The sequence below is a fragment of the Embiotoca jacksoni genome, unplaced genomic scaffold, assembly GCF_022577435.1.
Source record: "Embiotoca jacksoni isolate LCO1_2020_lvr unplaced genomic scaffold, fEmbJac1.0.p SCAF_23, whole genome shotgun sequence".
Taxonomy (NCBI): domain Eukaryota; kingdom Metazoa; phylum Chordata; class Actinopteri; family Embiotocidae; genus Embiotoca; species Embiotoca jacksoni.
Window position 1 is genome coordinate 10688120 of NW_027185374.1, and position 244046 is coordinate 10932165.

At 43.1% G+C, this 244046-nt stretch overlaps 10 protein-coding genes and 1 long non-coding RNA gene across 18 annotated transcripts; 6 read left to right on the plus strand and 5 right to left on the minus strand.

Annotated features, from left to right (window-relative positions):
- The first annotated feature begins 14717 nt into the window (after positions 1–14717).
- Positions 14718–26998, plus strand: stmn4 (stathmin-like 4). The gene is made up of 6 exons (XM_069158676.1): positions 14718–14825; positions 21114–21174; positions 21381–21476; positions 21656–21861; positions 22304–22495; positions 25453–26998. Exons 2-6 carry the CDS (start codon positions 21162–21164, stop codon positions 25510–25512), a joined length of 567 nt encoding a protein of 188 aa, XP_069014777.1. The 5' UTR covers positions 14718–14825; positions 21114–21161; the 3' UTR covers positions 25513–26998.
- Positions 26999–27342: 344 nt separating this feature from the next.
- On the minus strand, positions 27343–32519 carry il17a/f3 (interleukin 17a/f3). Of its 2 annotated transcripts, none has more exons than XM_069158677.1 (4): positions 32352–32519; positions 30240–30445; positions 29972–30115; positions 27343–27890 (listed from the first exon to the last, which is right to left on the minus strand). In XM_069158677.1, exons 1-4 carry the CDS (start codon positions 32361–32363, stop codon positions 27779–27781), a joined length of 474 nt encoding a protein of 157 aa, XP_069014778.1. In that variant the 5' UTR covers positions 32364–32519; the 3' UTR covers positions 27343–27778. The 2 variants fall into 2 exon arrangements, with proteins under 2 accessions (XP_069014778.1, XP_069014779.1); XM_069158678.1 differs by lacking the exon at positions 32352–32519 and adding an exon at positions 30808–30901.
- Positions 32520–34258: 1739 nt separating this feature from the next.
- On the minus strand, positions 34259–42413 carry mcm3 (minichromosome maintenance complex component 3). Its single transcript, XM_069158740.1, has 17 exons — positions 42282–42413; positions 41922–42034; positions 41129–41337; positions 40836–40966; positions 39832–40070; positions 39572–39680; positions 39333–39486; positions 39113–39244; positions 38782–38990; positions 38515–38689; positions 38284–38410; positions 37067–37217; positions 36713–36853; positions 36498–36607; positions 36313–36386; positions 35142–35238; positions 34259–34931 (listed from the first exon to the last, which is right to left on the minus strand). The coding sequence occupies exons 1-17, from the start codon at positions 42354–42356 to the stop codon at positions 34733–34735; spliced, it is 2445 nt and encodes an 814-aa protein (XP_069014841.1). The 5' UTR covers positions 42357–42413; the 3' UTR covers positions 34259–34732.
- A 1685-nt stretch (positions 42414–44098) lies between these two features.
- Positions 44099–47115, plus strand: paqr8 (progestin and adipoQ receptor family member VIII). Of its 2 annotated transcripts, none has more exons than XM_069158680.1 (2): positions 44099–44682; positions 45840–47115. In XM_069158680.1, exon 2 carries the CDS (start codon positions 45874–45876, stop codon positions 46948–46950), a length of 1077 nt encoding a protein of 358 aa, XP_069014781.1. In that variant the 5' UTR covers positions 44099–44682; positions 45840–45873; the 3' UTR covers positions 46951–47115. The 2 variants fall into 2 exon arrangements, with proteins under 2 accessions (XP_069014781.1, XP_069014780.1); XM_069158679.1 differs by having other exon boundaries at positions 44099–44274.
- A 13022-nt stretch (positions 47116–60137) lies between these two features.
- znf395b (zinc finger protein 395b) lies at positions 60138–73318 on the plus strand. Of its 3 annotated transcripts, none has more exons than XM_069158683.1 (10): positions 60138–60340; positions 62333–62512; positions 63090–63241; positions 63333–63445; positions 65350–65546; positions 65703–65803; positions 67136–67430; positions 70882–70977; positions 71305–71411; positions 72438–73318. In XM_069158683.1, exons 2-10 carry the CDS (start codon positions 62381–62383, stop codon positions 72547–72549), a joined length of 1305 nt encoding a protein of 434 aa, XP_069014784.1. In that variant the 5' UTR covers positions 60138–60340; positions 62333–62380; the 3' UTR covers positions 72550–73318. The 3 variants fall into 3 exon arrangements, with proteins under 3 accessions (XP_069014784.1, XP_069014783.1, XP_069014782.1); XM_069158682.1 differs by having other exon boundaries at positions 60139–60340; positions 65347–65546; positions 67139–67430; XM_069158681.1 differs by having other exon boundaries at positions 60141–60340; positions 65347–65546.
- Positions 73319–75230: 1912 nt separating this feature from the next.
- Positions 75231–94410, minus strand: LOC138203665 (prepronociceptin-like). The gene is made up of 3 exons (XM_069158684.1): positions 94323–94410; positions 82717–82967; positions 75231–76165 (listed from the first exon to the last, which is right to left on the minus strand). The coding sequence occupies exons 2-3, from the start codon at positions 82858–82860 to the stop codon at positions 75518–75520; spliced, it is 792 nt and encodes a 263-aa protein (XP_069014785.1). The 5' UTR covers positions 82861–82967; positions 94323–94410; the 3' UTR covers positions 75231–75517.
- Positions 94411–99848: 5438 nt separating this feature from the next.
- LOC138203728 (serine/threonine-protein kinase pdik1l-B) lies at positions 99849–108416 on the plus strand. The gene is made up of 4 exons (XM_069158741.1): positions 99849–99982; positions 101039–101801; positions 103357–103576; positions 106736–108416. Exons 2-4 carry the CDS (start codon positions 101067–101069, stop codon positions 106978–106980), a joined length of 1200 nt encoding a protein of 399 aa, XP_069014842.1. The 5' UTR covers positions 99849–99982; positions 101039–101066; the 3' UTR covers positions 106981–108416.
- A 3082-nt stretch (positions 108417–111498) lies between these two features.
- Positions 111499–135525, minus strand: elp3 (elongator acetyltransferase complex subunit 3). The gene is made up of 15 exons (XM_069158685.1): positions 135404–135525; positions 134887–134986; positions 133607–133745; positions 133157–133227; positions 132535–132598; positions 132243–132311; positions 130977–131131; positions 127287–127448; positions 127020–127146; positions 118278–118471; positions 117486–117576; positions 115525–115590; positions 115116–115343; positions 114921–115002; positions 111499–113562 (listed from the first exon to the last, which is right to left on the minus strand). Exons 1-15 carry the CDS (start codon positions 135423–135425, stop codon positions 113471–113473), a joined length of 1662 nt encoding a protein of 553 aa, XP_069014786.1. The 5' UTR covers positions 135426–135525; the 3' UTR covers positions 111499–113470.
- Positions 135526–135836: 311 nt separating this feature from the next.
- Positions 135837–176207, plus strand: LOC138203678 (kinesin-like protein KIF13B). The gene is given in 43 exon segments (XM_069158698.1): positions 135837–136196; positions 136429–136504; positions 138266–138359; positions 143701–143713; positions 143826–143886; positions 144380–144472; positions 146282–146462; positions 147814–147901; positions 148043–148177; positions 148831–148943; positions 149283–149394; positions 149849–150061; positions 150153–150263; positions 150573–150707; positions 151302–151432; positions 152323–152409; positions 153084–153274; positions 155071–155302; positions 155426–155588; positions 156463–156609; positions 156925–157074; positions 157939–158067; positions 159025–159198; positions 159320–159477; positions 159854–159986; positions 160345–160488; positions 160611–160640; positions 160736–160835; positions 161300–161426; positions 162321–162376; positions 162772–162890; positions 163038–163214; positions 163315–163407; positions 164140–164292; positions 164634–164711; positions 165110–165166; positions 166287–166380; positions 166699–166817; positions 171865–171930; positions 173343–173726; positions 173794–174645; positions 174647–174737; positions 174880–176207. Coding segments are annotated over 42 exon segments (6120 nt in total). The 5' UTR covers positions 135837–136196; positions 136429–136434; the 3' UTR covers positions 175146–176207.
- A 53-nt stretch (positions 176208–176260) lies between these two features.
- LOC138203675 (homeobox-containing protein 1-like) lies at positions 176261–199133 on the minus strand. 4 transcript variants are annotated; one of them, XM_069158693.1, is made up of 10 exons: positions 198836–199133; positions 195939–196628; positions 191227–191312; positions 189840–189950; positions 184153–184306; positions 183808–183890; positions 183313–183408; positions 182086–182186; positions 181370–181453; positions 176261–180577 (listed from the first exon to the last, which is right to left on the minus strand). In XM_069158693.1, the coding sequence occupies exons 2-10, from the start codon at positions 196622–196624 to the stop codon at positions 180434–180436; spliced, it is 1545 nt and encodes a 514-aa protein (XP_069014794.1). In that variant the 5' UTR covers positions 196625–196628; positions 198836–199133; the 3' UTR covers positions 176261–180433. The 4 variants fall into 4 exon arrangements, with proteins under 4 accessions (XP_069014794.1, XP_069014793.1, XP_069014795.1 ...); XM_069158692.1 differs by having other exon boundaries at positions 195939–196631; XM_069158694.1 differs by having other exon boundaries at positions 182086–182183; positions 195939–196631; positions 198836–199131.
- Positions 199134–201368: 2235 nt separating this feature from the next.
- On the plus strand, positions 201369–209548 carry LOC138203681 (uncharacterized). The gene is made up of 4 exons (XR_011178737.1): positions 201369–202477; positions 203091–203466; positions 205156–205241; positions 208154–209548. It is a non-coding gene; the product is annotated as an uncharacterized lncRNA (long non-coding RNA).
- Positions 209549–244046: the final 34498 nt, after the last annotated feature.

Consider the following 244046-nt stretch of genomic DNA (forward strand, 5'->3'; position numbering starts at 1 on the left):
GCTCAGTATTGAGTAGAAGCACCCTTTTGAGCTAGTACAGCCATGAGTCTTCTTGGGAATGATGCAACAAGCTTTTCACACCTGGATTTAGGGATCCTCTGCCATTCTTCCTTGCAGATCCTCTCCAGTTCCGTCAGGTTGGATGGTGAACGTTGGTGGACAGCCATTTTCAGGTCTCTCCAGAGATGCTCAATTGGGTTTAGGTCAGGGCTCTGGCTGGGCCAGTCAAGAATGGTCACAGAGTTGTTCCGAAGCCACTCCTTTGTTATTTTAGCTGTGTGCTTAGGGTCATTGTCTTGTTGGAAGGTGAACCTTCGGCCCAGTCTGAGGTCCAGAGCACTCTGGAAGAGGTTTTCTTCCAGGATATCTCTGTACTTGGCCGCATTCATCTTTCCTTCAATTGCAACCAGTCGTCCTGTCCCTGCAGCTGAAAAACACCCCCATAGCATGATGCTGCCACCACCATGTTTCACTGTTGGGATTGTATTGGGCAGGTGATGAGCAGTGCCTGGTTTTCTCCACACATACCGCTTAGAATTAACGCCAAAAAGTTCAATCTTGGTCTCATCAGACCAGAGAATCTTATTTCTCACAGTCTGGGAGTCCTTCATGTGTTTTTTGGCAAACTCTATGCGGGCTTTCATATGTCTTGCACTGAGGAGAGGCTTCCGTCGGGCCACTCTGTCATAAAGCCCCGACTGGTGGAGGGCTGCAGTGATAGTTGACTTTGTGGAACTTTCTCCCATCTCCCTACTGCATCTCTGGAGCTCAGCCACAGTGATCTTTGGGTTCTTCTTTACCTCTCTCACCAAGGCTCTTCTCCCACAATTGCTCAGTTTGGCTGGATGGCCAGGTCTAGGAAGAGTTCTGGTCATCCCAAACTTCTTCCATTTAAGGATTATGGAGGCCACTGTGCTCTTAGGAACCTTGAGTGCTGCAGAAATTATTTTGTAACCTTGGCCAGATCTGTGCCTTGCCACAATTCTGTCTCTGAGCTCCTTGGACAGTTCCTTCGACCTCATGATTCTCATTTGCTCCGACATGCACTGTGAGCTGTAAGGTCTTATATAGACAGGTGTGTGCCTTTCCTAATCAAGTCCAATCAGTTTAATTAAACACAGCTGGACTCCAATGAAGGAGTAGAACCATCTCAAGGAGGATCAGAAGAAATGGACAGCATGTGAGTTAAATATGAGTGTAAAGGGTCTGAATACTTATGCTTATGACCATGTGATATTTCAGTTTTTCTTTTTTAATAAATTTGCACAAATTTCTACATTTCTGTTTTTTTCTGTCAAGATGGGGTGCTGAGTGTACATTAATGAGAAATAAAATGAACTTTTTTGATTTTAGCAAATGGCTGCAATGAAACAAAGAGTGAAAAATTTAAAGGGGTCTGAATACTTTCCGTACCCACTGTAGCTAAATTATCAATTACATGTATTATGTGCATGTTATTTTAAAAGGTTTTGTTTACATTCTGCCAAACACCATTATTGTATCTTGTAATTTTACCCAAAAAATAAGGGTGCAAACACATAAAATCTTGAAACAATTATTAGAATTTTACAGTCCTCAGATGCCGTATAACTTTACTGAAACTATAGACGTGTTTGAGGCATCATGTGAAAGGAGGACTTGTAAACAGGCTTCCTCACGTTTGCCCTTTTCCCCCAACACGTGTCCGAGTCGGAGGGGGGTAACATTAGTTCAGGGTATCCGTCCATCCATTTCTTATCCATCTATTCATCTGTATCTGTCCTGCTTCAGCTTCCAGCAGCCCTCCTGCACTGAGCAGCACTGTCACAGTCTTTCATGCATGTCAGTGTGCGTATTTTATGTTCCCCTCTGCCCCCTGCAGGCCCTGCTGCTGTGATTTAGAGCAAGATGATAGAGAAACACAAGAGCAGGAGGCCCAGGGTGGAGGAGTGCCTTTGTCCTTCCTGCTTTTAATGGGGGACACAGCAGCTCTGACTTGGAGTAGTAAGATCTGAGATGTTTAGGGACACTCACCAGGAGTTTTACTTAAGAAGCCAAAATTGGGGTCACACTTTTTAAAGCTATTCTTACTGTTCTTGTTGACTGATGTTAACTTCATGGTGGTTCGGAAGCTTTCAAATACAAGATGTAGTGGCTTGATATCCTAGAAATGTCATAAAAGTAAAATTAGTTAGAAATATTGAGCTTCTTACTTACCTAAACCTGCATTAGTACTATTTGATGGCAGCACAATGGAATCCAAATGTGAAAGTTTAACGTCAGTTGAATTTTTTTTCAATTCTTTTCATCCTCAGCCATTTTGTGTTTTAAATGTTCACTTCTCCAATTTCCACTCCTCTTCTAGTAATATGCACATAAAAATAAGACCTGACCTACGAGGCACCATCAAATGCAACACCTGTGTTAAACATATTTTTATTCCACCGGTATAACATATCAAATTTTGTGTCACATTTTTGGGGAACAGAGAGAAGTCGCAGGGAGCCAAATCCAGCAAGTAGGGATGGTGGGGAACCACAAATGTTTCTTTTTCTTGTTTGTGAAGAAACACTCAGAAATACCAACTCCTTCAAAGAAGACACTGATGAAACGCACAAGGAATGCAACGGATCTTCAGATCTCTGAGCGGCCCTTTAAAGCCGTGATAAATGGGAAGCAGTTATTGAAGGTGTAAGGCGATCAAAGGCGTGGCTGTTCTGGCCTTGGTTTATGAGAGCGTGGTGGTCAGCCGACAGGCCGCCAGATCAGAGGGAGGATTTCACTTTTCCACAAGCGCACATCTGTGTTTGCCCTCGTGAATGGGCTGAAACTAATGTATAATGGACTGTTCAGACTTCTTTACCCAATTCCCGAGTTACAGAGACTTCATCACAAGGGTCTTCTGTTATCACTGACACCGTTAATTGATTTTCCTGTCCACATATAATATCATTACTGTCTCAAAGTCTGTCTTTTCAAAAGATGCCAGGAATTTATGTTTGGGACTGGAAATATTTCCTACTCATAGTAAAACCATATTTAGTCTTTCATACCATTAACATTTGTACTGTATTTTATCTCACAGGGTCGTGCATTTAGTGTAGAGTGGAAACAAATGAGGTAAGACTTAGTCAGACTTCAATATTATGAAACAATAACCTGATATGTTTTTGTACCCTGACATTGTAGGTTGACCTGTTTGGTTTTGCCACTGGCTATAGAAACATGGTTAATTCAAACCACATGGCTAAAGTAAAATAAAATGGCTCAGTCCATGAATGAAAAGCAGTACATGTTGATCTTGGCAGACAAAAGTAGAGTATGGATTTTTACAGAATTGGTTAATTGATGGAAATATGATTAAATATAAATATAAAACACAGTGGCAGAAGTATATTTGTTAGGCAGAGAATTCAAGAAGCCACGATACAAGAACTGCTTTTAATGTGTTGTAAAACTAAATTCCCTGCTGGATGACACAACAACAGTTTTAGCACAGAGTGAAAAATAAAGAAAGGAGACACAGAGGGAATCGCTTTATTAGTGTTTTTCCTCTTTTTATGCTCTTATTTCCAGAGCTGTTGATCTTGAATATTCTTGAATAACCCTAAAAAGACTGATATTTCATGGTGAAAACCAGTGCATATACTGCAACAATTTGCTCACAGCCAACATAGTCACATAACTGGAAACCGTCTTTGCTTTGTTCATTCGACACATTTTAATCTTCCCAGCTCCTCAAAAAACATTAGTAAAGTATTTTAACTGAGATTATTAAAGATCAACTGGCAGCATGCTGCACACTGGTATCAGAGTTTGAGGGGAACCCTTCCACTAAAGTCCTGTTTCCACTGACAATACTGACTCGACTTGATTCGACTCTACTCTCTTTTTTGTTTAGTTTTCCATTGTCTCTGGTACCTGGTTCTATATTTACTATTGTCTTTGTCAGGATTCCAAACAAGCTGTGGTTTGTTGATGTGAAACGACTGCAGACCACAAACTTCCACAGCACCAGACTGCAAGACTGCAAAGTGGAAGTTTGTGTCCTGTCCCTTCATCATTGGAGCAGTTTTTTCCAGCAGCAGATCAATGTTACTTCAAACATGTACAGTTATGTACATGGACTTGGTCTGAGGGCAACTGGACTGAACCAAAGTAGTAAAGCTGAGGGTCGTAAAACCAAAACAATGAGCTAAAAGATTGTAAAATGCTTTGTAGAGCTGTGGGGAAGTGTAAAGTCAGGTGTGAAATGACTGCATTACTAAAATCAGTTCCTTTCACACGTAGTAGTTTAATCCATGAAAAGCATAAAAACAATGAAAACAACAGATCGGACAGTGAGTCCTGCAGTGACATAAACAGTGCTGGTGCCCACACACCCACAGTTATCTCACACACCATGAAGTTCACAGATGAGATTCAACACTTGCTCAAAGCCAGGGGGCAGGAGGTTAACAGTAGCTGTAGATGGAGGGTACATTTTGTTAAATGAGCCTTGACAGTCGCCCCCAGAACACATGCTTGGTCTGTGGAGGAAAAAGACCTCGTGCATCCCCAGAAGAAAATGTTAAACCTATTTGCCAGAGGGGTCGAAGGTCAGAACAGTGTGTCCCTGACTCGTTGTTTGCTCAGCGGGTCACCACCTGGATCTGTTTGTAATTGTGGCTGCTGGCTTGAAATATGCCTTTGTTACAGTCGGGGGGGGGGGGCTGGAGTCTTTTATTAAACAGGTAGGGGGCTGGGAGGGGGGGGGGGGGCAGATGACAGGTCAGTTTTGGTGTCTTTGATAGGAGCGGAGGATGAGTGTGTGAGTATAAGCATGTGTAGGCTTAAATATCACTGATGTGTTCCTCCTCTTGTCTTTACTTCATCTTTGTTTCTCTGTCTTTTTATTTTTCTCGCTCCCTCTCCTGCTGTTCGGAGGTCACTCCTCCTGGTGAATTGTCTCTTGGTAGAAGAGCAGAGAACAAAGATAAATGTCGCAGTCTCAGTGGGGAGCCGTCATGTCTGTTCTCCTGTTGACTGATCATTGATTAGCCCACAATACACACGCAGTTATCCTAAAATAAATACAAACAGCAACACGTCCCAGTGTCGAAAGCTATTAAAATAACAAGTCAGTTAGCAAGAATCAGAGGAGCAGTTTATTTAAGGATGAGGAGATGTTTATTTTACCACACAGTGACAAACCGAGAATTACCAGCGGACTCTGCAGCTCCTCTCAACTCTGGCAAGAATTACAGTGCATCCGGAAAGTATTCACAGCGTTTCACTTTTTCCACATTTTGTTATATTACAGTCTTATTCCAAAATGGATTAAATTCATTTTTTCCCCTCAAAATTCTACACACAATACCCCATAATGACAACATGAAATACATTTTTTTGAATTTTTTTCAAATCTATTAAAAATCAAAAACAAAAAAAAAATCACATGTACATAAGTATTCACAGCCTTTGCCATTACACTCAAAATTTTGCTCAGGTGCATCCTGTTTCCACTGATCATCCTTGAGATGTTTCTACAACTTGATTGGAGTCCACCTGTGGTAAATTCAGTTGATTGGACATGATTTGGAAAGATACACACCGTCTATATAAGGTCCCACAGTTGACAGTGCATGTCAGAGCACAAACCAAGACATGAAGTCCAAAGAATTGTCTGTAGACCTCCGAGACAGGATTGTATCGAGGCACAGATCTGGGGAAGGGTACAGAAAAATGTCTGCAGCATTGAAGGTCCCAATGAGCACAGTGGCCTTCATCATCCGTAAATGGAAGAAGTTTGGAACCACCAGGACTCTTCCTAGAGTTGGCCGCCCGGCCAAACTGAGCGATCGGGGGAGAAGGGCCTTAGTCAGGGAGGTGACCAAGAACCTGATGGTCACTCTGACAGAGCTTCAGCTTTGCTCTGTGAAGAGAGGAGAACCTTCCAGAAGGACAACTATCTCTGCAGCACTCCACCAAGCAGGCTTGTATGGTAGAGTGGCCAGACGGAAGGCACTCCTCAGTAAAAGGCACATGACAGCCCACCTGGAGTTTACCAAAAGGCACCTGAAGGACTGTCAGACCATGAGAAACTAAATTCTCTGGTCTGATGAAACAAAGATTGAACTCTTTGGCCTGAATGCCAAGCATCATGTTTGGAGGAAACCAGGCACCGCTCATCACCTGGCCAATACCATCTCTACGGTGAAGCATGGTGGTGGCAGCATCATGCTGTGGGGATGTTTTTCAGCGGCAGGAACAAGGAGACTAGTCAGGATGGAGGGAAAGATGAATGCAGCAATGTACAGAGACATCCTTGATGAAAACCTTCTCCAGAGTGCTCTGGACCTCAGACTGGGGCGAAGGTTCATCTTCCAACAGGACAACGACCCGAAGCACACAGCCAAGATAACAAAGGAGTGTCTTCGGGACAACTCTGTGAATGTCTTTGAGAGGCCCAGGCAGAGCCCAGACCTGAACCCGATTGAACATCTCTGGAGAGATCTGAAAATGGCTGTGCACCGACGCTCCCCATCCAACCTGATGGAGCTTGAGAGGTCCTGCAAAGAAGAATGGGAGAAACTGCCCAAGAATAGGTGTGCCAAGCTTATAGCATCATACTCAAAAAGACTTGAGGGTGTAATTTCTGCCAAAGGTGCTTCAACAAAGTATTGAGCAAAGGCTGTGAATACTTATTTACGTGTTATATTTTCGTTCTTTATTTTTAATAGAGTTGCAAAAAATTTTAAACAAACTATTTTCACTTTGTCATTATGGGATATTGCGTGTAGAATTTTGAGGGAAAAAAATGAATTTAATCCATTTTGGAATAAGGCTGTAACATAACAAAATGTGTAAAAAGTGAAGCGCTGTGAATACTTTCCAGATGCACTGTATATTGTCTTTCAGCATCATTGTTTCAGTTTTACAGTCACTACTTTATTGGTTTTGGTTTGTCATTGTTTCCGACATGGAGCTGTTTTTTTTTCAGTTTGACAGCTGTGATAAAACCATTTTCCAGCTTTAAAGAGCCGACAGACAGTTACAGCGGGTGAACATGTCATTACATTGTACTTCATGTCACTACTTAAAGTAAAGGCCAGTTTTTGAGTTCGGACCGGTTCACAGCCTCATTTAACTCAGTCATGTCGTGGAGGTTTGGTTTGGTGCACAGATGAAATGTGGCTGAAGTGTGAGATAGATAAGATAGAGGCTGTTAGAGGTAGAAAGAGATGTTCCAAATGGTGTACTTTCCCTTAGTACACTCACATATAGTACTCTTACATCTTTGCACACTGACTTGTGTAGTACTTGAATTTCGACCTGGTCGTGTTGTCGCACACCACTGTTCTGCACAGAAATGCAGCAATTGAATGCGTCACGTGCCAAAATATCTGCAGCTTTAATTATTTAACCCAGAAATCACTGTGTTTTTTTATTTCCTTTGTGTAATGCACATGCCAAATGCACTGATGGCTTCTAGCCAGCAGCAGTGAAGCTGAACATTTTCATGTGGTGTGCTACGTAGCCAAGATGAAAAGCGTTGAGTGTGGAAAGTTTCCAGCGTTTCACACTTGGACGGTTTTGAGTGTGTCATCAGGGTGCTGCATGTTTCTGTACTTGTTGGTGAGAACACACTTGTACATTTCAAATAGATTGTGCGAGTACATAAGTAGACCATTTGGAAAACAGCCAAACAGATCTGACATGTAAAGTAATGGAGGGGGCACACCAAGGAAGTGAATCCGACCGACAACTTAAAGCAGTAAACTCATGTAGATGGATGGATGGATAGAGAGAGAGAGAGAGAGAGAGAGAGAAACAGAGAGGCAGGCAGGCAAATTGTGCCATCACAGCAGGCATGTACAGGGCAAAGCAATAAATTACAGGTAGTAAAAATATTAAATATCTAAAAAAAAAAAAAAATGCACATTATATACAACTTATACACAAATAGAATAATAATACATTTAACTAAACTAAAATAAACTAAACTGAACAACAGTGCAACAAATTCAACAAAACAAACAGACAACAGTGCAACGTGTCGTTGTAAAGTTGTACATCACATTCACATGTGTATGAAAGGGTTTTAAGTTTAAAGTTGTACGACTTTAGCATACAGGTGTAATAGCAGTAAGTAATAGTATCTCTAAGGTGAGTCAATAATAAAAATAAAAACCCATCAGACACCTGGGTTTGATATCCAGTCCCCTGGTTTGGATCGAAGCACCAGCACAATATTGCGTGGGACGCCTGAGGGATCGTGTCCCACCGGTTGCTTCACTGTTAAAAAGAAGTTGCTGGACTCTGCTTTGAATAAATCCGGCTTGTTCAGAATATATTTAGTTTTTATGGATGAGTGTGTGTGCGTTGCAATGTATTCGCACACAGTTATAAATAGATTGGACCTGTTCTGCTTCTCCAGCCTATAAGACAGAACATTAGAACTGATTTATTTGAGAATTCATAAGAGACTCCAGCTCCTTATGGTATCCATATGGATGTAAAGGTTCACTGATGGTGCAGTGCGAGGGAAATGGGTCAGCTTCCTCCTCTACACCACATCCAGGACCATTTAAATTAAAAACAGCTCTCTGAAGCAGTGGCCTCCAACCTTTTCATGTGGATTCAGCTTGTGGGCACAGAAGAGTGGAGGGAGTTTAGTTTGATTTAATTTTACAAATCATGTTTGCATTTGTGGAGTTTTACATTTCTCTTCACATAAATCAAAATCACCTGGAGAGGTTTAGTATGTGAAGCTAATTCAAAACATTTGTGAAACACAAGTGCAACTTTTCTGCTACTAAACACCACCAAACACCAAACTAATGTTAAGAGTTCATCATAATCAGACTCTCTTGGAAAAATGTCTTTGCCTCCGTCTATAAAACAAAGTGTTCACTACAAAACCGTCCTGCATCACTATCACTCATTGTATTTTCACATTGTTTTATTTGTAAAAAAAAAATTAAAAATACAATCATGCTTATGAGATGACTGTAACTGAACTGTCTGATGACTCTGTAATGATACTGATATAGAGGGTCACCACCATTACATCTGCAGTGGACGCTGTAACCGCAGGGAGGAAGTTCAGCTCGTTGCATCTGTAATGAGGTAAGCTGTTGGCAGCGGAAAAGGGAGTCATCCATTTTACAGACAGCAGAGGGTGATAGAGCACACAGCGTAAGCTGCTACTTCATAAAAATTCTATTTAAAGAGAAATAAACTACAAACGACACGTTTTTCATTTACCATTTTATTACAGTAGAACGATTGAATAGATATATAAGAATATTCAAATAAAATGAGAAGCATCTGTGTGTGTGTGTGTGTGTGTGTGTGTGTGTGTGTGTGTGTGTGTGTGTGTGTGTGTGTGTGTGTGTGTGTGTGTGTGTGTGTGTGTACATGTTTTAATATCCTGGTGGGGACTTAAAACTGAATGTTCACCAACCCATTGGGACGTGTCACGGTGGGGACAAAAATCTAGGTCCTGAGTGACAGAGTATTTTTTGAGGTTTAAGACTTTTTTGGACTTTATGCCTGAGATTAGAGACTTATATTTAGGGTTCAAGATTTAGTTGGAATGGTTGAGGTTAAGGTAAGGAGCATATGGGGATGCATTATTTTCTTTTTATATCAAGTTTATATGGAATAATTGTATTATTACAAAATAAATGGTTTTATTTTCATATAAAACATTACTTAGTTGAAACACAACTTAACTTACTGTTGACTTATTATAATAATGCAATTCAAAAAATAAAAAGAGAAAAAAATCTCTTGACAGTAAGAATTTTTGAAAAAAATAGAACTGCACAAAAAGCTACTCATAATTAGTTGATACAATTTTGTGTTTGATCTAAAACAGTGATACTACATCGTTATCCTTTATTGACAGCTCTTTGAAGATTATTCATTCAAAAGCATTCCCCATTTTTCTTCCACCTGCATATCTGCACTGATACAAAAACATGTATCAGAGCTCCAGTAGGACAGACAATCATACCTTCATTCTTTGATCACCATGAAATCATTATTAATCTTAGCTTCCTCCTAACATGATGGAAATCTTCAAACTGGCTTCAGAGAGAGCAGCAGGTTTATTAAATGTTTATTACAGTTACTGACAATCACAAAATGAACTCAGTCTTCCTGTCTTTTTTTTTTCTACATCATCATAACCATTTTTAGAGACACAGAGAGTCCATCAGCGAGGCCTCGGGAAGAGTGACAAGCAGGTGTTCCTCGTGTTCACAGAAAACTGTTAAATCAACATCGTCTGCGAGGATCCGCATCCAGGGAGTCATAACTGCCATCCCGACCCATCACCGCAAAACTCCTGTTTTACACCTCTGACCTCTGCTGCACAGGGACTTCTGTCTTCACACACACACACACACACACACACACACACACACACACACACACACACACATGAATGGCCCGACTTTAGCTCCTGCATCACATAAAGAAAATGGAAATCCAATAAATCCATCAGAGAACACGCACACACGTTAGAAAAAGATACCTGGTGCTCCTCATCATTGACCTGGAGACTCGTCACGCTCGAAGGATTCTGGGAAATGTGTTCAAAAGAGGAGACAAAGGGAAAACAAAAGGAGTGTTTACAAGTGCCAATATATGATATAATCAAACTGTTTAGGACAAAGACTGAGCGCTGAAGGTCGGGCCAATATTTAGATCCACTTGGATAAGTTCGTGGTTTGTGGTTTGGGAAAGTGCAGTGCAGATGTTGCATTTCTCTCTCAGACAATTTGTCATGATTTTCTACTTTCAGAAAATGCTCTGCTTCCCTCTTAAAGTGTGACTGCATTGTGCATGACAGATACTCAATGCAACAACATGGCTCATAGTTCATGTCCAAGCTCAGCACACAAGTATAGGAAGGAACTAAAGACTCGGATGGAGTCATTTTGCCGTGTTGACAGATTTTTTTTTTCAGGAAGAAACAACTTAAAAAGTGAAAAAGAGAGTGACTCTCTTATACAGAGGACTAATAAAGCTGATCATGGGGAGGGTTTTCTGTGCTTTTCGATTTTCTTTTCATACCTTCATGGAAACCTTTATTGCCCCTTTTGGAATTTGTCTTGCATTATGGGCCTCCGGAAAACAAAACAAAAAAACATACCCTACGCAATCTGCATGAAAATGTTGAGCAGATACACAAAGATATGTTATATAATCTAATATGAAACCAAATTACCCTCCAGGGCCGCATGTGGGAGTCACATTATAATGGTACACCCGGGGGCTTTTTAATGTGTAATATCCAGCCCTGTCTGTGTTTAATGTTTCTGTTAGTATAAATATGGAAAAATTATAATTTATCTTTTAAAAAAAAAGAAAGAATTGAGCTTTATATGAGATCTCTGTCGCCTTCTCATCATCTCTGCTAGAGGGAAGTGAATATATCATCTGCTATTAACATAACATGCCTGAAAATGATTGAACTGTACAACAGTTGAGTCGCATGAAAGAGGAATGTGTGAAATATAAAAGGCAATATCTCTGGTTATTGTCCACTGTTAGTCTGACAGTAATATAGCGGTGCATTGCTAAACCAGTAGAGTATGACACAACATGCACTAAATAAGTAAATGATAAATTCTTGACCACTTTGCTCCTCTTGCGAAGGCGGACGAGCTTCTGTGTCTTCAGTCTGTGAACTGGCCTCCTGTAAAGGAACTGTGTCTCCCGTCAACTTAAAAACACAGTCAGCTTATATGCAGATAAACTCTCTCACTGGCAGCTCTTTCTCACTGTACTTCTCTGTCACTTCTCTGTTTCCATGGTAACAGACAGCTCCAGACAGGCTTGTCTTTTGACAAGTGTAACATGCGGAAACACGAAGTCTGTACAGAGAAAGAGGTAAAGACAACTTTTAGCCCCGTGGCGATGTCTCACCAGGATTATAATCGAATTAAATTGTCAATTAAATATGCTGACATCACCTAATGTTTAAAGCATATTTGATCATTTCTGATGATGTAGCATTAAAGCAGGCTCCATTTATCCAAGGTTTGGCTAAGTCGATCGCTGTTTAACTACAGCATATAGTTCAGGGGATAGGGGATTGCTCTTCACTTTGTGTAGAAGTGGTTGTACTTGCTTTGTTTCCCCTTTGATGTCAGTCCCTGTCTGTCAAAATCAATGCCAGTAAAAGCCCTTCAGCTTCAATCACATCACTGCAGAGTATTTCACCAGTAATCTAATTATCCTCCAACGGACACCTCACGCTCACTTCATCCTCTCACATAGTCACAAAAGTTGCTCGCAATCTACTTTTGCGCATGTGTACACACACGCGCACACGCACACGCACACGCACACACACACGCACACACACACACACACACACACACACAAATGTTCAGTGTAATGAGTAAGGCCAGTAGTTCGATGCAATGATCTCATCCTGAGACACATAGGATGATGTCAGATTTTAGATCAGGACGCTCATGCTGCCGCTAAGCTACTGAAGCTGTTTATGTTTTCACAGGCCACGAGGGCCTGCAGGCCGGGAGAGAGGAGAGGGCGTGGGCAAGTGTCTATGTGTGTGCACGCACTGCAGGTCTTTGAATGCTCACAGGATATGACTTTTTATGAAGAAAATCTGGATACTTAACCTTTAATATACTTTCAAGATTGAATATAGGGAGGACAATAACCATATCATCAGCAAACCTGCATCTGTTTTCCTCCCATTTATTCAGATCTAAATCTATTTCCCCCGTTTTGTGGGTCTGCAGAGATTTCATTTGTTCCTTCAAGACAGGAAGACCTGATTTGTCCATTTGTCTTCCTCCTATTCAGCTCCTTTCATGTTCTGTAAAATGTGTGATTCTTCATCCAGCTTCTCCAGAGCATTTTTCTTACCCCCCCCCAACTTCTCCCATGGGTGTTCCCAGTCTGCTCCCCTCTTTCCAATTGGTCTTCCCTTCCCTTATTTTTCCTCTGCTCTGGTTCTCCCTCTTATCTTTGTTCTCCCAGAATCATTGAAATAATCTGTTTGATCTTTTTTTTTTTTCCTCCTGTTTCTCCTCCACAACTACCCACTACTGCACCCCCGGTACTTTTTCCTCCCCTTCTCTCTCTCTACTCTGGTGATCTCATTTCCAGGATCTCTGTGATGTCAACTGTCACACGTGCATTTACCGTCAGATGGGGTGGGAGGAGAGGAGAGGAGAGGAGAGGAGAGGAGAGGAGACAGTGACAGGACACACCCTAATGCGACCTGGTGCATGTCTCTCTCTCTCTCTCCTCCGGTGTTGTGAGCTCTTTCATCTTGTGCTAGTGGACAGCGTGGTGACATCATGTAGGCTGTGAGCTGAATACAGGATCAAAGGGCAGCAACAACTGAGCTTTTCATCAGTATTTGTTGCCTGTTCTTACTTTGTTTTTTGGTTTTTTTGTTGTTGTCATTTTTTAACTTACCTTTAGCCATTTTGTTTTTATTTTTATGATGTTGTCAAAATAGCTATTTAGAGAGGATGTCATGGTATTAGTGTCACCAGAAGAAGAAGTAGTAAAAGCACTTACAGGCATTCACATCGACATTTGCAAGAATTTGGAAAACAACTTCATAACTGGAGTGTGCAGAGACTCTCCAGTGGTTAGGGACAAAAGTAAAAAAAAGGAAATCATACCACAAATCCAAAGCGAATAATTAACAATCCCACCGACTGGCCAGCTTTGCAAACAAGTGAAAACAGTATTTAAAAATTTGAAAGTCAGGTCAGAAAGTCAAACAGAAAAGCATGTCAATTAAAATCAATGCAATACACACCTATAAAACAACTATAGTGCATTTGTCTGTTAGTCTTACAGCAAAGAGATAAACATGAAGGAGGTTAAACCTAAAAAGTACATTTTAATCACTATGGTTACCAACATCAACACCGTTAATATCAAGGATGGAAAAAAAAAATCACATTCATGATTATTTATATTATCAATTGGTCTCTCAACATTTCCATTTTAAAATTATAGAGGAAAAATCCTAAAATTGTGTTTAGCATTTTTTTTCTCAATATCTAACTTGAACAGTTATTGTTATCACTAATTAATTTAGCAGAAATCTGATGCGGGCCGCAGACTGAGGCAAAAGAAGGAAAATATTCTGTAGGAATAAATGTGAACAGACAAGGTAGAAAACTTAAGGTAACAGCTGTAGTTATATGAAAAGTTGTTGGGCCGCAGTTGCTGTAAAAGTGCCTGAGCAGTATACAGAGACAAATACTAATGCTGGTACTGATATCAGCATTTGTACTTTTAAAAGGCGTTGCAGCAAGAAATATTACATGTGATGAGCTCAACGTGCTCCACACTGCAAAAGGGTTTCTACTCGTGCCTGTATTTACAGTTAAGATCTAAATAATTTAGTGTCTTCTTTTAGGGTGTTCTCCTTAGCTGGGCTCCCTGCTGGGAAAGACGCACGCACAGACCAGTCTTCACCAATTTCTCACAATATTTCACTGAACTCACTTTCATGCACGACACACACACATATGCACACACACTCGCACACACACACAATCACACACTCCTGCGCCATATAATAAAACCCTGCTTCTACCACCCACCCTGCAGTACAGCACAAAGAGCTGACGGCCCTCCCCCCATCCTTCTTCTCTGCTCCCATTGGCTGAGAGGCATGGATGCTGGCACTGTCTCAGACCAATTAGGCTTCTCCAAGATGATGTCATGGAGGCAGCATTGATGCTGTTGCTGATGCTGTTGCCCGGCGCCTGCATCCGTGCAGCCAGACGGGGGTAACCGTAGTCACCGGTCCACCATCAGCAGCAGAGACGACAGGGACAGAAGGGGGGGTGAGTCTGCGGCGCCCGCATCACAAAACACACAGATACACATAATAATGTTTCACTTATGGGTCACTTTGGGCCCTCAATGTTGAGTTTTATTGCATAACTGAGGATACTTGCATGTGCTTGTTTTGGAGTGCGTTGGTGAGGTGTAAAAGGGCGAGGGTGAGGACGAGGATGATGCGGTGATTTCTGCTGCTAGGAGAAGGAGGAGAAGGGAGAGAGGGAGAGAACTCAGTGTACCCGCAAACTGTGGGGTGTGAAACCTGTCATTTATTATTGATCCTCCATATGTGCAAAGGAAGCTTTGTTTCTGCGGTCAGAAAGGAGAGCGAGATAGAGAATGGGGGAGGAAAATGAGGGAGTTTGCGTGTCTTTATGTGCTGAAAAGGTGTGCGTATACGACGGAGGAGGAAACAGAGGAGGAGAGAAACAGGGAACACAAAAAATCTGATTAACAATTTGAGAAAAGTTCCAACTTGTCTTGTGTGTTCGACTGGTTTTGAATCTGCAAAGTTTCTTTTGTGTGGTAATAATGTCACATTTAGCTGTTCGGTGTTCCAGGTTCATGATTGTGGGTGTACAGTGTTGTCGTATGTGCAGGTGTCAGGTGGACCAATAAAGCTGTGAAATTCATCTCTCCAGCTGGTCAAATCCCTCACAAAAATATCACAGCCATGTGTGTTGTCAGCTCTATTTAACAAATGCTAGTATTCTCTTGATATGTGGAAACTTTATTGTGAAGTTTGAATTCACTGCTGTAACTGCTCCTCCCAAAAGCAAACAGTCTATTTCTGTATTATCAGAAAAAAATCACTAGTGTGCAAACAAAATGTATTAATGAATAATGAAAATAGTAATGTTAATCATGTGGTATTAATTTTGTATATATAAATATGAAAATGTACAAGTTGTACATCAAGTACTGTACCCATGGAAACAGAAATGATAAAAAAAAAAAAAAAAAAAAAAAAAAAATTTTTAAAAAGTCTAGCTCATCATTGTGGTTACTGAAGGTATCACAGCTCTGTGCTGTAAATGACAATGAAAACGAGACGTCCACTTTTGAGACATTTGATATCTGTTCAAGAAAAATCTCAGCTGGCACCGCCAAAATCAAAATCTCTGTAAGTACGGAGCCGTTCTCAGGCCCCGCAGATCAGTTTTAGAGTATGTGTTTTAAAATATGAAGTCCTGAGATTTTCTAAATTTGGATTGATTTCCAGAAATGATTCCCTCAGAAACAACCTCAGGTGGATGAGAAAAGTGATATCAGCGTCATGTATGCACGTCTGTTGAATGTGAGGCAACAGAAAGTAGGTTAGCTTAGTTTAGCTTAGCACAAAGACTGGAAACAGCTAGCCTGGCTCTGTCCATTGGTGACAAAAAGCTCACACATACCAACACCTTTAATTCACTAATTTAATTAAAAGTTAAATGTGATTTTAAATACTACAGTTTGCCATTTCATGAAGTTTTATAAGGGTTTATGTATCCAATTAATTCTTGGCCATCACCATTACTTCTTGGAGTCTAAGTAGCTTCAGTCAAATATGCGTCCTGTACATAACCAACAAGAAAATTGACTCTTTTTTTCTTTTCTTTTTTTAGACAAATAAGATACAACAAACGAATCCGTTTCCCATGCAGTGTTTCCTGTCTGCTAAACAAAGCTCAGCTAGCTGGCTGCAGGTTGTAGCTTCATTTAGCATAAAGATGTGAGTGGTATCAGTTTTCTCATCTCGGTCTCAACAAGAAAACAAATCAGCTTAATAATGTTGAGTTTTTGATGAGGTTCAAATTTTAAGGAGTGACAAATTAGACGTGACTAAGACGAATCAATCGCAACTGTTTTTATTATTCTAATATGCAAAATCATGATGCCATTATTACCTGGTCTGAGAACCAGCAGAACTATCAGCTACCTTCAGTATGGATGAAGGGCAGTGATCTCCTGGGACAAAAATACCATGAATATATCATTAACAGAATAATTTAAAAAAAACGTCACTATGATTTAACTGTCAGCAAAATTTTCCATCAACGTGATCCCTAATGTTCCCACTTGAGTACCACGACCTTTACAAGCTGCAAGTGCAAGTGTGTGTGTGTGTGTGTGTGTGTGTGTGTGTGTGTGTGTGTGTGTGTGCATACTGACAAACAAGAAACGGAGTGCTCTTACTCCTGCAGGAAGCAGTGCATTGATCTGCAACCTGGGTGGTTTTATAAGATGAGAGGCAGCTGTGTGTGTGTGTGTGTGTGTGTGTGTGTGTGTGTGTGTGTGTGCGCGCGCACGTGCACATGCATTCCAACAGTGCAGCAAAGCACTGTTAACTGCCTGATTAGTATGTATGTATGTAACATATGTCCTTGTGTGTGTCTGTCCCAAAGGGAACAATGTCAGGGTGGTCAGGTGAGGCGGAGCTGAACACTAGAATGAAATGGTTCATCTCCGTAGAGTCATTGGTTGTCTCATTATTAGACTCGTCACTCTGTGGAGCTCACAGCTCTTCAGACATTCAACATAATGAAATAGATAGATAGACAGACAGACAGACAGATTTCCGAATTAGCCTATTTGAAACACTGCTCTTCAGTCTGCATAATAGGAACATTATCATTTTACAGAAATGAAATTGTCAAAATGTGAAGCCCAACAGCAGTATGACACACATTACTGTAAAACTCATATTATGTACTTTTTGCTGGCACAAAATCTACGGTTTATAGTCATTAGGGTTACAATTTTACTGCATTTAAGAATGAGAGGAATAAGTGCGACCTTGTCAGATGCCGTGGTAGGTCAGAACAAACAAGGTGCCAAACTTAGCCCGCAGGCCCCAAATTAGGCTGCTTTGAGAGCTGAGGAACATAAAACCCTTCATGGGAAAAAGGAATCAATCCTATAAGGGTGGCTTGCTAGGTCGTTACCTTAGCTGATGACGTTTCAAGTTTTTGGGGAAATATGTTTCATTGTGCCTCTCTGAGAGAAATGTGAAGATTAGTAAACACTCTCACGGCAGGGCAATTAGTTCAACTTAGCATAAACCCAAGTTAGTTGTTGCTAGCCTGGTTTAAACACCGCCAACCTCTACAGCTTGCTAATTAACAGTACTGAGAAGTAGCAAACACAAGAAGATAAATTACATTTTCCAACAGCTTTCAGGTAGTGCAATTATAAATTGTGTTACCTAATTTACTCTTACACTTTTCCCCGTTAAGTAGCAGGGTAGTATAATGGAGATGGAGCCTGGATAGCTTAGCTTAGCATAAGTACTGGATGCTGGTAGCAACACAAAGCCTCTCCAAATAAACACCAACTAAAACCTTTAAAAAAATAAATAAATAAATAAATAAAATTTAAAAAAGCTATATATTAATTAACTTTTTGTATCTCTATTGTTTCATTTGTGCATAAACAAAAAAAAAAATGTACACGCAATTTTTGGTTAAAAGAAGAGTAATGCTTAAACTTGATCTCGGGTTCTGTTTCTTCCAAAAGTTTTGTTACCGACTGCCAAGAAACCATCCATGACAAAGAAATAGTTACAACAGTTTCCTTCTGTTAAACCATGTAGGTTTCTTGCTAACTCAGTTGGCATTTTGACCTTCTGCCACTACTATAGTTTTTAAATAGAATCAAAGTATAACATTTAAGCTATTTTAGTTTTTCCAATTTCCAATTTTTCAGCCACGTTTCTTTGTTTTCTTTAACTTGAGAAAATGAATGCCTCAGTTTAATTACTTCCATCTGTTGTCCATAATTTGTGGGTTCGGTTGGAAAACATGTACCATCACAGCTGTTTCATTAAATCAGGCACTTGCATGCAAATGATCCTGGTTCGCAGAATTAAAGCAAACTTCATTAGTGTGTACACAAAGCTGAGAAAAGGTCAACAAGTCATGCACGAAACTCCTGAATTATCCCTTGATAAAATTCTCCCAATTATCAAACTAATTTAAAAGACATTTGAGTATTTGTTGATGGGATTCAATCCTGAGCAGCAATCATACAGAAAATGATGTCCATTGATCACGTATTTCCTAACGATGGTATGAATCTTGTAATGGAGAATTGAGTATTAGAGATATTATCATAGCTCATTTTCACTATCAAGTTTAAAGCAGGTCCACTCGATTTCAAAAGTCTACATAGCAATGAGAGATATTTTAACATCCTTCAGATGTCCATCAATTCAGTGTTGACGAGACCATCTGACAGACAGCGGAGAGACGTAGTGACAGCAGGTGGTGGGAAGGTCTGGTGGGATCATTCACTCCTCTGCTGCTTCTCAGCCTCAAAAGCAATTCACTTTAGTTCCGTGTTCAGATTCATTCAAACTCTCATGGAGTTACTTTTGAATTGCATTTCCTGTTTGTCAAACAGCCAGTTACCAAAGAGTTTAATTTGTTATGATTGACAGTCCACAATCAGTGTATCACAGAGACATATTTGCTTCAGTTGCAACATATTGCAGCACTGTTTAAAGGTTTGAAGTACATTGTGAGCAGGTGGTGAAACAGGCTGGTGTCGTGCTTTGTTATTTATACCAACCTCTTCCTCTCCTGCATCTCAAAGATTTACAGCTGCCTCTCCCACTTGTGTCATGGCTGTGATTCACCGCAACACAACACAACACAACACAACACAACACAACACAACACAACACAACACAACACAACACAACACAACACAACACAACACAACACAACACAACACAACACAACACAACACAACTCAACACAACACAACACAACACAACACAACACAACACAACACAACACAACACAACACAACACAGGAGGCTGGAAAAGAAAAATATCTCCTTACCCTCAAGCGTGTGCTCTGCTTCTTCGACTGGATGTTTGAGCTTCGCTGTGCAGACTGATGAAGAGTGTGACGCTAGATGGTTGTTTTCATGGTAACATGTTAAAGGATCTCAGCGTAGATCTGAGTTTGAGGCGCGTACACAAGCAGGATTTTTGTGACATCACAAGTGGTTTGGTGGCCTATCATGGTCCAGTATTAAACTTGCACAAGTGTGATGGGAAATCTGACTGTTGACTCTTCTGTAAGTTTGTTTTCGTTCAGCTGTTTTGATGATCTTTTTTTATAAGCTCATTAAAACCTGTGTGGAAATGTTGAAAATAGATATTAACAGATTCATAATTAATACTGAAAAAAGTTTTCACACCTGAATGAGGTAGGAAAACTGATGAATCAATTAAAGTGACGATTTAACACATTTAAATGAAAAGTTAGAGTAGCAGACATTTGAGACGTTTAGTATTTAAACCTTTGAAATTAATATTTGCATTTTCATACACTATTCACAGTTTCACTGATTCTCTAAAGAAATAGTGTTTTACAGGTAAAATAATTTTCTTTTTTGGGGCAGTAGCCCACATCACACACAAATTTGTGTTTTCATATGTAACAGTTGCTTGATGACAGTATGCTTGATGTCTTGGAGATATGTGAACCTGTTCTGAGATTTGTCCAGTATCATTTTGAGAAATCCTCTGTGATATACAGTGTGTGTTGAGTTTTAAATTACTTTTGAAATAGGGACTTTTGTTCACATTTGAAAAAGATGATGATGTCTGATGAGGACCTCGAGTCTAAACTTTACTGCATATGATATTGTGTCCGCGATGAGCTCTTCTCATCATTCTATCCTGCTTGCATTTCTGCACTCAGTATGTATTAGAATTGACTTGGCATGAATTACCTTTTATTTAGCTCAAATTTTCTAGAAAGTAGATCGAGTGGTTCACCCACTGATCACAGCATTGATGTTTTTTTTTTTATCGTTACATTCCCGGACAAGTTCACTGTTTTAGTGCACTGTTGTAATTTTGGACAATAAAGTTTATCACAAAACAGTAATTCTGCTTCCATTATATATTTTTGTCATGGAAACATTATGACAGCATTTTGGTTAATGTATTGATATCGGCATTGTTTTACTCCCTTTGTTTTCTGCCCCAACTTCCAGTATTGGTCAGACTACCTTGTACACTTGCATATAGCTCATATGCAGATGGATGACTGAGAGGCAAACTTTAAAGTGCTTCGAACAAAAGCGCTACATCAACACAGTCATTTGCCATCACTCTTTGACACAGAGCTGTTCTCTCATTGGTTGAATGAAACCTCAATGTTAAGAAGTAATACAAGTGCTCTGCAGTTTTTTTTGTCAGGGTAATTCTTCACTTCTCAGATCCATGACGTGACCTTTGAAGCTGCTTCGTTCAAGCTGTCCCCTCTGACTCTGTCTCTGTCTCTAACAGAGTGAGAAGGATCTTCAGCATCGCCAGAGAAACATACGCAGTGACAAGATGACTCTGGCAGGTAAATGCAGTCACAGCAGAAAAGTGTTCACCTCATGGCCTGCTTTACTACATCTACTCTACTGCTGAGTTCAAATTTATTTTCTATGTCATGCATCTTGTCGTTATTGTGACTCTTAATATAACGAGAATGAATTACATCATCAGTCCTTGAATGCTTGTTCATGATTTAGTCAACAAAATGTGTGTGTGTGTGCGTGTCCTCAGCCTATAAAGAGAAGGTCAAAGAGCTCCCCCTGGTGTCTCTTTTCTGCGCCTGCCTGAATCCACACAATGCAGAAAAAACTACTTACAAGGCAGAAGGTAAAAGAAATCTCTTTCACACAAAAATGAATGATCATAAAGGGATAGGATGGCCACAGTCAATGGGCACTAGTCATTGTGGGTAATGTGGGAATTTGATGAGGACTGTAAACCAGAAAACACATGATGCACCAAAAATGGTACCACATAGTAAAAACAAAATCTAAACATGACCACAGATGCGGTGGACCTGGGTTGGTGCGTCATCAAAGACGTTGAAGTGATTGAGCTGAATAAGCGGGCGTCCGGCCAGGCCTTCGAGGTCATCCTCAAGCCCCCGTCCTTTGATGGCGTGCCAGAACTCAACGCTTCCATGCCGCAGCGCCGTGATCCGTCACTGGAGGAGATCCAGAAGAAGCTGGAGGCTGCTGAGGAGAGGCGAAAGGTGAGGGGGAGACGGGGAGGAACTGGGTGGATCAACAAGACCGTAGGAAACCTAACTGGACAGGAGTGAAACCGTAACCCCAGTTATTTGTAGCTCATTCAGGCATTGTCAAACATCTGTCAACACTCCTTGCGGGCCGAATGATTTATCAACTGAGAAGAAAAAAGGGTGGAAATGGATAAAAGGAGAGTGGGACGGAGAGGAAGGGAGGAAAGTCGAGTAGGGGGGGGAAGGTGGGAAGATGAAAAGAGGGACATCAAAGTACAAGGACGATCATGCAAGGACACAAACACAATGGCTCATATTCATCAAACAAATAGGACGGTGGAGAGGGGGGGGATGGAAAAGGCGAGGAGAGAGAAATTATAGCTGAGCCAGAGAATGAATCACGGTAACTCAAATTTGTAAGAATTTGTATGAACAGTTTTCTATCTCCTTCTAGTGTCAGGAGGCAGAGCTGCTGAAGCACCTGGCTGAGAAGAGGGAGCACGAGCGAGAGGTGATCCAGAAGGCCTTCGAGGAGAACAACAACTTCATCAAGAACGCCAAGGAGAAGCTGGAGCAGAAGATGGAGGCCAACAAGGAGAACCGAGAGGCCCTGCTGGCAGCCATGCTGGAGAGGCTGCAGGAGAAGGTACCGCCCATTCTTTTGTTCATTTGACACTTTCAAAGCATTTTTTAGCGAGCTTAGTAAAAGCTACAATCAAACTCAAACTCTAGGTCTAACCCATAGATTGTATATAAAAGAGGATGCAGCTTCCGGGTCTGAAAAATGAGGCCGCTGCAGTTCAAGCTGCAATATCTCCGAGAGGTCAGCTCCAAAAAGTTTCCAGTTCCATAAACTCCCATTCAACTTCTCTTAATAAAATTCAAAGTCAATAAAATGTTTTAAGTTAATAAGTTATTTTGGTTTGCTAACCAAAGTCACTCCTTCTTATTAGTGTTCTGGAAGTCCATCTGACAATTACGTATAATTAATTACACATAAAATTTTCCACCAACAGTTTTGGTGTCTTTGCCCAGAAACTCTTGATGTTTTAGTGTCACTTCAGTTCATGTTCTTTTCTTTGGCTACATCTACTTCGTTTAGATGCAGCCACAGACTGTATATAAAAATGGGTGAACAGTCGCTGGGTCTGAAAAGTGAAATCATTGCGAGAGGACCTTAAAGTTAGGGCCACTAGAGGGCAACTCAAAAAGTGTCAACTTATTTCATGAAACACAAAATCAGTAAATGTTTTCCACAAGTCATTATGGTATCAGGAGCTAAATTCACTCCTTCTGAGCAGAGTTCTGTTGGTCCTGAAAAAAATTCCAGAATTAATTAGATAAAGGCCTCCAAGAACAGTATGTGTGGTGTGGGTGAAAGGCGTGAATAATACATCTGACTCAAGGCTTAAAAATGGTGTTTCACAAACCACCGGCTGACGCAGTGGTTGGCCACCTGGATTAACACTGAACATGAGTTTCATAATATCATGCTGCCTTTTTATTGCAGAAAAACATTTTCTTCCTGCCGGGTCCAAACCTAGTCTTTGAGTTTGGGTTACTGTTAAAGGTGTAGAGCAGAATTTTTGTAATATATAGTTATTTGTGGTCTTTCCAAAAGGCCAACATTATGGAAAATACACTTATTCACTTTCTTATTGAGTCTGAGAAAAAGAATGGCACCACTTTTATATTTGCTAGCATCAAGCTAATATCTTAGCATGAAGACTAAAAGTAAGGGGAAACCACCAGCCTGGCTCGGTCCAAAGGGAACAGGAGCACCTCTAAAGATCACGAATTATGAAATTACAGTATATCTTGTTTGTTCGATACTTGGGTAGTTACTGGTCCCAGAAAAGAAATAGTCCGGTACATAAATCAGTGAATTGTTGTTTTTACTGATTTAGATAACATATACAGGATGTATCATATTTAGCAAAATGTCAAACTTTCCATTAACCCACGCTGTTATATTATTCAATTCAATTCAATTCAATTCAATTCAATTCAATTCAATTCAACTTTATTTATATAGCGCCAAATCACAACATAGGTTATTTCATGGCACTTAACACATTAAAGTCCTTGCAGCAAGACTTTACAATATTATACAGAGAAACACAACAATTCAACAATTCCCACATAAACTAGGAGGGAAAAAAAACTCCTCTTTAAGGGGGAAAAACCTCCAACAGAGGGAAGAAAAACTCCCTTTAACAGGAAGAAACCTCCTACAGAACCAGACTCAGAGGTGGGCGGCCATCTGTCTCGACCGGTTGGGGTGAGAGGAGAGCAGAGAGAGAAAAGGACAGCATAGAGATACAAGACAAGAACTGTTGGTGGAGACGACAAGCGCAGAGCAGAGACATGCAGCTCCATGATGGGACATCTGCAAAAGAAAGAAGAGAAACTACGCGAGCGAGGGAACTGAATGGAAAGACAACAGATAATAAGAAAAAACTATGGGAGAGAAAAGGATGGTGAGGTCTGAGTCAGTTAAAGAGTAGGAGGAAAGAAAAGAAGCTCAGCATGTAACGAGGTCCCCCAGCAGCCTCGGCCTATAACAGCGTAACTAAGGGTTGGTTCAGGTCTAACCGAGCCAGCCCTAACTATAGGCTTTATCAAAAAGGAACGTTTTGAGTCGAATCTTAAAGCTAGAGAGGGTTTCTGCCCCTCCAACACAAACTGGAAGCTGGTTCCACAGGAGAGGAGCCTGAAAACTGAAGGCTCTGCCTCCCATTCTACTTCTGTAAACTCTAGGAACCACAAGTAGACCAGCGTACTGAGAGAGAAGTGCTCTGCTAGGATTATATGGTTCTATAAGATCTCTAAGATATGATGGAGCCTGGTCATGTAGGGCTTTGCAAGTCATCAAGAGAATTTTAAATTCTATTCTTGATTTCACAGGAAGCCAGTGAAGAGAAGCTAAAACTGGAGAAATATGATCTCTCTTGCTAAATCCCGTCAGTACTCTTGCTGCAGCATTTTGGATCAGCTGCAGGGTTTTTAATGAGTAATTTGGACATCCTAACAGCAAGGAATTACAATAATCTAGCCTAGAAGTAACAAACGCATGAATGAGTTTTTCTGCATCACTCTGAGGAAGGATTTTCCTGATTTTATTAATATTACGTAGATGAAAGAAGGCAGTTCTGGAGATTTGCTTTATATGGTGGCTAAAGGACAAATCCTCATCAAAGATGACTCCAAGGTTCCTCACAGCTTTGCTGGAGGCCAAGACAACGTCATCTAGAGTAACTAGAACAGAAAGAGTTTCTGAGGTGTTTAGGACCAAGTACAATAACTTCCGTTTTGTCTGACCTAAAATAATGTGTTTTCTTGAATGCGAATGAGGCAAGGCTTCTGTATTATGAAATGGGCTTCCCATTCTATTTTAACATTGTTCACAAGCCTGATAAGTAATCATGAATATTAGATGATAAGAAAATGAGTTTTTAGTTCTCTCTGTCATTTCCCCGTTCAAATTTGTATGAACAGCCGCCGAGCCATTCGCCTTGTTCTGCTGGCGTCCCCATCATCAATGAAAATATATTCATGCATGGCAATGACTGATGTTGTCGCGTCTCTGTGTTTGTTTGTCAGGACAAACACGCGGAAGAGGTGAGGAAGAACAAGGAGATGAAGGAGGAGGCCTGCCGGTAGATGAGCGGAGCGGCGGATCCAAAAGAGAGAATAGAGCGAGACTAGGAGTTTTTTTTGAGTCTGTCAAAAAAGAATAATAATAACTAAAAAAAAATTTAAAAAAAGGAAATCAAAACAGTGCAGAAAAGAAAAGAAAAAAGAACTCAGCAACAGCAACTCGAACAGAAGGCAAATAGGTGGGTTTTCATGTGATGTATGCTGTAACAACTCTGAACAAGCTGTACAAAGTTTAGTTAACTCATGATGTTGAAATTTCCCTTTTTTTCTAGAGGACAGTGGGCGGGGTGGGTTGAGAGGGCAAACATTTCCAATTTTTAAGAGGGACAGCTATGATTGTTCGGTGCAGGAGTAGGTAAAAATTGTAATTACAGCTCTTTTATTTCTGCAGTTTTGTGTAAGAAATTGTCGCTGAATGTTTGGCAGCAACACAGTTTCTCTCCAATTAGATTGAAACTCTGGAACAGTGAGTTGAAATCTTACAGAGTAAAACATGAAAAATGGGATGATGCGCTTGAATGAAACTAGACACACAGGTGCCGATTTAGAAACTGATTCAGTCACAACCAATGCAATTTTAAAGCAGTTTTTGATTTGCAGGGTTCTTATGTATCAGGAAATAATCTTCACAAACAGAACGTAACACACAAGCTTCTCCTGTTTCCGTCTTAAATTATGAAAACAGATTTCCCTATAGGTCACCGCTCTCATGCTAATTCTTCGCTGCACCATTTTTGGAATCTGTCAGTCTGTCTGGGGACATCTGTGTGCTAAGCTCGGTGAATCTCACTAAATGCGTTTATGAATATGAAATGAAGAATCCGCCTTTTGTTTCTTTCTGTAGTGCTCTAGGGGGAGTTAAATAAAATAAAATAAGCTTGAAAAGTGAGGAAGCGCTGCTGTATTCTGCCATTGTCAGGCTCTCTGTGAAACTTTAGCTGTAGTGTAGTCGTAGATCAGTGACATGCATTTGAGTCTCTTAGATTTAGAGCACTGATTGCACTCATTTCTTTAAGCACAACTCAAAAGCACATATGCATAGAAGAAGAACAGTAAACATATACATTAAAAAAAAAAAAAAAAAAAAAAAAAAAAAAAAAAATTTTAAAACACCACGAGGAGGGAACGGAGTGAACGACAGCAGTTCACAATTTGGACAAATTTGGTTTTGAAAGGACGACTTTTGGGGATTTTCTGGCTCACCAGCAGTCTCCGTTTGGTCTCCGCTTTTGGCATGTGTCACTGTGCTCTGATTGGTAGTTCATGAGTCTCAAGGGAATTCAAACCGAAAAGAGTAAACAGAAAGATGAAATTTGCTCGAGTTGTTGAGTCATACTGACTTGATTGGAATGTCTCAAATGTTTGCACTGTAACCGGGGAGTCGTAACATGGGGTTTGTACTTGCTGTAACTGTGTCGCTGTACATCTTCAAGGCTGGATTTATTGTATTTATTTGGCATGGTCAGTAAAAACAGCTTGACTGAACTCACACTTTGTTCTGGTTCTCACAATTTGTGGATTATCTGTACAATTTTCGAGTCAAGCATGCTCAGATTTCGACTATTCACTCTGCTCAGACCTGCACATCATTTATACGTTGTGATTAGAATTTAGTACATTACATAAATCTGTGTTTATATGAATTAAAATTAAATGCATGTGGAGATACAGTACATTAAGTATGTACTTTTACGGAAAACGAATAAGCTACATTTAGATCTATAGTTAGTCACTGCATGTTAATAAAAAACAAAACATCCTTAAAACAAATGTGTTTACAAAATGTTGAAAAAGATTCAACATATTAAAACAACATTCATTGTTTGTGTCGTATGTTTTTTTTAATTGGATAATAAACATCTGCATTTTAATAAAGACATTTTTAGGTTAACAATAAAATAAGAACAGGTTTAAGTGAAATGTGAGTTTAAAAAAACTGCCAAGAAACACCAGAGAAATAAAATATATCAAAATATAAAAACGCACGTTTACAGAAATATGACCATATCATGTACAGATATATATATTTTCAATAACACTCTTTTCAAGGCTCAGTTGTTGTGAGTCCATATAATAAATGTTTTGAATTAAGGGGACTAAGAGGGATTGCTGTTAGCTGCTATAGCTAATGAGCTATCAGCTAACACACTAGCAAACCAGGAACATGCAAGCAGTAATAAGTAACAGCTGTACAAAAGACTTTATCATATTACACAGCCATTTAAATGGATAAACACGGCTTTACAGCATGCTGAAAGAATTCTCCATGCTACTGCTGGACAATGATGCTGGGCCTCACACAGGTGCAGCCCACCGCGATCACCTCGCTGTCCAGTCTGAAGTTGTACGTTTTCTTGCCTTTGCGATTCCGCCTTAGGACTCTGGAGTGATAGAGGAAAATCAGTAACACTAAACACCATGGAAGACCATTACAGTGTTAGATTTTGTTGCTCAGAGTGGGTCTGGACAAGGAAGAAACAAGAGAAAACTGAGTGTAGAAACTCAGTCTAATTAAATTCAACATATTTTCAGTCAGTTTAATATAAATAAATGCAGCAGGTTGAGTTTTTTTCTGTAAGATTTGAGGCTGTGGAGAGTCAAGCCTCTGTAACACTGTTACTTGTAATAAGCACACAAAACATAAATAAACACTAAAAAAAACATAAACAAACTTTTGGTTTTCATATTTCCTACTGCCCAGGACAGAATAACATGTCTTTATCCAACTGATTTATCAGCTATGTCATATGGTACACTTCTGCAGACTTACGTAATAACACTATCTATTGTGAGTGCGTAAGTGCGTTCACACTGTCATGTATGGAAACTTGCAGTGTGCTATAAGTACCCGGATGGTGTACTCAGATTGATTATGAAACGTTGGACGCTCAACGGTCGCAATTATGGCTTTGAGCAAAAATCGGAGGACAGAGGTGGCTGCGGTTGTTGCACAATACCACTCAAAAGTGTTTATTTCTACCACCATATAGCTGTTGAAATGAAGCCATTAGTGGGTTTATTGTGTGTGTGAAACAGGGAGCATGAAAACAAGTTCATTTCTGGGTAAAATGATTAAAGCAGGCAAGTGCTGCATTTAAATGATACCGTTATTTGCAGTTCAATTTGAGACCGCACCACCCTATCAAAATTCAAGGACAACAGAAGTAAGAGTAGTAACATGTATGAGGACTATATGTGGGTGCACTAATAGATGTATACCATTTGGAACAGCACTACATGTAAAATGCCCAAAAAACAACAAAGTTTGATCTGTTTTTGCTGTAATGTTTATATGATAATCCCACGTAGTATCTTGAAAACAGTGAATCTTAACCACATTTTTTTAATTGGTATATATGAACACAAAAATCCAGCGATAAAAAACAACTTAAAGTTTTTATACCAATCTTGTGGCTCTGCTTCTTCCATAGAAATGAACTGCCTTTGTTTTGTTTTTTTAACTGATTCTGCACTGCACATAATGTTTTAGGAGTGTAAGGATGTTTAGATTATTATCAGCAGTAAATCAGGGAGGGGTCTGATTGGTGCTGCAGTATCACAACGACGCCAAACACACGGCCAGAGCTATGAAGAATTACAATCAGTGGGAAAAAAAGCAGAAGGCAGTGGGCGCCGAGTCAGCATAAAACTACAGAAGAACAGCTTGTAACAACTTTACAATAAGGTAACAAACTGCAAGTGCACTTAATTCAACTGCTGGTGTTTTGAAGGCAAAGGCTGCTCACACCAAATATTATTTTGATGTTTTGTTTTTTTTCTATTTACGACCATATAATATGAAGTTAATTAATAGAAATAATGGCAATCCTTTTGAACGCATCCTCAAATTACTTTTAGCACCTAAAACATTTGCTCTTCTATATTGCATATCATTGGTTTATATTTCTTCGTGATGCCCACTCTGGCATCATGTTTCAACAGGAAATCAATCACATTAAGAGAAAAAAATGCTCTTCAAATTACACTTCACTAACATCCTGAATCATTTTTAAGCATGCACACAAGAGCAATTCTTCTTCTATTAAAGAATGGTAGAAGTAAGAACACCAGCACCAGTACATTTACTGATGTACAATTTTGAGGCACTTGTACTTCAGTCTAGTGTTTGCATTAGACGCAACTTTATTCTCCCACTCCACTACATCTCAGAGGGAAATATTCTACTTTATACTCCAAATTCATTCAACAACTATTTATGTAATTAGTTATATTTAACAGTGATCTTTCCCTTTTTTACTTCTTATGTTGTTACATTTTCAATATATGTTCAAATGATCCAACATCTCAGTAAAAATCTTCCTTTCTTTCTTCTCTCCTCTCCCAGTAATCATCTGACAACCCGTCACAGTATTGGTACTTGTAATAAAGAGGGTCTGAATACTTCTTCTACCACTGAGGCAAAGCAAACAGAGAAGAATCATCACCCACTGAAGTGGCTCACCTGTGGAGGACCAGGACCTCATAGTAGATGGGTTTGGCCTGCAGGGCTGAATCCTCACCTCCCCCCTGCAGGCTCAGACAACCGGAGGTCAGGCACTGGGCTTGTGTGATCCGCCGAGGCACCCGAGATGCCACAGAGGAATCTCTGGAGATGAATGGAAAGAAGAAAACAAAATACATCTGTACAAAACTGAAAACTCAAAGGGCCACCACATGTCAAACTGATGATTTGTAAAGTGATATCATGACATGAATATGTGATGCCTCACCTGTACGTCCACGGAGACAGAGACATGTTGGCGATGGTTGAGTCTGATTTGCTGGCAAAGTGCATCAGCACTGAAGGATCCAGGACCAGTTTCAAACTCTTGCCCTTCAGTCCGATTCTGCTTTCCAACTTCAAAGAGCCCGTCTGGCCTTTTTTGGTGGCGTGCGGCAGCGCGGCCAAACCCAGCACCAGCAGAGCTCTCAACACCTGAAGAAGAGAACAGAGATTTTTATTTATCAGTTATAAGACATGAAAAACAGCATCTCCTGAAGAAAAGAACAAACTGAGTTGATCTGCAAGGAAATGTAACATTTTGTTCAGCTCCCTTTGGTTTCTGTTGTCAGATCCTGTTTGGCTGGATTTCCATTAAATGAATTGATATGTGAATCAATATGTGAATCATCGTTATTATTGATATTTGAACAATGGCATATACCTGAAATCTAAGAAAGGTTCAGATATCTCCTACTGGTGTCTCAGTTTTAAAACAGTCAGACGATCCTTAAAGTCACCATCTGATATAATCGCATGGTCATCGATAAGAGTTGAGGCTAAAGCAGCCGACTCACCAGCAGCATGACTGCGTCGTCTCAGTCTCAGTGCCCAGCTTTAACTGTGAGCTGCTCCTCTGCTGTCTTGTTTTATCTCTGTTACATCCGTGTTTATACGCAGGCACACTGTGTTCTTGTGTCAACACACAAGATGTGGAGTGCATTTCCGCTATGACTGTCACTAATTTTGTCGATACACACGCTGATGATCTTTTGTCTTCATACATTTCCATCTCCTTTCAAAGTGTGCATATTTATTGTGATGGATTTTGTCACGTCTGTGTATATCATATCATTTGAATTAAAAAGCAAAATACCACTTTATCACTCTTACAAAAATGGCAACAGCTTGAACTTGATCTGTAGTGTTTAAAACCTCTTAAGTTCTTTTTTTATTTGACCTTATTTTGACACCATAAGACGCACGCATTCCCCCGTGTGAAATTTCTAAGTTGACACCTTCATGAGCTTTTTGAAAGGTGTGAAAACGTTCCCTTTTGATGTGGCAGGGAGATAAACACTGCTTCTTACTTTTAAGGGAAAAGATGTGACTCAGCAAAAAGTTAAAAAAAAAAAAAAAAAAAAGTAGCGACCTAGTGATAAAAAAGTGCAACTCAAGCTGGAAAATGTTCAATCAGTGTCAAAATCAAATCAGAGGGGATTTGTTTCAACTCAAACCAAAGCAAAATAAATAATTATTTGTAATGTCCTGTTAAAAAAAAAATCTTGCTCAAATCTCAGTTGAAAATAGGCCGGCAAGAGAAATCCATTTCTGAAAGCAGAATTAAATAAATTAAAAAAAACAGGATCTGAAACATCCCGACTGCCTGATTACCTTCCAACATTACAACGGGACTGTCATCATTTTGTTGCATTATCCCATTAAGAAACAAATAGAGACTAATCATTCTGAAATGCCTCCACTTGTAGGTTTTTATTTGAGTCATGGAAGACGTTACACTCGTAGCTGCACCTACACACTGCCAGCACGGGCTGAACAATGTAGGTCAAAGAAATGCTGACAGGATTTCTGGTAATAAATCAGCATCACTCTTCAAAGGCAAACCAGGTGATAACATCTTCTTTCCTCGCACATCATATGAGTAAGGACCTGACAAACTGGAGCACAGCTGGACTGGATGCACAGTGAAGTAAAGAGAAATGGTTTCCCAGCGTGATGCACAGGCAGTCTGACACCATTAACCCCGCTGATGCATTTGCACTACAACAATACTCATATAGAATCAGGCAAACTGGTTATAATGTAGAAACTGAGATAATAATGACAAAGTAAGTGCTCCAACTGAACACTGCGGAGCAAATTTTAAACATTTAAACATTACTGATTAAATCTAAATCTCAAACTTAAATTGCGTTTTATGAAAAGCAAATAAAGTATAATGAAATATAGCAGCAAACGGCAACGATCTGGGTCCAGGCAAGTTGTAAACAGTAGAAGACAAGAAGCACCTGAAGGCGAACCACAACATTGTCGATTAGCTGTACTCATCCAGGAGCGAACTCCAACCACAAACCTTCAGATCCCAGAGACGGTAACTTACAGATTGTGCCATTATAGTCCAGTGGCACAGTTACAGTTTGGACTGTTTGGACTCCATAGGTGCGCATCTATCCTGCTGGTTTCATAAAGGATTGAGAAAAGTCAGATTCAGGTCTCAGTGACTTCAGCATGAAATCTTGTATTAATCCTTTAGTTTCTTTTCACACTGTTCCCTTCTTCTTTTGCCAAACATCACAAGCCGGCCAGTTCTAGTTCTCAGTCAGCTTTCTGGTCTGTTACGTAACTGTCAGCAGAGTGATTAGCCAAAAGGATTGTTTTGACTCGATACCAAATGAGTCGAGTTCATGATTATTTATTTATACAGCCCCTCATCACAGGCAGGGCTCAGAAGACATTACGACCGATCAAAAATCAGGCATAGGACAAAAAAAAAAAAATTGAGTTTTTATTATGCAACAAATAAAAAGCAGAGAAGAAAAATCACCACAAAAACATCAAGTTGGAGAGGTTTTAACTACAAAAACTGTCAGCATGTGCACATGCAGCAGCTTCTGTGTAGCATGTGCATGTGGCTGTATAACGTGGACAAATAGTTTTTTGCGTCACAACCCAATGAAATCTCTAATTAATTATTTTTGGCCCGACCACATTCTGAAACATTTGGAAAGTCTAAGAGAGGCGCACAGTTTTTATCTATTTTATCCATATTGATGTTTCTATAAGGCTAAATAGGAAGTTAGCCGGCTCAGCCATTTGTAGGTTCTCATTCTGCCCACTGAGCATGCTCAGTATGTATCAGTGCAGGAATGTCTCTCACACTGGATGTAAATCCTCTGTATCCTGTGACAGATTTACCTGCAGGTGAATTAGCAATGGGCTTTAATGTGACAGCCACATGTAAAATTCCTGCACTATAGCTTTGAACAAACATGATATAATATTATGAGTGAGCTTTACAGATAATGTTGGGCACATTTTGTTTCCTTTGTATCATGCCAGACCAGCTGTTTCCCCCTGGTTCAAGTCTTTATGCTAAGCTAAGTTAAGCTAAGTCACTGCAGTCTTTAGACACACATGAAATTGCTGTTTTGAAGTTTCTACCTTCAAATCTGTGCAAAGTCGGAGGCATTTTCTCCAAAATATAAAATCATCTCTTATTACATAAAACTAGAGACAGATTTAAAATTCAAGCTTTTTCTAATTCAATCAATACTATCAATACAAGCAATTACAGCTAACTGGCCTTGTATTTTTCAGTGTATTTTCCAAATTTCAGACTTACAAGTCCTGATCACCCTTAAAACCTGAGCTATAAAAGAAAAGGTAAAACTAAAAGTGGTCCTGGCTGCAGTGATGTGAGGAAGGCGCCGGCCGTAACACTTTGCTACCGTGTGATATGAATCAGCCGTGGGTGTTGAGGCCTCGTATGTCTTTGGATGACTGCAGCAGCGGTTGCTGGCTTCTAGGTCGAGTTTGGTGCACGACTTCAGTGATTCTTCGGTCTTATCTTCAGTCTGATTGGAGCCAGGGTTAAGTTATATAACGGACAGTCAGACTGTGCATCTACAATGTATTGGGTGCAATGATCGTTGGGTGCTGCTCCAACCTGAAATCTCATTTGACTCATGGCAAACCAAATAACAGACAAGTGAATATGAACAGTGTTAGAGACAGGAGTTAACAAGCCGTGTGGAGGTGTAGGAATGTTGTGGTACACCTTATTGACTTCCTGTAAACAAGCAAGAATCACATGAGAGCTATTTCTGGGAAATCTCAAAGTTCCCCAACATCACTGATCATTTTTCTAGCTAACTCTACTGTGAAAATAAAATCCAGCCAGAGTTGTTTGAACACTTACCGGCATTAGACATGCAGTGACATCTGAATTTGTGAATAATTAGATGTGATGTAATGAATGTAATTAAAGAACCTTAGCTTTCTGGTGGTTTACCCAAGCATGACATTTTATTTAATTTTTTAATAAACTGCTACAGTTAGGTTCAAAACATGTCAACTATATACAAATCCAGAGAGAGAAGTAGGTAACATTACATTACAGAGTCCTTGTTGCGGTGCAGAAATAATGCCTCCATGTTTCATTGCTTGGCGAAAACTTTTCTTCCACTCAGCTGTGATGAGAGATGTTTGTTTCACTACAGAAACCAGCCGAGACATCTTGGGACACCGTAAAGTAACATTATCAACACTGAACAGAGACAACAGGTGCATAAAAGGAGTAAGACTCAAACCTGCAAAACACGTGCAAATTGCTGGAACTGCAGAATGAAGGTGAAGCAAGGACAAACAAAGTGTACAAAATGTGGTAAAACAAATAAATGCCTGTTTTCATAATAATCCACTGCTTCTTTCCAAGTCCATGTAATGGAGTTTGCGAAACAGTCCAATCATCCTCCTCCTTCCTCAGATGAGGAAGACGATGTCATCCGCCACCATGACCTGGTTGTCTTCCTGCATGCGAGCCAAAGCGATGCGGACCTCGGGCTCCGAGAAGCGAGTCTCGCGCTCCTTGTTGATGTCGTCCATCAGCGTCGTCATCTTCACCGACTGAGCGTGGGCAGACTGGAACACGGCGAACAGCGACGACTTGAACTCCTTCAGCCTGGCGGGAGAAACGGGGACACGTCTGATCACACATCACATCACGTCACTTCATCAAACTGAAGTTTAACGTCTCTTTACGGCTGAGGTCTCCATGGCAACTAACAGAATGCCTCTCCGTCGTCAGACTCGGCACCGATCATGACAACTCATTATACGTTGAACACGTGCAGATGGAACCATCACAGATTACAGTCGTCGGCCCCCCCACCTCTCTGCAGAGATCTCGGCGTCTTTAGCCGGTGATGTCGCCTCCATGGGCTCCTCCTCTCGCTGCGGCTTGGCTGGTTTCGGGGTGCCGGCCTGAACTACAGAGCATGAAGACCAAAGTAAGAACTCAAATACAGAAAGGAACCTGCATCATAATGAACCAATATAAATAATAATATATTTAATAATAATAAATATTGGAGAGTTTTTCTTGGATACAACATGTGTGGGGCAAGGAAGGCAAATATTGTTTAATATTCAATAGTGCTCAAATTTAGGTAAAAGAAGCAATGCTGCTACGTAATATTACAATTTAAAATGCATTAAAATCTTACTTAAAAGTAGCGCCAGCACGATTCTGGCCTTTCACATCTATATGAGTATAAGTGTTTATGTTGGCTGATATGAAAACTTCCGTTACAACCACAATGAATGCTTGAGGTAAGCCAGACATTGGATTGTTTTGTGGTTTTGTTTTTAGCAGTTATTCATTATTATTCAATTCCCAGTGAAGTTCACAGTTTCAGTGCACTGATGTTGCACCCTGCCTCCATCACAGATCGGCAACTTTTGTCACAAGTGTTTGATAACCACAAGGGGTTTAAAAAAAAATGTAATAAAAAGGTTTATATAAACTTTACAAACAATAGATAGATATCACAATGTTTTTTTACTTCCTAATATCGGTGTCACCCTCAACGATCGAGTATCAGTTGGGCTCTACTTCAGAGTGCAGAAGCGTTTCAGCATGTACTTAAAGTCCTCGAACTCATTTAAACTTCCGTCTGAATTATGTTTTACTAGGTGATCATAAAGTGTGTATCAAAAATCTTAATACTGAAACTATAGGTTTTAGATAAATGTGGTGCAGTAAAAAGTGCAATAATTTCCTTAATAGCAGAAAATGAAAATATTCTAGTAAGATAGTAGTAATAGTACTAAAGTAAATACACTTTCTTTGCAGTACTTATTTTCAGAGTAAGTTGGACCTTAAATTAGCACTCAAGCAGCACTTTACATAGTGACAGTTTTACATAATGTAAAATGGATTTTGCTTGAATGTGGGACAGAAAGCTGTCCTGTGGGAAAACACTGTCCTGAACTGATAAATGAGAGTTGACCGAGGTCATCCATGGTGAACCGTGTGGGATGATAACAGGACTGCTGCTTACTCTCAGGGACTTCCTGCTCTTCACTGAAGTCATAAGGGCTGTAGGACTCGCTGCCCTGAGAACCACGGCGCCCCCTGCAGGACACAAAGGACAGTGTTATTACTGCCAAAGCAATAAGAGTGTTTTTTCCCCCCAATCTCTTTGAATACTGTAAATTGCAGCCGTGTGGAAACGCGTGTCACTACCTCTTCCTCTGCGTTCTCTGTGAACGCTGCGTGGCCGTCTCCTCCTCCTCTTCCCCCTCTGACCCGGAGTCGCGCTCCTGCCTCGAACGCTTCTTCTCTTTCTCCAGAACCTGTGCAGAAAACCCCCCGTTGAAAACAACTCTTCGCTGCGGTTTGCTGTGGCGCGTTGACAGATCACGGCATCCCGGCATTCAGAGCTGAAGAGCAGCACAAACCTTTTTAAAGTAGGCGAACTGGACGAGCTCCACGGCGACCTCAGCGTCCTCCAGCTCCACGGCTTTGCTCATGCGGGCCTTGGCGTGCGCTGTGGAGAGACGGATCAGAGTCTCCAGAGTACGGGCCGTCACCGGAGAGGTCTGTGGGGCACGAGGGGGGGGGGGTCAGAGGTCAGACAGACCAGGATATGTAAACCATCACCAGGAGCTAACAAATCATCGAGTAGCTTGTCAACGAAGAAATAAGTCAAAATCAAAACAGAGCGTATAAGTTATGCTCGCATCCAAACATGCTCCACTGTGAGCTACAACCCATTTCTAACCACTACGTCTGTGTGTGAAGCTCCGGCTCACCCTGGCGATATCAGCTCCCATCTGCTCCTGGCTCCTCAGCCTCGAGTACTGCTCTGCGATGTGCTTGGCTGCCTCCTCCGTCAGCACCGGCGTCACAGCCTTGGCGATGTGGATGTACTTCCTCATGAACTCCTTACTCACAATCTTGTCCCTGAAACACACCAAGCACTGTTTTTTACTTTTTGAACAGAGGTTATGCAGATGTTTAGTTTTAACACAAGATACAGTGAGGGAGAAAAAAAAAAAAGGGGGTATATGTGGGAATGTCCTGAGCTGACCTCAAAGATTAGCAACAATTGGGGCCGATCGTGACATTTTTGAACTTGTAAAGGTATATTTAGCTCCCATTCTTTGTTTCATGTCATAAACGGAGAGCACGGTTTGTGGCAGGATGGAGGATGAACTCTGACAGGTGGCACACGGGCGGCTAAAATGTGTGGAAATATTTTACAATTCAAAACAAAAGCAGCAAAGCAGCCTGTACGGTATGCAGTAAGAAACTTGCGTTAAATATTACGAAATTCAATACATCACGTAAAAAATAAACACTCAACCAAATACAGTGAGTTTATTCAGGTAACTGCAACAACTGGCTCAACTTAGAGGAACTGTGATTTCAGTCGTTGTGGCTGAACGTTCTCCGTTTATGACTATAATGCTGTTTCAAGGGGAATTAATGAGCGATTAATAGAGACAACTTTTAGTTTGTAAAAAAACAAACATACAATCTGTTTTCTTCATGAATTACACACCTATTTAATTGTCAGGCATACATTGGACTGATTTGAATGATTTTTTTTTTTTTTTAAAGTGAGCACTGTGTTGCTGTATTATTTGGGAAAATACAAAAAACAGTTTGGAACTAATATCAATCTGAGAGTTTATTTATTTATTTTAATGGTCATTTTGGATACTTTAATTTGTGGAGCTGCTGAACTGAGCCCGAGAGCTGTTCCTAATATTTCATCTCCCATTTAAAAAAAAAAAAAAAATTAGGTTTGCAAATATTAAGAACATCTATCAGTATAACACAGTACGGTTAGACAGCACTACAAGTCACAGCCTCCAAAGGGAAATAAATAAATCAACACCTCTCAATCAGAGTGAATAACAGCTGAGTATTATAATCCTGATGAAGACAGGATTTATTGCTGGTCTGCTGTTTAAAACTTAAAGCTTCACCTTGTGGCTGATCAGTGTGTATAAATATTTCGTACTTCTTTCTCTTGCTTCCATGCAGCAGGTTGTTGTGTTTCTCGTAGATCTGCAGCTCCTCATGCTCCTCTGCTAGTGCATCTGGGTCCTCAGTCGCCAGGACGTCGACGTTTCCGCCAAAAGCCATGGCTGAAAAAACAAAAACGAAGAAAACGCAGGGCGTGAGTCATCTCAAAAGAGCAGACAGCAGAACGAGCGCATCTCCCCGTCCAACACGTCCTCATGAACGGCACCTGCTCCATCCTGCTCGCGGGGGTCTCGGTAGCGGTGCATCCGGAGCACGTGGTCGGAGATCTCGCGGTCCTGCTCGGGGTCCATCTGATCCAGCACGATGAAGAGGAGGTCGAAACGCGACAGCAGGGAGTCCTGGAGGCCGATGTTCTCCATGGGGGTTTTATACTGGTCGTACTGCAGGCAAGAAGGGGGAGCGCCTCATTAAAAACGCCGCCCACCCCTCGTGTAGAGTCGGCCGAGGTTAGATGTGCGAGGCGTCTGCTCACCCGGCCGTAGACGGGGTTGGCGGCGGCGAGCACCGAGCAGCGGGCGTTGAGACGGGCGTGGATGCCGGCCTTGGCGATGGTGACGCGGCCCTGCTCCATCACCTCGTGGATGGCCGTGCGGTCCATGTCGGACATCTTGTCGAACTCGTCGATGCACACCACGCCGCGGTCGGCCAGCACCATGGCGCCCGCCTCCAGACGGCGCTCACCTGGTGGAGGGAAAATAAATGTGGATGGTGGGTTGATGAGTTTAAAACGTGGAGGACAAAAAACAACACAAAAAAAAGCTACTGAACTAAGAAAACAAACACGCTGAAGTAAAGCCGGGTACCCGTCTCCTGATCAGTGGTGACGGCGGCAGTCAGACCGACGCCGGACGAGCCTCGTCCGGTGGTGGCGATGGCTCGCGGTGCCGTGTGGAGGACGTAACGCAGCAGCTGGGATTTGGCCACCGATGGGTCACCTGGAAAAAGACAAATGTATGATGAGGCACAGATCGTGTTACCCCCGATAGTACGAGCACGTTACAGGAAGAAAGGCCGCGGCGGTACCGATGAGCAGGATGTTGATGTCTCCTCTGATGCGCGAGCCGTTCTCCAGCACCTTCTCCACGCCTCCCAGCAGCATGCACAGGATGGCCTTCTTGATGTACTCGTGGCCGTGGATGCTGGGCGCCAGGGAGCGAGCCAGCTGATCGAAGACGTCCTGAGAACAAACGAGATTTAGTTTCTCGTTTAAAGTCGGATGATTGTCTTTGAGCAGCAGCGAGGGACCTGACAAAAAGACTTACGATGGAGCGAGTCCGACAGAAGTTCCTGATTTTGGCCACATCGTCGGCAGAGAAGTACGGCGACACCTCCTTGCTCATTTGTTTGACGTGGCAGGCAATCATGATGGTCCTGAGAGGAGACGGGTGAGGAGGTTAATACAACAACACACACACACACACACACACACACACACACACACACACACACACACACACACACACACACACACACACACACACACACACGAGCTCAACCAGTTATGTAACGAGCCCCGTCTCACCTGAACGTGCCGGAGGTGAATCCTCCCTTCTTGCCGGGCAGACAGCGGTACGTCCCGACGACCTGCACCCGGTCTCCCGGTTTGACCATGTCCACCAGGTCGTTGTCCAGGATGATGTCCACCGAGCGGGGCAGCTGCCCGGCGGGAGCTTTCTCTGGCATCTCCTGCACCGTGATGGTCTGGTGGTCCTTGTAGATGGACAGACCGAACTCCGTCTCCAGAGGGTTGTTCTCCTCGTCCTGGTGGAAGACACCGAAAATTACATTAAGCTGTTTATCGACCGTTTGGGTTGTCTTCAGAGCGTCTCCCATCACGATGTCATAAATACGAGAAGGGATCAAAAGTTGGGAGACTGTTCCTGCAGCACAATGATGCGCAATTATCAGAGGGAAGCTGTAACCTTCGGGAGTCATTTTATCAAGTTATCAAGTCACTTGATCAACATCAGCACTCAAGTCACACGTGTTTTTGGGACCACTGGTAAGTGTTCATTTGAGATTTCACAGTGTCAGACACTGAAAATCTGCCACATGAAGCTGACAGCCATGAAGCTATGAGTGTTTTTGAGTGGCATTTGTTTTGTAAAAACATCACTGTCAGACCGAAGAAGAAGAAGAGGAAGAAGACGAAGAAGAAGACAGGTCTGGTCAGGACATTTGTGAGGTTTTGCACCTTCAATTTGTTCCCCAACAGCAGACCGTCAACACCGAGTTCGACTGTGACATTCTGGGGCGTCTGAAGGAAAAACATTCGGTGCAAACAACCCGAAGCTTTTCACCTGCAACAACACAATTGTTGCACCGCCCATAATTACCAGATTTGTTTCATCTCTAAACAGAATGAAGTTGCACTAAAATAAAATCAGAGGTGTGCTCTCTGCTCACGTTGTAGGTGCATGAAGAAATTACAAATAAAAATATGTGTAACTCCGGTGCTGACCGTGACTAGGTGGTAAAACTTGCTCAATAGGTTTATTGCCTATATGCCTAATAATGCATATTGACCTTGGTGGGGTAAATGGCGCTGGAGGGGAAGGCGTCCAGGGAGGTCATGTCTGTGTACTTCCTCTCCATCGTCTTCTTGGTGGCCGGACAGTAGTGAACGCTGCGCACTACCTTGGGACGGACCAGAGAACCTGCGAGGAGGACGTGACGAGGAAACAAGTCAAATCTCCAAATTGTACACAAGGTTGACCGCTTTTTGAAGTCGACACACATTTTGAAATGACAACAATCGCTACAAATCACTTAAAAAAAAAAAAATAAACATCCCACCCAGGACACAGAAATAAACTCACACTTGGTGATGATGCCCTCCACGCAGACCATGCTGCTCAGCAGGCGGGAGGTGAGCGTTCGGGGGGAGACGTGCTTGGAGCCAAAGCTGCCCTCCAGGCCGATGAAGAACTCCTCGTACTGCTTGGCGTAGGTGGCGTCCACCGAGGCCACCAGGTCCTTCAGAGCCCGCTGGAAGGCCAGCAGCTCCTCAAAGGCGTTGTTCATCAGCCTGACAGAGACGACAGGGCGGAAGGACTTAAATATGCCATTTATGAATGTGAATAATTTTGAGGTAAGTCCTTGCACTGCACTTAAGTATTTCCATTTGATGCTACTTAATGTCTACTGTCTAGATGCTACTCTACTACATCTGTCTGACAGCTTTAGTCACTTTTCAGATGAAGATTTGACACGATGAAAAATATAACATGATGTTAAAACACAACACATTTTTTAACATTGAACCATAGATTTCCAACCTGATATCTAACAACAGCAGTGTGTGGTCGGGGTCACACTTCAGATGTCTATGAGTTGTCAACAGTTTTACAAAATTGTGATCATGGTTTAATGGGTGTTCTTGACTTCTTCAGCCTTTTTTCTTTTTTTTTTCACGGACAAATCCGCGACCCACTTTTGGGTCGTGACCCACCAGTTGAGAACCAATGCTCTAAATTCATTCATCTCGCAACAGTTACATGTAGGCTAACATATAGTTACATAAAGTGTCACTATAATGTGCCAGAAGGCAGTGAGAATCAGCAGAGAGCAGGGAGCTCCCGGCAGGAACAACAAGGAGTTGTCCTCTCTTACTTTGCAGCTCGGGCCTCGTTGCGTCTCCTCAGGTCGTTGATGTTGACGATGAGTCGAGCTTTATTCTCGCTGATCATGTCCCGGACTTTGCTCTGGTAAATCCCCTGATCCTGCTGCAGGTCGGATGAGGGAAAAAAGGGGACACGCGGTTTGACGTTTGTCCATTTTATCACAAATCATTTCAACCGAGTAAAATGACAAGACAAAAAGCAGGACTTCAAACAGACGAAGTTTTACACGACTATATTTATAAACTGGAGCCACGTATCTGTCAGGAGCGATAAAAGTTGGTTCTTTTGTTGTTACCACATGGTTTCACATTTTTAACTCCACAACAAAGCGGCTTAAAGCCAGACTTACGTCGTCGTCCAGGAAGTCCAGGTAGTCCCTCTGAGCCTCCCTCATCTCAAGGTCATCCACGACGTCGGTTGCCATTATGTACGATTAGTTCTTACGGTTAGAAAATCTTGAAAATATTGCACTGACTTTGGTGCCGTGTGCTCCGCTGCCGTCCGACCACACTACTGAAGGTTTTCGCGCCACTGCGTGCCGGCCACAAGTACAGCGTGAGAGGCGATTGGTCAACGCGACACGCGCTCCTTTGCATAGTCGGCGGGTAAACGTGCAGCCGTCCAATAGAAGCCTCGAGTCACTACGTTGGCCCCGCCCTCCGAAGAACTCCCGCGAAAACGGAGCAGGAAGAGGCGGGCTGCTGAAAAAGGAGGAAAAGCTGAATAAATGTGCTTTTTTTTCATGTTTCTCCAGGAGATGGCGACACACACGAGATTTATTGTGATGACCTCACATATTGTATGATACATGACATCATCGAAACCAACATTTACCGCATGTAAAATACAAGAGAGCAAATCCATTGATTTCATTGGTCGGAGTAACAAAGGAGCTGTGCAGAATAAACTCCACGAAGGTCAAATTCAGAACACATCTGTTCAAGTAAACATTACAGATGTAGTTCTTTAAATAGCGACCATTTACTACACTTTGAATAATGGCAAAAACATCATATAAAAGAAAATACTTCTGAACCATCCCTCACTGTGTCAACACTGTTATATATCAAATCAATCGTCATTATGGTTTCTATTCATATTGAAACAACTCATTTCTAAAAACAGTAACACTGTTCTTTCACTGCACAATATTATTTTTCTGTTATTATGTCAGACACTGCTAATCTCTACAAATCTGTGCTAATTTGCACTTCAGTAATGTGCAGGCACTGAAAGGTTTGGCTTTGTAGCTACAGTGTGTTTCCCCTTTAAATAATATGTTGTTAATTTGTTATTATTTGATCACAATAATGATGACAATACACTATATTAAAATAGACAGAAACATCCCAATCAATAGACACCAAGCCATCACCAGTCCAATCTAATTTCACCTGTTATATTTTTAGGGGTATTAACTTGTATACTGATTCTGAATAGTTCCACAAATAAACTTGCGATTCATAATACATTATCAATATTATAATCACAGTATACTGTTTACATATTTTGATCATACTGAGTAAAATAAGTTTTTCATTTCACATTATGCATTGACTAAAATGCTCCCAAAACTGGTGCCCTTTGCAAAACCCTTCATTTATTGCAATTGTAAAGAACAGGCAGACCTCCTGTAATCATTGTTTCCACCACATCATTTCAGGGCATAATGGCTATTTATACATTTTCATAATGAGGTTACATGTAAAAAAAAAAGAAAAAAAAAATATATATATAACATTGTTATGTCTGATAATTCAGTGCAAACTGCTGAAGGAGAAACACGTTTAGTTTGGAAAACTGAAGCATTGTACCTTATTGAACAGCAGATGGAGACAGAGAGAAGTAGGCCCAGATATGCATGTCATAATTTTTTTTTCCTTATCTATCAACATTATCAGGGCTTCACCCGTCCTGCCTTCAAGAGTTTTGGCAATAATAATAATAATGATAATACAATTCTTGAAAATCCAAATAAATAATTATATTTTAAGAACTATCAAGGTAAAGGTAAACATTATTCACCATTGCTGTCAAAAGTTTGTAAGAAGAGCCAATTTATAGGCTATTTAACATGCTGATCACGCCTGGTGCACTTCGGGGCGGTTCTGGTCGTGTAAGCCCCGCCCACTCTTCCAGCTCCCCGGGCTTTTAGGTCAGCCGTGTTTTTACCCTTTTTCTCCCAGCAGCATCAGAAACATGTCTTCACCTCAGCATTGCATAGTGATGTGGGTCCGTGCTCTTCTTTCGGGAGGGAAGCCTGCAGCATAGAGACGCTTTTATTTCTTCTTGCAGCGTCGCGCGACTCCAGAGGAGCAACAGGTGTCTGTCGACGCAACCAGGTGATCTGATGTTTCTTCTGCTTCTCAGCCGCTCTATCTGTTGTAGTAAAACCAAGATGAGGTGGCATTATAATCATGTGTTAGACTGATTCTGCGGCACGTACAGCTTCTTTATTGTAGTCAAAACAAATGAAAGGAAAGGAACGTGTTATTTCTTATGAGCTAAAAAATAAAATTTTTAAAAAAACCCTCCACATGCAGCCGTTTTTTTGGGGGGTCAAACTTTTCGACAAGCGAAGATTCCACTTTGTTTGTTAAGATCAGCTCAGTTCGAAGCTCCCTGTGTACCTCAGAAGATTTCAATAGGTGTTCAGGTTGAGACTTAAGGTGTCAAGAAGATTGTTTTTTTTGTGACACCAAACCAGAGAGGGGAGGAACGCTCGGAGCGCACCCTTGCAGGTGCTGTCGGTAGGTGCTGATTTACTGTTTCGTGACAGCAGTAGTTTGCATTGTTCTGTGTTGGTGTGAGAGGACAGGTTTGACTACATACCTGCTATTTCCTATGTGCATGGACTCGTGGAGAAGAATGTCTGCCCGCTGTAGCATACAGTTTATAGTCCACGCAGTGTTACCATGTCAACTTCAAGCTTTTAATTGTAATGTGCTAAGATACTTGTTCAGCCTCGTCCATTCTGCACATGGAACAGATACCTGGCAGGTGAATTTTAAACAAGGAGAGGATTGCAGCTGCAGTATTTTTGAGCTTGCCAAACCCGTTTTAGTTTGTTCATCTGTCTACAGAAACTCCACAGTGTGTCTCTGGCTGATTTGTAAAAGGCTTTATTAACTTTCTTCTAGAATTTGAATCCCCACACATCCTGTATTAAAGCTTTGACTTCACTTTCTCTTGATTCTCCTTCATCCCTCTCCTCACATTCATACCTGTGATTCACAGAGCAGATTGACGCATTCTGAAAAGGATTTGAAAATGTCGGCATCACATCAAAGGACACTCTGGGTTAGAATATGAGCGATTATAGGGTTTTACTAATAGACTGTACATAAAAGTGTTCTGGGTCTGAAAAATGAGGCCGATGCGAAAGTGCCTTAAGGTGCAATTCCACCGAGTGCCACTAGAGGTTGGCTCCAAAAAGCCTTTGGCTCCATAGACTCCCATTCAACTAGTCTCATAAAATTCTCAGTCAATTAAATTTCTCCACGCGTTATCTTGGTGTCGTTAGTTAAAGTCACTCCTTCTTGTTAGTTTTCAGGCCGTCTATTTGAAAGAAATCACGTCATTAATGAGAAAAAAATAAGCCTCAAAAAGTGGGTGTGTCTGTTTGATTGACAGGTCTGTGGTTCAGTCAGGTTACAGCTATCGGTGGGCGGGACTTGGTATTGGGATTCCAATCAGATCAGTCAGATCCACCGCTCACTCCCCCCCAGCTAGTCCAAATATGGTCACTACCGGCTCTGATCTGGGAAGATGGCACCGGCCCAAATCTGAACTCGAGGCTCACTGTTGTATTCCGCTTGGCCTTACTTGACTAATCATGCGCTTTTCAAGTCTAAGTAAAAGCTTCTCCAATGACGTAAAGTTCAGCACAAATTTTTGTCTTCAACAGGTTTTTCCGTCCAGCCGTCCTCAACTGCCGCGTCATGTCGGCTGACGTTCTGCAGCGTCTTGGCACCTTGACCCTGAGCGTTAAGCACCTCTGCCGCCTCTCAGAACTCATCCCCTCCTCTCTGCCGTCGCCCAGCCCCACCGTCTCCGCCTCCCAGGTCCCCAGCCTGTTCAGAGAGCCCTATATCCTGTCGGGCTACCGCCCCGTCCGGCAAGACTGGCGCTGCTACCTCCTCAGCCTCTTCCAGTGGCACAATGAATCCCTGAACGTGTGGACTCATCTGCTGGCGGGTCCTGTGCTGCTGCTCCGCTGGTGGGCCAACGTAGGCGCCCTGGGGTACATCGTGGACGCCGCCTCTCTACCTCTGAGCCTCTTCCTGGTGTCTGCTCTCACCTACCTGTGCCTGAGTGTGGCAGCTCACCTCTTGCAGTCTCAGTCCGAAAACGCACACTACTGCTTCTTCTTCATGGACTATACGGGTGTGGCTGTGTATCAGTACGGTTGCTCTCTTGGCCATTATTTCTACACGTCAGAGCCGGCGTGGAGGGAAAGCGTGGGGCCGCTGTTCCTACCCGGAGCCGCCTTCTTCGGGTGGCTCTCCTGTGCCGGCTGCTGCTTCGCCAAGGCCCGGTACAGGCGGCCGTATCCACCGCAGCGTAAAATCTGCCAGCTGATCCCGACCAGCCTGGCATATCTGCTGGATATCAGCCCCGTGGCCCACCGCCTGTTCACCGTCTCCTGGACTCTGGAGCCCTCGCTGCCCTTCCACGCCCTGCACATTGCATTCTTCCTGCTGTCTGCCCTCTTCTTCTCCTGTCCCTTCCCTGAACGCTTCTTTCCGGGCCGCTGTGACTTTGTGGGGCAGGGCCACCAGATCTTCCACCTGTTGCTGTCCCTGTGCACCCTCTTCCAGCTGGAGGCTCTGTTCCAGGACTACGCCAGGCGGAGGGACGCAGTGGTGGAGTTATTTGGAGAGAGGCAGCTGTGGTGGGCTTGCGTGTCCTTTCCCGCCATGTTCATGTGCTGCATCCTGACAGCACTGATCACAATGAGGCACATGTACAAGGAACTGCAGCGTAAACAAGAGAGAGACAGTGACAAGTGTTTGTAATGTGTGTATGAGCGAGTCGGTTTAAAATGTACCAAATAGTAATGTTATTATCAATAAGATAAAGCCATCTGTCTCTGTTTCTGTTTAACAGTCCACCTGTCTGTAAAAAAATTTAATAATAAGAGTATTTGAACAATAAAATAACGTAAAACAGCTTGTGGTCTATTACTATTAAGGTCAAAGATCATCTTAAACTTCTGAAAAGTTTAACTGCTGATTTAAGAAATAAATAGTTGGCTATCTTTGGTTCAGTAAAGTTTTCCACAGTGACTTGTCCTCCTATTTAACATTTAACTTGCTGAGGGATATTAAAGAAAACCTGAAATAGAGTCTGAATGTATTTATTTTTAGAAATATAATAAAATCGTAGGCTGTAAATATCTGTATAGAAGATGGATTTAAAGGACTTTAATCTTAATCTGAAGCAGAAAACAAGCAACTGTGAATTCAAAAATGAGTTTGCTGTACAGTTTTGGACAAACTGCATCACTAAACCTGCTTCTCAAGCTTTAAATATGAAATATTATATTTAAACATTTCTGGTTTAGCCACTAGGGCTCTCTGCTCTCCACGGCAAGCAGAAGTACCGGCATCCACAGACAGTGAAAAAGAAAACAAGAAACAAGCTGACGTAACAATACTCCAAGTGGGTGAAATCCCTCAGCAGATGCAGTTATAGTGAAGTGTGGAGGCTGGAAAAGATGACAGAGGACAACCCTGCTGTGTGGAGGCAAAAAGCAACAACTGCACTTTGTATTTTATTTCTGACTACATGATTTACCAGACACTCGAGATGTGGTGAAAAGATGACTCACTGTTTTCCCTCTTGGTCATCCTAATATTGATTTACAGAAGTAAAAAACGAATGCCCAGTTTACATAATGATATTTAGTAGATTTATACCCAACAAGGCCAAGAAATATGTAACACTGTCCAAGAACACGTAAACAGAATCTACGTTGTACAACAAAAATGGAAAAGGTTGCAAATACTGACTCAAAACTTCACATTTAGAAGAAGCCAAGAGATGATTCATGGGTGTTTAGACTGTGATGTCAAACACAAATATATCTTGTTGGCCCTGTTTGCCCATATCGAGGAAACCTGGCTTTTATCAGTGTCTCCTGTTCTTTGTTGAGTGAGACGCTTTGTGTTTCAACCATTTTTAGACTGGAGCCACACCTTTTGTTTCTCATATGTAAAGTCTACTCCCCCAGGACAGGTTTCAGGATGGCCAGTATCAGTCTGTGAGTCAGAGCTCCTTTTAAAGGAATAGTTCAAACATTTTTGGAAAAAAATTAAAAACAAACTTAAACTAAAGGTGCTCTATTGGCAGAAATGGAGAACAATATCCATAATTAGGTTTTCAGTGGTGTATAATCACCATAAGCTAAGAATTGTTGTAGTTTCTTTATCTTTGAATGAGTTCTTCATTTCTACACAGGGAGCGGGTCCCCTTCTACAGAGCCATGTTGCACCGCCATGTTTCTACAGTAGCCCAGAAGGGTCAAACCAAACACAGCTCTCAAGAGGGGCTTTCCCGTTCTTTGGGAGTTTCCTGGCCAGCATAGATTCTCTTACAGGTCTGGAAGGGAGGGGTGAAGCGAGGGGTTGCAATCTTTAACCTCACCACTAGATGCCACTAAATCCTACACACTGCTCCTTTGAATCTATAAATTGATGTCTCTCTCCTGTCTGTCTGTTAGCTTAGCTTACCATATAGACTGGAAGCAGAGGGAAACGGTGAGCTGGATTTTGTCCAAAGTTACCAAACTCTACCAGCAACTCTTAAATTCATTAATGAACACATCATATGTTGATTGTTTAATCTGCAGGAAAAAGAAAGTGTAACAATGAAAATTTGGGGGTTTAGACATGGTTTTATGCAGGACTATCTCTTGGACAGGCGTGGTGACTTCCTGTAGTCTTGTTACCATGACATCCAGTGTTAATGTGTAATTAATACTGGATGCTATTCGTTAATGCGTAATACTAAAGTAGATAATGAGTATTATTTCGTGCTGATTGTGTAGTCGTACCTTTTTGCAACTTTCCTTAAACTTTATATGCAATTAAACCACATTTAAAATTCACCATTCTATCTGAACTCACATTTGGAGGTGCAAGTCGGCAGATTGTTTTTAACCTCTGGACAGAGTCAGTCTAGTTGTTTCCTTCTGTTTCCGGTCTTTGTTCTGAGTAAAGCTAACTTTACTGCTGCTGGTTGTAGTTTCACACATAACAGACAGAGGAGTTGTCTAACTCTCAGAAAGTTAACAATTATAGTCCCTAAATTCTCAAACTATGTCATAAGTCTTAATGGAAGATTACTTTTTTTCTTGATAGTGTGTATGAAAAGTAGTGTCCCTGCAGTGTGTTAATGAGCCTCATGGATTCACATACACACCTGCAGTAATCCTCTGCACAGTTTAACTCAACAACATCACAGGCTATTATTGTTTCAATTTGCCCTCAAACAGAAATGATTTGTTCGCTGGATTCATTCCTCTATGAGAATGTTGTGCTTTCAGGAAGTGTACAAATATTTGAAATTAGCCGTGATTCGTGTCCCCTGCGGAGGAGGAGAGGCAATTGATTTCGCTTTGTGCCCCTGAGCAAATCTCATACGGATCTGAAGAAAAGTAACAAATGAAAATTGCTCAGAGGTACAGATTTCCTGCTCTGCAGGGCTTCAGGAGATGATTATGACAGAATGGGGCTGTTAAACAAGTAATGGACGTGGGCGCTGTTCTGTGTCGGTGTCAGGCCTAACAAAAAGATGTTTGTAGAGAGTCAGGGATGGAAATCCTGACTCTCTGGTGATGTGTGTGTGTGTGTGTGTGTGTGTGTGTGTGTGTGTGTGTGTGTGGATGTGTGTGTCTGGAAACATCAATACAATTCTTCCCCAGCCTTGTTTGTGTCTAAAACTTCCTTTTACAGCAGTTATGTTCTTAAAGGAATTTAATTTTCACCAAATATGCTTATTCCCCTTTTTGCAGAGTGAGATGAGAGGATTAATTCCACCATTAGACATGAGAGTCATATCACTCTTCTCATCTACCTCAAAGCAGGGAAACTTCTCAAAATGCAAAGCTTTTCCTTTAAAAACAGAACATAAACTTTTATAAATAAAGTGAACTGAGTCTTAATTTTAGTAATAACTCCACATAAATCAATTTAAATCAATATAAATGTAATGTTATACATTCAATAAGAAAAGGAAAAAAATATTTAATTGAGGAAATGTGTTTAATTATTTTAATACAGCATGAATGGTAGATTACATATGTGGTCTGTTCCCTGCACTAATGGGATAAATCCATTGACTAAACAGCCAAAAGAAACCTTTATGACTTTATGATATCCTGCAGGAGTGGCTGTAAACATACCTACCTTCCACTATCATTTACACACACTGCACTTTTACCATGCGCTGGTATGGCAGCTCCTACACCCACACACACAAAGTATATCCTGGAAACTTGTTTGTATTTCACTCAGTTTGTCACATTCATGTGTGCAATCATTCACCCCAGCTTGATCAGTCATCACCACAGCGGCAACTTCTCTACATTAACTCTCAGATTCATGACTGAATCCTTGTCCTTTTCAAAGTGATTGTCCCAAATGTCCTTTCTTTTATGCACAGAGCTGAAGCTGTGTCCCTGAAGCACATTAATCCAATTACACTTGGTCCAAGTCTGCATCCAGATCCAAGCCGTGCTCTGCATCCGAACAAAGACCCTTCTTTTCTGTAATAGCTCCCTTGTGAGAATCATTTTAGTGGCCAGAGCCAATCAGCTGTCAGAGCAGAGAGCAAGATGGAGAAACTGCATTAACAACAGCAGTGTATTACTGATATTTGCAGGTTTTAAAAACATAAACAAAAATGATAATATAAGACCACAAAGTTATATAAAAGCTTCTTTTTTTTAGCAGCAATATTAAATAGAAAAGTTTGAGAAAATATGATGAAAAAGTAGTCATACTGTAAAGTCATAACAGGATATACAACATGAAAAAAAATGACTCAGTACTGAGTGGTGTAATGGCCCATGGCCTGCAATGAGCTGCCAGCTTTCTGCAGTCATATAAACTGCTGCCAGGGGGAGGCATTGTTTGCATGTGTGTCTGTGTGTACTTAAGTAGCTTCTCCCTGACAGAAAGCAACAGATGAACACATATAAATTAACATATAAATATAAGTTAATCTCTCAAGTTTCCCTAAAACATTGGTTTTAAATCGATTTAAACAGTTTCTTGTGTCGATTTCTTGGCTTTTCCATTGCGTACCCAGCATCCTTTGAGGTATTCTCAGCTAGAAAAGGCAAATTCCAGCATTCCTGGAAGCCACAGGAGTGCCAGGTGGCGAGGCTCTCAGGTGCAGATGTAATATGGAGATGATAAACAGGACAATGGGCTGTTTATCATCTTTTGTCAGCACCTCCTTCATAACAGACAGGATACCAGTGAACAGAGTCCCTCCCTCAACCTGCCTGAATGCTGGGAGCCACATAAAGCAAAGGCAGTTGAATGACTGACAGCAGTTGGTGACAGAGCTACAGCAGAGCCGAGCAGAGCACAACGTAAGTAATGACTGATTTGATTTTTCTTTAAATTATTGTGTATAATTATGGGTCTTTTGAAGGGTCTGTTTGTCTAAAAAAGATTTGGCCCTCAGTGCTAGAAATGCTGTTTGAGTATCGGACATCTTCAGGATTGTTTTTAATAGAAATCAAATAGAAAATTAGGTTTTTTTTAACTTAGAATTGTGTTCTGACAGTGTCTGTATATTTTGTTTTATCCTTTAGAGGGCACTAGGACAATGGCTCCATTAGGGATGGTTGGCACACTGGGTTGGTTTTCCTCCCCAGAGGTGGGCATAATCTCCCTGGTCGTCTTCCTCATCCTCAGCATCACTCTCCTTGCCCTTTGTGTCAGGTGTCAGAGGTGAGCCATGAAATTTAACATTATTTTTTTTTGTATTTCTGCTGAGTCTGGTTGGTATACTATACAATATAGGACTTTAACTGCACTACCGAATGATTATCAATCAAAGGAATGAAAGGAATTAGGAGCAGTGTCACCTTAAGTCTGAGTAATCATCACCCACAAGTTGTTTCCTATTTATGGTATGTTGGCTGATTAATTTTTCTGTCACTGGGATTCTTTAATCACTATTCATCACTTTCCTAAAGCACAGAGGAGAGACTTGTCTGACCCGACAGGTGGTTTTCGATGAAGGGCGTCGCCTGTTTGAGGAGGAGGAAGCAGAGCAGGCACATATCATTTTAAAGGCTGAAGTGGTTGACTCAAATGGGCTAGGCTTGGTTCATTAGGCTTCAGTAGCCTGTTGTTCCCAATAACATATTTATGTGTGTGTGTGTGGGTGTGTGTGGGTGTGTGTATGCATGCTTATTAGGGCGTTTTCACACACGTACTTGTTTGCACGCCCATTTATGCAGTTGTCACACCAAACATACCAGTGACAGTGACACAGAGGGGCGAGTGAGGCGAAACAACACTCTTTATATTCTGCAGTCCGCTCCTGAACATACCAGGGATTGTTTTAAATTCAGAGGGGTGAAACAGGAACAGTACTATAGTAATAGATAGAAATCACAACTCAGAGGAATGTCTGTAGCTTTGAAGGAGAGGAACACTCTGGTGCCAACGTGTGCTGATTAAAACAAATAACACGCGGTGCAGCGGAGGACTTCAAAGAAAAGTCCATGACAGATTTTTAGGTGACAGTGGTCTGATTTATGATCACAATGCGATAGATTGGTGAATGTTGAAGAATATTCTTATGCTTGTGCTTATGAGCCTAATTATTAATTCAGTGTTTTTAAGTAAGTCAAGTTCCAATCAAGACCAATCCTGGTCCTTGAGAGACATTTTAAGTCAAGCCACATGTAAACAAAGTCTCCGTCTCAAATATCGATGAAGGAAGTTTAGTAAAAAATACAAACATACAAACATTTCTTGTCAGATTGAGTCTCAAGTATCTCTTTCCCACCACAATGATGGCACTGAGCCAATTCTTTTAAAAACCTGCCAACATTTCGAAAGGTTTGAGAACTGAACGTTAGGTTATTGTCTGGGCAGGTCCAAATCTACACTCAAGTCTTGTCAAAGAAAGACTCAAGTAAAGTGAAGAGTCTTAGTAAATAAGTCGCAAATCAAGCCTCAGTTTAGACAAATCCAAGTCAAGTTTCACATCTTTCCAAAGAAGAGAAGTTTCAAATCAACAGCATGAATGTAAAATAAGCCTGAAAATATTAACAATTTGATAATGAGTATTTGGCCCACCAGTGCTTCACATGTTTAAGTGATTGTGAGAGGAATTCACCCTGAGCTCAGATGAGCCACTCAAGTCTAAACGACTACAACTAAGTTTAGGAATAAAAATAAATGTAGTGTCGACTGCGTGGGATTAATGAATGAAGCAGTGGAGCAGAGCAGGAGGGTGCTGTGGGCAGCATGATGACAATTATAGGTAAAACAGCATTTATGAAAGAGAGCACGGGACTGTGAGCAGAAGGCGTGGTACACCTATATATACATGAACCAGGATCATATATGTACATGAACCAGGATCATTTTGTGTATATGAACCAGGATCATATTATATACATGAACCAGGATCATATATGTACATGAACCAGGATCATATTATATACATGAACCAGGATCATATTGTGTACATGAACCAGGATCATATATGTACATGAACCAGGATCATATATGTACATGAACCAGGATCATATTATATACATGAACCAGGATCATATTGTGTACATGAACCAGGATCATATATGAACATGAACCAGGATCATATATGAACATGAACCAGGATCATATATGTACATGAACCAGGATCATATTATATACATGAACCAGGATCATATTGTGTACGTGAACCAGGGCCGTAAATCAAAGTCAATAAGGGCAGAAAAACTTAGAAGAGATTGCAGAGAAAAAACAGGAAACAGACAGGACAGAGTTTTGAGCCATAAATCAAAATGTAAACAGAACTGTATGCACCTTACACACAGAGTAAACATAGACATGACATCCCGTCATAACTCTTGATAACCTCGTTTATTTTCTTGTCTTCCACAGGAGACCCACCAACGCCTACGATGTGAACGGAACAACGGTATGAATGTTTGTATGTTCTTCATCCTGATCTCTGTTGTCAGGTCTTTCCCTCCCTCTCTGTATCATCTGTCTCAGGACTGCACTGCAGTCATGGAGCAGGACAGTAAATATCAACATGTAGCAAACAGTATTTATTGCAGTATATTAGCCACCAATTAGGAGCAATAAGTGGCTGATTATCAACAATGAGCAGGAAGACGAGGTTGTGAAAAACTGCTATGAGCCTCATTAGATCCAAACTATGACTGCAGAGCACTGAATCAGTAATAACTTTTAAATGTAATTTCACTACTTTGTACAAAAATCCATGATGATAATATTATTGATGATAACTTTTACTTTTTGAAACAACTAACACTACACCATTTAGCTCTGCATTTATAGCATTTTCTTTTTTCTTATTTCATTGAATAAATGGACTTGGCAAGTTAAATATTGAACTTCCCAAACATCAGGGACTCCAAAAACAAACACTTGGCCTCTTTAAGTGTTAACTAGACGTTGCTTTGGGAGCCTAAATTATACTTTAGCTAAGAAATGAGCACTTAAATTAAATGTATTAAAATCCAAGCTGGATCGAAAGACATTTACAGTAGAATAAACAGGTGTTGTTGTACTAGACTGGACCAAAGAAAAGATAAGTTACCTTGTGAAGATAAAATTCACAAAAGATAGCAGATTGTATTTCAGCAAACACAGTATATGAGTAACTAACCCGCTCTGTCCTCATTAAATTGGCTCCAAAAGTGAAATTATTTCCTTGGAGGAGAGGCTACAAAAAGATCTCAGTAAGATCATTTTTGTAATTGACATTTTTTGAAACTTTTAGCCATCATACCAAGTTCACGTTAATGAGCTACATCACAATAAATACAATTTCACACTGCAGTCAGTTAAGACACAATTCATTAGGAAGCTTATGATTGCTTGACGTTGTAGGAAATGCACTTGTTTATGTGCTTGTGAAGATTTACATGGGAAGATTGATGCAGTTCTCATGTCTGTATGATTAATTGACTATTTTAGTATTTAGTTACCGTTTAATTGAATTTTATTCATGTAATTGTTTATGTATTCATATTTTAGTTGGTTTTACTACTTTGCGTATCCTTTTATTATCTTAGTTATAAACAGTTATTAACTTTTAATCCTACCTCTGGTGTTTCCTCATTACTGATCTGTGTGATGTAGTGTTTCCTAAATAGTTTTTAGTTTAGTGTTTCCTGTGTTTTTATTTGATATATTTAATCGATTAACAAACATATATACAATATACATCAATCCATCCAGACTGATGGAGCAGGAGGATCCAATGGGATCGCCAGTACAAAGACAGCAGAAACCACTGGTAAGTTCTCAATGGAAAGAAATTTCATTTAAACATACTTGTGAGTGTGAAATTACATTTCACTGACATGTTCTTGTCTACATGTGCAGATCCAGGACCTGCAGGCTTCTCATCATGGAGAGACCACAAACACATGCCACCCAACACACTGGAGATAACCAAAGCACCAACCAACTAACCATCCAGCTGCAATCCTGAGCACTCAGCCTACGGCCACGCAACACACACACACACACACACACACACACACCACACAACACATACACCACACCACACCACACAACACACACACACACCACAGAAAACAGAAGCTCCCGATCTCTGAGACAAGAGCCGGGGAGGAGGACAAATCACGCTCTACGTCCCGTCGCACAGAACCCCAGTTTTCCACACTTGACATTATCCCAAATGGACAGATGGACGGAGAAAGGAGGGAGAGCTGGCCCTGTCCTCTGCCAGCTCGAGCTACCACACACACCTCGTCTTCATCCCGACAGGCCTTCACTGATTTGGACGCCGTTTTAGAGGAGGAACCTTCTTCTCTTTAAGTCTCCTCTAACTTATGGATTCTGACTTTGTCGGACAAGAAGTCTTCATCCAAGTTTATCTGATCTCTGTTGTTTTGACAGGAGGCTTTTTAAAGCGTATTGATGTGTTTGACAAGCTGGTAAAGGTTGGTTTTATATTTGCAGAGAGCTTGGCTTTCCCTTGTATGCTGTCTTCATGCTGAGCTAAAGATGACCAGCTGTAGCTTCATATTTAACAGATATGAGATTGGTATCCATGTTACTGTCTTATTCCTGGCAAAACATACGTATTGTTGTTACATTGCTACACCGTTTCTTTAATATTCTTGCCAGCCATTTTCACATGCATAGTATAGAGTTGTTGTAGTCATAGACGATGATGAAGAAAGTGACTTTTGGTTATGAAGTGTGTTGTCACTGATCGATTGTAAAATGAGGTGATTTTTCTAATCTTTTATTGTTAACGAAGGGATCATGTTTCTCTTGTTCTTTTGTACTCTTCTCTTTCTGTTCCTGTGGTTCTCGCTCTCTGAACAGTCTGACCAGTCCCCACTCTGCTCAGCTAATGCAGTCTCAGCTGTAGTATTACCTTTATTGTGAACTAACTGATTGATCATGATAAGATTGGTGTGGCATCCGGAGACTTCAAAGTGAACCAAAGGTCACAAGTCCTCAAAGCAGGGTGGAGTTATCATTCTTGTCATGCCTGTTGTCATGCCATCCGTTGCCGTTTTAGTTCACTGAACTGTTCAAATAAAACACACCCAAGTGAGACAACAGTGATACTGCTTTTCTTGCCACTGTCCATTAAAGATCCGGGAAACTTATTTCTCAGCTTCTTACAGCAGATAGTGTGATGCCGTAATAAATCTTCTGCTTGAGTTTAGACAGTTTTGGTTGTTTCACATGAGGTATTTCTGTATTTGTGTTTTTGTCTGATTCTCACTGAGGTGGGTGGGGCCCGTCAGACAAACGGGATGTCACAGACATCGCTACGATCGTGATTCAGTCTGTTGTTCAGAGTTGTTTTGTTACTGTCAGCCAAATTGGATTACGCCACACCTCCACTGACCTAGTTGCTGAGTTGGGTTAGATGTTAGTTGGGTGTTAAACACTACAGAAGCTAAAACTCAGGATGAATTTCAAACAAACTTGTGACCAAATCTTTTGGCGTCTTTGAATAAGTTAACTGCAAATTGCAATAACAATCTTTTAAAAATAAAACATGCGACCTGTCCACCAGTTATTCTCTTCAGTAACTGACTGTGTTGACAAGATTCTTTTTGATTTAAGAATCAGTTAAAGAGTTTAATCGCAGGCTCCAGATTTTTTTTATGTTAGTTTTGGTCCACTTTAATTGAACTTTTTGATAACTGCCATGAAAATCTGTACAGACAATCAGATTCCTCCCTGACTTTTCTTTCAGCGCTTATCACGAGGCTGACATGTTTGATTTTTTTTTTGTGGCTGTCTCAACTAAATGGACTACTATGAAAATTGGTTCAGCTGTATCTGGCGCCCAGTGGATGAACCCCGATGACTTTTGGTGATCCCGTGTCTTCCGGTGTCACTAGCAGATTAAAATGTCACTTATCAAGTGAAATATCTCAACATCTCCTGGATAGACTGGTACAAAATTTAACTTTGACATTCATTTTTCCGAGATGATCCATCCAAATGATCGTGGTGATCCCCTGATTTCTCTTCCAGTGCCACTATGAGGTTGACCTTTGTGGTTTTGGTCAAATATCTCAACAATTACTGGGTGGACTGCCATGAAATGTAGTACACACATTCATGTTCCCTAAAGTAAGACAACATTTCCGATATCCTGACTTTCATGTAGCGTCATCCAAGCGGGATCACACCAAGGCATGTAATACATCCGTTGGCCCATGAGAGGGTCCCATGTAGGTAATGTTTTGCTTTTGCGTGAAAAGTACATGCAAGTACGAAGAAAGTACGTGACGGATGTCGTGACAAAGTACAAAGAGTGATAAAGTCCACATAGGAAGGAGTTTGGGGGTGGTTAGATAAAACAAACCCAGGATTTTCACCCAGATGAATAGTGTTTGAGTATGTGAGTAAGAAAAAGTTATTGGAGGTCTTTTTAAGTAGTTTGAAGTAAGTTACTTCAGAAATGAGTTACATAATGTACATCAAGTAACATAGGTAACATAATTTATGTAAAATTACTTATTTTAACCCAAACCATGATCTTGTCTAATACCTGACCAAGTTGTTTCAGTGCCTAATCCTAACCAGATTGCGATCGTGTCACATTTAACCCAAATCATGTCTCTCCTAACCTAACCAGGTGGATTTTAGTGCTTACACCTGAGGCACCTTAGTTTTCATTCATGAGGCAAAATGTGATACTGACACGGTATCGTCTGGTGGACTGATGCTTTGGCGTGATTTTGCGTTCTGTCATTACAATGTTACCACTTTCATCTCCAAGCATGGCAGCAGACAAATTTATATTCGCCTAATATATGTGATAAAACATCCACAACCACAAGAGGGTCCACGGGACGTAAATTCTATCATCAGAGCGTGTACATGCAGTCTCTTTGTGGACATCCGTGTACCTCCCATAGGTTGGGACACTCGTCACTGTGCTACAAGGGAACCAACTGTGCATGCGTTGGAAAACTTGTGTTAAGAGGTCGGCCACAGTACCTGCATCCCTACAATTCATCTTTAAAATAATTTAAAGACAATCAAATGAGCAACAGTTTGTAGAGGGAAGACTGGGTTGACATTTTCCTGTAGATCCCGATCTACTGCTTATTTGTGGAATGGGTCCAAGCTAGTATAAACAGAACTGCTGTGTTCTTGGTGTCCGCAGCTGTTCATGTACCTGTTCACCAGGAAGATTATTCCAAGCCCTTAACTGTAGGTGCCATCTTTTAAGATAGAGTATATCTTATTTATATTATGAAATTATAATAATGACCCAGAACTGGGCTTCAATCATATTCCAGGCACCACTATCTAACTGATTACTACCCTCAAAATCATTGTACAATATTAAGTAATGTTAAATCTGCTGTACTGTAGCTGCTGTAAATGCTTACTTGGTAACCCCTGCTATGTCATTTGTTATTGTGGGTCAGCCTTAATCTGCCTAACCAGTTGAGCCAGTTGTCCGCGGCCTGTGATAACCTCACGTCTACATTATGTCATTACTGAATGAAATAAGAAGGGAGGTAATTCTGTCTGATTTAGAGTTCAGATTGGGACTAGGACTGAGTTACTCTCTCTGACTGTCGGTGCTCAGACCCTAAAATCCCTGCTGACTGCATGTCTGGTGGAGAGGGTGCAGACAGCCGACACTAATCCGCTCTTTCAAACACACAGAAACATACACACACAAGCAACACACATGCACACTTAAAAACACACGTGCAGCAAGTCTGTTTGATCTCCATGCAGGCAATTTATCATGATGATGTTGGGGGTAGATGTAATGCATGCTATGATGTCAACAGCTTATGGTATTCAAGCTGTTTTCAGTCGAATGAAACAGTTAAAAGGTGCCTGAAGAGGTTCGATATCTCAGTGGTAAATAATTAAATTAAAATTACTTCTTTTTTCTAATTGGATTAATAGCATCTATAGTACATACTGGAAATGAATTACAGGCAATATTATATATATATAGACTATGTCTGTCTATCTATCTATCTATCTATCTATCTATCTATCTATCTATCTATCTATCTATCTATCTATCTATCTATCTATCTATCTATCTATCTATCTATATAAGGCTATATATAAACCCATAACCCTATATATAGACGAGTGATGTCTGAGGCATCTCATGGTAGTTTCTGGAATATTTATCAATTGAATATTATTTCTTTGGATATTTTATTTTGACTGGTGTTTGTATAGCATGTTTATAAAATGCAGGGAATGCATTTTGAAAAGCAATTCATATTTATGTCAAACAAATCTTGCTTTGTATTCGTTATTTCTGTATTTTCAAGGGAAGAATGCATCTCTGATGTTTGTCTGAACATACACACAGATCTGTGCGCGCCTCAGACAGACAGACAGACAGACAGAGTGGATGCTGCTGCTGCTGCTGCTCTGGTAACCCCTCACCTAGATCATCCTTTTGTGCACGGCGCGCTGCAGGCTGATATCTCTGCGCTCTGCCCAGCTGTCACCCCCGGCATTGGTCCGCCAAGCAGACACACGTAGGCGCGTATCCGACCGACCAACCCCCTTTTTCCTCCGGCGGATTGAAGAGCCGGCGAGCGGCGTGACAGCCAGGCGGCGACGACCCGCTGCTGCAGCTCAGACCGGACGGGACCGGACAGAGGCTTCCACCGACGGCGTGAGTAAAATACGTTGTTTGGGCCGGTCGAAGAGGGTTTTGTGTTGCAGGAAACACCACGAAAATATTGTTTTCTTTCAGCGGTGTGAGCACAGGGGGAGGACGGGGGCTGTTTCTCCTGATTTCAATCTGCGTTGCCGGGTGGAGATCAGTGATGTAGTTGAGGGATGATAAACTGGGACTTCTCATCGGTTGTTTTTCTGAACGCACATAACCGCCATTAGAAACAAATGCAATCGGGCTTCGTATTTATTTGGAAAAACGTTAACTGCTCCATTTCAAGCTTTATCATCGAGTGCATCAAACCGCAGAAGCCTATTTACAAGGACTCCGATTTATACGTATAAATACTTCCTATAGTATCTACTAAAATGCACATAAGCTTGTATTATGCATTTAAAATATTGCATGTATCGCTACTCTATCATTGGGGGATGACGTTATTTACGACACTGTGTTGTTGTTGTTGGTGGTGGTGGTGTTGTTGTTAAATTTACACATGCTACTGTTCCTGCCTTACATCGCTGCACGATTAGTCTTGTGTGTAATTTGACTTTTTTAGTGTGTTACTTTGGAATTTAAAATAAGGGGTTTTTCAGCTGTGCAGCTCAGTCCCTCCCGGGGAAACTCGTGTCTGAACACGTTGTCAGAAAGGAGGTGTGTGTACGAAAATCAGAGCTCAGCCAATCAGCGGCGGCCGCCCGCCCACACGGTGCCGCTTGTTTACTACTCAAACTGTTCGCTGATTGGTGGAAAGGTGGGGAAAATAGGGTTTTATGCTGCATTTGTATGCACAGAAAAGAATGGGAGAGCTGGGCTTCATCGTCAAAGATGCCGTTCGGGGGCAGGTTTTCAAGAAGTAAACAGCAGCCACATCTTTATTGTAAATCAGTAAAAACAGTAAACTCCTGTAACAGAGGTTCATTAAAATGAACCCGTGTTTTTTGACGTTGTTTATGTTTTTATTTCCTAACAAACTGTACAATATCAAACCGTATAAGGATGATTAAAAGCACAGTTGTTGTTTTACTGACTCACTTAACAGTTTACTATTTTGTTGTTTCGTACTAACCCACTGTTGTGTTTGTATTTTAACAGTGAAAATTAACACTGCTGAGGCCATCAACATTGTTGAGTTATAGTTTTCTGCAGTTTGACTAATTGATTAATCAATTATTCTTTTTTGATCTGTTTCACATGACATTTTACTTTATCCTTACTGCAGTATTATGTCAAAGTAAATCTATTTAGACCAATGTGATTCTTCAGAAAACGTCTCTCAGTTGACTGACAGAAATGAAAATGCCATAACACTTGAGAAACATAGTGAATTATAGATTGTCCGTGCTGCACGCTGCTTTGAGCCACTCCACCACCCAGTCGGGATTATTCCTGCGTTCACTGAATGCAACATTGCCCCAATTTTACCATTATGGGCGACAGGCCACAGTGAATGTACCCAAACGTCAGATTAGGTCTGTGGATCGCGTTGTCGGTTTCCCACTTTATCGGAGCAGAAAACAAAGCTGCAGCAAGATTTTGGTCGAGCCTCTCTTTAAATCCACTCGAGTCTTGTTTTCCCGCAATCATTTTCAAATGTCCCGAGGTGTTGTTTGCTCTGCACCGTCAGGCCTACAGACGTAAGATGGAATGAGAGCATGAATGTTTGCCAACAATCGCTTAACGGCAGAGCTGCAGTCTGTTCAGATCAACATACTTGTCCACCACAGACAGCATAACGTTTAATATTTGATGCAATAATTCATTGAGAGCATTTTCTTTGTAGCTGAAAATGACCAGCAACCTCCATAGTTTAGTTTAGTTATATCTGGAGAATTTGTATGTAATGCATTGTAAAGGGGATGTGAAACTCACAGATCAAATGGAGTGCAGCTTTAGGAATGTTGCATGACTGTGAGAAGATTAAAAAAAATACAATCAAATATTTTCCTTGGTTTAGTGCTCATGCTGTCTCTGGTGTCTTGCCTGCAGGGAAGTGTGACACTGTGCTGAGTCCCCCTCACTGTGTGCAGCAGCACCATGGCAGCTATGGGACCTGAGGACAGAGCTGGAACAGGGCCAGGAGGGACGGCAGGCGGCCCACTGGGACAACAAGCCTGCATCTCTACAACCACGCACAACAGCAAAGGACCTGACATGCAGCAGACTCCGGTGAGGAGACTAAGAGGGCTCAGACTCCCGCTTAGGTCCAAAGAGAAGAATTTATCTCTGGGCTTCTTTTACATACAAATATTTTAATACATTACAATACATTTCTTCAATGCACCTTGATACACACATTTGTAAAATGAACCGGTATCCAAAATGTTGGTTTTAACTCTGATTTTGGTTTGCATGCCCCGAAAGTTCAAACCTTTATTGAGAAAAACAAAGAGCTGTCACAATAACGGGGTCATGGTATTTATTTCCCCTGCGTTGGACGTAATGTAGCGCCTGGTCAGAGTCTGGCAGCCGCCTGCTCTTCGTACTGCTTCAGTGGCAGATTGTGTTGTCTGCAGGCAGGATGCCACAGATGGACAGGAAATATTCTCTTAACTGCTTTATTCATGGAAACAGCGAGGCTCAGTTGTAGGGTATCAAAAGACTCATGTAAACAGCTTAACCCAAATAAAGCCTGAATAGAGAATCTCTGTCCATGTTCCACTGATTTACTGAGCGGACGGTTCATCTCACTAAACATTAACAGGCGTCAACCAGCAGCTCACTGTGTCATTACCTCCTTCTGAAGGTTCATACGCAGAGCTGTGTCCAGCCATTCGTAGAAAGTGGGCACCACAAAAGCAAGACATCGGGATGGAGGAACCTGGCCACTCCGCTGCCAAACGTGGGACCCACAATGCACCTCAGCAACGTGTCAGCCACCGGAGAGGCTCCGTACAGGTGAGGCGTACTGCAGGTAGCAGTTTAGGAGGGTGTGAGGGTGGACTTTATCTCACCAGACACTAAGGATTTTGCCATCTGTTGTCTCCAGCTTCCGCAGCCCAGAGTCAGTGGAGATGGACGAGATCATGGCAGCCATGGTTCTGACCAGTCTGTCCTGCAGCCCCGTGGTCCAGAGCCCTCCACAGACAGATCCTGGACCAGGTCTGTTTCTCTCTCAGCATGGTTGTCACTGGAATCATACATGTACATAAAGGGACAATTTCCTTTTTGCACATTATACCTTTTAATTAAATTCTTCCTAAAATTTTCACTACATATTATCTGAGTCTGGACCGACTTGGACGGAAACTGCAACCTGGCTGGTTGGTGGAGTCACACAACCACAAGGTGGTAATTCTAGTTTCAGTCTGCAGGGGACTGCAAGCCTTACAAATTTTGAACATTTTGCTGATTCATGTCACTTTCTGCATTTGTAATACAAAGGTATGTAAATGCTAAAATGTGGCTTTAAATGTGCTGTAGCCATAAACTATATATAAGTAGACGTAGCTTGTGGGTCTGAACAATGAGCCAGATGCGGAAGTGCCTTAAGCTGCGATACCATAGAGTGCCACTAGGGGTAGTCTTGAAAAAGCCTGCGGCTCTATAGACTCCCATTCAACTTGCCTCATGAAATTCGAAGTCAATAACTTTTTTCCACAACTTATCTTGTGGTGTCATTAGCTAAAGTCACTCCTTCTTATTAGTTTTCTGGCGGTCCATCTAAAAATAATCCTGTCATTAATTAGAAAATAAGCTTCAAAAAGCTGTGTTTTTGGGGGCGTGTTTGTTTGATTGACAGGCCTGTGCTGCAGTCAGGTCTCAGCTATCGGTGGGCGGGACGTAATATTACATAGATGCCAATTTGCAAGATGGCACCGGCCAAAATCAACACGCCTTCAGAGAAGAGCTGCAGGACTGATGTGTGAACTTCTGTAACCAGTTTTATTAGTGGTTCCTAAAAGTTGGTTCGTGTCCCACCGGTGGTACATGAGGACCTTGTTGAAAGACTGAACAGTTGCACTCCAACTGGCCCAAATGCAAGAAACTGTCCTTTTAACTACAGACAACAGTAATTAAATCGACACATCTCATTACAATGATGGGATGCAATGTCATGTCTGACGTAGCGTAATGCTAAGTTTAGCTTGACGACTCCTCACTCGTTGAGTTTATCAAGAAGAATGAGTGATATTTTAAAATGGCTACAAGGTCCAAAACCCAGCTGAGAGGAAAGTGACGATCTGCCAGATCAGATGAACGTTTCAATGCTGAAGAGGAGTCGACAGTTGAAACACAGAGTAACGCCGTTTCTACCACAAGATTTTAGATTTTGTCTTATGTTGTTTTTATTCAGCCTTTCTGAGGCTATTGGTTGGTTAAATTAGGGCATTTTATTTTATAAAAAAAAACCTGTTGGTATCTGCAGTGGGATGTGGTACTTCTGTTTCGGTGTATAGTTGTTCATAACCTGAAAAGTTTGGAAACCTCTGAAATGAATATTACCTTCAGTTTGGCCACAAGATAAACGCTAACCATCACTGATAGTTCTTCTATTCTTGTGTATTCATGAGAAACCTGGCACGTCTTTAATATTAGTCCAGAAGTTTAGTTTTCCTAATTACTAAACCTTGATAAAAAGTAAACACATTTTCCTGAGTAAAAATACATTACTTGCTTTAGATTTTTGGCAAAGCGATAAACTAAATATTAGTAGCCAGGGAACAGAGCAGAGAGCGAGTCGATGGTACGATGATGAAATGATGGTAAAGCCGTCTGAGAAAACAGACTCATGTCACAACCTTGGCACCGGCGTGGGACGCCTGCTGTTCCCTGTAGGACGGGCTGAGGGGACGCAGCAGAGAGCCGTCCCACATGCACAGTAGCTATTTTCATCGTAAACAAGAACAGAGAATATTTAATATCTGAAGGTATATTTTTTTTACAAACCTAGACTTTGTGCAGGATTGAACTAGTGTCCTCAACTTGGTGGTAAATTGTGTGTCGTCTTTGGCTCACGGGGAATACTTTTTGAAAACTGAATCTCCCGTATCTTCCTCCAGCAGGCTCATCTTCGTCAGCCGACATGGAGTGTGGTGGCGGCGAGCTCTCTGACAGCGGCAGCAGCGGCTACTGGAGCTGGGACCACGGCAACGTGAGCCCCGCCCCCTCGCCGTCCGTCCCCGAGGTGGACAGCAGCCCTGACGAAGGCCTGCAGATGGAGCTGGAGCAGGGAGAGGAGCATACTGCTAAAAAGCCAAAGGTACACAGCTGTAAATGATCCTTTCAGATATTTAACTGATGGAGTCCAGTTGTATGTTATTAACAGAGACTATTTCTATGCGTTTTGTGTGTTTCTCTGTATTTCCTGTTCCCCTCCCCGTCACCTGACCCTTGTTGTGCTCTCTGTCTCTCACAGAGCTCTTTCAGAGGTGTGTACAAGTGTCTGTGGCCCAGTTGTGGCAAAGTGCTCACGTCTTCAGTCGGAATCAAGAGACACATCCGCGTGCTGCATCTGGGGTGAGCTTGCATCTTGACTCTTTAAATTTACATGTACAATCACTTTCATTCTTTTGAGAGACGGGCAACAAAAGGGTTGAGGTGCTAAAACATTTAGGGTACATTTAGGGACCGTAACATCGTTATTTGAGGCGGTTGGAGGTAGTCCAAAGTAATAATCATTATTTCAACCATCCTTTAATTATAGAAAAATAAGCAGTAAAGGAAACAATTAAGAATATGTGTACAAATTTAATCTTGAACATCTGCTTATTGTAAATGGTACAGCCATATTTTTTTAATGGAACAAATTTTCACGCGTCTTTTTCTGTGAGGCATTAAAGCTTGCAAGGGGAGAAAAAGTACACGTACACATAATAAATACACATACTCTGCTCCCCGCCAGAAATGTTAGGCGTCCCTCCAACAATTTACATAATGCTCCAACTTTTTTTTGAGGCCCTACCCCCCCCCCCCCCACTGATAATTTTCATACAGTCCCTTACTTTGAGAAACATTTACCACAAAATGCTCCTTTTGATTTGACAGAATCTTTCAAATATTAAATATCAAGAGTTTGACCGAAATACATTTTTCAGTTGGCGGATTTTATTGGTTGATTTTGGCCAATATATCAGTATCGGTGTGTATGATATCTGATATGAACACTTTTTTTATTGAACAGTAAAAAGTTGCTTTGGGTAATTTCAAAATTGTTGTTGTTGGTTGTTTTTTTTTATTCATAGTTATTAATAATTATTACATCCCAAGTGAAGTTCACCATTTCATTGCACTGATGTCATTTTGGAAAATACATTTTATTTTAAAACTGTAAACTATCCTGCCTCTATTATAGATCTTTTTCACAAGTCTATGATAACCACATTTCATCCAATAGTTTGATATCAAAAAAGTTTTTACCCCTTAATATCAGCATTGGGAGGCAAAATTCAGTATCAGTCAGACTCCAGTTTTAATGGTGCACTAAATAAGAAAACTCAAGTCATTTATTCAATAAGGTCTTTGTTGGTGATTTTTTTTTCAACGGGTTTCTTCAGGCAAGTGCTGATGTATGACATTCTAATGTTCACTGTTTGCCCACTTATCCATTAAAGTCTGAACTGGATTCGACAGCAGACAGTTTAGCCCTTTAGGACATTTCTCAGCTGCAAAACAACATTAAAAAATCAAGAAGGAATCAAATTTTCAGGTTGTGGAAGAGCTCTGTCGTAGTTAGGGGAAGTGAGATTTTATATCTGGGCCGCAGTGAGTGCTGCTTTCAGTAACACTTCCAACACACAACTCACTCTTTTTCTCTGTGTGTCCACTGCTCTGCCCCGACCACACACACAGCAGCGGATCGGATCAGTCCCAGAGAGAGGAGGACTTCTACTACACCAAGATCTCCTGTGAGACCGTCGACACCGGCTCCGCTCCGCCTCCTCCCCAGCAGGTTTTGGGTCAGGCCTCCTCCTCTCATCTCAGCTGGGCCTCCTGCGGTTCTCCTCCCGGCTCGGAGATACAGATCCTCCCAGCTCACAGGCCAAGGTCCAACTCCAGCTCCGGTCCGGGCCCGAGCAGGCCCAGTCCGCTCAGCCAGTCGGCCCCCAGCAGCTTCTGGCAGATCCACTCTGAGCATCTCTATCAGGTGGGTGCAGCAGTGTGGTTCTTCAGACTATGGACGTAGTCTTCAGGTCTAAAAAAGTGAAGCCAATGCACAAGTGGCTTAAAGTGCAATACCACTGAGGCCCACTAGGGTCTGCCCCCCAAAAAAACCCTCTGGCTCCAACAGAATCCCATTCAAAAAGTGTAAATCTATTTCATAAAATACAAAGTCAATACTTTTTTTCACAAGTCATTATAGTGTCATCAGTTAAATCAACTCCTCCTGATCAGTGTCCTGTTGGTTGTTCTGAAAATATTTAAATAATTGTTTTGATATTAGGCCTCAAAGGGAAGCAAGCAGGTTTGCCCAGCTTGATTGACATGCCTGAGGTGCAGGTTACCAGCCCTCGCTCCTCCCCATCTGGTCTAAACATGGTCACTTCTGGCTCCAAAAAAAATCAAACAAGATGTCTACCATCAGACTGTCAGACTCGAGGCTTCAGAACAGTGATTCACAAACCAGTGAGTGACGGTTGGCTGCTGCTTGTTCCAGGCTTCATGCTAAGCTGCACTGACAAGCTGCTGCTGGTAGTTTCATTTTGAACAAACCAACATGACAATGGTTTCGATCTTCTTCTGTAACTCTGGTCAAGAAAACAAAACTAAAAAAAAGTTTCTTAACTAATATTTTATAACGAAGTCCATTTATTACTTTTCCTGCTTTACAGATTTTCATAAAAGTGTTACTAATATTGTTTATTATGTAGGTGATTTACCCATAATTACAAAATATTAAAGCATCTTCAATTTTGTCACAAAGGTTCCTCCCCAACCACCAGTATGCTTCTATAATGGCTGAGCAGATGATTAATTAGTGTTTGTATATGTGTGTGTGTGTGTGTATGTGTGTGTGTGTGTGTGTGTGTGTGTGTGTGGAGGGGGGACGGGGGTTAGATGTGCTCAACGAGCTGTAAAACCTGGAATGACATTCGCCCACCTATAATAATTTAATTAGTCCCAATTTGAATGGATGTTTTTTGAATGTTCTGTTATTCATTGAACATTGTTTGCAGCCTGTTCCAAGCAGACAGCAAAATTCTTCTGAGAAGACAATCACTTTGTCTAACTTCAGGGAATTTTTGAAGTCATGTGGCGCTTTGGCACAAAACAAAACCTGTTTGAATATTTGTTGTTTTGATAAGTACTTGTTTACTTCCCAGAATTGGAGTTCTCTAGAAAATAGGGAGTGTTTTTGGGGAATTAAATTATTTGAGAGCAATGAAAGGAGACAACACAGTTCTTGTTAGCATGAATTATTAAATATCAGGCGCAGATTTTTGTGCACGAGTTCAGGAATTTACCTTCCTAACGTTGCATTTTCCCATCGCCCACGGCCCAAATTCAGTATTTTAGTCCATGAAATTAGGCCCGACATAAAAACTGACATGAAAGTATCCAGATTTCTTCAAAATACCTCAGCGAGGGCATTAATGTCATTTTACTAGAAATTCGGAGCAGGAGTCTTGTGTTACTTGGCCGTGGTGTTGTTTCAGAAGTCCTCTTTACCCAGCGCACCCGAGCAGACCCCCCCCCCCCTCTCAAAGCGCCAATGAGCTACAACTTTGTTTATGCATCACAAAGCAGCACATTTCACTGGTGACCTGCATTTACCCCGCACCGCCGAGCCTGTAAATGGATGCTTTGTGACAGTGAGAGAGTGCGCTGTCGGCTCGCTCGCTCTCTCAAGGAGACTCGACTCCCACCAGCCTGCAAAGAGCAGAAAACACCACATGGATTCCTCCAGTGTCGTTGCACTGAGGTTAGGATTTGATGAGCACATATCCTTGCTCACTATTGACCTTTTCAACTTACAAACATAACGAAAAATGTCCCGAGCTAAAAAAAATAGCCATGAGACGATATTTTTGCATTTTTCAGATGTTTGCTAGATGTCAGAAAATGCTTTCATTTCTTCACTGATGCAGAAAATCCAGTGTCTGCCGAAGTGAGAGTGTGGGTTGAATTGTGGGTCAGTGCTGCTGTTGCAGCAGTGTTTCTCTCTGTGTGTGTGTGTGTGTGTGTGTGTGTGTGTGTGTGTGTGTGTGTGTGTGTGTGTGTGTGTGTGTGTCATGGCTGCTGGAGGCTTGAAATGCCTGACCAAAGTGTTAAACTCCATGATTCTTCCTGATCTCACACTCGCTGTTACTGCTGGGGTTAACAGTGGATATGTTTTGGCTTTTAGATTTCTTTTTCATCCTCTCTATCTCCTTCTATCGATGGCGATGGGATGTGAGGAAGGCAGTAGTAGCATGCGCTTTGTTCAGAGTTAATGGCTTCACAGGGAGGAGAAATAGGGCAGAGCAGGTGGGAAAAGATCACTTCAAGAGTGGGATTTTGGCTGTTTGTCGCAGCAGCCGGTTGGACTAAGAAGCATTAGATCCATTATTTTTGAAACAAATTGGCAGTTTGGCTGATGTAAAGAGGACAAAGTCTTTGTTTCAAGTGTGGGAATGTGTGTGTTGGTAGTCGTGCTTCTGGAAGCTGGCTTGAATGGGTTTAATATAAAACAGAGGTTCCCAAAACTTCTCAAATCATGTATCAAACCAACATTTTTAAGTACCACTTCCGCCTGCAGATGTCAATAATTTTTGTTTCTTCAAATATACCCACCGAATTAAAAATAAATAACACCATAAGGCTGTTTCAAAATTTAAGAATACATTTATGAATCTAAACAATCCCCAAAATGTCCTAGAAAGGGCTGCGTGCCGCTCTCTCCATCGGTGCCCCTTGACTACTTTTTGGACCTTGTAACCATTTTAAATTTCCACTCATTCCGCTGCGTAAACTAACGACAGAGAAGTCTGATTGCGACTCCGTTGAGCTCACGCGGCGGCCTCCAACCTGTAGCCCGATTGATTACAAGTGGAAAGTCTTCCCTCGCTGCCTTCACCTGTCTGCTCTGCAGAGGTTGAACTCCCACAGTGACACAGAGATCAGAGATACTCTCACACTGAGCTGAAAAGATGCGGGTGTTCGAAAAATGAGATAAATAACATAAATACAATTTTATATTTCAATAGAGGAAAGATCTCCGAGCTACAGTTCATGGGATAAATCTGCAGAGAACCATTTCACCCCTTTATGTTTTATGTTTTCACCATTTCATAACTACTAAAAATGCAACTGCTGCAAATACCTCACGCTCGTTATTCTTGTTTTAAGATGTTGAAAATGTTACCCAGCTCTGAAAACGCCCACAAGCGCCCAGTGATTTTCCTATTTGGCCCACTTGCTATTGAAGTTGACTAGCTCTGCTAGAGTATGTCAGGGTTTGTCCAACTTGCCTCTACTGCCCTCAAGTGTTCGAACAAATCTGTCTGATCTAGTAACGAAACTTCTACTGCCTTACTTTTCATATGAAACATATTGTTGGTCAGTTTAATGTCCTGCAGATGAGATGAATTGTGTTTCCTCTGTTCTCCTTCCTCCAGGCCTGTGTTCCTGTCCAGGTATCTGTGGCCCCCAGAAGCCCCGGCAGCCAGGGTTGGACCCCGTCCACCCCCGTCTCTGGCACAAGTAACACTCCGGTACGTCTCCTGTTCCAGTTTGTCTGTTTTTTTAAGCAGAAAAAAAGCGGTTGGTGCAGCTGTGCGACCATTTCTAATGTCAGATCTCAAGTGGGACGCTCAGTGAGAAGCTGTTTGACACAGAGAAGCAGCGAGACATGGAAGCATTTAAATCAGTCATTTACAGTGTTACACTCAGTTTGTTTCTTTCCAACCATTCACCAAGCACTTCTGATGGAGTGTACTGATCACTTAAGATGGCGTAGCCTCCGTCCCTGTCACGGCCGCCTTTTTGGATCTCTTCCATTGAACACTGCTGTTGTGCTGAATCTGCGCTCGTCTCCTCAGATGGTGAAACCTCGCTGTCGGTCTGTCAGCGTCGGAGAACAGTGGCTCCAACAGAACCGGCTGCAGCCGATGACTGCGTCGCCCTCCCGCACTCACTGCTCCTTCAGGTGAGCCGAATGCTGATGTTTATGTCCCGTCTTAGTTTAGGACATTAGCCTGCTGACATTTTCTAAACACAGATGGGTTTTTGTAGTAAACACAAAGTACAGCTGTAGCTAATGTGATTACCCAGAAACTCTGAAGACTTCCATTGTTAATAGAAATCCTCACTTGATCAAAGTTGAACCCGTAGACTGTATATAAACATCTCCGGGTCTGAAAAGTGAAGCTGATGCAAAAGTGCCTTCAAGTGCAGTACCGCTGAGGGCCACTAGTGGCTGGCTCCAAAAGACTTCTGGCTCCTACAGACTCCCATTCAAAAAGCATCAACTTTTCTTATAAAATATAAAATGAATTTATTTTTATATAGAAGTCACTATGGTGTCATTAGCTACATTCACTCCTTTTGAAAACGTCTCCATCATTAATTAGATATTAGGCCTCAAAGTTAGGTATGTTTCGAGGTGTGCCTGGTTTGATTGACAGGCCTCGGGTGCACTCAGGTTTCAGGTAGGTGGGCATCATATCCTCTGGTTCACACCTCCAGCCTCTCCAGCTCGTCTAAATATGATCAATTCCGGCTCTAAAAATCCAAAATGCAAACAACCAAAATACCAGAATGGAGGCTTTAAAAACAGAAGTTCCCAAACTAGTGTGTGACGTCACAGTGGATTGCCACTTGAGTTGATGAGGCTGAAGCACCCTGCCTGATTGATGTTCTGAACAGAGTGTAAACACATTTTTACAAATAAAGCTGTATTAATTCGCCTCCTCGTTTCTCTGAAGCTTTCCGTTTTGATTCCAGTATCTGCCACCTCTCTCTTTGCTCCAGGGTTGTTTATTTCTTACCCACCTTTCTGATTATTTAAAATCGCATTTCCATTTTCCCTCTGCCAGGAAACGTAAGCATGATTCAATGATCTCTTCATTTCATACCTATTTTCCCTCAGTGTAATTTTTTTTTAGAGACTGATCACATTAAGCGTGTCTCTCCCACTCCTCATCCTCATTATTTGTGTGTTTTTTGTTTGAAGGAAGGGTCGCGGGGAGGCCAAGAAGTGCCGTAAGGTGTACGGGGTGGAGCGCAAGGATCAGTGGTGCACCGCCTGCCGCTGGAAAAAAGCCTGCCAGCGCTTCCCTGACTAGAAACAGCTGGGTGATGGAGAGAGAGAGAGCGTGGATGGACGGATGAGTGGAAACAGAGACTTTTATCATGAAGTGAATATAAATCAGGGCTCGAGAGCCATCAAGAAAAACAACTTCTTTTACATGTGGTTTTTATTTTAATTTTATTTTTTTTTACTTTTACTTTACTTTTTGTTTCTTTCCTAAAGGAATGCAAATGGACTTTTTCTGTATCTTTGTAACTTGATCCTGAAAACTGAAGTCTGCGATGGTGCTAACTGTTGACTGACTTTGACCATGTGATGTGCTAAGCCTCCAATACTCTCCTACTTTATCCAAAGGTTATATTACTGCCCCTGTAGCTCCACTGTATTAGACTGCTACTTGGCTGTTTCCTTTATTCCGGTCCTCTCTTCCAGTGGTTACACAGTGGTTATGATGTACATTATATTGTGTGCTTTGAGTTACGTACGAGTATTTTATACCTTTTTTATCGTCTCGTTCAGTCCATGTATTGGGCAGACTGTATTTTTTTTTTCATGTTTTTTGGTACTTTGTCGGAATATAAACTCACGAGAATAAGCTACATTTGGTTGGACTCAACCAAGTTCCTTCCATGAAATGGATTTCCTTCCTGCCCGTGTGTTGGCTTACGACCAGTGTTAATGGTTTTTATCTGTGAAGCTATGGAATACTGGCCATGGGATGATCATTAGGAGAAAGAGTTTGTAATAGCAATAAAATAGAGGAAATATATTGTCAAACACATTAAAAAGCACTGAGAATTTAAGATGCTTTTTCTCATTGTTTTTCTTCTGCATGACAGTCCACGAAAGAAATAGCAAACTATTTTATTGTACTTTTCTCTATACACATTTTGTATGAAGACTCAGAACAATGGGACCATGTTAGAAATGTGATATGAAATGTACACTGTATTCACAAATATCTGTGTCCAGTTTGACAGAGGAACACACATGCATGTGCACACTTACGCACTCTCTGCAGTCGGCCTCACACGCATACACAGAAATTATCACATCTTTTAAATCCAACACTAGTAAACACTTCAACAATATTAAGATGCAAAATAATGGATGTGACCTGGCTGGAGGTGGAAAATATCTTAATGGAAATACAAATGAACATTTTTCACCCAAGCAGTTGTTGTCTGTGTAATAAGGAGCACAGCGGACATGCACAGTTCATCCCATCCCTCTGCTCTTAAATGGTACATTAAGATGGTGGATTCTAGGACTGATGCCATTAGACCTCCTTTTCCATCCTACGGTGCCATACACACTCAATGACCTCAGCCGCTTTCAGTTTCCTGCACTTTATTGCAGATGGAGTAAACTGACCTAAACAGCTGTGAAAAGAAGCTCCAGGCGGAGTCGTGTGTGAGGACACGTTGGGGACTGGTTTCCTTTTTTTTACTCCTGAGTTCTGCCTTAGCAACACTTGAAATTATTGCTCCCTTATTTCCATAATTGCAGGGTAGTTAGGGACAGAAAATTATAGGAGGGAAAGGGAAGTGAGAACCGGGACTGTGTGTATGTATTAATTATTATTTTATCTTATAATTTAAATCTTTTGAATCTGAGGGGAAAACGAATATGAAACTCTATCGACAGCCAAGGATCTCGTTCAGTGGCAGAAATAACCTTTTCTTAATGCACAGTCAAGAGGTAGTATTGTTCATATTCATTTTTAAGTCCACGTCTGATGTGCACATTGGTGGTTATGGTGAACATTATCATTCTATTCACATGTCATAGATGCAGGAAAAAGAGTTTGTGTTGCTGTTTTTAACTGTGTTGCTACATGCTGCGTACTCAGCAGCTCTGTCTTCACATCTCTCCACAGCCAAAAAAAGAGAAAATATGAGTTATCATACAGCAGCTACTGGTGCTGTAATACTAAAATAGTTTTCTGGTGTTTTTTAGTGTAACTTGAAGAATATGATCTGTTAGTTTGCCAATTGTTTGCCATTTTATGTTAATTTCTTATTTCAGTGTAACGGCAGGAAAAGGGTGTCAAGCCAAAGAATTACATTGAATATACATTACGATGTGTTAAAAACTGATCCCAAGTCAGTGTCCAAGAGCTGCACGTTTGTTCCTCAAACACTAGAGGACAGTATTGTTCCACTGAGCCTATTGGAGCCTGCTAACCTGCTGTTCATTTCCTCGAGAGAAATTCATCACTTGCAAGGTTTGCATTGAAAATGTCCACTCAATGGTCAAAATCAGAATACAATAGAAAGTAAAGGGACTTTTTTCTTTAAGTCAGTGCTAATGAAGCAATGAGAACAATAACTTTTTTAGGTATGGTGCAGAGTTTTGTTGAGTTTATAAAGTTCAGAAAACCAATTTTACCTCCATTGTGTTTAATTAATTGAATTTCTTAAGCTGAAAATTGGATTCTTGTACGAGCAATTAACAGTTTTTACTTCATCAACTGTATTTGCATCTGATTAAACCCTCTTGAAAATAAAAGTGCTGGTCCACTTCCAATTTGACTCTCCTACTTATTTCTGCTCTGACGAGGGGAGCTGAACAGTTAAAGTGAGCTGTATATGATTTAGTGCAAAAACCTGCTGTGGCCATGACTGAAGTACCATCCATACATGCATGACAGTGCATTCGTGGTGATTTCAAACATCACACCCCAAAGGTCCAAATAATCTGACACTAAATCAGTTTCCCAATGTCATTTGGCCCCTTTTATTATACCGACACACAAAAATATATTCAATTGCACTTCTCTAATTCTTTTATTTCACAGAATGGCATGTAAATGTGCTGAATAAGAGGGACATCACGTTCAAAACATTCTTTGTTACTTAGAGATACAAAGAGTGGTGCAGCCAGATGGCGGAGTCTGTTCTTCTGATGACAATGGTGACATCACAGTTCAAACTGTAGTGAGTGGCTGAAAAAAATGAATGATAGGTTGAGGTAACTGGGGCAGGAGCAACAGAAAGACATTACAGTTTGTTTTGCCTCCAAACCCGAGTCACGGGGGCGCTGTTGAACCTGCCGCTGCGGCTGCTCCTCATGCCCAGGTACTGCCGGAGCAGCTGGTTCACCCGTTTCTGACTGTTCCATTTGCGGGCAGATTTCCGGACGCCTATGAACCCACCGTAGCGCTTTTGTAGGGGCCTCGCAGGTGAGCCAATCAGCTTTCTGTATCCGTGGCGCCCCCTTTGAAAGCCACCGAAGCGTTTGGATAAGGTGATACCCTCTGAGCTGTCGTCCTCGTTCCCTTCCAGCTGCCCGTCGCTCTCCATGCTCCTCACCTCCTGCAGCTTCCTCTCCTCATCCGCCAGACTGAGATCTAGACCCTGCAGGCCCTCCCCCTCCTCAGGAGACTCCAGCAGTGATGAGTCATACTGGACACTGCGCTGTTCGAAGGGTGTCTCATCCTGATCCCCCTCCTGGAATCGCTCTGCGGCTGCAGACTGCAGCAGCTCGCTGTCAGAGTTCAGGTCGAGAGAGGTCAGCTCCAGCTCCTCTCCTGTTCTCTTGAGCTGAGCACCTCCTTTAGGTATGTGGTACGACAGCTTCGCAGCACGTTTACACACTTCCCACGTGAGTGAAGAGGAGACGTGACCCTCACACTCCAAGAAACACGCCTGCAGAGAGAAAAGAAAGACAGATGTGTTGAGATCACCCTTCGTAAAAGTGGTTGGCATGGGTCGATAGATTAAAGCGGCAACGAAGTCTAAGAAGTAATGAGGGAGGGAGGTCTGTGGTCACTTCATAGTATCGGGTCCAATATCTCATCATCGCAAGACAATGAAAGATTCTTTCAACTAATTACAAGAGCTTTAATCCACGCATGCAGCAACATGAAGGTCTAAGAAAACACATGCTGGCTGTGGTGGCAATGGAAAGTATTCAAAGTGAGCGATGCTTGAGATACTTTCCTGAGAGAGAAGCATAAATCATGAAAAGAGCACCATTGAAAAAAGAGTGCATCAAAGGGGCTATCAAAGAGGAAGAATGTCAGAAAGCAGCCACTCAGCAGGGAGACTTTGGAAACTGTCGCATATTCGATTTCTTCAGCCTTTGGAAATGTTTCTAACACACAACTGATGCACATGTTGTTTTTAAGAGGAAATTTAAATATTCTGACTGGTATCTTACTGGTTGTTGTTTTTTCATTAAAATCTCGGGTGCTGCTTAGCAAACCATAGCAGCCATGAAGAGTTATAATTGTACATCTGATTTGACTCTTTAGGTTTTATCTTATGTTATTTATAACACTGCTTGACGTTGCGCATTAAGGCCCTTTCAGACACGAGCTGCATAAAACGAAGCCCATGCGCAGTGCAGCTGTGACATACATGCTCAACAGAAACAAGAGCTCAACCAGGCATGGGAAACCAAAAGAAACGGAAAAGCTGATATTGTGTGTCTTAATTTCCTGAATATTAGAACACAAGGTTGTGTTTATATCGAGACCTTGGAAGGAAAGCCCGATGTTGGAAACACGAAGGAACATTCATTCATTCATTCATTCATCCATCCTGGTGGATCCCAAGGCCTCATGAGACATATAATCTCCCCAGCATGTTCCCAGTGTACCCCAGGGTCTTCTACTTGTTGGATGTGCCCTAAAAACCTCCAATGGAAAGTGTCCAGGAGACATCCTAATCAGATGCCCGAACCACCTCAACTGGCTCCTTTCAACAGGAAGGAGCAACAGCTCTAAGCTCAGCCAGCCGCTGGAGGAAACCCATTCCAGCTGCTTGTGGACGGGATCTCCTTTTTACAGTCACTAGCCAAATCTGATGACCATAGGACGGAATCGAAAGTTTGATCGACTTCTGACTCCAAAACTTTGGACTCTATCAGCTCCCTCTTCACCAAAACGGTCTGGGAGCAACACTGCTTTACTGCAGAGGTCGCACCAACCCGCCTGTCAATCTCCCACTCACTCCTTCCCTCACTCACTTGTGATGAAGGTCCAAAGATACTTAAACTCCTTCACTTAGTGCATGAACTGTGTCCCAACCTGAAGAGAGACATCCTCCATTTTCCAGCAGGGAACCTGCTGAGGGTCAACACAACCCCCTACCCTGCAAATCTGATATGATAGGTCTACTCGCAGAAGATATTCCAGAATTAGGGCATAAAAGGTGTGTTTAGTCAGGTAGCTTGTTGATAGGTGAAGAAAATTTGCGTATGTTTGTTAAGATAGTTTTATGAGTGTTCTTAATAGCATCAACAGTTGGATCTCAGACTTTTGAAAACGACATATTTGGCGTAAGCCACGCTCTGTGTGGGTCTTCACCAAGTCTAGAAAAAAGTAGCAGGGTCTTTTAGCTGGCTGGATGCTCCACGAGCTAGTTGCTAACTTGCTCTGCCTATGTGCATTTTGTTGCAGGATTAGTATAACCCACACCGGTTTTATTTTTGAAAATACCTTCCTGTCATGGCTGGAAAAGAGATGTATGAGAGTGGTGAGAGTGAACCAATCAGTTAAGTCACAAAACCGAAACAATTAGCTGAAAATGCTTAAAAGCTAAATACTGTTGAGATGAACTGCAGAGTCGGGTGGCACTTCTATATGGATTTGTCAATAAAGCACCACTTTTCACACTACATAGAGTCACAGTTATGTCTCACATAAAAATATTGACTAGTGCAGCTTTAATGGTTTTAATGACCCCTACCTGAGAGCTGTCAAACTATAAAAACAGCTTTGTTTATAAATAAATATTGACCACAAATATTTCACAAGCCATGAATTTATGGCATGCAATCACACTTCTTTACTACTTTGCTGCACAACCAGAGCGCAGCTGAGAAAGCAGTCTTTTAACCTGGGTGACTCGTGTCTCATGGGAGTTAATGGGCCTTGTTCCTGCTGTGTTCAGCGCATATAGAAAATTATGTGCCGATATGAGATGTCCATCATTTGACAAATGTGACATCCATTATTGCAAAATGATTGACAGCACAAAATTGGAAGGAAATGGAAGTCTGAAGGACAGCAGGTAAATTATGTCCTTTGCAGATGACAATTTATTTCCGATTGACTCTTCAACTTCTGATAATGATGTTTTTGCTCCTAAACTGATATGTATGCTGTTTTAGAATGGAACGTTTGATATAAAATGAACTTTGTCAGTCCTGAATCAATGACCTGTTGTGAAATTTTAATGACTTCCCTGTCTTATTATCGTCACACTTGGCAGTCTGGTTTCATGCCAGAGTCTTGATGGAGCAAAACTTTAGTATGAAGATAAGGACGTATGAAGAACATTTGAAGTGCATTTTGCTTATACTAATAAAGCCTTTTTTAATTTTTTTTATTAGTAACAGGAAACAATGTTTCATCCTCTGTGATAACATGTTTTATTTTACTATAATATACTAAATATACCACTGATTTGACAGATTTTCTGATATATACCCTTAAATGTAAAAAACACATTACTATTTTTTGTAACAGTGTAAATATATCTGAAATCGGGCTACAGCTGCTACACAGCAGAAATGTATGCATCGACATGTCTCCTATCTCCCCGTTTTTAAACTAGCGAGCCCTCAGTTTCAGTTTGAGGTAAGAAGCAAATCCCATTTACTCGTCAAATCTCACTCAAATGAGATAAATTGCATTGTTATCAGGAAACCTGCTCACATCAAAGGGCCGAGGGAAGAGGGAGTTCCGTTGTGAATCTATCAAAGGAAATTAATTAACCATCGTAAATGAAATGAGCACACCAGGGGATTCTCTACGTCAGATCAATGGAGCAATCTGAGGGAGTTTATGAGTGAGAGGGGATGTGTTTGAGTGCACGCACACAGTGTTTGCCTACTTGTGAGGACAAGAGGATTCTGAAAGACGACGTGGCTTCAAAGGTTTTGTTTTTACAAAGAACAACGAGGCTTGATGTAGTGTTTACTTTATCTGCTCTGTTGTGTTATGGTGCAGAAATGTCCTCACGTCACTTACAGAGTGTAAACAGATCAGGGAGGTAAGGGCTTTCTGACTAAAGAAAAAAAAAGCTCTTAAAGCAATTTGATCAACGTTGTTGGAAATCTTAAGTGTCTATACTTGTTGCAAACTGCCACACTGTAAGGTGGAGGAGAAGCTGGCTCTCAGAGAGAGTGTAGCGACGTGACAATCATTTAAATACGGAGATGATGGCGCATTTTCATCATTTCTCCTGGAAGACATTTACAGTGTGAAAACTTACAGAAATAGTTGTTTAATGTAGGATAAAAAAAAAAAGAGAGCTGGAGAGAGAACTTCTCAACCATGGCTCCCTGACAAATCGCTGTGTGACGCAGGAGTAAAAAAAAAAAAATAGAAAAAAGGATGAGACACGGCCCCCTCAGTTCTGACGTCATCAGGGGTGTAGGAGGACGGGGAATCCGCAGCTTTTTAACCACTTAACAAGCACCTCAGATGAAGGGCGCTGTCAGGGGGAGCCTCTGTTTGGAATTTCTTGTTAGAAAGTCGATCAAGCAACCCCAAAGAGATGAAAACCAACCAAACAGAAATGCAAACAGCTGGAAACAGACACATAATAGCCACAAAAAGAGACGAGACAAACGCAAACAGACACAAAACGACCACTTTAAGATCCAAAATTACCAGAAGATGATTACAAACAACTACAAGGAGATGCAGAATGACTGCAAAGAAAACAAAAACAGAGATGCAAAACACATCCATGTCATTTATTTGGGCTCTCCTTCAGACTGGACTTATTGTAGGAAGTGTCCAGGCTTTTTACAGTTCTTTGCCAAGAAGCCCGCAGTCTCAGAATCCATCCATATTGGCAGCTTAAACGTGGAACCATCAATCCAGCGTGTGTCCGGAACCAGCAGAACCAAAAACAGGCCTTTACAGTTATCCTGAATGTCCACACTCGCAGGTGGCCTTCAGCAGAACGATTCAATATTTTTTTAAATTTGGGATGAGTCTCTTCTGGAAGCTTTTCATAAACATGAAAACAAACCCCGCCCACACTGTGACCTTCACACACCCGGCTAAACACAACAGAACCCCAGAAGTTCAAAAGAAAGTATTCAGGAAGTGCTCAGACTTGATTAAATAAAACATGGATGATTAGCATTTATGTAAACAAAAGCTGGCATTTAACCTAAAGAATAACATTATGAGGAAGAATGCATGTTTATGTGTGTGTGTGTGTGTGTGTGTGTGTGTGTGTGTGTGTGTGTGTGTGTGTGTGTGTGTGTGGGTGTGTGTCTGGGTGCTCGTACGAATAAATCAATGGGTCCTGACATTATAACAAACAGCGGCGGCATCACACACACACACACACACACACACACACACACACACACACACACACACACACACACACACACACACACACACACACACACACACACACACACACACACACTCTTTCAGTCTGGAGTGGGAAACAATGGAATTGCTCAGTGGATTCCATCTGCGGCTCAATGGGAAGGCGGCTCACACAATGAGGAACTGATAAAATGTGTCAGTCACCGCTGTAAGCCCGGGCTGATGATACCAAGCAGCAGTCAATTACATAGTTCTATTACAACTTCCAAAAAGGTCCCAGCTGTCCTTCTCTGCATCATTATCAACTAAATTAGCCATCGTGCAGCTATTCATGCCGCCCACAGACTATTTTTACCCTCTGACGTGTATCGGACTGTTTGGAAATGAGAGTGTGTGCCGTGCTGACACAAGTTTTAGTTGGAGTTGGGAGAGCGAGCGCGTCCTCTCAGTGCAGAGGCTGCTATTTCATGTCGGTCACGAAGCATTGCACAAGTGCTGTAGATACTAACGCATGCAAACAATCCCCCTGAGTATCACAGAAACAATACCGACTGTGTCCATCTGAAACCACGTACGTCCAACATGTTAACTGCGAAAAGAAGCTCTGTATTTATGTGTTCTTTGGCTTTTTTCAGTTACCTGCTAACCAGACCAAGCTCGGTAACATTTTATTACTCCACGTAAAGTAACATCCGCAGTGCAGCAGGGGTAAGTCATTAGAGGGATTGTTTTTACATTTATGTGGTTTTGAATCATTACAAACTTCCTTAATCAATTTACAATTAAATGGTATGGTCATAGCCCAACAATATACCATTTTGGATTAGAAAATCGTCATCTGTTAAATGTGGTGATTTTTAGCGTTGCAGGCTGTGTGGCTCTGTGGTCTGGTGACATAAGTCATGGAGTCAGGAGGGTTTGGTTTAACTCTGGGCGAGGGCGACATTGATCCCTCTAAAGCAGGGGTCTCCAACCTTTTCCCTTCTGAGAGCTACTTTGACCAAATGAAAGTGTCCGAGAGCTACTCGTGTTTAGTATTCACATAGCTGAGCTCCACCCAAACCAGCTGAATAATCTTTTTAAATAAATTGATACTCAGCACACTTTTGTATTACATCAGCTTAAATTCAACATGTTAGCATTGTGCCTAAATTAAACTTTAATGAGCTGCTAGCACGGCTGCAGATGTTTAAGCCAAGTTAAAAAAACAACAACAACAACAACAAAAAACCATTGTCATCCAGCAACATTTTTTTTTAAATCTGGGTCACTTTTTCCTGCAATGCGACATGACAGTATCCATCAGGACGCTATGCGGGCCAATCTAACATGCAAAGCACATTCCAAGTATTACTTTGTTGCATAAACTTTGTATCTCCACTGTTTACCTCAAAAAAAGATAATAATTGCCACTACGATCCTGCCCTGTTTATCATGACGACCCAAAGTTATAACATTTTCCTATAGAATGGATTACTGTTAGATATTTATGTGACTTTAATTGAAAGGGTATAATTATTTAAATCCTGTTTTTATTTGCACTTTTTGTTCTTTTCCTTTTAAGTTTTGAAGTTTAAAACCAGGAAGAAAAGAGCGTTTACAGTTGGAGGTACACAGAAAAATGATGATTGATATCCACATTAGCCCCTAGATCACCTTAATGACCCCAAAACGGAATTAAATTATTTATGCACCGCCAAACAAAATGCACACAAAACTATTGAACTGCACACAATGCATTACGCAGATACGTTATCAACACAGTCGCAAACAAACCTCTATAATAAGGCTCGTTGCAGCTGTACCCACACCACAGTGCTGACAAGGCATTTAACGGATGTTCTTATCGACAGTGACTCACGTAGACCAACAATGATGCAAACGCACACTCACCAGGGTGTTGAAGGCTTCCTGCAGCTGCAGCTGCTGTTGCTGCAGGAACAGAGCGCAGGCCACACATTCCCCCTGACAGTCAGTGCGTCCAGGGGTGCAGACGCATGCCAGCAGCACCACCAGGCACCACAGAGGGATCTTCATCGCTCAGCAACACCCAGACAAGGCGGGGACGAACAGGAGCCCGGCAGGCGGAGGAGTCCAACAGCTGGAGAGTCCGAGAGGGAAAACCGATGGGATCCTGGTCCGTCCTGCAGGGAGAGAGCGGACACAGTGGCAGGAATGTTGCATCACTTCCAATTTCTAGGGGATAATTAGCTGGATTTGGCCAGTCAGAGCGTTGGTGTCGGGGGAGTGTTCAGCCAACACCAGGAGATGGACCATGTGGGTGGGATGGAGAGAGAGCACAACCTGAGGCAATAAAAAGAGAAAATGGGTATTTTCCAGTGGGCAGGACTCATCCTGTGCAGGCTGGAGGGTTGGATCACAGATCGAACTCATGCAGCAGATTTGTAATAGTTGATATGTGGTTGTAGAGATTAGCTTTACGCCACGCCACAGGTCGTACCCCGTGGCAGCGTCCACACACAGCCATCCTGATTCAGTCTGATAAGAGGCGTGAGGAGGGAGAGGCAGAGAAATATGGGCCATCAGTGTCAACACTGCCATGAAACATGCCAACGAGATAATAAGACCAGTGGTGAGGAAATGTATCTGAAGATGTGTGTCAGGTGAAGGAAGATAACTGGAGGGATGAGGGAAAACTCCAGAGGATCCCGGTGTCTCTGGCTCCAACCATAAATTGGTGAACCAGGTGCACCGTGTTTGTTACTTGACCTCCACTCCCTGACCTCCATCTATCCTGTCACTCACCACCATATCACCCAATAACAGACGTAACAAGGAAACAAACGACATTTTTGATTGCCTCTGCTCAGAGACGCAGCCTCCCCAGAAACATTTCATACTGCAGCTGCAGGTTTATGAATAGTTATATCCTCCATGTCATCACTATATCACAAGATTAGGAAATTGATTATTTCTCTGTTTAACAATTATTGATTTGTCCTTACTTAAAAGTGATTTACTCACCCGATGTGGCCACTTGGGAGCTCATGTACACGGAGTGGCTAATTTACAAGTACATATCCGGATCGACTCATTCATGAAGTTGTGTTTCTGTACACCTGACCAACGGCAAGTCTAATATTCATATTACCAACCAGCTGCTGAATATCTTACTAAATTCAGCTTTTTGTTTACTTTGTCTGCCGTTTGTAGCCGCTTGCTAATAAATGTGACTGTTTGTGACTTGTATCACTGATTCCTTGAATTACGATGACGTCATGAAGAAGAACGGGACGTCAACAGAGTGTAAATTGAAGCTTGGTATTGAATGCCGTCTCCAGCAAGACGATGATCCCAAACTACATCCTTGAGTCACCTCTCATTCTTTAGATTTGAATACCATTGAAAATCTTTGGTGGCATTTAAAGAAAGCTGTGATAGCAGCGAAAACTGAAACATTTTAGTCAGCTTGAAGATTTTATACACAATAAACAGACTTGTGAGCATTTTTACTTTGTCCATCAGCTCATAACTTCGCTGTAAACTCAACCTTGTGTTTTTTTCCGACTGTTAACTAAGGCTTTATTGCTTATGTTGTCATTAAATTCTATTCTGCCACACGAATGTCTTGCAGGTTAAGAGTGTTGAATCATTTTGAACTGTTGATGTCACAACTCTGATATAAGGTGTGAATGAGCTTTGAGCTTCTAGGAGAACAGCGAGCTGAAGAACGAGCATGCTGAGGATAAAAGAAAGTTGGATAAAAGATTAAGGCCAGCAGGTTCTAAATGGAATTTTCATATGTAATTACAATGATAAGAAAAACTGTGTGCAACATAATGTATCCATAAAGTCACCATCTGGTCAAAGGGAACTCACCCTCAGAGACGACAACACAATAATCCCACAGTAAGGACATGATCTGGATGCAAGTGAATGGAAATCTTTGACAATAAACAGTGTGGGTGCACCTAATTAAAAATAATCTAATAAATAAAACTAACATGACCATCACCATTTCATCACATTACCACTTATAGTCAACAGCAGAAGGGATCAGGTCATGTGTGACTGCGGCCCATTTACAAATCACTGGGGAACCTGTTTGTTTGCTTTGCTGAAATGTTCTGTGCGACGAACGTTTGCGCGCCTGCTTACGAAATCCATTTGATATTGTCATGTTCTCCCTTAAGTGGCTCTCACTGAGGAAGTTGAACAAATGAGTGAACGGGCAGAGTGGCGTACGCTTTAATATTACAAAGATGAGGCTTTCACACAGGAATACTATTCTGCCAGAGTGCGTTAATATGAGCTGGCATTTGAAGCCAATGTCAGCCAATTTGTCAACACCATTATTAAAGTCGTAGAATATTCATGTTTTAGTAATTAGACAACAGGCGTCCATTTGTTTGCCTCCACACATTCAGAGGTTCATTTGAAAATACTGTCATTTAGGCTTTTAGCTAAACAAAATGGGACTAGTGTCTGAACATCTGAGGTACAACAGTGTATTATTAATGTCCTACAGTAACCTAATATATGAAGCTTTAGAACTTGAACTCCTATTTTACAAAACAGTTTTTCTGTATTTTCATGATGTTTTTAGGATGATTTATTTTTTCGAATGAGTTTAATTTGAGAGAAATCTTTTTAAAAATCTAAGGGTTGAACTGTCAAGCTGCTTTAAAAAAGCCTGAAAATTAATTTTTCTCAAGAAGCTGAGAAGTGAGATATTTCACAGGAGAGATTTCTGTCTGAGCTGTTTTATTTGAAAAATGGTGACTTCATGTGATTTTGTGCACCCATCAGAATACAGACATGTTTTCTTTACCCCCAAACTCCCACTTTGATTGTTGGTCATTAATATTTGATGTAGAGAAATACAATGAGAAATAAAGTTCTTGTGACTTTAACCAACTTTTCAGAACGAGTTAAGATGCAATAACCTGCTGATTTTATTTCTTTTGCTGCTTTGGATTTTTGATGAAGTGGCTGCAGAGTGATTTCAATCTTTCTAAAGGCTCTTAAGGGAATATGTGATCAAGCGGTGCCTGCTGCCCTCGCCGCTTTGAATGGGGGCCATTACTGGTATTGAGAAACAATTGACATGGATATTAAGAGTTAATGAGCCACATTGTCATCAATCTGCAGCCTTGATGGGAGGCTGTGGCTCAGACGGCAGAGTGGGTTGCACACTAATCAGAAGGTTGGTGGTTCAACCCCCAGCTCCTCCTGTCCACATGCCTAAGTGTCCTTGAGCAAGACACTGAACCCTAAGTTGCTCCTGATGGTGTACCATCAGTGTGTGAATGTGCTCCTGATGGCAACACCTTGCATGGTGATCTGTCTCATGAATGGGTGAATGGGAAAACCATGTTAAAGCACTTTAAGACCAAAAGGTGATAAAGCACTATACAAGTACAGACCATTTACCATTTGAGCTGTTTAATGGTTGGCTATAGTAATGAGGAGGTTATAATGATTTGTGTTGGTCAACTCGTTGATACCGGATAGATTGAAGAGACTTGGCAGGCTTGAGGTTTTCTACCTCCTGTCCCCACAGAGCAAGGCTCACTTTAACCCTTTACTGCTCGGTAATTCATTCAATTAACAGAGTGCCCTGCTGTGATGTGCTACATTGAACATGCTTTAAATAGACCACACATCCATTGTATAGGTTGCAAAGTCTAAGGTTTTCTGCCGCCTATGTCGCCTTTCAGATTGTGTATTTCAGGGTCGATATCAGGGCTGCGGAGTGATGCAGTGCTTCTGACAGATTTAAATTTTTGTGTCTCCATTTTGGAATAAAATCAGCAGCAGTTAATATCCCAGCTAATATAGATTCAGTGCAGCCAAGTGGAAACGCATAGAGAGCCAACAATGAGTTTAGCTGTATGAAGGTAACTGCCTCCTTTTCTTCCACAGAGAATAATTTTACATGTTAAAAAAGAAAATGAGGCAGAGCTGATACTGAAGCCCTAATTATACAGCTATGTGACTTATTATGAATAAGTATGTTTTGGTTCAAGAGCACAAATTACTTAGTAATGTCACCATAAAACTGTTTATTGAAATGAAGACGTCAGGATGGTGGCATGTAATGAAAGTAGTCATCTTGATAGAAAATTTACTTTTCATCTGCTCACTGAAGAACAGAGAAGACTGTGGGATATGATTTCAGCTGGTGATAAACGTTGATGATATCGAAGCTGAAAGTATTTAAGTCAAGTGGTGAGTAGAGCGTTCTGTCATCACAGTAAGAGTTTTTTACATTTGCGTCACGACGCTGCGAGGGTTACTTAATCTGCAGACAGAGCGTATTAGCTAGGCTATACACATTAGCAATATGGTCGGCATCAGACTGTTGGTGAAGTCACTGAACACACTGAAATATGTATAACGTAGTATTTAATGGATTGGTGAGTAATTTTGTATAGGCAATTATGGATGAAATGTGTGTGTGTGTGTGTGTGTGTGTGTGTGTGTGTGTGTGTGTGTGTGTGTGTGAGAGTAGGGTGGGGGAGATGGAATGGGAGGGGGCTACTAAATGAACCCGTCATCATGTCCAGGAGCTACTGACAACCATGGACCTGAAGAGTCACAACTTTCCCCTCTCGCAATAACTTCAAATTGAATATGGCTGGCACTCTGAGCCATGAACCTACGTACTCGTCTCTCTGCCCTATTTCCAGTTATGATTCAGCTCTCGGTCTTGATATTGCCACTGGCCCATTACAGCCACCTGTGCCTATAAATTTGCATACTATTTCATACATTTCATATCAATTGCATAATCTATCTGACAGAGCGGGCAGTTGACTGGGAGCAGGGGGCTGATATATGATATACAGTATAAGAATAAAGTGGTGATCGCTGGGAGGGGACGCCCCTACACAACAGGCTTTCCCCCACGGCACAGAGACAACATAATCCATACAGGAGCCTGTGAATACATGGCAGGGAGAGCTGCATTTGAAAATAGATTTTCATTATGCGGAAGTATAAGCAACCTTGCCCTCCTTAATTAATGTTGACATGAAAGCCAAAAGGAAATAGAGTCTAACGAAGGGTCTGACGTCCTTCCTCTCTTAGATGAGTCTTTCCATCTTGCAGAAACGAATGCTTTTACCCAGTTCTTTCCAAAACAAATATATTGTTTTGTGGCTCCATTAGAGTTAGCTGAGACCCTGACAATGTTACCCATGTTCAAGAGAAATGTTTTTTTTTTTTCCCCCTTTGAATCAGCAAGGAAGCAATCAGAGCATTCATAAAAGGACCACTGCTCCCATGCATTTAGTTTTGTTATCTGAGTACATTTCTTGTTAGAGCTGAAAATACTCAAGAGCGGAAAAATCCGGAGTAATGTTCCACCTGTTTATTGTCCTTCAAGAGTTGTAGATGTTTTTTTGTGTGTCTTATTGTGGAAGGATGTTTCAGAGAGCAGAGGAAGGTCTTTTAACTTTCTTTTATCTCAGACTTATTTTTGATTTCACTTTACTTTTATGAAGTTTATTGTGTAAAAAAAAAAAAAAAAAACGTGACGTTTTTTTTAAAAACACTTCATAAATGTGTCTGTGGCCATAAACGAAGGACCAAAGTATTGTCTCTGTATCAGCGCTTTATAATTTTTTTGCTCATTTATAGACTGTCATGGCAACGTTTCTTTATCATCTTTTTTTTTTAGTTTTTTCCATTTATTTTTTCAAGTCTTTGTTTCTCATAGATAGATATTGTCTCGGCATATTAAAGCAAGGGAATTCAAGTTTTTTTTCCCCAAGTCAAGAAGATTGTAAGTATGAACATCAACAAAAGGTCTTGCTTTTTAACCAAATAACATTTTTAGATTCAGACCCTCTGAACACAACTACTTCTTCTGTACAGTCCCTAACGAAAGATCTTTTTGTGTTTCTAGCGGGAAAAGCCAACAAGTGGATGATAGCCGGATTTAGGCGGCGTGTACATCGTGTACAAAGTTGCAGAGTGAAGTGAATTAATAATGCTAACGGTGGGATAAATTTGCATTAGCGGTATTAATGAAGGGTGGAGAGGGGGCCAAGGTGTCATGAATGAGAGTGGGGGAGAAGAAAAGCAGCGTGCTCGACTCTGACAAAGCTCTGACTCGCCCTATCTCGTCCATTAGTTGTCTGCGTGAAGGAGAAAAGCAGAAAGGAGTCTGCTAATGCACAGATAACCTGGAGGTCTCTCCCCGTCTCTCTCTCTCGGCTTCCTCCTCGCCCCTTCTTTCGCGTCTACCTTCCTCTTCTTGTTGCTCCGTTCTCGACTTTCTTCCTCCGCTCACCTTCCCAGTGTTTCTCTTCCTCCATTTCCATACTCGTGAATTATGACTGAGACCTTTTATCGCTGCTGATAAACTGCATAGGTCTCCACTCTCTTTCATTGGTTTGCAACTCCCCTTCATTAAGCCCAAGCCGGAGTCAGTGGCCACCAAAGATGAATAGCGTGAAGATGTGGTCACTTTGTAGGAGGGAAAATTATTCAAATTCCTTCTCTACCTATTACATCTCATGGACCATTAATGGTACTTGATTAATTCTTTATAATGTTAGATTCATGACTGTTTTATCGCCTTAAACTCTGTAATCACTTTGTGGAAAATGCGTTGGTCGGAGATAATGGGCCTGTAAAGCGTGGTTTAGTGGGTGAACAGAGAGTGGGGAAAGACAAAGACAGGCTTCATAATATTCATATCATTCATAGTTTCTCCAAACTGGTTCTGATACATTTCTCTGGAAATACTGTGAAAAACTCTTATTTTAAAGGGTTAGTTTACTCAAACAACAAAAATCATAGTTACTCATTTATCTCTGGTGGTATTTAGCTACACAGAATACACTGTTTGGGCTTCATGATATCTGTCTCTGACATTTCTGCCTGCAGTTCAATATCATTCAAGGCAAATGAAACTCTTGTTCCTGGTGCTCACAAATTTAAAAGCTACATCTTTTTTTTTCCCACCAGCTGTGTTCCAGCTGCTCTAAATGATCCACAACCATGGAGATAGTGATAGAGTGGAGTTTGGTGGAGAACTGTGTTGTGGATCATTTATAGTAGCGCAGACACTTTTCTGGAAAGAGATGCTGCTGGTGAGTCTTTTCTGTGAGAACAACAAACTGATTTCCATTCACCTCCTTTTTATTGGGGTAGAAGCTTTTATAGTGAAGATCGATATCTCAAAACCTGTGCAAATAGGACCGACACTATCTGCATGGTGGGATAACGACAGAGATAAGTGAGAAACTATGTTTTTTCTTTATATTTGGGTGAACTGATATTGCAGCACAACCATGTTTCCCAGAAAAGTAAAATGCATCTAATTTGCTATTTGCAGCATATATGTTGGTTTCTTATGTTGTTTTGTTTTTTTATTGCACTCACAGCAGTTGGTTAAAGTTAGGGAAAGAAAAGGTCCTGAGTGACATCATGGGCAAGACACATGTTTCTTGTGTCACCAGTTAACCAAAATTACTCTTCCCTGAACCTTGGTCGCTTAAACTCAACCATACACAGAACTGCAGTCATACAATGATTCTGTTCTTGATCCCCCAAAAATTTTAATTGCATATTTGTAAAATTAAGTTTGAGTTAAGCTGCTCTGTCACCCGGTGGAAGGTACTGGTGGTGCAAACACATGAAACATTCAACAAAATATTTAAACTACATCTTCTCCCATTTTGTCACTACTATTATACTATTACAAGCAAAAACGGTCTTAAACTATTTACAGTTTAAAACTAGGCTCTCTGCAACATCACTGTGTGTTGATGCATGACACGGTATCTCTCCAGGGTGACTGATTGCCTACAAAGACGAAGACTCATAACTATATTGCAATTATTCTCTGATTGGTTTTTGGTAATTTTGCCTCCAAAATCAAATTAAATACAAATACATCAATATAATACAATATTTTAAGTGCGTTATTAATGGTTTAGTCAGATTTTTTTTTCCAGAGCTCAAAGACACATCTTGTAATTGCTTGATGTGCTTAAACAACAAAAAGCTAAAGATATACAATTTACAGTGATGTAAAATAGAGAGACATAATGTTTCCACATGTGAGAAACCAAAAACCAGCACTTTTCACTTAGTAACTTAGAAGATTAATCATTCATCAAAACTGTAAACTCTTCAATTATTTCGTCATTCCGCAGCACTGGTCTGAGTCCAAACTCATAGAATCGCCCCTCTAAAAAAAACAACCCCAGGAGAATCATGCAATACCACAGAAATCAACTCCAAACATGGCCACCGGTGTCCTGTTAAAACACCGATAACAAGTCACTCCTGCAAAAACCTCCAGTTTGTGGAGGATTTACACACACAGCCACGGGATGATCGGACGTGTAAATGCAGCCTGTGCAGCCACAGATAACCAGCCAGTGACTCAGTGGACGGTTCAGATGACCAGGAGCAGGAGAAGGTGCACTTGGCTGTGGTGCCCTTCCTCGCGAGGCGGCTCCTGAAATGACTAATCTGAGAGAATGCGCTTAATCGGATTTAGGCGTGTCTGTCACAGCGGCAGCAGATTTCATGATTGGTGCTATTACTTGGCCTGTCGCTCCATCCACGTCCTGTTAGTGTCACACAGACGCAGAACTATCAGGTACGTGAAGGGAATGACGTCGGGGGTGAAGGGTGGAGGAAGAGGATGAGGACATGCCATCACATGCAATTAAGATTCTTTTTTTTTATCTTTCCAACTCTCTTTTCTTTTAGTTTCCGCTTTTTCATATCTAATAGAAGATCATAACTCCTGCTGCTGGAACACAACTTTTCTTTATCTTCTATTGTTTTTATTCTTTAGGAAATCTTATCTCATGTAGACTGCAGGGGACACAAATTGAGTGGAAAACTGCAGCCCTTTTCCCTCCTCATATCCCACATAGACTGTACTGACACTCTCACATACACTCTTATCACATATTAAGTGGAAATATGATACTTTTTATATCCATATTTGCTTTCTTTTCAGGCACCATCATATCAGATCAATTGAGCATATCATTAGTGTTTTCATCTCTTGCACTAGCAGGGTTTCTTTTAATTGGGAACATATTTGCACCTGAGGGCAGACGCTCAGCCGGGCGACATCACTTCTGCAATCACTCCCTAGTATCAGATAAGCTCCCTCCATAGTGGGGAAAAAAAAAATCACACCAGCAATCATCTCATTTTGCCCCCATGAAGCTGCAATAATAGCTCCGAAGTAATATCATCAGAGAGCAGACACGTCGGCTATCTGTTGGGCTGATAAACTGTCACACAGGTTGCAGCTGATGCAGGATTACATGTGTTGGGTGTCTGAGGGAGACGGCTGCTTGAAATCACAGTGAAGTGCACTGATTTGGATTTGGACACTTTGTTCGCAGAGTTTTAGAGGAAGTTGAGGTTATTCAGAGAGGGTTTTTTTTGTCTTCCATGACACAATAGAGGACATAAAATAACAATCCAGGATACACTACAAAAGTTCATTGAAAATGAACATCAGAGTTGAATCAGCCCTCAACAATTAAAAACAAAAGGTTTTCACTCAACAGTCAGGGATGCAACGATGCTCTGAGCTCTGCGGTTTTACCCTCCCAACCGGCTCTCACTTGTATGGCTGAATTTCTGCAGCTGACATGGTGTCATCATTGATCTGGTTGCTGTTAAGCTGCGCTGACACCTGCACGAATCCATTGGACATGGAGCCGGGGGAGCGCAATCTAGCACAGCCAGACAAGCTCCTTACTTTTATTGAGGTGACGACAGCGAGGCAAAAAAAACAAAAAAAGAAGAAGTATGAAACTGCAAAAGCACGAAGGGAATATCTGGTAACCTAAAACTCTGATCACGAGAAAGATTTGTATTTGTAAAACACTGCAAGAGGTCCTTATGAATATTTTACAGACCCTGTAAAAGGTGTAATCAATTATATCTTAGTGTAGGCAGCAGAAATCCTAAAAGCGTATCCACCTGATTACAGAGAAAAGGATTTTAATGCTTTGGCAAGGAAACCTGTTTTTTACAAGACAAAATTAAACTGCAAATAAAACCGTGACCTTCTATGACAATAAGATGACGTATGATTTGATTAAGCTTATTTGAGTTTTAAATGAAATATGGGATCAGATTCACAAATTAGTATAGTTTTTTTAATCAATTTTTTAATCCTAAAAAACAAGTAAATATTGAAAGGAAGGAACATAAATGTAGATTTTTGTAGGGTATTTTTAACAGGAAAAAAAAAATCCATAAACCAACAAGGGAATCTATTTTTATATCAAATTAAAACAAAGAGACAAAACTCAACAGAAATAATTAACTGGTTGACTTTACCTCTTTAACTTTCCTAATTAAAGTTTTCTGATAGACCTCTAAAATATTGTTTCTGACTCCGTCCTGTAAACATTCCTCTCTTCATAAAACATTTCCCTAGTGTGGATCATTTATCTGGGAGTGGCACATTAAGCACCCATTTTCTCTGTGGCTGTGAGTATCGTCTTCACTGATAATGGGAAAAGATTATGCACATTCATTACCATTATCATTAAAATCATCATTATCGTGCGCTTAGCATAATAACAGCGTTCAGCTGATTCACTTCTCCAGCTTTTTATTTTTTCTCCCTGCCACGGCGTGGCACAGGAGCCGCTCCAGAGAGAATAAAATATAGCTTCCGTCAATGTTTGTTTGAAGCCTCTGTGTGATGTACGTAATCTGACGTACGATACTCCACGATCAATCAGAAGAGGAAACCGTAAATAAGCAGCTTGTGACAGTTCATTGTCATTCACTGACTTCTGCTGGCGCCGTTTTGGTCATTTCAGTTTAAATAAAAGGTCAAATTAAATACAGGAGGAATGTTTCCTTAATAATTTCATATATGCCTTTACAGTATCATTTTTAAAAAAATTCCATATTGATTTTAAAATTAAAATTTTATATTGATTTTAAAATTAAAAATTTTATGTCCTCCGTTTATTCTACCTGCACCAGTCAGGTAAATTTTAATACAAAGTGCATCTGAGTGACTAACTGCTTGCTCAGTACGAACTGGGACTTTCTCTCTTGTTAATTAAGTAGTAATCAGGTGCAACGTCTGTGCTGCTGACTGGTGACTGTGGTGCCTTCAGAGCCACAGGGACACAAACAGAGTAATGGAAAAAAACTAAACAAAAGATTACCTCACATGAGGCAGGTTATTTACAGCCACCGGGGTTGATATCCAAAATCACAGTGCAAGAAAGAGATAAAGCTGAAATGAAAGACTCGATAAAAAAAAGAAAAAAAAAAGAGGGGAGAATCCTAACAGTGGTTTTAATAAAGCAGCAGTATTCCACCTGGATTTATTAGGCAGTGGATGCCGAGTGCAAGAGACAACAAGTCTTTTCCTAATTAACTATTTTTCTCATCTCTAAACAGGTATCTTCTCTCATCTTATTCATTCCAGGCAAACAACATCATCTCTCCACACAGGTAGGCAGGCTCACACTCACAAGAGAGAAAGAAAAAGTCTCACTCGAGCACTTCCTTACCTGTGTGCGTGACGTAAAGAGATCTCTCAGTGCTTCCTTCTGCGGCTGCAGGGGCGTTGGGTGGCTCAGCTCGTATCCTTAGGCTAAGGGTTTCAACAACTGAATGCATGCCTCCTCTGAGGCTTCTTATAATGGCACACCCCTTCCCTCCTGGCTCAACCCTCCAGTTCCCCCCCTCCCCCCCCCCACACACACATACCTCCCTCCCCTCTCCTGTACATCACCATTCACATCAGCGTAGAGGAGTGCTCAGAGAGAGGGGTGGATTCCCCCTTTCTGTTACGCACAAACCCCGGAGAGACACACGAACCGCCGGCCCGCGCTGACGTAAGAAGCTTCGCCTACGCCACCGATTTCGTCTTCATTCAGACACCTAATGGGGCTCTAAAAATATGCACCATCCAGCGTGAGATAGATCCAGAAGCCCCGTGTCTAAGGTGTCCATAAAACCCACAACCTTGACGCCAACTTGCTGCCAAGGTCAGGGAGACAACGGTGCTTCAAGTCAGACGTTTACTTCAGAGATGCAAGTCGAGTACAAGTGAGACGAGCAGTGCCATGGAGATGATCACGGGTCGATAAGGTTGTTTGGGACAGAAAAAGGTAAAATTACAAGCCTTTTGTTGTTGGTGATGATGGCACACCTGAATAGGAGACTATTATCCTTCTGAATGACACAATGAACAATGTAGAGCATGAAGCCAGCCAGGGTCTGCAGGCAGGTTCGAATGAGTCATGCAGGAGATTTTAGGATGAAGAATGACCTACACCGAGCACTTTTTCTTTTAGCTACCGTCTAAAACACATGTTGAGTGTTCGGTTAAGGTGATGATGATGATGTCGACAAGAGTAGACCCATATATTCACACAGTGAATTTGGGTCCAGGCTATTGGAAAATATCCTTATACTAAAACAGCACAGATTGTATTGGTGGGTTGAACCTAACTGGTTTAAGTTACCGGTGAGAAAATTAAGTACAATCCAGGAAACCCATTTGGAGTCAGAGGAGGAAGATGAAGGTCACATAACAGAGGTCATTTGATGAAGTACAAGAGTAATAACCTCTGAATAGTTAGGTAGATTAAGGGTGGTTAAATCGCCAAAAAGGTTTGAGTCCGTGAGAGAGAGACGTGGATTTCATTAAAGAAATGTTTTCCTCATCCTACCAAGTATTTTTTTTTTTTAAACCTAACCACGTGGTTTTTGTTGGCCAAATCAAAGGGATGTGACTTGTCACGCATAAGAGAAGCAAAAACATGACACAGACACGTCTCCTGCAGTGGACTGATGGGTCTATTACAGGCTTTGCGTAATACCAGCTGGCTGCATTGACTCCCAAGATGCACTGCTGGACTTTAATTCCATTCAAATCAGATGTTGTACTTTAGAAAAAATGGTGACCTAAAATCAAGCAACCATGAATGTCTGAACCAGAGTTTGTGCGAACCTATCTCATGGCTGTTGACATATTCCAGCAGATATGAAACTTTCATCTATTGGCGGCAATAGAGGGAAAGTCAAGGAATTGCCAAAGTCAGTAGGATTCATTGCCCGGGGAACATGAATGTCTGCACAATATTTAACAGAAATCCATTCGATGCTTGTCATATTTCTAAAAATATAAAATGTCAGCATCTAGGTGGTGCTGGAGGAAAAGTCAGAGGGTCTTTGAAGTCTTTAGGATTTAGAAGACAATTAATCATAAAATTGTTGAGATATTTCAGTGTGGACCAAAGTTTTGTACCGACCAAATCTGACTAACAGTGAAATTGCAGGAACGATGTCATGAGTGCAGCCAAATGTTAAAGTAGCAACTGACTATTAGCATGACATTCCGCTAATGAGTCTTTCATAAAAATAAAACAAAACACAGGAAAATCCTTTCCATGAGTCTTGAAGTTCAAACACTTCAAGTTCAACGCCCTGTTGTGAGCCTCAGCGTCCTGTGAGAGAGTGAACGCTGGTCCTGAACCTGCGTGAGGTCTGATAGTGATGGATGAATCGGGTCCATAGACAGAGCCCTCGGTGAGGCCGAGATAAGGAGCCCAGAAGAACAAGCAGCCATTACGAGGCCTGTCTGTCATTGATATCGCTGTTATCCACCAGCTGTCCGGTGTACATAAACGCTTCCTCTGGTGGCCTAGAGGCAGTGATTGCCCTGATGACGAAGACGGTCGTGCTCACACTGGCACCACATCCCATTAAAACCCTCGAAGTCCAGTTTTGGAATCGATTGGTACATTTTCTTGTCATGAGCAGTTTAAAAAACAAAAAACAAATGGAGACGTGAGGATTTCATCAGACGCACGCGAGTGTGTTTGTCTTCTCACCGACGCTAGAAGGTTTTTGGCGGCTCGTTAGTCACGGTTGTAGAGGGTTTGTTTTCAGTCACATGACTACAAAATAAATTCTAGTATTTATTTCTGAGGACAATGAAGAAAAACGTGTGCAATATTTCTGCATTGGAGTAGAGCCAAACCAGTTCCAGTTAGGAAGAAACTTTACTTTCAGTATTTAATAATACCTACAAGGACTAAAAATATACACAACCCTCTTTACAAATGTGTGATTGGTTTGACAAACAGCCACATCACAACATTTAACTTCTACCGGGTATTAGTGAGGACTCCCATTAGAGTTCATTTATTCTGATGCACTAGAATGAAAGTGAACCAATTTGAATCACTACAAATCTGAGATTTTCACACTTTCAATCATTTATTCACCATGAATCAGAAAATGATCAATGAAATGATTTAATAAAAAGTAAATAACACATTTGACTTGTTGGTGCATTTTATTGTGCCTGACTTAAAAAACTGGAGAAAATTAAATCTAACATAAAAGCAGAATTTATGTGCCTTGTCTGTTGCGTGAGATAATAAATTCAGTTTTCCAATAAAAATGCATTTTCAAATTTTCTTTTGGCAATATTTTTTATTTTATATTAACACCTAAATATTTAAATCTGAATATAAAGTATATCATTTTTGTACTTATTGGCTGTGACACCAACTTACACATATGTACTATAATTCGATATAAAAGGCTGTTTTTAGGCCCAAAGTGTTTTTTTCTGGGGGGGATGTAAAACTGCTGACTGATGGCTCATGGGATCTCAGCCAAAAGAGTTTATACAACTGCCACACACAGATGCAACCAAAACTGACTGGCAGTTTGGCTTGCATTGCTGCTCATTCCAAGTCGACTTCCTCGTCTCCTCTCCATCTCATCCAGCCGGAGTGTTTTACCGTCTTCCTGCACAATGAAACCCAATGGTGCGAGACCAAGGAGTCCGTGTGGGGAGGGGGTCTCTCTGTGGTGGTTTATGGCGGCTTGGGGCTCTCACCTGTCAAGGCACAACTGATTGTTATTAACAGCGGAGTCGAAAATGAATTTTGCCTGGAAAAGACTTACATTTCCATCCCAAAAGCCGCCTTAATTTCGCATGGAAGAAGAATAACGCTGCAGCTCGGAAAATCTGCAGTGTCAAGCCCCAAACACTCAAGAAACTTTTATTTCAGGGCGTAAGCATTGGGCAAGACATACAGCAGTGTTTTGTCTCTCTGTGGTTATTGATCTCATGGCCCTCCAGATATTTTCTTTTCCGTGTAAGACGTACTTTTAAAGGGGTATTTAATGCCAGAGAAGCCTTTCATTTCTCATTAAAACTGCAGCAAATGGCTACTAAGCAATCAAGCCAGCGGCCACCTATCTTCATCTGTAAAGACACTGGTTGTACACAAGGATGGCGGCAGACAACATGGCAGACTTTCCAAAGAAAAGCCGGCTTACTGAAGAAGAAAATCATCAATTGTAAGAGTGACTGCTGTGAAATTGCGGATGGTATGCCGAGAACATATTTACCATTGTTTACTCTTACTGTGTGGGGAAGCCAGGGATAGACTTCGGGATTAAATGCAGGGGTTTTGACCTTAATCAAAAAAATAATTACTCTTGCCCCTCCTGTTGGTGGACTCCTTAATTAGTGAGCAAAGCCCCTACAGAAACACTATTAGTCTGAAAACAGAGGTGATTAAAACTGTAATTCTTATTGGACACATTAACATCTTTTTGGGGTGCCTGGAAATCTTTATTGAATTTGTTGGGGAATTTAATTCAGGTTCCTTTGTGTGTTTCCTCCAAACTACTTTCTAATAAATTCTTCAACCGGAATGCACTCTGTACCTCACCCAGTCTTTGCATCCAAATATCTGTCACAGCAAGTGAGATATGATGATAGAATAAAGGGCATTTGCTTCAAGACAAAAACAAGTGAAGTGTGACTGACTCCATCTTCCTCAAGTAATGAAGAGTATTCATGATTGGCATCCCTGATAAAAAGCTATGGATCACATAAGCAAGCACACTTCAAAGCTTCTCTTTTCTTTCACTGTGTGCTTCAGTGCAATGAATCACTGTTTCCTATTATATGCTCTCAGAAGAACAAACACACACACACACACACACACACACACACACACACACACACACACACACACACACACACACACACGCTGTTATCTGTCATCACTGTTGCCGCTCCTCCACCAAAAAAAAACAGTCGATACTGATGCAGCACCCACTCATTGTGCGTGTGTGTGTATAGGTGTGTGTAGTTTGTTCAGAAGGTCTTTTGTGATTAAATGGGACTGCAGCAAAAAGGAAGTTTATAGTGGGGCTTTTACACTTTTGGTGTTTCTTTCGTTAAACTAAATATAATGATTATAAAACTGCCCCCGGTTCCAGCTTATAATAGACTCCCTATTCAGATCTATCACTTTACCGAGGCACGCTCAGCACTGCTATCATGTTGTTTTTACAAAATACTTTGTCCTGTAAAATGAGGACTACCAAATAGGCCAAAACACTTCCACAAATAAAATGCAAAAATAATGTAAAATCAAATAAAATGATAAATGACGCAGTTATTAAGCATCGAGTTTTGTTTTATCTGTAAACCGTATATAAAAAGAGACACGGAATTTCCGAACCTCTCTCTGATCCATTTTATATATTGACGGACCAAAGTGTCAGATAGTTCTTCAAAATATGGAAAATAATCAAATTTCATTTCGTGAACTATCTTGATTACTGGTAGCGAAAGTTCCGTCTCCTTTTCTAAACTGTATAGATGAGACAAAACTCGCCGCCTAATAACATTTAGCATTTGATTTGATTTTGCATTATATTTGATCCCGTAGTTGTGTTATACGTTTTCTACACATGAAAACAAATACTTTATCCACTATTTTCGTTCACTTTGAGGTTAATGGTCTGTTTCCATACCTTTACCTCAGATGACGGTGAGAGCACTTCCTCAGTCGCATCCGGTGCGCGGTGTCGGGTGGCTAATTCGAATCACATTACGTTTGTGCCACTGTGCTCCCAACCAATCACAACACGCGACTGAATTTGCTTAGCCAATCACGATACGCGCACACGCACACACAGAGCGGGACGTTCCAAATTTAAACGCGGAAGTTTGTCGTGTTTGTCGTTTCACTGTCGTTCTGCTACTTTACCTCGGTCGTCTAACAGCAACAGAAAATAAGACAGATTTGTTGGATACTGTGTGAAGCGGCATGCCGGCGCGTTTTCAAGTCGATAAAGTGCTGATAACATAAGCGGAAGTCTTGTGGGTACGTTGGAAAACAAAGTAAGTGGAGCTCATCTGAAGCTTTGTGTCCTCAGTGACTACAGACACGTTAAACTCATTCTGTAGGTTTTCTAAGTTCTTACGGTCTCGAGAGTCACTTTGGACATTTAGGTCATTGTTTGTATTCAAAATGTTCTGTATGTATGTCAACTGCAACTTGGGGAAATAACGGTTAAAGATTGCGATCGCAGATCCAGTGTTGTGACGTCAGTGTTGTGAGTCCCAGCTGTGTTTATTTAGTTCTGTTAAACCTCGGGCCTGTCCCACCGGACAGGTTCAACTCGGTGCCTCCTAAGTTTTCACGTGGAAGCTTTTTTAAGAAATGAGAAGAATACAGCGCTAAAGACAGGTGGTATATAATTAGACAAAATAATTGTATCAGATGTGATGACTTCCCAATGTGCATCATAAGATAGATTATAATGTGATTTGTTTTGTGTGTTTGTCCATTTTAGTCGTATTGTTTCAGCTGCAACCCCAAAAGTGTAAAACGGGCTTCAGTGCATCAGTCGCTCTCTATTGTAGGATGATCAGTATACAAAAAAAACCCCAATGAAATTCTATCTATAGTTCTCACATAGAAATTGTCAGAGAAGGCTAACGAGGTTTGCCCGTCTCTGACCACTCGTGCACTCCACAGAGACCAGCGAGCTTCACAGGATCTCCTGATTAGTGATGCTATTTACAAGGAGAATTGATGGCGTTGCTTTGATACCTTTTGATCTGTTATCTTGAACGTAACCTCCTCTGGAACAGGTTAGATCTGCAGCATAAGTTACCACGGCGATGTATCCCGATAAGAAGTGAACCAGCTTCGTAGGGCTGAAAAGACCAAAGTTAAACCTGAAGTTACCTCACTAAGTGCAAGTCCTGCTTCGTAGTACAGGCTTTTATACCTAATATCCCACTCAGAGGTAAACTTAAAGTCTGAGGTTCGGGCCGGTTAAAGTTCGCCAACTCTTTTGCAATGTTGTTAATACCACACGCAGTTATGTTTCCTCTATACATGTCTGTTTTTAATCATGCTGACATGAGTAATTATGTTTTTCCCTGCAGTCCCATCAGACCCCGGCTCCTACGAGAAATGGAGGAGCTTTACACCTTAGAGAGGGAGGTAGGACGAGGCAGTTATGGTGTGGTCTTTGAGGGCCACATGGCCAAAACGGGACAGACGGTGGCTATTAAGCGGCTGCCCTGCAGCAACCCAGAGTGCATTGAACTCTACCTGCAAGAGCTGTGGGCCATGAGGACCACAGCCAAGAACCATGTGAACATCATCGCACTCCACAGCTGCCTCCTGCAGACGGGGCGCAGGAGCCTGAAGCCCCTCAAAGCAGGCAAACTGCCTCCGCATCTTGTTGAGAACGTACTGAAGGGCAGTGTCGCTGCAACGGAACAAAGTCAGGGAAGGAATAATGTCCAGTCTAACACCCGGAGGAGGACGAACAGCGCCTCTAGACTCCAGGAAAGGACCAACACTGTGCAGGCCAGAGCTAAGATGCAGGACAGGACGACGTCACATGATTCTACAACCCCACAGAGGCCTCCGAGCAGAGCCAGGAAGAGATCGGCCCAGAGGGAGGAGGAGCAGCCTGGGCCGCCACGCTGCCTGGCCCTGTGGCTCGTGATGGAGTACTGTGACGGAGGGGACTTGAATCAGTACCTCCTCTCCAGGCCCCCAGAGGCCCAGCGGAACCACAGCGTAGTGCGACAGCTCTGCAGCGCTGTGGCCTTCCTGCACAGCCTGGGCATCACCCACAGAGACCTGAAGCCTGACAACGTCCTGGTCTGTCGGACTCCGAAAGGCCCTGTGGTCAAGGTAGGCTGAATGTTACGATGCGTCGGCGTTTATTTCAGACGGAGCGGCATCAAGCTTGTCGGAGAACTCGCGCTGTTTAAATTTGAAGGCATTGTTTCACTTTTTCTTTTTTCCTCTGGGACTGTTTGGTTTCCATAGCAGCAGGGAACCTGAGACACAATAAACAATATAGCACAGTGAAATATGAAAAAGTAATTGAACATAAAACGCTGCGCATATCCCTGTGTCAAAGCAATTAACATACAGGTGCTCTGAATACCCAAAGTATACAGGTGATATGGCACAACAGTTGCTGCCTTCAAATGGGTCGTGTTTACCTTGTAAAGTCCATAAGAAAGGCGCCCTCTTGTGGTATTCACAACGTCGGAACTCTAAATCTTCTATAAGCCTCGAGTTCACGAGTTCAGACGTGTTTGCTGACGTTTACAGAAATGTCAGAGGCCATCGAAGTTCATTTTTCGTCGGATGTTACCCTGATATATTGTAATTTTAGTCATGTAGAGTTTGTCTTTATAACTTGGATAGAAGTCTACGTCTGAGGGAAATTGTTGATTTTTCCCTCTGCTTTTCCTTTTTCTGTATCAACCCCTGTTAGTTTGCTAAATTGTTAGTCTCCGTGGCTTCGAGACGCCGTCCACGTTGCCCAGCAATGGTATTTTTACAACTTAACCACTTGAACGCCGAGCATACGGTGCACACGACTTCCCGTGGTGTAGCCACGAGCTCACAAATTCCATTCGAAGTGTCGAAACACTCCTGCAGATTTTTTTTGTCTAAATCCTCTAGTTGAAGGGCCAGTAAACCAAAAGTACAACAAACCTTCATCTTAGACATCCTGATCAGGAGTCGAACACGCGTTTGGGCTCCATCTAAAATGAATCTGCTAGTTGGTTCTCGATTAATCGTTCGATTCACAAAACATAATAGTGAAAAATGTTCATTAAACTTTCCCTGTGCTCGCTGTGATGTCATCAGATACCAAACTCGGAGATATTCAATCCACTATAATGTAAGCAAGGAATAGCAGCACATTTTCATTTTGCTAAAAAAAATAAAATTGTTATTAATAGATTATCAAAATAGATCACTGGTCAAATCAGGCCCACTTCCCCCCCCCCCTTTTTGTTTTCCAAATCTAATTTTGGTAACTGCGCATAAACAATGAATTCTGATGAGCTGCTCTGTGTTGAATTAATGCATCAAAATTTGTCCTGTAGAGTTCTAATTAACTCTAATTACTCGCATTATCAGTCATTTGGTCCATAAAATAACAGAAAATGTTTTTTTTTGTTGTTGTTGTTTAAAAAAAAAAAAAAAAAAAAGCCAAATGTCCAAAACCCTGGTTGTCATGCTGTCATCGAAGACAAAGACAACGACAACCAGCAAACATTCACCAACGAGAAGCTTGAACAGGAAGAGTTTTAGTGCTTATGAAATTATAGGTTAAAAGAACCGACTAATCAAACTGTCAAACTCAATCATTTTTTCCCCAAGTGACTGCTTTTCAGCTTTGCTGCCAGATAGTGATCAGTTCATCTTCTTGTTCAACCTCGAGGTGGCGGATTTCGGTCTGAGCAAGATGAGCGAGGGCGAGGTGGACGCGAGCAGGCAGCGCTTCTCCTCCACCTGCGGCTCCGACTTCTACATGGCTCCGGAGGTGTGGGGCGGGCGGAGCTACACGGCCCAGGCGGACATCTTCTCCCTGGGCGTGATGTTCTGGGCGGTCCTGGAGAGGATCACCTTTGTGGAAGAAGGAACGACAAAGGAACAACTGGGTGAGTGAGCGGAAGGACGTTGCTGCAGCGCGAGGACCTGATGTTTCCCGTCCTCACCGCTCGGAGAGGCTGCAAAGGTCGAGCGCGTGTCCGGGCAGGTCGATGACGCAATCGCCCTCAATCGAGTTTGACTTAATTAAATGGCACATATTAAAAATGTCACACACTATACATCAAACGTTCATCAGCCATGGATGGTACAATCATAAATCTAAATGGCAAAGAGATGAATGATGATTTATGCAATCTACATGTTGATATGGATTATAAGTACTTTGCTTTCTTTTAATACAACCTGACAGTCGTTCATATTCTGCTCCTGGCAGCAGACGAGCGAGCAGACGTTCCCAAACTTTACAGAAATAGTTTGACTGATTTAACCATGCAACAGCCTGCGAAACACTCAATTTTAACAGCATCCGGCCGCCGTTTCAAAATCAAAGAATACATTTAATGCTCTTGCTCGATAAGGCGTCACTCCTCCTGTCAACTCTTCAGCATCGTCGGGTCCAACGTTTTTAGGACCGTGTAGTCATATTAAAAGTCCACTCATTCTGCTTCTTGAAATTAATGACCGAAGAGTCTGCATTCAACCGCGTCAAGCTAATGTTAGCATTATGCTATGTCCTGCACATTTTATTTCTGATATTTAAATGATTACAAAAATATTTTTTTCATCACTCTAATATGATGTGTACATTTAATCGCTGTTGTCTGTAATACAATTGAAGACAGTGATACGTTTTTGGACTTGGGCCAGTTGGAGGGGCCTTTCAGCAAGGCTCTTGTGTACAACCTCAAACCACAGTTTGAGAACCAGATAGAACATTATCTTTGGCATAATCGAATGTACATATGTAGATCTAGTGTTTCTAACAACATCAGTAATGAAGGTTTGTTCCATTTTTCACAGATGAGTTGATATTTAAGTCATTTAATTCATTTCTTTGTCGTACATTGAGCTTGTTGTTTGATGTGGTGACTCTGCCAGTTCAGCAGCAGCAGGGAACACTTTGTCCCTCTGTGGAACAGCAGTGAGATTTTAATGTCTTCTTTTAATGTCCTGTTTTCCGGTCTGGACCCCAAGCTGCCATAAGATGATGAAGCGGCTAAATGTCTGAAAGCGCCGGGCAGGGTTCTGCTCCGCGCTCCACTGTCAGACAGTAATGAAGTGGCTGTAATACAGATGTCTCATTTTATTCTCAAAAGAATGGGTCTGGTCAGAGGTGACCTGGTGGCAGGGGGATAGGAACTATTATCCTCAGGTTTAGTGGCCGAGAAGCTCCCCGAGTCATTGATAGCTCATTAGGCTGAATGAAAGCGGTTTCTAGTGGAGGGAGAGACGGGTGTCAGTGGATTTAAATTTAAGAAGAAGAAAAAAGCCTAATGGAATTTGGCAGCCCCGATCACAATCCTCTTTGTCAGTGAGAAATGAAGAGAGGCGGCTCAAAGCTTTTTCACAGACGGATAAAACGGTCCATTATTTTACTTTATCCTCTCTGAAGATGCACACACCCACACAGTTATTTGACGAGGCAGGCGAGCGGAGAGAATCCAGTCCCACGGCGAGTCTCGCCGAGGAGACCCAGCGCCCGCCCGGCTCTGTGCTCAGTCAGGTTAGGAAATCATTGCTGCTCTTTCACCAGGCCACAAAGACTTCACCCCCAGCGTCCCGGGCACAGTTCGGTGTTGAGCGTGACGGATGTGTTACTCGCACCGCTTAGTGATTTAAATCACTCCAAATCTGCACAAGGGCCACAAGAAACCTCGAGATAACGGAGCACTTAATGCCTTTTTAATCACTTTCATGGATAACCCACTTTCATTTTTAGGGTTGATACATGATTTATTTACTTTTTCTTCAATAATCTACATGTTTTTTTTCTATTAATCATGTCGTAGAGAAAATGTCAAATAGCGACAAATGACTAATTCACGATTATTAGAGCCCAAAGTTTTATCTTCGGATTTCTTAATTATTCTGAACAGCAGCCAAAACCCCAAAGTATTAATCTTTTGTGTTGTGAATGGAGAAAGACGCTTTACTTTGTACTTAAACTTTGACAAACCGTGACCGGAGTTGGTCAAAGTTTCAACCTGTGTGTTTAAAGGTTCATCCGCTCTACCACATGCAAGGAAATGTACAGGGAGACTAAGAGGCCATGTGACTAACCAGATACAGTTTGTTGTACGTATTCATCTTAATGTATATAATACTGTAAATACTTACTGTTTGACTGTTTATACTAAAAGTAAATAAGTTGAAAGATAAAATGTCACACTTGGCAATGAGACAACAATGTCGACGTTGAGTTCAATCCGATAAGTTTATGGGTGTCACGTGGAGTTCCTGATTACATTCAGCGTTCCTCACCAGAGCTCAGCATCTAAAAGCCGAGCAAACACGTTGAATGCATTTCCTTCCCTATAAAACTTTTGCAAAGATGATTTTTCTTTTTCTTTAAAAAAAATGTGCTTTATTTACGTTATCGTTCATTTCCAGGCAGCTTTCTTCTTCCCTGCCTGCATTACCAACACCTATGAATTAGTTGGTTGTTGTGAAGCGTTGGTAGGAGTATGCATCATGTCACCCCTTATGCATATGAGTCCTTGCACAAACTCAACAGAGACCCACTCGTCGATACATTGCTCGCTTCTTAAGGGCAAAAACTCAATAGCATACCCACGGGGAACTGAGCGTAGACCGTTAGACAGATGCAGCAGTGGAGCGCAGACTCGGCATCTTCGTTATGAGTTCAGCTCAGTTTGTAAAGTGTGAGTTTACCAGGCTTCACATCCTCAGATAGTTCATCAAACTGGCTGCAGCTTGTAATAAAGCAGAGCAGTGCCACCTGTTAGCAGCACGACGGGACCCTGTTTTACCGGCCTCCTTATTTATTTAGAAAACACGTGGGACTTTTGGCTTCTTTTATTTTCCATGAAGAACATGACCTCCTTTAGCCCATTCATGGTGTAATTCTATTGTTTCTGACTAACACGAGCGACTCATTGACAAAGTGTGTCCCCGTCTGTTCTGAGCATCGGGATATTTGCCACCCCAGCAGGCGGTTGATTTCTCGCAGACACGAGTGTAAGTGCAACCGCTGAGATCGGACGTCTCTTCTCTGCCAGTCAGGACCCTCCATGTTTCCTCCTCAGGTGCCTACGTGTGCAAGGCTCGCTCGGGTTGGTTGATGCCGCTGGGGGAAGCTCTGTGGGAGAACGCCGACCTGCAGCTGTGCATCCCCATGAAGTTTAAGAGGGCGCCTCCACTGCCCCCCCCTCCCGGCCCCGCCATGTGCACTCTGCTTTTAGACATGCTCGCCTCAAACCCGGATGCTCGGCCCCTGGCGGACCAGCTGGAGGCCCGAGTGCGCTCTGCTCTGGAGGAGGACTCCCGCTGACAGAGAGAGCGCTTGAGAGAACATAATGGCTATAACCACTATAGCCACTACATGGACAAATTGACTGCGGACCCCCTCACTGCACTTCTTCCGTTGTGTGCAAACAATAGCCACTTTGCTGCCTCTGGGAAGCGGGGACAAGTAATACATATCATTATGTGATTGTAGGTGCTATTTCTGTCATTGAAACTGCAGCCCAGTCTATAAGCTGTGTGGAAAGCCACATAAAGGGAAAACAGGAATGAACTAGAAGACGTCCATTTAACCTCTGAGATTCTCCAGTGGGAAGTGGTCCATTGACCTCGGACCCCCTGACTGCGCCGCAGATTCAAGGTTCATGTAGAGATCTAGTGGGACTCGGTGTATTTCCTGTTAGCACCGTGCGGCTGCTCAGGCCGTCGCTGCTGGACATAGAAAATCCATTTTTAGTACGTGTGTGTAGAGCTGAAATGGAATGCAGAGGATTCCTGCTGCTTGTTGTTAAATGGGACCACTGTGTTGATGACTCTGCATTATCTGCTTTCTTTCAGGTGTTGATTTTGAAATGATTTCTGGGCATCAAACTTTTTACTTGTTGAAAAAAATGGAGCTTGCATTTATAACCTTTGTGCTTCTGATCTTTGCCCAAATACATGAATGCATTGATGTTAACAGTTCTCAGATGTCTTCAAAAATAAACAAAAAAATACTTCTTAATTGTAATTTCCTGTGCAAAGTCCTGCAGTAAATAACACATCAGTGAGACTAATCATTTATCCTAATTTGTTCTTTTAGTTTGTGGTTTTCCCAACATATTTCTAATATTTATGCACCAATTAAAATATGTATAAATCAGCTGGATTTGACTTCGAAACACCTTTCAATGTGAAGAAGTCCTATTCAAAACCACAATTGAATATATACAATAGATGTGAATGAACATACAAACGGGTGAAAGAGCCGTCTGAAGAACTATAAATTGTGTTTATTGCAGGCTCGTTGCATCACATCACTTTCTACTGGTGTTTCCTGCTTTCTGTGTTTCTCATATTTGCTTCATACCTGATTTTAAATGATTTGAAACGATATACTTTTTGGTCAGAGTTTGTTGAGTCAGGAGTAGTCGCTGTTTTTAAGTGTAAAAGATTGAAAGACTGTGCTGCTGTGTGAGCATGTCAGAGATATCTGCACTGCAGCCTGAAAGGCCTCGCAGCATGGAGCTCACTGTGACTAACGATTACTAATATACCGTGGCCTCATGAACAGGAAATTAAAGCCGGGCATTAGGATTGTTGCTGATCATATCCATGCTGTGTCCACACCATTTATTACTGACCATCAGTCTTAGTCACTGACTTCTTACTTTGTTTTTCTGTTTTTGCCTGCATGGCTGGAAAAAAAAAACATGGACTGTGTTCAAAAACCTGTTTTAAAATGTAATATAAATAAAGATGATATTGTAACCTCTATAATCCACATGTCTGTTGTTTTGTGTCAAATTCATGCTCTGCGGTGTTGGTGAAGTTATGACCTGCAAAAAAAAAAAAAGGCTTTATAATACAAATTAAGAGCGCAGCATTAACATAAAAGTAACCATCCGTTCACCTGTTTCTCAGCCGGTTGTTTTGCAATAAGGATGTTGTGCTGAGCGGAGTCGGAGACGAGGACGTCAAAGGGACAAGTGGAGATTTAAGATACTGCGGCTGTAGCTCCTCTAACCTCTCTGCTCTCAGCTCAATGAGGTCGTCTTTGACAGATCTGGGACCTTTACCGCTGTGAGTGACTCTTCGCGCTCCGCTGACCAGCCAACAGCTCCCGCAAACAACCTGTGACCACACCACTTGTCTAAAGAGATGTTAGAGTAAAAGACTTTTCCCACAGCAGACGTTTTGACTCATGATAGCAGGAAAAGCACACGAGGAACAACTAACATTGATGCTGCTTCTGTTCCTTTAAATGTAAAAAAAAAAAAATGATCAGGAATTGAAAGATATTTTTCATTACTTAAGACAACACATACATTCCCAGAAAGAAGTGATACTCTAGTGTCAGCAACGGGAACAGGAATCCACCGTTCACATTTTGTGCAAACTGCATCCCATTATTCGCTTATAGGAAGTTGAAGTTGTGTTTTTCTTTTCCAAAGGTAAAATCTTTTTTTAGTCCCACATCCCCTCGTGTTTTTTCACCGAGCTGCTCAGACAGATTGTAACATTATGACAGAGTTTAGTGCTAAAAAGATCTTTAGAGAAAACTTGTACTTGCCAAAAGCTTTTATTGATGCCAGATGTGGATTTGACCTTCCATTACTCAAGATTGGAACTGCATTAAGAAGGGATCAATTTACAGGCAGCGAGGACAGGAAGACAGCAGTGAGCAGCAACTCTTTCACCGCACTGTAAATGTGAGTGTTGAATTGAAGAAGACTTGGGGAAAATTTAATTCTAAATTCTTTCACGCCTAAACCTGTAAAATCTTGATACATGAAAACCTTCAGGACAGCGTTCGATGCTTTAAAGGTTTAATATGCAAGATTTAAGTGCAATCTTGTAATATAACTTTGTACTTTAGGAGGTGATAGTGAGTCGGTGTAACAGCCAGTCAGTCAGAATTTCTGCAGTTTGATTGAATTTTGTGTTTTTGCCCCAATGTTGGTTATTCTTTGCTTTGTTTTATTTTTTCAACCAGATGATTCTGAAGTTAAGACTTAAGCAACCAATAGTGGATTAACTTAACAAAAATCATATAAAATAAACCTATAGTCTGTTATAGTTTGCTTATTTCCGTTGTTAGCAAGACAGCCACATGACGTGTTGTTGTCAGCTGCACCAAAGATCCGCTTCGGTTTGTCCAAACTCAGTCAGTACACCTGGTTTGCCTCAGTTTGGTAGACGGCTGAATGATGAGATAACAACTATTTTAACTGGTCTGAACCACATATCAACAAACATCGAACTCATCTTTTGTTAACCATGCATACCACAAACCAAGTAGTGATTCTTCATCATTTAGGTATCGCCTCTACTTTTACCTCTACCTTTATAAGGTAGGAGGCTCTAAGGATAAGGACCGAGTGGCTTGTTTGTGCAGTCCACGGCCATTTCCCTCTTTTTAATATGCAGGACTGTCTCAACAAGACTCAGAAATAAACTTTGAGAAAAACTCCAAATTTTGATTTGACAGTGAGACATGATATAAATTCAGCGGCTCACCAACGTGACTGAATGTTTAAAACGAAATTAAAGATGAAGGCATCCGATGAAGGCAGTTCACCCAGAACAACGTCAGCCTCGTGGTGATGGAGAAGTCATGCGATCACTGAAGTCAGTTTGAATTAATCCTCCAGGGATCATCATTTTCAGTACATCCAATAGTCACCGAGTTCCTGACAGACACGTATTGCTATCGGCTGTCCTGCTTTGCAAAGCCAACTGGGATTTTAAAGAAATACAATTTAAACTTTGTGGACACTAAACTCTGGTAAAGGTGGAGTACTGTGTTCAGTTCCAACATGGATATTAAGACGGATCGTTTAATGGTTACATGTTTATTTAGAACCTGTATGAATCTTGGATTTAAAAAAAAAATATATATATGTATTTTATAATAGAAACTGTTTACATACACCTGGCAACATGTAGCAGATTCCCAATAAAAGTAGTATATAATTGGGTTGATACTGAGACATTACATTATTAACAACAATGGGGGTATAATACATGTACCATCAATACACCTCGACCCCCCCCCCCCCTCTCTTCTTCTGCTGTGGTAATCTTTGAAGACAAGCCGTGAAACCTCCAGTTCAGTTGAGTCTCAGTGAACTCGCTACACTTCTGCTCATGTTGCAGCGGAGATCAAACCCAAAACTCACTCTGCCTCCTCTACAGCACGAATCAGCTCCGCAGACTCGGGGAGCTGGAGAGCAGTGAGGGGGGAGGGGGGGAGGGGGGGGGGGGTTTCTTCTTCTTTCAGATTTCACAGCTGATAGCACAAAGTGAGCAAGCGTGGAGAGAAAGCCCGAATGTGGCCTATTCCTCACTGCGTCAGGACTGCAACATCAACACACACACACACACACACACGGCTCAGCGCAGTCACGACACAGCGGCTGTGTCCAGGAAATTACGCACAGCCCCGTTCAGCTTCAACCGCTCAGCGCACTCTGAATCTATACGAGACACGGGTCACCCCATGAGCCTTTTGTGCGGTATTGCGGGCAGTTTTGTCAAATGACAAACCCTTTCCAGTAAGACTGTGGCTGCGCACAGCGTTCCGTCACTGCTTCAGGTAACAGATGGAGATGTAATTGGAAAGGCTGTGTCAAATGAGCCAACGAAACACTGTCGCGGGGAAATAATCGGGGTCTCCTGTGAGGGCCGGCACCTTTGACACTGGGATATACATTATATGAGCCACTCATACAATGTGACCTTTCTTTGGAAGCTCAAACCTTTTTTATTTATTCTTTCATTTCGCTTTAATTAGTTAAATGTCTTGCAAAGATTGCTGCGACATCAAAGACACAGGATGCACACAGTAACTGAAATATACTTTATTCTGACAAGTTGTTTCCAACGTTTGAATTTTACCAGAATGCATGAATCCCAAGAATGCATGACACTAAACAAGAAACAGGATTAATTTAGAGGCTTTAAAAAGCAGTTTATGTAATGCTAATATTCCATTTCCTGCTCTATAAATCAAAATTGGGCAATTATACAACAGCTGCCCAGTGAGAACACTTCCCACTGTTTATTCATCCACTGCCAGCCATTAATGAACACTCGACTCATAATGGGTTTTCTATTTAACAGCAACATAAACATGATTAACTCAAAGCGTGATGCTAAGCAGGCATCTCATCCAAGACAAACAAGTATTTAAGGCATACCTAGACATTCGGGTTTTCTTTCACCGGACTCATGTAACACGTGAGTGAAATTAAAAATGCCTCAAAAGTTCTTGTTTCACGTTAAACGGAATCATTGCTTCTTGCTGAAAGATCACTGGAAGAGGGTTCATTGGCGGGGCGGCGGTAGCGTCCGGCATCCAGTGCTTACTGAGGAAGATGAGCAGACTCAAATGTACACTTTTAAATGTCAGTGTCCACATTCGATCCGTTTGTCATTCCCAGGACATCAAATACTGACGTGTTGTGTCAAAGCCGTTGGCGTCAGAGAGATACGCGCAAGGTGACCTTTGGCGTAGGCATCGTGACACCACCCGGGTCGGTGTGATGGAGGAGGAAGACTGACGATGTGCACGTCATCAGTCCTTCTACGCCTTCAACCCCCCCCCCCCCCTCCAAACAGGGACGATGGAGAGGGGGGGGAATCCATGTCGACTGATTTAGTTTAATTAACGCAAGTGAGCCACTTACATATTGTAACTTATTTAACTTACACAACGCACGTAAACTAACTTCCCTGACATACCTCAAGTTACTCACATAGAATTACTTATTTTGACCCAAACCTTTATATTTTCCCGATGTGAAGTGGTTTTGGTGCCTAAACCATAAACTGTAGAAAGAGAAGCAGCCTGCAGGTCTGAAAAGTCAGTTAAAGGGCAATACCACTGAAGGCCACTAGGGGCTGGCTCCAAAGCAACCTTTTGGCTCCAATAGACTCCCATTCAACTTCTCTCATCAAATACAAAGTCAGAATTTCTTTTCCACAAGTCATTATTATTCAAATTCACTCCTTCTGATCACAGTTAATTAGATATTAGCCCTCAAAGAGAGCTATGGTTTGGGGGCGTGTCTAGTTTGATTGACATGCCTGAGGTGAAGTCAGGTTTCAGGTCAGATTCATCCTTCGCTCCTCCCCAGATCATCCAGATGTGGTCACTTATAGTTCCAAAAACCAAGATGGCGGTGGCGGAAATGCTAGACTGGAGCATCAAAACGGCAGCTCACAAACCAACGTGTGACATCACAGTTGGCAGCCGCATGGCCGAAGGCTAACCAACACATGTATACGACACCAAAGGGCACCTTGCGTGTATCTCTGAGAATCCAGCAGGTTGTGACAAACAGCAGTGTTTGCTGCTCTGGTTGCTACATCTGCCTGTTTCTGCTGAGATTGTACCAATAAAAAAATGTTTGCATCTTAAATGGAACTCAAACCCTCGTCCAGCCGATGAGGCTGGCTTCACGCCAAATAACTTTACTTTATTCTTACATCCTCTGGCGCGTCTCCTTATCTAAATAAAACAGGAAATGCAGCAGCATTGCTCGGTGTGTTCTAGATTTTTTTTTAAAGCAGATGATGGGCCGTGAGAAGAACCCGACCATTATCTCCTCTGATACGAGGCAAAATGTTTTACTGCAAATGCTGCAGCCATCATCACCCTCAGTGAGAATATTGTTTTGATAAATAAAACCATTCGTGTGTGTAAGTGAGTGTGTGAGTGTGTGTGTGAATGTGAGTGTGAGTGTGTGTGTGTGTGTGTGTGTGTGTGTGTGTGTGTGTGTGTGTGCACAGTCCAGATAAAAACGGTGCCAGGTTCAGTCCGTTCCCAGACCGTCCAGGTCCTTCACCATATATGGTCCCTCCAGCTCGTAGCCCATCTTCCTGTAGTAGTTCCTTGTTCCTACACCTGCAGGACACACAGAGAAGACAACAGAGTTCTAAGTGGAGGATTAACTAACAAACTTTCTTTTCACTTTCTAATGCAGAAATGCAGAAATGCAGAAATCTACAAACGCTGCAGGTGTTCTCTTCTCTACATATCGTGGTCACAATTATTCATTCTTGAGCAAAGAGGTCACAAACATTGTGAGGTGGCTCCTGGATAGAAAACTATCCCTTCATGTAGGAAATGCAGAGGCTGTCCTCTTTGGGTCACAAATAAAATTAAGAAATTTACTTAACTTCACTGTAAAGTTTGATCAGACAACATTTTTTTTCAAAACCTTCGGTAAACTACCTCGGATTTGTTTTGGATAATTGTTGCTTTAAACGTGGCTTTAAAAAGCTCTCAACAAAATGATCAACAGAACAAAATACCTGGTGAGAAAAGCCAAACCGATGGATACACCAACCTTTAAAAACTCCAGCTGGAGCTTTGGTGTTACGCCACTTTGATTAAGATGCTACCTTTTGGTACAGCAGCTCCTCTCAAGCTCTTAAAAACAAATTACAGACTGCGCAAAATAAGCTGAGAGCTTGTTTTTAAAGCTGGCCCCTCCCACAGATCTCGATGCAGTTCATTTTTAAAGATTGAAACGTCTCCCCATGGATAAAAGGGTGGTGCAAATTAAGATGGGTGTATCCAACAAGATTATATACAAATATGCACCTCCCTATTTATCATTTAAACTTAGTGAAAAAAAACCCTCCCACAACACAAGAAGTCTAACAAATATCATTTCTATGAGATTTAAAGTCCTGTTATGGGAGAAAACACTTGCTTTTGTACCGGAATACAGGACCACAATGGAAATAAACCATAAGGCTTTACTGTCCTCAATAATCTTTAAAAATGTTACAGGAAGTCATTTGGTGATCAGGCTGTCATGTATGTTTCAAATTTTGTCAAATAAATCTATCTGTCTGATAACCCAAATTATGGGATCTTTTATTAGTATTGTTTGGGCGTTAACGTTGACTTGAGAAAATGTAGAAATATTTCCAATTTTTGAAAATACAGCTAAAATATTCTGCGTAGCAGTGGTCATGTTTGAATGACTAAAACTTGTTTAAAATATAATCCTAAAGACCTTTATAAAGTAAAACCATTTCCTTCTGCTGCTTCACATTAAAAGCATTCAACTTGTGCAACACTTTTGGGGATTTTATTGTGAAGTGGTCACAGGAAGTGCAAAGTATGACCATGACCATCAAAACTGTAGCCTATCCCGACTTGTGTTGGGATCACGATTATTATTATTATTATTGGCTGACTTATTGTGTGTTAAAACATCACGAGTGTGTTTGGCTGCTTCTGATTCTCACCTGAGATAACAGCCAGTTTGCCAGAGCCGTGTTCATCTCTGGCAATTCTCTCTGCCTCCTCCATCAGCATCATCCCAAAACCCTACACAGGTTTTTACACATCAGAACAACACAATCACTTCGTGAAATCACTTTTCAAACAGTTTTGAGCCACTCATCTTGGTGTACACGTCGAGTGTGTGAAAGTGAAGCCACCTGATGCTGGAACTTGCTGGGGTCTCGGCTGCTGACGGGCACCACGCTGCCGTACACGTGCAGCTCGCGCACGATGGACACGCCCCCTTTCAGCTCGGGGCGGAAGGACTGCGCAGAGCAGCGACGCAGCCGCAGCAGGCCGATCAGGATGTCCTGCTCTGGATCCTCGTAGGACAGGAAGGTCTCCCAGCTGCCGTTGGCCACGTAGTCCCTCCTCACGAGCTCCACCTGAACACACACACACACACACACACACACACACACACACACACACACACACACACACACACACACCTCTGTTAGCTACCGGTGGTTCCAGGAATGCATCATTTGTTCTTTAATTCAAAACACACTACAGAAGTCTGGAATCTTTAATGCACTGATCTGTGAAAGTGGATGTTCAGGTTACCTGATAAGGTCGGACTTTGTGGTGGATCTCCTGAATGCCCACCTCTCGGGTTCTCACGTCTCGACACTGCGCGCGCACACACACACACACACACACACACACACACACACACACACACACACACACACACACACACACACACACAAATGGGTCCAAACAGTTGAGAAACTCATAATCTTCGGACAACTCAAAAAATGTGTTGTTTCACATAAAAGGCTGATATGATCACACATCATACGTATCATCACACATATGATGATCAGATTTTTAAGTAGTTAAACCCTGATTTTTATACTGTTCGTGGCGGCCATTCAAGAAAATGACATTAAACTTTAATAATGTGTAATTATTATTTTTCTATAGTCCACCATTCCTTCTCACTGCCCTCATATGCACGAGGGACACACAGGAAATGGTGCAAAATATAACAACAAAAAAAATCTCTGTAAGATGCTTTATGTTTAATAGACTTGTTTTTGGTCATCAAAAACACGTCTGTTAATCAACTGTACATAAAACCTCTCTAAAATAGAACAATTAAATTAAAACTAACTAAACAATAGTGCAAAGTTATTTTAGTTTTTTTATATTTATATTTAAACAACCAAGAAAAACAGACAACAGACAACGGTGTTATTGTTGTGTGATGGATTTTGCCAGAGGTGAGTTATTGTACAGTCTTATTGCGGTCGGCAGGAATGATCTCCTATATCTGTCCTTGTGACAGCGGAGCTGGAGGAGTCTTTTGGAGAAAGTGCTCCGCTGTCCCTGCAGCAGGTGGTGGAGAGGGTGGTCAGGATTATCCAATATGGATAATTATCAAAGGGGCTCTTTGTTTGTGTCCCGCTGTCGTGTGAAAAATCCTCACAGTGTGTAAATCATGAAGTCAGACGGCTCATGGTGTGATGAAGAAGTCAAATTAGTGAGCGCCTTCTTTCAGGTGAAAATGGGAGCTTCACTGCACTGAAGACACACCAGGTGCTTTGGTGTGAGGAGCTGTTCAACGAGGGTTTGCTGTCGAAGTAAAGGGCACTTGCTGTTGCCACGGTAACCACCGGTGTGTCCAAATCGAGCCGGGTCCGAAATCTTAAGGATTTCGAATGAGCATGCATTTATTAAAAAGAAAAAAGAAAAAAACAATATAAAAAACATCTTTCTGCTTGGACAGTTTGGAAAAAAAAAAAAAAAATCAATATTTCTAAGTTGCAACATTTAGCTAGAAACGTTTGGAGGAAAACGTCAACCGGAAACTGGATCCAAGTTTGGATTATCGGAACTGACACAGTTCTGTGGTTTCCACCATTCGGTAGGGAAATAATGGCTTGGTCAGTAAAAAGAGATTTTGCTAATGAATGATGCTGTCGAACAAAGTAAAGCCAGGACACTGTGCTCGTTGTGTTTGGGGAAAGTCAAGTTTGATTGGCAGCGTTTCTGCCTGACCGTCAATAAATGCCTTGGTTGTGTCTGATTGAGGCGAACAGGGGGGCTCCTTACCCCATATGTTGGTTTTTTTGATGAAGGTTTTTTTTATTTTTTATCCTGAGTGTTGTTTTGATGGAAGTTGGTGAGGGGTCTTCTGCCTCATGTCTTCAGCCTGCTGCTTTCAGGCCGGCTGGACTTCTACTGAAGTCGCAATCTACTTTGTACTTCCCAACATAAATTCAATAACGGTGTGGGGGGTGTGTGTGTGTGTGTGTGTGTGGGTGTGTGGGTGTGTGTGTATGGGGGGGGTGCTCAATTCTGTGCTCCACCAGTCCTCCACTATACCTGAGAGGTTCTTTAATCATCTCACCCTATCATAGCAATATATGAAAATGATTCCAACAGTCAGCAGTTGTCTGCTGGCAGCCGCCCCCTCCTGAGCTGTGCCATATCTTTCTTGGATTGCATCCCAGCTGGAAATTAGCTCACTTACTCAAAATAAGCTGACACGGAGTGCTTTAGGTTAATGTGAGTCTCACCTCGGTGCCCATGTCCTTCATCCGGGCCAGCGCCAGCTCTCTCAGGTTGCCGTGCTCCACTCCGGAGCTCACCAGCGGCATGGGGATGTCCCTGGTGGAGGCAACCACGGCAGGAGGCGGAAAACAGACAGATGACACTCGTGAGCAAAGCCACGCAGAGCGGACATTTACGACACAAAACATCTGAGAAGCAGTGTGTGTGTGTTATTTGGGGCTCTACAATGTAGAAGTAACTAACAAAGATGTTGCGGTGACGTCGGCACCAGGTGAGGCAGCAGAGACACCTCAGACCAGCGCAGATACGTCGAAAGTTCACAGCCACTGTAGCTTCAGGTGGATTTGACTTTGACCGTCACTGTATGACTAAAAAGTGCGGTACAAAAGTATTATCATGATACGTTAATGCAACTGATAAAAACCTGACTGCTGGAGACGCGGGGGGAGTAGGGGTGTCCCAATTAATCCAAACGCGTTGCGTGTCATTTGATTTTGTCTCGGATGTGGTTTTTGGAAAAAGTGACAGCCCTAATAATTACCAGAGATAGGTCAGGATTTTTTAAAAGTCATTAGAAAGTAAACTGAATAGTATTATCCCATTTCCCTTTTATTTACAGGGGCCTTGTAGTAATTCCTTACTACCACCAGGTGGCGATTTGCCAATTGCCATTAAGCAACAAAAAGAGGAGTAGAAGAATGTGTAAGGAAGGTCAGATCACAATATCATGTAGTATTTTTGCTTGAAACACCCATCACCAATAAGTATAACATTTCTACGCTTATTAATTTGCTCACCTCTGCACCCGGTACACTCGGGTCCAGGGTGGCACCAGTGCCAGAATTCGGGCCACCAGGTCAACCAGAGCGCTGGGCGTGTAGCTCTTGTAGCGACCCGTCTTCCACAGCTCATACAGACCCGTTCCCCGGATCACCAGTGTTGGGTACAGCTTCAAACCATCCGGCCTGAACGCCGGATTCTCAAAAAACTCCTGCAAGAGACACACAGATCCGCGTCAAACACAAAAGCGTAGATCGGATGATGTAAACGTAGAGGCTGAATAACGCAACGCTTGTTTCTCGTTTAGTCTTCTGAAAAATCAATTCTGACACAATCTGAAGCGAATTCAGCACACCTCAGCATTTCTAGGTGAATCAATGCTTTTAGCGCTGTTTGAGGCCTAACAGTAAATTCATTATGAAAATATTTTCAGATAGACCGCCGTCTTGAATGGCAGTGTATTGGAGCCAGCCCCTTCTGGCCCTCAGTGGTATTGCACGTTAAGGCAGCAAGCTACATCCATTTTTATGGACTTGTTAAACAAAAATATAAGATTGCTTTCACCATAACTTCATGGTTGTTAAAACTCAATGGCGGTTAGCCATCAAAGGCGTTGTTAGAACACACGATCGGACTGCTCCACTATGACATCATCATTCTGGAACTCTGACATCATAATACAACATAAGACACCTGCTTCTACAGAGAAACACAACATACAAGTATACCTGCAACTGCAGTATAGCAGCAAGAACTCTGAAACTACAGCAGTTTCATTAACTCCGGTTTATACTGCTTCTCCTGAACCTTCATCGAGTCGACAACAGGATTTTGCTCCAGAAACCAGGTACGATTTTCTCAAATGAGCAGGGGACATTTGTTTTGTTTCTTCATACTTTGTCTCAAGCTTCAATAAACTACATTTTGTGTCACAACTTGTAACCCAAACTTAGCCCCCAAACAAAGTCGAGTTAACACTTAATTTGTTAGCACTTAAGAATATGTCATGGACATTTCTGGTGTTATGTTGACATGTAAGAATCGGAGTTGATGAGCACACCAAGGATTCCCGTCACTGCTGGGATGTCAAGTCACTGTTGTGTGTAATAAATCTCGTAAATTTAAAAAAGAGGAAAAAGAATGAAAACAAAGCAAAAGAAAGCGGATGTAAAGAAATACCCACAGTTCATTTCATTCAAATTACTTTTCTACATGAGTAAAGAACAGCGTCTGAGTATTCGATTAGAAAATGGGCCCATTTGTAAAAGCACTGACTCCTGAACATAAAAGTAGACATCCACTGAGCTCATACGAAGCGGAGGACAACGCAACGGGGCTCCGTTATTCAATTGAAGGAAAGAAATGTTTCTGTCTGCCTGTGTGCAGTGAGGGGAATCGATGAGGTTTCCAGTTATTCTCCTCCCCTCTGCGCCGACTATCACGCTCGGGACCGTGAAGATCTGGAATCCAGGCACATTCTCCAAAATAGGCCGCATTATCAGTATCTCATAATCTCTCTCTCGCTCTCTCGTCACAGCTCATAATCTTATGAGGACACGGCCCACATGGCCCTGCGGTAAACCTGAAGGGAGGTAGGGAGGGGATGAGGAGGGGGGAGGTGGGGTAGCCAAACTGAAAAATAACAATTCTTCTCCCCCCAAAAAAAGAAGTACAGTCTGGAGACTATTTTGGGGATTCTGCATCTGCTACTATTTTGGATCGGGTATCGGATCTGGTGTTGGTTGGTGGAGAGGAACCCTGTGAAGGATGCTTCCCCTGAGAACAGGATGCATCTGTACACTGGAGATAAGTGAGGAGAGGAGCTCAGTTGTAATGGAGTTTCATTATCAGGACAACCGTGATGCACACGAGGAGAATGCAAAGTTCTGCTGCTGCTGCTGCGGGTCCTAAACCGGGTCTGTGATCCAGGCAGACAGAAGGAACCCGGTAGGATCATTACAATATACAGACCAGTGACAGACGAAAGGAAAAACCTGAATGTGAGGGGATCATGTGGCTCTGCGATACTGCGGGGACTGCTGACGTTTTGGCTCTGCCCTTCCCTTTAGAGGGAAGGATCTCTGCAAATCCATACAGATTTCTCTCCTGATGGGAGTGGCCTCTTCCAGAAGGACAATGCCTCCTTTCATTTGGGCACAAGGGGTCACGGATTGGTTTAAGGAGGATGAAAAGGATGTGAATAACGTGCTCCAGCCTTCTTGGTCTCCACATCTATGAAGACCTGTGGGAGATCCCGGACCAACGTGTTTGACGGCGCTCTCCACCACCTTCATTAAAGCTACAAGTGAGGACACACAATCCCTCCAGCAGACTTCACGTGACGAGAATCAAAGCCACGGTGCAATGAAGCTGTTCTTTGGTGGCTCAACACCTTCCTAAGACACTTAGGGTGCTTTCTTACACTCAGCTTAAAGCACCAAGCACAGTTTCACACCAACACAGATGTCACTTGTCCGTCCAGTCCTGTTGACTGAATACCAAATGTGTGCCTATGTGTGCACCCATTGGTGTGTTGGTGTTAAAATGAGGTGTGTTCAGGAGCATTATTGGAACGTCGCTGTCTTGAGGCAGCAGGAAGCGAATGCGCAACGGTCCGACAAAAACCTGCTGGTGACAATTTTTTTCGGCTCGACAGGAACATGCAGCGGCACACAAACCTGCGAAAGATGAAAAATAAACGGATTTCTATGTGAAAGATTATTGTCGTGTACATCAATCTACGCACGCGCAGATGCGTTTCCTCTGCAGAGAGCAGTTCTTTCTGACTGCTACAGTCTGCTGTTATGAGAGCAAACCACCAGCGTGCAGGTGCACCCGTTTCTTAAAGCGGACAGGAGACTTCACCGGCTGCTGTATTTCATGTTGTGCCCCAAACACGCCTACGATGAATTAAGAGACCGAGAGCAACCCCTCTGAACCATTAGCCTTATTTTGCATTCAGATTCTCTGCTGTTGGAGAAGCAGAAGTGTGTTTGGACAACAACAAAAACACACTTTAGACTGAGACCGTTTAAAATGCAGCTCTTTATATTGGTTAAACCTTCAAGTTGTTACCTGTCTCTACATAAGTTACAGATAATGAAAAAAAAGAAAAAGAAAAAAGGAAGATGTCTGAAGGGTTTCCTGCTTACTTGAGCCGGCACACAGTGCTGCAGAGCTCTGTAACGAGACCTGAATGGAGGTAATGAATGCAGCCTTCGTGGACGGTCCTTCACATTTCACCTCCCTTTACTGAAATCTCAGCAGCTGCTTGCATCACACTGTCTGTGCAGCATTTGTTTCTCATTTTCATCACTGTGGACACCGTGACCGAAAAAAGACGTCAAAATGTAGGAGCTGGAAATCTCAATCGTATTTCATATCCATTATCTTTTCCTGCTTAATCCTCTTAAGGGTCACGGGGGAAGCTGGAGTCTTGGCGAAGGACGAGCTGTGCAAATACGGCTAAAAATAACATCAGATATTTCGCTCAATAATGAGAAAACAAACATCCCCCCAATTTTTTTTGTCTTCGCATGAAAATTGGTTTATTTCCCTTAAATCCTCTGTGTATATATTTTTCTATCTTTAAACTATTTCTAGGAAAATGTGCTGCGGTCAGCTCATTTATGTTGTTGTCCCTGATAAAACCACTAGTAGCCAACAAACTTCCAAATCTCACAAACTGGGGCTTTTAACATTTTTACTTTGACAAGAAAATTGCCTTTAATTACACTTGTGCACACATTTCCCTTAAAATCAACATCTGTCAGACACAGAGCAACATTATGATTCAGCTGCTGTTTAGCTGAGAAACGCTCATCGATGCTGGATAGCGTCTTGCTAACTGTGGTTGTTTGGTCCTGGTAAAGAAGTGCGCAAGGGGTTTGTCACAGTTGTTGTTGTTTTTTCTGAATGTAGCGCTCTGCTTTATTTGAAACCGCCCGATGACCGAGAGAAATAAACCAAAACCTACCTTTGCAATTATAAAAAAAATTAAAAAATAATTAAAAAAAATAAGCGGAAAGCGGTTAAAAAGCGCGTTCACTCCGTTTGACACCTTTCACATGACATGTCAGAAGCTGGAAGCGGCACATTTTTTGTATTCGTCCTTGAAAAATGACTAAAATTAACATTTGATTATTAAAAGATTTGAAAAATATTTTTCTGCTAATCGGCTACTCGCAGCAGCTCACCAGTCAAATATAGAACAAGTTTTTCAAGTCTCAAACATCTGGCTCACTGTTAGCATTCAGTGTTTCTTCCCAAAATGCATTGTGGGTACCCTTGAAGTGTAACAATCCTCAAAAAAACCTTTGCTAAAAGAATTGTTTTGAGTACTTAAGACCAGGAATTGTTTACATCCATGTCTGCTCATTTCTACGTGTCTTTGTGCACAAACTACACAAACTGCAGGAATATTTATTGTGTCTTTGTGTGTGCACAATAGAAAATATATTGATTGTTGTTCCACAAGGTGGCTTTAATTTTAGTATCCTGGACTAAACTGTCATTTGATGAGACTATAAATGTGTCCGAAGACCTGGGCCTTTCTGTGTGGAGTTTGTTCTCCGGGTCCTCCGGCTTCCTCCCACCGTCTAAAAAACATGCACCTCAGGTTAATTGGTGGTTCTACAAATTGGCCTTCGGTGTGAATGAGAGCGTGAACGGTCTTTGTTTCCGTCTGTCTCTATGTGTTGGCCCTGTGATAGACTGACGATCTGTCCAGGGTGTAACTCTGCCTTCGCCGGTCCAGCCCCCCCTCCCCCCCCCCCTCCCCCCGTGACCCAGTTCAGGATAAAGCAGGTATAGATAATGGATGTATTCTAAGGCCAACCTATACAATCATCTCTTCTCTCTTTTCTGGCATTCTCCACTACGAACACTCTCTGTCTTTCACACCGATTATTTCTGGATGCTCCCTGTGTTCGAGTAGTCGCAGCGAATTTCATGGATTCCAGGGAAAAAAAACCGTGAGATGTTTAGTTTGGATCCTGCAGTGAAAGTTTAAGAGCCTGCAGATTTCCTCCCCTACTCACTAGCAGGAAGTGTGTCATGGAAGATTAGATATGATGAGGAGGAGCAAAGGAGAGTTCCACACACGTTGTGTAATCTAAGTGTCAGTGCGATAAGAGGAGGGGAGCGAGGCGAGAGAGGGAGACGGTGCGACGGGAAGAGGACAGACGAGAGCGGGGAGATAGATGACGGGAGAGAGGACCAGAGCGGCAAGTGAGAAGTTACGATGATTGAGGAGAAGAAAAAGATCAAGTGAAAGATAATAAAGAGGTGAGAAAAAGTCTGGGGACAGGAGAGAGAAAATATTGAGATGGCACAGTTGAGAAAAAAAAAAGAGCAGAGCCAAAGGAAGAAAATGAAGTCTGAAGAGAGGGAAGAGACGGAGGAAACGTTACAGGAGAGGAAAGGAAGATACTGAGAGGGCCAAAGAAACATTGTGGAGCTCCATCTTACTCTCAGAACAAAGTGGCTTTACTAGTTTCAGACCAATCGTATTTCTATCCAGTGCCTACATCGTTGAAATAGTAAATGTGCAGCGCTTCCTATAGGCAGACATTACGCTACCTGTCGGGGGGGGTGCAGCTCCAGGTTTGACTGCTAGCTTGCTAACATTAGCATCCTTGCGTCTTGATACACCAGTAGGGTGTATCTAAAAAAAAAAAAAAAAGCTGATATTTTGGTCTGGTTTTCAGCAGTTTGAGGTGGAGGTTTGTCCATTGGTAGCTTAACTTTACACTTTTATTGCACTTGTTTCACAGTCACGTAACGGGTGTCGCTGTCATATACTATAGTAGCCTAACGTCCTCTGTTCTGCTGTGCTGCACGTCTGTGAGGAACAGCGCCGCCCTTCAGGACACACAAAGACACGCAGCAGAGCAGAGAAACGAGACAAATGAGCGCGACTGTCAGTGACAGAAAAATGCACGAGCGTCTCACACAGGAGATAAGTAAATAACACAGTAGTTACTGGAGGTAACTACAGTTCTATGAGTACGTTGGGATTTTGTTTCTTTCAGGGGGGGGCGGGGAGAGGGGTCTCGTTGGCGGGGCGGCCCGCCCTCTCCAGACAATGGTGGGGATACACTGATGTACCCATGGACCTGTTGGTCAGACTCATTAGTGGTGCATTGCTGTCTTGAGTCAGCTGGAAGCGAGCGACCGACAACAACCTGTTCTGAAGTCCAATGGTGCAGGATGTGACTGTTATTTTAATGGCGCATTATTAAGACAGCAATATGTACCTATATGGGCGTGACGTGAGTGAGTAAAATGCGTACAGTTGCACACGCAGTGACATGCAGCAGAGCACAAACACGCAAAAAGATTAAAAAGATTACAGTGTGAAAGATTACAACAATCTGCACGAAGGCAGATCAGTTTCCTCTGCACAGCGTTCTTTCATGCTACTTGGAAAAATCTGCCATCATATCCGCCAAAGTACAATTACAATGAATTCATTAATAATTAGGAGACTAGAACAAAGTGGATTTGGACATGCCCCGAATGCATACATCATAAGCTTTAGACCGTTCGCTTAGATCAATAAAATAGAGCCCTTAATCTGATTCCTCTCACTGTTGCTGCCCTCCATTTTACAAATGGACACACACACACACACACACACACACACACACACACACACACACACACACACACACACACGAGGTAATGTAGCAAATCTGAGGGAGTACATGGACGCTTCTACACAACGTTCACGGTGACAAATGAGGCACACGGAGCTTCTACAAAGGACTGAATTAAAAATTTGAATTCGATCAGTCCTTTTTTTTTTTTTTTTTATAAATTTGCAAACATTTCTGAAAACATGTTTTCACTTTGTTATTATAAGTGACTGAGTGTAGGCTGATGGGTAAAAATAGCAATTTTATCAATTCAAAACTTCAGGATTTTCAGTGTTTTTGACACGTCTTCTCCATGGAAACTGTTCTCAAAAAAAAACAAACAGTTGGATTTTAACCACCTACTGCTTCCACTTTACATCTGAACGCTCCTCTCTTTCTGCCGTCTTTTCTTCTTCAATTTGTAGCTCATTACAGAGGAACACTGAGGTGTTGAACTTTTTCACTGCGGCTCTTTTGTGATGCAAAACCCTGCGAGTCCCCACGCTGCCACTAATCAGATGCAGCAGTTGCAAAAACAGTTTAATTAACAGGCAAAACAAAGATAAATTCATGTTTTTGTTGGTTCTGAGACAACGAGTGACAGATTGCGTTTTAGTGTCTCACCTGCACTAATTATAAAAGCACCTCTTGTGTTCCTTCATTGTGTTTTTAATCACCTGATTTCTGTTTTTATCACTTAAAAGTAAAGAGGTGAAACTTGGCGCAGCTTCAGACTGAGCCTTCGTTTACATCCTACAGTCGAGGCACGTTGGGGAGGATTCTGCATTTTGATATTAAAGCTGTTTCCAATCAGAGGTGCGAGGTGAGCCTGCTGTTGAGCGACATCTGACAGGCTTTTTCAAGACACTCACATCACTGCTGGGAATGGCAGCGACTGTCACCGCTCTCCCGCTGCTATTTTTAAGATGCTACATGTAGGACTTACTTGAAACTACACCACTGTGAGGTAAGTAGAGATGACGCACTTTGATGCCGAGCAAAAGAGAAAAGTATGATTACTCATGTCGCAAACAATAAACCTAATGCTCGACTCGATGCGTAACTGTACTCCACTTTTGAGTCAAAACTTTTTTTATTTTTACTCATTTTGTTTCTCGTGTATCAGTTGATGCAACTTTGTCCATTTCAAAATATTTTAAAAATAAAAGTTGACCAGTAGCTACAGCAAAACTCTCTGCAGTGAACATTTATCTCCTGTAGAAGCTCAAACAAACCTTCATCAGAATGCAATGATGGACTGTTGTTTCCAACTCAGTCAACATCTTAAATCAGCTCGAACCAAGTGGTGACCTGCCCGCCGGTTAGTTAACGGCCATTCTGAGACCTCAACTGTGGTGTTTTGGCTGTTTTTTGTTGTTGTTGTTGTTGTTTTTTTGGGGGGTCAGAAATGACCATATTTGGACAAGTTAAGGCAGAGGGGTGGATCTGACTAAGAATGCAGAACCTGATGACACTAGGCCCCGCCCACCTACACCAGCAACCTGACTGCACACCAGGCACGTCAATCAAACCCCCAAAACTAGCTCTCTTTGAGGCCTCGTATTGAATCAAAGTTGAAATCATTTTCAGAAGGAGTGAATTCAGCCAATGACACTATAATGATTTGTATTGACTTTTGTATTTCATGACAGAAATTACTGCACTTCAGGGCATTTCGTTACTGGCTTCATTTTGCAGATCCGGAGACTATGTCCGGTTTTATATAAAGTCCATGGCTCAAATTCAAACATGTCTGCAAGTGTGAGGAATGTATTGAAATGCAGATTGATGGGTTTTCTGCATATCATGTGATTTCACTGGTTTGATTCCTGCTGGGAAACCTTTATGAAGGCTTATCATCATCTCATCCAGATATCAAAATCAACATGTCTCTTACTTCGTAGCAGTTAACTTGCACTACCTTAACCAAGACCCGCTATTACAGCTACAGTATTACTATTAACAACACATCATCATTAGTACCCGGTACCTTCCCAAACCTAACTTTCACCTAAAATGTATTTCCGCTTTTAGTTAAAAAAAAAACAAAAAAACAACTGTATTATTCTGTATAAATAATAACAATAATAATAATAATAATAATAAAAAAAACATGCTTACAATAAACTGCTCCACATCCCTCTCCATGCCCACGTTGGGCAGGTCTGGCATCATGTGTGCGACCACTTTGAAGCCGGCGTCCTTCGCCAGGTGGAAGGACTCACTCACAGCTCGCACCGTGTGGCCTCTGGAGAAAAAAAACACAGATTATTAAGGCTGAAGGTTAAAACTTCTCATCCATCCATTACTCATTTAGTCACCATCAGACCTGCTGCCGTCACGTTAAGTTTGCCCCCCTCCCCCGCCCCTCCTCCCTCCCCCGCTGACCTGTTGGTGTCGCGGGCCACGTCCTCGTAGACACTCTGAACTCCGATCTCTAGCCGCGTGCAGCCGTAGCCCAGCATGTCGCTGAGGTGTTTCTTCAGGCAGTAGTCGGGCCGCGTCTCTATCGTGATTCCCACACACTTGGTGTTACTGCGCTCCGAGTACCTGCAGGAGGAAACTGTCTCAGTCACTTCTGCTGACGTCATCTGCTTATTTATATACTTTGTCATTTAATTAAAGATCTTTTTTGCTTTGTTGTAATAATGTCTTTTTCATTTTACTATTAAACCTCCATGAGATGAGATGTGTGAAGGTTCTGTGCGAATGAATTTATTACATATTACTGGGATCATTTAGCAACATTCATTTACACACTGCGAGTTTGCACGGCTCATTATCGAGCCAGTTAACATTAACCTCCCATTAAGGACACAGCAATGCAATAAAAACAAAAAACAAACAGACAATGCAAACAATGTGAAATGAGACATTAATACGTGTGTCCTTTGTGTCAAAATCATGTTAGGTAACGAAATGATTTAGTAGTTCATTTGTCATGATAAGGGGTGTAGTTTATTTAAAGTTTTGTTTAACTGTGTTTACATGTAAACATCAGCATGTGTTTCCCTCACATATTATATATCATCTTTTTACATTTACACACACACGCACGCACGCACGCACTCACACACGCACACACGCACACACACACAAATCTTCCCAATTGTCTACTGATTTTAGTGGCAACCCGCCGACTGGTCTTGAAGTCTTGAGTCTGGCATTTCGGCTGGTGCCATTTCTGTTTTTTGGAGGTAGAAGTGACCATAGCGAGACGTGGATCTGACTGAGAACCAGAGGACACTGTGCCCTGCCCTTCCATACTTCCCTTCAAGGTTTGATATCTAATTCATTATGGAAGGACCACCAGAACACTGATCAGTGGAAGTGTATTTAAATAATGACAATAACTGTGTAAAAAAAAAAAAGTGATGACTTTGGGCGGCACGGTGGTGCAGTGGTTAGCACTGTCACCTCACAGCAAAAAAGGTTCCGGGTTCGAATCCGGTCCTGGGCCTTTCTGTGCGGAGTTTGCATGTTCTCCCTGTGCTTGCGTGGGTTCTCTCCGGGTTCTCCGGCTTCCTCCCATCATCCAAAAACATGCACCTCAGGTCAGGTTACCTGGCGCCGCGCTAGTGGCAGCCTGCTGCAGCAGCTCCCCCCTGAGAGCCCCCCCCTGCTGTAGTGAAGAAATTTCCCCTCGGGGATTAATAAAGTGTATAAAATCAAAAAAAAAAAAATGAGAGAAGTTGAAGCTTTGTGAATGGGAGTCTACTGGAGCCAGAGGTTTTGTTGCACTCTTTTGGCCTCCAGTTTTCCCCATTTCAAACCTACAATTTATAGTAAAATATTTAGAAATTTGGAAAAATGTGCATTGTACACTGTGATCATTAAACATGTCCCACTAATCATCCAACAGTAGACCAACCTGAAACCTCTGCACCAAATGATTTTTTTTTTTTTTTTTTTACATGTCATGTGACTCATAAAACTGTTGCTGGTTAATGAAGCAATAAACTGCAACATGAAGCCTCCAGATGTAGATGGGATGATAGGTGATCCAATATGTTCCCTTTCCATCAATAGATGTAATCTCAAGAGAGACACATTATCAGCTTCATCTAGCCTGACTCTGACTCGGGTGCTATTTTCAAACTTATTTAAGTCCCTGATTGAAATCGTGGAGAAAATAAACAAACAAAAAAGCGTCCAAACCGCCGCAGCTCATCAGATCAAATCGTCCAGCTTTCATTCTCCCTCCACTCCAGCTGCTCCACTGACCGTCCGCTCCCCTCATACCGGCTCATATTCTCTCCGATTCTGTATCTGCTGGCAATAAATGTCCATCTTTTACAGTCTCCTGGCTGATTTACACCAATTACAAGAGTTTATGCTCCACAGAGGAAGATCAGATTGTATGAGATGAATCAATAAAAAGTCTATTATCTCAGGCGATTATCTCGAGATGTCTCAGCGCTGTGATCAGATCAGGAGCGGAGCGCACGGTCAGAGGCGGAGACTTGCGATTCATACATGCACGCTTTGAAATGTACAAACACACATCAGAAATATCTCACTCACTCTCTCTCACACACACACACACACACACACACACACACACACACACACGCGCGCGCGCGCACAGACACACGCACAGACACACACACACACACACACACAGACACAGACACAGACACGAGGAAGAGATAAGGGCTGACCCCACCCAAAGTGCCTCTTCCCGAACTGAGCAGCAGCCACCGTAATTACCATAATCAGAACATCTTAAACAAGAGCAGGGCAAAAAAAAACACACACACACACACACACACACACACACACACACACACAAACTGTCCTCTTGGGTCTTATCAGACTTTTAGCTCCTGCTGACAAACAAGTCAGCGGCGGTTATTTCAGTCCTGTGAAAAAGCCATTATTTGGTCCGATCATCTGTATGACGTCTATAAACTCTTTGGAAAAATGCGCATTTCTACTTCAAATCTTCTCCAAGTCATCTCAAAAGTTGTGACTCATCCATACTGAGTAGACGGGTTCCAAATTACATTCAAAGCTGGCTAAAGTGAGAAATCGATAGAAGAAAGTGAAGAGGACTTCTGGAGAGGCGCATCACTTATTTTCCTCCTGAATAAGCGGCTTTATTCAACAGCTGACTGTGGAGATGGTCATCAGGTCTCAGCTTTCTGCCGGATTTTTAATGACGAGCTGTGGTGATTGAAAATGAAAAACGAAGTAGTAATTGCAATTGAACGAAACGTAATCGTGGTGTAAAACAAACAACGATATTTTCCAGGTTTCATATTGCTCACAGTCGGAGCAGTCTTTGTGCTTTGAGGATGAGTGGCGGGGAGACTGGATGGATTTGGTTTATCAGATTATACCCAATGTATTGTTTAGGTTTCGTTTTTTTTTTTTTTTTTTTAACCAACCTTATAAAAATGATGGTGACTATAGGTGGATAAACTTAAGTCTGGTAAATGAATTAAGCATTTAATCAACGAACAAACATTTTGTGGTTCTAGCTTCTTAAATGTAAAGATCTCCTGCTTTTTTTCTGTTTTAAATCACAACAATTGAATTTTCTTTCTGTTTTTAACTACAAGAAGAACAAAACAAACACTTTTGGTGCTCGGGCCCAAACTATTTTTAAGTTTCTGTGAGTCAGGTCCTGATGACCTCACAGTGATATTCAGCAGTAAGGCAGATCTCAGGGAGCGAATGTGGGGGACTGGCTCCCTCTGGTGGAGACAACAATTACTACTGTGCAGTACAGCACAAACAAAAGCTCAATAAAAGGGTCTCAGCTGAAGATTTGCCAAATTAGACATAAAATCTGATGTGTGCTCTCTGGTCCAGTTTCGGGTCCATGTTGAACTTCAACGAGCCGAACGGTCACAAACACACGTGAAACACAGGAGCCGATCGCGATCAAGAGATGTAACTTGAAATACTTCTTCTCTGATGTTATCGGGAACAGTGTTTTTGATCACACCCCCTATATATTCTGGTGTTTTGTTGCACCTGATCAGTAAGAGATGCCATTAGGTCTGTAGTTACAGCGTGTTACACAGACACAGAGAAGCACGCAGGCTGAATCCCTTTAGACTGATGGAGTACCTGACGGCCTCCGCCACGTTGTTGGAGGTGTGTCCCGACAGCGCGTCGTGGAGGTTCCTGATGAAGTAGTCTCTGTACTCCTCAGGCAGAGCCATGAAGGTGCCGCCCATCACGATGAACTCCACCTTGTCGACGCTGTGGCCCAGCTGCTTCAGCTGCAGAGCACACGCACGCTTTTACACGACTGGTAAATTACAATACCACAACAGAGTCATTTGATCGGCTGCAATTCGAAGTATCGCTAATAACATATTATTGTAATGATTGACAATACTGTCTTGTAAAATAAATGAAAATGACGCTTTAAGCAGCCGATGCATATAAAACTGACTGTTAACGGGCAAAACTCCATGAAAAAGATGAAAACTGTGGCGAGTTGAGATGAACACAGTTTAGATTTCTGCACCAGCTGCACCATGAATGAACTGACTCTGCTGTGCTAGATTAATGTGACCATTAATTCAAATAACAGCATAATTAGGGTCAGATATTGTAGGCGGGTGAACGCCACAACACTCATTACAGCATCCTAAATATATCATCAACGGCCAATAGCAAAGAAGCTCATTTTATTAAAATGGCTATTTGAATAACAGGTGTATCTTTGGGACGATGTGAAATGAGACAAATTCTACGGATACTAAACACAGGCTGATGTTTCAAGCAGCCAAATGGTTTTTTTGTGTGATGTGATTCCAAATAAACTCTGAAGCCCAGTTCAGACCAAAAATTCATGATGAGACTAAACCGTTTGAAAAAGTTGCAGCAACGTGAACTGTCCCTCGAGCCGGCTTGTCGAGTCATCAGAGGGCCGTTTTAGACGTCCAATCAGCTTGTAGCAAAGTCAGCTGATCACGTCAGTTACAAACTGTCATCTGATTGATATGGCAGAGTTTTGGATGTGAGAAACTACCATAACTGTGTGACAGGAGCCTTAAAGGGTATTTCAATGAAGCACTCATGGGCGACACAACATTTTCGACCCCCACGTTTTTTTTCTAAAAACGCAACTGTTGCAATTAGGTAATCATCACCATCCTTATGCATGTTTTAAGACTACAAATTATAATCAGCAACAAAAAAGCCTGACAAGCTGGCAGTTAAAACTGAAGTACAGAGTCATTGCTATGGAGATGCATCTCCCATCGCGTCTTGTTGCTTTGGTGTAAACGAGCAGCTTTAAGAATGTCGCAGAAGACGAACTGTGTGAAGCTGACAGGATATAAAAGGGTTATATAAAGAACACTGTCGCGATCGGCCACTGACCTGCTCCACCCGATGTCTGGTCTGAAGGTACGGGTCGTACCGAGCTCGGATCGCTCTCATGGAAGTCGGCTGTCAGAGAGACAGAGGAAGAAAAATGAGCGAGAAAATGAATGAGTTTACCCAAAAACTAAATCAGTCTCAGTTTGACTTGTTGTGAATAAAGTAAGTTGAGATAATTGACAGAAAAAGGAAGCTAATTGTCCAAAGAAACTCTGACATGGATCAGAATACAGGACTTCAGAGCAGAGCGGCTACCTCGCAAAGGTACACGGGTGGAGTCGAAGTACTTTACCTCATAGCCGGTGTACGACTGTGTGGAGTACTCGAAGTCTGAGTCGGGTCCACCAGGACAGTAGCTGTCAGAGGAAACATTGATTTAACATATAAAGACATGTTAAAACATATGATGACAGAATAAAAAACTGTTTCCAAGAGGTTACATCTGCCTCTCTGGGTGGGGTCACATGGATCAAATCAAATATGATATTTCTGACCAAATACTTCAATACTGATATTGTGATAATATTGCAGAGCTGACTTTTGGTGCTTTCAATAAATATTTGCACAGTGAGATTTCAGATAAATAATCATTGGTAATGTGCATATAATGTCAACATGAGTAAAGTTAAATAATAAAACAGCCAGAACAGAAAATCAAAGCACTTCACTGTAACATAGCCTTCAAACCCAAGAAAAAAACAACACTTACGCCATGTCAGCAAATTACAATGTCCAAAATCAAACACCATATCTCGTCTCATAACATGATATTAATATGTCAGGCAGCTCTGGTGTTTCTTCTTTGACTTATACTATTATATGTACAATACACACATCTACATGATCTGCTCACATCTACGGAGCTCAATTTACATATATCAACTTTATAACAACAAACAAACTTTAAAACTCACACACAGATGTTGCCTGTAAAGCTGATGTGGGGACATCGATGCGGTTTGCACATCACAGCTACAACGGCAATCTGCGACAGCGACATGAAATATTTCAACCCTCCTTCTTGTTGTCAGTGATGAACAGAAGGTCTTTTGTCACTGGCTCCGATTGTTATAGTTTTCTAAACATCATCCGTCTGAGTCGGGGGCTAAAATCACAACTCCTCTGAGAAACTATGAGGAAACGTCGTGAAGTTTAACATCAGATAAATCAGCCGATCGCATGATGTGCACAGAAGGATTATTTCTTCTTCTGCCGTCACGTGAATGCATTTATTAGTCAGACGTTACTGCAAACTATAAGATCAATTGTAAGTGTTTGGTGACCACCGCACAGAGATCGACATGAAACACCTGAACCCAGGAGGGAATGGCAGGAGGAGGAGGAGGAAGAGGAAGACTACATACCCCGCTGGCAGTGCGGATAGGTTTGGCCTTGAGTTTGGGCACCAGAGCGCGACGGTACTGTGGAGGAACGGCAGCGATGATGTCCACCAATCGAGGCTGCGCTTCAAGTCCATATTTAGCCGAGGTCTTCGTCTTCACTCTGTTTGATCAAAGATTGTGATCGGTAAAAGAAAATTTAAAAAAAACGTAGCACAGTCTACAGCACGATGTGAGCGGAGAGCATCTTTATGGTCACTTGAAATCTTAGAAAATAAAAAGTGAATTAAAACTATTGAGGTGACCAGAGAAAGTTAAGGTCTATTTTATGTGATTCTATGTTGCATGTGACTGTAGAAGAAAACTGCTCGTGGATGGTTAATTTATGTCCTCAGATGCCCCATCAGACTTTAATACACAGATATTAATTGTTAGTTGCAACAACTTATTGGTTTTGACTGTTTCACAGGATGTTTACTGTTTAGGTCTTAATCTGCTGAATTCCTTGTGTGTAATAACATACTTGGCCAATAAACGTGGGACTGTATTCACAGATATTCTTACAATCCTCTGAGAGAGATCCCAACGGAGCCCAAACATTTCTAGCAAGAAGTCTTAACTTAGGAGGGATTTAGGAAACTTATCAGAGCCACTGAGTGAAGAAGCCCAGAAACGTTTATCTCAGCGAGGAACTGCGGTTGACCCCGTTACCATGACGCATCCTTTTAAAAGATGTGATTGGTTGATCAGAAGAAAAAAAAAATACCCTCTTTGTGATAATTGGCACAGAATGGACACGAAGTGACATCCAGTGGAAATGAAATGAACCGTTTCCCAATATGAATCTGTTTGTTTGCTCACTCTGCTGATGAAGGTTGTGATGGACTCCGGTCATCACTGTCGCATTTTTAGTTTCCAAATATCTCGGTGTTGTGATCACTTTCATTTCTGCAGCTGTTGTGTCATTGTGTTGAGTGGGAGGTGAGCGAGTCTCTGATGAGATCGACCATAAACATCATCCCTGCTCGATATAATCTGTAACGTTTCACTAAATCACTCTCATTCGGCGTTTGAAGAATATTTCTCCCACCTCGATGTACTTTCGCAATTTTAAAAGTCCTCCTAACAGTCTTTCACCTCAGGAGATCTCTTCAGGGATGAGATGTTTTGTGAATAACTGGAAAACGTCACAATTGTAAGAATGTTCTTACCATTACGTCACAAAAAGTAACTTTTGGTTCTAAGAATCTTTATGACTCCGGCCCCTGATTGTGGCTGCGTTTCTTTTAATCGAGGTGACGTACTTGTTAAGGTTGATGTCTTTGCCTTCCTCGTGGGCCTCAACCAGCTGCTTGATCACATCAGCAATGGTCATCATCATCAGCTCAGCTCGGCTGAGATCACCTGAGAAACAACGACGAGCAATGCAGTGAGATGATTTAGGATTAAATTTCCCCTCGGGGATTAAATTTCCCCTAGCGAAAAAATGTCCCCTCGGGGATTAGTAAAGTAAGTAACTACCTAACCTAACCTAAATTGCATTCACAAGCTACAGCAACAGTCAGTTAGCTGGTTAATACAAATCCCGGTTTATCAAGCCCAACGTTAATAACGGAGTTATGATTTTGGCATGCAGACTTTTTAAAAGGGGGAACTACTAGCTTTTAAATATAGAAACATGAGTTATAACGCTATCATCGTGTTATGAGCCGTAGACAGAGATCAGTTAGCATTAGCACGTTTACAACCGGTTACAGTCAACCTGACCACTTTAGAAAGCCATTTCACATATTTTAACCATTTTTTTCCCCACACACTCACTCTTTTTCTTTGGCTTCCCCATTTCTCCCTTCAGGCACGCGGTCCGGCTTTAAACAAGTGGGTGTATATTAAAGGACCTTAGTCTGTAAACCGGACAGAGGAAAATGGTAAACAACTCCACGTTGCGGCCAAACACGGCTTCTGTCGCACAGCGGAGGAAACTGTCGTAAAATAGCGTAAACCATAAACGCACCTTCTCCCTGAATAAACTCTACTTTATTGAGAAGTTCAAATGTTTCAATGAGTGAAACAGAAGCGCGGTTGTAGCCGTGTTGTATTCGTTTAATTCACATAAAACGGGAGATATTTTAATTAAAACTGACTTCACATGTCTCTGGAAGGAAAAAAAGCGCAGACTTGTAATGCATGTGGATTCACACGGTGGCGCTGACTTTCCTCTCGTGTCTACGGCACAAGTGTGTGCGGAGCAGCTGAGGAACTTGGAAGCTCACTGACTAAATCTCACCGCAAATCCCTTTAGCTGCGAGTTGACATGGCTTGACTGATCTGTGCGGGAAGTTTCAGGAAATACAACAGGTGGAGGAGCCCCGGGGAGAGACGGACCCGTGGACCGGCCGGAGCGCTTTCACGCTTTCAAACAGGGTGTCCACAGAGCGCTGCACCGGGGGGGGGGGGCCAGGTTCATTTATCAGCGGTCACTGGGAACTCTTTTTGAGCCGCTCTTCTGTATGTTTGCTGCGGTTATCCAGCCCTCGTTAGCGTCCCCGGCTAGCTGCTGTGAGCACTCGGAAGGTGGGAGTCGGACGGCGGAGCAACTGCGCACTTTCACACGGTTCGTCCACACTGCTCCTCTCTATTTACTTTGTTATGTCGTCGCGGAGGTTTTCTCACAAGTTGTTCAAACCGGGGTTTAAAAGTGTAAATACGGCGATAATAATAAACGGAGCACAGACTACTGCGGTGGGGGGAAATGACAAGAATAATGGGCGCGTTGAGGTGTCCTTGCGTTTAAAGAAACGGAGTGTAACTGGTTTTAATGGTGTCCTTTCATTCACGAGCCGCAGGTCAGGATGGATGACAACAGCCTCAGTGACTCCAACGTGAAGGTCGCTGTCCGCGTGCGACCCATGAACCGGAGAGGTGAGCGTGACGTCCCACAAACATATCTGCACAGTGAAAGTAGGACTTTTGTTCCGATTATAGTTCACAACCAAAAACTAGTTTACGATCACACCAGAAAATATGAACTTTTCCTCAACTAGAATCACAGAAAAACAAAAAGAGTGAAATTCATGTCGATCAACTACTTAATCGACTAATTGTTGCACCTCGACACCCTTAACAGTGTAGTGCTATTTGTTGAAGGACTGGAGCGCACCTGTAACGCGCGTGCATGAGCTCGCGTGTGCGTGAGGTCGTGTTACAGTTTACATACAGTCGTCAACGATGTTTAATTCCAGTGCTGTAATTGAATAAAGTCAACTATATGAATTTTTTTTTAGCAGTCTTCAACTCTATCATTACCTGATTTCAGTCACAGCACACTCCTGCAAATGTAAAAAAAAAAAAAAAAGAAGAAGTGTGGTCAGGGTTTTTTTTTTTAATCTATTGAGGGCTTTTAATTTGAACAGCAAGTATTGAGTTTGTATTAACTTACACCTTTTAAAGGAGCAAACTGTAACAGATCACAACCAGGTGTTCAATTGACTTAGCGAATCAGGAAAAACACATGAAATGTCAGTGTGAAGACTTTGACCTGTCCATTTGTTTTTATTGGCTCCCTTGCATGACATACACTTTAGAGATAATTTGTTCTTCAAGCACTTAAAACATGTAAATGAGTTTGAACCACATCAGGAAATCTTTGAACATGTTATTTCATAACTTGAAGAAAAGAAATGTCTCCGCAATAGCTCCTGTGCACTCGGGCAGCACGACACTAATGCTTTTCAGTCTGTTTTTTTTTTTCTTTATTGCCTTTAAAGCCATTTTCAGCAACTCTACCCACCTTCCTGTGGGAATTATGAACTCTGCTCGAGACCGTTTGCGTGTTAGTGTTTGCTCTCTTTGTTTTTTGTGAGGCCAGGACAAGTTTGTAGTTTTTGACAAGCAAAGAAACTTCATTCCTGTGTTTTGCAGGGTTAGCTCCCCCCCAGGCTCTGAAAAGATCTATTGGGCTCGTCTTGGAAAAGTTGTGTTGTGGAAAAACGTCAAAGGGACGGTGACATCACATCCTGACAGATTGGCCTGTAATGCACCGTGCTCTGACATGTTTAATACACTTTCACTGGCCTAAATACCTCTGACAACAGCTGAGCAGCCCTCAAGTGTCAGCTGACAGACGGTTGTGTTGCGGAACGGCAGCGCCATCCGCATGACTTTAATTTTGTATACCCCTTTCCAATTAAATTTTCTAAAGGTTTGTAAAACTTCATTGAAGCGTTGAGCTCCAAAATCTTCCTGTACATGGGCCCTAATTCCTGCTGTGACAGGGCGTTCCAGCTCCTTCGCTGTCTTTAACAGCGCCTGTTGTCAGGCAGGAATGAGGAAGAGAAGGTGTGACTCTGCTTTTCCTTACTGCCTGCCTTGGGAGTTGTAAGCTGGTCGTAATGTTTGAACAGGCGAGTCCTGGATGAATCATCATCAAGCAAACAGTTTCCTGCCTCTCCGTGACGACCTGTTGGTGTTATGATCACGAGAAAGTGGCACACACTCAGCTTTCAGTGAAGGAAAGTTATAATGACCAGAGCACTTATCAGCACTTTTGAAATAATTTAAATAGTACATGAAAATGATCAGACGGCCTATTTTTTTTTTTTTTTTTACATTAATAAAGTCCAAACATTGGACTATTATTTTCATGTTATCATTTAATTTATGTCCCTTTGCTCCTCTATCCAGAAAAAGACCTAAAAACAAAATGTGTGGTGGAGATGGAGGGCAACCAGACAGTTCTGCATTCAGCCATCACTAATGTGAACAAAGGAGACCCCCGGTAAGCGGCACACACTTTCACACGCTGGCTTATTGCGTCATCATCAGTATAAATCAAAATCATTTACTTTTTAAAATTTCCATCCGGTTGCAGATTACTTTTTATTTATTTCAGGTTCTGATCTTTAGTTGGTTCTATCGACAGCGAAGTCACCCTGAGTAGACGCGTTATTTGTTTGGCTTCGTCTCTCAATGAGGAAATATTTGTAGGTAATTATAGCAGAGGTGTCGGCTTGAGGCACGTGACATGAAAGGTCAGCTGCAAGTATAAACTTTATATAAAAATGGATGTGAGCTCCCAGGCTGAGAAGTGAAGCCAAAGTGCCTTAAAGTGTGATACCAGTGAAGGCCACCATTCAAAAAGCGTCAACTTGTCACATGAAATATTAAGTCAATACATTTCATTATGGTGTCATTTGTTACTGGTCTTGACTTCCGACTTCATAATAAGACTTGAGACTTGGCAATGAGGGAAAAACCATAACCGTTAGTCTGTCCTCCGTGTGGAACTTGGCAGCACTCATCTCTACATCACTTTCATGACCGTTTCTCCTGTTTTCTCCACATTTTGGAGAAGTTACTTCCACTGGAAAAGTAAAGGCTCCTTAGAGTAGTTGGATGCCATTGAGAAGGCACCAATACTTTGAGGTGAGCCTGGTTCTACGTGGTGTCTTGCCCCATTCACATGTGTACACAAACAATATTTACAAGATCCTAGTTCCTCCTATTTAATTCCCTCTAGATCAGTGGCAGATAAGTTTATACAGATTCTAACCAGCTGGTCCGGTTGGTGGTTTGGAAGAGGCTCAGGTCTTCCCCTCACCCCACCCATCCTCCTAGTTTCTCCGTTCCACTCCTTCCTCCTCCCTCTCTGTCGTTCCTGCATCGCTGCTCTCTTTACAAAAGGCGTGTCTGTTCCAGATCAGTCCTGCTCAGGTAGTCGGCTGTGCATTAAAGGAAGAAGAACAAAGAGGAGAGCACGCCTGGATTCAGATTAATGATGCAGAATTAAACTTCATGCTACCAGTCGCTTTGGAAAATTTTGGTTTAGGATTTCAGAAGTCTCATTTCGTGCCAAGCATCAAACATGGTGACAAAATGGCAGAGGGATGCCGTGGGTCCAAATTGTGTGCTGGATTGTGCTCATTTTAGAGACACACTTCAGGGAGTGTGTGGCAAGTCTCCGTACGTCAGCCGTGCTGTGAGTCAGGTCGATGCTCCCTGGAGGTCCTGGTCCACGCTCAGGTTACCTTGTTCAGTGAATACGCCCTGGGGCGATCCCCTCCTGCAGACATTAGAGTATGAATCCCTGTCTTTGTGGAACGATAAGACTCTCATATTTCCCCACTTATCTGGTGCATATTTTGGTGTGTATGTGTCCGTGTGTTTCCCCTGCCTTGACATGCTTCGGCAGCGGAATGCGTCCCCTTTGGGGCTCGATGTGAACAGGTTTTACAGGCTCGGTGCAGCGCAGATGAGCACTTCCACCGGTCCCAGAACAGCACAAAGGTCAAAAGTGGAAGAGGTGAACTGATTTTTATCGGCCAGTGAGCTTGTGTTGTATTTTTTTTTTTTTTTTACTCGAAAGCACCTGTTTCTGTATCGAGCCGCTCTTTATCAGTTTCCCAACAGACTGCCTGGTGCTAAGAGCAAAATGTGTGTTAAGCTTTGTTTGTTGGAGAAGTCACTGACCAGCCACTTCTATAAGGTTTGTGCTTAGTCAGCTCACTGCCGGACAGCTTTAATAGAAATGCTGCAAGGCCCTTTGGAGGGTGTTAATATGTTACGGCCCCCCCGGTAGTTGCTAACAGGAACACAGCCGGGGCTGTCAGACCCTCAAGATGGTGGAGATTAATGAAGCCCTGTTCCTGCTTTCAAAACTTCAAGAGGACAGTAATTGTAATATCCTATTTTACCTCACGTGCTTTGATTTAGACAACATTTGATAAGAGGGCCAATTTGAATAGCTTTTATGTCTGTTTATAGCAACACAAATGTTTTCTAAACTGCTCTCTGTGCAATATCCACCCAGGAGGACTGTGTATTGTAAGCCAGTGAAACTTGGAAAGAGTCGTTGGTCGTGGACTTGCTGACCAACCCTCTTCCTCCTCCTCCTTCTCCTCCTCCTATAGTGACTCCTTGGAGCTGCAAAGCTCGGCCAGTTATCTGAGGAATGTCCCCAGCAGCCCAGGAGAGGACAGGACTTAATGTTGCTCTTTCATGGCGCGGCTCAGTCTCACATAGGGAGGCCTTGTTTCATTACAGCTCCCTCGTCTGTGTGGCCAGGACTACATTTGCAGCCTTTTTTAAACCCCAAATTGATATTTCTGCCTGAGTGAAGGCTGTGTTTTCGAGTGCTGCATTTTAAAATGAGGCGTCCCTGGAGACTGCTGATTTTTAGGGATGATATATTTCATCCTGACATATGCGACTGTAGTTTCTCCCACACAATGGTGTTTAGTTTTTCCTTTGAAATGTTTGAAAATGTTACCACATCAGTGTACTTCCTGCTAGTACCGAGCGGCTTACAGTGACCTTATTTGGATAATCTGGGGGGGGGGGGGATCTGACTCGATCTGACTGGAAACACGGCGATACTACGTCCCGCCCACCGATAACCGTAACCTGCCTATCAATCAAACAGACCTCCCCTCTCAAAACACAGCTTTTTGAAGCTTATTTTCTAATAATGATGTGATTATTTTCAGATGGACCGCCAGGAAACTAATCTGAAATAGGGAATTTAGTGACACACATACAGAAAACTCTTATTGAAATTTGATTGACTTAGAATTTTATGAGAGAAGTTGAATAGGAGTCGATGGAGCCGGAGGCTTTTTGGAGCCAACCTCTAGTGGCACCTGGTGGTATCACAGTTTAAGGCACTTCCATAGAATTATAGAAGGGTCTGTGAAAGATGTAGATTTGAAGGGCTCATTCTAAGGTGACAAAAACACAATGAATCTTAGAGTCAGGTGATTATATACCAATGAAAACATAATTATAAATGTTATATCCCATTTCTACCTAAATCTTACCTACGGATCCTTTAAGGGTCCTTAAGTAGAGCTGAGTCAGGGAAAATTGTCTGAGATCAACCCTACAGGTGGCGCTTTTCATATTCAAGTAATCACATGATTCAGTCTTAACATTGATTAGAGCCGCTTGGGTTAAATGCCACCTAATCCTTCATGTTAGATTTGGACGAGACTCGCCTAAAACACAAATGCTGCTCTGGGGATGGGCGACACTGCTAAGCCGCTCCGGAGCGTCGAACACGTTTGATAATTGAATTTGACGTGTACTTGCTGGAATGTGGTGATGGGTTTGGTGACTGATGCATGTGACGCCACGCTGGCCGGTGTGAGCAGACAACACAGAGACTGTTTTAAAGCGCTCCCTCAAGAATGCAGCGATTTCTGCTGGGCCGTTGACACTGGTGAGCCTCTGAGGTTCTTAGTGCTGCTCGAGGTCACATTCCCCGCTCCATGCACAAGGAGCCAAACGGGATTAGTCACCTTGACAGATATTTTAGCTTTGCTACGATTAACACACGTTTGGCCCCGTGTCCTTGAAACACTCCGTTCTGACTCTGCCGGCTTTGACCCGGACTCCTGTGCTGATGAGTTGTTTGTGGCACTTTTCTTAACTGCCAGAACAATTACTGAATCCCTGGTTGCTTTTCAGAGATCACACGATCACGTTACTAATGCATTTTAATGAGTCAGAACCTCATGCAGTTTGTGAGCAGGACGTTCCCATCACAGTGACAGTTAGTTTTTTAAGTTAAGCATGGACAGATTATGAGATGACTGGTCCCAGGGCACAAAAACATAAAGGGCCCCCTGCTTGTGCCGAGCAGCAGCAGCCGGTCGTCTAGTGGACATCACAGAAAAACATATATATACAATGAAAATACATTTCAATTGCAGAACCCCTTCCTTAATGTCTTGTATATATTTTGCCTGAACTCGTTGAACTTCCAATAAGAAATGTTGTGTCATTAGGGTACCGAACTTCGATATTTATATGGCAACAGCAGACTTACTTCGATACCATATATTATCAAAAAATATCTTTTCATTCGACACCAAACTTGTTTAAACACATTTTGAGTAAATGTCATGAGCTTCAATAAGCCAAAGTGTTTGCCAAACATAACCTCTATGTAGGCCTGAAAAATCCCATAAAATCACTTGGTTTCAATTTAAATAAATCTTACATTAGAATGCTGTAGTTCAATGGTTTCAAACTAACTTCTGACCACACAGCTGTCTGCGTTGCGTGCGTTGCAGTGACTGTACACCTCTGTGTGTTGCTAGCCAGCCTCTACTGATAGCATGTGAGGCGTTTAGAAAACAGGAGAAAATCTAAGCATTTACCGATGTAGATGTGCACGTGAGGCGTTCAGGAAACATTTGTAGATTGTAGCTACAGAAAATAAGCTGGGTTACACTCTTCCCCCCTAAACCGCATGGAAACTAAAGATTTCTGACAAGTTTCTTTTTCTCAAAATGCATTTTAGCAAATTTTGTTGAAAACAAATGATATTTAAGGAACTGGTATGGAAGTCTAGGTGTAGGTTATGGTATTGGATGTCATACAGTGGCTCTGACTTGATGCCCCTTTGTCTTCTTCCACCTCAGGACATGTGTCTGTTTGGTAACGCATCCATTACTCCAAGAACTCTTCTTTTTACAGCCCTCATGACTTGCTGCATATACAGAGTGGCAAACCAGTTTTTCTCCTCTCAGCTCGCTTCATTTAATTCATGATGAGAGCACATTAAAAGTTGAGAAACTGTTCCCGATTTCCCCAAGAAAGAGAAGCACAAAATAGATAGAAAGGTTATAGAAGCAATCTTGTGAAGGGTCAGTGGATGAAGACTGCCCAGACTCACTTAGTGGGGAAACATAGAAATGTGTTTAACAGCCACCACCTGGACAGCCTCCAGGTGGGAATGTGTGTGATTGTGTGGAAGTGAGGTGACAGTTCTGCTGAATCAGGTCTCAGCAGACTTTGTATGAATATTAAAAAGGCTACAGTGTGACCTTTAGTCTCTGCTGTCCCTCCAAAATGTCTTTGCTGTGTTCGGACTCTTGAAAAGTGCTTCTCAGCTGCACCAAAATGTCAGATGAATAAATAGTGTTGGCGTTGCTTGTGTTGCCGTGCGATAAAGATTTTCACATGTTCTTGTGCTGGCGAGGTCCTTCGTCCTGGTTTCCTGTCACGGTTTAAAAAGCCCCGTGATACAGACGCAGGGAAGATTTTTAAACCGTGACAGATTCATTTAAATGCCGATTATTAACTAATATTTTCATGTCTCTCTCTTTTGCCCCCAGGAATCAGCCAAAGGTAAATATTTCACTAAACTTTGACTGCCATTAAAACTCATGGTGATTTAATTGTCATTCTATTTGTAGTTTGATGTGTAAATCCAGACGTGTATGTTGTATGTTTTCCTCAGGTTTTTGCCTACGATCACTGTTTCTGGTCTATCGATGAATCTCAAACAGACAAGTTTGCAGGTTGGTGCATTTGAATGGGGTTTTGTGCTCCTCTATATTTGGTACCTTGTGTTTCTAGCTCACGTGTAACGTCACGGGCTGGTGAGTCATTTCCTAAACTTATCCCCTGACTGAATGTTTCCTGATGTTTTTGAACTATTTATGGAGTTGAAGAAAGGGGCTGCTGGGTGGGCGGGATGAAGAGTTAAACATTATTTACTTCTAGATTGGTTCTGTGGTTCAAATTATTTTAAAAGCAGAACCGCTGCCCCTCAAATTGTAACGGTGCGAGAGGTTTTAATACTTCATCAGCGTGTGGTAGCTGTATCAAATCTGTCTGAGAGCAGTCAGTCATGCACTTATCTGTGAAAACACCCCAGTAAAGTGGTTTCTGTTTATTTAATTTTTTTTTTCCATGCAGCTTTGCTATTTAAGTCACTTTGAAAGTCAACTTTCTGATTTGAGCTTGTTCCAGTCCGTACTTTGAGATGTGTGTTGTGACGTGTGTGTGCAGGTCAGGATGTGGTGTTCCAGTGCCTTGGCGAGAGTCTGCTCGATAACGCCTTCATGGGCTATAACGCCTGCATCTTTGCTTACGGACAGACGGGTAACTTTTATATTTGCAAAAGGAAGAATTATAACGCTGGATTGTTTTTAACAGAAGTCCTATCATGGTAGCGCTGTTTTATTATTGCACTCGCAGATTATTAATTTCAGTGAATGTGCAATCATACCTCACGTTTTTTTTTTGTTTTTTTTTTGTTTCTGATTATTACAGACTTTTGGAAATGTAAATAAAAACAGAATGCTAATTCTTAATTGTTTGCCCACACTGTCTTGAAACTCTTCCCCATCTTCACTGCTGGGAGACCCGGCCTCCCTCAGATGCTCCTTTTCCACCCAATCATGTTACTGACCTGTTACTAATTAACCTAATTAGTTGGGAGATTTTCAACTGGGTGCTTCTTTTAGCCTGAAACTACTTTTCCAGTCTTTTGTTGCCCCTTGTCCCGACTTTTTTGTGACGTGTTGCTTGCATCAAATTTAAACTAAACTTAAACATTTTCAATTAAATATGGGTTTATTTATTTACATTTTACACAGTGTCCCAACAGGGTTGTACAAGTGAACCAAATATTACTTCCAAAACTTACACGATTTTAGTTGTTTGTTTATTTATTTATGGGACAGTCTTTGTCAAACTGAGAAAAACATGGGACTGACCGAGACACAACAGATGAAGCCTGTAATTTATTTTGGACATGAAAAACATTTTGCAGCAGGAGGGTCTGTGTAAAATCATTTCTGTAACCAGCAATCTGACGTTCACCTTCACCTCATGCTGTGATTGGCCGGCTGTGTGGAGGTGAGAGACGAGTCAGGAACTGTCTCAGGAACTGTCTCAGAGAAGCGTCTGAAAATGTGCGCCGTTATCTACACTTTTAAATGAAGTTGCAATCACTCTAATCTCTATGACTGCCAACTTGTCTTCTGCCTTCCAACAACATGGATGTTTGGAAGAATTTGAAAAGAAACATCTTATCTCTGAGACACTTTAAACCAACCCTTACTAATAACATGGCTGTGTTCTATTAAAGCTTTCCAACCAGCCATGACAGTGGGAAAGTGAATAGCATGAACAACAACCAGCACCCTGAAACTGAAGTATCTAGTTCAGACATGATTAATAGCGCCTCCAACTGCCCCCTGTAAAAATATTATTATCCCCTCTGACATTTACATATGATTCAATAACACCTGCAGAAATAGCTTCGAATAACCTCAAGCTAATATTTGTGTGTTGGTTCATTTAGTTCAACTTAAAAAAGTTTAACAGAAAGAGCCAGCAGACTCTGAACCTCTTGTGTCTGATGTATCTGTTATATCCTGGTTTTGCTTTGGGTCTCATTAGCACCTTAACAAACCACACCGCCATTCATTCATTAGAGGCCGAGATGCTTTTCACTTTCACTCCCATTTTCAGACTTTCAGATTTGTGTCTGAACAAGCACTTTAATAGTTTTTTGTTGAAGGGGTCTTATTTTGTCATTAACTTCACTCTCCACATCTGTATTAATTTGTCATTTAGAGGTTTTTTTTTGTGGTTTTTTTTTTATCTCTCCCTTGCTTCCACGGCATCTATCAACTACATAACAGTTTCATTTTTAATATTTATTTAATATTGGCATTTGTCCTGTAGTTTTATGTTTGAGACCAACAGCATGTGAGCAGCTAAGGAAGATTTGTTCATCATTTATTGTGTATTTGTGTTCGAGACATAAAATAACATTTTGACTCTTGAAATAGAGTTTTGCGTGTTTCTCTTCCAAAACATAATAAAACATACTAAAATCCGATCATTTGACCGTTGCCCGGTCTGTTTTCCTGTGTGAGTTGTAAACTTGTGTGTCTCCAGGTTCTGGGAAGTCGTACACCATGATGGGCTCAGCGGAGCAGCCCGGTCTGATCCCTCGGCTCTGCAGCTCGCTGTTCAGCAGGACGGTGCAGGAGGCTCGCGAGGGGGAGATCTTCACCGTGGAGGTCTCCTTCATGGAGATTTATAACGAGAAGGTCCGAGACCTGCTCGACCCCAAAGGGTGAGGAACTGTTTAGTTTCGCTGACTCTAAAACAGAGTCTCGGGACAGACTGTATTTCATCTCTGGACCTTCCAGTTTCACTGACTCTGTTTTGATTATCGCTCAATGCAATTCATTATTCAGGCTTCATGCTGCTTAAAAACAACTTCTCAATGCCATATCAGTATTTTCACTTAGGGTCTGATGTTCTCATGTGAATAAGTCTTGACTGTTCTTGGACTGGCCAGTTGTCATTGCAACAGACGCATGAAAAGTTCCACTTTGCAGTATTTTCCACGAGGCTGACTGCTTTTTTTTTTTTTTTTTTTTTTGGGGGGGGGGGGGGGGGACTCGGTACTACAAGACTGTATGGAGTTTGATTAGCCTGAGTGGACATTTTCTTTACATTTGGATCTAACCTTACCAACAGTGGTCTTGTGGAGCCGGAAGTGTTTCCTCTCAGACAGCCATGATGGATCAAACCTGTCCTGCTGTGCTTGTCTGTTGGGTGCAGCTGTATCAGCAGGAGAGCTGCTCGTTGTCTGGCCAGATAAAAAAACAGATATTTTGGTCAGAATTTTAGACCCTTATGGTTGACACCTGTCAGTTATTAAATCCCTCTTGTTGGCTTTTATTGTAGTTACAGCATCGTAACGAGTGTAATTATTGTCAACTTTAATGTAATGTTATCTTGCCTTCATCCGGCTCTCCTCGGTTCCATTTGGTGTAGCGGGGCTCTAACATTACATTTCATTTAGCTGACGCTCTTATCCAAAGCAACTTACAACACACCGATGGTACACCATCGGGAGGATTTTTTTTTTTTAGGGTTCAGTGTCTTACTCAAGGACACTTAAGCATGTGGACAGGGAGCTCGAACCACCAACCTTCTGATTAGTGTGCAACCCACTCTACCAATTGACCTACAGCCTCTCCCAACACACCCTAACACGCAGAGAGAAACTAGCACAAATGTTAGTGCCAGAAAATCTCTGTAGAGACTCTCATTAAGCTGAAGTGAAACAGATGCACTACAAAATTTGTTAAATGACACATAAAAAAACATTTTCAGTGATAGTAGGAGAGACTGCTTTTTTTTTTTTTACAGGATGCCAGTTGGATGTGTAGATAATGAAATCCCAGAACATACTGTACTCCTCTTGGTAACAGTGCTTATCTTCTACTTTTGCAGTGATGTCAGTTGTTTGCTTTGAAGTAGAAGGCACTCGATCTGAACACCTTTCATTTTTTATTTGTTCATTCAGAGAGGGAGGTTGACGAAATTGATCCTCTCACTCTCAAGTGTTTCACAAAATCCCATTTCTATTTCTATTCAGCGAGAGGATTGTAACTGTCTCCATGTTTCTACAGGAGTCGACAGGCGCTGAGAGTCCGAGAGCACAAAGTTTTAGGGCCTTACGTCGACGGTCTGTCCCGCCTGGCTGTGGCCTGCTACAAGGTAACACAAACATTATAAGCTGTATTTATTTTTTAGCTCTTTATTACATCGTGTTGCCAAGAGGGGAGAAAAAAAAAAAAAAAAGAGGTAATATCATCAAGATGGATACGTGTTTGTTTGTGTTGTTCGTGTTGTCGACAGGACATCGAGTCTCTGATGTCGGAGGGTAATAAATCTCGCACAGTGGCAGCTACGAACATGAACGAAGAGAGCAGCCGTTCCCACGCCGTGTTCAACATCATCCTCACGCACACACTCATGGACCTGCGCTCCGGGGTGAGACGCTGTCCTCTTGTTTCTTCCAGGTCCGCTCGTACACACTGTATGATCCTGCTCGGCATCAGCGGGTGTTGCTGAGTGTGAATGAGAGTTCAGTCATTTTTTTTTTTTAAATAATGAACCCGTCATCAAACTACATTGTATGCTGGTAGATCGAAAAATCACTTAACTGCTGTGTTCATAAAATGGCCTGAAATTAACATGTGCCACAGCCCAAAATGACTATTGCTTGTTTACTTATTGCTCATTAACAGTCCAAAGATATTCAATCGACAGTGATATAAAACTGAAGGCACTTGTCACACCCAAGGATGAGTGGAAACAAATAAAGCTCTTTAGTTTGATCTGAATTGATTATTATCAATTAATTATCTGTGAATCAATGAATTGATTGTTTTTTGTCTGTCCTTTTTTTGTTTTACTTCAAATTATCTTGCACGTTATTTATTAGCATGTACTGTACATTTATGTTGAAGTAAATTCATGTAATATCAGTATAAGTGTTCCCCCATTAATTAGTCATTTTTGCAAGGCTCCATGAATGTGTTGAGGGTCTCTTTAAATTTCTGTAAGTACAACGTCGTCATCCAATGGAGGGATTTAAACATGAACGTGCGTGTTTCTGTGTGTCATCATGCGTCGCGCTCCAGACGAGTGGCGAGAAGGTGAGCAAGCTGAGTCTGGTGGATCTGGCTGGAAGTGAGCGAGCCGCGAAGACCGGAGCAGCGGGCGAGCGGCTCAAAGAAGGCAGCAACATCAACAAGTGAGTCGACAAAAAACAAATCGACGGCTCGATAGCGAAGACGGTTTTTAACTCAGTGATTCTACAGGAAGTGACCAAGCAGTGTTTCTTAAAGGGGATCAGTGGATGCTCTTGTGTTTGTCTTCTGTCTACACTTATTTTTCTGTATCGGGAACCTCGTACACGATGTTTGGTTGGCGTTACTGTGGAAAAAGTTTTTTAAAAAAATTGACGTGACCCTGAACACCATGAAGGATTTGTACTCTGCCTTTTCAAGCCGAGACCCCTCTGATGTTCTGTGGACTTTTTATCCGACCCTCACTGCCCCTCTCTGTCTCCTCTCTCGTTGTCTCCCTCCAGGTCTCTCAGCACTCTGGGTTTAGTTATCTCCGCCTTGGCTGACCAGGGAGCCGGGAAGAACAAGAGCAAGTTTGTTCCCTACAGAGACTCTGTGCTCACTTGGCTGCTCAAGGTACAAAAAAAAAAAAAAAAAAAAAAAAAAAGACAATAAGAAACCTTGTTAGTACAGATTCCCCAGCAGGACGAGGACTTCTGTGCATCTTCAGCTTCAGTTGTTCTTGCACTGCAGACCCACGTTCATACACCACAGGAGACATGTATAGTATGCGTCTTTTAGATCTAAAGAAAATCCACTTTAAAGTCTCTGAGTGATTAATTTCTTGGTGTGCTTTTAGTTCATTTGTCTGTTAAGTTTCGAGGCTCCGCTGGTTATTTTCATTAGTTGTGCTCAGTAGGAAACAGCCTCTGTTTGCCAGTTTGAAAACTTTAAGTTGAAGTTTGTAAATTAGTCTTTAATTTTGGATGTTCTGTCTTTTCCACAGTGCAGGTGTGTTTTCCCAGGAGGTTTGTGTCCATTCAGAGTTTCCAGTTTGTCACTGAGGTTAAAGCTGTGTTTGTGCCTGCAGGACAGCCTCGGAGGGAACAGCCGCACCGCCATGGTCGCCACCATCAGCCCGGCGGCGGACAACTACGACGAGACGCTGTCCACCCTGCGCTACGCCGACAGGGCCAAGAGCATCGTGAACCACGCCGTGGTGAACGAAGACCCCAACGCCAGGATCATCCGTGAGCTCCGGGAGGAGGTGGAGAAGCTGAAGGAGCAGCTCACCGAGGCCGAGGTTCAGACGAGCGTAGCTTCGTTCAGCCTGTGAATATTGTGGATAACTCGGTAATCTGTGTGGAGTGTAATGCGGCCGCTGTCACTCTCAGTCTATGAAGGCACCCGAGCTGAAGGAGCGACTGGAAGAGTCCGAGAAACTGATCCAAGAAATGACCGTCACCTGGGCGGAGAAACTCAGCAAGACTGAGGCTATTGCACAGGTAACACACACACACACACACACACACACACACACACACACACACACACACAAATACAGGTCATTGACTTTTTGATGCATTAGTTACACTTCACACAAGAAATCAGTCTGAGCAGATGAATTCAAAATTGGAGTAATTTTCTTTCTGTTCATTCAGTTTGACTCGATTCAACATTCAACTTCATTTATTTCACTTTTTTCTCAGGCCAGCTCTTCTCTTTTTAACTTCTCATTCTTCTATCAAGCAGCTACAGAAGAGAATAACCAACTCCTGAGTTCATGTGTTAAATGTAACCTGAGTTTTCTGCAGGAGCGTCAGAAGCAGCTGGAGAGCCTGGGCATTTCTCTGCAGTCGTCCGGCATCAGATTGGTGGACGACAAGTGTTTTCTGGTCAACCTCAACGCTGACCCCGCCCTCAACGAGCTGCTGGTCTACTACCTGAAGGTACCAGACAGAAACACACCCAGTCCAGTGTTATATCGTCAGGCCCTCCAGAGTATTTCTTTCTTTTTTTTTTGCTTTGAATTTTGCAGCAAAGTTTCTCACAAAGTACTTTTTTAGTTCCCATCGTTTTTTCACATTTCCATTTTTAAATTGCAGTCTGTGACTGCAATGTAAAATACAAAGGCTACATTACTGTACAAATAAGCGCTTTAAAAGCTTTTTAAATCATATTAATTCAACACATACTGTATGCACAGAGACAAAGTGCAACCCCTTACGTTAGGAAGTGTTTAAAACGTATTTATTTATTTCATTTACTTAATCAGAATTATAAGACCGCATTTCTCCGGTTTCTTTCATTCCAGTGATCCAGTTTTGAAATGTTTAAGATACTTGCTGATTGGAAATGTGTTTTTTTTGTTGTTGTTGTTGAAAAAGCAAAAGTGCAGAAGTGCATTTTTTGTGAAGTATACATTTCCTGGAGGGACTTGTTCAGCATAACAGCAAACAGATGCACACTTGCACATTCTGTATCTTCATTCTTTTCTAAATGGTAAACGCTGGGTGTTTTGGCCCCATCTCTCCTATGTGCAGGAACACACGCGCGTGGGCTCGGCCAACTCGCAGGACATCCAGCTGTGTGGGATGGCCATCCAGGCCGAGCACTGCGTCATCGACATCACGGAGAACAGCGGCGTCGTGCTCAGTCCTCACCGCAGCGCTCGGTAAGCACTCGGTCCCGGCGAACTAAACCGCAAGCCGCGTTCACTTAATCGTCCAACACGCTGCGACTTCACAGGCAGCAGCTCCGTGCACCACGAATTCAAATCACTACTTGGAAACCGTTTTTGTTCTTCGCTCTGAACGCTTAAAGGTAAAAAAAAAAAATGACTTCAGTGTTTAGTACATTTTGTTTCGAGCTGCAGCAGACAGTTGTTTCCAAAAGTAGCTGATAATGTTTGCAGTCACCTGTCAAACATAGCGGAGCGTTTAGCCGCCAACGAGACCGACGTTTTCCGCTGGTGGTGACCAGAGAAGAGCTAAAAGGAGGCTGAATATCGGACATTGAATTCATCCAGTTGACAGACGTTCCAAATGAATGCGAATGTTGCTGAAAATCTGGCAAACAAGTGGATATTTGTGTGTTGTTTCAATGTTTCAACGCTAATGCTTAAAAATATACACGGCTATTTTTTGATGCCTTTGCAGAAATATTCGAAACAATTATCTGACTCCCCCCCCCCACATTTCCACCACCAAAAGAACGAAAAGTTAAATACAAATATTTGGTTGTTTTAAATCAAATAATATCTGATCTCAGAACAAGTAAAGCAACCCAAAGATCTAAACAACGATTCAACACCAACTTTACCTTTTGTTAGTTGTTGGTGTCACTGTTCAGTTCAGAAAATTGTTGAGCTTCCCGGCAAATGAGAACAAATTATCTGCTGTCGGACAATTACAGCAACATACAACCTCATATTTCTATAAATATATTGTCATTTTACATTTTCTATTTATTTTCCAGCATGAACTTTTATACTGTAACTTTTTCAGTTGCAACACTGACACTTGTCATTTCCTGTCATTGAAATCTTCTGTTTTCTCTTTGCAGCACATGGGTGAATGGAGCTGCGGTCACCAGCCCAGTGCAGCTTCATCATGGCGACAGAATCCTGTGGGGAAACAACCACTTCTTCAGGTCTGTTTGTCCGACAAAGCAAACTCTCATTCACTCTCTCTGTTTCCCGAGGAAACCCCTGCAATTTGCATGAACCACAAACTTAATCGTCACACCTGGATCCGTACGTTTTGTGTGTTCAAAGTGACGGATTGATTATGAAACACGAACCACACAATTCATACAACTTGCTCGATTCAACTGGAACCTGACACCTCACGCTGTGATTCAGTCGGCCTGACGTAGGCCGTGCGTTATGTGACAGAAAGTATTTTTTTTCTCTGAATGACCATTTTACGTGTAAATGTAGCTGAAATCACTACACAGCTGTTGTCTAACAGCTTGTTTAAATTATGTGTGTGGGGATTTTTTTTTTCAGATAAAGTCACAGGTAAAAAAAAACATTGAGTCTTAATGGGCAAAGTTCTAGTCACTAATTCATACTTGCCCTGTTGTCTGAATACAGAAACAGAAAAATATGTAAATGAGAACAGCTCTATGGGGAATTTAGCTTTATTAAAACACAGTTCCCCCTCAAAAAAATTTCACATGACAAAGTGCTCAAATCTGTTCCCACTGTAACATCTCTGTGCTATTTATTTACATGCAGCAATAAAAACCTCTTCCTTATTCTTTCCTTCCTCTTTGTCTCAATGCCACCACCTGTCCATGCACACACACACACACACAAACAGGATCAACCTCCCCAGGCATATGGTCCACGCTGGCGGCGAGGATGAGGACGGCGGAGCCGTGTTGAAGACGTGTCTGAGCACCGACCGTCTGGAGATGGATTTGGACGCGTCCAGCGACGTGTCGAGCGAGCTGAGCTTCGGCTACGAGTTCGCCCAGGCGGAGGTGATGATGAAAGGCATGGGCAACAACGGTGAGTCGGACCGAGACCGAACGAAGTGAAAAGAAACAACACGGATATTCGTGCATTTAGCAGCTGTGGTGAAAGCGGTGACCGTGCATTACTCATCATTTTACATAGTCAACTGCTCATTGTTGTGTCACAAGGGAAGAAATTCAGGGTAAAACAGATCCTAAAAACTCTAAAAATGTGTCAACATTGAGACATTTTTTGACTCTTCTAGAATATAAACAGATTTTATTTTCAGTTGACATCCGAATTAAGTGAGATCACCCATCTTTGCCTTTGTAAGCTTGTTGATTGGAACATTTTGAAGCAGTATAATTATTGATGCTGATGGCTGCCTCTACCTGTTACACATGGATGTACTGTACGTCCCTGCTTTGGTGTCAGGCTGCACATACAAAGTCATGCTTTCATTGTCACTGTGTAAACAAGGTAAATTCACTCTGTTCACAGGTTTCTGAAACATGTTGACCCAAATCAAAAACATGTTTTTTACCATCATTGTTACTGGCACTGGTAAACACTGTTTCAAATGCTCCAAATCGTTCGCTAAACTAGTCAGTCGTACCATTTTAAAGTCACACACACGGCACCTGTAACGGTAACACTGAACAAATGTCACGTTTATCTAGAGCGCCGTGTCATTTCTTTGGGCTGTGTCCAACTGGGCCGCCGGGCCAAGACCTGGTACCCAGACGGCCCCGTCCTCAGGCCGCTGCTCCTTCACCTCAGGACCCCTTGAGGTGGTTCGAGCATCTGATTAGGATGCCTCCATTTTGGGTTTACCAGGCATGTTTAACCAGGAGGAGACCTAGAGGTAGACCCAGAACATACTGGAGAGTGTATGTATCTCATCTGGCCTGGGAACACTTTAGGGTACCCCTCAAGAGGAGCTGGCTCAGCCTGCTGCCACCACAACCCGACCTCTTATAAGTGGCAGAAATGGATGGATGGTTGGATGAATATGTTTAGATGTTTAAAAATACTACCTTATATATACTATAAGGTATATGAGAGTTAAAATCTGTAGACAGAGTGAATGTACTTTGTGTTTTTCTGTCCGGATCACCCCTCTACATCAGGTCAGACATAGACAAAAAAAACTCAAATAATCCCTAAATTTATGAAAATGCTAATATCAGATTTCATATACCAAAACCAGCAGTAATACTTTGCCTTTCCGAAACTGTCTGTGTCTCTCAGCCACAAACCCGTTTGTCATTAATGGGTCCCAAATACACAGATTTATTTCTCAATCAGAGTCTACAGCCACTTTGGTTAACAGCTTTATCAGAAGCCCAGTTTACCATCAGGTTCCTCCAAACAGTTTGTGCAGAATAATCCAAATATTTACAGCCGAAATTGTTCAAATGTCAGTTCACAATTCCAATATTTACAATATGAAGTCCTTTATTCTCGGCTGTGATCTGGCATGTGTGAAGAATGCGGCGCTTCATCAGGACGGTCTGTCTGCCAAAAGGGAGATAATGAGGTCAATATTAGACTGCGAACTGTGAAGTTGTTCCAGTTTATTTGCAGTGACTAAACAATGACACAATTTGCATTCTCAGGATGAACAAGTCTTTCAAAGCTTCCCATCCTTCTCAGTGAAACCATCAAGAGCTGCACTGAGCAGCTCCTGCACTGAGCAGCTCCTGCACTTTAGTGTGCAGTGCTGGACCTCGCTCTGACTATATTTGCAAATTTTCGGAATAAAAAAAAAAAAAAAAAAGAAGTCTTCCGCTCTTCTTTCCTCGGTCTTCATCTCTCCATCCGTCCTGTGGCTCCTCCCCTTCCTGCAGACCCCCTGCAGTCAGTGTTGCAGACCCTGGAGAGGCAGCACGAGGAGGAGAAGCGCTGCGCCCTCGAGCGCCAGAGGCTGATGTACGAGCAGGAGCTGCAGCAGCTCCGCAGGCGGCTCACCCCCGAGTCCCCCACCCACCCCCTGGACGGATCGGGCCTGCTGGGAGGTGCCGGCGCCGCCATGATGTCACCCGCCCCCCACAAACGCGTCCGGCGCTGGAGCGAGGACAGGTGACGCACAGCTTCACCGTGTGCAACTTTTACTGATCCCACTCGGTCTGATCGGTCCGAATATACGGTCCAGGACAGTCTGTGGATCTCGCATGTTTGTGTTTGTGTGTTTCGGTGCTGCAGAGAGGCGATGATGACTCGCAGCCTGCGGCGTCTCAGGGAGCAGATAGTTCGGGCCCGACTGTTGGCCCAGGAGGCCGGATTCATTGCCGAGGAGCTCAACAAGAGGACGGAGTATCTGGTCACTCTGCAGATCCCTGCTGCCAACCTGGATGCCAACAGGAAGGTAAGACGTGTGGAGTCTGTGTCGGTCTACAAAAGAGAAAATGTTCAAATTTGCTGCATGAATTTCCATTCATATGTATAAAAACAACTGCATAAACTAATAGATATGTCACTTTTTTTGTTTTTTTTCTGCTGTTTGGGGTCTGACTGTCGCTCTTTTGATGGTAATGGTAAATGGTCTGTACTTGTATAGTGCTTTATCACCTTTTGGTCTCAAAGTGCTTTAACATGGTTTTCCCATTCACCCATTCATGAGACAGATCACCATGCAAGGTGCTGCCATCAGGAGCACATTCACACACCGATGGTACACCATCGGGAGCAACTTAGGGTTCAGTGTCTTGCTCAAGGACACTTGGGCATGTGGACAGGAGGAGCTGGGGATTGAGCCACCAACCTTCCGATTAGTGTGCAACCCACTCTACCGTCTGAGCCACAGCCTCCCCAATTGATGATGTCACCTCATTGCGCCACCTTCTTCTGCTCTGGTTTAAAGGCACATGAGTCTCAAGCCGCTGACCAATCGCATTACGATGAGCATCTGTTGGCATAAACATCTCATATTTATTTGCAAAGCTTCTTCTTCATGGCTATTGTTGTATTAATCAACTATGATTAGCCTCATACTATTATAGTGGCATAAAAGGAGCCGCGGACACTCTTTGATTGACGGATCATACTGACTGTGGGAAGCAAGTTTCACATCTCTGCTTGTTGACTTTTATACTGAAGAAAGTAAACCAGGGGTTTTCTCTTCATGAAGGAAAAACAGAAAGTAAAAACTTCTAGCGTGCTGCCAGGCTTAGGTTGGTAAAAACATATACTGCATGTATTCAGTGTTTAAGAAACGGTGCTGTGTTTCCCCGTCGCCGCAGCGTGACGTGGTGCTGAGCGAGCCGGCCATCCAGGTCCGTCGCAAAGGGAAAGGGAAGCAGATCTGGGCTCTGGAGAAGATGGAGAACCGGCTGGTGGACATGAGGGATCTCTACCAGGAGTGGAAGGACTTCGATGAGGACAATCTTGTGAGTGGAGACGCAGACGGATAACGGATTAAAAATGAATATAGAAAAACGTACAGGTGTCTTCAGTGGAGACGTCAGAGGGTATTGTTGATATCAACCGACACGGTCTGAATAAATGCTGAATAACAGGCACATAAAATAAGATGGATTACAGCGAAGTCTATGCACATACAAATATCAAGTTGAACTCAGTTTGGTGAAGAAACATTCTGAGTTACAGTAGAAAGTGTTGATGGATCACAAATGATAAATGTTGAACGCAAATGATTCATCCACCGCTCACAGCCTTTCGTCTTGTCTTTTCCGCTCACCCAGATGATGCGCTCCTATTTCAAACGTGCCGACCCATTCTTCGACGAGCAGGAGAACCACAGTCTGATTGGAGTGGCCAATGTTTTCCTGGCCTGCTTGTTCTACAACGTGAAGCTGCAGTACGCGGTTCCCATCATCAACCAGAAGGGAGAGGTAGGAGCCCACTGGGGCCAAAAACACGTCCCTTAAAAAAAATAAAAAAGTAAATCCAGCTCTGTACTGTTTCAGACCTTTTATTTTACTTTTCAGTTAATCAGTTGATCAATTTCAAGCTGCAATAATTAAAATATTAACAATGGAAAACATTTATGATGCCTCATTTCAAAGTTGTAGCTCCAGGTGACAAACCTACGCAGGATTTTAGTGTCTTGCAGTTCCTTGTTTTGGTTTTACGTGCCACACTTGTATCGTTTGGTTTCAGTCTCAACACGCATTTAAAACTGGACACTTCGTGTTGCAGCACCAAACATCAAACAAACACAACAGAGTTCAGTGACTGAAGAATTTAATATTTTTTCCAGCAGTTGGTGGAGACCAAATCAGAGCTAAAAGGAGAGTGAACTCTGGACTTGTTTTTGTCAGGTGACCAGAAACAAAACTCCAACATGATACTGGTCCATATTAGAGCCTGACACAGATATGTCAGCGTGTGTTGGCCGATATGAACAGATATAAAAACTTTTTCTACAGAACAATGCAGAAAAAGAAGCTTTTATTTGTGTTTGCCTCAAAGAGCCCCATTTATTGTTTTTATAATTTAGGGGGGAAAACTGAAGCAAATATTAACTTTTTTATTTAAAGCTAAAGAAAAATAACTAAACGTTTGCTGCTACGTTTAGTTATTTTTCTCCTTCATTTTTCTAAAAAAGATCAGATCCTGGCTGTTCAGAGGAACTAATTATTTCAACAGTTTTGTGCCGGAAAAAAAGGAAACTAATAAAAAATAAAACGTGATTAATGTAAAATGTGACTCAGCTGATCTCTCTCTCTGTGCGTGTGTGTGTGTGTGTGTGTCAGGTGGCAGGGCGGCTGCATGTGGAGGTGTGGCGCGGCACAGAGAGCTCGGAGGAGGACAGAGTCATGGAGCTCCACACTCAGCCGGGCAACACAGACGGAGATTCACAGGAACGCAAACTGGACTGTGTGGTGAGAAAATTCAAATCCAGTCACATCAGATCTGATGTTAAAAAGACATTCTGTCATCTTCATGTCTTGGTAACGTGTATTTTGTAATATGATACACTGATCAACGTCGTTAAAACCACTGACAGGTGAAGTGAATAGCGGTTTCTATCTCGTTATGATGTGACCTGTCAAAGGCTGGAGTATATTAGGCAGCAAGTGAACAGTCAGTTCTTGAAGCGGAGGTGTTGGAGGTGGGAGAAATGAGCTGGTGGGACGATCTGAGTGACGTTGACAAGGAGCAAACTGAGATGGCCGGACGACCGGTTCAGAGCATCTAAAAAACACCAGCAGAGGCAGTGAGATGTTCTCTGAAACGTTCAGCTGGGAAACCTCAGATCATGACATTCATGTAGATGTTGCTTTGACACGTAGTACTTATCTAAACACTGCTGTGGACCAGGTACCCCCCCCCACCTCCATGGAAATAGGACTCTGATGCCAGCAGGATGATGCATGAATGGTTTGAGGAACATGAGAAAGTGTTCATGGTGTTGACTTGGTCTACAAATTCCCAGATCTAAATCTGACACAAGTCCAGTCCTTTGACCTCCCTCACAACTTCCAGCGCTTCACCTTCAGAGGTCTTGTGGGTAAATACCTCGATAGGTCAATGTCTCGTTTTGGCAGCACGAGGTGCAGCGACATCATATTAGGCAGATGGTTTTAATAGTGTTGCTGATCGGTGTCAAAATGAAAACAGTCAGGAAGTCTTTGCTATGATTTCCTACTTTTTTATTTTTTATTTACTTTACAAGAGAGCCAACACAATTTTCTTTACAGACTCACACCAATATATTTCTGAAGAACACCTGTGAGGCTCTTAACAATACTTTTAACTTGCATTTCATGCCTTTTTTTTTTTAAAACGTTCAGTAATTCTCAGTACTGATATTCCAAACCGACTGTGTCTCCCCTCAGGTGAAGCTCCTCCAGGCCACCGGTCTTCCTCGCCACCTGTCCAACTTCGTCTTCTGTCAGTACCACTTCTGGGGGCAGGAGGAGCCGGTGTTCACCGCCCCGGAGGTGGCGCCCTCCGGCTCGTCTTCCACCTCCAGAGACCCCCAGTGCACCGTGGTGTTTGACAGCGCAAAGGTAAACACTTGCTGTGGTAAACGACACAAAACAAAAAAAAAGGAAGTGATGAAACAACAAATGACAGATGTTTTAGATACAAAAATACAAATCTTTCCTTCCTCTGTTCATGTCCCTTCAGGAGCTGTCTGTGCTGGTGTCGGAGGAGTTTGTGGAGTTCCTGGCTGATGGGGCCGTCGCCATCGAGGTGTACGGACACAAACAGGCCAACCATCGCAGGAACCTGGCGCTGTGGGACCTGGGAGTGATCCAAGCCAAGACCAGATCCCTCAGAGAGAGGTGCAGCAGAGACACGCACACTCAACACAAGTCACCCGTAAAACAACACACACACACACACACACACACACACACACACACACACACACACACACACACACACACACACACAGCAGTGAGACGGGTGTGAAACAGGACGCTGAAGGGAGGCAGACTTCACTACATGATGACTCAGTCTAGTTACACATACACCAGTCCTTGTTTAAAACCATGAGTTTTTCATTAGAGGTGCCTTCATTTAGTTTGACCTCAGTCACGGAGCTCGACCTCAACGCCTGCCTGTCCAAACGCCATAAAGACGCTGCGCTTGCATGCAGGTGTCTTTATGTTTTCTGCTCTGCCCTGATGTCCTGGTCTCCCGCGGCTCCACCTGCAGGTGGAGTGAGGTGACCCGCCGGCTGGAGCTGTGGGTGCAGGTCCTGGAGCTGAATGAGGCCGGACAGTTCACCGCCGTCGAAGTTCTTCCTGCTAAAGACGTCCGCACGGGAGGAATCTTCCAGCTCAGACAGGTACCCACGCGTCTCTTTGCCCAGTTCGTACGTAGCGTTTGTGCGTGGTTCACCGTGTTCTCTTCATTCTGGGCTTTGCATAGCTTTGTTTTATTAATTTTTTTGGGTCTACTTTATAAGACAGACTTACAACGTTCTGAGTTAAAAACTTGAAGAAATCCGAGGCACTCAAGAGGGTGATTAATTAAAAAGCCTTTAATCAGTCGTGGCTGTTCAATCGTAGTAAAAAAAACTCCCGCCAGCCGCGTTTCAGCCTCGAAGGCCTTCATCAGAGCGGCTACCCGAGCAGCACGCTGACGGACTTGCAAGCATCTTGTCTGTCTAAGAAGTGTGCCGTGATGTGGTTGTGCACCTGCAGGGTCAGTCCCGTCGGGTCCAGGTGGAGGTGCGTTCGGTGCCAGAGTCGGGCACCATGCCGCTCATCGCTGCCTCCGTCCTCTCCGTGTCCATCGGAGACGTGAAGGTCCGACAGACTCGTCTCTCCAAAAACGAGCCCCAATGGGTGAGAAGGAGAACAAAATACGTCTTTTCATCAGACTTCCTCTGCTGCGTTTCACTCCTATGGCACCGTTTTGTTTTGTATTCCACTGAACGTGAGCGTTTCTCTCTGAATTGAAACTTTAGGGTGAGGATGAAGAAATGGACAGCTATCAGGTGAGCGGATCGTCACGGTTTGTGTTTGTTCGTTTTGGGCTGTTTGCGTCCAGCCGACGTGAACGTTGTTTCCGTGCCGCTGTTTGTGTGTGCAGGAGGTGGACCTGGAGAGGATGAGGGAGCAGTGGTTGCTCATACTCACCCAGAGGCAGGAGTATCTGGACCAGCAGCTGCAGAAGATCGTCTCCAAACCAGGTGCAGCTTCAAAACGGGTCCGATTATAGAAACGGAAATGATGAATAGCAGCAGCGTCGCCGGGACTCGTTTCCTTCCCCTCTCGTCTCTTCATTATTAAAATGTATTTCCCAGTGTATAATTATCTGCAGCACCGGCATCTGTCACTGACTGACAGTCCGAGTCAGCGTTAATAAAAGAAGAAGGAAAAAAAAGCCACAATCGAGCAAATGGAGATTCATTCTCAGCAGTTCCAACAGTTCAGCTGGGCACCTGAATGAGAAGCATTTATGCAGTAAATAAGTGGTTCGGTGGCAGATGTCATACAGTCAGTCTGGAGCTGCTCATGTCTCTAAAACCCTCCATGGTGAAGATCACAAACTGGCATCTGTGTTTTTATTTTTCCATCAATAATTCGTTTATTAGGATATTTAACAACTTTGTGTTTGTTCACACTGTGTGTGTGTGTGTGTGTGTGTGTGTAGATAAGTCCGAGGACGACCTTGAACGGGAGTCCCAGCTGCTGGAGCTTCGTCTGACCCTCACAGAAGAACGCAACGCTGTCCTGGTGCCGTCAGCTGGCAGTGGCATCCCCGGAGCACCAGTAGAGAGGTGTGTGTGTGTGTGTGTGTGTGTGTGTGTGTGTGGGAAGGAGAACTAATTGTTAAATTAGATATTGATTTTATTTGTCTGATATTTTCCTAGAAGTGTTTCATTTGAGAACACCGGATTCACACCTGCTGCTGGAATCACTGGATGTATTTTCGAGTAGAATAGTCATATTTTTGCTGATATGCCGATTTATGCACATATTCATTTCCACCTAAGACCAGAGAACACTGGGTCGCTCCTGCAGTTTAATTAATATCGTATTATCTGGCGACGCTCACTGGCGGAGATGGAAAATAAAATACTTTTTAAATTGCACACATTCACTGAGCAGGAAAAAGAAAACTCCTCCTACTTTGGTAAAGTAAAACTGTATTATTATGTTATATGGGACATTTTCTGTCTAAAATATTAATATTAAATTCATCGTCCTTCAGCAGGCTTGGATGGGAGGAGGCGCTCTGTGGTGACAGTCAATGCAAACAGAGACTCTTATAGACACTTTAAAAAAAAAACTCCACACCCATTTTCACATTTTATACAAAAATAAAACTCATCACATCGTCAATACATGATATTAATACGTTCACTGAACAGGGTTGGACAGCTTACTGAATTTGGAATCTTTGAAATTCCACCTCAACTTAAGAAACACCTGATAAAGTATTAGAAAATGAAGATAAAAAGTGAGGTTTGAACTCTCATTCAGCTCTGCTCAGAAACATCTGGCAGTCTGAGTGACTCTAAATGAGATCTCACCATCTTCCCCTCATCAGGTCCACTTAGTTGGGTGTTAATTTGCTCGTAAATAGCTGTTTTGTAACTAAATCGGGATCTTGTCTCGTCCGTCAGCCCGTCTGTATGTTGACGAGGTGTTTAATCAGCGTTTCTCTGCAGGGTTCCTGTCGCTGGCATGGAAACACACATTCCTGTCCTGTTCCTGGATCTCAGTGGTACGTTCTTCTTCTCTGGTGTTTGGAGGACAAATCTGCCTGAACTTCAACAACTACTGAACCCACTTACTGTCTGTCTGTCTCACTGTCTGTCTGTCTCATTTACTGTCTGCCTGTCTGTCTGTCTGTCTCACTTACTGTCTGTCTCACTTACTGTCTGTCTGTCTCTCTCTCTCTCTCTCTCTCTCTCTCTCTCTCTCTCGGTCTGTCATTATGTTTGTTTCTTTGTTTTTCTTTCTTTCTTTTGTTCTTTCTTTTTTTCTTTGTTTATTGCTTTTTTTCCTTTCTTTTTTTCGTTTTCTTTGTTTATTCTTTCTTTCTTTCTGTTTTTCTTTCCCTTTCTGCTTCTTCCTCTTTTCATTTCTTTTCATTTCTTGTCTTTTCATTCTCTCCAGCGGATGATTTCCAGTCGAGTCTTTCAGCCCCACTGTCCGGGGGCCTGGACGCGCTGCTCAACGAGGAAGATGATGATGACTTCTTTGACCTTCATATCGTTAAACACTACGAGCCAGAGGTGAGGAGACTCGGTGTGGATTTTCTCTCCCTTTTGTCCTCTTCTTTTCATATCTAACTGGCAGTTTGCCTCTTTCAGATGAGACGGAACGTGATATAATGTCTAAATAACTTGAATCTGCGACGCTGCTTTGTGAATGTGGTCCAGGTGAAGGTGGAGGCGTCCTGGGACTCGACGGTCCACGAGTGTGCGCAGCTGAGTCGCGTGGCGTCTGCAGACCAGAGGGTCTACCTGACGGTGCTCGCTGCGGTGCAGCTCAGCCACCCGGCCCACATGCAGCTGGTGCTCAGAAAACGCATCTGCGTCAACATCGCCGGGAGACAGGTGGGTGTGTCCCCGAGGTGTGATGACTGGAGGACGCGGAGGACACGTGCCCTGGTCAAATACCCACAGAGACTTGGCTGACTCGTGTTTGTTTTTGCAGGGTTTTGCTCAGAGCCTGCTGAAGAGGATGTCTCAGCGCAGCGCCATCCCCGGCTGCGGAGTCACCTTTGAAATCGTTTCTAACATCCCGGGGGTGAGTGCCGGGCCGCAGTGTTGTTGTTTTGAAGAGGATTAAGGGAATTTTAGCACGATGACTAATTAAGCTCTTCTACCAACACATGACAGCAACTCGGTGTTTGTCCAGAAAAGTGGAAAAACCGGAAGAATCGGCCAGAAGAGTTCAGATTCAGACAACTTTACTGAACTTGTACTGCTTAGGACAAGTGAACAATGACGCAGTAAAACATTTTGTTTTCGTTCATCCATATTAACAAGTTTACACAGTATTTTGAAATTATAGCAGCAGCCTCAGGACATCACTGTGAAGTCACTGGACAAGAATATGGTGAGATGGGCGAACGAGTCCTTTTGCCTTCTGGGCTCATCTTTTTGTTTACCAAAGGAAGCTTAAGTCCATTTGCAGAAATATTTTTTCGCAAAATTACAGGTCTGCTGACACTTTAAACCAAGAAGACGCTCTAAAGTTCTTAAACAGTTTGACAGTGAGAGAGTAAACAGACAGGAAATGTGGGGAAGGACAGCGGGGGGAATGACACGCAGTCATACACTGTATATGAAAATGGATGGAATCTCTGCCTCTGAAAGCCAACGTGAACGTGCAATACCACCGAGGGCCACCAGGGGCTGGTTTACACAGAAAACTGTCTCCAATAGAGTCTTGTTCAAAAAGCATTTACTTCTCTCCTTCAATCCAAAAGACACAGCTGCTGCCCCTCACTGTCTGTACCCCCCCCTCCCCCCACAGGACATCCATGGCCCTGAGGACAGGGAGATGCTCGCCAGGCTGGCTGCCAGCGTCGAGGACGACCAGTCAGCAGACAGCGAGGCAGCCATCGAGAAATACCTCCGCAGCGTGCTGGCTGTGGAGAACGTCCTCACGCTGGACAGACTCAGACAGGTCAGGACGGGAACTTTAAATTCCTGATCAATCATTTTGGTGCTCATCAGAGCGCCTGGATGTGCGAGTCTTTAAACTGCGACTCTCTTGGTTGGTAGATGGAGGACAGCGGGCCAAAAATATACGTTTATGATATGTGAAATCCCATTTCATCAAAATGTAATATCGTTTACACAAAATGTACGTTCTAAATCTAAAATACAATATCAGAATAAATAAAACACTAGTCTTTAATCTGTTTACTAGTCATTTTATTATAGAAATGATTGTCAAAAACATAAAGTATCCATCCATTTAAGCATTTTTTAGAAACATGTTCCTCTGTGCGCGTGTGCGTGTAGGAAGTGGCTGTGAGGGAACAGCTGGCCGTCAGAGGGAAAGCTGCCAGACGCTGCCTGAGCTCTCCAAACATCTCCCGGGTAAGAAGGTTTCATTCAGACCTCAACGACCCTCTCCACATATTAAAGAGTTACTTCAGGGCTTTTGTCCCTCGTGGAGGTCGTGACCTCTCACAGGTTGGGATGTTACAGCACTTCTGTTGCCAAGAATGCAAAACCTCCACAGGATGTAGAATATTTATTTCCAGTGTTTGACTGTCCTCTCGGTTCTTCATCGTGTAGTGAAGTCTGCCTCCCTTCAGCATCCTGTTTCACACCCGTCTCATTGCTGTTAACCCGTCCTACCGCTGTTAACCCATCTCACCGCTGTTAACCCATCTCACCGCTGTTAACCCGTCTCACCGCTGTTAACCCGTCTCACTGCTGTCAACCCGTCTCACTAACACCTAACCAGTCAACCCTCTAACCTTTTTAACCAGCTGTCGGCCAGCAGTCTGGATCTCTACTCCTCCACTCATAAACTCAATGCCTTCAAGGTGAGACACATTATGTCTACTAACATGCTCCTCGTCCGCTATTATTTTTCATAGGATTTTTCTGTATATTTTGTTTTAACAAAAGACTGGATCCATGATATAAAAACATGATGTGATCATATTTGAATAACTGAACTGGATTTTGTTGAGTTCTGGCTGGTTTTGAAGCTGCAGTTGATAACACAAGTGTAGTGATATTTATTGAAGTGAACACACGGGGTCACATGAGCTCTTAATCTGTGATGTGTTTCTGAGGAACAACATGTTGGACTAACGGTTCCAAAAGATGTTTATTAGTATTTTTGCAGCTCCTGCTGGTCAGCAGTACGAGGGGCGATCAAAACTGTCGCGGGCCGTTCCCGTTGTTTTACGAACGGAGCGCAGCGCAGTGACTCGCACCGGGCGGAGCTGCACCGGACGCGTCTTCATTCGGTGTTGGACGGTGACATTCCGCCTCTCTTGAAGCGTGAACGTCACTCAGAACACCTTCTGAGCTGAGCTAAAAGAAGCTTATTTATTCTCGAAGGACCAATTATGTTAGAAAAATTACTCGGAGGCTTGATTCAAAATCAAACATATCGGACATTTATTCTTGCAAGAAGGAGCAAATACGTGCACCCTCAAAGAGAGGTGTCCAGCATTGCTCTCAGATCTCCTCCGTAGGGCAGCTTTTATACAGTGTGACAAACAGTTGACAGTCACCCCCCATTCCCTTCGTATCTGCTTTTGTATGATAATACTGAGTTGGTTGTAGGTCACAAGATAAGGACACAGGGGAGTCGTCAATTAGATGCGGAAAGTAAAACAAAAAGGAATCACTTGCAAATAAGACAGAAAACAAAAGAGACTTTTCGGAGCTCCGGGCTCAGATGTTGATCAAGCGATGTAACTTTGAATACCGACTCATGAAAGCGTTCGCTTCCACGTCACTGTGCTCCTCTCCATTTGTGCACAACAGGAACAGTCTCTGAACTTTAACATTTTTTTCACAGATGCTGCTTAAGGTCACGAGTAATTGAAACGCCCGTGTGTGTGTGTGTGTGTGTGTGTGTGTGTGTGTGTGTATGTGTGTGTGTGTGTGTGTGTGTGTGTGTGTGTGTGTGTGTGTGCGCGCGCGCAGGGCTGGGAGAGCCATCAGGACCTTTCCGTGGCGCCTCCTCCATCCAGACGCACTCTGCCCAGCTCGGTGTCCCAGAACCTGAACCCAGAGGCCGGTACGACTCCTTAAACCTTCCTCCTCTAACTGGGTTCTCTTTCTGGCTTCGAAGTCTCGTTCTCCTCTTTTGCTGCCTGTGATGTCATCCGCTCTGTTTTTTGATGCTTTAGCCGGTGGCCAACTATATCTAACGCGTAATCTCAATTTGGCATTTTGTTTTCGCCTTTTCTAAACACGCTTCTCTATTTCCCTTCGCTCTCTCTGCCACCCCCCCCCCCTCCTCCAAATCTTCCCCTGCTCCCCTCTCCCTCCTGCCCTTGCTGTTTCTCCATCTCTGCTCCGGCAACCTCTTCTTCCCTCCTCTCCGCTCCATCAGTGCATTCAGGCTTCGCTGCGTCTTATCTCCCTCCAGTGAAGGCCGTACCCAAGCTGCTGAAGTCGCTGCTTCCTGGAGGGAAGGAAGATAATGGAGAGCAGACAGCTGTCCATCAGCAGGTACACTCGTTCGCTCAGTTCACCGCTCTCTCCGTTCAGCCTCGCGTTCTGCTCGCTGTCTTATCGCGGATTTCAAGTTTTATATGCATCACTGTAAACGAATCTAAATACCCCCCCCCCCCCCCCACACACACACACACACACACACACACACCGCCCTTCAACTCATCAGCGGCTAGTCCTATTTCTCCCGTTGCCATGGAAACAGAGCTTATGAAGATGGAAACACAAATAATGAAGAGATAAAGGATATAAATGCCTCAGTGCTCGGGACGGCTGCTTTTCACAAGTAAACAAACAAGGAAGCACAAAAATGCACATTTGTGCCGCGTTTTAAACGCCGGCTGTGTTTTCACTCTTCGAGAGGTGCGGTGAAGCAAGCACGGACAGAAGTTTGATTTGGTTTACAAATAAGATCTAAAGTTGGAACGTTGGTCTCGCGAGCTGTCGCGGTTTCAGATAAAGAGTCGTAGGACTGCAGGAGAAAGTCGTGTTTGACGGGTTTGGTTTGGTCTCTTAAATCTGATGGAGTCACACAAGGCATTTCAGCATCATTAGAGTTCCTCTCCTGGCATTTGATTAAAGCTCTTAAAAAACAACACATCTGTGCTCATCAAAATGACATTTTTTTTGTTGGTTTTTTTTTTAACAAAAATATCTCCTAAGTGGCTCGGATGTAACTGCGCACCTTTGCCATCATCATTTCTGTGGCTCTATGAATATGCAAATAGTCTCTATCTCCACCCGTCCACTGGTTATGTGCTGTATGAAACCTGGCTTGTCTATCCGAGACCGTCGGACTGCTGCTGCAGTTCCGTTTTGGAAATGCTCGGCCGTGGTGTTGGCTGTGTATTTCGCTCGTGTATTGTAACGCATAAAAAAACAAACAAACAAAAAAACCATCAAATGATCGTGTTGAAAAGGTTAAAAGCTTGATTTTGATCGGAGAGGTCTTGAAGCACAGAGTTGGAGCTTTCACAGTTTGTCCGTTACGACTGAAGCTTGGATGATGATTACAAACAGTCAGAAACTGGTAAAAAAGAGGAACTGGATGACATGAAAGCAGCAAAACTGAATTGCATCATGGGAAATGTAGGATGACACTATAGCGGTGATTAGTTAAAAAAAAAAAAAAAAAAAATCTGTCTCACATCTTCCCTCTGAGCTTTATGGAGGTTTTGGACCAAACAGCTGGAAGACTCCTTTAAGGGCTCATCTCAGTAAATGGTAAATGGTCTGTACTTGTATAGTGCTTTATCACCTTTTGGTCTCAAAGCGCTTTAACATGGTTTTCCATTCACCCACTAATGAGACAGATCACCATGCAAGGTGCTGCCATCAGGAGCACATTCACACCGATGGTACACCATCGGGAGCAACTTAGGGTTCAGTGTCTTTGCTCAAGGACACTTAGGCATGTGGACAGGAGGAGCTGGGGATCGAGCCACCAACCTTCCGGTTAGTGTGCGACCCACTCTACCGTCTGAGCCACAGCCTCCCAGTCCAGCTCTCCAGTGCAGCTGTGAACTTTCTGAAAAATTCTACTGCTCAGTTTTGGCAGTGAATAAATCAGCTACTGGAAAATCAGTCCCTCCAGGATTTACTGTTACTTTTTTGTTGCGGCTTTTCTCAAATATTGTGAAACAACTTGCGGAGATTTACGTCTTTCTTTCCGCTAAAAATTGCTGATATGACGAGAAAAGAATCGCATCTAATCGCGACCTGTGATTATCAGCCCACTGCACTTCCCAAAAATATGAAAATATTTGAGCTTTCGTCCTTTTTTTTTTTTTTTTTTTTTTTATCGTCTTATCTTAAAGAAACGTGAGGCTCCAAACTACAAAATAATTCCTGACAAACAGCGGACACAGGCTACATCTTTTGTAAAAAAAAATAAATAAATAAGGGCATTAAATGCTTTTTAAATTATAATTCAATAGATACTATATGCACAAAAACAAAAGTTCAGTCTCTTACAACTGGTCGGGTGTAAAACCAAATGTTATTTATCTCATGCAGTGTGATTAGACTGACGTAGGGAAGTGCGACGATCGGGAGCGTAGCTTTTATAATAAGACCACATTTCCCATAATCCCTCTCGCTTACAGTTTTGCCATCTTTTTATATTTCCGGTCACCCGGCCAGTGGTTTGTTGTGACGATAAGAGCCAGTTTTAGTCTGAAAGGCTTGATTTCGTGCTGCAACGTCTCCGTATCCAGGAACTCGAGAAGTTCTGGGAAATGCGCAGAACCGAAAGGTCCTGTAAAACGTTTGCAGAGATTGGTTGAATTAGCGTTCGTGGTTATGATTTCCTCAACTATTCCCGTCTGCAGGTCCTCGGCTCCAACACCGGCCTCGCCGGACTGAGCATTTTGGCCGGTTTCAAGCGTCTCTGCGCTGCTTTTATTTATTTATTTTTTAAAGTCGTCGACTTCAAAGTGAAGCTGCGTCCTTTTACTCTGGCGCTGCGTTTGGTAAACGGCGCGAGACGACGGGCTCTCTGCGGTCCAAACGCTGCGGCGGCGGCCTCCCGCGTGATTGACGTGTTCGCGTAACATCAGTGATCACGGCGGAGACTCTACAAACAGAGCCCGCTGAGACAGCAGCCCCGCCGTGTGCGGAGCGGGGTTAATTAGGAGCAGGTGAACCCGGTCGGCCTCACGCCCCCACCCCTCCCCACCACCCCACTCATCCACTGATCTCCAATCATTGTGCCACGGAGACCGGGCGGCCCCGCAGCTCCTTCCTGCCGGGCGTCTGATTTGACTGATTAGCGCTGCGGCGCTGCGGCGGGGAGCTAATCAGGGAAACGACGCGCCGCGGCGGTCGGGTCGGGGCAGGAAACCCCTCCGGCCCCGCCGCGGCGTTGTTTGAGGCCTAATCACAGCTCCTTCCACTCCAGCCGCCGCAGATGTTTACTACAGCCAACACCGTAAAAAACAACAACAACAACAACAACAAAAAAAGCCCAGAGTACTGCAAATATTATCCGGCTGCTGAGGTGTAATTTGATCGCAAAACCAAACCCGGCTGACAAAAGAGCCGACGCGCGCGGAGACGTGACGAGACGCCGCCAGCCGACTCGACGGCGAAACCGTTGAAAGTGCCGAAGAAATCAAACCGAAACGAATTATTAAACCAACTTTTTTTTTTAGCTTCTCGTCAACAAATGAAAATACAAACAAACAAACCAGGAAGGAATCTTGTACTTTTTGTACTTTACGTCGTTTCTCATTCAGCCTTTTGGCCGCCCGGTCCCGAGCGGGGCTCTGCTGATTTGGTCGATCCTCCCTGAGGACGTCCCGGCAACCGCCGGGACTGGTCGCCGTGAGATTCGGTGCCCTTCACGGTCCCAGGGGGGACGAATCCTACCGGTTGCAGTCGTGGTGTCTCATACAACTGCCGAGTGGACTTTCGTCAATCTAAGCATTTCAGTTTTGTTGGATCAAAAGACCAAAATTTGATGCGGCTCGCGAGGCGGTTGTTGGTCCGGGTCAGACGGATCCGCGGCTCGCCGTGTGAAAAACATTTCTGACGGGTAACACTTTCAGACCGACGACGGGGAAGTTGAGGCGGGTCGGCCGTCACCCGTTAAAACATCCGACGCCGAAGTATTCGACTGATTCGGTCCGGCAAAGAAATCGAACCTCAATTTGAGAAACGCGTACAAATTCAGAAACTTTATAACGGGGTTTTTATTTTTTTTTTTGTCGTCCAGAAAATATAACCGATTCAAACGACCGTTGAAACCGGAAAAGGCTAATTTAAGGACGACGGGAGGAAGGTGTAAAGTCTGGGACCAAAACGAACCGGATCAAATGCTCACAGTGAAACGCGAACAGTTCAAATAAGTTTCAGGCGTTCAGCGGTGACAACAGCCGTGTGGTCGTGGCTTTTGAGGCCGGATCATTTACTCCAAACATGAGCCGCTGCACTGTTTTTGTCAGACTTCAGTCGAGTCGTTCGGGAATCTTTTTTTTTTTTTAAATATATATATATATATACATATATAATGTATAATAATTGAGCGGAGATCCTTTACGGATAGGATTTAATGAAAATGGAAAGAAAAAAAAAAGAACAATATGATCAATATTCTGAGACTTGAAAGACTTGCGTACACCGCCGTGACTTGTCATGTGACCCGAAATCGCTCGCAGGGACTTGAGACTTTTGTTTTTATGTCCCGACTACGCTTTCGGATTCCTTCATGTCACCGTGTCACGGCGGTGAGAGAGGAGCACGGCCCGTCCCGGTGCGGCTGACGTGTTTTGCTGACTTGCAGGTTTACTCCCGCGAGCCTCAGACGGGTCGGATAGACGTGTTCGACCTGCTGTCCGACGTCGGACCCGCCGCCCACGTAAGGTGGTCGTCCTGCTCCGGAATCAAAGCGCCTGATTTAAAAAAAAAAAAAATTTGGGGGGTCTGAATCAAGACATCGGAGATGCATGAGAAGTCAAAAACAATCGTCCCGATTGAAACGTTCCTCATTTCATCTTTTAAAGAATCTGAAGTTTTCTCTTATTATGCCCGCCGAGAACTGCAAATCGCGGAATGTGGAATCAGCTTGACGGATCATACGGAGTGTTAACTCGAAGTCTGAATGGGGATAAATGATCACGGGCGCAATTATAATTAAGATGCAATTATCCTGATTGTTCCACCAAGTTAATCTTTGATTATCTGCGAACTATTTTCGCTGCACGGCTCGTGTCAACATCTTAACTTCCGGATTGCTGGAATGAAGGAAATATTTAATCCCGTTTTGATACACACAACATACAAAAGTGATTATAAAATGTCCGCGCGGTCGCAATACGTCGATCCGGATATTTCTTAAGGCCGAACGGCGCGACGTTCTTTCTCCTCGGCGGAATCGGAGGTTCAAATCCGGCTCGGTTCGCGTCTCGCCGGCACGCCGACCTCTCTCTAAAAGAAACCCCTCCCCCCTCCCCTTGCGTGTCTCTAATTAGCAGCTCTCGAGATGTTTTTTTTTTGTTTTTGTTGGTCTGAACTCGTGACGTTGTTGTTTGGAATTCCTTCGCAGGGTCCGCCGCGCATCGTGGTGCAGTTGGCCAGCGTCGACGAGGGCGTGAGCGCACATCAGCTGCCGGTAAGTCCTCCGACCGCTCGCCGCGTTCCCCCGGCGTTCCCCCGGCGTTCCCGTCGGCACCGTCTCGGGGGTGGGGGGGGGGGGGGGGGGGGGGGGGGATGAGTTTAACGGGAGACGAGCCGCCGCGTCCCGTGCGTCGTTGAAAAAGTTTTACCGAAAAGAGTCGCGAACACTTTTCTGAGCCAACGTTGCGAGGAGCGAACCCGTCGAGTTCAAGGATTCCTCGCGCGAGCTTTTTGCGACGCGGCGATCGGCCGCGACGTTACGACCCCGCTGACGGGTGAAGAGTCAAACACCACCGCCATAAATCCTCTTTCACTTACAGTCGTGTTCATCTTTTGCTTTTTAAGTTCCAATCATCGTTTTTATCGCTGGTGTTTATTCTTTTTTTTTTTTTCAAAAATCATTTTTAACATTTTTTTTTTAACATAATCCTTTATTATGTATTCATTTATTTTTTGTTTCGTTTATTTTTGCTTTTATGTTTTCGCGTTCTGTTGTCGAGCACTTTGGACTGCATGCTTTATAAATGAAGCTGAGTAATGTGTGAATTAAAAATAATAAAAAAAAAAAAAAAGTTAGTTTATTGATAAGAAAAACGATGTCCTGGCGCACCGTCCCACTTTTTTTAGATGCCAAATGCTCGACCGGACCGTTGGACACGGACTCTGAGCAGGAGAATATCGGCACGTCTCTCCTGTCCCTCGTTTACCCGTCTTGTCTCCGCTCGTCCAACAAAGACGTGAAAATAGTTATGTGCGGCGTCGCGCTGCGTTTCCGGAGACCGTAGGTGTCCAAAGAAGTCAGTCGTACTAATGAACCCACAAATAATTACCACCAAACTCTGCCGGTCCTCTCGGCTCCGCTTGTTTTGTTTTTTTAGCGTCTTTTAATGATTTTGTTTCACAGCGGGGTTCCTCCACGAGTTATCTCGGTGTCGTTGGCTAAAGTCACTGTCTTTTTTTTTTAATTAGTTTTCTGGAGGTCCATCTGAAAACAATCCCGTCATTAATTAGAAAATAAGCTCTTTTTTTTTTTTTGGGGGGGGGGGGGGGGGGGGTTGCCAATTTCCAATCAGATGGAATCAGATCCAGCACTCGCTCCTCCGCAGCTCGTCGGTCACTACCAGCTCCGAACCAGCAAAGACGGCGGTCGCCAAAATCCAAAATCCGGACTCGATCATAAACTGATCGAGTGGCCGGTTGCCACTTTTGTTTTCGATGCACATTTTCTGACCAGAAGTTCAAAAGCGATCGCGGTTTAATTCTGCCGGAATGGAAAAGAGAAACGCGATGAATTCATTGAGACCGAACTCGTAACTTCGTCGACGTTTCAAACGCAAAATCCTGCCTCGTTGCTACGTTTCGGGCCACTAACACCGCTGTTGCCATGGTTCCCCCTCCCCACCCCAGGTTCCCATTGAGGAAATCATTCCTGCCGACATCCGAACGGAGACCCCCAGATCCGTGCCCCTCCCGCCTCCGATCATCCCGGAGACAGAAGACTCCACCCCCAGCCCGGTGAGCGAAGCCTCCAGCGGCTACATGTCGACCAGCATGTCCACGGCGACCCTGTCGGAGGTCTACACGCTGAGCTGGGACCTGCCTCCGTCCGGCAGCGGCGCAGCGGACGGCTTCGAGGCGGTGCCCGACGAAGAGGAAACCGAAGCGACGCGGGAGTTCCCGCCTCGCTCCGTCGCCGGCCTCGAATCTTTTCTCGCCGGCCAGCCGGAACCTCCGGAGTCGTCGCCGCGTTCGAGCGGGAAGGCAGTCGAAGAGACGATCCGAACGACCGCCGTCCGATACGCCGCCGGATCCAAACCCGGGTCGACGAGAGCCAAGTCGCCCTCCGCCCGTCCGGGAGGTGGAAGGACCGGATCCGGCTGCGGAAACACAATTACCAGACAAACAAGAACACGACTCGACGACCGACCGCGCCGGCTCGGAACGATCGGACGGTTCGGAGACTCGCCGAGATTCAGTGGAGGCTCGAGAAGATGAAACGAAACGGACCGAATTACCACGAACGCAGCTCGGTTCACGAGAAAGCCTTTCAGCGGAGGATCTCCGGCCGGCTGCCACGAAGGAGACCGAGTGCGACCCGTCCCTCCGCCGGGACACGCAACCATCCGTCCGGGAAGGCGAAAGTCGGGCGGAATCGATCGTCCCGCAGCTTCAGCGGCCCGAGCGAGACCAGACGACGCCCGACGGTACTCGAGATCCGACTCCAAACCTGACACCGGCTTCGTCCGAGGTCGCGGCTCCCGACTCGGGACCGCCCGGACACTCCGGTCTTCCGTCTCCGTCGACGAAACAATCGACTTCCGAAGCCTCGGACCCGAACGGCGACCCCATCCCGCCGTCACCCTCGGCCGCCGGCGAGCCCCAACAAGCGGAACCTTCCGACGCTTCTGCCAAAGCCGCCGGTCCCGCTCGTCCCCCGCTCGACGCTAAGCCTTCCAAATCTGTCTCCTCGGCGGTCAACCCCTTCAAGATCCAGAAAGTGAAGTCCTCGGACCTCAAGTCCTTTCAGTGTATCGTGGGCGAGGAGGAGGGTACGCTCTCTCGGTCGGATCGGGCCAGCAGCCTCGGGACCGGACTCGACCTCTCGGTGCCGACGGAAAGCCTGGAAATCATCTCCGACTCCGAGGAGGGAGACGCGGCGGCTTCTGCCGTTGTTCCTGATTGGTTGAAAGTCGGGGAGTTCGTGACGGTGGGGGGCGAACAAGAGCGGCACGGTGCGATACGTCGGACCCACCGATTTTTCAGAGGGCACCTGGGTCGGAGTAGAACTGGAGGTGCCAGCCGGTGAGTAGCGTGGACCCGACGTACCTTCTGCTCATCTTTTACGCTTAAGCCGCTCTGACCTCGCGCTACGGAAAGATTGAACGTTGTCGTTGTCGCCGGTTAAAATGTCCAACAGAACCCTCTTCTCTTGGTCTTTCTTCAGGGAAGAACGACGGCTCGGTGAGCGGCAAGCATTACTTCCACTGTAACCCTGGTTACGGGGTGTTGGTGAAACCCGGCAGAGTAACCCGCGGCGGTGTCAAACGCCGCCGCCAGCCGCCGCAGCAGCAGCAGCAAAAGCGCCGCAGTGCCAACCTGTCTGGGTCCAGCCCGAACCTGGCAGCCCTGACCGCTCTGGCCAAAGGGGAGGGAGGCGGAGCTTCGACCGGCCGCAGCCGAGGGGAGAACCGCAAGTCCTGGAACCCCTAATGGTTCCGCTGATGGAGGGCGAGCGTTCGGAGGCGACGCGGAGGTTTCGTCTTTGGCAGGTTTCCGCCCCTTCGCTGCAGCTTTTGGATCGGTCACTCCGGCGGAACCGACCTCCGTGCTCATCTGGTACCAATCTCGTTCAAGGACGCCGTTCCTGCCGAGTACCTGAAAACTACCCGAGAAAATTGAACGTTTCAACAGCAAATGTGAATGTTTTTACGTACCTACATACAAGTAATCACATTTTTTTTTTTTTTTAAATGTATTTATTCCAGTGACGTTAAATTACAATCACAGCACTGGCTCAAAATAATCTCTCAACGCGTTGAGCTGCCTTCAAGGCAAAAGTAGATTTGCGTAGTAGCTCCAAGTTCAGCGGATGACGCTGTAAAAACTCCAAAGGTTCTAAAGTACAACGCCTCGGTGTTCTCGCTCCTCCCGAACGATTCGACGCGTTCGGACGGCCGGTCTCATAAACTCGTTTGTTTGTAACGTTCGATCGGACGCCGTGATTTGATTTGTCGTGCCTTGAACTACTACTCGGGACTCCCGCTCAGCCGACGTGCCTTGGCGACGCGCCCGCCACGCCCTGCGTCTCCGCCGGGTTTAAAGCCCGACACTGCCGACCGTTCACGAGCTTCTTCCGGCTCTCGAATGTGGATTTCTACTGTTTGACTCACTTGCACTCTTTTTAGGAAGAAGATTCTACTGAAATTTGATGCCTTTTTTTTTTTTTTTTTAAATCAGCTTTCATTCATTTTACGCGTTTGTTTTCAACCGATGAGTTATTGGAATGATTCTGTCCCGCGTAGGAGCCGGTTGATTTGGATGTACGGATACTCGAGGGATTTTGTTTGGTGATGCATGTCGTATTGATTGTCTGGTTAATAAGGTGTTTTGTACGTATGCATTTAAGCGGATCCTTCTGGCTGCTTGAATGCTTATTTATTTAAAAACAGGATATCGTTGGTAATAAAAAAAAAATTAAAAAAAGAAGCAAAAATCAACAATTTTCTTTTTTTTTTTATTGATGTCAAATAAATTTCATTGTGCTCTTGTCAACCACCGAGTCACGAGAATCTGTGTGCAGATTTGACACAAGAACCCAGAAGAAGTGTCATTGATAATAGCTTTATTCTCTTGTACATTATATATATATATATATATATCATACTAAAATAAACACAAGTTAAAAAAATGAACAAAGAAACTGTACAAAAAAATGTATATATACTACATCTTAATTACAGAACAGTCTACTGTCCAAAAAAGGCACTAAATTCTGAAATGGGCAATACAGTAATTTTGAACATAACTAGATTTGAGATTGACACAACAGCATTCAGTCCTCTTTTTCTGAGCTATATTGGGATGAAGTGGATGGTATTTCACGTGGGGGGGGGGGGGACGTAGACATGTTGACCCTGACACACCAAGAGAGGACACCCCCCACCCCCCCCCCCTTCAGAGTAAGCACTACCACTGGAGCACGCAGGACGTCGGGTGGAGGGAAGCCCACTTCAGGTTTTAGTCGGTTTCCAGTATTATTTTGTTTTCGGAACAAAACAAAACAAAAAAAACACACAAAAAAAAAAAACTAAAACAGAATCACAGAAGCTTTACTTCTTAAAGCACCCGAGGCTTTTCTCTTCCACCCCATAAAAGTGACTTATAGTGAGAGAATAATCTCTAAATGCACTCTGTAGTTTTTTTTCTTTCTCCTTCCCCTCAACACATTATTGATTTCACCATTTCTGACGTACAGGATTCTTTGCGTGGGAAACGTCACACCAAACTCCAGAGGGGGGGAAAAAAAAAAAAAAAAAAAAAAAGGTTGGCCTTGTTAAGTTTCTGACGGTATTTGATCAACATCCGCGTTGGGAAAGCGAGACGTACGCGTTACTGCGCGCTCCTCTTGACGTGTTCCGGAGTCTGAAAGGTACAGTTCGCTTCATTTTTAATTGCAGTTTCTGGTCAGAGTTTTGGCAAAAAAAAAAAAATTGTAAGTACTCCCAAGTTTTTTTTTTTTTTTTTTTTTTTTTTTTCCTCCTCCCCAGTTCCAGATACATCTCACAAAACCCCCATAATCCAAACACATTTATTGCGTTTAATAGTTTCAATAATACGGCAGTGGAACAAGGAATAAATAATACAGCTGCGGTTGTCATTGGAGGCGTCTCTACTTTATAGGAGCTCGTCACTACATTCAAAATGCTTGATTTCACGACGGAGTTCGGTGTGCCGTTATTTTACTCGTACTGGCACATGTTGGGGCTTTGATTTCGCGCGTGTGTGTGTGTGTGTGTGTGTGTGTGTGTGTGTGAGAAGCAGCTGTACTGAAATGTTTTATCACACCAGCCCCACATCGGGACGTCGGGACATTTCGCTGGAAGGCTGGAGGGGGAGAGGAGGTCACGCTTCAAAGCTTCATTTTCATAAGGTGCATCATCGTTCGTATTTCATTACAATAGCTTACTAGGTCAGATACAAACGGGGGCGACTACTGTTCAGTCAGATGAGGGATGACACGCGGAAAAAAACAACAACAACAACAAAAAAACATTTATATGATAATGGAAAAATAAGTCGGGAGAAATGAAAAAAAAAAAAAAAAAAAGCAGGATTAATTTAACAATAAAGCATGTTTCAGTTCAAAACATATGTCGTTCTTTTTTTTTTTTGTACATTGCCATAAAAAACAAAACAAAACAAAAAAAAGACTATAAATACATATTGTTTTCATCTTTCAACCCTTTTGTATTTGAATCCCGGGGTGCGAGTCGCTGTATCGCGGCTTCGTACTTTTACTGAAGCGGTAGAATTAAATAGAGCTTTACTAGACTAGAGCCCAGGACTGGGATTATTGTACAAGCGGGGGAACCGCGCGGCTTTAAAAAAAAAAAAAAAAAATGATAGAAAACGCTCGCGAGTGTCGCAACGGGGGTCGCGTCGGTCCGGACGCGAGACGCCCGGACGTTTTTGTCTCGTCCTGCTTCGTAGAATACATGTCCCCCCCCCCCCCCCCGCGTCCGTCACCCGGGCCGGAGTGTTTCCTTTGAACTTATCGTCTTGACATTTTAGAAAAGACGCGCGTTCACTTTCCCACACTTATTCGCAACCGAACACCCACTGCCGAGACTGTTTCTATGAGGTATAGCGAGGGCACAGGGAGTCGGTGTGGAAACACAGCTGAGCCCGTCGGATCCGAAGGAGATGTCCCCGGGTTCACCAACGGAGCTGCAGAGGAGCGCTCAGCAGACGGACGTGAGAGCGGTTGTCGGTCTTCTACGTCAAACTTATCGGCGGGAAAAAAAAAGAAAAGAAAAAAAAGAAGTGAATAACGCGTCTTTAAATATTCACACTATGATTTGAACCTTCTTCGCCTTTAGGTTACATTACGTCGTTATTTTGTCTCGGGACAGATAAGGACGTGGATGCTTGACGTTGGCGCGCCTCCGGAACCGGACCTGGATCTGACCTTCTGACGCGACGATGACCTTCAGTCGGGGGTGGTTTTGGAAAAGGCAAAAAAAAAAAAAAAAGTAAAAGATAAAATAAAAAAATACTTCTTAATATCGCCACTTCAAGTGATTTTGATTCAGATTCCCTTCAGGGTGGTGATTTGTACCTTTGAGGCTAGAAGTGATATTTTTTTTTTTTTCTTAAAAAAAACAACAACAAAAAACACCTTTAAGTCACTCTGATATTCTTGAATCATTTCCAGTGTGGATTTAGTCTAATTTCATATCCGTTATATATATATCTATAGATATATCTATCTATATCTATATATCTATATATATATCTATATATATATAGATATATATATCTATATATTTTTTTTTAAAAACACATTACTTAGGCTATTATAAAGAGGCAGCGTCACAGAAGTCGTAAATAACTTCAGGTTATTTTATCACTAAACGGGGTGGCTGCTAATTGCGATCTTCGCTGACTCGGACCTGCTGCCGTGGCGCCGCTGAACCTCCGGACGCCGAAGGGGATCGCAGAAATCACTTTGGATTAACACCGTTTTCAGCTCAAGTCTTAGCGTCCTCGCATCTTCTTTTTTTTTTCCTTTGGCATGGATGACATTTAAAACGAACCACAGTTCCCCCTTACTGGATAGCTTAAACAGGTTGCTTGATTCATCACATTGATCCTCATAGCCCGGAGTATTGAACAGTGTCACCGGGGGGAGCTAAACACAAAGGGCGGAAAGGGATCGGGCGTCCGGTCGCCGTTCGGGGGGGGGGGGGGCGACGGGACTAGGAGCTGCTGCCGTCGGATATAAACCTTTTAAACGTTGTCGTTTCTTTTCCCGTGTGCCGAGAAGGTCGTGTTACACGCCCTCGTCATGGAAAAACACCGTACTGCAAAAAGAAAAGGAACCGCTGTCCGTATGAAATTAAGGCTACTTCTTTTTGGAAGGTGTGTGTCGGTGAGGTTTTTTTTTTTTTAATTTTTTTTTTATCCGCGATAGCAGCTCTGCCGTAAGAAAACCAAAAGCCGTTCCTCGGAGGAATGTTAACTGCGGACGACAAGTGACTGGACAGTTCTGTCTGCCGAGAGTCTTCCTGCTGAACGGCCTCACCGCCTCGGAGGAGGAGGAGGAGGAGGAGGAGGAGGAGGAGGAGGCGGCTCTCTTCGTGAGTCTTCCCCGGGACGATGGCTAGAGGCTGCTCTTACCGTGAATTGCACGATGGAGAGAGGTGAAACTTGACGGTAGGCAAGTAGGTAAAGGTAACGCATCATGAGGTGAGTGTGACTGAGAACCATAAGAACCATATATATATGTATATTATATATACAGTACACGTTACTTTTCTGAGGTTGACGTTGACGTGAGATAGACTGAGGATCGGCTCAGACGACCAGGCTGGAGAGGAGGAGGAGGGGGGGGGGGGGGGCAGAGGTATCCTGTGAGGTGAGAGTAGTGAGGGGGAGAGAGAGAGAGAGAGGAGGTCCCGAGGGACACGATCCCAGACGGGAGCCACCGTTTGGGAGGGATTAAAGCCCCCCCCCCCCCCCACGGTGACCCGTTTCCACCTGCTGTGTCAATATATTGAGGAGGGTGGGGTAGGGGTGGAGGGTAATTACTGTTTACACGGACTACAAGGAGAAGGAGGAGACCGAGGGGGAAGGAACGGTCGGGGGGTGGGGGGGGGGGGTTACTAAGCAAGATTATCTTGGTCTTTCTTTTTTTTTCATTTCCCATCTGTTATACCCCTTCCTTCCCCTTTCCCCTCTCGACTCCAGTTCTTCTTCCGTCCCGCTTCCCGTGCAGTTCATTCGTCCTCCAGGGACTCCGTCTTGATGTCGTTGGGGACGCCTCCGGTTCTGGACAGGGCCAGGATGGTGTGGTTGACGGCAGCCATCTCCACGGCCAGCGAGATGGGGTCCTGGTGCTCGCTGTGTGCTGCGCTGTCATCCTTGGGAGGAGGCCGGCGGAGGGACAAGGGGGACAGGAGGGAGGACACCGAGGACAAAGATCAGAACGGGAAACATCCCCACCCCCCCGCCGTTCCTCTCTCGGGCAGTCAGTGCCACGAAAGCCTTCAGCGACGTCGTCAGCGGACAGACGCCGACGCTGAGGGCCGTTCAGCCCACAGATATGAGGACAGATAAATAACTACGACTCTGCAAATTAAACCGGCGGGATGTAAAGCGGGGACGTTTTCGCAGAGTTCCAACTGCAACAGGGCTCATTAGGAACACGAAGAGCCAGAAAATCAGCGAGCGACGACATCAAGCATCTAATCAGCTTCTACGAGACGTTCCGTGCGAGAGCGAGTGTACACAGCTATTTAAGGAAACGCAATCAAGGGTATTCTGCGGGCGGAGGGACCTCGTTCAACCTGCGTCTGATTGAACCGCGAGCTTGACCTCTTTTTGGATCTTAGCGCGGAGCGGAGCTCCTCCAACGCTCTGCGTGTCGACAGAATGAATACCAGGGACGGGACATGAATTTACAATATTCAAATAGTTCTTTTAATATATATATATATTTTTTTTTTTAAATCAATTACTATGTGCGACTGTCATTCTTCTTTTATTTCCCACGTTTGTTGTTTTTTTTTCACCGGCGCCTGGTTGTAATACGTTACTCCCGTCACAAGGGGGCGGTAATGCGACGAAAAAGCTCTCTGCAGGCATTTCGAACAGCACAAGAATATGCAGCGTTGCGGTATGTTTCGCGTGTGTGTGTGTGTGTGTGTGTGTACCTGTGTCGGCGAGGTGGGCTCCAGTCGATAAAGGCCAAACGGTCGGCTGAGAGGTCTCTTGTCGAAGTAGGGGAGGTCGCAGGCCTGCGGGCGTTTCAACAGAGTATGTTGACGTCCACACATTGTTGTCAAATGAAAACAAAAGCGGGCGAGCTTCGACAAAACAAAAGGAACAATCGTCATCTGCAGGTTTGTGCAATCCTACGGGGAAAAGCTCCGTCCCGTTGATGCGGCGTCGTTTCCGTCGGTTACGATGAACAAAAGCGAGGCGGGAGGGAGCGTTCGTTAATTAAACAAGTCTTTCGAAAATGAAGAACTCGACGTGCTTTTTTTTTTTTTTTTTAATGTTGAAGGAAGGAAACCAGCGGATCAGATGCTCTCCCGGTTTTGTCTTTCCGCGTCAATTAAGTGAACGAAACAAACGCTGCCAGCCGATTTCCATTCTTCACACAGCGCTCCCCACCGAACACGAGGAAACGCATTAATAAAGTCATCCCATGTATCGGGTTTTTTGTTTTTGTTTTAATGAACGGAGGAACGTAAAATGCCGCGATCGCGGCCGACCAACGACTCCACTACCGAGCCGTCGTCCGCCGCGCGGACAAACAAAGACGTCGTGCCGGCGGGTGAAATGGAACCACGACGCCGCAACGGAAGGAGTGCTCGGACCGGGAGCTTTACAGCACCGTCTGGAGAGAGAGACGCCTCCGTCGCACCTCTACCTGCTCCGAGAAGTCGTTCCCATCGATGTCGTCGCTGTTGGAGTGTCCGCCCGGACTCTGGACGTCGATCCCGTGACTCTCCAGGATTGTGGCTTCTTGGAGGAAGAGGATGGAATATTAGATTTTGGATGACTCGCTGATCATATTGCAAAGTGATTCAAACCTCAGCATACAAAACAAAATTAAGATCTGATTTAAAAAACAAAAAACATAATATATATATATATTTTATATATATATATATATATATATTATATATATATATTATATATATTATACATAATATATATTATACATAATATATATATTATACATATATATATTATGTTTTTTGTTTTTTAAATCAGATCTTAATTTTGTATACATATATAATAATACATATATATATGTATTAGCTCAAAGTAAAGGAGGAAAGGCTGACAAAAAGGAAGTTACAAATAATAAGTACTTGAAATATTTAGCTACCAGTAGCGGATAAATGGTTGAAACATTTAGCGAACAACATGAATAAATGCTGCTAAAAGAGCTGAATGAAATTATTACGTGGTTGAAACAGAAAGCTAACGGCGTTAAACTACCGAGTCACGTATTTGGCTAAAATGAAAGAATGATTGAAATATTTTTGCCGAGTGGCTGAAAAAAAATAAGCTAAAAGTAGTGAATAAATGGTTGCTGGCCACTAAAAAAGCAGAAGCGTCGTGAATACGACCCCGGCCGTCGGGTTAATTGAAAGAAAAAGAAAAAAAAGCCATAATAACAACCACTTTTAATAGTGATTAATTATGCATCTGAACGGGGAAGTGGAGCTAATGTGAGGTACGCCCGACCACATGCAGCAAACCGCAGCGAATCCCTCCACTGGTCCTCTGCTGAGCTCTTTGCCTTCCCTGTAATGGAGGTTCCATTTTCTAAATCTAATTGGCATTCGGTAAGAGTTTTTTTTTTTTTTTTTTTTTTTCCCCCCCTTCACATCAGTTCTGGGGGAACTTTGCCGGAGGTCGTAACAGCTATCCGGCCGCTGACAATCATTCGACCCGATTACACCGATAGAATGATGGGAGTTAATGGTGAGCTATTAAAGAAAATCATAAGAAAAATGTTATAATTGCTCTTATTAAATTTGAAAGGAAAAAGAAAGAAAAAAAAGCCCCGTTAGCACAAAGGGATGCGATTAAATCGGTCTCGGAGGACGTTAGCGGTCCCGCCCCAAACCCACATTACCAATGTTAGCCCGTCTCTTGATCTCTTTGCGACGATTGGCGAACCAGTTGTAAACTTTCAGAGAGGTGACCCGCTCCAGGTCGGACAGCTTCTTCCCTGAAGGGATACAAATAAAACACGTGGCATGACAATAGCTCCATCACTTAACTCTTATTCTCCCCCTGCTGTCACAATCACAATGACGTGTTTGAAGTCTCGCCCTCCGTCTGCTCCGATATCGCGATTACACCCCCGTTCTTCCATCTATCTGATCCCTCGAACTGGGATTTATTGATATAGATGTGTTGCAGATGAGCTGATCAGTAGAACATCGATGTATAAAAGTGTACTGCATTCAAAGACGCAGGAATATCTGCGCAATACGGGGGGAGGGGACTTTTTAAATCACCAGAAAATGAAGCTTTTTATCCAAAGGGTATATCAAAGTGCTCAGAATATCGGTGTTATTCTCACTTCTACACTTCTTGTTGTTGTTGGTTTTTTTGCGCAGTTTACCTGGTTTCTGAATAACAGCATTGCAGGCGTTTGCTATCTCCTCCCTTTTGGCCTCATCTGGGTACTGGTTGTCGTTGAAGTAGCTATAAATAGCAGAGGAGTCACACTGATTAAATTAATTTCGCCGTACAAGGACGATGTCAACTGTTTGTTATGTATGCGGTACAAGCAAGCCAATATTGAGAGTGTATGACAAAGGCTTTTATTTCCTCGTTGTCCAGGTTGCAATGTTCCCATTACTCCGGGAGGAAATAAGAAAAGGAGGCGTGAAAAAAAAAAAAAAAAAAAAAAAAAAAAAAGAACGAAAAATACGAATAAGAAGAAAGAAGCTGCGTCGGCGCTCACCTCTCCATCACAGCCAGGCACTCTTTCCTCCAAGTGAAGCGGCTTCCCCGACGCAACCGGAAGGTTCCGGGCGCCGTGGCGATGGGAGGCGGGGTTTGCCTCCACTCCATCTCCTCCAGAGGCAGCGGAGCCGGCCGCATGTTCAGAGTGGCGCCTGGAGCAGCACAAGCACGGTTAGGTTCAAACTGAACGAGGTGCATATCTGTCAGGAAGTGATCATGCAGTGTTGCAGGTTTGGTTGGTGCCACTGAAAGCCCCCCGCCCCAACCCCCACCAGAAAAAAAAAAAAAAAAAAACTGTCGGAAAAATGGTTCTAGTGGCTGGTTGTGTTTTTTGTTTTGACAGCACACGACATCGACCTTTTGCTAATCTCACAATATATTCTGATTATAAAGGGCAGTGAAGAGTTCTGCCGGAGACCGCGCTGGAAGTCCTGAACACGGCAGGAAGGAAAAGAAACGCACAAAAGGTTTCACTTGCAGTCGAACCGAGTTTTGTGTCGCGATGCGTCACGTGAGCCCAAAACGTTTCTGACACGGACGTTAAACCGTCGCGGTTATCAGGACAGAACGTCAGTTCACTCTGCAGCCGAGATGATGGAGGCGCGTGTGTGTGTGTGTACGTGCGTGTGTGTGTGTACGTGCATGTGTGTGTGTGTGTGTGTGTGTGGTCAGTGGTATTGGAGCTCCTCAGGGAACTGTTCTGTCTCCCTTCCTGTTCACCACTAACTTCCAGTACAACTCAGAGTCCTGCCATCTGCAGAAGTTCTCTGATGACTCTGCAGTGGTCGGGTGTATAAGGGATGGACGGGAGGACGAGTACAGGGCAGTAGTGGAGGACTTTGTGGAGTGGGCGGGAAGAAATCACCTGCTCCTGAACGTGGCCAAGACCAGAGAGATGGTGGTCGACTTCAGGAGGAAGACGACGGCTCCACAACCGCTGAGAGTTCTGGGAGAGGAGGTGGACATGGTGGAGGAGTACAAGTACCTTGGTGTCTCCATCGACAACAGACTGAACTGGAAGACCAACATCAACGCTGTCTACAAGAAGGGGATGAGTCGACTCTTTTTCTTGAGGAAACTTCGATCCTTCAATGTGTGCAGCAAGATGTTGGAGATGTTCTACCAGTCTGTTGTGGCCAGCGCATTGTACTTCTCTGTGGTCTGCAGGGGGAGCAGCATTGGAGCCGGTGACACCAACAGACTTAACAAACTGGTGAAGAAGGCCGGCTCCACCATCGGCTACAAACTGGACAGCCTGGAAAAGGTGGTGGAGAGGAGGACGCTGAGGAAATTATTATCCATATTGGATAATCCTGACCACCCTCTCCACCACCTGCTGCAGGGACAGCGGAGCACTTTCTCCAAAAGATTCCTCCAGCTCCGCTGTCACAAGGACAGATACAGGAGATCATTCCTGCCGACCGCAATTAGACTGTACAATAACTCACCTCCGGCAAAATCCATCACACAACACGAACACTGTTGACTGTGTTCTTGGTTGTTTGTATATAATATATATAGATATATACTGTACTGTATATACTGTATATACTGTGCATTTTATATTTTTTACTGCTATTTTATTGCTTTTCTATTATTCTATTATTATCTTATTGCTTCCTGTATGCTGCTGTAGCGAAAAAAATGTCCCCTCGGGGATTAATAAAGTAAATACCTAACCTAACGTGTGTGCATGCGTGCGTGCGTATGTGTGTGTGCACGTGCGTGTACGTGTGTGTATACGTGTGTGTGTACGTGTGTGCGTGCACGTGTGCGTGTGTGTGTGTGTGTGTGGCCGGGCTCAGTTAGTCCATAAATAGCATGGAGCAGTGTTCCAGTGCTGACGGTGTTCCTCCACTGAGGAACATGCTGCAGAGGACCAGCGTGGGATGGCTTCTGCCGGCTGTATCTGAATACAGGACACAGGATGCAGCACATAAACCCGCATACCACGCACGCATCCCGACCAAGCATCCGGCCTGTTGTCCTGCCGTTCACCGTGCAGATCTGGGGATGAACGCGTGCGAGACGACGGGCCGTCGTCCGTTTTGACCTACGGTCGTTCCTCACTGCCGCGAAAACATCGTGATCGAAACAAACCAAGTCATCTCTGGGCAGCAGATCAGATTTCGGTTTCCTAATAGTTAAAAAAAAAAAAAACAACAAAAAAAAAAAAAACAGGACGATCCCGTTGGTCGCGTGATGGGAAACGTAGGAGAGACTCCACGGAGATGAAATGTCGGGATGTCTCGGTCTCTGCTGTTTTGGATCCATTTTTTTTTTTTTTTTTTGTCCGACAACTTTATAGAAGTGGAATACTTCCAGCCAATAAGTCACAAAGATGAGACTCGAGGACTTTGAAACTTTGAAGCCATAAAGTCTTTAAATGTCACGTTCTATTCTGAGGTTCATAAAACAATAAATGAAGCAAACGTCGATGAGGTTCAGGTTAACGCGCTGGCATTTGACTCTCGGAGAAAAAAAAACAAACACTGATGGCGAGTAAAATGAAGAAGGAGAGGTGAGAAACAGCAGCGAGGATCACTTGAGAGAAGGATCATTAGAAACAGGATCAATGAGTAAAAAAAGGCTCTGGGGGAGGAGCTGCAGCGGAAAACCATCCTTAAAATCAAAGATCACGACAGCTGGGATTAAATTGATAAAACAGTCAGCGTTGTTTTTGGAGCGCGTCTTGTGTCCCGATGTTTTTGTGTGGCGAAAGCCGGAGGAAAGCTTCTCCACCGTAAAGCTTAGAGGCGATTAGAGGAACGTGGACCCCATTTTTCTTCCAGCGGCGGCGGTGCTCTTCGCCTGCCGATTTATTAATCGGACGCCGACGTAAAGAAACATGCCGCGAAGTGTTGAAGCGTCACGCGTGACTCCGTGAAGGTTTCGTCCTCTTTTTCATCCGAAGCACGCGGTCCCAGCTGCCTGTTGCATATTTAGCTCAGGAGAAAATGGCCCTCCGGAGCCCTGACCTGAATCCCACAGAGCACTTATGGGATGTCACGGGGTGGTGGTGGTGTGTGTGTGTGTGTGTGTGTGTGTGTGTGTGTGTGTGTGTGTTGGGCGGGGGGGGGGGGAGTCGGCTGGTTGATGCTCCAGTGTGGGCGAACGGAAAGCTCTGAAACGTTCATCGGCGTTATTACAGAAATTGGCTGATTCCAGGTCCAGATGTTCACAAGCTAAAGAAAAACACGCTGGTCTCTATTGAATATATATAAATATAAATATTTTAAATATTTAATATTAATATAATATATATGTAATATATTATAATAATATATTATTTATAAATAATATTTATTAATATAAATATATTGGTCTATATTGTCTTTATTCGGACCTATAAATAACCCGGTGCAGCAGTCATAAAGGATTACTGCTCCACAGGGGGTCCAACCTCCCGCCCGCGTGTATCCCACAATATTCCTTCGTCCCGACGTCAACCCCGACTGGACCCCCACGTGTCCAAATCTGCGACTCGGTTGGACCCTGAAGTTCAATTTCCCCGCGAGGATCAATAAAAAAAAAGTGCTTCGCAGAAAATGGATAAAAAAGAATATACACACATCGTTTCATTTCTTGAAGCCAATCGAACTTCTTTATGTGGAATATTTGACAGGATTTCTTTAAAGTCGGTGTCATTTGCTTTGACGATTTGTTATCTAATGAAATAAAGTTCATTCATCTTTTAGTGTGGTTTTAATGTCCAAATACTTTTTGAGGCCGCTGTAACTGACTGATATATGAGCCTGGTCCATTTATTGACGGAGCTCTAATGAGAACGGAGTTTTTAAATCGGAGAACCTCTACTGTTATCGTTATTACTTCACAAAGGAAATCCTGATGAGACATAAATGTTATTAATATTATACTTATATTATTATTATTATGTCACATGCCCCTATCTCCATATTTCTCAAAAATCAATCAAATTCAGAGTTTTCATTTTCAGCATGTTCTTCTCTTAAAACTGCCCATGCAGAAGCCCGACTCAGAATCATGTTATCTTTCGTAACTCGACTCTGACGTTGCACGAGGACGCACTCGACGACTGGTGACCAACTCGTGGTGACGGGGACCGACCCGGGACTCGTATTAAATGACTCAACTTGAACTTGACTCTATATGGCTGTAAGCCAGGCCACATATTCCTGAAGCGTACAGTGAAGAGGACTTTTCTTTGTTGAAATGTTGCTAATATCAGTTTACACAACTAAAGCTGAGGAATATTTCACTCTTTAAAAAAAAAAGGTTATTTAGGTTAGGTTAGGTAGTTACTTTATTAATCCCCAAAGGGACATTTTTTCAAAAAAATCTTAGTGTCATCTTGTTGGAGCTGCGCATCAATGCGCCATTTCAGATATTACATGGACGTATGACGCCTCAGTTATACATTAGACATCCCCGCAGCACATACAGTAAACCCCCACCATGCTGACAACTTCAACTTATCTCATTAACAGGGCAGCGGGAAAACCGCGGGCAGCAGCGTTGTCCTACTGTGCCGAGTTTCTTTGAAACTGCCTCCCTGCTGCCGTCAGCGGGTAAAACGCCGCTGCTGTCTTTACAAACAAGCTTCAAACTCATCGCCTCGTCTCCGTTTGGGTGCGGCAGCGCTCGGACTCACCGACTGAAACTAGTCTCTAGGGTGATAATAAAATGAGACTTTCTGTGTTGCCGAGGTACATAAATCTAGCCGCCTACGGTCGTGTCCATATGTACATACAACATTAACACAGCACGTCAAAGAATAGCGGAGCGCGTCGGAAAAAAAAAAAATCGAACCGATCAAATATTTAAAAAAAAAAAAACAGTTGACACAATGCCGACTCGGCCTTTCTCAACCTCGGTACCTCGCAGCACACGAAGGCTCTCACTTTTCATTTGGCATTTGAACATTGGTTCGAACGCAAATAACATTCGAACTGCATGACCCATTTAAAAGGTACAGGCTATATTATATGTCTGCGAGCGGACAGTTTAAGTAATTGGCCTTTTCATCCAGCAGAGGGCGATCTAAAAGTAAAATCTCCATCGGTGTGACCTACTGCAGTGCCGATTTGAAAGTTTCTGATCATTAGCTGTTGGTTAGATGAAGGTGAAATGGAGGACACGGGCGAGCAACATCCGTCATTCCGACGTAATTATTGAAGTCGGCTAACTTCCGGTTTAGCCCGACGCTAACTTGAATGGGGACAGAACATTTGAATCGTGCAGCTCTACCAGACTTCCCAAACTTAAATCAGATTGAGTGCATCAAAATCTGATGAGGAAACAAGGCGTGGGGGTCTATGACGTCCATGATGTCCATATTAGAAGTGAAAGAGTATTGCGCTTGATTACTACAACTGCATTTTTTTTCGGTATCGTTACACTACGCTACATTTAGATGTTATGAGCGCGTTTCAATATTTCGTCAAGTTGCCCGATTTTCACGAAAAACACTAAAACTCTCTTCCAAATGTTCGACAACATTTTTTTTTAATTTTTTTTTTTACCCAGAGCCTTTCAATGAGCCACATGAAGGAACTACAGGGGCTCTTCTTCCATTAGTCTCTCGCTAGACTCTAAACCAACTGTCAAGTGAGGCCACAACGCCAATAAATATTCTGGAAAAAAAACAAAAAACAAAACACCAACCCAGTGAGCAGCGTGCAGAGTTAATGGCGCCAGATGTACCTGGTGTGGTTTTCTCCAGCGTGTACCAGCGGTAGAAAGCTCTCTTCTTCTGCTCACTCAGGTCGGAGCCGTGCTGCAGCAGCCAATGGGAGATCCTGCTCTGGCTGATGCCTGGAAAGCAGCCAGACATCCAATTACAACAGAGTGTTTTGCATCAAGTCCAATTTGTAGACAACCCCTGGAAGAATTCAAGAGACATAGAGGAGAATACGAGAGGGGAGGGAAAGCGTTTTCTTCCGTCTCTCTCCTTCGCTCTGAATCTATTTCTCCTCCGATCACAGAAGAAGAAGTCCCAGACGGACTGCTGCTAATCTGCCTTTTATTTTGTTCTGGTTGCTCGGTAAACTTGAATAACTTTACATATATGGGCTTGTAAGGGTTGATGTCAGTATTTCTACTCTGATTTCACGGTTCCTAAATCGCTCATTTAAACAAAATTGGATGAATTGAAATTATTATTCACAACCTCGGCCCAGTTACAGTTACACCGTGTTGACCACACCGCCGACATGTCCAGTCCCAGGTTTTTAACACAACTCTCAGTTTTGAATGCTTGTTTAATGTGTTTGAAGAGCTCACCTCAAGCAAGTCAAATAATAAACATGCACATTCAAATATGAATGTTTAAAAAAAAAAATTTTTTTTTTTTTAAAAGAGTAGCAACCTAAGGGGAGACACTATGGGATGGTTCAGAGTCACCTCGGCCAGCTCTGACTAGACGCCTTATCGAAAGTCAAGTTTCAAGCCGAGTGTCAGCCTCCACAGGAGAGAGGAGCCTGGAGGATCCTCTTCCCGTTCTACTAGCGGAAACACAAGTAAACACGTAGTTTGAGAGCGAATCCTCGGACTGGGATAATACGGTACTATGAGGGCTCTGAGGTGTGATGGAGCCTGGTCATTAAGGGCTTTGTCGGCAAGGAGGAGGATTTTTTAATTCTACTCTTGTTTTAACAGGGAGACACATTTACAAACATTCGCCTCTTAAGCCGAGAGCATCAGGGCAGTAAACAAGACGTAGCTGTTTCCATCACGGTTTTATAAGACGGGCGACTTTGACATGATGTGTAAAAAAAAAAATAGGCTTGCTGTGCTGTAATTCTGTGGTTCTTACTTCAAAATAATGCAGACAAAAAAAAAAAAACGTGCATCAAATCAGGGTCTTTGTCAGCCTCAAGAATGATCCTGTGATCGTCTGACGTGAATCCAGCAACAGGAAACAAGCTTTCCAAAAGAGTCTGCAGCGACATTACAACCATGCACAGGTTAAAAAACCAGAACACAAGGGCGCGTTACAAAACAATAAATGTACATAATGTGTTTGCAGCAGAAAACACCTACGAATCATCAACGTGGGCTCCGGGAACGTGCGAGTTTGTCTGCTACTAACCGGTCACTTGCGCCACCACCGCCTGAGAGATCCTCCTGTTCCCCAGGAAGGCTTTGATCTCTTCTTTCACCAGACTGCTGTCCCTCCTGCAAACACACAGCAGAAAAAGAAAACAGCACTTTAGTGCACCGTCAGCAGCAGAGACTGAAGAAACCTGGCAGGTATTTAAGGAAACATACCAGAAGTGGCAGCAATTCAAAGAGCGGCATCAGTTTTTTTTTTTTTTTTTTCCTTCTTAATACATCTGATAAGGTGTGGTGACATCCAATGGACAAAATGTAAAATATAACGGTGAAGGAAAGAGGCAGGAAGAAATGCTGCACAGGCAGTTACAGCTTTTACTTTGACCATTTGGGTGGATTTGCACATGTTCAGTTGTGGTGCAAACTGCTGTTCTATTACCCAGAATTCACAGCAAACGCAATCCCATCGCTGATGCTTTAAGCCCTTTCGTTTTGGTACAATAACCGATTCCCTCTTTCCACGTTACATGATCAAAGCTGGCGTTTTTATATTTCACCTATTCACGGGAAAACCATAAAACCACAGCTGCTTCTTAATCTGCAGTCTGACAGCCTCATCTGCGCATTGTTCTGTTTTTTTTTTTTTTTTTTTTTTTTTATGGCTCGCACATGATCAGCGTTTCAGATAAACCGAAAGACGACGACGCCGCCTCCGAACTGTGCCACAGTCCGGTCGTCTATATCATCCAAATGGATCAACAGACATGTTTCCGCGGTCTCCGTCCTCAGCAGGGAAAAAAATAAAACATGCACAGACTTGCAGGAATGGAGGATGTTCAGTCACACTGTGTACCCACCCTGCTTTCTGGCATCGAGCCCGCTCCCCTCCCTATATACACACACACACACACACACACACACCAAGAAGCTTATGACTGTCATGTTCTGTCTCTGGTACGGACTGTGAACACTTGTCTAATGTGTAAACTGGTTGGTGCATCAAGAAGTGCATACAGTTTGTTTTTCCACTGGGGAGTGTTTCCAGTGGGTGCACCCCCCCCACCCCCCTCCCCCGCCCCCACACACAACTTTAACAGCACTGGAGCTTCAAAACCGTACAATCACAGCAGCCTTTGAACCAGTCACTAACCCAGACTCGCACAGTCAAAATGGAGAAAGCATCAAAGTCCTGAGCGCTCCGTCGGCATATTTCTGAAATGAAAATGCGTCACGACTCTTGACATCCAGCATCAATATCCTCCACACCAGCCTCTAGCGGCGCGGCTAAAATTAGAGCTAAAAAAAAAGCTTGCTGGTATCGACACCGGAGAATCAATGTAGCACAAGCTGCTGTACAACACTGAGGAAGAGTGGGGTGGCGAGGGGGGGGGGGGGGGGGGGGGTTTGGATGACAGCTCAAAGGGCCGAACCCCCCGCCGAGACGGAAATGTGCACTTTTAAAGTGAGAAAAAAAACAAACATGGGATGGGCACCACAGGACTGTTGACAAGCGGGGACGTGGTGTCAGCCCCGCCGGGCGAGACGCGCTGGAGAGTCCTGCAGGCGGAGGGGACGAGGGGCTGTCCAACGCTACCCAACTTCTCGGGCTTTTCTAAAGAGGGCATCACGTCTAACGCGGCGTGAACGAGCCACGGGACCGCCGCGCAGCGCCGAGGACAGCCTGAGCCCTCAATAACTATTATTACTCTGAGTGTTCGTGCAGGGCAGCGCGACAGCAGCAGCAGGAGGAGACGCCGCGATGAGTAAAGACGAGAGGAGGTGGCTAACGTCTGGACCATCGGGGTGCACGCACACCTGCCGAGAGTCTGGATAACTGCCGAGCGTGCGACTTCAAACCTAACGTCATTAGATGTTGCTGATATGTAATGTCACAATGTTTCCAGAGGCGCACACTGGAACCCCCCCCCCCCCCCCCCTTCTTAGAAAATGCCATCTTAAGCCCCGAAGGCTTTTCCAATGCCTCCCACAGAATACTTCCCTTTTTATGCGACGCATAATCTCAACAAGGACGCCTTTATGGCCGTCTCCTGTTACTTTTGATACTCGCCTCACAGGATGTACATCTTTCAGTGGTACATTGTGTCCAAGACAAATGTACTAATCATAACTGTCATGTGTTCTGCTGCTGAAAAAGCCTCGCCAGCACTCTGGAAATGAGAAATGTCTCTGCCAACCTCCTCTCTCTCTTTCTCCTTTGCGTGTTTTAGCTAAATGTCTGCATCACTCAAAATCAGACTTGTGACTGCTATTCATGTATAATTAGTGCTCACTGTATGCGTGGAGGCTTCACTGTTGAAACTACACCTTTCCAAAACGTGGCGGGGCCTGGGATTGGTCTGCTGGACAAGTGGGAGGTTAAACTCCTCCAACCGGCAATTTTTTATCATTGTGTGACCCTGTAAAAACCTTCACTTTAAACAACGCTGACAGATAATGCATCAACCTATCGAAAGGTGTTTCGGCGCCGCTGCAGCTCTGTATTTTATCTCCGGTCTAACCACCACCAGAGGATCAAGAGGCAAAAGTATAAAAGCACATGAAACCACAACCATCTTTCACTGCTTCCAAAAGGGAGACCTGAGCACAAACGCGGAGCTGCAGCTCCGCTCACTGACTGAGTGTTTACACTGTGCATCCACACGCAACTGGAAACACTGGGCACAAAACAATCAGCACAGAATGAGGGAAACTTTAAACACCTTTCAAATACATAAAACCTTGAAAAGCGAGCTTTGGTCAGACTCAAGGTCGGAGTTCACTGTGGCACAAAAGTCCAACAAACAGAGGATAGAGAACCTCACCTGGTCATAACGCTCGCTGATGCATAGAAAAATGTAAGATAACAAACACGTCCCGAACATACAACTCAATACAAAACCCTGAGAACGGCATGACTGTTGAAAAGAAAAGGGAGAAACAATCAGGGATGGTGACGTCTGAAGACGGTTGGAATGAAATATAAGAAAGGCAGACTACGATTTTTTTTTTTTTGACTTCTTCTTTTTCTCATTTTGGCAAGAGATTGCTTAATAAATACTTAAAATTCAAGGGGGAAAGGTTTGCTGCTCTTTCGTACCATCATACCTGTGCACACAATCCCATCACAGCACATCACACAGAAATGGCTTCAGTCAAACCCTCCAACACTCGATGATGAAACTCCAACTGTCCCCAAAACAAACCGACCCCGACTAACCTCCATCACAACACTGATAAGACCGGCATGTCAAACACTAGAAAGAAAAACTGACTACATACTGTCTGCGTGTCTGTAAGATGTAAGCGGTTACATATGTCACTGGATGACGCCATTCCTGTACATAAGTATCGCCCCATGTTGTCCAAAGATGTCCACAAAAAGAAAGCGGCAGAGGAAATGGGGGGGGGGGAAAGAAGAAAATAAACAAGCTTTACACAACAAAACAAACTTAAATGGGTTCAAGCAGCAGAAATCTAGCTGAAGGTGACAGTGAGTCTCAGGTCTCCGGTCAATCAGCAAGCTAACGAGTAAGGACGGCCTCGTAGGAAACTCAGCAGTTCGTCACTACACGGGTATCGACAAACAGAACTTCAGATGCTTTTCTACACGAGATAACGTCCAAATAATCTTCTGGTTTTAAAGGCTACATTACAGTAGAGTGATGTCATTTCCAGGTACCAGACTGTTCCAGCTGCTCTGCTATTAACCATCATATCCACATTAACATCGCCAATCGTCATCCCTTAAATATTGCCGAGATATCGATATTGAGGTATTTGGTCGAGAACATTGCGATATTTGATTTTGTCCACATCGATCGAGCCCTAAGAAACACCGTTAATAAGAAATGATAACAATAAATAAGACGTTTTACACAACTTGAAGCGGAACCACGCAGCGCAGGTATTAAATGACCCGTACTGAGAAACGCTTTCTCAACTGCTGTCTCCGAGGTCAAGAATGAACCTTCAACTTTTCTGCCAACAAAGACAAGAAGCCGTTCAACTGCTCAGAGGAAATGAAATCTTAAAATCAATGGCGGAAAATTATAAAGAAAAAAAACAAAACAAAAAGAACCACCATCTGCCGATAAAGATCATGTGAGTCCAAACTGACTTAGTCTGTTTCCGAGATCAAGAATGAGCTGTGAAGCTCAGTGCTTAAAAACATGTACGTGTTCCAGCAGCAGCTGCACACAATGGAGCTTCAGTCCAGCTTCCAGTCGGTGTTATTTAATTATCCCCGACATGAGCTGGGCTTTCTTGTCTTTTCATTATGAACATTGCTGCCAATAAAGACGATGCTCCAACTCCAACTCGGTGACCACTGCAACACTCCGGCTATTCGACATGAAAAGGCAGCCGTGAGAACAAAAAGAGCAAACGGACAGACGACTTCAAGGAAGCGTTCAGAAGCACCGGTCTTCTGTTCTTAATACACAAGAACATTTAGTGAGAGGATCATCGCTGCTGTGGCGATGGAGGCCATTCCTTCATCCATTCACTGCCTACAGTCAACCAAGTTCAAACCCAAGTTAAATGGAGCCTTTGAAATCAGCCAAGGACAGAATATTTGATGTCTATAATAAAATTACCGCAACCTCAAATGACATCTAATCTCATATCAGCACAACAACCTTACAGTTAATACGAGAGCCACTTCCACAAGCACCCAACCGCAGACGGCAAAGAGCAGTTTTGCAAACGGCCCAAACAAACCTCTAGAACTTCCCCTCCGTCACCACTGACCTCATCAACTCCTCCACCTTGTCGTCGATGTCCAGGTCTTCGTCCGTGGCCTCAAACCCGAACGACCGCGCCGCCGCCGCGCTGTTCACCGGATATCGGGGAGGAGACAGCTTCCCGTTGGGCGTAGCGGCTAGGCTGTCGCGGCCGTTCTGTGACAGCGCCACCAGCGAGACCGGTGACGGCAGGATCGCGGAAGGCGGCGGCGGCCCCGGAGGCGGGGAGGTGTTGTAGCTGTTGCTCGGAGACGGCGAGAGTCCCCCGCCGCTGCCGAACTGTGTCTGCGTGGCTGTGGAGATTTTGGAGGTCGTGGAGGAGGAGGCGGCGACGGCGACGGCGGAGTGATCCCCGGTGCTGCCTTCGCCGCTGTTGTTGTTGTTGTTGCCGTTGCATGACACGGAAGAGGTGGTGGTTGCCGAGGCAGTGTTGTTATTGTTGCATGACGTGGTAGTTGTGTTCGAGGCAGAGTTGTTGGTGCAGTTGTTGGTCCCACCTACTCCGTAGGAGGACGAGGAGGAGGAGGAGGAAGAGGTGCGGCGGCCAAACTTGTCGCCGTGCTCCCGGTCCAGCCGGTCCAGAGTGTCAAGTGCATGCAGGATCTCCTGCTTGGTCATGCCGGAGCGACGCAGCCGCTGCAGCAGATCTATCTGCTCAATAGTGAAGCGCGGCTCCTCGCTGAACTCAGACATCCTGCTGCTGGACGGGAGACAAGACAGACAAGACGTGAGACAGAGGAGGAATCAGAGGAGGGGAAAGGAAACAGGAAATGCAGGAGGGGGTGGGGGGGGGTGGGGAGTTAAGGAAAGTAGGAAGTAATCCTGAGGAAAGTAAATGGATGTTTAAGATCTGGAGGAGAACAGGAAGAGAGAGAGAGAGAAACGGAGAGAAAGGAGGAGCGGGGAGGAAAGCCAGCCATAAATGAGACAGATGAAGGGATGGTGGAGGCACGGAGAAAATGAGAGGATTAAGAGGCAAAGAGTGAAAAAGGGACGCAGTTGCAGATGGGGTGAAAAATGAGGATGATGGGGAAAGGAGGAGAGAGGCGGAGGAAGGTAGTGGAGGAGAGTCAGAGGGATAAAGTGGAAAGAAAAGGAAGGTGGAAAAACATGCAAGAAGAAAACAAAGAGGCAGCAGATAAGGAAAGGAAGACAGGAGCGAGCGATGGAAGTGTGAACGAAAACGGGAGGGAGGGGCCGGGCATAAAAAATCTGCTATTTTTGGGAACCAGCAGGCAACACACGCGCAGAGTGCCAGAGTCACCTTGACAGCTGATGCTATCTTAACATTCTGACTGCCGTTCTTTAAGAGCTACAATACGTCTCTGCACACCTCCCACGCTGTATGTTTTTCATGAGCAATTTGCTGCGCTCAAAATCAATGCAACTGGAATCAGACTGCGGCAGATTTTCCATCTTCTGTGCCAGCCTGACCTATGCTGAGAGGATAAATGGTTTAAAAGGGGTCACTGGCATTTTTCTACATCCGTGTTACTCTCAACTGTGCAAAGAGGACAGGGGGGGGGGGGGAATGTAAAAAAAAAAAAAATGAAAAGACTTTAGAGTGCAGGCAGTGTTTTGAAATTATCATGAGGGACACTAATACGACTGTGGTGAATCGAAGGCTTCAGTAACACCCGGCTTTAAAAAAAAAAAAAAAAAAAAAAAAAAAAAAAAAAGGAGGAGAACTATTTCCAGCGTTTCCAACACATTGGAAAGTCACTTTGTGTCAGCACTGAAATACCTTCCTTGTGTCACACAGGGCGGCTTCAGTAGCACTGGTGAACATGAACCAGTCCCGTTGTTACAGCTGCATAAGGCCAGCTGGAAAAGCTGCGAATAATTCCCATGCACGACTAGAAAACACAATCCGTCCCACCCCGGAGAGAAGAGCACACAAACTACACACCGAGGTTACTTCGACGAGATCATGTCTGTTTCTCACATGTCAACAGTTCAACACGTCCTGACGCTGTTCACCGGAGGAAACATCGTGTGCTGCAAACAAAACTCAGCGTCTGAAATCATTACCTATTGTGATGAATCATTTCCCCCCCCCCCAAGTTAACTATTTGCTTTTGAGTCGAGCTGGTTTTTGAGTGGTGAAGACACGGGGCAGAAGTTAGCGCTGCGGGAAAGCAAAGATCCCCCCCCTCCCGAGAGAGGAGAGAGAACCTGCCCTTCACCGCCTTACAGCGGGGCTGTCTCCGACAAGATGGAAATGCAGACTTTCTTTTGTCCACGTTGCGAGCGGCTTGGACACCGCTTGATAAGAGTCCAAAGAAGTTCAAGAACTCACAGGGAGTTACGGCTCACGTTTAGTAGTTAACCGCGAGGTCTCCCTGCGTCCATCACACGTTTCAAACACTCCTCTCTCGTTGACAGCGCACTTTCCTAAACTGTCCACAGTTCGTGGCGTCCCTTCCTCCTCCATGTGTTTTTGTTTTGCTGACTGCGTGGCCTGCAGTGAGAGCACCGATCCGTCGCGATGCCATCTTTTCACGCCCTTTTTTTTTTTTTTTTTTTTGCCCAAAAGCTAACGTTAGCAGATGAAGTGAAGCAGACGGACAATGTCCCCCCCCCCGTGTCTCTCCTTCTATCAGCCGGCTTTGCAGCCCTCGCGCACCAAAGGATTTCGGTCTTTTTTTTTTTTTTTTCAGGAGCTCCCGCCGCTCATTTTTGTTTTGTTTTTGTTTATCCTGACAACACTCCGGCGGCATCACGGAGGATGGCTAGCAACTTAACTCGGGCTATTTTCGGCTGCATGTGGAAAGATTTAGCATAACATGCTTAGCCATGCGTACGCTGACACTAGCTTGACATTAGCCGCAGTCGCTGGCTAGCAAACGTTTGATATTAATAACATCACTTTCTGTGTTGTACGAAGCGAACTGCATGACTTACCTCGGTTCAAATCGTCCACTTCACCATTTAACTTTGTAACTGAAGCAAAGACCCGCGGTGTCGTTTGCTGCAGCCCGAACAATAAAGCAGCTTGATACCTCGTGCCCCGTCCGACCCCTTTTCCGAGGATTTCTAATCAGAGGCGAATTATTTGCCTTCTCTGCTTTGTCTGTCTGACAACAGCCATATTGACAACTAACACCTCCGAGGAGCTCCGAGGGAACTGTAGTTTTACTCCCGCGCGGGCCTCCACCACGCGGCGGCGGTCTCGGCGCGAAAAACTACAAGTCCCGGAAACAGGCGCGAGGCTCGCTGACGGCTCGCTTGATGTACAGTTGTCACAAAAAGGCGATGCAGTTTTTAATGTGGCCACAGCGGCTGCTCCTCTGAACCCCGCAGCTCGAAGCCGCCCGGTGAGCGGTGAACGCCTCAGACCACCAGCTGGCAGCCAAAAGTTACATATTATACGGTTTTGTCAAACTGAACAACAATACGATAAATAAAAAAAATAAAAAAAGCACTGTATTGGTAGAATAAAGTACAATAGCTGATACTTTTTTACCCAATTTTACGAAAAAAGAAAGAAAAAAAAAGGTAAAAGGGCGCTAAATGAAAATGAAAACTTGGTGGCAGTAAACAAGGAGGAAGATTAGAACAATATCCAATTACACAACAAAAGCACACTTGTTGACCAGACTTCCCGAGAGGTAAGAAACATGCCTCCTTAATCACAACAATATTATTGTTGCAGCCACATGTTTAAGATTATTAATGTTAAAAACTGAAAACAATGTCAAAGTTTAAACTGCAACTGGAAAAAAACAGGAATAGAACCAGACCCTTCAAAGGCCACAAAGGCTGCAGGTTTACTATATTGTATTCATGGCAATTTGAGTTCATGTAAACCAGCTTGTTGGAAATTTGTTGAAACAAATGTCTGCACCACTAAAAAAGCACAGTAGAAACTGAAATGACCTGGGTCTTTTATTTTATTTGGTTTTACTTGGAGGTTGGTTTTTGTGTATATAGTGTGTGTGTGTTTGTGTGTGTGTGTGTGTGCGTGTGTGTGTGTGTGTGTGTATTTATTCATTGCTCTAATTGTGTGCACCTTTTTGTGTTTCTTTGCTGCTGTGACGACTAAATTTCCCCACTGTGGGATTAATAAAGTCTAAGTCTTAAAGCGACACTTGTATTATTACATAATCTTTTATCCTAATATCTAGTTTTTATTATTATGTCGCTAATATTGTGTTTACGTGGTGTCTATTCCTAATGAAGTCTTACATAATCAAGTAACCAAAAGCTGCGCACCTACCTGTGCCCACTTTGTACTTGGAGAGTGGGGGAAATGGAGGTGTCAGTGGGACCCACAGCTCATTTTGGGCCCTGAGGTCCCACAGAGGGTTAGTCTAGCCTTGGATATTGATTATTTGAAACTTGTAAACAATCATACACCTATGGCACCATCTCCAAAGGCCTTTCCATAAATTGAATTACAATAAAGAAAAAAGTTGAAATTACGTCACAGACCTTGCAAACTTACGGGCCTATACATATTTTTAGTACATGCATGAGACAAATCTGTTTACTCAGCCGTTTCGGGAGGAAGAAGGTCAGCAATGGGAAGAAATTAAAAGAGGTTTAAATCGGGGGTTGGAAATGGATCCAGGTGGCTAACTCAGCATGCACATCAATTAGACACTCCGACTGAAAAACACGGCCCATTTAAGTAAACATTTATATTTTTTTGCTGTGCTGTTTCTGCTTCATTTCAGCCTGCACCTGCTTTGCCTCTGCAGTGTTGTTGCACTCTTCATTCTCCCTATCCTGCAGAACAGCAAGCTCAGTGACACTCTGTTGGCCGTTTTGTTACAGCGTTATGCTATTTTGTTCTGTGACGCACGGTTTTATTCAAAGACGTGTCGTAAAATAGACGCTTTATTTGAAAACCAGCTGTCAAACTAACAGGTAGGAGAGCGCAGCTGGTGTCAGGCAGAATGCTATAGATGATACTCTTGAAACACGCAGTTTGATCTGGAGGTCGTGCTGGGAAAATCAGAGCAGGGCAAAGCCAACGACAAGTGCTCTGCTCCCCTTTTAGTAAAGTGCTTTTGAACGAGACAGTTTAATCTGCCACTGTGGAGGTGGTAAGGAGTCTGATGCAATTTGAAACATTTGTGTTGCACTATAGGACATGATGAATATTAATGCTGTTAAAGCAGTTGTCTGTGACTTAACAATCATGAATAATGCATAATGGATTCACAGCGCTCACGGAAGGTGCCTATGGTTCTAGATTTACAGTATATGTGATGCGCTATAGTGTTCCCTTAGAGGAGAACAGGTTTTTTTTAAATGAGGTGTGATGCTGCTTTGCAGAATCTGTGTTCAACATACAGTCTGGTAGTCGTACTGCCCCCATGTGACAACTACTGTTTAAAATTAGACACAATCAAGTCAGAGTGTACTTGTCATTGTGGGTTTTTTTTTGTCTGTCTGAATGGATTTATAAAAATAAGTAAATTTTGGGGGATTTTCAGCAAAATCCTCTCAGCGAACAAAGTTAAAAAGTATTTCTTTGTGAATATCTGAACCATGCATTTTACATATTGATGTTTTGGAGGCCTGCTGAGTGAAAGGATTTTTGTGTGGATTTCTCATGTCCTCCAGCTAAAGAAGCTAAATTTGTTACATCCCTGCTGTGGCAGTTGTGAAACCACATTCTTTTCCACCAACCATAGACAATTGGAGGTTTTTTTTCCATCCTTTCAAGTGCTCACAATGATCACTTTGTCCTTTGAATTCTTAATTTAGAGTATAACCACTGTTGTGTGATTAAAATTAGGGTGCTTGTTGGAGCACCAGAATATCTCATTGAACATCATTCAACACATTCATTAACGTGATCTTAGCTCTTAGCTCTAAACCTTCCCAAATGAAATAAGGTTGCAACAAATGCAATTTTAAATCTTGGCAAATGGTAGGGGAAGTTTGGAAAAGCAAGATAAATGGCACATACATAAAATAAATCTAATTTGGTTGACTTTTTAAAAACATTACTGTTGTAATTTGTTTTATAATTCATTGTAGTTTGAGAAACATTCCAGTGTGCTTCTTCTGTGTTTTACCGGAAGACGGTGTGTTTACAAGCAGATAAAAGTTTATTTGTCGACAGATATTTTCACTTTCAGGACCTTTGCATTATCTGTGCTGGTTCACTGACACCGACCCGGCTACATGGAACTATGGCTTCATTAGGTACACCTCATACCTGCTGACATTCGTTGAAATGTGCACCTCTGTGTACCTTCGTATACGACGTACATTTGCACAAACACAAAAGTTTTACAGGATGTAGTGTTTTCCCAATAACAATGCTTGCTCCAAAATTATTTTTTTTTCCTTTTTTATCTTATCAACAACACAGGCCTTCATGGTGTGCACCGTATATAGGTGTGTATAATATTTCTCTCTCTTTTATCATTTCAGTTAGATTTCCATGGCCCGAGTTGATAATGTGACCCTGCATGACATTGTTATGAGTCAGATGCAGCTGTGAAACACAGTGTAAACAAGACCTCAGCTGCTGGAGGCAAATCGAATCACCCCAGCCAAAGCATCATTTGCAGCAGGCAAGAAGAGGTAAAAGTATTTATGTGCTGACCCTGATGTGCAGCTATGTAATCGTCTTTTGAGCAACAGAGGGAAGCCACGACCTTCCGACTTCCCCATTTAGTCTCATTCCAATGTTTGGAGTATATTAACAGTAGTGTAAGTGGGATGATTTCACTGATGTCCGGTAAACATTGTAGATTCATGGGGATACTCAGGGTGACCTCAGTGTGATTTAGGTTAAGCAACTTAAGTAAGAATTTCAGTATGGCTTTATGAAGATGAAGATGGATCTCATACATATACCACTTTCCACCACTTATGGTTTTGAGTCAATGCTTATGTAACTTTATTTATTTGTATTTAATTGTTCCAAAACTGCATATTTTTTTTAATTAAAAGTAGATATTATTTTATCCAATATTTAGACCTATTTAATTTGTTTGCTTTACCCTCAAAAATTAAGAAGGAAGAAGGGATGCTGAGAAATAATGATGTATGCCAATTATGTATTTCCCTGCCATGTGTTAGACATTATTATTATTATTATTATTATTATTATTATTATGCCAATGATAATATTGGTCTACTGTGCTATTGGCACCCAACTAAATATTTATCTTATTGTTATTATTTTTTCCAGGACCCTTAATATAAGTATGGCAGGATGCTAACACAAGAAAAACGACTTGTCTCGATGAAAATAATATAAAAATACTTGACCACCACAGAGCCTACTAGGAGATACGAGGCTGAAGGTCCCCTCCTAGTGCCCTCCCGAGTTCCCTACACTCTTCCAGGAGCCTCCTCATGGCTGCGGAGCTCAACCCGGACCTCAGTGCGCAGCTGCCCGCCCGACATGGTCTGATGCTGGGATAGTGGATCCATCAGCCGCCGGCAGAAACTAAAGTAGAAGACCGGGAATACTTTTTCTAATCGCCTTTTTAAGTCCCCCCCCCCCACCACCACCACCCCTCCCTCCCCCCCACGCTGTGCCTCCACACCGCGGAGGTGCTCGTGTGAGTATGCAGCTCGGTCGCGAGGAAGCCAACAGAGGTTCGGCCAGCTGTTTTGGTCAGCGACGTTAGCCGAGCTAGCTAAGTTCACGTTAGCTAGCTCGGTGAGGGCAAAAACACCGGCGCTGTGATTTGTGTTGTCCCGGTGCTCAAATAAATACAGCTAAAACGCAGAGTTGGGGGCCGGCAGGGAGGAAGAGGGAGTCTTTGTCTGAACGGGACGTGTTTTCATGCCCGAGTGTGCTTCAACGCTAGCTTGCGAGCTGATCGGGTCAGCTGTGATGTGACATGAGGCCGAAGCTACGATGATAACCTTACAATGTTGTAGCCTCGAATTAACATGAATAAAACTCCCCAGGAAGCCTTTTACTTTAACATCTCTGCGAGCCTGCGGTTCGGTTAATTAGTGCGAATAAATGGTAACAGCTCGAGTAACTCTTAATGTTTGGAACATTTTAGCGTCACTCGTTTGCCTGATCCAGCATCCTTTGTAAAACCAGATGAGGACACTTGTGTTGTCTTTCTCACCCGGAAGTGTCCAAACTGGGACTGTGCCAATCACTCCTGAAAATGTTTGAGCAGACAAGTTGCTCAACTGAACATGGACTTTTCAGTGTCCTTTTATGTTCCTTGTGCAATCATCTGTTCACCACTTTATCAACCTTTGACAGCTCAATCAATCTTTTTGTAGTCTAAGAGCAAGTCTACCATGACTCATGATTCACCTCCATAATAATATTTATTATCGTCCCATATCCAATTGTTTTCTTTAAATCCATGAAATAAGTCTTTTAAACAGTCCTGAACCCTCAAGATCGATCAAATACGCTCCTGTACCAAATATGGTTGTTGATTTCAAAGCTTCCAGCAGAGACGGCACACTGTATGTAACCCCGACAGCGCTTCAGTGAAAATAACATGACAGTCAACATAACATGAAAAGCCCCATAACCTTTTTATCAAGTAAAAAAAATTAAGCTTTTTACTTTCCCTTTTTGGAGTGTACAGTACCACCAAACAAGTCCTCACCTCATTCACGCTCAATGGTGGAAAAAGTAGAAGGATCTTTACTGCGGCGTGTTGCCCAGAATAAATATAGAGCTACAGGTGGTCCGAGATACGTCGCATATCTGGAACAAACTCCCAGAGATCTACAACTCGCTTCTTTTAAATCAAGGCAAGACTTCTAGTTGTCACAGCCTTTCGTTAAATCAAACAATCACTCATTTCTTACTGTAACTTTTACACTGGATTTTTTTTTTTCTATTTAATCTTTAATTCTTATCTGAATGCCTTTCACTGAAGGCCGGACTTGGTCGGAAAGAAGCTTCTTTTTGCACTTCAACATAATATCGAGTGTCCCTCCTGGTTGATGTTGGAGATGGCATTACTTTATGATTTATGGACAGCTGGCTCAGTCATGTCAGCAATGAGAACTGTCACGGTGGGAAATGTGTGGACACCTTCGGTAAGTACAAGTGACTCCATCGAGGACGGCTGGATGACGTCGTTCCGGCTCATCGTTTATATTTTATTCTGAAGGGTTTCTTCTCTCCCGTTCCTCATCGCTGGCCCGCCTTTAAAAGAAATGTGATAAATAGCAGATAAAGCGATGTCAGAGATTTATGCTCACTGTGCTGGGAAGTTGTGCTCACTGTCTGATTGATGTGTTCATACTTTTTCTCTTATCAGAGTTTCTCAGAGGCGGCCAGGTTGAGATCATCTCGTTGCCGTCGGATACAAGAAGACAAACAGAACGCTCGTCCCAAGGATTCGCAGTAAGTGTCTCATACACTCACGCAGCACATGCAGGACTCCCCCCCGCCCCCCTCTCCATCACCATCACCATCAAGGAGGCTTCACACATCGGTCGTTACCAGATTAACTTGTCTATGTTTGCATTTAAACCTGATCAAAGTGTGTTACCTGAGTTGTACTGCTGGTGCTTGAGGATTAGCAGTGCCAAACCACTGCATGGCCTCAAGCTAGGCTTTTTCTCTCCTCATGTCTCTGTATGATGCTTCCGCGTCCTCCTTGTTGCTGCTTGCATGCTTCAGAATCGGCCACTAGGGGTCCCTCTAATGCTTGTTATTCCCCACGTCCCCCCCTGTACTGAGGGTTTCCTGTGGGACGTCCTGTTGTGACTTCATGTCTGAAAAGGAAAGTTTCCTTCGTCTTCTGGACGTTACCTTCAAACACCGTTCCGGCTTTTAACACAAAATATCAACGAAAATCTGAAAATGAGTGGCAAATAGGCGTAGGAATGTCTCTGATGTCTTTTATTCAATATCTAAATTGCACTTCTGATACCCATATGAGTTATCTGGATACATGGCATCGTGCAAGACTAAATATGACGATAATATTGATGCCTGAGAGTCATCTGCACTGTTTTCTGCATTGTGATGACAGTAAGAAAGGATGCTGGGACGGTGATACCTTTCATTTTTCAGCTTGCATGTGCCATCAGCAGCATTCAAATAAATAGAATCACTACTCTGTTGCACTGTGGGAACACCCAGATAATACAGATGTTTATATACACCAGTTATGAGTGGCATGTATTCTTTCTGAAACATTTTTCTTATTAATATGTAGTGATGAAGCTCTGTTGTAACAACAGGAGAAACATTTATGTATTAAATTAAGTTCTACAGAGATTTGTTTTTGGGGCTGAAGCTTAATGTGATGAACTTGTGTGTGTTTCTTTTTAGCAATCATTGAGGTATTATTTCGTATACAGTACATCAGTGGTTTGTCTTTTTGAAGTATTGTCTGAGTTCTTCAAATGCTGTTCACGTCTTGGACCCGTTCTACAGTTTGAAAAGAAATTTTAAACTTGAAGAAGTCGTCCCACTTTACAATCTGCTTCTTTGAGTGTATCCCGTTTTTTTTCTCCACTTTCCTCTCTCTCTGTCAGCCCTCACCTTCTCTGTCTGCTTATTATATCAACCCGCCCCCCCCCCCCTCCCACCCGCGCCCCCAAATGTCTCTGAATCCTTGCATCCTGGCCTCTCAGCCCTCTTGAACAACTGGCTCCGGACAGCTGGCTGTAGCAGCTGCCTGCCATCTCGTTTTGGCCTCCATCTGCATCTGGGCGAGATTTTTTTTTTAACATAGCTTTTGTAAGCTAATCCTTCTGTTTCTAAATCAGTCATTATGCCATCTTTGTAAAATTAATGGCTGAATCCAGACTTTTGTTTATGATTTCTGACGCCTCCATTTGCTCTTTAGCCCTGATTTGTCTGCAGCAGGCAACAGAATACATCCTCTTTGTGAAAGCAGCCCTGTCTCTTGGTCATTTTGCCAGTATTGGTTAACAGAGTTTCTATTTTCTGCATCAGCATCTGTTGTGTTGTCAGTGTTTCTTTGTGCTCTTTTGTTCTGTTTACCGCCGTCACCTTCTGCTAACAACACCAGTATTCATCTCCGTTGCCTCACGATGAATCCCACGTGTCATCTGAGCTCTAACAGCCTGGTCTGAATCATCTTTTGTCCATCTGCTGATAATATGCTGTGATCTTTCCTAGTAGGAACCACAGGCGTTTAGTTGAAGGAAATCTTCCCTGAGCACTGACAGTAAAGGAAAAGTGAGCTCATGCACCAACATGCATAAAAGTTTGTGAAAATTGGAAACAGTGTCGGTAAATAAAAGACTTGTCTCTCAGGAAGTCACGTACCGATATTTTAGCATCGTGGATTAATTAAGCAATATTATTGCTGATCAAATATTTTGATCCACCGCAATAACATTGCGATTATACAATGACTTACCAACTAAATAAAATATGTAATCAAAATGAATTTATATTGTGGGGCAATTTGCTCTCAAAATATAAAACGTTTTGTTTGTTTGGTTACCGTTTCCATGGCAATAAATGGGGTATGACTAAGAACGGGAAAACAATCAGTCGAGTCAGTAGACTCTTATGTAATGTACGCAATGTTTACCACTCCAGGAAGTAGTCAGACCCTTAGCAACCACCTAGCAACAGACGATTTCTAGTCTTTTTTTTTTTTTTATAGCTTTCTTGAGATCATTTCTCAAACTGAATAAATACATCACATAGAAACACTGAACTGCTCAGCTCGCTCAATCTTGTTGTAACTAAGATATCCGCTGAAAAAAAGATATCGATGGAGTCACAAATTTTTAAGATTTTATCACCGTGTCATGTGTTAAAACCAAACCGGTCAAGCTAGCTGCCGCTAGGATTTTATCCGTGGTGTTACGGTACAGCTGCTCAGAGTGACAAATAAAGACCAAAAGGGACCCGATTTCATCAAATGGGTCACATTTGATAGACCTATAACAAGTAAAAACAACAGTATATTGCATATTATATGAAATTCAATTCTAATTAAATATTCCCATTGAGGAGGCGGAGTGATATTTTCTAGTGATGAGCAGGGTGTGACGTCATGCTGAGTTGAGCTCGTTCCAAATGTTCGGTTGACCAATCAGATCGCTCGGTCGGAACCACTTGTTGTATGATAAATGAAAAAAATGATCGACCCTAATGAGTCATGTGACTATCTTATTTTAAATGCACTACTTAAATCGCTCCGGGATAACAGACAGAAGCAGCGGTGGGGAGACAGGTGGTCGCAGGTCGACTCCATTTCACTATCAAGTCGTTGTAATACAAATGATATGGCAGAGGTTAAACCTGCTGTGTGTTTTCCACAGATTGGAGTTGCAGTTGAGGGATTGAGCCATCAAATGCCTCGAAGACGTCAGTGACCTTTTGTCCTTTTGTGCAATCGTTGGTATTGTAATTTATCTCGCCGAGCTCCGAGCCGTGTCCTCTGCTTTTCCTCCCCGGCGTGGCACCGGGGTTAATCGGGCTGGGAGCCGGGTGCCACCGCACACTTGCTGCCTATATTTCAAACTCGCTCACTGCCCTCTTTGATGTCGTGCTGAAGGATGGTGACGCTGGTGGATCTTGCGGACCCCCGTGGCTCCAGCATGCCTAATCCTCCATCTGTCTCTGTGGAGACTTCTAACTGCTACCCAGTGTGGATTTGTGTCTCTTGGGTGCTGACAGGCCGGCGGGCCAGATCCACTGAAGATATCTGAGAGACCGAGATGCTGCTCCAGTTCTGATGAGACGGAGACTTTGTGCCATCAGGCCTGTCAGGGACATGGATTTAGATTTATCTGAGATAAATATTTTGCTTTCACTAGGGATGAAATCCAACCCAGGGTTCCAATTTCAAAGTTTTAGTCTTGGCCTCGGAGAGCAGACCGACTCGTCTGTGGGAATCACAAATAGGCTAACCAGTTTGGTGTTGAAGAACAATTGTGCAAAGAGAGGTTGTGAACACACCACCAAATTGAGTTCTTCCGCTCAGTAACAATCAGTCAGCCAAAAGGTAAAGAATCAATGATCGCCAAAAGGTGAGAAGTGCTGACTGAAGTCAGTGAATGCCGCATAAGAAGGTGATGTGAATTCATTTATTTGATCAGTTTATTATAGCAGCTCCAAGCAGCAACCATCAGTGACGTCACCCGTCGGTTAGTGAACAGCCGTCACTCGGTGGTATCGCAGCTCAAAGCAGCCGGCCTCATGTTTCAGACCCAGAAGCTACGTCCACTTTTATATACAGTCTATGAGCAGCTCCCAGCAATACATCAGTCGGTTCCAATACAATCTCCTACAGTCCATTTAGTGACTGTTCTTGGAGCTTTCGATCATATTTGGACACATCGAAATCTCAACCCCCAAAAAAATCCTGCAGAGGTTACCTAAAACTCCCCTTCAGCTTTTAAAGTTATGTACAGTCTACAGAATAGTTTGAAACAGACTTTGCTGCATGTGACTGTAATTTTGTGGATGCTTGCTTAACTTCAGTTCCTTCCACATAAAAAGGAAACCTGTAAATAATTTACGTTATGTTCTAATACATTTATTGTAACTTCCACTACTGTGAAATTTGATTTCATGAGAAATGAGATATAATCACTCATGGTATTGCAGTTAAAATTGAAACCAGCTTGTCCTGATTTGAACTCAATCTTCCAGTTATTAAATCAAGGATAAACAATGATGGAGATGCCAAAAGCAGTAAATAAAAAAACGAAGCAAGGGAAAAGAGGAGTGTTTCATGGTAGCGTCTTGTGTGTCCTTGTTTGTCATATTTGGCTTAAAATGCAGGAAGTGAGAACAAAGGACTCGACACCAACTGATGATGTTTTGTTTTTCTTTCTAAATTTAATGTGATAATTTTCTAAAATAGTTTGTTTGACTACTCATTTATCTACGACCTTCCTCCATTACACACGCACACACACACACACACACACACACACACACACACACACACACACATTTTGAGCAAATTTAGAGGAAATTCAGCATGAAGGCTCCGTCTGCCTCCACTTTCATCTCTTCTAACAGAACAACGAATCCTCTGATTATATAACTTTAATTTTCTGCATTTTTACACTCATTTTCACATACAAAAAAAGGTGGAAAAACAGAACGATAGCAATATATTTGTAGGCTTGCGTGAGGTGGAAACATTGACGTATCAATACAAGCGTGACAAACATGAAGCCAGTGACTTGCGATGTGATGATGTCCTCGGAAATGAATACATTAAATTAACAGAGAGGAACATATATCCAGTGATTTCAGCATTGTTTTTCATGATTCTCTTGTGTTTGACTCTGTTAGTTACATCACTCGTTGTGCTCTCCTCTTCAGCAATACTGGAAAAGTTATCGCCAGCAACTGTTTATCTTAATCACCAGGCCGTTAATATTCCCAGTAGCGGATGGAACATTTGGAATAATTCACATTTTCCTTTGCCAGTTCTCAAAAATGTATGTTAACATTTGCACCGCATTTGGGTGCAGACTTTTGCTGCTGTCCTTTCCGTCATCTCCAGCCCTCATTTAACCACTTTTTGAACCCTGTTCCACAGTTATCATGATCACTGGATGATTTTACAGCCACTGAGGCATGAGTACAAAGGCAGATACTCGATGCTCAAACCGGATGCCTCTACTCTTGATTAACCCTCCCTATTTAATTGGATGCTGGACTTCAGTCATGGGTGTGTCTGGCATCTATGATCTCCCCCCCAGGCTAACTCAAGCCAAGCAGCAGAAAGAGGCATGGATCCTATCATGGCATCTCGCAGACCATCCATCACATCAGCTCCTATCTCAGTGTCGCTTATGGACGTAACTGAAAGCAGGCTGCCCGATAGACCCTTTTTTCCTTTTAGTTCCCGGCCTTCAGATTAAAGAAATCGATAGTGCATGGTGCTCCTCAAAAAAGCATATGTGAAATATTACAGGCTCTGGCCACTGCACTCTGCTTTCAGCTCTTTGACCTGGAGAGGGCCCCGTGTGGGAAGAAGTGTCTCTGTCTTTGTGCATCAGTCGGGCCTGGAGCCTCGGCAGATCACCGCCGGCACCACAGCTGTCACTGTTTGTATATTTGATATACTGACGGATGCCGAACGGGAACAGGTGTTGCGTATTAGTGCCACTATTTTATTCTCCCCCTCTCGGGTGAGAAAATGAAAAAATATAAAGTTGACTGCGGTCAATAGAGTTGTCAGAGTGTATCATTGTAATATACGACAATCTGACTTTCAGACTGAGCTTTGCTACAAAGCTTCACCCTCGCAATTGTCCTGGGGAAAAGGAAGGGGCACAGGGAGGGAGACCGAATTAATGCGGTTCAGGTGGACTGACCCCAAAGACACATCAGGAACACGGGAATGTCTTTGAACGTCGGCCGTTTCCGTCCTGCTGTCTCGTCTCAGTAAGTTCTGTCGGTCTGTATTGAGTTTGTCGGAATATCAAGCACAGATGGAAACTTTGCAGTATTTGATTTTTGAAACTAATGTTCTCTATGTTTTTGTCAAAGATGGATATTATTCCAGAGTTGTTGTTTTTTTTTTTTAGAGATCCCTGAACTTAGATGGTCATTACACTCATTGCAAAACTTTGCATATTTATTGATGCAGCAATAAAATCCAGGTTTTATTTGAGTCGAACATAAATCTTAAAACTGCACACACACTCAGTGCTCTGCCTCATGTTGGGGTATTGAGTTGTGTTCTCCTTACTTACTGCCAGTAGCTTAACCAAACAGATACTTTATCACGGGCCATCAGTCACATGTCAGACTGTGTTTGCTTTTCAATATTTCATACCTTCGGTCTTTGTGAAGACGCAGTTTTATTCCACTGCCATGCCTTGGCCTGCAGAAACACCCTTTGGCTTCCCCCACCTCATCTGTCTTTGTTTTTGTGCGTGTTGGAGGGAGACGGTAAGCATGTGTGTTGCTTCACTGCATCTTTCCTCGGTTGTGCAGCTCCTCAGACAAATCCCCACAGACAGGGCCCTGCTTCCCCCCACAGAGAGCAGCCTCATTAGGATTTGTTGCACAAACTGGAGAATGTGGACCGGCTGAGGGAGCGGCAAGGCCTTTCTCTCCCAGGGACACATGTTCCTTGCTGTGGCATGACCCCGGAGCTCTGGGCCTTGTCGAATCGTATTTGGCTCGTACGCCTCGCAGTCATGGGCTCAGTTACCTCCGAACCAGCCGCACTCGGGGCCTGAATGCAGAACGCAGCTCGAGGTTTTAATAAATGGGGAGCTTGTTGGGGGAAACACGGAGGGCCGGCGTGGTTATCACGAGGTAGAGCGTTGTCTAATTTAGTGAATCAAGGTGTCCGAACTGAAGTGTGTAGAGAGACTCAGGTGGCACATCAAAACATTATACGCAGGAATGTCAGGGGGAGGTCATAATCATCATCATCATCGTTCCTGATGGATATAAACGTTCTGATGCACATTGTCCAAGCGCTTGCTACTAAAAGCATCACATTGATCTTCTTTTAAATGTAAAGAAACCAAAGGACCCGACACACTTTTAACCACTTTATCAGCTGAATGCTACCCGATGAACTCCTCAGTACCTAAACTTCAAATACGCTGTTTTTGGTTTATTACAATGCTCCAGTTTAATCATAATAGTCCACAAAAAAAGCCACGTATGGCCACAATTTAAAGCAGGTAAAGTGCTCATCACTATTTCCCACTTTGAATTATTATTAAGGTCGACTGTATTTGACGGCTCTGAGCAAATGAGGAAGCACACGTGAGGGTTTAACTAAAAGTAATGCATTTTATTGAATCACAATTAGTAAAAGATCACCGAAAAACACTATTCTAGTAGAAAAAAACAACAACAGCCAAACTAGAACAGATAACCAAGTCTATTAAAGCATTTACATGGTTGCATACATTTTGCAGCCACTGGTCTACAAACTGTTTTGCATAAGTTCTGAGGAATTCCGACATTTTATTTGCAAAGCATAGCCAGCCAGTAGAAAGCTGACCACTTAAACGTGCACAGGAGCACATTTAAATGTTTGTAATATTGAAGATGAAGATCTTTTTAAGTTGTGCCTGCTCAGGTTTTTGACTTCTTCTCACAGTCCAAAGAGACGCATGTTAGTTTGGTTGATGCTAGTTCATTGACTGTAGGTGTTAATGGTTGGCTGTGTGATGGACAGGTGACCTGTCCAGGGAATAGACTGCATATAAAAGTGGACGTAGTTTCCGGTCTTAAAAACAAGGCTGATGTGTAAGTGCCTTAACCTACAATTCCACCGAGTGCCACTAGAGGTTGGCTTCAAAAAGCCTCCGGCTCCATAGACTCCCATTCAACTAGTCTCATAAAATTCTCAGTCAATAAAATTTCTAAGAAGTTATCTGTCTGTTTGATTGACAGGCCTGTGGTGCAGTCAGGTTACAGCTATCGGTGGGCGGAACGTAGTATCGTCAGCTTTCCAATCAGATCGAGTCACATCCACCGTTCGCTCCCCCCCCCCCCAGCTCGTCCAAATATGGTCACTTCCTGCTCCAAACCATTCCGAATGATGAAGATGGCGACGGCCAAAATCTGAACTTGAGGCTTCTGAACAAACCGACCGGGTGACGTCATTGCTGGTTGCCGCTTGGTTTAGACTCTCGGTACATTTCAAATCATTTCGACCCATTTCCCTCTGCATGTGTTCTCCCTTTGAGGATCATCATCATTTCCTCAAGGAAATTGCGGTCGTAATCAAGTAGACCGAAATGACTCTGAAAAACACAGTGGCTGCATGAAGAAACTTAATAGAGGTACTTGGTAAAAGAGTTCAAAACCACGTCGACCACGTCATGATGTGTCATTGTGAGGCAGAGTTAAAGCAATTCAATCACTCAGACGAGCTTTCCCTCACTTCTCAACCACCTCTGCACGACGTCATTTCATTGTCCTTCGTATTTGGCGCTGATCAAAAGGGTGGATAGTTAAATGACTGGACGTCACCTTCACCTTGAATGAATATCAGTAAAAGGAGCAAAAACAATGTCACATTGGGTTCGTACGAGCAGTATCACAGAAAGAAAAGACTTGTTGTTGCATTAGAGATGAGAAACGAAGGAAACAAAGGAACGGAGGTCCTGACTGTCCAGATCCGAGCCCTGTTGAATCATTTCCACCTCCACCTGCTCCCTTCTTTTCTATCCCTCTTCGCTGTTTCTCATGTTTCCGTCCCTCGCCGTGACTCCCACCTCCTTCCTGTTCCTCACACTGCGTAAAGGATATGGTAAAGGTGCTCCGAAGTCGGTGTTGGCTGGTTGAAAGGGCTCGCCCCCATACATAGGAACCAGTGTCAGCCAATGCAGAGTAATGCCGGACATATGGGATACGTATCTCAGCGCTGCATCTCAGGACCTCTCAACACCGAGCCTTCAATTTCCAGAAGAGTTTCTTGTTTTCACGCAAAGTATTTGATCTTTTTTTAGCTAAACACTTCACTTCACTTGAAGTTTCTTATTCTGTTGTTGCCTTTTTTAAAAAGATTTTATTGATAGAGGAAGCGATTTCCGGTTGGATTTTATAGTTTCAATAACCTCAAGAGCTTTGTTCCAGTCCGGTTGGCGCAGTTCTAATGATACCACGAGGGATACAAAGAAAAAAGGGAGAGAAGTGAAACGGGGAGAAAAAAAAAAAAAGAAAGGAGAAGTGTGACGCTCCGGCTTCTCCGAGCTCAAGTAATGGCATGTCTTACTGGCTGCCTTCAGAATTTAGTTGACTTTGGCATATCTGATTGGATCAATGTTTTGTCAGACCAATTATTTTGATGGACAAACACGGGTGCCGCCAGCTGGCTTAACAATAGGTACAGGACACGGCATGCTTTTGGACGGGGTTTAAAAACAACACGCCATCCCGCTGGCTGATTTGTGACCGGTCCCGGCTGGTGTGTTTGCCAACATTCAGTATCAAGAATCACTTTGGCGGCTCTCTCATGCTGCTTCGAGCTGAATGTCAGCACATGTTAACCAGGTATACGCTGACTTTGTTCTCCATCTTTAGTTTAGTGTCTTTGCATGCTCGTCTTTGAGAATTAGCATCAATCACACAGCACAGCTGAGAGGCTACAATAGAAACGTCTTTAGCTCCGCAGGTGTTCGGTTGTAGACCTTGAGGATCACGTGAGAGGATCACAAAGTCATCAGGTTGAATCGTGTTGGGACCATGAATGACCGCGTGAAAACGTAGTTGTCTGACCAAACTAGGAGCCTATTTGCCGATTCACTGAGTTTACACAGAATTATAATGTTTTGGTTTTTTTTGTTTTTTTTTACTTGCTGCAAATGTGAAATACTAATGATGATAATAATAATAAACTTTATTTGTAAAGCATCTTTCATACTAGAAATGCAGCTCAAAGTGCTTTACAGCAAGATAATTACACGTAGTGTTTCACATAAAAACAGATATAAAAACATAGAGATGCAATGCATAAGAACAGATAAAATGCATTAAATTAAACACAAATAGAGTTAAAATATAAAATAAGCAATATGCATTTTAAAGGCGTGTTTGTTCAAGTGCTGGCAAGTGCAAGAGAGCTTCAAGAGTAGCTAGTTAAAGGCTAAAGTAAAGAGATATGTTTTGAGCTTTCTTTTGAAAGTATTAACTGAGCAGCTTCCCTGATATCTAACAGGTAGTTTGTTCCACAGCTTTGGAGCTTAGCTGACCAAAAGCTGAATCCCCAATTTTCTTTCAGCTGTTTGCTGGGAACCTCCAATAAACCAGCAGCAGATGATCTCGGTGTTCTTGAAGGCTTAAAGTTAAGCGAGTGCCACTGGACACGAAAACACGTGATGTTCATCGAGCGACCTGACGTGGAATATTTACTCACAAAGGTCGTGGCTTCCCGCTGCTCCTGTTCCACATCACTGTGCTCAGCCGCTGTGGAACAGGAACAGTTTGGCAACATTATGATCGGCCCTCTTACGGAAGATGTGTCTGATTCTTTTCATGGCCCATACTGACACGTTGGTGCTCCTGTTTACACCTTTTATATGCATGGAGCACAAGAAATATATGAAATCGTACTTTTCCATGCTTTAAGGTAAAGAAAGTAGCATAGTCAGCATGTGGTCCTATAAACTAGGGCGACTCACTGGAGTTTGGTCGGAGTTGAAAAATGATTCAGGACGCAGCTGCAGCTCACACAGTGCACCATTGACCTTCTTAGAGCTGACGGACAGCACAAGTCCAAATTCCCTTAATGCTTCACACCAAATTGCACCACACCGCTTAATCATTACTGACAAGCCTCCGACTGTGCCAGTGCTCCTGGATGCAGTTCACCTCATGGCAAATCACCAAGATATTAAACCAATGCACGTGAAGAAAAAAAAAGGAGTGTGACTAATCTCCCATGCTGGCCGATTCTCAAAGAAAGAAATGATTGAGATTTAGGAATTTAAAAGGGTGTCCCGTCTGCCCGTTTGACTTATTGGTCCTCGCAGCGCTATGACGCAGTGTTCAGGAAAACATTTCAAAAAATCTTTTCTATCCTAAAAAAATGTCCGATCCCAACTGACCGTCTTTATGAAACTTTTGTCATTACTCAAGTGTCCTCACACAATATCCACATTATTCGACTGAACCGTTTGCCCTCAGTCACCACAGTTCAATTTGGCTTCTCCGGGACACTGTAGAGACTCATAATACCTGAGAATGTGTCCTGCGACAGAGCCGAGAGGCAGCCGGGATGGAAAACTGCACCGTTATGATCACAGACGGAGAGCCGGCCCGTTCAGACACCTTCAGAGCAAACCGTTCATCTGGCCTCCATCATCACTGGCTGGACGTCGGCACATTCAACAAGTGCTTTGCCACGAACACGGTTTTTAATTTACGGCCTTCTGTTGTCTTGATGGCTGCTGTTCCATGGCACTACTTTCACCGGAAAATGACTGGCATTCGTGGCACACTATAAAGAATCTGGCACCTCACGCTTCCTCTGCCACTTCTTCATAAACGATTCATTTCAGTTGTGAACTTTATTAATGCCTGCAGCCTCCAACTATTATGTTTGAATGAAAAAAATGAAATGACAGAAATCTCTTCTAAATCCCAAATTTGATCCTTTGCTTATTGTTCCCTCATGGAAACATTACATTTAATTTCTTTTAGCTCATACTTTTATCCAAAGTGACTTACAACACACTGATGGTACACCATTGGGAGCAATTTCTTTTTTAGGGTTTGGTGTCTTGCTCAAGGATGCTTAGGCATGTGGACAGGAGGAGCTGGGGATTGAACCACCAACCTTCCAATTAGTGTGCAACCCACTCTACTGACTGAGCCACAGCCTCCCTGGAAGCAAAATACAATATGACTCCTGTTGGCTTGATTTCAACTTTCATGGCTGTAACGTGAAGCTTCGTGAAGAAGAACTAATTGCGATGTCACTGTGAATGCATCGTCAGAGTAGTTTGAGCTCCCATCATCATCATCGTAGGAACATTACCTCGCGTCCTCCACCGGCACAGAATCCGTCCTTCCTCCGACAAATGGGTCTCCCTCTCTCACTCTGTCATTCTCCTCTTCCTCTGCTGCGTTCTCCTAAAAAAGGCGTCCAGCAGTCTGAAGCCTTAATTCAATAAGAGATAAATTGGAAAAATGTGCAAACGTAAGGCATATCTCAGGCTCGCTGGCCAGGAGAACATTTTCGGAGTGCATTTTGCAACTCGACTTCCCTCGTCCTCCTTCCTTTTCTCTCCACGTGCTGTAAAAATTGTCCATCTGCTTTCTTGCCACGGAACAGTTAATTAGACTGACACAAACCAGAGAGGGCTCCATGGGGCGGGAAGGTGCTCACAGGGAGGGAGAAACAGAGCAGTCTTGGCCGGGGTCCAAACCGCTGACCCCCGGAGGGCCCGTTGTTTGGGTCACGGCGCGGATGTGGGTGGATAGAAATAGATGGAGGGACGGAGGAGACGGAGCAGCTCAATCCATTTCTTTTGTTTCCCTCGACAAAGACCTTCGCATAGCTTCAGTCCATCCATAAATTGGACTAAAAGGCTGAGTGCAGAGCTGCTGCCAAGCAGAGCGATTTAACATGCCTCCGTCTTTCTCTCCCTCTCTTCATCCTTCTCTACCTCCTTCTCTCTATTCCATCCTTTTTTACTGCGTCCTCTACGTCCTTCATCCACACTCCTGTTAAGATGAGAGAAGGTTGTCTTTTCTTATTCACCGTCTCTTCAGTCATGTCTTTCTTTCTCCTTTGTCTTTCCTTCTTTTTTTTCTCTTTCTGGGAGCCATTGTTTTGTTTTTTTATTTCATAGTTTGAACATGATTTAATTGCGTGTTTAGTCTTGTTGCCAGGATATTTTATGTCTGTTTGTTTTATACCTTTTTGGTTACTGCTACTACTGAAGAACCAGATATTTCTCTTTCTTAGCCAGCGAGTTTCTCTTCTCTCATGCAGATTAAAGTTGATGAAAAGCATGTTCACTGCGCTGCGTGCCAGTTTGATGAAGTTATACGGACACACCTGCATGCATGTGGTACATGTGCATACGCACACAGGCGTGGATGTACATACTCATGTACGCAACCATACATGTCAACCTCACTGAACTACAGCAACATTTGGCTTGCATTTTCTTGGCAGCCTCTCCTGAAAGGGGGATGGGGCGGGGCGCGCGGGGGTGGGGGGGGGACTGAATAGAAACCCATGAGGAAAACAGTACTTCAAAGTTCTGCGTTGTAAGTACTGTGTTTCACTAATGCTCATTTAGTTGTGGATTCCTGGTGGACGCAGCAGCTCGGTGAGCAGAGCAGCAGAGGTCTGAGTGGGACTCTTGGCCAGTTTCAGGCTGCCTGCCTGCTTTCTGTGTCTCTGTATGTTTCCTAATGACACATGCTGGGGTGCTGGCAGCTCTTCAGTCCCCGCGACATGCTCTCTGTGGTCCGCGCTGCATGATTGTGCTGGGTAGAGGCAGGATGTAGCTGCTTTTAACACAGGCCTGATCTGCAAACACCGCTGAGCTCTTCTGCCATTCCTCGTACTATTAACGCAGTTTCCACATTCGTTTCCTGCCATCCATTATTTCAAGAGTGGAGCCACAACCGCCGAGCCGCTGATTCATTTTCTGTCCATCGCTCAGTTGCCTTTGTTAGCTTTTTTTTTTTTTTCTTTGTCCGTCGTTGTCAGACATCCAAGCAGTGGTTTAGTCACACTTATTTTTCAGTTGCCTTTATTAGCTGCTCATGGTATATTATTGAAATATGCACAGAAAGCTTTAAATACACCGTGAGCATATATGAACATGAAGAAAGTATGTTTTCTAGCAGTATCATAAGTCCTATTGGTAATTAGCTGGGAAATATACTTAGTGGCAATCTACCAAAAGACAAAAGCTGGTAAAAACCTTTAGAGGCTGGTAGAGTTTGAAATCCAGCAGCTGGACAAAAAAAGTTCACGTCCAACCCTGATGTGTAAAAACTTCACGCGAGCTGTTAACTGTGATGCTGAAGGTCATTTCAGTAAGACAGAAAATGTTTGGATCCTTCAATATGTCTGGTGTAAAGATGGATTCGTGTTTGGTTAAGTTGGGAAAGTAGCAAAAAGGTTTATTGGAAAACATCACAAATGTATTGAGATGTTTTTATTTAGTGACTCTGACTGATCAGATACAGATTTCCATTTGCGGTTAAACCAGTTCTCCATATCATGAAGGGTTTGTGTGTTTAGGACCAAACCGTATTAGAATAATGGGTTTGACGCCTTTCTGGAAGCATCTGAGCCGACACACGTCCAGACGAACACACACGACTCTCGGTTGGGATGTTAAAGTCTTGCGTCGCCCTGTAGGCCTGCAGGCCTGATCGGCTTCTCAGAGGATGTCCTCAGCTCTCACGGTACACTTGAGGGTTTCCCTGCATAATGTTTGGCCTGAGGTGTGTGTGTGTGTGTGCAGCCGCCCTTGTAGTTCTTCTACGTGAACACATACTTTCTGTTCTTCCACTTGTGTGTTTTGGTATGTCTGAGGTGAAAGGTCGAGGCCCGATGAGGTCACACTCGTCCCTGCTTTTTGTTCTCGGTGAGGATCTCAGGTTAACATGTTTCGTCTCTTTCTGACAACAGAAGTGTTTCTAAACGATGTGTCGACTGCTGTCAAGAAGGAGATCACATCATGTCTCGTACAGGACACGACGTGACAGCTTTGTGGATGTACTTTTAGAGGACACACTCTGTCAAATATTGATGGATGTAAATGAGCATTCACCTTGTCAACAAGAGAGTTACAGTATTATGCTGCATACTCGTACACAGAAGCGTGCGCTAGGTAACAGAGCACTATTTAGTCATTTCATATTAGGACATAAACTAATTATTATTTCATCTACAGCTTATTAAAGCTTTTTAATAAAAGGTCAGAAAATAGCTAAAAATGCACATTAGGTTGATCAAAGTTGATTCATTTTAGATTCCAAAACCTCCAGATATTTGATTTCCAGTGCAATGAAACAGAAAAAAGCATCAATTTGTGAAGCGGTAATAAGAGAAGTTAGTCAGTGATTAAAGGTTCAGTGTGTCGGCTTTAGTCCAATTTAGGGGAACTCAATTGGCAGAAATAGAATCTAATATCCATAATTATCTCTTCATTAGTGTTTAATCGTGTTTTCAAATAATTATTCCTTGATATCCACATATGGAAACGGTCTTGTGCCATGTTGCACTGATGTGTTTCCACAGTAGCCCAGAAGGGACAAACCAAAAACTGGCTGTATAGAATAGGAGGGACTTTGTGTTTTTGTCAAGTTTCACTTGAACCACTTGAAAAATGAGACCTCACCGCTAGATGCCACTGAATCCAACACACTTCATCTTTTCAAATAGTGTCGAACTCATTTTCTGTCTGACAGCTGAACAATTCCTTACTGGTTTCTGTTTTGGTTTATTCAAAAGAAATGCTACACAAGGTGCTAATTAGATTCACTTTGTTTTTTGACACTGACTAATTCCAATGTCAAACTTAAAACCGTTGCTTAAACTAGTAAAATATTTAGCCACAGAATCCTGTATTACTGGAAAAGGCACATTGTCCACTAGTTCCTGCACCGCGTGGTTGTTATTTCCAGTGTGCGATATATTTTTGAACATAGTTGTCCATTAACACTACGGCCGAAATCTTGCTATCATTCTTGAATATATCATACTACATACTACTTGTACTTAACACATTAAAAAAATGTCCCCTTGTGGGATTAATAAAGTATCTATCTATCTATCTATCTATCTATCTATCTATCTATCTATCTATCTATCTATCTATCTAATTAATTAATTAATTAATTAATTAATTAATTAATTAATTAATTAGTTTATAACCTTAAAGCCACGGTTAGACTGAGAAGCCCAAATGTCCCAAAGCTCATCTACTTCACCGTAACTGTTGCGTAACTCTTCTGAAAGCAGAAGCTGGATGTGACTTGTGTACAGAAAAAAAAAAAAAGAAGCTGTTTGTGCTTCTTCGCGTTGCCATTATGAGAACATGTTCGTGGATGCAGGTGGAACACCGCAGAGCAAAAGAGATTTATTGCCTCATAACTGTCACCTGGTTTATATGTAATCAAAGGAAAAGAAAAATAATTACTGCAAAACATTTCTTACTAGTGTCTGTCAGTGGTCGTGTTTTGTTATTGATGTTGGAGCATAGCCCCATTGACAGATTGTATGCAGAAATACAGTTTACTCTCCGAGGACTCCCACTCGGAGTGCTCTTGGTTCTGGTCTCTCTCAGCTGTCAACAGCGCTTGAGCAGTCCTGGTGCGAGCTGTGCCATCTCCGCCGTTACCATAAGCACGGCAGGTTTATGGACCTCTGGAGGCTCTCTGCTGTAGCCAGGCCCGCCGCTTCGTTTGGTCCGCTTAATTGTGATTTGTGGAGTTTATGTCTCTGGGGTCAACCGCATTCTCATTTACGGACCAACTGCGGCTCAGGTTAATGATGTCATTTTACCCCGCCGTCGGTGGATTTTGCCGGTGACAGTGCTGTCATTTCCAATTTACAATGTCGGCTCTCCCTTTTCCCATCTTTTGCTGTCACCTTTAGCAGAAGCTGTCCAGTGGGAGATGCTTTGAAAGACGTAATGAACGGATAGGTGCTGATTTAACTTTCTGAGCGAAAGCAGACGCCACAACCTACACCGTCTTCACATGACTGTATGAAAACATTAGCTGAGCTCCTATATTCACATCTGTGTCTTGTTTTGGTGTGTAGTCTCTCCAGACCCCTGAAGCATAATGGACTTACTATTAGTCGAAAGTTACTCAATAGCTTAATAACAGGGAATTATTTCTCCTGATTCTCGTGAATCCTTCGTATAAAGGCTTATTATTGCAAACCTGCTGTCACGCTCACGTCTGCTGCCCACACACCTCCATCACACCCTTCCTCCTTCCATCCTCTCTTATTAGAGAAACAGAGCTAGCTTTGTTTTTGTAATAATCACTTGGGCCTAAATCACATTTCCAAAGCTTGGAGGTCACAACAACTTCCCCTTTGGGGTTTGATTTAAGTGGCACTTAGGCCCGCTACTGTAGCTAATCACAAGGATTTATGGAGTGCATCACCAAGGGGCCGGAGGACCGAGGAATGTTTGCTGGCACCCCGCTGCAGGTGTTACAAACCTCTTTTCTTTCGTCCAGTCTTTCTTTTCCCTCTTCTATTATAGCCGCTGATGGAAGGCAGCTGGAAGACCTTGCTTGTTCTCCACTTGTTGGGTTAAAAGGGGTTCTGTTGGTGGAACATAATGCGGGTAGTACCCTCCTCCTCCTCCTGCCGCCGGTCACTCCCCAGTCCGGAAAGTCCTCCACATAAAGCTTTTCATAATTACGTTGATCTTGAAGGGGCCTTTTTACGACCTGCTGACGCATTCAATCACATTTCAGCATGGCCCTTTTTAAGGGCTGCTGTGTTTTGCATATTCCAAGTTCATGTCCGACCGTTTGCACTTCTCATGTTTCTGGTAATTGGGAGTTTTCACATGGTCCTGAAGGAGAGGAGTAAAGACTGGAGGATGGAGGATGGAGGACAAAGACAACAAGAAGGGGAAGGGGAGCAGCGTGGATGGCCCAAGAAAGAGGTTGTTGCTCAGTTGAGAGCGTGACTGTCAAAAACTCCAGAGGCATGTACTACAAGATCCAGATGTTGTAACCCCCCCCCCCCCCCCCCCGCTTACACCCACCCATGTCATCTACTGTACATAATCATAACGGTGGATTACATTGCACTGACAGCATCGCAGCACTCTTGTTTTCGCACCATCATGCGTGGTGCCTCTCTGTTTTGTTTTCCTTGCTAAATACAGGAAGTCTTTATTAGGTTCTGCCTTATCCAAGGAAACATATCTGCCCCCCTTCCCCTCCCTCCACCCTCTTTGAATTTCCACCCGAGCACGTCTTTGGTCTGGTTTGAGTGAACACAACAGCGGGTCAAAGCTAATGAGCTCGCTGTGATCTAAGAGCAATGCCATCTATAGGCCTTCAGCCCCAGCCTGCGTCGAATGCCAAACTCTTGGAAACCTGGAAATAGGGGAAAGGGGGAGGGAGGGGGAGGGGCTTCCTATTAGAGCATTGAAAGAGCCTTATTTGGAGAATTTAAATCTGATTACTTTGCTAGTTTGGGCCCCAAGAAGCGCCGCAGGGAAGTTGAAATAATATGTGACACCATCACGTAAATCCAGGAAGAACTAGCCCCAAGACAACGAGGTTAAAAGAGGGTGAGACAGGATTGTTTTTTAGTTGTAACTCGTACTCACCTTCCCTGCTCAGTCTTTTTCCTTCTAACCCCCCCTTCCCCCCACCCGCCCCACCGCCTCCCTCCCCTCCCGTTCTTCTCCTCCCCATCCTCCTCTTCTAAAAGTAACCTTTGGCATGAGAGGTCAGCATTGTGTTCCAGCAGGGTGACCTCTGGTAATGAGAAGGCAGGTTAGCGGTTGACCTGGAAGCGCTTTGTCCGCCTCTCCTGGGAACACAAACAGTGACACTACGAAGGCACACAGGAACAGCTGCAGGGCCGCCGTCGGCTGTCCTCCAGGCCGGCTCTGATGCCCATTCTTCATTTCAAAATAGAAATATAAACAAGTGGAAAAATCTCCTCGGCCGACGCTCTTTAGGTGTCAGGGAACTACTTTCTAAACTTCTGTCATCTTTGAGAGATGTCTGCAAATAAATATAGTTGAGATTTTTTTGGGGGTAAACCTTGCAAACAGTTTGCATGTTAATCATTAATTTATCAATAATATTAGATGACACATTTCATTATTCATTGTGCGTAAGGCCTCGAGGCGATGTCCCTGTTCACCAGCCCGATTCCAAGGAACCACCACTTTTATGATCTGAGAAACACACGTTCTACCTGCTGGCTCCAGGGTTTATCTGGGTAAGATGTTAGCATGAGTGAGACGACAGGTGTGGATGTGGGTGGATATGTACTTGCCCATGCATGTGGGTATCCATGTGAGGTTTTTACCCCTAGCACTTTGGTCAAAGTATTTAGAAAGTCTGTAAAGGTAGGTTCAGCCAGGCGACGTACTGTTTGTAATGGGATTAAAAGTAAAGGTTGACTTCATTCTAAAGTTCATTCATCCCTTTAAAAGCCAGCCAGCCTGCCAGCCAGCCAGTCCCCCCTCCCATCCCCCTCCAATCCTGTGATCATTTAATTTGTTTAGTCACCATAGCCTGTTTTGGTCTTACGGTTGCCTTTCCTGACTCTCTCTCTGTACGCTGCTGCTTTCACCACCGGAGATCTCCCATGCTGATATCCGTACATTATATTTGATACAGGCTTCATTTAAAAAAAAAAAATTTTGGTTGTTGCCCCTTTGTAAAATCCGACTGGTCCCGTATGAACTCCTGTGACTTTCAGAAGCAATTTACATATCTGGCATGAAATCGAACAGCTGAAAAAAGACACAAGCATAGAGAGAAGCGGGTAGATGCAATCTTGGCCGGCATCCATGAATTGCAAAGATTGCTAATCTGCTTGTGAAGCGCTTTCTGCTTCTATTTTCTTTGACTTTGGAGCACTTGAGAAAAAGGGCATCTTTCAGTGGGCTGTAGTGCATTTTTACTAGTATGTAAATTCATGAAATATTATTGACTTGCCAGTGGAAAATATGATGGAGGGCCAAGGAGAGAGGGGAAAGAAATGGCAAAGTTCCACGATAATTCTTGGCATTGATCCCTTATTGAACAAGCAAAGTTTTCTCAAGGCTGCTTGAGTCCAAGTTGATCCCATCGCAGAGAGAGGTTTTCACGCTTTTCATTTTCGACTTGAAAGCAGCGCAGTTACGAGGCTACTTTGATCCCTTACAATTGGGAGAGACTTCCATTTGTACAGACTGGGACAGTAAGCCCTGTGGAATCCTATAGGCTGTTTTCTCCCAGGTTCCACTCAAAATATGTCTTTGAAAATCATAAAAGATGGGGGATTAAGGGGTGCTCAAAGAACGTTTGCGCCTTCCTCCAGAACAAGTTCCGATTGTCTCGATTGCCAGTGATTGGGTGCTGCTCTTTATTCAGACAAAACAAACAAGTGATGAGTGATGAGCGGACGTTCTTTCGGAGGTCTTCGGAAAATAGAGTTTCATGACTGGTTGAGAGTGTTTCCATGTATGAGTGCTTCATGCCATTACACGTTGATCGACTCGTTTGGAGTAAATGCTTAGATAGTGTGTGTATGTGTGTAAAACAGCACTTACCCCTCCAACACCTGGTATGTAGCATGTCTGCAGGACACCGGCTGACCCGGAACCAGAGCAGGAATAATCCAGATTTCAGTGCTGTCTTGTCTGTCTGGCTTTCGCTCTGAGGAAATGAGTCTATGCTACACAGGCATTTCTCAAATTCCTCCCCTTGTGTCATTGCCGCTAAAGCAAATAGCGGCTTAGGTGGAGGGGGGGGGGGGTCTGCCACTGAATCAACAGATTGTTTGTGTCTTCACTGACTCAAAGGGAACATTTTCAGAATTGTGGAAAGGTAGGGATTTGGACAAAAGTTCCTTTTAGCCCAACTTCAACCCCCTTCATTGGAGCCGTGCTTCTTTTTTTTTTTTCAAAAGCTTAGCGTCTCTGTTTTTTCCATCTAAAGTTCTGAAAGGAGTTTGGTATTGTCGAGGGAGATTCCTGGACCCGAATCCCCAGAATTTGAGTGACTTTTTTAGAAATGAGAGCAGACTGTGACTCGAGCCATTGGATTAATTGGGGTATGCATGCTCGGTCCAGGCCTGCCATTGACCTGGGGTAGATGGGAATTGTCTGCACGATGGTTGGATGCGAATTAATAAGGGTCAGACTGAGACCACATCAGCATGGAAGCCTGAGCTTTTTCTACTCCAAAACACAGTTGGCAGTTGTTGGCAGTAAGCAACCGGGAAGACATTGGAGGGATATTAACAAAGAACAACATTATGTTCCCATTTTCAAGTTGCTTCTACTTCTTATCTCCTTCTCATTTTCAAATCTAAAGAGCTTTTTTTTTTTTTTTTTTTTTTTTACTGTCTACCACAACAGACACCACTTTTTCCCATTTACTCCATATTCTGATGTTCTCTTTCCGACAAGAAACCAATAAAAATACAACCATTGGAAGACGGGAAGCCTTATTATTAATTAGACAAGGATAACCTCAAAACACTTTTAATGGTTGTTCTGAAAAATATTATTTTCCCTTTACCTTGGTGTGTCTCTGTCAATGTAAACCCTATTTTATTCTCCTTGTGGTTGTAACAGACCTCACGGTATACACTTGATATTACAGGAACATAAAGCCATATCTGAGGAAAAAACAAGAAACATGTTCTTCATTAAAAAGTCATTTCAGCCCAAGCCTGCATTACCTGTGGGCCTTTTGTATGCCAAAATTCGGAGGAGTTTTTTCCTAAGGCACCTCTCAATAGGCTGTTGTCTAGGTGTAAATGCTTTTTCTTCTCTGGCTGGATAATTCAGTTGTCTGCACTTCCACTGTTTGAGACTTGGAGGCCGGGGAGGAACTCAAAGCCGTTATGCTGCATTGAATAGGTCCCGCTGACCTCAGGTCGTCGCTCTAAATTGGCTAAAAGTCCCTCCTCTCCTCATCTGTCCATATTTAAACTCCCTCTGCGGCTACCACTCTCTTCATCTTCTCCATATCGACGCACACCTTAGTAATTGGTGATGTGGACCATATGTTGGGTTTTGAATGGCCTTCTGTTCTGTGGAGCCGTTAGACGGGCTCAAGGGCAGATCTTGTTATTGGGCTAACTGTCTCTTCACTGACCAGCGTCACAGACGTGTGGGGGGGGGGGGGGGATTTAACCTTCTAGTCGTACTATCGGACCTCCTTATCTCCTCTTCTCTTTACCTGTCAAATCACCTGGGTCACACTGGGTGTTGATTTGTCAGTGTGTGGAATCTTCACCATTAAATGACCTCCTCAGACCTCACTGAGAGACCGAGGTGACCCGGCAGTGGTAGAACTTCTCAGCAGGGGGGGAGAGAGAGACTTGTTTTGTGTGTTGTTTGTGTGCATCGCAGTCTTTAGGCCTGGAGGTCTCTCTCTTGTATTCTCTGCAATGAAAACACTTTTTTGTCCGTGGCATTTTCTCCCGCAGACCAGTTTCTGTAACTGGAAAGCTTGGATTTGCTTGTTTCCAAAAATTTTCATGGAGAATTAGTGCTAGTTTTTTTTTTCCCTCATCAAGGTATAAGTGCACCCTTTGTACAAATTTTACTTCTGCTTGATTTTTTACTCCATGAAAATTGAAAAAGTTGGTCAAGACCCCAGTCATGGTTGTAATTATGATTTTCATGTATGCTAGGGAAAAAAACCCACCTCTGACAGATGAATATTGTCTTTGTGTCCCTCCACAGATTTTCCAGTTTCTCTGAGCACTTTGGGAGTCTGAACGCATGAATAGATGCAGAGCATGGTTCGTTGTCATCCTTCAGGTAAGACATCTTACACTGGGTTCAAATGTCAGAGATTTAGTGACTCAGCAACAGATTCATTTTTATACGCAAACATATATTTGTTCACCAAACTCTCATCAAACACATAAGTGACTGAACTCTGATAGATGTTTCCGTCCTGTTTTATGTGGAGACCTAAAAAAAATATCTCTATTTCCATCACAAGGTCTTTCTTAGAGAACAGGAGTCTGTATAAAGACGGACGGAGTTAGAGAAACATCCCATGTGTACAACAACACTTGTTATTTCTTTGAAGACCATTTAAAGGGGAGAGACAGAAGGGAAGATCTGTGGAGTTACCTTTGCTATTTGTTGCTTTGTGAGTGTCGTGACTGAGTTCGTATAAAGTTGGTGATGGTCCAAAACCAACATCCATCTCAATACTTTTCAGCTCCCCTACTGTTGCTCACAACCTTGAAGCTCATTAGTTTTTATTGAAGATGTAAACTGAAGAAACTGGTCACAGAAATATACTTTAATGTTTTTTGGGAAATTATTCTTAAACAGGCGAGCACTGTGGTGTTGAGGAAATGTTCCTTGAACAGGAGTACACAGTGAATCTGTGGGGACTTTTTTCAGCTTCGCCTGCCAGCATTTGTCGCAACAGGAAGTTGTATGTTGGATTTTCATCGTAAACTACACTGCCGGTGTTTATTCTAATGACAGAAGGTGTCACTCAGTCCAAAAGTGTGACTAATGGATGTTCATTGAACAACAGTGGAGCTCTCTGGCACAAAGGAATAGGACATAGCAGCTCATGGCTACAGGCACAAAGCCTGTCTGTTAGTGTTCAGTGTTGATTTTGATTTGTTCATCCGATTTATTGACAACATGAAAAATACACAATATGACCCAACATAATTTTTACTGTAATGATAGTTCAGTGTTTCCCCTGGGCAGACGGCCTTGGGAGGCAGGATGGGCCTCATTCTGAGATGAATTGAAACCGGTAGGAATTAAGATCATAAATAGTAGTTACTGGATGTAACTGCAGTTCAGTGAGTATGTTGGTATGTTGTCTCTTTCATGGGGGGCTGGATGTCCTGTTAGTGGGGCAGCGGAACAGATACTCATAGAGGCCTTGATTCTGATGTTAGTGTGTGACATCATCATGGACAGACAAACTAACTATCAGAATGGCTGAGGGAACAGTCATCAGTGTCTCTTAATCACAAGCAGCCTTATAAAGAAAACGTGCAAGGAGTAAAGTATCACTGTTTAAGCTGGTCCTCTTCCTTTCCCCCCACCGTCTGGCGAGTCCAGACAAGCCTCCAGTAAAAGGTGAGGATGTTTGTTCTTCACCTCGCTACAACTGGGTCAGTGAGTAAGGTAAAGGTGTTTTCCTACGGCTCGCAGCTCCCGGTGACCCCGCAGACCTTTGGGACGGATTCACAGCTTCCATCAGGAAAAATAATCAGTGTTTTTTTTTTCTAAATTGAATTCTTGCCACATAGACGTGTAAATTGAGGGTAAGTTTCCTCTCAAAACATATCAGATGATTAGTGGTTAGTGCAGTGTGCGACGGTGTGTGACCGCTCACAAATGATCCCCAACACGGGAAATAGTATCAACAGTTTAGGTTGAACTGGGTCCCCATACCTCGTCCAACTCATGACTTTGTGTTGACGTATAAATCTATGCTCAGGCAGCTGAGCAGCCTTACACACACACACACACACACACACACACACACACACACACACACACACACACACACACACATACATTTCTCTCTTACACTCACTCGATCTGTGTTTCTGCTTGATTGTACTCTGACCTGCTGAAAGACGTTCAGGTTAATGTCAGTGAGCCAACAACTCTCTCCGCTCGGAGTCTCTGCAGGTTCGAGTTGGATGCCGTTCTGTCCTCCCACCTCATTCCTTCTCTTTGGGTGCCTTGTCATGTTAAGATGTGTGTGTGTGTGTGTGTGTGTGTGTGTGTGTACCCATGCATTAAACAGGAGCCTGTAGTGTATCTTCTAAGCAGCATGTGTATGTTTGCGAACGTTTAAAGGCTCTGCTGCTAGTATGTGCGTGCCTTGATTAATTTATTATTGTGTGTGATTGTTGTGTGTGTGTTTGTGTGTGTGTAATCATGGTTGAATTTGGAGAGCAGCTGTGGCAGCTCTGTAATAGGAACAGCGTCTGTTGTTGATTCTGCTGGACTGGAGGCTTCAGCGCTGCCCAGCTGCTTGGACTCTGACTTTAACAGACATCACAGCCTTTGAAAGGCTTTTTTTTTTTTTTTTTTTTTTTTTTTTTTTTTTTTTTTTTTTTTTTTTTTAGCTTTGGGGGAAGAAAAGTCTGACCTGGTTATATTCTGCAAGTTATACAGTAGTTGTTCATTCTTGATTGGTGAAAATATGTGGCTGAGGAGTGTTTGGATGTGTTTAGACCACAGACTGTATGTAAAAGTGTTCGTAGCTTCTGGGTCTGAAAAATGAGGCCGATGCAGAAGTGCCTTAAACTGCAATACCACCAGGTGCCACTAGAGGTTGGCTCCAAAAAGGCTCGGTCTCCATAGACTCCCATTCAACTAGTCCCATGAAATTCAATTAAAATCAATGAAATCTCTCCAACGGTTATGTCGTTGTTGTTAGCTAAAGTCGCTCTTTTTTTATTAGTTTCCTGGAGGTCCATCTGAAAATAATCCCGTCATTAATTAGAAATTAAGCCTCAAAAAACCGTGTTATTGGGGGCGTGTCTGTTTGATTGACAGGTCAGGTTACGGCTATCGTCGGGTTTCCAATCAGATCAGTCAGATCCACCAGCTCGTCCAAATATGGTCACTTCCTGCTCCAAACTCCTCGAGGCTTCATAACAGCTGTTCACAAACCAACGGGTGACGTCACTGCTGCTTGCCGCTTGGTTTGGACTCTCGGTACATTTCAAATCAATTCAATCAAGCCATTTCCCTCTGCATGTGTTCTCCTCTTTGAGGATAATCATCATTTCCTAAAGGAAATCGCGGTCACAATCAAGTAGACCGAAATGACTCTGAATAACACAGTGGCTGCATGAAGAAACTTAATAGAGGTACTTGGTAAAAGAGTTCAAAACAAATGTAACCAACAAATCCTACTGATGGTAGTGGTTATCAGCAGAATTAATAACTACTCGTTGCAGTTTCTTTTTGGTGGTTTCTGCCAGTTTTTATATTCAGTGTATCCACCGTATATTCATTGTTGGGTGTTGCCTACAACACATTGAGGCCAGTCCTGTGACTCAGCAACGCTGCAAACACAGACGTCTGTGTCCAGTAACACAACTTTATCATGTGGTCATTAAAACAAAACATACAATAGTTGCTGCTGTGATAAATCTCCACGTCAGAGCATAATGTTTTGTGTTTTTTGAGTGTTTTGGTATTTGAAAGCCTTAAATCTCACACGTCTATCACTCCAACTGGACTTCTTGGATCATATTCCATATCTCATTGGTACCTTAAAGAACACGCTGTCTCTAACGCAGCCCCCAGTGTTGTTACACTTTGATACAGGGTGACCTCAATGTGAACATGGTGTTCAGACTACAATCACAAGGAAGATAAATAATGGGGCAGAGCCAAGCTAGTGACACTCCTCCATTGCAACCTGTAGTGGGGAACCTTGGGCTGGATTGATTACCAAACAATGGACAGGCCAGATATCCATAACACACACCACACTGATTTAAAACCCAGAGGTAGCTGGTTAGAAGAAAAGGTAAAAGCATTTATGAAGGGTTTGGCGATTCCGACTAATGTTTTGTAAGCTTGCTCGCTCCGATAAGTCTGCCAGTAACCAGCTCCACCCTCCCTGCTCTCCACCAGCAGCTGTGTTGACTGTCTCGTGCATGGGAACCCTTGATTACTAGGCTGACTGTACATTTGGGCTGAGCCTGGGAGACGGCTCATTGGGCCTCCTTCACCAACACACGCACACACACACACACACACACACACACACACACACACACACACACACACACACACACACACACACACACACACACACACACACACACACAAAACAGAGCCTTCTTAACTTTGATCCTGGAGAGTTGTAAACGAACGCCGCTCCATCATCCAAGGGCTCCAGGTATCCACCAGGCTTTATTGGCCTAATGAACGGTTCGGGGATGTTTGTCCATACTACAGTACGTCTGTCTGAAGACGCCTCTGGCAGCCAGTCCATGTCCAATAACCTCACGTTGGCAGACAATCATGGGCATGTTGTGTGCTTCATTAGAAGCTTCAGCTGCGGCGGCTCGGGACGATGTCTTCATTAAAGTTTATGATTTGTTGATTTTAATAATCTGTTGTGTTTCTTGATGTAATTGTCAGGGAGGCGTTAGGAAAACACCACTCCTTGCGATAACAAGACACAGGTGGAGCAAAATGACATCAGTGAATTACATCAGTCGGAGGCGGCTCTCCAGCCAAAATATGATTTTTCCTGACGCACGTCCGCATTGTGATTTATGGTCGACCTTGCTGTGTGTAATGAAACCCTATATTAATAGCAGGGGACAATAAATGTGATGGAAAAACTGCTCACGTCGAAATATTTTGGACTATTTAAATGGAATCTTGCTCGGCGATCAATAACAGATGCTTTTAGAAATCTCAGTCTTGGTTTTCCCAAATATGAGGAACTTGTTGAAAATCAATTGTAAACACAGTGTTGCTGTTAGTCGGCCAGCTTAAAACTCCAAAATAAGTGTTAACGCAAGCTTCATATTTCTGCCGCATCAGTGTGGAAGGCATCAAATGAGGCCATCAGATCGACCTTTGAATGATGGATGGGTGACATGTCCAAGAGAGAAACGACCACACTTTAATTACCATCTCCGTATCCCAAGCATATCTGAGCATTTCCTGCATTTTATATAATAAAAATGAAAAATGTGAGACATAATCCATCTGGCTTGACTCGCATGAGGTTATTAGAAGAAAAATGTACAGCGACTTTAATGCAGCAGATGGACGCGGACCAGATGTGTCCTGCCAAGTTGTTGCATATAGATATTTTTGCACAAAAACGGTTATTTAATACACATTGAAGACTTCCAGCCCCCAAACATAGCTCTGTTTGAGGCCTGATATCTAATTAATTATTTTCAGCATGACCAGAACACGGTAAATGGTAAAATAATGACTTGTGGAAAAATGTGGTGATTTTGTATTTCATGAGACCTTAAATTGGAGACGGCCCCTAGTGGCCCTCAGTGGTATTGCACGTTAAGGGGGACACCCGAAGGGCAAATGTTTGCTGTGTCCAAAAAAGCCTCATCGATTGCTGTAGACTCTTGTTTTAATACTTTTTTTTTTTTTTAACATTTTGATAGATTTTTTTTAACACATTCTGAACTCCTCAACGCAGTCGTGTTTATTTGCCCAAAAGAAATGTAGTCTTACATTAGATATAGAAGTTGTGGTTTATATCAGGATATCTCATCAAAAAAATAGATAAATGAGCCTAAGAAGATCAAGCCAGCTTCTGATTGTCGAAATTTTTAGTCAAATCTATGGAAATATTTTGTTCTGTCTTCAAAAAGCACTAAGATTCAGTACTCGGCTTTTCATATATAACTGAAAAGGTCAGTGTGAAATTATTTCCTTCTGTTTTATACTCTCGTCAGAAAAAAAAAATTCTTAAGCTGAAATAATTTATCTATAATTAGGAAAAGAAATTAGCGCTTGTTTTGATTTAAAATTATTTCCTTTTTTTCCTTAACAGAAAATGTTCACTTGTTCAAGCTTGATTGATTCTGTTCTTTTATTATAGTAAACTCAGCATCTCGGGGGTCAGACAAAAGAACACCAGCACTTTATCGGTACTTTATCGTCAGATAATAAACGATGATCATCTCACGCAACCATTACATGGTAACATGTGAGGGAACAAAATGATCTGGACCTCTGTCACTTGCTTCTGTTTGAGCGACACACACTCACACACTGTCTGCGTGTTGTTGTATCAGCTGCGCTGTCCTCTCTCGCAGATCCACTGGATGTTGTTTTACCCGTCTCATGTATAATTCAGGCGGCAGTCAGAGAAACTTTGAAATTCGCCGACTCTCTGTTCATTTCCAAGCCGTTCTCAGACAGGAAGCAGATCTTATAACCGGGCGGACGGGGAGAGGAAATGATAAATGAAGGGGAGGGGAGGTGGGGTTCAGATCGATGCAAATCTCCGCTCTGTTTATTGTTCCTGGCGCTGAGAATTTATTTTGCCTTGATCACAGTAGCAGGAAGCTCGAGCTGCACGTCTTGTGTTCGACACCTGGCTGACCTCCCGTACATGTATGTGCGAGTGTGTACATGAAAGATTATTTTGTCAGTAAGAGATATCCAAACACATGGATTTTTTTTTTAAAAATTTTTTCTCTCACTGGAATCACAGGGAGGCGGGGGCGGAGAGGAGGGGGGGGGGGGTACCAATTAATGTCCAGAGCTTTGACCTGAAGGCTCAGACTAGCGAGGACTTACTCATGTTCTTTTCTCGCTGGATTTCCCACAGACCGCTACCAGCAGCACTTCTCTTTTTTTTCTCCCCTATTTCGTAAAGAACTGTAACTAAACAAATATTGCTGCTTTGACATAGACGATTTAAATTTTGTCCACCCCTGGGAAGCCCTGTTTTGTTCTGCCTTCAAAAAATGACTATTGGGTTTCTTTTGTTGAGAAGTGGCTAAGTGGGGAGATGAAGCCCGGAGGGACATGTGTATTCATAACACCAGTGCTTCTTTTCTTTGAGTCGCCATTGTCTGGTGTTGTGGATCCTCTTTGCTCTATTGTCCTGTGAGTTCCGCTGGTGGTCTCTCATGTAAACAGCTCTCAAAGGGGGGAAACCTTCTCCACTCTCCTTTTCAAAAGTGATCTCTTTTTTTTCTTCTTCTTCTTTTCTTGTCCCCCTCTGGGCCTGCGTCTCTTTTTCTGTGGTTACCTTCTTCGCTGTCTCTTCTTTTTCCTTCTGCGTCCCACCGTCTCCATCACGCACACACAAACATCCCAGCTCAAACTCTGGCTGGCAGCGGATCTGTCTCAGCGCAGAGCTAATAGTGTATTGTTTTTTTGTTTTTTTTTAGGTGCCAGTGGGGAAGGAAGGACCCTGCTGGCTTGTCAGTGTCTCTGACCCCTTCTGTCACAATAGGTCCCTCTCCCCTCCCACTCATTTCCCTGCCAAGCTGGGAAGAGTAAATATTTAGCAGCCCCCCACAACAATGGCCCGCTCAGAGGATAAAGAGAGTCTGACCGGAGCCCATGCGAGGCCTGCAGGCAGCGCCAGTGTCAGTTTGGGCTTAAACATCGGCTGCAGGAAGATTAAGATGAAGCCTCTGAATGTTTCGGAGAATTACATTCCATAAGTTGTCGCAGCGCCACAATCGTTCGGTGTGCTTTGAGTTTCAGGTTCAGTTAGTTTGTTAAAAGTTTTTTAAAGTGTTTTTTTATGCTGCAGCATAGTAGTGAATGTCTCGATATTTGATACACAGTTACCCAGTGTACACGTGAAACAGGTTTTGCCCTTCTGTTTAATTACAACCGTGCTTTTCATAACGATTATTGCAATATCGTTATTGGAGGTTGGAGAGTGTAGAAATCCAGTTGGAGTGTCTTTGAGCGGAAAACTGAGCAAGAAGAAGAAGAGAAATGATTAGTACTTACAGTAGCTGTTCCTCAGACACTGATCTACTGATCTTCGTAACATTTCTTTGTTGACAAATAGAACCTGACTGGTAATGAGTTTTTGGGCTGATATTAGGAAGTAAAAGAAATCGTCTGAAATGTGGTTATTAAACATTAGTGGAGGCAGAATATTTTACAGTTAAATATACAAAATAAACTGTTTTGCAAATCAGGGAACCTCAATGGGAATGTAATTATTATAAATAACAACAAATAAAAAAAACATACACAAATAGAACAATTTCCAAATTACGTAAAGCATCTTTCTGTGTTTTGTTTTGGGCAAAAATGCTAACATTGTTCTACTGGTGATGCTGATGTGGCAACAAAAAAAAAAGTAGACAAAAAGTGAAATTGAATAATTTATTAGTTACAATTAAAAATAAAGTTTATATGATGGACGGTCTCTTTCCTCTCCCTTCAATCATTTCCTCTCCTCTGCTCAGTGAGATTAGTGTCTATTAAACTCCACAACAGTCCATCCTAATGAAGGGTCCCGTGTTGAGAAGGTCTGGCTGTAGCTGGAAGGAAACAGTCGGTGCTGAAGAGGGTCTTCGTTCCCCGCGTCGCACGCCACCAACTCTCCAAGTGACATGAACGGCCGGGCGACCTGTGAGGAAGCCATCCGATACGGGTGATAGGTTGGTTGTGTAGTTTAGTTTTGCGAGGTGAAAGGGAAGGAGATTTAAAGGGAGAAGAAAGTGAACAGTCAAAGAAGGACACACTTAAACATGATAAAACAAAAGGCCTTTTATCAGGATATAATGTGCAGCTTTCTCCTTCGGTTGCACACAAACGGAGCACAGTACATTTAAAATAGAGAATACAATTTAAAATTCTCCTGCTGACTTACAAAGCTCTTCATGTCCACCTCCATCTTATAGAACCATGTTCTTCCTAACAGAGCACCCTGCTCATTGTTCCTGGAGTTTCTAAAAGTAGAATGGGAAGAAGAACCTTTCAGGTTTTCAGTTTTTTAGCCCCAGTTTTGCAGGGCAGAAACCGTCTCCAGCCTCAAGATTAGACTTAAAACTTTCCTTTTTGATAAAGCCTATAGTTAAAGCTAACTCGGGTGACTCTGAAACATCCCTTAGTCATGCTGCTTTAGGCCCAGCTTACTAACACTGATGTTTTTAACGTGTTTTGTTGTGTCGTTTCTGTGCCGTTTTGGGATTGTAAAGTGCTTCGAGACCGTGATACATGGTCATTTTACACTTCAAACAAAAAGTACAGTGATGTGCATGGAGGAGGAGGAAGCTGTGACCGTCAGCATTCCCATGTGTTTTTCCTTTAAGACCGTCAGTACGTGCACATTTAAAATTTCACCATGGACTTGAGCACACATCCAATTTTGGATCCGATTCTGGACATCATCAATGGAGACCCTTGAAATGCTTCAGAAAGCCGACAGCAATGAAGCAACGAGCCGGGAAAGGTGTTTTGCGTGGCATCCGGGTTTCAAGAGGGGCAGAACGTCATGATCCAAAACCGAAGGAGGTGCGTCAGGTCAAGAGCGACATGGTGGGTTTTCTTTGGACATTTGCGAGGTTGTGCTCCATGGATTCGGCCCCCCCCGGGGGTCACACTGTCAGGCATCAAAATCACAAACGTGCCGATGCTGATTGAACATCCTAACTTTGAATGCTTGCTCTCTGAAGTTCTTGCCGCCTCCTGCTCCGTGCAGGTCCCGGTTCACGCGCCCACAGGAACCGTCGACTTTGTGATCGTCCACGTAATTACACGGCAGCATTCGAGCGGCATCGCTGCAGCTGCACAGCGATGAAGCTGAAATATTCCACATAGCCGTATTGCAGTCCTGCAATACACGATCAAGGAAACAGCTGCTTGTATGACTAACACAGAGTGTATTACAAGCAGGTGCTTCCACACATGTTGCCATTCGAGGGATAATTAGGCAGTTAAACATTCCTGATGGTTTTGAATAGAAACGCTGGAATCGACTCGGTCGCTAAATATTTTGGCCGACGGAGCTCCAGGAAGACATAAAGTTGGGATGTTGCCGTCGGAAGGAAAGCTGTGTGTCTTGTCTGAATGTGTTCATCGATGAACAGGAAGTTTCAGAGCACTCGAGAACAGACAGACGGATGGACGGACGCTCACGAGGCCTCTTTCACAAGTGGAGGCTTGCCGAAGAGTTTAATCTGATATAATGCTGCGCCAAAGAATCATCACATCGATGCACCTTCTTCTCCTGATGTGGCAACATAATTTAGGCGTTCCCCCTCAAATCCGCTGCCGTCCATTGACCCCCATCTGTTGCACAAACACACACATATTCCTCTTTTCTGAGAATCAGCACTTTTGACAAAAAAAACGGCATGCAAATCAAATCCCGATGAGTCTGCTCTCTGGCATGCCGTGCCGCTCCGCGGGCCTGTTAATTGGCCCAATACGATTTATTTTGGCGGAGATCCTTCATGAAACACTAATATATGTGTGTGTGTGTGTGTGTGTGTGTGAGGGGAGGGGGGGGGTGTTCGGTGCGGACGGCGAGGGATCGGAGAGGACGGAGCTCCTGCCTGCCAGAGAGCTGCATGTTTATGAGACTTTGTGGTTCGAAGCTTCTTTCTTTGGTAGAAACGTGTGACTCGAATGGTTTTGTATGTTTTATATTTATATTCCAGTACATGCAAAGCGAGGCGTTTACGGAGAGTATGTCATTGTAATAGTAGACGTGTACCGATACCGGTTTTACATTGACAGGCTCGGTGAGTGTTGTCTTACTGGTTGTTTGCCAAAGTTTGGACAAATGATATATTTTGTTTATTTTGTAATTGAAAGGAAAATTCAGCTTGATCCACCAGGCACGACTCCTTGATTTCACCATTTCTTCTTTCTTCATTTTGTGCGTGTACTTCGGGTCAGTAGGCGGCCTTGTTAATTTTTCATCGGGAAGTTTGTGTTTATAGTTGTTATTTCCTATTTTGCTGCGCTGTCGTCTACAGCCAAAGTTGGCTGCATGTTGTTTAGTGGCTGTGTTTCACATTAAGTGCCTGTTAGCAGGAGAAGCGCTCCTTTTATTTGAAAGACCAGAGCAGTAGACGATGACGTAGTGATTTGACGTGCAGTACGATCAGGAGTATTCACCGGGCGTTTCATTGTGAAAATTTGCTGGATTCTCGTGTCTGACTTCCGGTCTGGCCGCAGCTTCACGGGGGCTGTCGTCAAAAGCAAACAAGACGCTTTTTTTTTTTTTTTTCATCGACCCCGAGAGCCTCTTCTGGGCCGCCTCTAAAAAACGCTGCGGCAAATCCGGTGGAACCGCAACCGTTTGAAATGTCCACGATGAAAGTCCGGCGGCCGCGTCGGAGCCGGAACGCGACGCAGCTGTTTGCGGTGGAATCGAGCCTTCGGGCCAGACCCGCTCAATGTACGGCCTCCAACATATCTACTGTCCCACACGTGTGCCCTTTCATGCCCTAACATATCTATCACCATTATGCCGTATGTGTGAAAGCTACCTGTCGTCATTCACTGACAAAATGTTCTGTTCATCCGGTATATTCCCGGTGATCTTTCTTTGACATTGAATATCGCTGCTGCAGAGGCCTTAGTTGACCCATTACAGCTGTAAGGCAGGTCGTCGTAAGTACTCTTAACATTTACCCTGGAGAGCAGAAGATGGGCTGCGAAGAAGATAGTTATATTATATTCTATTATTAGTATAATATAATATATTTCCAAAGCAAATGTAATTAAAGCACTAAGTTAGAAAAGCCACATTGGATAATAACTGAGGGCTGAGAGAGCCTTTGGTCATCAAACAGTACCAGTGATACTCACTGGACTAGGAAATGAATGAACAGAGAAGTTTTCACTTTGTGCCGAGAGAGAAGACACGAGATAATTTAGCACTGAGGGTGCTAAAAATTGAAAGCCTAAAAATACACCAGGAAGAAGATGTGCACTAAATCAGAAGATGACAGAGAGCCACAGATGTGGAGCGTGAAGGAAGTTTTGGTTTGATGATCCTCCAAAACAAGTGACTCATTTCATTAAATATATAGTTGTGTCTGTAAAACAAGGGACGGAGAGTCCCGCAGGCGCCGACTGTGTGGTTTCTGTATTGTGTTTTTTGTATTTTGTTTTTTTTAAATGAGTCAGTCGAGGTAAACGCATGACAGATCAGGCCGAAACATATGAGAATCATCTCCCCCCCCCCCCCCCCCCCCCCCCCCCCCGTTCGGTTAAAAAGTTGCAGGTTCACATGAAGAACATTATCTAGATTAACTGTAATTTAGCAAGAATGCAAAGATGCAGTTACCACATGCATCAGTCGAATTGTTCTTGGCACGTTGTGAATGAAATGGAAGTCGGACAATGGGGAAAGCAGGAAGAACGACAGTCTTGGCATTCAGAGATCACATTTCTCTCCGAGGCTCCTGCAATTGGTTCATAATTGGTCCATCTTTCCAATGTGGACGTAATTTATTCAGCATCCCAAGTCTACAGTGCATGTACAGTAAAAAGCTCTTCTGGTCCCAAACCCGCCGTCCTGTTGCTGAAAACACCCTCATTTCAATTTGAATTTTTCTATCCACCCAACTTGAGCCTCCACAGAGCCGGAGCAGCCGGATCCCAGAACTACAGCTACGACCGGCGTATCTCTGGTCCTCCCATTATTACACCTTTTGGGGGGAGGCCCGTTGACCCAAAGCATGATGTAACTCCATAAGCCTGTCACTAATAATTTCCCCCACGTTTTTAATGACTGCGAGATTAATGCCAGACCAGAACTGGGCCCCCCGTCATTTTCAGGGTGTGGAGTCTTTTTTTTTTTTTTTTTTTTGTCTTGTTTTTACAGCAATTTTACACTGTTTATAAATATTTATGGACATATACAGACAGCTAATAAAGTCCACATTAGGCAAAAGGGAACTGGACAACTTTCCACTTATTTTCATTTTTTGAGCATTACTGTTCCACTCAGGCTGCCCCGCTTCCCGCTGCCAAAAAGCTCTACCCACCATTTGAGTCATAATAATAACAACTTGTTTTCCCGCATAGAAAAGAAAAAAAAAAGAAAGAAAAAAAAAGGTGGGGGGGATGGGGAGTGGGGAGGTTTGGACTGCAAACACGCCCTCGGTCCAGTAGGTATGCATCCACATGCCCGGCAGAGATAAATGCACCCTCATGTGTCCTCGCGTCTGCTCTGCGAGCGGCGGCATGGGGCACCGACAAACACACACCTGTGCATGCCCGTACCCTCAGCCTCGTCTTACACACACACACACACACACACACACACACACAACACACACACCACACACACACACACACACACACACACACACACCTGTACATCATACACACACATACACACACACCTGTGATTGCCCGCACCCTCAGCCTTGTCACACACACACACACACACACACACACACACACACACACACACACACACACACACACACACACACACACACACACACACACACACACACACACAGGCACCTGTAGGCTCTTTCTTCCCCTTGCGGTACTGTATCAGTTTTCCTTTTTTGATGTGGAGTTTGCTTTTGCTCGTCGAGGCTCGGTGGCTGCCGAGGAGTCCGGTGTCGTGTGAAGCGGACGAGCTGTCAGGAAGAGAAAACAGGGGCGACCGCTATTGTTTCAGTGCAGTTTGTTTATCTGCGATGAGCACTACGATTTCGCGCTCCTTTTAAAAAGGAGAAAAGCCTTGAGCACCCATTTTCCCTCGTGTTATCTCGCTCCTATTCTTTTATTTTTTTTTTTAAACACACACTTACTGCATCCTCCACGGACTCTGTGGTTCCCCGTTTACCGGCACAAAGCTGGTCGTACGGGTGCAAAGTGCAGATCCAAGTGTTTGGAATTCGCTGCAGCACGAGGAGCTTTATCCCTCACTTGTATAAAATTGCAATTTTTCGTGGCTCAACATGAACCTGGCTCCTGCACTGCGGTTTTGGTGTCATTTTTTTGAAGTTGCGTTCCTGCCAGCTGGAACCAGGTTTAACCAGAACGGACCCATCACAAACCCCACAGGCAGGTTTCGGTGGCTGTCCTGCGTATTTAATCCCACTCACAAAAACAATTAGAACAAGATTATTTTTTCGAGTGCAACTTTTCGATTCAGTTGATCATATGAAAACTTCTAGATGACTCTCGACCCTTAAATTGGATGTGAATCAGGCCGTCATGTCATGACGCAGTAGAGAATCTCAGCCACATAACATAAAAAGCTCTCAGGTTAACAAAAAATGTTAAACTCAAATGACACATAAAGAGGTAACAATTCCAAACCTGTTTCATCTACTCATCTGGTTTAGTAAACTAGTCAGATATGCGAGGCCACAGAGTGTGACGCTGCATCATTTACTGACAAAAACTTTACAATTTACGCAGTTCAGGCCATTTAACTAACGATTGGAAAGGAAATTATTCACATAAAAGCTCCCGATGCAGAGAAACACCACAACGGACCCACGCTGCATCACAGATGCATTTGTATTCACTAAATTGCCCAAAATGTCAGCCACACCTACATGTGTCAGAACTTAGACCTGCCTTTGCGCTGCGCCTACACTGACTTAAATAGAGCTCCGTGTGTGTGTATGTCACTATGTAGGTATGTATGTGTGTGTTTGTGTGTGTATGCATGTGTGTGACAGAAGCAGTCGTGCATGTATGGGATTCTGACTTTCTGACTTAAGTCCATTTGTCAAAGCGCACATTTATCATGGAGCCCACTGGTGTCAGAGCTGCTGCTTTCCCACCACGTCTCTATTACGCTCTGCTGGTACTCACTTAGACACTCAACACCTGACCTGACACATAGAGACACACACACACACACACACACACACACACACACACACACACACACACACACACACACACACAAAACACCCAGCTCTCCTGTGTGCGAGACACAAAAGATACATGAATTTGGAGAAATGATCCTGAGAGAGACGGTTCACAGTCTGAAAGTCAAGTAGAGTTCGCTTCTTTTCTCCTTGTTTTAAAGTGACTGTTCTCATTTCCTCGTGTCGTCTCTCTCAGGCCGACTCAGCAAACTGCCTCTAAACCCTAAATGCATCGCAGGCTTGTTTGTTTTCCGCCCCTGCAGTGTGTCCCAGTAATGAGACTGGATTCCTCCCTGCTTATTTTTATCGTTCACATTGTGTTTATTGTCACGAACCAGAACCGTGAACTCGGCATCCTGCAGCCGCTCCTCCACTCGGGCTCGAGCGGTCCTGACAGCAGCATCCGCTCTGCTGAAGCGTCCTTGGGAAACACGTTGTCCCAGTAGAGCTGTTAAAAAAAAAAAAAAAAAAAAAGATCATGTCTCTCACCTGCCTTTGAAAATTTATTGTTGTACCTCTGTCTCCTCTAACCTGCAGTACTTTGTATGTCTGGAGTGGTTCACTGTGCATTTGAGCCTTTTTTTCAGTGATTTCACCCAACTAATAGAACATTTCTAACAAAGAAACGGTTGCCTTTCCTCCTAATTGTTGAGCAGCTCGAATAGACCTCAAAGAATGAAACGCTAATAAATAGCCAGTTTCATAGCCAGTTGATTGATAGCCTAATAAAGTGGATATAGTGTCTATAAACCAAAATTAGATTGAAGCTCAAATAAATGTCAGTTAAAAAAAAAGAAGCTAGAAATGCCCATCTCAGTAATCCAAGATGAAAATTTCAGGTTGTTTGTTTTGACCGACAATCACATGAAATCTTTAAATATTTAAGTTGCAGTGATATAAGGAGGAGAAAGGCTGCAAATCTTCACATTTCAGAGGCCAGAATCAGAGAATGTTGATAAATTTTACTTGATAATGATCTGACACTATTTATTGATAATCTAAATTGGGCAGAACAATTTTCCTGTTGATCAACTTTTCTATTTATTGATTTAAAATTCCAGCTGTAAATCGCCCCACGGTGCTTTTCTCTAAAACTTCTCATCAGTGTGGTGACTTATGTGTCCTGTAGGTCAGGAAAAACAAATAGAAGACACTTCCATGCCGCCTGCAGTTAGATTTGAGTGTTTATGGGTTTTATTCGATGCTGTTAACTTTGTAATTTTGTTGCAACTGTTTGCGGTTTCTTTTTTCACAGTTAATTTCGGCACAGCTTCTTTGTTTGATCTTGTTCACTCTTGTTGTGAAAAACGAAAGACAAAAAAAAAAATACGAGAACGTAAGGCGCGAGGTGCGAAGACGGAGGGCGCGGTGGTGAAAGAGATGTGAAGAATGAACGTTGTGTTAAAACGTGGACGGTGGTTCTGGAGCCGGAGAGGAGCTAGCAGCTGCAGAGGCCTCTTGCTTCCCGTCTCTCTGGCGCACACCCTCTCCGCAGGGAGCGGGACGGGGCTCCAAGTGCCCTGAGCTTACTGTGCACCCCCCCATCCCCCGGAACCAGAGACAACCCAGCTCCCTCTGCGTCTCACACACACACACACACACACACACACACACACACACACACACACACACACACACACACACACACCATGCAGACATACCCTGCATTACACGCCTACATATACACTCGGCGCCCCCCCCCCCTCCCCCCTGCCTGTTTTCTG

Excerpts from the sequence above, each read along its gene's own strand:
- paqr8 (XM_069158680.1), top strand. The coding sequence starts at position 45,874 with ATGTCGGCTGACGTTCTGCAGCGTCTTGGCACCTTGACCCTGAGCGTT.
- LOC138203728 (XM_069158741.1), top strand. The coding sequence starts at position 101,067 with ATGGAGGAGCTTTACACCTTAGAGAGGGAGGTAGGACGAGGCAGTTAT. Across the intron at positions 101,802-103,356 it reads CGAAAGGCCCTGTGGTCAAG|GTGGCGGATTTCGGTCTGAG; the intron begins GTAGGCTGAATG and ends TTCAACCTCGAG. Across the intron at positions 103,577-106,735 it reads AACGACAAAGGAACAACTGG|GTGCCTACGTGTGCAAGGCT; the intron begins GTGAGTGAGCGG and ends TTTCCTCCTCAG.
- elp3 (XM_069158685.1), bottom strand. The coding sequence starts at position 135,425 with ATGGGGAAGCCAAAGAAAAAGA. Across the intron at positions 132,312-132,534 it reads AGTCGTACACCGGCTATGAG|CCGACTTCCATGAGAGCGAT; the intron begins GTAAAGTACTTC and ends TCTCTCTGACAG. Across the intron at positions 127,147-127,286 it reads GTGGCCCGCGACACCAACAG|AGGCCACACGGTGCGAGCTG; the intron begins GTCAGCGGGGGA and ends TTTTTTCTCCAG.
- mcm3 (XM_069158740.1), bottom strand. The coding sequence starts at position 42,356 with ATGGCAACCGACGTCGTGGATGACCTTGAGATGAGGGAGGCTCAGAGG. Across the intron at positions 38,690-38,781 it reads CCAACCCCGTCTACGGCCGG|TACGACCAGTATAAAACCCC; the intron begins GTGAGCAGACGC and ends TCTTGCCTGCAG. Across the intron at positions 36,387-36,497 it reads CAGAGAACGCAGAGGAAGAG|GGGGCGCCGTGGTTCTCAGG; the intron begins GTAGTGACACGC and ends TGTGTCCTGCAG.
- il17a/f3 (XM_069158677.1), bottom strand. Across the intron at positions 30,116-30,239 it reads CTGTCTCCGTGGACGTACAG|AGATTCCTCTGTGGCATCTC; the intron begins GTGAGGCATCAC and ends ATTCATCTCCAG. Across the intron at positions 27,891-29,971 it reads GAGGTCCTGGTCCTCCACAG|AGTCCTAAGGCGGAATCGCA; the intron begins GTGAGCCACTTC and ends CTATCACTCCAG.
- stmn4 (XM_069158676.1), top strand. Across the intron at positions 21,477-21,655 it reads AACTACTTACAAGGCAGAAG|ATGCGGTGGACCTGGGTTGG; the intron begins GTAAAAGAAATC and ends ACATGACCACAG. Across the intron at positions 22,496-25,452 it reads TGGAGAGGCTGCAGGAGAAG|GACAAACACGCGGAAGAGGT; the intron begins GTACCGCCCATT and ends TTTGTTTGTCAG.
- znf395b (XM_069158681.1), top strand. The coding sequence starts at position 62,381 with ATGGCAGCTATGGGACCTGAGGACAGAGCTGGAACAGGGCCAGGAGGG. Across the intron at positions 63,242-63,332 it reads ACCGGAGAGGCTCCGTACAG|CTTCCGCAGCCCAGAGTCAG; the intron begins GTGAGGCGTACT and ends TGTTGTCTCCAG. Across the intron at positions 63,446-65,346 it reads ACAGACAGATCCTGGACCAG|CAGGCTCATCTTCGTCAGCC; the intron begins GTCTGTTTCTCT and ends ATCTTCCTCCAG.
- LOC138203675 (XM_069158693.1), bottom strand. The coding sequence starts at position 196,624 with ATGTCTGAGTTCAGCGAGGAGCCGCGCTTCACTATTGAGCAGATAGAT. Across the intron at positions 184,307-189,839 it reads GCTGGAGAAAACCACACCAG|GCGCCACTCTGAACATGCGG; the intron begins GTACATCTGGCG and ends GTGCTGCTCCAG. Across the intron at positions 180,578-181,369 it reads AGCCCACCTCGCCGACACAG|GATGACAGCGCAGCACACAG; the intron begins GTACACACACAC and ends CCTCCTCCCAAG.
- LOC138203665 (XM_069158684.1), bottom strand. The coding sequence starts at position 82,860 with ATGAAGATCCCTCTGTGGTGCCTGGTGGTGCTGCTGGCATGCGTCTGC. Across the intron at positions 76,166-82,716 it reads AGGAAGCCTTCAACACCCTG|GCGTGTTTCTTGGAGTGTGA; the intron begins GTGAGTGTGCGT and ends TTCTCTCTGCAG.